General features: G+C 47.2%; 6 protein-coding genes, 1 non-coding gene and 1 pseudogene across 13 annotated transcripts; 5 read left to right on the top strand and 3 right to left on the bottom strand.

The window, feature by feature from the left end:
• The first annotated feature begins 82,503 nt into the window (after positions 1-82,503).
• Positions 82,504-116,416, top strand: ATP2A3 (ATPase sarcoplasmic/endoplasmic reticulum Ca2+ transporting 3). 4 transcript variants are annotated; one of them, XM_045773280.2, is made up of 21 exons: positions 82,504-82,800; positions 92,462-92,479; positions 92,749-92,831; positions 94,324-94,428; positions 94,616-94,754; positions 95,045-95,125; positions 95,217-95,302; positions 97,082-97,546; positions 99,138-99,226; positions 99,396-99,498; positions 100,725-100,856; positions 101,248-101,373; positions 102,518-102,736; positions 102,853-103,188; positions 104,946-105,166; positions 106,077-106,279; positions 106,865-106,950; positions 110,776-110,909; positions 111,410-111,527; positions 112,037-112,154; positions 115,156-116,416. In XM_045773280.2, exons 1-21 carry the CDS (start codon positions 82,683-82,685, stop codon positions 115,170-115,172), a joined length of 2,997 nt encoding a protein of 998 aa, XP_045629236.1. In that variant the 5' UTR covers positions 82,504-82,682; the 3' UTR covers positions 115,173-116,416. The 4 variants fall into 4 exon arrangements, with proteins under 4 accessions (XP_045629236.1, XP_045629235.1, XP_045629238.1 ...); XM_045773279.2 differs by having other exon boundaries at positions 115,153-116,416; XM_045773282.2 differs by lacking the exon at positions 92,749-92,831 and having other exon boundaries at positions 82,686-82,800; positions 115,153-116,416.
• Positions 116,417-121,809: 5,393 nt separating this feature from the next.
• Positions 121,810-137,276, top strand: P2RX1 (purinergic receptor P2X 1). Its single transcript, XM_045773499.2, has 12 exons — positions 121,810-122,222; positions 130,440-130,587; positions 130,889-130,960; positions 131,417-131,486; positions 131,733-131,829; positions 132,149-132,229; positions 132,507-132,648; positions 134,372-134,499; positions 134,913-135,003; positions 135,434-135,499; positions 135,851-135,952; positions 136,065-137,276. The coding sequence occupies exons 1-12, from the start codon at positions 122,086-122,088 to the stop codon at positions 136,128-136,130; spliced, it is 1,200 nt and encodes a 399-aa protein (XP_045629455.1). The 5' UTR covers positions 121,810-122,085; the 3' UTR covers positions 136,131-137,276.
• A 3,488-nt stretch (positions 137,277-140,764) lies between these two features.
• On the top strand, positions 140,765-168,152 carry CAMKK1 (calcium/calmodulin dependent protein kinase kinase 1). Of its 3 annotated transcripts, none has more exons than XM_087854695.1 (16): positions 140,765-140,868; positions 147,970-148,370; positions 149,331-149,378; positions 149,849-149,902; positions 150,299-150,350; positions 150,616-150,749; positions 151,208-151,244; positions 152,006-152,027; positions 153,218-153,306; positions 156,463-156,662; positions 158,577-158,630; positions 159,399-159,472; positions 161,229-161,316; positions 161,544-161,672; positions 163,765-163,878; positions 166,039-168,152. In XM_087854695.1, exons 2-15 carry the CDS (start codon positions 148,011-148,013, stop codon positions 163,870-163,872), a joined length of 1,449 nt encoding a protein of 482 aa, XP_087710821.1. In that variant the 5' UTR covers positions 140,765-140,868; positions 147,970-148,010; the 3' UTR covers positions 163,873-163,878; positions 166,039-168,152. The 3 variants fall into 3 exon arrangements, with proteins under 3 accessions (XP_087710821.1, XP_045629407.1, XP_045629408.1); XM_045773451.2 differs by having other exon boundaries at positions 163,765-163,868; positions 166,039-168,151; XM_045773452.2 differs by lacking the exon at positions 140,765-140,868 and adding an exon at positions 146,648-147,849 and having other exon boundaries at positions 163,765-163,868.
• Positions 168,153-177,315: 9,163 nt separating this feature from the next.
• On the top strand, positions 177,316-207,222 carry NCBP3 (nuclear cap binding subunit 3). Of its 2 annotated transcripts, none has more exons than XM_045773288.2 (14): positions 177,316-177,532; positions 179,403-179,468; positions 181,384-181,489; positions 192,919-193,044; positions 194,928-195,056; positions 195,278-195,354; positions 196,560-196,668; positions 198,594-198,693; positions 198,990-199,093; positions 200,894-201,185; positions 203,599-203,753; positions 205,211-205,372; positions 206,231-206,393; positions 206,868-207,222. In XM_045773288.2, exons 1-14 carry the CDS (start codon positions 177,350-177,352, stop codon positions 206,974-206,976), a joined length of 1,881 nt encoding a protein of 626 aa, XP_045629244.1. In that variant the 5' UTR covers positions 177,316-177,349; the 3' UTR covers positions 206,977-207,222. The 2 variants fall into 2 exon arrangements, with proteins under 2 accessions (XP_045629244.1, XP_087710819.1); XM_087854693.1 differs by lacking the exon at positions 177,316-177,532 and adding an exon at positions 177,794-179,000.
• On the bottom strand, positions 185,757-186,061 carry LOC123776922 (small ribosomal subunit protein eS27 pseudogene; annotated as a pseudogene).
• On the bottom strand, positions 190,184-190,290 carry LOC123777208 (U6 spliceosomal RNA). Its single transcript, XR_006775601.2, has one exon. It is a non-coding gene; the product is annotated as a U6 spliceosomal RNA (small nuclear RNA).
• Positions 207,223-211,210: 3,988 nt separating the features above from the next.
• Positions 211,211-275,840, top strand: ITGAE (integrin subunit alpha E). Its single transcript, XM_087854694.1, has 30 exons — positions 211,211-216,650; positions 231,158-231,278; positions 239,423-239,514; positions 240,981-241,048; positions 241,426-241,543; positions 241,764-241,892; positions 242,284-242,399; positions 243,041-243,192; positions 244,356-244,509; positions 245,082-245,232; positions 245,721-245,788; positions 246,501-246,636; positions 247,262-247,404; positions 247,760-247,900; positions 248,557-248,781; positions 249,762-249,892; positions 251,263-251,393; positions 252,358-252,524; positions 253,659-253,787; positions 257,274-257,347; positions 260,515-260,647; positions 262,025-262,123; positions 262,668-262,747; positions 263,458-263,535; positions 264,013-264,076; positions 264,164-264,281; positions 268,061-268,063; positions 269,145-269,227; positions 273,921-274,034; positions 275,519-275,840. The coding sequence occupies exons 1-30, from the start codon at positions 216,617-216,619 to the stop codon at positions 275,612-275,614; spliced, it is 3,348 nt and encodes a 1,115-aa protein (XP_087710820.1). The 5' UTR covers positions 211,211-216,616; the 3' UTR covers positions 275,615-275,840.
• HASPIN (histone H3 associated protein kinase) lies at positions 264,400-267,398 on the bottom strand. The gene has a single exon (XM_045773243.2). The coding sequence runs from the start codon at positions 267,382-267,384 to the stop codon at positions 265,063-265,065; it is 2,322 nt and encodes a 773-aa protein (XP_045629199.2). The 5' UTR covers positions 267,385-267,398; the 3' UTR covers positions 264,400-265,062.
• Positions 275,841-285,361: the final 9,521 nt, after the last annotated feature.

Genomic DNA, 285,361 nt, shown 5'->3' with positions numbered 1-285,361 from the left:
TGAGGAAGAAAGCCAGCAGTGAGGCCATCAGGCTACCTGGGCGGGACCCGTGGAGCAGGGAAGAGCCTGTCCATACCACCCTCATGGATCCTCCCTCCACAAGCATCCCTGCCCCCCCTTCCTGGAACACCCCTCATCCAGACCCCGTCCCAGGACACACCCCAGCCATTCCAGCCCCCTCCTGCTCTAGAACTCAGCTTCTAAGTAGAGCAACCGGGTCCTGCTTCCAGGCCAGCAGAGGGGCGTCAGCTGGGTCACAGTTGTCTGCTTGCTCCGGGTCCATCCTTTTTGGGCCCTCTCCTCGCAGGAAGGAACCTCTCATGGCAGCTCAGGTCAGGGAGTCACAGACATGACCTGAATGTGTTCATCCATATGTCCACTAGGTGGCAACAGCGAGAACTGCTTGAACCTGGGGAGCCTGGGTAGCGCAGTGGTTAAGCATCTGCCTTCGGCTCAGGGTGTGATACCAGCATTCTGGGTTCGAGCCCCACATCAGGCTCCTCCACTAAGAGCCTGCTTCTTCCTCTCCCACTCCCCCTGCTTGTGTTCCCCCTCTCTCGCTGGCTGTCTCTCTCTGTCAAATAAATAAATAAAATCTTAAAAAAAAAAAAAAAGAACTGCTTGAACCTCTGTGAACAGGAGGGACCTTTACTGAGGAGGGAAGAGAAGGCTAGCTGAGGACAAAGCAGGAATTCACACCTCCCCCCCCCATATGGGGTGTACATGACATTCCTCAGGCACTCCTGGCTGCCCTAAAGGACAAAGAAATAGTTAACGTGTAGACACCACATTCCTGCAAGACTTAAGTCTCCCTCAGTTTCCCAATGTCTTAGCAGTTTACAAGAACCAAGCATTTCTATCAATAACTTAGCTTCCTGAAGGGAAAGTAGATACAATGAAATGTCCTTATAATCTGCAGCCTCCAGGAAGTTCCCAAACGTCTTAATGTTCATGCCTTGCTAGAGGGTAAAACCACCTTCCCTTGACAATGGCAAGGCCTCCGTATCTTGTGAGTCTTCTTTAACATATGGAAGTATTATCTTAACCTCCCTTTTTCCTTACCTTCTCTCAACTCCATAGTCTATCATCAGCCACCTCTCACAAGCCGGGGCAGCAGCTCTTTCTGCCACGGGTCCTGTCATAAACCACCAATTTTGCACCAAAGACGTCTCAAGAATTCTTTCTTGGTCATCGGCTCTGGATTCCACCCCACTGAACCTCACCAATATTCCACAACCTCCTCATTTCCAAAGCACACTGGGTGCTCATGGAAGCTGCAGGATGGACAGAGCCTCAACCAGCGGGTTTGGCACTGGGCATAGCCCCTCCACACCCCTCAGGCTTCTCCAGCAGTGACCCCCTGCCCCTGCCAGCCCCAATTCTTGATAACCCTCAAGTTCAGTTGTTGTGAGAGCGGTGCCTGTGCTTCCTGCTTGAGACACAAGTGAGGAGAAGGGAGAGATCCCTCTCCTTGCACAAAGTCAGCTGAGGGAGAGTCCAGTTGATTAGAAGCTCTCCAGCTGGGAGCCCTGCAAAGGACAGAAATGCTGTGACCCTCCGCCTTCCCCAAGGAGCTTTGGTGTGGGGAGCACCGCAGAAGTCTACAGAACTTGGCGCACAGCAGCATCACACCTCCGCGCCTACAGATGCGGGCGGCCGGTTTTATTCTCACCCTCTCAAGCGGCGGGGAAAGCCCTCTGGGAACACAAGGCACACAGAGCAACCAGCTGACCCTGAGCCCCACCGGGCCCCCTGGCAAAGAGCAGTGCATCCCCGTCCAGGCAAAAACACCTGAGAAGCAGTGCACTAGGCCCCTGCCCCCCGAAAGCGAGGTGAAAGAACAAGTGAACAGCAAGTTTACAGACCAAAGAGGATGGCCAGACTCCAGCGCTAGGGGATAATAGCACCTAGAGCTCGAGGCTTTTTCCCATGATTCATTTCTCTCTCCATTCAAAATTTTCCATTTCCTTTTTTTTTCTTTTTCCCTTTCCAACTACTTTTTTTTATTTTAGCAGCTCTTCATTTTTCAATCTTTTCTTAACTTTCATTTTTTACATTGACATTTTATACATATATTCTTCATTTTTGGATTCCTTTCGCTATATTCAATTATATATATACATATATATATATGCATATATATATATATATATATATGCATATATATATATGAGTTTGGCTTTCTTTACAATTTTGGGATTTAGTGAGTTCCAACACACAGACCAAAAGACACTCGGGACCAAGTGGATCACCCTGTTTTGTCCACCCTGTGAGATCCTAATCTCTCTCTCCCCCATCCATTCTTCTCTGGGAAAAGTGACTAGAGGGAGGGATTCACAGCAAAAGAAAGAGCCAGAGGTAACACTCTCTGCCACTGATCTAATGCATAGGGTTTTAAGTAAGAAGTCACAGCTGGAACTCAGGATGACAATTACAAAGTAGCTAGCTGGGCTTGAAAAAAGTATAAATGACACGAGAGACTCTCATAGCACAGAAATGAAATCGAATCAGTCCGAAATTCAAAAGGCTGTAACTGAGATGCAGTCTACCTTGGATGTGGATGCTCTAACGGCTAGGGTCAATGAGGCAGAAGACAGAGTCAGTGACACCAAAGACAAGCTGATGGAAAGGAAGGAAGCTGAGGAAAAGAGAAAAAGCCAAGAATGGGCCATGGGTGTAGGAATCGAAAAATCAGTGATGCCACAAAACGAAACAATATTTGAATTACTTCTGGCCCCGAGGGAGAAGACACAGAGGGACAGAAGATCTATCTGTGTAGATCATAGCTGAGAACTTCCCTAATCTGGGAGGGAAACAGGCATTCAAGTCCAAGAGGTAGAGAGGACTCTTCCCCAAATCCATAAGAATAGAGGAACACCCTAACATATACTAGCGACGCTTGCAATTTCAGACAGAAAGAGAAAATCCTGAAAGCAGCTTGAGACAAGAGGGTCTTCACCGACAGGGGTAAGCACATTAGACTAGCCACATACCTATCCACAGAGACCTGGCACACCAGAAAGGGCTGGCGTGATTGAGTCAGGGTACTAAATGAGAAAAACATGCAGCCAGGAATACTTTACCCAGCAAGGAGTCATTCCGAATAGGAGCAGAGATAAAGAGCTTCCAGGACAGAAAGAAACTCAAAGGATTTGGCCGCTAAACCACCCTGCAAGAAATAGGAAGGAGGATCCTGTAAGTGAAGAGAGACTCAAAGAGTAACACAGACCAGAAAGAAATCGAGACCATCTACAGAATTAGGGACGTGACAGGTAATGCAATGGACTCATCTCCATCTGCTTTTTAGATGTTTTCTTTATCATTGGACTTAAGCAATTTTATTAGGATGTAGGTTGATAAGGAGGTTTTTTTTTTTTTTTCATGATCCTTATGTTTGGGGCTTTTGTTGGCTGGATTCCTGAATTCTTGAATCTATGGGTGTAGAGGGTTCATACAATTCAGTTAATAATCAGACATTACTTCTTCAAACATTTTTTTTCTGTTCCTCAGCCAATTTCTTATCTACCAGGACACCTGAAATTGCTACAAAGCTCACACATACTCTAGTGTTTGTGTGCAGGGCGTGGTTTGCACCCTTCCTTTTCTCTGCTTTATTCTGGACAACTGCTATGATCATACATTCAAGTTCTCTCTCTCTCTCTCTCTCTCTCTCTCTCTCTCTCCCTCCCTCTCTCTCTTTGCTTTTTAGTGTCTAACGTGAAAGAAAGCCCATCTACTACATTTTTTCATCTTAGACGTGCTACTGTTCAGCTCCAGAAGTTGGGTTTTCCTTGTTTTCATATTTTCTATATCTCTGTTTCACTTCATCCTTTGTGTACATTCTTACGTATATAAAACCTCTTTCTAACAGTTGTTTGAATGTCCATGTGCAATACTTCCATCCTCTTTTTCATTTCTGGGTAGGTCTCTATTGTTTAATCTTTCTCCTCACTACGAGGTGAAATTTTCTCTTTCTTTGCATTCTGTTAAACTTTTGTTGGAAACAAAAGTGAATTTTAATTGTTAGATATTAACTATTGCTTATATTTCTACACATACTCTTGAGGATTTTTCTGATGGTGAGGTTCCTGGAAAACTATTTTATCCTTCCAGACTGCTTTCCAAAGGTTTGTTAGGTGGTATCACAGTAGTCTTCAATGTATTCTGCTATTGCTCTGTTGTTATTCTGAGCTCTCTTTGCACTGTCCCATGAATTACGAGGTTTTCCACTCTGCCTGCTGCTGGTAGCACAGACTTTTCCTGATTGTGTGTGAAGGCTAGTGACATTTTCCTCTCTGCTTCCCCTGGGCTATTATTTTCCCCACACCACATACGTTCCTCACACACATGCCCTATTGAGGAATTCTATGAAAACTCAAAAGTGATCCTAGATGGCTTTCTGAGGTCCTCTTTCTCTGTGCAGCTCTCCTCAGTATTCTGTACTGTAAACCACAGCCATATTGATTTCTCCAAACTTCCATCTTTCTGTCTCCAACTCATGGAAATGGCTGAGCTTTGCCTGTAGTCTTCATCCCTGACCTGTAGACTAGAAACTAAATCTCTTTAGGCAGTAAGTTAGGGAAATGCAGAGTCCCCCATGTTTGTTTTCCCTCTTGCACTAGTCACTTCCCGGCATTGCCTGGAAATATATCGAAAGTGTTCTTTTGCCAGGGCGCCTGGGTGGCTCAGTTGCTTAAGCCTCCGACTCGTGATCTGGACTCATGTCACAAACTCAGGGTCTTGGAATCAAGACCAGCATTGGGCATCACACTCAGCACAGAGTTGGCTTGAGATTCTGTCTCCCCTCTCCATCTATCCTCCCCACCCCCTACACTCTGTCTCTCAAACCAACACAGAAAATCTTTCAAATAAAATAAAATCAGTTACATAAGAGACAGCCTCTACAACAAGGGGAAGACCCCAGCAGGGTCCATGCCTTGCCCAGAATCACAGACTGGTAAGAAGGCAGAACCAGGCCTGAACTCAGCTTTCCGAGTGTCCTCAAAGTTGGGGCCACGGCTGAACCTAGCTACTCACTGGGAGCTCGGGAAGAGGTTGTGTTTTGGAACTGCCTTTAGACCTGGAGATGGTATGGGGGTGAGAAGAAGCATCGACATCCCACGCAGGAGGCATCCCAGCACATACCTGTCTGAGGAGGAGCCCAGGCCAGGGCAATGCACTGACGGCACCCCTGCCCACATAACACCCAGAGGAAAGGAGGGATGACTCATGACACATGACTGGCAGCGTCTAGGGGTAAGACTGGGCTCAGCCCCTCTAAGCCAAGGCTCCAATAGCTTCTGCAGGATTTGCCTTGGAAATTAGAAAGCCTAAGACCTGGGAAAGCTATTTCCCATCCACCCCTAGGTGGGACTGTCATCTTCTGGGCCTGCACAATAGGAGTATTGGGGCACACACATGTGCACAGACACACACAACGCTAGGCACTGTGGGTGGGATCTGAGGAGCTACAGACTCAGAGAATGTGAGAAAGGAAGAAAATGTGGTGGCAGATATTCCCTACGTGCGACACTACTCCCCCAATTTCTTAGATGGTATCCCACCTATGCCTGTGGACTTCTGCAAGAAGTACATGCTGGAATAATCCCTATCACACAGGCAAGATACAGACCATCCCGGACAGGCACAACGACTTCTCTGGTGTCCAAAACAGGGAAGATGGAGAGTTGCATCAAAGCCCGGGCTGTTTCTAAGCTGGGGCGCTGGCTGCACCCAGACCTTCCCTGGGGCCTGTGGAGAGGGGTGTGTTGGTGTCACTGGGTACGCATGTGGAATGGCATGAAGAAAGGGGATGAGCAGTGGGCAGGCCAGAGCACTGTTTGTGTAGGTGCTAGTCCAGGTGTGGACTCAGGGAGGGGATCCCAGGAAGTGAAGTCACTTCACTGATAACCAACCCCAACAGGGGGCCTTCGAAGGTCGCTGTGGCCTCAGAGAGCCCTGCCCGTTCTCAAGCCCTGAATGCCCGGTGGCGCCCCTAGCGGCCCAGGTGGCGGCGGGGCGGCAGGGTGAGTCCGGTGCTAGGGCTCGGTTGTCCCTAATCCCCAGTGTTGCCGCGCCAGGCCCCTTAGGAGGGTCCCCTCGGGGGTCGACCTAGGGTTAGGGCTAGCCCCCAGGAGGCCGGCAGGCCCAATCTGCCGGCTGTGCGGCGAGCGGAGGGGCGGGCCAAGGTGAGGGTGCTGGCGAGTGGGAGCATGGGCCCAAGCGTTTTGCCGCGGGGGGCCTTCGAAGGTCGCCGGGGGCTCAGAGGGCCCTGCCCATTCTCCTACCCTGAAAGACCGGCGGCGCCCCTAGCGGCTCGGGTGGCGGCGGGGCGGCAGGGTGAGTCTGGCGCTGGGACTCGGGGGTCACCAATCCCTGGCGTTGTGGCGCCAGGCCCCTTGGGAGGGGCCCCTCGGGGGCCGACCTAGGGTTAGGGTTAGCACTCAGGAGGCCAGCAGGCCCGATCTGTGGCTGTGCAGTGAGCGGAGGGGCAGGCTGAGCTGAGGGAGATGGCGAGCGGGAGTGTGGGTCCAGGCATTTTGGCGCTGGGCGCCTTCGAAGGTCGCCGGGGGCTCGGAGGGCCCTGCCCTTTCTCCCACCCTGAATGAGCGGCAGCGCCCCAAGTAGCCCAGGGTGCTGCTCAGCTGCAGGCTGAGTCCAGCGCTGGGGTTCATGTGTCCCCAATGTCTGGGGCTGTGGTGCCAGGCCCCTGGGGAAGGGCCCATCGGCGGTGACCTAGGGTTTGCAACGTTGTCTTGAAAGCATAAGCTAAGTGGCAGAGACTTAGCTTCTAGAAAGGACCATACCGAATCCATCCTTCAAGGCACATATTTGTCATGAACTTGGAAGCATTCTCGAAAGTGTGTTTCTTAGCTTAAGGAAATTATCGTAAGCTTAACTTTATGAAGGAACTCCATAGAAAACCATCTGAAACTCACATCTCTCATGAAGCTGGAAGCATTGGCTTAGGGTGAAGGAACGGGTAAAGTAATGCCATTTACTCAACTCTGAGCACCAAGCCTCTGTATAGAGAATTCAACTTCAAACACTCTGATGCATGAGGAGAGAAGCTTTTTCAAATATCTGTGTTGAATGGTAAGAGAAGTGCCATACGCTTAACACTAAGAAAGAGCACCATCTAGAGACAACCTTCCAAATCACATCTACCTTCATGAAGATGGTTGTATTTCACAAAAGTGTGTAAGAAAACTCAAGGAACGTGCTGTATGTTCAAGTAGGAACACCCTTTGGAAAAGATCTTCCAACTCACATCTTCTGTAATGAAGATGGTAGTACTTGCAGAAGTGTGAGTGAAAGCGTAAGGAGAGGTTCTATCTAAGTAGTTGTGAGAACCAAGTCTGTGTTGATACAAGGCAACACCGAACTAACATTGTGACCCATGAATATACACACGTTTTCAAATACGTGCATTGAAATTTAAGGAAACTGCCATAGACATAACTCTCAGTAAGAGGAGGGTATGGAAAGGGTGTTCCAACTCCCATCATCTGTCATGATGATGGAAACATGTTTCAGAGTGTGAATGAAAGCATAAGGAAAGGGCCATTAACCAATTTTGAAGAAGGAACATTGTATCAAAGCCATCTTTCTACTCACGAATTTGGTCGTGAAGATGAAACCGTTTGCACAGGTGTCTAAGAAAACATAAGGAAAGTGCCATATACTAAAGTTTAAGAAAGAACACCGTAGAGAAAGCATCTTCCATCTCACAGTCTTCTGGCATGAAAATGGAAGCATGTGCAAAAGTGTGTACGAAAACATAAACGTAAAGCGCTTGGCTTAACTCTATAGAAGAACACTGTAGAGACACCATGTCTCAACTCGTAACTTCTGTCGTGAAGATGGAAGCCTTGGCAATAGTGTGGGAGTGCGTAAAGAAAGTGCTGTCTATTTAATTCTGAGAATACTGTCTTTATAGATAGAATACAATATCGAACCCACCTCCTGATGAGTGATTCAACCAGGGTTTTCTTCCCTGTGTGTTGAACCTTAAGAAAGTGCCATAAATTTAATAGTAGGTGAGAACACTGGATAGATAACATCTTACAACCCACATCTTCTGTCATGAAGATGGAAACGTTTGCAACATTGTGTTGAAAGCATAAGGAAAGTGGCAGAGACTTAGCTTCAAGAAAGGACCCTACCGAATCTATCCTTCAAGGCACGTCTTCTTTCATGAAGTTGGAAGCATTCGCAGAAGTGTGTTTCTCGGGGGGAGGAGTTAAGATGGCGGAGGAGTAGGGGGCCCCTTTTTCAGCCGGTCCCCTGAGTTGAGCTGGATAGGTACCAGACCAGCCTAAACAACCACGGAATCAGCCTGAGATGCAGGAAGATACATCTGGATCTCTACAAATGAACATCTCCAGCGCTGAGTATTGAGGTACGAAGCGGGGAGCCGTAAAACCGCGCACAGATATCGGAAGATAAACGGAAGGGGGAGGGAGCCACCGCGTTCGGGCGCCAGGAAGCGGCAGCCACCTGCACGGGGGAGCGGGCAGACTCATGGATGGCACCCGCGAGAGAGCGGACTGAGACCGGTGAGCCGGGAGCACGCGCCACCAGGCATCTCGCGGAACTCCGGAATCCAGGTGTGCTCACCGGGCGTAGACTGAGACCCGGAGATCCGGGAGCGTGCGGGGGTGGCTGGCGGCTAGTGGCATTAGAAACACAAAGGAGAGAGACGTGCCGGCCCTGGAAGTGAGGGCAGGGATGCCGGGTGTGGGGCGCACATCCCGGGACGCTGCAGGGTTGAGCAGCACCAACAGTAATGGAGTTAAAGTGGCCAGAACATCAGTGGAGAATGGGCCGCAATCCCTCTGTTCTGTGACAATCCAGTCTCTGCTGCTCTGACTCTCAGAAGAGGCATAACAGACCGCCAGGGAAAGCCGCCAGAGAGCAAAAGCCTGGAAATACTGGCTCACAGCGTGCCCATCCCCATCCCCCCTCGCAGGGGACATGGAGACTCTACCCAAACAGGGTTGCCTGAGTATCGGTGTGGCAGGCCCCTCCCCCAGACCACAGAAGGCAGGCTGTAAAATCAAGAGGCCCACAACCCAGGGCACCTGGGTGGCGCAGTCATTGAGCGCCTGTCTTCGGCTTAGGGCGTGATCCGGCGTTCCGGAAAGGAGTCCCTCATCGGGCTCCTCCGCTGGGAGCCTGCTTCTTCCTCTCCCACTCCCCTGCTTCTGTTCCCGTTCTTGCTGACTGTCTGTCTCTCTCTCTCAGATAAATAAATAAATAAAATCTTTAAAGAAGAAGCCCACATCTCTAAGATCCCTATAAAACAAGGGGCACAGCCTGGGACCCAGTCAATAATTTGGGCTCTGGACAACCCCGCAACCTCTCCTCATCAGAATGACAAGAAGGAGAAGCCCCCCCACCCAGCAAAGAAAAGACAGTGAGTCTGTGGCCTCTGCCACAGAAATAATGGATATGGATGTAACCAAAGTATCAGAAATGGAATTCAGAGTAACGATGGTCAAAATGATGAGTAGAATTGAAAAAAGTATTAACGAAAAGGTTACTGAGAATATAGAATCCCTAAGGACAGAAATGAGAGCGAATCTGACAGAAATTAAAAATTCTATGAGCCAAATGCAGGCAAAACTAGAGGCTCTGACGGCCAGGGTCACCGAAGCAGAGGAAAGGGTTAGTGAATTGGAGGATGGGTTAATAGAGGAAAAAACGAAAAAAGAAGATGGTCTTAAAAAAATTCAAGCCCAGGAATGTAGGTTACGGGAGATTACTGACTCAATGAAACGTTCCAATGTCAGAATCATCGGCATCCCCGAGGGGGTGGAGAAAAACAGAGGTCTAGAAGAGGTATTTGAACAAATTGTAGCTGAAAACGTCCCTAATCTAGCAAGGGAAACAAACATTCATGTCCAAGAGGCAGAGAGGACCCCTCCCAAGCTCAACCACGACAAACCTACGCCACGTCACGTCATAGTGCATTTCACAAATATTAGATCCAAGGATACAGTATTGAAAGCGGCCAGGGCAAAAAAATTTCTCACGTAACAAGGCAAAGGCATCAGAATTACGTCAGACCTGTCTACACAGACCTGGAATGAGAGAAAGGGTTGGGGGAGCATTTTTAAAGCTCTTTCAGAGAAAAAACATGCAGCCAAGGATCCTTTATCCAGCAAGGCTGTCATTCAGAATGGATGGAGAAATAAAGACATTTCAGAATCGCCAGTCATTAACCAATTTCATAACCATGAAACCAGCCCTACAGGAGATATTAAGGGGGGTTCTATAAAGGCAAAAAGGCCCCAAGAGTGATACACAAAAGAAAGTCACAACCAATACAAACAAAGACTTTACTGGCAACATGGCATCATTAAAATCATATCTCTCAGTTCTTAGCGCTAATGTAAATAGTTTGAACGCTCCCATAAACGCCACAGGGTTGTAGATTGGGTAAAAAGAAATGACCCATCCATTTGCTGTCTACAAGAGACTCATTTCGAACCCTAAGATGCACTCAGACTGAGAGTAAGGGGATGGAGTACCATCTTTCATGCAAATGGACCTCAAAAGAAAGCTGGGGTAGCAATTCTCATATCAGATAAATTGGATTTTAAACTACAGACTATAGTTAGAGACGCAGAAGGGCACTATATTATTCTTAAAGGAAGTATTCAACAAGTGGATATGACAATTATAAATATCTATGCCCCCAACAGGGGAGCAGCAAGATACACAAGCCAACTCTTAACCAGAATAAAGAGACATATAAATAAAAATACATTAATAGTAGGGGACCTCAACACTCCACTATCAGAAATAGACAGAACACCCTGGCAAAAACTAAGCAAAGAATCAAAGGCTTTGAATGCCATACTCGACGAGTTGGACCTCATAGATATATATATATATATAGAACACTACACCCCAGAACCAAAGCATACTCATTCGATTCTAATGCCCATGGAACATTCTCAAGAATAGACCATGTTCTGGGACACAAAACAGGTCTCAACCGATACCAAAATATTGATATTATCCCCTGCATATTCTCAGACCACAACGCTCTGAAATTGGACCTCAACCACAAGGAAAAATTTGGAAGAAACTCACACACTTGGAGGCTAAGAACCATCCTGCTCAGGAATGACTCGATAAACCAGGAAATCAAAAATCAAATTAAACAATTTATGGAGACCAATGAGAATGAAAATACGACAGTCCAAAACCTATGGGATACTGCAAAGGCAGTCCTAAGGGGGAAATACATAGCCATCCAAGCCTCACTCAAAAGAATAGAAAAATCTAAAATGCAGTTTTTATATTCTCACCTCAAGAAGCTGGAAGAGCAACAGAGGGACAGGCCTAATCCACGCACTAGGAAGCAGTTGACCAAAATTAAAGCTGAAATCAATCAAGCAGAAACCAGAAGTACAGTAGAGCAGATCAACAGGACTAGAAGCTGGTTCCTTGAGAGAATCAATAAAATTGACAGACCACTGGCAACACTTATCCAAAAGAAAAGAGAAAGGACCCAGATTATTAAAATTATGAATGAAAAAGGAGAGGTCACGACGAACACCATTGAAATTGGAAGGATTATTAGAAATTTTTATCAACAGCTATATGCCAATAAACTAAGCAATCTGAAAGAGATGGAATCCTTCCTGGAAACCTATAAACTACCAAGATTGAAACCGGAAGAAATTGATTTCTTAAACAGGCCAATTAATTATGAAGAAATTGAGTCAGTGATAACCTTCCAAATAACAAAACTCCAGGCCCGGACGGTTTTCCTGGGGAATTCTACCAAACATTCAAAGAAGAAATAATACCTATTCTCCTAAAGCTATTTCAAAAAATAGAAACAGAAGGCAAGCTACCAAACTCATTCTATGAGGCCAATATTACCTTGATCCCCAAACCAGGCAAAGACCCCCTCAAAAAGGAGAATTACAGACCGATTTCCCTAATGAATATGGATGCCAAAATCCTCAACAAGATACTTGCTAAGAGAATCCAACAGTACTTTAAAAAGATTATCCATCATGATCAAGTGGGATTCATACCTGGGATGCAAGCGTGGTTCAATATTCGCAAATCAATCAGCGTGACACATCATATCAACAAGAAAAGACTCAGGAACCATATGATCCTCTCAATTGATGCCAAAAAAGCATTTGACAAAATACAGCATCCTTTCCTGATTAAAACCCTTCAGAGTGTAGGGATAGAGGGTACATTCCTCAATCTCATAAAAACCATCTATGAAAAGCCTACTGCAAATATTATTCTCAATGGGGAAAAGCTGGAAGCCTTTCCCTTAAGATCAGGAACTCGACAAGGATGCCCACTCTCGCCACCATTATTCAACATAGTACTAGAAGTCCTTGCAACAGCAATCAGACGACAAAAAGGGATCAAACGTATTCAAATTGGCAAAGAAGAAGTCAAAACGTCTCTCTTCGCAGATGACATGATACTCTATATGGAAAACCCAAAAGAAGCCACTCCCTAACTATTAGAAGTTATAGAGCAATTCGGTAATGTGGCAGGATACAAAATCAATGCTCAGAAATCAGTTGCATTTCTATACACGAATAACGAGACCGAAGAAAGAGAAATTAGGGAATCCATCCCATTTACAATAGCACCTAAAACCATACATTACCTTGGAATTAACTTAACCAGAGACATAAAGGACCCATATTCTAGAAACTATAAATCACTCTTGAAAGACATTGAGGAAGACACAAAAAGATGGAAAAATATTCCATTCTCATGGATCAGAAAAATTAACATAATTAAAATGTCCATGCTACCCAGAGCAATCTACACTTTCAATGCTTTCCCGATCAAAATACCGAGGACATTTTTCAACGAACTGGAACAAATAGTCCTTAAATTTGTATGGAAACAGAAAAGGCTCTGAATCTCCAAGGAACTGTTGAAAAGGAAAAACAAAGCTGGGGGCATCACAATGCTGATTTTGAGCTGTACTACAAAGCTGTGATCACAAAGACAGCATGGTACTGGCACAAAAACAGACACATAGACCAATGGAACAGAATAGAGAACCCAGAAATGAACCCTCGGCTCTTTGGGCAACTAATCTTTGATAAAGCAAGAAAAAACATCCGGTGGGAAAAAGTCTCTTCAATAAATGGTGCTGGGAAAATTGGACAGCTACATGCAAAAGAATGAAACTTGACCACTCTCTCACACCATACACAAAAATAAACTCCAAATGGATGAAAGACCTATAGGTGAGACAGGAATCCATCAAAATTCTAGAGGAGAACATAGGCAGCAACCTCTACGACATCGGCCAAAGCAAACTTTTTCATGACACATCTCCAAAGGCAAGAGAAACAAAAGATAAAATGAATTTATGGGACTTCATCAAGATCTAAAGTTTCTGCACAGCCAAGGAAACAGTCAGAAAATCTAAGAGGCAGCCCACGGAATGGGAGAAGATATTTGCAAATGACACTACAGATAAAGGACTGGTATCCAAGATCTACAAAGAACTTCTCAAACTCAATACACGAGAAACAAATAAATCAAAAAAATGGGCAGAAGATGTGAACAGACACTTTTCTAATGAAGACACAAATGGCTAACAGACACATGAAAAAATGTTCAAAATCATTAGCCATCAAGGAAATTGAAATCAAAACCACACTAAGATACCACCTTACGCCAGTTAGAATGGCAAAAATAGACAAGGCAAGAAACAACAATTGTTGGAGAGGATGTGGAGAAAGGGGAATCCCTCCTACATTGTTGGTGGGAATGCAAGTTGGTACAGCCACTCTGGAAAACCGTGCGGAGGTCCCTTAAAAAGTGAAAAATTGAGCTATCCTATGACCCAGCCATTGCACTACTGGGTGTTTACCCCAAAGATACAGACGTAGTGAAGAGAAGGGCCATATGCACCCCAATGTTCATAGCTGCTATGTCCACAATAGCTAAATTGCAGAAGGAGCCGAGATGCCCTTCAACAGATGACTGGATTAAGAAGTTGTGGTCCATATATACAATGGATTATTACTCAGCTCTCAGAAAAAACTGCAACATGGACGGCACTGGAGGAGATAATGCTAAGTGAAATAAGTCAAGCAGAGAAAGACAACTATCATATGATTTCTCTCATCTATGGAACATAAGAACTAGGATGATCGGTAGGGGAAGAAAGGGATAAAGAAAGGGGGGTAATCAGAAGGGGGAATGAAACATGAGAGACTATGGACTCTGAGAAACAAACTGAGGGCTTCAGAGGGGAGGGGGTTGGGGGAATGGGATAGACTGGTGATGAGTAGTAAGGAGGGCACGTATTGCATGGTGCACTGGGTGTTATACGCAACTAATGAATCATCGAGCCTTACATCGGAAACCGGGGATGTACTGTATGGTGACTAACATAATATAATAAAAAACCATTAAAAAAAAAAGAAGTGTGTTTCTCAGCATAAGGAAATTATCGTAAGTTTAACTTTACGAAAGAACTCCGTAGAAAACCACCTGAAACTCACATCTCTCATGAAGCTGGAAGCATTGGCTCAAGGGTGAGGGAACGGGTAAAGAAATGCCATTTACTCAACTCTGAGCACCAAGCCTCTGTATAGAGAATTCAACTTCAAACACCCTGATGCATGAGGAGAGAAGCTTTTTCAAATATCTGTGTTGAACTGTAAGAGACGTGCCATACGCTTAACACTAAGAAAGAGCACCATCTAGAGACAACCTTCCAAATCACGTCTATCTTCATGAAGATGGATGTATTTTCCAAAAGTGTGTATGAAAACCTAAAGTATTGCATGGTGCACTGGGTGTTATATGCAACTAATGAATCATCGAACTTTACATCAGAAATCAGGGATGTACTGTACAGTGACTAACATAATATAATAAAAAAACATTAAAATAAAAAAAAAGAAAACCTAAGGAACGTGCTGTATGCTCAAGTAAGAACACCCTTTGGAAAAGATCTTCCAACTCACATCTTCTTTAATGCAGATGGGAGTACTTGCAGAAGTGTGAGTGAAAGCATAAGGAGAGGTTCTATCTAAGTAGTTGTGAGAACCAAGTCTGTGTTGATACAAGGCAACATTGAACTAACATGGTGACCCGTGAATATACACGTGTTTTCCAGTTTGTGGGTTGAACCTTAAGGAAAGGGCAATATACACAAATCTCAATCAGAACACCGAATAGACACCATCTTCCAAGTCACGTCTTCTGTTAGGAAGATGGCACGTTTTTCAAAAGGTCCTACGAATGAATAGGAAAGTGTCACCTACTTTATGCTAGGAGAGAACACTCTATATAAAAGCATCTTGCACCTCAACAAGATCCTTGGTAATAGAATCGAACAGTACATTAAAAGGATTATCCATCATGAGCAAGTGGGATTCATCCCTGGGATGCAAGGTTGGTTCAACATTTGCAAATCTATCAGTGTCTTAGATTTTATCCAGAAAGAAAAATTCAAAAATCATACGATTCTCTCAATAGATGCAGAAAAAGCATTTGACAAAATACAGCATCCTTTCCTGATTAAAACCCTTCAGAGTGTAGGGATAGAGGGTACATTCCTCAATCTCATAAAAACCATCTATGAAAAGCCTAAAGCAAATATCATTCTCAAGGTGGAAAAGCTGGAAGCCTTTCCCTTAAGATCAGGAACTCGACAAGGATGCCCACTCTCGCCACCATTATTCAACATAGTACTAGAAGTCCTTGCAACCTCAATCAGACAACTAAAAGGGATCAAAGGTATCCAAATCAGCAAAGAAATCAAACTGTCTCTCCTCGCAGATGACATGATACTCTATATGGAAAACCCAAAAGAAGCCACTCCCAAACTACTAGAAGTTATAGAGCAATTCAGTAATGTGGCGGGATACAAAATCAATGCTCAGAAATCAGTTGCATTTCTATACACGAACAATGAGACTGAAGAAAGAGAAATTAGGGAATCCATCCCATTTACAATAGCACCAGAAATCATACGTTACCTTGGAATTAACTTAAGCAGAGACGTAAAGAACCTATATTCTAGAAACTATAAATCACTCTTGAAAGACATTGAGGAAGACACAAAAAGATGGAAAAATATTCCATGCTCATGGATCAGAAGAATTAACATAGTTAAAATGTCCATGCTACCCAGAGCAATCTACATTTTCAATGCTATCCCGATCAAAATACCGAAGACATTTTTCAAAGAACTGGAACAAACAGCCCTTAAATTTGTGTGGAACCAGAAAAGGTCCTGAATAGTCAAGGAATTGTTGAAAAGGAGAAACAAAGCTGTGGGCATCACAATGCCAGATTTCAAGCTGTACTACAAAGCTGTGATCACAAAGACAGCATGGTACTGGCACAAAAACAGACACATAGACCAATGGAACAGAATAGAGAACCCAGAAATGGACCCCCGGCTCTTTGGGCAACTAATCTTCGACAAAGCAGGAAAAAACATCCGGTGGAAAAAAGACAGACTCTTCAATAAGCATTACTGGGAAAATTGGACAGCTACATGCAAAAGAATGAAACTTGACCACTCTCTCACACCATACACAAAGATAAACTCCAAATGGATGAAAGACCTCGATGTGAGACAGGAATCCATCAAAATCCTAGAGGAAAATATAGGCAGCAACCTCTACAACATCGGCCACAGCAAACTTTTTCATGGCACATCTCCAAAGGCAAGAGAAACAAAAGATAAAATGAACTTGTGGGACTTCATCAAAATAAAAAGCTTCTGCACAGCCAAGGAAACAGTCAAAAAAATTAAGAGGCAGCCCACGGAATGGGAGAATATATTTGGAAATGATACTACAGATAAAAGACTAGTATCCAAGATCTACAAAGAACTTCTCAAACTCAATACATGAGAAACAAATAATCAAGTCATAAAATGGGCAGAAGATATGAACAGACACTTTTCCAATGAAGACATACAAATGGCTAACAGACACATGAAAAAATGTTCAAAATCATTAGCCAATCAGGGAAATTCGAATCAAAACCACACTAAGGTACCGCCTTATGCCAGTTAGAATGGCAAATATGGACAAGGCAAGAAGAAACAATTGTTGGAGAGGATGTGGAGACAGGGGATCCCTCCTACATTGTTGGTGGGAATGCAAGTTGGTACAGCCACTCTGGAAAACAGTGTGGAGGTCCCTTAAAAAGTGAAAAATTGAGCTACCCTATGACCCGGCCATTGCACTACTGGGTATTTACCCCAAAGATACAGACGTAGTGAAGAGAAGGGCCATATGCACCCCAATGTTCATAGCAGCATTGTCCACAATAGCTAAATCGTGGAAAGAGCCAAGATGCCCTTCAACAGATGACTGGATTAAGAAGCTGTGGTCTGTATAGACAATGGAATATTACTCAGCTATCAAAAAGAACAATTTCTCAACATTTGCTGCAACATGGGCGGCATTGGAGGAGATAATGCTAAGTGAAATAAGTCAAGCAGTGAAATAAGTCAAGCAGTGAAAGACAATTATCCTATGGTTTCTCTCATCTATGGAACATAAGAACTAGGAAGATCGGTAGGAGAAAAAAGGGATAAAGAAAGGGGGTGGGGTAATCAGAAAGGGGAATGAAGCATGAGAGACTATGGACTCTGAGAAACAAACTGAGGGCTTTGGAGGGGAGGGGGTGGGGGAATGGGATAGGCTGTTGATGGGTAGTAAGGAGGGCACGTATTGCATGGTGCACTGGGTGTTATACACAACTAATGAATCATCGAACTTTACATCAAAAAAATAAATTAATTAAAATTAAAAAATTAATGATGAAGTATATGTTGGCTAATTGAATTTACATTTAAAAAGTGAAACGTAGGAATTGGCCTTTCTGGTTGCCACTTCCATTCTCTTGCTATATTTCTAACTTGGTCTTCATTCATATTCAGGGGCAATGGGACTATAACTACTGCCGACAGCATGCAGCGATTGATAGACTTTTTCTAAACTGTTCCTAGGCTAAGGAAGAACAATCAATCAGTGTCTGATAACTCCAAAAAAGATAGACCTCATGACCCAGAGCACTTGCTTCCTGGCCAGCTGGAGTAAGCTCAGTGATGGGTAGCAACGTTGCCTCCCAGCCCTGGCTTCCCAAGATATTTTCATTCTGAAGAGAAGATGGTCTGCACATGCACAGTGTGCTCCAGGACCTGGCCTGTGCAGAAAGTGACCTTTCAAAAACTACCCCGAGGCCTGATTCCAAACACTTTGAGACTTAGCCTGAGCAGCCACCTGATACAAATGAACAAATGCTGCCTGGATCTCCTGATTGGAAGGGCAGGGGAAACACAAAGGCCAGAAGCTTTTTTTCTCTTTCCAGAAGAAGAATGCGGCATTTTTCTAAAAGGGCTCCCAGGTTTGGTCAACAGAGTTTTCTCTTTGCCCAAGCCTATCCCTATTTCTTAGTCAGATTGCTAGGAAATTGTGCCAGTCACTTCATTTTTAATATTATCTCATTCTCATTCCTAATGAAGGACTTTGGTTTCTCGAGTATTTCATTTCCAGCTCTTTGATGTTTTCTCAAACTCGGTTCTCCCTGGGGGCCATCCAGATCCAATGTCTCAGAGCAATACCCTCTGCGTTCAACTGGGAATCTGGCTAAATCCTTGAGAATGTGGGCAGACTGGGCCACAGGGGCCCTCTTATCACACCTTCTGAACTATTTTGAATTTGGCAGGATTAGGCAATTGAAGTTGCTCAACGGTGAATATTTGTGTGTAGGCATGGCCAGAGTTTTTGGGGTGGGGAACTGCCTTCATTTGTAAGGTAAAGAAAAACAAAGTTAGACCCCTCATTCCCAGATTTATTTCACTCCCATATGAAATGTAGAACTTTGACTCTCATTGCAGATATTCTCATTTTGTTGGCATTTTTCTAATGAGATCTTGGTCACCATCAGGGGTCATGGTGTTGTCACAAGCCACGCCCAGTGAGGGGTGGTGTGTTCCAAGTCTGGTCCTGTGCTAAGCAAGAGCAGTCAGCATCTGATCTTCCTAAAGGAAGTATGGCATTCCTGTTCCTGAGCACTTGGTTCTTGCCAGGTTACAAAGTGCAGTGATGTGTAACCAGCTTGCCTCCAACCTCTGGCTCATGGAGATGCCTTCATTTTGAAGAAAAGACCACATGGGCAGCATGCTCCTAGGGCTGGTCAGTGCAGAAAGAACTTTTCCAAGGAATACTGCTCCAAATACTTGGTCATCAGGTGGGAGAATGAACATTTTACCCCTGAACCACTGCTATGTTTAACCACTGATGGAAAAGCAGGAAAAAGAGCCAACACTGGAAGCATTCTTTCTCTTTATGGAGGCAGAATGAAGGCTCTGACTAAAATTTTCCTGGGGTTGCAAATGGATGTTTCCATTAACCCAAGTCCATGGGTGATTCTTATTCCCAAAACTGCCAACCTGTTAGGACATTGTGCTAGTCACTTCATGCTCAGCATTATCTCATTTCATTCCAACTGAAGAACTATGGTGTTTTGTGGATCTCTCATTCCTTTACTCTTTTTTCAAACTAGGTTCTCCCTGGGGGCCTCAGAACTATATCTTATGCTTTCAACTGAAGTGTGTGGCTGAATGCTTGTCACTATGGGTTAGGTTAGATCAAAACGCATCTGGTAACCTGCCTTCAGAAGTACAGTGACATCAGAAGGACTAGAGAACTTGAGGGGCCCAGCAGAGAATGTTTGTAGGCTCTGGTAGAGGTTTTTGGAGGGAGCTGGCCTCATTTTTGGAGCAAGTGGAAGAAAAGCTAGATATCTTATTGCAAGATGTATCCCATTCCCACTTGACAGGTAGAACTTTGGCACTCTTTGCAGTTATTCCCATGTCATTATTGTTTCTCTAACAAGGTCTTGGGTCATCTTCATGAGCCATGGGGTTTTAACTCACACAGTGCCCAGAGTTCCCACTCTGGACCTGTGCTAAGCTAGAACAATCAGGGTCTAATATTGGAAAGGAAAGCTTGCCCTTCTGTCCCTGAACTCTTGGTTCTTGGCCAGCTAAGGAAGAACAGAGATGAGGTTCTAGCTTACCACACTCTCCTGGATGATTGAGATGCTTTCATTCTGAAGAACAGATGGATTGTTCATGGCCTACTATGCTCCAGGATCTGTTCAGTGCAGAAATAGCTTTTTCAAGGAATAATGAATGCTCCAAGTAGCCGTTCCAAACATTTGATCATCAGTTGGGAGTTTCAGTCTGGTACCTCGGAATCACTGCTGCCTCTATGCACTGATGGAAAGGCAGGAAAACCTCCAATGTCAGAAGCTTTCCCTCTCTTTGTGAAGGAAGAATGAAGGCGTCTTGGGGCACATAGCTGGCTCAGTTGTTTAAGTATCTCATTCTTTTTTTTTTTTAAGATTTTATTTATTTATTTGACAGAGATAGAGACAGCCAGCGAGAGAGGGAACACAAGCAGGGGGAGTGGGAGAGGAAGAAGCAGGCTCCTAGCAGAAGAGCCTGATGTGGGGCTCGATCCCATAACGCCAGGATCACGCCCTGAGCCGAAGGCAGACGCTTAACCGCTGTGCCACCCAGGCGCCCCTAAGTATCTCATTCTTGATTTGGGCTCAGGTCATGATCTCAGAGTTGTGAGATCGAGCACCACATAGGGTTCCATGGAGCCCACTTGAGATTCTCTACTTTTGCCCCTCCCACATTCTGTGCATCTCTTGCTCTTTCTTTCTACAAAAAAGAAAAATAATAATAAAGGCCTCTTGTTTACTCAGTTCCCAGATGTAGCCATTGGATGTTTCCCTTTGCCTGAGACCACTGGAGTTTCTAATTCCTAAAAGCCAGATAGTTTGGACATAGTGCTAGCTACTTCATTCTCAAGATTACACCATTGTCATCTCCATGAAGCACATTGGGCTTCTATGTGTCCACTTCCACTTATTTGCTCTTTCTTTTCTTTTTTTTTTTTTAAACAAGTCAATCTAGGGAGCCATTCAGAAGAAGTGTCTCAGAATCATATTTTCTGCTTAAATATAGGGAGCTCGGCAGAGTTCTTGAGACTGTGGGATTCCTTGGATGGAATCCCCATGACGTTGAGTTTCAGAAGTCTATGGACGTCATGAAACATAAAGGATTTGAAGGTGCCCACCAGATTTGGAAGGGTGCTGGTGTCATCCATCCCAAATTTATTCCATTCGCATTTGAAATGTAAAACTTTTCCTTCTTGAAGCCATAAGAAAATTGCTTCCATGCACATATATATATCTCTGGGCTCTTTTTTCAAACTAGGTTCTTTCTGGAGGCCATTGAGAGGAGCCAGCGTTCTCAGAGCAATGTTTTCAGGTTGAAACTGGGGAATCCTACTGAGTCCCTGGGACTCTTAGATAGGTGGCGCCACAGGGCCCCTTGTAAATTTGGCTTCAGAAAGATGTGGACATCAGGAAGACTAGAGGGTTTGAATGAGTTCAAAATATTGTGTGTAGGCATGGCCAGAGTTTTTGGGTGGGAATTTGCCTTTTTGGGGGGGTAAGGGCAAATGAAGTTAGACATCTCAATCCCAGATAACTCTCATTTCCATTTGAAATGTGGAACTTTGGTTTTCCTTGAAGCCTTTCCCATCTTTTGTTGATTCTGTAGCTTGGTTGGTTCACACTTAGGGGTAATAGGGTTGGCATCACACAACCAGTGCCAAGTGTTGGGGGCAAGTTCCCCCTCAGATCCTCTGCTATGTGAGAGCAGTAAGTGTCTGATAGCCAAAAGGAAAGATTCCCCCGCCTGCCTCTGAATGCTTGATTCTTGTCCTGCTGTTTAAAATGCTGTGATTGGTAGCCAGCTTGTCTCCCACCCCTGGGTGACGGAGATGTCTTCTTTCTGAAGAGCAGACAGTTCACATATGTGCACTATACTCCAGGACCTGGTCAGTGTAGAAAGAGCTCTTTCAAGGAATACTGCTTCAGTGACCATTTACAAATACATCATCAGCTGGGAGAACCAATCTGCTAACACTAAATCAATTGTGTTGATTCCCCCCCCACGATATGAAAGGCCAAATCCAGAAGGAAGAATGAAGTCCTCTTGCTTGTTGACCCCCAGAAGTAGCTAATGGAAGTTTCCCTTTCCCCAAGCCAAAAGGCCTTTCTTAGTCCTGAGATTGCCAGCTTGTGAAGAGATTTTGCTAGACACTTTGTTCCCAATACTACTTTATTCTCAACACTAAGAAAGTCCTCAGTCCCTCTGTGTTCATTTCCATTCCTTTGATCTTTTTTCAAACTATGTTCTCCAGAATGAAGCTTCTCAATCAGCCAGGAGAGAGAGGTGCCCTGACTACCCATCCACACATATGTCCAAGGCAGCCACACAGACTCAGGGACAGGAGGACCAGCCATTTTTTTTTGCATATGAGACACTAATACTCTCACTTCACACAGGACCAGAGGGGGACCTCACCAGTAATCCCTAGCTGCTGGCTGTGAGTAAAAGCACTTTTCAGCCTGATCGTGAGCCAAGAGCTAGATAGAAAACCAGCAAGACTCTAGGCAGTGCGTAAGAAGGGCCAAGAATCTACATTTAAAATGGGAATGGACTAAATCTGTAATGAGATGTCTAGTTGCCGCTAACCAAGAAACGAGGCCAGCACCTTCTAAAATTCTCTGACAAAGCTTATGCACGTGCATGCACACACACACACATTCACTGTTTGGAACCTTCAAATGCCCCAGGCCTCCTCATGCAAACATAGTCCTGAAACTAAATTTCAAGGGGGGGGGGGCCTGTGCCCCACAATTTCCCACATTCACAAGGAATCTTCCAGACGTCCCAGTTTAAAGAAGAGGATATTGCTCTGAGACACTGGATCTGAATGGTCCACAGGGTGAACCTAGACCAAAAAAGAAGAGGATGGAAATGGATATCTGGTGGACAAAGTGTGTTTATTAGAGGTGAGGTGAGGCAGAATGCTTTGACTGAAGTGATGAGGACAATCTCCTAGTAACCCAATTAAACATTCCCAGGAATGAGAAAAAACTGTGGGCTTTGATGAAGGGAAATCGCCATTGCCTACACCTGGGAAGCCTGTCAGCAAGAATTCTGCATTCTTCCTTCAGAAAGAGAGCAAAATGTGTTAGCTTCTTTCAATTGCCTCTCCCATGAAAGGATAGAGGCTGCAGTTATTCAAGCTCATCACATCCCACTATGCATGCAGCCTACTGGGGACAGTTCTATTTTTCAGAAGGAAGGCATCTCAAGCTCAAGAAGAGGACGGCCACCTTCCCTTTGGGATATCAGACATGGATGCCCTCACACAGCACAGGACTGAAGTGGAAACTCACAGTCATTGGCTGCTGGCTATCTGGGTAAAGTCCCCCAGGCCCTTATATGTAAAACAACCCTATATTAAAAAAATCAACAAGAGGATGGAAATGGTACAAGGAAGGCCGAAAGGTCTACAGTAAAATTGGAAATAGGGAATCAGTTTGGGTATTGTGGAGATTGCTGCCATAAACGTTAGGGTACATGTGCCCTTTCAAATCAGTATGCGTTCATCCTTTGGATAAAGATCTAGACCTGCAATTGATGGGCCATAGGGTAGCTCTATTTGTAACCTTTGGAGGAACCTCCATACAGTTTTCCAGAGGGCTGCACCAGTTTGTATTCCCACAAACAGTGTAAGATGGTTCCCGTTTCTCCTCATCTTCACCAATATCTGTTGTTTCCACAGTTGTTCATTTTAGGCATCCTGATTGGTGTGAGGTGGCATCTCGTGGTGGTTTTGATGTGTATTTCCCTGATGCTGAGTGATGTTGAGCATCTCTTCATAATCCTAGGGGACAACACAGGCAAACACATTTTCAACAAATTCTCACTAGACACGTCGTCTACAAAGGCAAAGGAAACAAAACCCAAAATGACCAACAGGGACTTCATCAAGATAAAAAGCTTTTGTGCAGCAAAGACAACATAAGAATGGGAGAAGATGCATGGGCAGCATAATCGCTAGCACATGGACAATCCTGCCTGGAGAAACTGGGAACACCTGGCATTCCACAAAGCCCACAGATGCCATTCTGATGTTGGGGTCCAAACATAGCACTGAAATAGGGATGAATGGGCTTGAGGAACCTTACTGATGTTATGTGAGAAGGGAGAGACACAGGAGGGTTTTAGTTCCAGGTAGAGTCAAGGAGCCTTAGAGCTGGCTCATCTGAACACACAGGAAGACTCCCTGGGTGCTATACTAGGCGTTCGACCTTTCAGGACAAACTGTGTGAGATTCGCCAACTGCAGGAAGAAGGCAGAGCCTGGCTTTGCTAGATCTCACGTGATCTTGGGGGAAAATCTCACGTGATCTCAGGGCAAATCTCATGTGATCTCAGTCCAAATCTTGTGAGATGTCATTCAAGATCCGTGAGACCTTGGGCCAGCCAGCAAGGTCTAGGGTCAACACTCGTGAGGTTTCTGGCCAAAGCGCTCAGGCCCTTGGATGGACTTGGCCCTCCATAAAGCCTGCTTAGTGCCTCTTAGGTAGATAGGGATGGCACATGACAGAAGTGGGCACAACGACCAATACCTCCAGTTTTAGAAATGCTCCCAGGTATGATGTGAAGGAAGAAACAAGCTGTCTCACACCTAAATTCCTGGTATGGCAACATCCTGGGGGGAATAAGGGGTAATAAGGGAGCACAGAATTCAGAAAGAATGCACCCAGTGAACAAGTCTTCACACTAAACCTGAATGACAGAATGAGAAAGGCAGGAGGAGAAGGAAGAAGCAATGTGCCCCTCCCAAGCAAGGCAAGAGAGCACAAAGGCTTTCCCAGGCACTGAAACCATTAAGGCAGTCTGTATTGACGGCACAACCACCCAGAGAAAGAAAAAGAAAAGATACCTCTTTCTTTAGCTGGACATCAAGAGTTGAAAAATCATGTGAGAGCTCAGTCCAAATCTCTTGAGATTTCAACCAGTCTCAGAAGATCACAGTCCACATCTTGAGAGATCTCATCCAAATCTTGTGACATCTCGGGCCCAGTCATTGACACATAGGGCCAAAACCCAATGGATTTGTGGCCAAATGCTCTGGCACCTGGGGGGAACTGGAACTCCCTAGGAAAACCTTCTAGGCACTCCTTATGTCTTTTGGGGATGTATATGTTAGTATGGGGCAGAATCCGACTTCAATTATTGGTCCCAGACATGACCCTCAGGAAGAAACAAAGCATCTCATACCTAAATATCAGGTGTTTAATCATCCTCCCTTCAAACAGGTGAGAAGGGAGCATAGAGGAATGGGCCCAGTGGATTCTTATTCATTCTCATCCAGAGGTGAGAGAAACAGGATGCACAGTAGAAGAAAAAAGCAAAAGGCCGCATGGTAGGGCTGGTGAGAACAGAGGCAGAGCTTTCCCTGGCTTTTGAAACATGAATGTCATCTGAAAAGCTTCACAACACTTAAAGAAAAAAAGAAAACATACCTCTTTCCTTTGCCGGACCTGAAGTGATTTGATGGTAAATCTGGTGAGATTTGTCCTAATCTTGTGAGATCTCTTCCAAACTTCTCCAGACCTCAGTCTAAACCTTGTGAGAGCTCACACACATCTTGCAAGATTTCTAGCCAAGTCTTGTCAGATCTCACTCCAAATCTCTTATGATCTCATTCAAATCAAGCCAGTTTCTGTCCAAATCTCCAGAGTACTCATCCAAATCTCATGAGAACTCAATCCAAACCTTGTATGATCTCATTCAAATCTCTCCCTGAGAGACCCAAAGGATCTCCTCGTCTCTGCTTATTGTGGGGTCACAGGCCACTGCACTCTTTCCACCCTGCTACCTCTTCCTGACTTTGTTCTGTGGACCAGCCTTCTTCCTCATCTGGGCTACATGGCTTCCCAATTCCCCAACTCAGGTCTCTGAACCTTGCCTCTGCCTCCAACTGAGCAGATTGTTTCCCTACTCCTCCAATCCTCTTCCTACTTGTTCCAAAGAGTTGAATGTTGATCTAGTTGTATTTGAAGGACAATGCAAGTTCTGGATCCCCCTACTATTCTGCCGTTTTGGAAACATACACACCCACACAAACTTGTGCCTTAATGAAAGAAAGTTGATACTTTAGGGGCACTTTAAACACAATATAGTTTCAAGGAGTTTCCTTACTATGGATACACCAAGTTGAAAAACACTTCCATCTTAGTGCAAAAGAGACGTTGCTTGATGGACAATTTCAGTACTGTAGTTTCAAGGAGATAAGCACATCCCTTTTCCTAATGCTTCTAACACAAATTAAAAAAAAAAACCACTATATATTCATGAAAGGAAGATGTTCCTTGACAAGAGTTTTAAACACAGTGTGGTTTTGAGTTCAACAAATGGCTTTTAGAAGTTTTATTCACATAAGACAAAACACATCTTCTAAGGAAAAGAAAATGTTGCTTGGAGTATGCTTATAAAACAGTGTAGTTTCAAGGATGTACGCACAATTCCATTTCATTGTGTTAAAACTACGGGTACAAAAACATTTCTCAATGTTATGGAACTCTGATGTTTCTTGAAGATGCTTAAAGACATTATAGTTTCAAGGAATGAAGTACAAGGCCAACTTCTAGGGATTATACATGTAAGTTGATGAACCTATGTGTGAAAATGAAAGTCATTACTAAACCATTCCTTTAAGCCATGAGTAGTTTCAAGAAGTAAAGCACATTTTTTTTTTCTGTTAATGTGTCTTCACATAAGGTTCAGATGAAAAGATGTTAGTTCGAGGACACGTCAGAGGGCAGTTTGAAAGTGGTAAAAACATATTTTCCTTGTTGTTGTGCCCATATCATTTCTATCACATTACAACACATATCTTCATGAAGGGAATATGTTACATGATCCACTGTTTTAAGCAAAGTGTGGTTCAACTAGACGCAAAACCTAGGACTTCCAAGACTCTGTGAAATAACATGCAAAAGAATGAAACGACTCTTTTTTACACCATACACAGAAAAGAAACTTCAAATGGGTGAAAGACCAAAATAGGAGACAAGGATCCTTCAAAATCTGAGAGAAGAATAGAGGCAGCAAATTCTTTGATCTAGGCCATGGCAATTTCTAGCTAGACACAGCTGCGAGGCCAGGAAAACCAAAGCAGAAATTGGGAATCATCAAGATACAAAGCTTTGGAACGACAGAGGCAAGAGTCAACCAAACTCAAGGGCAACATCCGGCATGGGAGAAGATATTTGCAAAAGACGTAGTGGCAAAAGGGCTAATATCCAATACCAGTTAAGAACTCCTAAAACTCAACACCCAAAACCCAAAAACTCCAGTAAAGAAACTTGGGGAAGACAGGAATAGACATGTCTCCAAAGAACACACCCAAATGTCTAACAGACAGAAGAAAAAATGCTCAACATCACTCGGCATCAGGGAGCAACAAACTAAAACCACAATGACATACCACCTCCCACCACTTAGAATGGCTAACATGAACAACCCAGGAAACACCAGGTGTTGGTGAGGACGTGGAGAAAAACCCACTTACACTCCTGGTAGGAATGCAGACCAATGCAGCCTCACTGGAAAACAGTGTGGACATTTCGCAAACACAAAAACAGAGCTACCTGATGACTCAGCAATTGCACCGCTGGGTGATTAACAAATGGATACAAAAATAGAGACTCAAAGGAGCACATGAACATCGACGTTCATAGCGGACTTATCAACAAAGCTAAACTATAAAAACAGCACAATACTCCAACAGTTGTAGAATGGATAAAGGAGTTGTGACATATATAGACATATATTTAGAGTGGTGACATATGGAGATAGAGTGCTGTGCTCAGGAAATAAGTCAAAGAGAGATGACATAGGACATATCGCAGATGTAGGATTTGAGAAACAAAACAGATGAAATTGTGGTAAAGAAAAAAGGGGGGGGAAGAAAACCACGAGGCACTCAAATATACAGAACAGAAAAGATGGAAGGACCTAGGTGGGGGGTAATCTAATTGGGTGATGGGTGGACACTTTACAATGAACACGGGGCTTTATAAGTAAGTGAAGAATCACTAAAATATGAGGAAACGAATATGACAATAGATGCTAACGAATTGGAATTTAAAGAAACATTTAAACAAAAAACACAAAAGATTTGCACTGTCCATGAGGGCCCAGAAGTGAAAAACGCTTCTGTCCTCATGGGCCAGTGTGTTAGATGATCACTGCGTTCTCCACAGAGCTCGTTTCCCCGAGGTAAGACGATGGCACTGTCCTTATGCTTCCACACATACACGTGTGAAAACGCTTCGATCTTTGGGATAGAGGATGGTAATTTGAAGCAGGATTTTTCTGTTTTGCTGTGTCTCAGAGTTAAGTCGACAGCACTTTCTTCATACATTCCCGTGCAGGGCCAGAGCCATTGCTCGGCTTAGGCTGAGAAACTGGGAGCTGCTCTGCTGCACCTATCCAGTGGCATTGCAGAGAAATGCCCTGGGCACAAGCCACAGTGGGCTGGCATTAGCACAGATGATGTTAGTCGGAGGAGGGTGCCTCTACCCATGTTGCTTCTTAGAGTTAAGTACACAGCACATCCCATCCCTCTTGCATTCACAGTGTAGGGCCAGAGCCATGTATTTGGCATCGCAGAAGAGTGCCCCGAGGGCTGAAATGAGCACTCGTATCACAGTGAGCGTCTGGCTTCCCCGATTTGACCTCAGCAAGACGCTCTTAGTACACCTGTGGTTTGGAGCCTTTGCTAGCCTTGTGGTTTCCAGAGACATCCGCGGGCCTTCTAAGTGCCAGAGGGCCTTCATTGTTCTTGCCTGATGAACCTGGCATTGCCCCGTTCTCCAAAATCCACTGTTTGCCTCACAGCTAGGATTCTGGACTAGTCAAGGCCACATCTAGCCCAAGGGCTTGGGTGCTAGTCCCGAAGACACTAGGCGCTGATTCCATAGAGGTGCAGGTTACAGTCCTGACGGGGTGGGTGGCGGGCTAGCACTAGTTAGGGTGAGGTTCAGGCTTAGGCTGTGGCCTCAGCGGGGTATTTCCTCAACTCAAGAGTGCGGTGATCCAAATGCGGTTTTGCGTTAAAAAATTTGTGGGTGCCGTCTTCGCATTTGTTTTGCCAGTCACCTCACTGGCTCTGTCCGAGGACCATGTGACTCTTGATCCACAGGGGTCGTGAGTTCCAGCACCATGCTGGATGGGTGTAGAGATTACTTAAAATTAGAAAACTTTAAAAAACAAACAAACCACAGACACAGAGCAGCATTAAGTATCCAAGACATACACCTGTGTTGGGGCGCCTGGGTGGCACAGTCGGTTGGTTGGGCAGCTGCCTTTGGCTCAGGTCATAGTCCCAAGGTCCTGGAACAGAGCCCCCCATCACGCTCCCTGTTCAGTGGGGAGTCTGCTTCTCTCCCTCCCTCTGCCAATCCCCCTGCTTGTGCTCTCTCGCTCATGCTGTCTTTCTCAAATAAATAAATAAAAATCTTTATTATGGAAAGAAAAAAAAAAGATAAACACCCGTGAACAGGAAGTAGTCAGAGGAAAACATCCACAGTAGCAGAGGATGAGACACTAGAGGGCAGCAGAGCAGCATGCTAGCCAGGTGCTATGGTGCTTTACTGCTTTCTGTGCCCCTTAGAGACCTTTAAAAAACCTCACCCTCCTATCCAGAGAGGAGCAAAGCAACCTCCAGCAAGACTTCCTTTGACTGGGAGAGGAGTTAAAATGGCAGAGGAGTAGGGGACCCCTTTTCTAGCTGGTCCCCTGAGTCGAGCTGGATAGGTACCAGACAAGCCTGAACATCCACGGAATCAGCCTGAGATGCAGGAAGATACATCTGGATCTCTACAAATGAACATCTCCAGTGATGAGTATTGAGGTATGAAGCGGGGAGCCAAGAACCCGCTCACAGATATCGGAAGATAAATGGAAGGGGGAGAGAGCTGCCGCGTTCGGGCGCCAGGAAGCGGTGGCCACTTGCATGGGGGAGTGGGTGGACTCGCAGAACAGCACCTGCAAGAGAGCAGACTGAGACCGTGAGCCAGGGAACACACACAACCAGTCTGAAAACTGGAGCTCTGGAGCGCCTGCGAACCACACTGAAATGGAGCACCAGAGCGAGCGGGGGCGACGAGCAGCAGTGTTAGAAACAAAAAGGGCAGCTGGTGGCTGGTGGCTGGCGGTATTAGAAACACAAAGGACAGAGACGTGCCGGCCCTGGAAGTGTGGGCTGGGATGCCGGATGTGGGGCGCACATCCAGGACACTGCAGGGTTGAGCAGCACCAACAGAAACAGAGTTAAAGTGGCCAGAACATCAGTGGAGAGCGGTCCGCAATACCTCTGTTCTGAGATAGAGGCTGAGATTCGGCCACTGCTGCTCTGACTTTCAGAAGAACCACAGAAAACCGCCAGGGAAAGCTGCCAGAGAACAAAAGCCTAGAAATACTGGCTCACAGTGTGCCTATCCCCATCCCCCCTCGGGGGGACATGGAGACTCTACCCAAACAGGGTTGCCTGAGTATCAGAGTGGCAGGCCCCTCCCCAGAAGGCAAGCTGAAAAATCAAGAAGCCCACATCCATAAGATCCCTATAAAACAAATGCGCACTGCCTGGGTCCTGGTCAATAATTTGGGCTCTGGACAACCCCACAACCTCTCCTCATCAGAATGACAAGTAGGAGCAATCCCCCCCAGCAAAGAAAAGACAATGAGTCTGTGGCCTCTGCCACAGAACTAATGGATATGGATATAACCAAATTATCAGAAATGGAATTCAGAGTAACAGTGGTCAAGATGATGTGTAGATTTGAAAAAAGTATTAACGAAAATGTTAATGAGAATATAGAATCTCTAAGGGCGGAAATGAGAGTGACTTTGGCAGAAATTAAAAATTCTATGAGCCAAATGCAGGCAAAACTAGAGGCTCTGACGGCGAGGATGAATGAAGCAGAAGAACAAATCAGCAAATTGGAGGATGGGTTAGTAGAAGAAAAAACTAAAATAGAATCTGGACTCAAAAAAATCCACGCTCAGGAATGTAGGTTACGGGAGATTACTGACTCAATGAAACGTTCCAATATCAGAATCATCGGCATCCCCGAGGGGGTGGAAAAAACAGAGGTCTAGAAGAGATATTTGAACAAATGGTAGGTGAAAACTTCCCTAATCTAGCAAGGGAAACAAACATTCGTATCCAAGAGGCAGAGAGGACCCCTCCCAAGCTCAACCACGACAAACCTATGCCATGTCATGTCATAGTGCAATTCACAAATATTAGATCCAAGGATACAGTATTGAAAGCGGCCAAGGCAAAGAAATTTCTCACGTACCATAGCAAAGGTATCAGAATTACATCAGAACTGTCTACACAGACCTGGAATGAGAGAAAGGGTTGCGGGGGCATTTTTAAAGCTCTTTCATAGAAAAACATGCACCAAGGATCCTCTATCCAGCAAGGCTGTCATTCAGAATGGATGGAGAAATAAAGACCTTCCAGAATCGCCAGTCATTGACCAATTTTGTAACCACGAAATCAGCCCTACAGGAGATATTAAGGGGGTTTCTATAAAAGTAAAAAAGCCCCAAGAGTGATACAGAACAGAAAGTCACAATCTATAGAAACAAAGATTTACTGGCAACATGGCATCATTAAAACATATCTCTCAATAATCAGTCTCAATGTAAATGGCCTAAATGCTCCCATAAAACACCACAGGGTTGCAGATTGGATAAAAAGACATGACCCATCCATTTGCTGTCTACAAGAGACTCATTGTGAACCTAAAGATACATTCAGACTGAAAGTAAAGGAATGGAATACCATATTTCACGCCAATGGACCTCAAAAGAAAGCTGGGGTAGCAATTCTCATATCAGACAGATTGGATTTTAAACTAAAGACTGTAGTTAGAGATACAGAAGGGCACTATATTATTCTTAAAGGATGTATCCAACAAGTGGATATGACAATTATAAATATCTATGCCCCCAACAGGGGAGCAGCAAGATACACAAGCCAACTCTTAACCAGAAAAAAAAGACATATAGATAAAAATACGTTAATAGTAGGGGACCTCAACACTCCAATATCAGCAATACAGAGAGCACCGGAGAAGAAAACCAACATAGAAACAAGAGCTTTGAATGCCATACTCGAAGAGTTGGACCTCATAGATATATATAGAACACTACACCCCAGAACCAAAGAATACTCATTCTATTCTAATGCCCATGGAACATTCTCAAGAATAGACCAGGTTCTGGGACACAAAACAGGTCTCAACCAATACCAAAAGACTGAAATTATCCCCTGCATATTCTCAGACCACAACGCTCTGAAATTGGAACTCAACCACAAGGAAAAATTTGAAAGAAACTCAAACACTTGGAGACTAAGAACCATCATGCTCAGGAATGACTCGATAAACCAGGAAATCAAAAATTAAATTAAACAATTTATGGAGACCAATGAGAATGAAAACACAATGGTCCAAAACCTATGGGATACTGCAAAGACAGTCCTAAGGGGGAAATACATAGCCATTCAAGCCTTACTCAAAAGAATAGAAAAATCTAAAATGCAGTTTTTATATTCTCACCTCAAGAAGCTAGAAGAGCAACAGAGGGACAGGCCTAACCCACGCACGAGGAAGCAGTTGACCAAGATTAGAGCAGAAATCAATGAATTAGAAACCAGGAGTACAGTAGAGCAGATCAACAGGACTAGAAGCTGGTTCCTTGAGAGAATCAATAAAATTGACAAATCGCTGGCAAGACTTATTCAAAAGAATAGAGAAAGGACCCAAATTAATAAAATTATGAATGAAAAAGGAGAGGTCATAACCAACACCAATGAAATTGGAAGGATTATTAGAAACTTTTATCAACAGCTATATGCCAATAAATTAAGCAATCTGGAAGAGATGGAGGCCTTCCTGGAAACCTACAAACTACCAAGACTGAAACAGGAAGAAATTGATTTTTTAAACAGGCCAATTAATTATGAAGAGATTGAGACAGTGATAAACAACCTTCCAAAAAACAAAACTCCAGGCCCAGACTGTTTTCCTGGGGAATTCTACCAAACATTCAAAGAAGAAATAATACCTATTCTCCTAAAGCTATTTCAAAAAATAGAAACAGAAGGAAAGCTACCAAACTCATTCTATGAGGCAAATATTACCTTGATCCCAAACCAGGCAAAAACCCCATGAAAAAGGAGAATTAAAGACCGATTTCCCTAATGAATATGGACACCAAATACCTCAACAAGATCCTGGCTAATAGAATCCAACTGTACATTAAAATGATTATCCATCATGACCAAGTGGGATTCATACCTGAGATGCAGGTGTGGTTCAACATTCACAAATCAACAGCGTGATACATCATATCAACAAGAAAAGACTCAGGAACCATATGATCCTCTCAATTGATGCAGAAAAAGCATTTAACAAAATATAGCATTCTTTCCTGATTAAAACCCTTCAGAGTGTAGGAATAGAGGCTACATTTCTCAATCTCATAAAAGCCATCTATGGAAAGCCTAAAGCAAATACTATTCTCAAAGGGGAAAAGCTGGAAGCCTTTCCCTTAAGATCAGAAACACGACAAGGATGCCCACTCTCACCACTATTATTCAACATAGTACTAGAAGTTCTTGCAACAGCAATCAGACAACAAAAAGGGATAAAAGGTATCCAAATCAGGAAAGAAGAAGTCAAACTGTCTCTCTTCACAGATGACATGATACTCTATATGGAAAACCCAAAAGAATCCACTCCCAAATAATTAGAAGTTATAGAGCAATTCGCTAATGTGGCGGGATACAAAATCAATGCCCAAAAATCAGTTGCATTTCTATACACAAATAATGAAACTGAAGAAAGAGAAATTAGGGAATCCATCCCATTTACAATAGCACCAAAAACCATACATTACCTTGGAATTAACTTAAGTGAGATGTAAAGGATCTATATTCTAGAAACTAGAAATCACTCTCGAAAGACATTGAGGAAGATACAAAAAGATGGAAAAATATTCCATGCTCATGGATCGGAAGAATTAACATAGTTAAAGGGTCCATGCTACCCAGAGCAATCTACACTTTCAATGCTATCCCGATCAAAATACCAAGGACATTTTTCAAAGAACTGGAAAAAATAGTCCTTAAATTTGTATGGAACCAGAAAAGGCCCCGAATCGACAAGGAACTGTTGAAAAGGAAAAACAAAGCTGGGGGCATCACAATGCCGGATTTCGAGCTGTACTACAAAGCTGTGATCACAAAGAGAGCATGGTACTGGCACAAAAATAGACACATAGACCAATGGAACAGAATAGAGAACCCAGAAATGGACCCTCGGCTCTTTGGGCAACTAATCTTTGATAAAGCAGGAAAAAACATCCGGTGGAAAAAAGACAGCCTCTTCAATAAATGGTGCTGGGAAAATTGGACAGCTATATGGAAAAGAAAGAAATTTGACCACTCTCTCACACCATACACAAAGATAAACTCCAAATGGATGAAAGACCTTGATGTGAGACAGGAATCCATCAAAATTCTAGAGGAGAACATAGGCAGCAACCTATACGACATCAGCCAAAGCAACCTTTTTCATGGCACATCTCCAAAGGCAAGAGAAACAAAAGAAAGAATGAACTTGTGGGACTTCATCAAGATAGAAAGCTTCTGCACAGCCAAGGAAACAGTCAAAAAAACTAAGAGGCAGCCCACGGAATGGGAGAATATATTTGCAAATGACACTACAGATAAAAGACTGGTATCCAGGATCTACAAAGAACTTCTCAAACTCAATACACAAGAAACAAATAAAATCATAAAATGGGCAGAAGATATGAACAGACACTTTTCCAATGAAGACATACAAATGGCTAACAGACACATGAAAAAATGTTCAAAATCATTAGGCATCAGGGAAATTCAAATCAAAACCACACTGAGATACCACCTTACGCCAGTTAGAATGGCAAAAAGAGACAAGGCAAGAAACAATTGTTGGAGAGGATGTGGAGAAAGGGGATCCCTCCTACGTTGTTGGTGGGAATGCAAGTTGGTACAGCCACTCTGGAAAACAGTGTGGAGGTCCCTTAAAAAGTGAAAAATTGAGCTACCCTATGACCCAGCCATTGCACTTCTGGGTATTTACCCCAAAGATACAGATGTAGTGAAGAGGAGGGCCATATGCACCCCAGTGTTCATAGCAGCATTGTCCACAATAGCTAAATCGTGGAAGGAGCCAAGATGCCCTTCAACAGATGACTGCATTCAGAAGTTGTGGTCCATATATACAATGGAATATTACTCAGCTGTCAGAAAGAACGAATTCTCAACATTTGCTGCAACATGGACGGCACTGGAGGAGATAATGCTAAGTGAAATAAGTCAAGCAGAGAAATACAATTATCATATGATTTCTCTCACCTATGGAACATAAGAACTAGGAAGATCGGTAGGGGAAGAGAGGGATAAAGAAAGGGGGGTAATCAGAAGGGGGAATGAAACATGAGAGACTATGGACTATGAGAAACACACTGAGGGCCTCAGAGGGGAGGGGGTGGGGGAATGGGATAGACCGGTGATGGGTAGTAAGGAGGGCATATATTGCATGGTGCACTGGGTGTTATACACAACTAATGAATCATCGAGCCTTACATCGGAAACCGGGGATGTACTGTAAGGTGACTAGCATAATATAATAAAAAATCATTAAAAAAAAAAAAACTAAGAGGCAGTCCACGGAATGGGAGAATATATTTGCAAATGATGCTACAGATAAAAGACTGGTATCCAAGATCTACAAAGAACTTCTCAAACTCAATACGCGAGAAACAAGTAAACAAATCATAAAATGTGTGGAAGATATGAACAGACACTTTTCCAATGATGACATAGAAATGGCTTACAGACACATGGAAAAATGTTCAAAATCATTAGCCATCAGGGAATTTCAAATCAAAACCACACTGAGATACCACCTTACAGCAGTTAGAATGGCAAAAATTGACAAGGCAAGAAACAACAATTGCTGGAGAGGATGTGGAGAAAGGGGATCCCTCCTACGTTGTTGGTGGGAATGCAAGTTGGTACAGCCACTCTGGAAAACAGTGTGGAGACCCCTTAAAAAGTGAAAAATTGAGCTACCCTATGACCCAGCCATTGCACTACTGGGTATTTACCCCAAAGATACAGACGTAGTGAAGAGAAGGGCCATATGCACCCCAATGTTCATAGCAGCATTGTCCACAATAGCTAAATCATGGAAGGAACCGAGATGCCCTTCAACAGATTACTGCATTCAGAAGTTGTGGTCCATATATACAATGGAATATTACTCAGCTATCGGAAAGAACGAGTTCTCAACATTTGCTGCAACATGGACGGCACTGGAGGAGATAATGCTAAGTGAAATAAGTCAAGCAGAGAAAGACAATTATCATATGATTTCTCTCATCTATGGAACATAAGAACTAGGAAGATCGGTAGGGGAAGAAAGGGATAAAGAAGGGGGGGTAATCAGAAGGGGGAATGAAGCATGAGAGACTATGGACTCTGAGAAACAAACTGAGGGCTTCAGAGGGGAGGGGGGTGGGGGAATGGGATGGACTGGTGATGGGTAGTAAGGAGGGCACGTATTGCATGGTGCACTGGGTGTTATACGCAACTAATGAATCTTCAAACTTTACATCAGAAGCCAGGGATGTGCTGTATGGCGACTAAGATAATATAATAAAAAAACATAAAGAAAAACATTTTTTAAAAATGACTGAGTTAGCTATAGTGTTAAAATTTGCCATCATGGCTATGAGCAGGCAAATATGGGTAAGTGGCCAAATCCTGATGGCCAAGATCTGCAAGATCTTGTCTTGCAACTTTGTAGAAAATGCCTGAAAGTCATATATCAGAGGTCCAGAGTTCACATTCATCACTTATGCTCATAGTCGATGTTCTTTTGGAGGATATAAAACTGTGTAAGATAAACACATTCATCCCAGTGGTCAGAAGGAAATTCAAAACTATTAATAACTTGTATATTTGACTGACATTTGAGATACATCGAGGGTAGTAAGAAGTAGCCTAATTATATTTGAACAAGTGTAATTTTTATTTATGGTGGCATAACTGCAAATTTTGAGAAATTTCCCGTCTCAGAACAGTGGCATTGTTAGCTACGCCATTTGTTCCTTGCTCTCAAGGAGGAGCAAGCCTTAGTTGAACAAAAAGTTAAGAAAGTGGTCTTTCACTTGAATTACTCCACCATCAAAGCCATTTTTTGCGGAGGCAATATAGGTGTTTTGTTATTATTGTTATTACTTTCTATTTCTGGCCCTTGTAGATTCATTCATTCATCCATTCATTATATGAATGGTGCCTGTTCCATTTAGCCATAGCTTCCCCTAGCACCTTTGGCCATCAAATTCCAAATGGGGGGAATACATTAGATCTCAATCTCTATGAACCCTTATAGCTCTTTCTACCTCCTTTTCTAGTTCTTACCAAAGACACAAGTACCATTTAGAGACAAACTGACACAGTATATGTCCCCCCCAAAAGACATATACTGTATTATTCTAGGATGTGCATTCCAGTCTGAATTACCTTCTATGTTTCAGGGTTCAGTGCATGGATGAACATTCTCTACATGGATTATCCTTTCAGGAGCCCAGTGTTTGTCGGCTTTTCTCACATCTTGATCATAAGCCATCAAATACTGGTACCTAAATCAATCAGCAGGTAAACTCTCCTGTTTGAACCTACACCAGAGCTAAACACCAGAAAACAAATAGTATAAGGCTTCCCTGGGTTCCCTGAGATATCCCAGGCTCCCCCTTACCTGTCTCCATCCACACTCTATGACACAAGAGCTTTACTACCCAGGAGATCAGGACGCTCATCCCCCATTCATCCTGGCTATGGGAACCTGGAGGCCTTGTGCCTTTGTCCTTTTAACTGGGCACTTCTCTTTTGCCTGGAAAAGAACTCTAGTACTGCTAGCTGAGTCCTCCATTTCCCATTTGTTTGAGATTCCATTCATATCCCCAGGTACAGGCCTGATGCCCTCCAAAATGAGGCTCAGTTTTGCTTAATCTGCTCTGTTGCCTAAAACAAGCTCTCTGGGCCACCAACTCCTGCCTTAAGGCTCTATATGGTCTACTCTCACTGCTCCCGCCACTATTATTCTGCCCTACCTTCTTCTGAGACTCCTACCAATCAGCTATGACTTTTCTATGGATATTTAGTAACAATTTGGATTGTGTTTATCTCTGTTCTCAACACTATGAGAGAGCCTCAGATACTTCCAGCCACCTTTATGTTCTCAAGAGTCCTGATCTAGATCCTTCTTCCTCATATCACACCATCCAGGAAGCATTTACATTAGCGCCTGGAAGAGCAGGCTCAAACTTCCCCTTCCTCCCAGTATATCTTCTCTGATTCTGTTCTAGGTTCGGCGTCTCAGCTAAGTCCAGGATAAGGTGCAAGCCAACAATGCCAGAATGATTGTACTGAGAAAGTAAAAACCAGGTCATGGTGAAGGGGAGTTTACCCAGATTTTGCTGATGATCTCAGATTACTGAAACTACCCTTCTGCAACTGTTCCAAGGCCATTCCATAATGTATATTCTGGGAGAGAAGTCAAACTACTCAAAAGCTGTCCCCTGAAATGAGACTTGATGGCATAGCCATTGTATACATAGAATGTAAACAGTATCAGTCATTCAAGGCATGGACACATGGACTGAATGATGAAGTTTTAGATCTATTTATCTCCCGAGGCAAAAAGACCAAGACTAATGAAGAGTTCTGTTGATCACAATTGGTCCAATTATAATTTCCAATATCTATCATTAGTAGAAGCCTTGGGGAGTTGCATGTTAAGAAACACTTCATTCGGGGCATTGCTGAGAAGATGGCAGAGTAGGAGGACCCTAAGCTCACTTTGTCCCACAGATAAAGCTAGATACACTCACATCAGTGTAAATAACACAGAACATGACATGAATACCGGCACACAAATTCCACAACTAACTGTAGAAAAGAGGCCAAATAAAAGAGGGTAGGAACAGCAGAGACATGGTGGGGAGCTAAATGCACCATGGGACTGTCTGCAGAAGGAAACTGCAAACACAGAGAAGGGATCCCTATCACACCAGGGATCCCACATGGAGAAAAAGAATTCCCATGACATTTGGGTTTAAAAACCAGAGGGGCCAAATTTCATGAGTTCTTATAAGAAGCAGGACTTGAAGCCTGGAATTGTAAAAATCAGCAAGCTCAGTTCTGGGACAAATGGGAGGGTGAGAGGAAACTGAGTCCTCACACCTAAAGAGACAGCACATTGAACAGTTAACAGTGATATAGCATAGAAGCAGTAGTTCGAGAAATGTCTGGAACATATGGGAAGGAGAGTTATTTACTAATATCAGAACATTTCCCAGGGGGACACAGATGACTGGGAGACTCCTCCATTGGTCCAATTATATGCCATTTCTCTTCCCCACCCCCCGGGATAACCACACTGTCACATGTGGGAACTAGTCATGGCACCGACATTCACTACCTAACTTGCTTACACTACCCTGTTACCCACCTATGTTACAGTGGATCCTCCCCCCTCTAACCAGGCCTGCCTCAGTCTGGGCACTGTGGGTCCCTTATCTAAGAAGACCAGCACAAACTTTTCCAACTTTGCATCTCCTGACCCACGCACCTTTCAGGGCCTTGCTCCCAGTGGATGCAGGAAAGGGTCTCATATCACATAGAACCAGCACATAAACCATGCTAAAACCTTGCACCCCACCCCTGAGCATGTGGTAGATCCATCCCCACCAATATGCTCTTGGCCTGAGTCCATTCAAACTGGGCCCATGAGCCTGGCAGTGTATTAGCACCCCCAAGAGGGGCCAGAACCAGTCCAAAGTGACCCTTGTCATGGGGAGAGTAAAATATAATCACACACACCAGTCAGTGGGCTGGGCACAGACAGCTGGTCTGATTACAGTCCCACCCACAATGAAAGCTTCCCAGGGTCAACACAGGGGAAACACATGGCGGTTGAGTGCTACTGCATCCCTGCAAAACACTTGGTCTGACTCAGCTCAAGCTAGAGGTGGGCCCAGACTGGTCCACTAATATCAAAGGGATGAAACACTGCCCATAACAAACAAGGAGAGACACTGCAGATGCCTAGACTGAAGGAAACAGTGGCTCAGCCACAATAGCAGGACACACCCCCAATGTACCAGTTTCTGGGGAACAGGGTGTTACAGGACCTCTTCTTCATAAGGCCACTACTTTCAAGAGCAGGAGACATAGTTGAGTTTCCTAACACAGAGAAGCAGATGCAGAGCATTAGAAAAAAAATGAAGAGGCAGAGGAATATGTTCCAAATGAAACAACAGGACAAAACCACAGAAAAAGGCCTAGGGATGTACTGTATGGTGACTAACATAATATAATATAATAATTTAAAAAAGGCCTAAAAGAAACAGACATAAGTAATGTGCCTGATAAACAATTTAAAGAAACAATCATAGAGATATTCACTGGACTTCAGGAAAGAGTGAAGGACAACAGTGAGACTATTAACAAAGAGGTTTAAAAAACCAGTCACAGATGAAGAACACAATAAATGAAATTAAGAATGCAATCGATGGAATAAATAGCAGACTAGGTGAAGCAGGATGGATCAGTGACCTGAAAGTAATAGAAAGCAACAAAGCTTGCATAGCTGGTACAGCCACTCTGTAAAACAGTGTGGAGGTCCCTTAAAAAGTGAAAAATTGAGCTACCCTATGACCCAGCCATTGCACTACTGGGTATTTACCCCAAAGATACAGACGTAGTGAAGAGAAGGGCCATATGCACCCCAATGTTCATAGCAGCATTGTCCACACTAGCTAAATCATGGAAGGAGCCGAGATGCCCTTCAACAGATGACTGCATTCAGAAGTTGTGGTCCATATATACAATGGGATATTACTCAACTATCAGAAAGACCGAGTTCTCAACATTTGCTGCAACGTAGACGGCATTGGAGGAGATAATGCTAAGTGAAATAAGTCAAGCAGAGAAAGACAATTATCATATGATTTCTCTCATCTATGGAACATAAGAACTAGGAAGATAGGGGAAGAGAGGGATAAAGAAAGGGGGGTAATCAGAAGGGGGAATGAAGCATGAGAGACTATGGACTCTGAGAAACAAACTGAGGGCTTCAGAGGGGAGGGGGTGCGGGAATGGGATAGGCTGGTGATGGGTAGTAAGGAGGGCACATATTGCATGGTGCACTGGGTGTTATACACAACTAATGAATCATCAAACTTTGCATCAGAAGCCAGGGATGTACTGTATGGTGACTAACATAATATAATAATAAAAAAAAAACATTTAAGAAAGGCATTTCAAGCATCAGAGGGAGCAGAGGAAAATAATAACAAATTAATAAAGGCCAAAGCACAAAATTAAAAAAATTTAAAAAAAAGAAAGCAACAAAGCTGAGCAGATAAGACAAAAAAATGTGATGCAAAATGAGAATAGACTTAGGAAATTCAATGACTCCATCAAGTGTAATAACATTTGCATTATAGGAATCTCAGAAGGAGAGAGAGAGAGAGAGAGAAAAGGAGAGGAAAATTTAATTGAAGAAATAATAGCTGAAAACGCATGAATCTGGGGAAGAAAACAGATATCCAGACCCAGGAGGCAGAGCAATCAACCCAAGAAGGTCCACACCAAAACATACAGAAATTAAAATGTAAAAAAGGAGTGATAAGGAGAGAATTTTAAAAGCAGCAAGAGAAAACAGTCACTTACAAGAAAACTTGATAAAGCTATTAACAGGTTTTTCAGAAGAAACATTGCAGGCCAGAAGGAAGTGATATGATATATCCAAAGTGTTGAAAGAAAAATATCTGCAGATAAGAATATACTATTCAATAAGGTTAACATTAAGAGGAGAAAGAGAGAGGGGGAAAAGATGGTGGAGGAGTAGGGGACCCCTTTTTTTAGCTGGTCCCCTGAATTGAGCTGGGTATCTACCAGACCATCCTGAACACCCACGAAATCAGCCTGAGACATAGAAGGATACATCTGGATCTCTACAAATGAACATCTCCAGCGCTGAGTATTGAGATAGGAAGTGGGGAGCCATGAATCCATGCACAGATATAGGAAGATAAACAGAAGGTGGAGGGAGCCGCCCCACTCGGGCACCAGGAAGTAGTAGCCATCTGCACTGGGGAGCAGGCCGGAGTTGAGGACCAGCACCCGTGGGAAAGCAGACTGAGACCTTGAGCCCAGGAATGTGCGCATGACCAGACTGAAAACCGGAGATCCAGAGCACACACTGGAACTAGACTGATACCAGGAGCTCGGGAGCTGTCATGACCAGACTAAAAACCAGAGCTCCGGAGCACTCCCTGGAACGTGACTGAAACTGGGAGCTCAGGAGTGCGCATGAAACACACTGAAACAGGGAGCTCGGAAGCACACACATGGGACCCGGGGGCAGCTGGCAGTGTTAGAAGCACAAAGGACAGAGACGTGCTGACCCTGAAAGCAAGGGCTGGGAGAGCAGCTGTGGGGCAAACAACCAGGGACGCTGCAGGGTTTTTAGCAGCACCAACAGAAACAGAGTTAAAGCCGCCAGGAGAGCTCAGTGGAAAGTGGACCGATCTCTCTGTTCTGAGACAGAGGCTAGGATATGGCCACTACTGCTCTGACTCTCAGAAGAGGCAGAGAAAACCACCACGGAAAGCTGCCAGAGAACAAAAGCCTGGAAATACTGGTTCGCATTGTGCCTATCCCTATCCCCGCTCACAGGGGACGAGGCAACTCTACCCAAACAGGGTTGCCTGAGTATCAACGCAGCAAGCCCCTCTCCCAGAAGGTAGGCTGAAAAATCAAGAAGCCCACATCCCTAAGGTCCCTATAAAACAAGTGCACATTGCCTGGGCCCTGGCCAATAATTTGGGCTCTGCAACCCCACAACCTCTTCTATTCAGAATGACAAGAAGGAGAAATCCCCCCGAGCAAACAAAAGACAATGAGTCTGTGGCCTCTGCCACAGAACTAATGGATATGGATATAAACAAATTATCAGAAATGGAATTCAGAGTAACAATGGTCAAGATGATGTGTAGACTTGATAAAAGTATTAATGAAAATGTTAATGAGAATATAGAATCTCTAAGGGCAGAAATGAGAGTGAATCTGGCAGAAATTAAAAATTCTATGAGCCAAATGCCGTCAAAACTAGAGACTCTGACGGCCAGGGTGAATGAGGAGGAAGAATGTATGAGTGAATTGGAGGATAGGTTAGTAGAAGAGAAAACTAAAATAGAATCTGGATTTAAAAGAATCCATGCTCATGAATGTAGGTTACAGGAGATTACTGACTCAATGAAATGTTCCAATGTCAGAATCATTGGCATCCCCGAGGGGGTGGAGAAAAACAGAGGTCTAGAAGAGATATTTGAACAAATTGTAGCTGAAAAATTCCCTAATCTAGCAAGGGAAACAAATATCAATTTCCAAGAGGCAGAGAGGACCCCTCCCAAGCTCAACCACGACAAGCCTATGCCATGTCACGTCATAGTGCAATTCCAAATATTAGACCAAAGATACAGTATTGAAAGCGGCCAGGGCAAAGAAATTTCTCACGTACCAAGGCAAAGGTATGAGAATTATGTCAGACCTGTCTACACAGACCTAGAATGAGAGAAGGGGTTGGAGGGGGGCATTTTTAAAGCTCTTTCAGAGAAAAAACATGCAGCCAAGGATCCTCTATCCAGCAAGGCTGTCATTCAGAATGGATTGAGAAATAAAGACCTTCCAGAATCGCCAGTCATTGACCAATTTCGTAACCACAAAACCAGCCCTACAGGAGATATTAAGGGGGGTTCTATAAAAGTAAAAAGGCCTCAAGAGTGATACAGAACAGAAAGTCACAATCGATAGAAACAAAGACTGTATTGGCAACATGGCATCATTAAAATCATATCTCTCAATATTCAGTCTCAATGTAAATGGCCTAAATGCTCCCATAAAACACCACAGGGTTGCAAATTGGATAAAGAGATGACCCATCCATTTGCTGTCTACAAGAGACTCATTTTGAACCTAAAGATACATTCAGACTGAAAGTAAAGGGATGGAATACCATCTTTCATGCCAATAGACCTCAAAAGAAAGCTGGGGTAGCAATTCTCATACCAGACAGATTGGATTTTAAACTAAAGACTATAGTTAGAGACACAGAAGGGCACTATATTATTCCTAAAGGATATATACAACAAGTGGATATGACAATTATAAATATCTATGCCCCCAACAGGGGAGCAGCAAGATACACAAGCCAACTCTTAACCAGAATAAAGAGACGTATAGATAAAAATACGTTAATAGTAGGGGACCTCAACACTCCACTGTCAGAATTAGACAGAACACCCATGCAAAAAATCAACAAAGAAACAAGGGCTTTGAATGCCATACTCGACGACTTGGACCTAATAGATATGTATAGAACACTGCACCCCAAAACCAAAGAATACTCATTCTATTCTAATGCCCATGGAACATTCTCAAGAATAGACCATGTTCTGGGTCACAAAATAGGTCTCGACTGATACCAAAAGACTGAAATTATTCCCTGCATATTCTCAGATGACAATGCTTTGAAATTGGAACTCAACCACAAGGAAAAATTTGGAAGAAACTCAAACACTTGGAGATTAAGAACCATCCTGCTCAGGAATGATTCGATAAACAGGAAATCAAAAATCAATTTAAAGAATTTATGGAGACCAACGAGAATGAAAACACAATGGTCCAAAACCTACGGGATACTGCAAAGGCAGTCCTAAGGGGGAAATACATAGCCATCCAAGCCTCACTCAAAAGAATAGAAAAGCTAAAATGGGGTTTTTATATTCTCACCTCAAGAAGCTGGAACAGCAACAGAGGAACAGACCTAATCCACTCACGAGGAAGTAGCTGACCAAGATTAGAGCAGAAATCAATGAATTAGAAACCAGGAGTACAGTAGAGCAGATCAACAGAACTAGAAACTGGTTCTTTGAGAGAATCAATAAAACTGAGAGACCACTGGCAAGGCTTATCCAAAAGAATAGAGAAAGGACCCAAATTAATAAAATTATGAATGAAAAGGGGGAGGTCACAACCAACACCAATGAAATTGGAAGGATTATTAGAAACTTTTATCAACAGCTTTATGCCAATAAATTAAGCAATCTGGAAGAGATGGAGGCCTTCCTGGAAACCTATAAAATAACAAGACTGGAACAGGAAGAAATTGATTTTACAAACAGGCCAATTAATTATGAAGAGATTGAGTCAGTGATAAAAACCTTCCAAATAACAAAACTCCAGGCCCGGATGGTTTTCCTAGGGAATTCTACCAAACATCCAAAGAAGAAATAATACCTATTCTCCTAAAGCTATTTCAAAGAATAGAAACAGAAGGAAAGCTACCAAACTCATTCTATGAGGCCAATATTACCTTGATCCCCAAACCAGGCAAAGACCCCCTCAAAAAGGAGAATTACAGGCCGATTTCCCTAATGATTATGGACGCCAAAATCCTCAACAAGATCCTGGCTAATAGAATCCAACAGTACATTCAAAGGATTATCCATCATGACCAAGTGGGATTCATCACTGGGTTGCAAGGGTGTTTCAACATTCGCAAATCATTCGGGGCTTTAGATTTTATCCAGAAAGAAAAATTCAAAAAATCATATGATTCTCTCAAGATGCAGAAAAAGCATTTGACAAAATACAGCATCTTTTCCTGATTAAAACCTTTCAGAGTGTAGGCATAGAGGGTACATTCCTCAATCTCATAAAAACCAACTATGAAAAGCCTACAGCAAATATCATTCTCAATGGGGAAAAGCTGGAAACCTTTCCCTTCAGATCATGAACACGACAAGGATGCCCACTCTCACCACCATTATTCAACATAGTACTAGAAGTCCTTGAAACAGCAATCAGACGACAAAAAGGGATCAAAGGTATTCAAATTGGCAAAGAAATCAAAATGTCTCTCTTCGCAGATGACATGATACTCTATATGGAAAACCCAAAAGAATCCACTCCCAAATGATTAGAAGTTATAGAGCAATTCAGTAATGTGGCGGGATACAAAATCAATGCTCAGAAATCAGTTGCATTTCTATACACGAACAATGAGACTGAAGAAAGAGAAATTAGGGAATCCATCCCATTTACAATAGCACCAAAAACCATACGTTATCTCGGAATTAACTTAACCAGAGAGGTAAAGGATCTATATTCTAGAAACTACAGATCACTCTTGAAAGACATTGAGGAAGACACAAAAAGATGGAAAAATATTCCATGCTCATGGATTGGAAGAATTAACATAGTTAAAATGTCCATGCTACCCACTGCAATCTATACTTTCAATGCCATCTCGATCAAAATACCAATGACATTTTTCAAAGAACTGGAACAAATAGCTCTTAAATTTCTGTGGAACCAGAAAAGGCCCCGAATCGCCAAGGAATTGTTGAAAATGAAAAAGAATGCTGGGGGCTTCACAATGCCAGATTTCGAGCTGTACTACAAAGCTGTGATCACAAAGACAGCATGGTACTGGCACAAAAACAGACACATAGACCAATGGAACAGAATAGAGAACCCAGAAATGGACCCTTGGCTCTTTGGGCAACTAATCTTTGATAAAGCAGGAAAAAACATCCGGTGGAAAAAAGACAGTCTCTTCAATAAATGGTGCTGGGAAAATTGGACAGCTACATGCAAAAGAATGAAACTTGACCACTCTCTCACACCATACACAAAAATAAACTCCAAATGGATGAAAAACCTCCATGTGAGACAGGAATCCATCAAAATCCTAGAGGAGAACACAGGCAGCAACCTATACGACATCAGCCAAAGCAACCTTTTTCATGACACATCTTCAAAGGCAAGAGAAACGGAAGATAAAATGAACTTGTAGGACTTCATCAAGATAAAAAGCTTCTGCACAGCCAAGGAAACAGTCAAAAAAAACTAAGAGGGAGCCCACGGAATGGGAGAATATATTTGCAAATGATGCTACAGATAAAAGACTGGTATCCAAGATCTACAAAGAACTTCTCAAAGTCAATACGTGAGAAACAAATAAACAAATCATAAAATGGGCAGAAGATATGAACAGACACTTTTTGAAGGATGATGTACAAATGGCTAACAGACACATGAAAAAATGTTCAAAATCATTAGCCATCAGGGAAATTCAAATCAAAACCACACTAAGATACCACCTTACACCAGTTAGAATGGCAAAAATTGACAAGGCAAGAAACAACAATTTTTGGAGAGGATGTGGAGAAAGGCGATCCCTCCTACCTTGTTGGTGGAAAGCAAGTTGGTACAGCCACTCTGGAAAACAGTGTGGAGGTTTCTTAAAAAGTTAAAAATTGAGTTACCCTATGACCCAGCCATTGCACTACTGGGTATTTACCCCAAAGATACAGACATAGTGAAGAGAATGGCCATATGCACCCCAATGTTCATAGCAGCATTGTCCACAATAGCCAAATAGTGGAAAGAACCAAGATGCCCTTCAACAGATGAACGGATTAAGAAGTTGTGGTCCATATATACAATGGAATATTACTCAGCTATCAGAAAGACCAAGTTCTCAACATTTGCTGCAACATGGACGGCATTGGAGGAGATAATGCTAAGTGAAATAAGTGAAGCAGAGAAAGACAATTATCATATGATTTCTCTCATCTATGGAACATAAGAACTAGGATGATTGGTAGGGGAAGAGAGGGATAAAGAAAGGGGGGGGTAATCAGAAGGGGGAATGAAGCATCAGAGGCTATGGACTCTGAGAAACAAACTGAGGGCTTCAGAGGGGAGGGGGTGGGGGAATGGGATGGACTGGTGATGGGTAGTGAGGAGGGCACGTGTTGCATGGTGCACTGGGTGTTATATGCAACTAATGAATCATCGAAGTTTGCATCAGAAACCAGGGATGTACTGTATGGTGACTAACATAATATAATAAAAAAAAACATTAAAAAATTTAAAAAAAATAAAGCTCTTCTTTTGTCCACAGGGCTGAACTTTGTCTTACCAGAAGTTGGTAGTTACCACATCAATACTATTTAACTTTTTAAAAAAATATTTTATTTATTTATTTGACAGAGAGAGAGGCAGCAAGAGAGGGAACACAAGCAGGGGGAGTGGAAGAGGGAGAAGCAGGATTCCCACTGAGCAGGGAGCCTGATGCGGGGCTCGATCCCAGGACCCTTGGATCACTCCCTGAGCTGAAGGCAAATGCTTAATTACTGAGCCAGCCAGGCGCCTCAGTACTATTTAACTTTTTGATGGTCTTTTTCTCTTTAAAAAATATGCCCTTGCAGTGCCTTGTCGCTGGCTCAGTTGGTTAAGCATCCAACTCTTGGTTTTGGCTCAGGTCATGATCTCAGGATTGGGGGATTGAGCCCCACATCATGGTCCACACTCAGGCTGGTGTCTGCTTGAGTTTCTTTCCCTTTCTTTCTTCCTCCACCTCTGCTGTCCACCTGCCCACTCACATTCTCTCTCTCTTTCATAAATAAATAAATAAATAAATAAATAAATAAATAAATAAATAAATAAATAAGATCTTTTACAAAATAAAAAATATGCCCTCGATCCAGCAAGATTTTCATTGCTCCATCTTTTCAAGGCCTTACAGTGGGTCCAACAAAAGAAAATTCATTATCGAGCCTTTAATCAAGAAGAGGAAAAGGCACACACTGAGTTTTCTCTCTCATGGTCACTGGGATGAGGACCTGAACTGGTCTGGGCCCTGGTTACATAGAAGATGCACAGATTCTCCCTGACAAGTGTGGGGTCACCCAGGAAAGCCATGTGTCTGACAAGGCATAGATTAAATCAGTGGACATTCTAAGTGGGGAACATGATGAGGAAAGTGTGGGAGAAGGAAATCACAGCATGCTAGAGGGTGAGCCAGATGGTGTGGGACTGCAGCATGTTGGGAGCTGGATGTACCATTCCAAACCAGCTGTGATATCAGACTGGGAGACCTGGATACTTCTCTTTGTGCAGAGGTTCCAGTACTCACCCCAATTCGTGATTCTCAATCATAAGGTCTCTAATAGCTTGGTACCTGTTTCAAGTCTGACAATTCAAAGTAACTGATAAAGTCAATGCCAGAGCTCCAAGAACTCACCAACAGGGTGGGAGAAATCCCATCCACTTTGTGAGATCCAGATCCATTGAAATTTATATTTTTTAGGGGGCGACTGGGTGGCACAGCGGTTAAGCGTCTGCCTTCGGCTCAGGGCGTGATCCCAGCGTTATGGGATCGAGCCCCACATCAGGCTCTTCCGCTATGAGCCTGCTTCTTCCTCTCCCACTCCCCCTGCTTGTGTTCCCTCTCTCGCTGGCTGTCTCTATCTCTGTCGAATAAATAAATAAAATCTTTAAAAAAAAAGAAATTTATATTTTTTAGAAGCCATCTTTTTAAAATTTAAATTTAATTAGCCAAAATATGGTACATCATTAGTTTTTGATATAATGCTTAATGCCTTATTATTTATTTATTTATTTATTTATTTATTATTTTTATTACGTTCAATTAGCCAACATATAGTACATCATTAGTTTTTGATGTAGTGTTCACTGATTCATTAGTTGTGTATAACATCCAATGCTCATCACACCACATGCCTTCCTTAATACCCATCACCTGGTTACCCCATTCCCCACCCCCTCCCTTCCACAAACCTCGGTTTGTTTCTCAGAGTCAAGAGTCTGTCATAGTTTGTCTCCCTCTCTGATTTCTTCCCATTCAGTTTTCCCTTCCTTCCCCTGTGGTCCTCTGTGCTAGTCCTTATATTCCACATATTAGTGAAACCATATGATATTGTCTTTCTCTGCTTGACTTATTTCATTTAGCATAATACCTTCTATTTCCATCCATGTTGATGCAAATGGTAGGTATTCATCCTTTCTAATGGCTGAGTAATATTCCATTGTATATATGGACCACATCTTCTTTATCCATTCCTCTGTTAATGGATATCTGGGCTCTTTCCATAGCTTGGCTATTGTGGACACTGCTGCTATAAACATTAGGGTGCAGTGCCCCTTTGGATCACTACATTTGTATCTTTGGGGTAAATACCCAGTAGTGCAATTGCTGAGTCATAGGGTAGCTCTAGTTTCAACTTTTTGAGGAACCTCCATACTGTTTTCCAGAGTGGCTGCACCAGCTTGCATTCCCACCAACAGTGTAAGAGGGTTCCCCTTTCTCCACATCTTCACCAACATTTGTTGTTCCCTCTCTTGTTAATTTTATCCATTTTAACTGGTGTAAGGTGGTATCTCATTGTGGTTTTCAATTGTATTTCCCTGAAGGCTAGTGATAAGGAGCATTTTTCCATGTGTCTATTGGCCACTTGGATGTCTTCTTTGGAGAAGTGTCCATGTCTTCTGCTTATTTCTTGACTGGATTATTTATTTTTTGGGTGTTGAGTTTGAGAAGTTCTTTATAGATCTTGGATACCAACCCTTTATCTGCTTTGTCATTTGCAAATATATTCTCCCATTCCATGGGCTGCCTTTAATTTTATTGACTGTTTTCTTTACTGTGCAGAAACTTTTTGTCTTGATGAAGTCCCAATAGTTCATTTTTGCTTCTGTTTCCCTTGCCTTTTGAAACGTGTCTTGAAAGAATTTGCTGTGGCTGATGTCAAAGAGGTTACTGCCTGTGTTCTCCTCTAGGATTTTGAGGGTTTCCTGTCTCACATTTCCTGTCTCTGTTTATCTTTGTGTATGGTGTAATAGAATGGTTCATTCTTCCACATGGGGCTGTCCAATTTTCCTAGCACCATTTATTGAAAAGACTGTCTTTTTTTCCATTGGATATTCCTTCCTGCTTGTCAAAGATTAGTTGACCATAGAGTTGAGTGTCCCTTTCTGGGCTCTCTATTTTGCTCCATTGATCTATGTGCCTGTTTTTTTGCCAATACCATGTTGTCTTGATGATCACAGCTTTGTAGTATAGTTTGAAGTCAGGCATTGTGATGCCCCCAGCTTTGCTTTTCTTTTTCAACATTCCTCTGGCAATTCTGTTCTGGTTCCATAAAATTTTAGGATTGTTTTTTCCAGCTCTGTGAAAAATGTCAATGGTATTTTGATAGGGATTGCATTGAAAGTGTAGATTCCTCTGGGCAGCATAGACATTTTAACAATGTTTATTCCTCTAATCCATGAGCATGGACTGTTTTTCCATCTTTTTGTGCCTTCCTCAATTTCCTCCATAAGTGTTATGTAGTTTCTAGAGTATAGATCCTCTCTTTACCTCTTTGGTTAGGTTTATTCCTAGGTGTCTTATGGTTTTTTGGTGCTATTGTTAATGGAATCGATTCCTTAATTTCTCTTTCTTTGGTTATACTGTTAGTGTATAGAAATGCAACTGATTTATTGCATTGATCTTGTATCCTGCCACATTGCTGAATTGCTTTATGAGTTCTTGTACTTTGGGAGTGGAGTCTTTTGGGTTTTCCACATAAAGCATCATGTCACCTGTGAAGAGAGAGAGTTTGACTTCTTCTTCACCAACTTCGCCAATGCCTTTTATTTCTTTTTGTTTTCTGATTGCTGAGACTAGGACTTCTAGTACTATGCGGAACAACAGTGGTGAGAGTGAGCATCCCTGTTGTGCTCCTAACCTTAAGAGAAAAGCTCTCAGCTTTTCTGCATTGAGAATGATATTCGCCGTGGGCTTTTCATAGATGGCTTTTATGATATTGAGGTATGTTCCCTCTATCCCTATACTTTGAAGAGTTTTAACCAGGAAAGGATGCTTTATTTTGTCAAATGCTTTCTCAGATCCGTTGAAATTTAGTCATCGGTACTCAGAATTTAATTGTAAACTTAGCCCTGCTTTTAGGTGTGTTTTCCAGACTTACCTTTTTAAACTTAACCTCTACAACTGAGCTTTGTCATTCTTTTAAAATGGGAACATGGGACTCGGAGAGTGGGAATCCTGATGCCATGGTTTGTTTGTTTGTTTGTTTGTTTGTTTGTTTGTTTAGCTGTGTGATATTGGTCAAATCACTTTCCTATCTACTTTCCTCTTACCTTATAAAAACTCGGGATAATACCCACAAGACCCATAATTATTTTGAAGAAACAATGAGTTAATACATAAAAACACTCTAAAGGTAGACACTCTTGCCTTCCTCCTGGATTTGATTGGCACTGGATCCTGTCACTTATATTTCTTTTATTTATTTATTTATTTATTTATTTATTTATATTTATTTTTGATTAAAGTTCGATGATTAATTAGTTGCATATAACACGCAGTGCACCATGCAATACGTGCCCTCCTTACTACCCATTGCCAGCCTATCTCATTCCCCCAACCCCCTCCCCTCTGAAGCCCTCAGTTTGTTTCTCAGAGTCCGTAGTCTTTCATGTCTCATTTCCCCTTCTGATTACCCCCTTTCTTTATCCCTTTCTTCTCCTACTGATCTTCCTAGTTCTTATGTTCCATAGATGAGAGAAACCATATGATAATTGTCTTTCTCTGCTTGACTTATTTCACTTAGCATTATCTCCTCCAGTGCCGTCCATGTTGCAGCAAATGTTGAGAAATCATTCATTTTGATAGCTGAGTAATATTCCATTGTATATATGGACCACAGCTTCTTAATCCAGTCATCTGTTGAAGGGCATCTCGGCTCCTTCCACAATTTAGTTATTGTGGACAATGCTGCTATGAACATTGGGGTGCATATGGCCCTTCTCTTCACTATGTCTGTATCTTTGGGGTAAATACCCAGTAGTGTAATGGCTGGATCATAGGGTAGCTCAATTTTTCACTTTTTAAGGGACCTCCACACTGTTTTCCAGAGTGGCTGTACCAACCTGCATTCCACCAACAAGGTAGGAGGGATCCCCTTTCTCCACATCCTCTCCAACAATTGTTTCTTCTTGCCTTGTCAATTTTTGCCATTCTAACTGGCGAAAGGTGGTATCTTGGTGTGGGGTTTTTTTTAATGTTTTTTTATTATATTATGTTAGTCACCATACAGTACATCCCCAGTTTCTGATGTAAAGTTCGATGATTCATTAGTTGCGTATAACACCCAGTGCACCATGCAATACGTGCCCTCCTTACTACCCATCACTTGTCTATCCCATTCCCCCAACCCCCTCCCCTCTGAGGCCCTCAGTTTGTTTCTCATAGTGTGGTTTCTATTTGAATTTCCCTGATGGCTAATGATTTTAAACATTTTTTCATGTGTCTGTTAGCCATTTGTACGTCTTCATTGGAAAAGTGTCTGTTTATGTCTTCTGCCCATTTTATGATTTGTTTATTTGTTTCTCATGTATTGACTTTGAGAAGTTCTTTGTAGATCTTGGATACCAGTCTTTTATCTGTAGCATCATTTGCAAATATATTCTCCCATTCCGTGGGCTCCCTCTTAGTTTTTTTTTGACTGTTTCCTTGGCTGTGCAGAAGCTTTTTATCTTGATGAAGTCCCATAAATTCATTTTTTCTTTTATTTCTCTTGCCTTTGGAGATGTGTCACGAAAAAGGTTGCTGTGGCCGATGTCAGAGAGGTTGCTGCCTATGTTCTCCTCTAGGATTTCGATGGATTCTTGTCTCACATGGAGGTCTTTCATCCATTTGGAGTTTATCTTTGTTGTATGGTGTGAAAGAGTGGTCAAGTTTCATTCTTTTGCATGTAGCTGTCCAATTTTCCCAGCACCATTTATTGAAGAGACTGTCTTTTTTCCAGGATGTTTTTTCCTGCTTTGTCGAAGATTAGTTGCCCAAAGAGCCAAGGGTCCATTTCTGGGTTCTCTATTCTGTTCCATTGGTCTATGTGTCTGTTTTTGTGTCAGTACCATGCTGTCTTTGTGATCACAGCTTTGTAGTACAGCTCGAAATCCGGCATTGTGATGCCCACAGCTTTGTTTTTCCTTTTCAACAATTCCTTGGCAAGTCCGGGCCTTTTCTGGTTCCACACAAATTTAAGGGCTGTTTGTACCAGTTCTTTGAAAAATGTCATTGGTATTTTGATCGGGATAACATTGAAATTGTAGATTGCTCTGGGTAGCATGGACATTTTAACTATGTTAATTCTTCCAATCCACGAGCATGGAATATTTTTCCATCTTTTTGTGTCTTCCTCAATGTCTCTCAAGAGTGATTTATAGTTTCTAGAATATAGATTCTTTACATCTCTGGTTAAGTTAATTCCGAGATAACGTATGGTTTTTGGTGCTATTGTAAATGGGATGCATTCCCTAATTTCTCTTTCTTCAGTCTCATTATTCATGAATAGATTTGCAACTGATTTCTGAGCATTGATTTTATATCCCGCCACATCACTGAATTGCTCTAAAACTTCCAATCATTTGGGAGTGGATTCTTTTGGGTTTTCCATATAGAGTATCATGTCATCTGCGAAGAGACACATTTTGACTTCTCCTTTGCCGATTTGGATATCTTTGATCCCTTTTTGTTGTTTGATTGCTGTTGAAAGGACTTCTAGTACTATGTTGAATAATAGTGGCGAGAGTGGCATCCTTGTCGTGTTCATGATCTCAAGGGAAAGGCTTCCAGCTTTTCCCCATTGAGAATGATATATGCTGTAGGCTTTTCATAGATGGTTTTTATGAGATTGAGGAATGGACCCTCTATGCCTACACTCTGAAAGGTTTTAATCAGGAAAAGATGCTGTATTTTGTCAAATGCTTTTTCTGCATCTATTGAGAGGATCATATAGTTCTTGACTCTTTTCTTGTTGATATGATGTATCACACTGACCGATTTGTGAATGTTGAACCACCCTTGCATCCCAGGTATGAATCCCACTTGGTCATGATGGATAATCCTTTTAATGTACTGTTGGATTCTACTAGCCAGGATCTTGTTGAGGATTTTGGCATCTGTATTCATTAGGGAAATCGGTCTGTAATTCTCCTTTATCATGATGGGGTCTTTGACTGGTTTGGGGATCAAGGTAATATTGGCCTCATAGAATGAGTTTGGTAGCTTTCCTTCTGTTTCTATTTTTTGAAATAGCTTTAGGAGAATAGGTATTATTTCTTCTTTGAATGTTTGGTAGAATTCCCCAGGAAAACCGTCTGGTCCTGGAGTTTTGTTTTGGAAGGTTTTTAACACTGTTTCATTCTCATCATAATTAATTGGCCTGTTTAAAAAATCAATTTCTTCCTGTTTCAGTCTTGGTAGTTTATAGGTTTCCAGGAAGGCCTCCATCTCTTCCAGATTGCTTAATTTATTGGCATAAAGCTGTTGATAAAAGTTTCTAATAATCCTTCCAATTTCATTGGTGTTGGTTGTGACCTCTCCTTTTTCATTCATAATTTTATTAATTTGGGTCCTTTCCTCTATTCTTTTGGATAAGTCTTGCCAGTGGTTTGTCAATTTTATTTACTCTTTCAAAGAACCAGCTTCTAGTTTTGTTGATCTGCTCTACTGTGTTCATGGTTTCTAATTCGTTGATTTCAGCTCTAATCTTGATCAACTGCTTTCTTGTGCGTGAATTAGGCCTGTCCCTCTGTTGCTGTTCCAGCTTCTTGAGGTGAGAATATAAAAACTGCATTTTAGATTTTTCTATTCTTTTGAGTGGGGCTTGAATGGCTATGTATTTTCCCCCTTAGGACTGCCTTTGCAGTATCCCATAGGTTTTGGACCATTGTGTTTTCATTCTCGTTGGTCTCCATAAATTGTTTAAATTGATTTTTGATTTCCTGGTTTACCGAATCATTCTTGAGCAGGATGGTTCTTAGGCTCCAAGTGTTTGAGTTTCTTCTAAATTTTTCCTTGTGGTTGAGTTCCAATTTCAAAGAGCTATGGTCTGAGAATGTGCAGGAAATAATTTCAGTCTTTTGGTATCGGTTGAGACCTGTTTTGTGACCCAGAACATGGTCTATTCTTGAGAATGTTCCATGGGCATTAGAATAGAATGAGTATTCTTTGGTTCTGGGGTGTAGTGTTCTATATATATCTATGAGGTCCAACTCATCAAATATGGCATTCAAAGCTCTTGTTTCTTTGTCAATTTTCTTCTTAGGTGCTCTGTGCATTGCTGATAGTGGAGTGTTGAGGTCCCCTACTATTAACGTATTTTTATCTATATGTCTTTTTTTCTGGTTAAGAGTTGGCTTGTGTATCTTGCTGCTCCCCTGTTGGGGGCATAGATATTTATAATTGTCATATCCACTTGTTGGATACATCCTTTAAGAATAATACACTGCCCTTCTGTATCTCTAACTACAGTCTTTAGTTTAAAATCCAATCTGTCTGATATGAGAATTGCTACCCCAGTTTTCTTTTGAGGTCATTGGCGTGAAAGATGGTATTCCATCCCTTTACTTTCAGTCTGAATGTATCTTTAGGTTCAAAATGAGTCTCTTGTAGGTGGGAGTTAAGATGGCGGAGGAGTAGGGGACCCCTTTTTCAGCCGGTCCCCTGAGTCGAGCTGGATAGGTACCAGACCAGCCTAAATAACCACGGAATCAGACTGAGACGCAGGATGATGCATCTGGATCTCTACAAATGAACATCTCCAGCGCTGAGTATTGAGGTACGAAGAGGGGAGCTATAAACTGTGCACGGATATCGGAAGATAAACGGAAGGGGGAGGGAGCCGCCGCGTTTGGGCGCCGGGAAGCGGCAGCCACCTGCACGGGGGAGCGGGCGGACTCACAGAGGGCACCCGCGAGAGAGCGGACTGAGACTGGTGAGCCGTGAATGCCCGCGCCACCAGGCATCTCCCGGAACACCAGAATCCCAGTGTGCTCACGGGATCCAGACTGAGACCGGGAACTCCCGGAGCGCGCACGGGGCGGCTGGCGGGCCACCTGCACGGGGGAGCGGGCGGACTCGCGGTCGGCACCTGCGAAACAGCAGACTGAGACCCTGAACCGGGTGCGCGCGCCACCAGGCTTCTCCCGAAACTCCGGAATCGAGGTGTGCTCACCGGGCATAGACTGAGACCAGGAGACCCGGGAGCGTGCAGGGCAGCCGGTGGCTGGCGGCATTAGAAACACAAAGGACAGAGAAGCGCCGGCCCTGGAAGTGAGGGCAGGGTCGCCGAGTTGGTGCGCACATCCCGGGACACTGCAGGGTTGAGCAGCACCAACAGTAATAGAGTTAAAGTGGCCAGAACATCAGTGGAGAACGGGCCGCAATCCCTCTGTTCTGTGACAATGCAGCCTCTGCTGCTCTGACCCTCAGAAGAGGCATAGCCGGCCGCCAGGGAAAGCCGCCAGAGAACAAAAGCCTGGAAATACCGGCTCAGAGAGTGCCCATCCCCATCCTCCCTCGCAGGGGACACGGAGACTCTAACCAAACAGGGTTGCCTGAGTATCGGCGCGGCAGGCCCCTCCCCCAGAACACAGAAGGCAGGCTGAAAAATCAAGAAGCCCACAACCGGAGGCGCCTGGGTGGCGCAGTCATTGAGCGCCTGTCTCTGGCTTAGGGCGTGATCCCAGCGTCCTGGAAAGGAGTCCCTCATCGGGCTCCTCCGCTGGGAGCCTGCTTCTTCCTCTCTCACTCCCCTGCTTCTGTTCCGTTCTTGCTGACTGTCTGTCTCCCTCTCTCAGATAAGTAAACAAATAAAATCTTTAAAGAAGAAGCCCACATCTCTAAGATCCCTATAAAACAAGGGGCACGGCCTGGGACCCAGTCAATAATTCTGGGCTCTGGACAACCCCGCAACCTCCCCTCATTAGAATGACAAGAAAGAGAAGCCCGCCCCAGCAAAGAAAAGACAGTGAGTCAGTGGCCTCTGCCACAGAAGTAACGGATATGGATGTAACCAAATTATCAGAAATGGAATTCAGAGTAACAATGGTCAAGATAATGAGTAGACTTGAAAAAAGTATTCAGGAAAATATTACTGAGAATATAGAATCCCTAAGGGCGGAAATGAGAGCGAATTTGACAGAAATTAAAAATTCTATGAGCCAAATGCAGGCAAAACTAGAGGCTCTGACGGCCAGGGTCACCGAAGCAGAGGAAAGGGTTAGTGAATTGGAGGATGGGTTAATAGAGGAAAAAATAAAAATAGAAGATGGTCTTAAAAAAATCCACGCCCACGAATGTTGGCTACGGGAGATTACTGACTCAACGAAACGATCCAATGTTAGAATCATCGGCATCCCCGAGGGGGTGGAGAAAAACAGAGGTCTAGAAGAGATATTTGAACAAATTGTAGCTGAAAACTTCCCTAATCTAGCAAGGGAAACAAAAATTCTTGTCCAAGAGGCAGAGAGGACCCCTCCCAAGCTCAACCATGACAGACCTACACCACGTCACGTCATAGTGCAATTCGCAAATATGAGATCCAAGGATACAGTATTGAAAGTGGCCAGGGCAAAGAAATTTCTCACGTACCAAGGCAAAGGCATCAGAATTACGTCAGACCTGTCTACACAGACCTGGAATGAGAGAAAGGGTTGGGGGAGCATTTTTAAAGCTCTTTCAGAGAAAAACTTGCAGCCAAGGATCCTTTATCCAGCAAGGCTGTCATTCAGAATTGATGGAGAAATAAAGACATTTCAGAATCGACAGTCACTAGCCAATTTCGTAACCACGAAACCAGCCCTACAGGAGGTATTACGGGGGGTTCTATAAAAGTAAAAAGGCCCCAAGAGTGATACAAAACAGAAAGTTACAGCCAATAGAAACAAAGACTTTACTGACAACATGGCATCATTAAAAGCATATCTCTCAGTACTCAATATTAATGGTTTAAATTCTTGCTTTATACGCCACAGGGTTGCAGATTGGATAAAAAGAAATGACCCATCCATTTGCTGTCTACAAGAGAGTCATTTCGAACCCAAAGATGCATTCAGACTGAGAGTAAGAGGATGGAGTACCATCTTTCACGCAAATGGACCTCAAAAGAAAGCTGGGGTAGCAATTCTCATATCAGATAAACTGGATTTTAAACTACAGACTATAGTTAGAGATGCAGAAGGGCACTATATTATTCTTAAAGGAAGTACTCAACAAGTGGATATGACAATTATAAATATATATGCCCCCAACAGGGGAGCAGCAAGGTACACAAGCCAACTCTTAACCAGAATAAAGAGACATATAGATAAAAATACATTAATAGTAGGGGACCTCAACACTCCACTCTCAGAAATAGACAGAACACCCTGGCAAAAACTAAGCAAAGAATCAAAGGCTTTGAATGCCATACTCGACGAGTTGGACCTCATAGATATATAGAGAACACTACACCCCAGAACCAAAGAATACTCATTCTATTCTAACGCCCATGGAACATTTTCAAGAATAGACCATGTTCTGGGACACAAAACAGGTCTCAGCCGATACCAAAAGATTGATATTATCCCCTGCATATTCTCAGACCACAACGCTCTGAAATTGGAACTCAACCACAAGGAAAAATTTGGAAGAAACTCAAACACTTGGAGACTAAGAACCATCCTGCTCAGGAATGACTCGATAAACCAGGAAATCAAAAACCAAATTAAACAATTTATGGAGACCAATGAGAATGAAAACACAATGGTCCAAAACCTATGGGATACTGCAAAGGCAGTCCTAAGGGGGAAATACATAGCCATCCAAGCCTCACTCAAAAGAATAGAAAAATCTAAAATGCAGTTTTTATATTCTCATCTCAAGAAGCTGGAAGAGCAACAGAGGGACAGGCCTAATCCACGCACAAGGAAGCAGTTGACCAAAATTAAAGCTGAAATCAATCAAGCAGAAACCAGAAGTACAGTAGAGCAGATCAACAGGACTAGAAGCTGGTTCTTGGAGAGAATCAATAAAATTGACAGACCACTGGCAACACTTATCCAAAAGAAAAGAGAAAGGACCCAGATTATTAAAATTATGAATGAAAAAGGAGAGGTCACGACGAACACCATTGAAATTGGAAGGATTATTAGAAATTTTTATCAACAGCTATATGCCAATAAACTAAGCAATCTGGAAGAGATGGAATCCTTCCTGGAAACCTATAAACTACCAAGATTGAAACAGGAAGAAATTGATTTCTTAAACAGGCCAATTAATGATGAAGAAATTGAGTCAGTGATAAACAACCTTCCAAATAACAAAACTCCAGGCCCGGACGGTTTTCCTGGGGAATTCTACCAAACATTCAAAGAAGAAATAATACCTATTCTCCTAAAGCTATTTCAAAAAATAGAAACAGAAGGAAAGCTACCAAACTCATTCTATAAGGCCAATATTACCTTGATCCCCAAACCAGGCAAAGACCCCCTCAAAAAGGAGAATTACAGACCGATTTCCCTAATGAATATGGACGCCAAAATCCTCAACAAGATACTTGCTAATAGAATCCAACAGTTCATTAAAAGGATTATCCACCACGATCAAGTGGGATTCATACCTGGGATGCAAGCGTGGTTCAATATTCGCAAATCAATCAGCGTGATACATCATATCAACAAGAAAAGACTCAAGAACCATATGATCCTCTCAATCGATGCCGAAAAAGCATTTGACAAAATACAGCATCCTTTCCTGATTAAAACCCTTCAGAGTGTAGGAATAGAAGGTACATTTCTCAATCTCATAAAAGCCATCTATGAAAAGCCTACTGCAAATATTATTCTCAATGGGGAAAAGCTGGAAGCCTTTCCCTTAAGATCAGGAACACGACAAGGATGCCCACTCTCGCCACTATTATTCAACATAGTACTAGAAGTCCTTGCAACAGCAATCAGACGACAAAAAGGGATCAAAGGTATTCAAATCGGCAAAGAAGAAGTCAAAATGTCTCTCTTCGCAGACGACATGATACTCTATATGGAAAACCCAAAAGAAGCCACTCCCAAACTATTAGAAGTTATAGAGCAATTCAGTAACGTGGCAGGATACAAAATCAATGCTCAGAAATCAGTTGCATTTCTGTACACGAATAACGAGAACGAAGAAAGGGAAATCAGGGAATCCATCCCATTTACAATAGCACCAAAAACCATACGTTACCTTGGAATTAACTTAACCAGAGACGTAAAGGACCTTTATTCTAGAAACTATAAATCACTCTTAAAAGACATTGAGGAAGACATAAAAAGATGGAAAGATATTCCATGCTCATGGATCGGAAGAATTAACATAGTTAAAATGTCCATGCTACCCAGAGCAATCTACACTTTCAATGCTATCCCAATCAAAATACCAATGACATTTTTCAAAGAACTGGAACAAATAGTCCTTAAATTTGTATGGAACCAGAAAAGACCCCGAATCTCCAAGGAACTGTTGAAAAGGAAAAACAAAGCTGGGGGCATCACAATGCCGGATTTCGAGCTGTACTACAAAGCTGTGATCACAAAGACAGCATGGTACTGGCACAAAAACAGACACATAGACCAATGGAACAGAATAGAGAGCCCAGAAATGGACCCTCAGCTCTTTGGGCAACTAATATTTGATAAAGCAGGAAAAAACATCCGGTGGGAAAAAGACAGTCTCTTCAATAAATGGTGCTGGGAAAATTGGACAGCTACATGCAAAAGAATGAAACTTGACCACTATCTCACACCATACACAAAAATAAACTCCAAATGCATGAAAGGCCTCGATGTGAGACAGGAATCCATCAAAATTCTAGAGGAGAACATAGGCAGCAACCTCTACGACATCGGCCAAAGCAACCTTTTTCATGATACATCCCCAAAGGCAAGAGAAACAAAAGACAAAATGAATCTTTGGGACTTCATCAAGATTAAAAGTTTCTGCACAGCCAAGGAAACAGTCAGAAAAACTAAGAGGCAGCCCACGGAATGGGAGAAGATATTTGCAAATGACACTACAGATAAAGGACTGGTATCCAAGATCTACAAAGAACTTCTCAAACTCAATACACGAGAAACAAATAAACAAATCAAAAAATGGGCAGAAGAAATGAACAGACACTTTTCCAATGAAGACATACAAATGGCTAACAGACACATGAAAAAATGTTCAAAATCATTAGCCATCAAGGAAATTCAAATCAAAACCACACTGAGATACCACCTTACGCCAGTTAGAATGGCAAAAATAGACAAGGCAAGAAACAACAATTGTTGGAGAGGATGTGGAGAAAGGGGATCCCTCCTACATTGTTGGTGGGAATGCAAGTTGGTACAGCCACTCTGGAAAACAGTGTGGAGGTCCCTTAAAAAGTTAAAAATTGAGCTACCCTATGACCCAGCCATTGCACTACTGGGTATTTACCCCAAAGATACAGATGTAGTGAAGAGAAGGGCCATATGCACCCCAATGTTCATAGCAGCAATGTCCACAATAGCTAAATCGTGGAAGGAGCCGAGATGCCCTGCAACAGACGACTGGATTAAGAAGTTGTGGTCCATATATACAATGGAATATTACTCAGCAATCAGAAAGAATGAGTTCTCAACATTTGCTACAACATGGACGGCACTGGAGGAGATAATGCTTAGTGAAATAAGTCAAGCAGAGAAAGACAACTATCATATGATTTCTCTCATCTATGGAACATAAGAACTAGAATGATCAGTAGGGGAAGAAAGGGATAAAGAAAAGGGGGGTAATCAGAAGGGGGAATGAAACATGAGAGACTATGGACTATGAGAAACAAACTGAGGGCTACAGAGGGGAGGGGGGTGGGGGAATGGGATAGACCGGTGATGGGTAGTAAGGAGGGCACGTATTGCATGGTGCACTGGGTGTTATACACAACTAATGAATCATCGAGCCTTACATCGAAAACCGGGGATGTACTGTATGGTGACTAACATAATATAATAAAAAATCATTGTTAAAAAAAAAAAAAGAACCCAAATGTACATGGACTGATGAATGGATACAGAAGAATTGGTATATAAATACAATGGAATATTACTTAGCCATAAAAAATAACAAAATCTTGCCATTTGCAATGACATGGATGGAGTTAGAGAGTATTATGCTAAGTGAAATAAGTCAGTCAGAGAAAGACAAATACCATATGATTTCACTCAGATGTGGAATTTAAGAAACAAAACAAAGGGGCAAAGGAAAAAGAAAGAGAGAGAGAGGCAAACCACGACGCAGATTCTTAAGTTTAGAGAACAAACCAATAGTTCTCAGAGGGGAGGTGGGGGGATGAGTAAAATAGGTGATGGGTATAAAGGAGTTCACTTGTGATGAGCACAGGGTATTGTATGGAGCGCTGAATCACGATATTGTACACCTGAAGCTAATATTACACTGTATGTTAACTAATTGGAATTTAAATTAAAACTAACTGGAATTTATTTTAAACTTCTAAAATTAAATAAAAAATAAATAAACAGAAAAGGACATCAGAAAAGAAGAAAAATGTAAACTAGAAGAAGTTAATAAAACACAAATGGAAATGAACTAATAAAAATTACAATAAAGAAAAACTCCCAGTGCTGCTTCAAAAGTAAAGATTGACTTAAGGCACATTCTTGAGTTGTTTTTGTAGGATTGAAGCCGTGCCCCGTAGGGTTAATGAGGTTAAAATTGTCACCAGGAAGACCCCCCACAAACTCCCCCATCTTCACAGGAATATAAACCTTATATTTTAGAGACAAACAGCAGGAAGAGTTCTGGCAAGCCTAGATCAGTTTGAACTTGACCACCAACTCACCCCTGCACAGGTGGTCCATAGAGTTACCTCTTCCTCATTATAATGTTAAAATCTCTGCCCAAAAAGAGGCGCAAACCTCATTAACATAACGTACAATGTATGTATAGGCATGTGTCTTTATTTTATTTTATTTTTTTTAAAGATTTTATTTATTTATTCGACAGAGACAGCCAGCGAGAGAGGGAACATAAGCAGGGGGAGTGGGAGAGGAAGAAGCAGGCTCATAGCGGAAGAGCCTGATGTGGGGCTCGATCCCATAACGCCGGGATCACGCCCTGAGCCGAAGGCAGACGCTTAACCGCTGTGCCACCCAGGCGCCCCTAGGCATGTGTCTTTAAAATGCATGTGTGACCTTATGCCCACCTCTACATGTGATGACAAAACTCCCCTTTCTGAGTATTTATCCTAACTTTAAATGAAAGAAACCCTGCTCAGGGAGTCATGGCTTTGGAAGTTATTCCCTATCATCTCGTTTATTGCAAATAAAGTTTCCTTTGGGTGACAACTCCGCCTGGTATAGTCTCTACCTATAAATATAAGTTAAGTTACATTTGGAGTAATTCCCACAGTGTTTTAACCAGTGTTAAAGTCACTCTCGGCAATGACGAAATCAGTCTGAGCATTATGTGCCCCCCAAAACCAAGTAGATTTCAGGGGAAAAAATGTACATTTGTGTAGGTGAGGGCTTGGATGCCGGGTACCCCTGAGAGTTTGCTACTGTGACCAGACCTCGCCCAACATTGCCCTATTCCAGTTCCTGGATACCCTGACCTGCGAAGCTGACACCTGTACAGACATACCCTCTCAATTGCCCCATGAGCAGCCAGGGCCTCCAGGCCTGTGGAGCTAAGGCCCATCTCCAACTACTTGCATTACCTTAAGCTTGGAGGGTGCCCACCCCTGAAATTTTCTTTGAGGAAGCCACTGAAATGGGTGAAAGTTCCCATGTGTGCTTACCTTTTGCTTAAGTCCCAGGTTTTTGCATCAGTGAAGACTCTGAGGTATCTCTTGGAGATACCACGGTCAGCACACTAGAATCAGCCTTTGCAGGGCTTCAAAATTCCTCCAGCTCTGCCTTTAGAGGATATGCACATTTACGTGGATTAACACCTGCAAAGAGGCAAGTGCCATCTACTCCCACTAGCCCACTCCTATGAACCAGCTTCTCCAGACCCCTGGGTACATGGCTCATGCATGGCAGTAAGCACCCTGTCAGCTTGCCGAAGGTAGCTGGGGCCCTCCAAGCTTGTGGAGCTTAGGTTGGTCCCAAACCAGCCTCCAGGCCACAGGGACCTCACCACCTAAAAATCTTCCTGGGCTGGCGCCTTTCAACTGGCCAAACTCAGTCCCCTTTAGGAATAGTCACCTGAAGAGTTCAGGGCTTACCAATAATCAAGGCTCCTAGGTGTCTCTCAGTTAAGGATACCCCTGTAGCCGAAGAAACTCACCCTGGCAAGGCAGTCCAGACTCCGCCACCTGTAACTTCAGAAAGCATATGTACTTTTGCGTAGGATCGGGCTTGGAATAGGCAGGTTCCTTGTACCCTCAGCAGCCCACTCCCAAGACCCATCTTTTCAGGACACTTACACTGTTCCAAGTCAGTTTCCCTACCCAGTGCTGACAAGGCAGTGCAGTTGCCTCTAGATTGGCCTGCAGGGAGAACATGTGCATTTGTATAAACTAAGGCTTCAAATAAGGCAGTTATCAGGTACCCCCAAATAGCCTGCTCCTGTCACCCAGCCTCTTACTACAACTGCCCTGTTCCAGGTCCCCAGCTTCCCAGACCCGAGTCTCACACACATGGCAGTCTGTACTTTATCAGCTGACCTTTGGCTGCCTGGGTCCTCCAATCCTGTGGACCATAAACCGGTCCTTAAAATTTGTGGAGCCTCCAGGACACAGTGAGACCACCCCCCAAACATCTTTTTGAGGCTGCATTTGAAACTGGGTGCCTCTGTTGGTGTAGGATAAAAGTGGCAATAAGGCAGGTGCCAGTTACCCCACACAGCTTGCTCCTGGATGTCAGCCTCTCCCCTACAGCTGCTCTGTTGCAGGTCCCCGGATGCCCTGACCTTAAGGACCTGGGCATGGGCAGCCCACACCCTGAAGCCACCCTTGGGCATTTGTGGTCCTCAAGGCCTGTGTAGCTTTGGCCTTTCCCTAGACACCAACACAGCCTTCTGTGTGGATAGATTCCACTCCAAAAAATTTTTCTGAGGCTTCAGCTTCAAACTGGTGTAAAGTCAGCCTCCATTTAGACTGGCTTTCTGATGGGGTCCTGGGCTTACTGGTTATCAAGGCCTTCAGGTATCTTTTAGTGAAAGATACCCTTATCAGCATGCCTGGCCCCATCCTAGCAAGACAGTACAGATTCCACCATCTCTACCATCACAGTAAATAGGTGCATAGGTTAAGGCTTGGGATTAGGCAGATTCCATGGTCCCAAAGAGTCTGCTCATGAAGCCTGGATTCCCCAAGAAGTTGCCAGTTCCAGGTCCATGGCTCCCATGACCTGCATGGACCTGTGCATGTGTAGAACACACTCTGTCAGATGGGCTTGGCTGGCAGGGGGCCCTCCAGACTTGTGGGGCTCAGGCGAGTCCCTAATCTCCTGCAGAGCCTCCAAGATGGAAAGACGTCATTCCCAGGAAATCTTTCTGAGTTGGCATTTGAAACGGAACTGTGAGTATGGAGGTTCCTCAAGAGGTTAAAAAAATAGAGCTACCCCATGACCTGGCAATTGCCCTACTAGGTATTTACCCCAAAGATACAAATGTAATGATCAGAAGGGGCACTTGCACCCCAATGTTTATAGCAGCAATGTTCACAACAGCCAAACAGTGGAAAGAGCCCAAATGTCCATCAACAGAGGAATGGATAAAGAAGATGCAGTCCATATACACAATGGAATATTACTCAGTCATTAGAAAGGATGAAATCTTACCATTTACATCGACATGGATGGAACTGGAGGGTATTATGCTGAGTGAAATAAGCCAATCAGAGAAAGACAATTATCATATAGTTTCACTTATATGTGGAATATAAGAAACAGCGCAGAGGATCATAGGGGAAGGGAGGGAAAACTGAATGGGAAGAAATCAGAGAGCGAGACCAACCATGAGACCAACCACTGAGGGTTGCTGGAGGGGCAGTGGGTGGGGGATGGGATAACTGCGTGATGGGCATTAAAGGAGGGCACATGATGTGATGAGCACTGGGTGTTGTAAGCAACTGATGAATTACTGAACTCTACATCTGAAAGTAATGATGTTCTATATGTTGGCTAATTGAATTTAAATTTTAAAAAATGAAACAGGACTATTAGTCCCTTTTAGGACTAGCTGCCCAAAGAGGTCTCAGACTTCTCCAACAAAGAAGTCTCCCTAAGTATCTTTTAGTGGAGGCTACCCAGGCCATCCTTCCTGGCCCCACCATGGCAAGACAGTCCAGATTTCTCCAGCTCTGCCTTCACAGGGGAAATGCTCATTCATGTAGGCTGAGACTTGGAATTAGGTAGAAGCCAGCCATTCCAGAGAGCTTGTTACTGCGACCTGGCCTCTTCTTTCAACTGCCCTGTTCCAGATTTCCAGGTTCACACCCTTGCATGCCACCTGGGAACCTGGATTACTGGAAAAGCCTCAACCCCATCAGGCAGCTGTCTAAATGGAAACCAATGGTCCCCTATTTAAAACAAAGCCTCAGATTTTTCTGGGGGTGGGCTTCCCTTACTATAGAGGCTGTGCAAGAGTCAAGGACTGGCCTGAGTTAGACTTTCTAACTTAAAAGGCCAACATGTGTACACATGCACATTGTCAGCTATCATTGGGCAGCCTGGTCTGGCCCTACAGGGTAGTTGTAGAGAGAGGGGGATCATAGTAGCAAACTATCTGAAGTACCTGGCATATGCCTAATTTCTAGACTTATTATATCCAATAAAAGATACCCATTTTAAAATGTAGCCTCAGGAAGATATTCAGCATGTGGGTACCCAGCATCCTGAGTCCATTCCGGTGGTTGGGGTCAAGCTGACACTCCACAGGTTTGGAGTGTACCCTGTAGCCCAAGGCCAACCAATGGGGTGCTAGCTGCACATACATGGGTACCCCAAGTCAGGGAACTATGGATATGGAAAAGGACAAGTGACAGAAGAGGAAGAGTCAGAGTAGAAGGTTATAAAAGAAACACCTCAGAGCCTCTACTACTGGAAGACCCTGGCAGCCATAAGTTGGCTGACAAAGTGCAGTGGCACATGCGTGGGCAGAATGGGTCAGGGGAACGAGGGACCTAGAACAGGGCAGCTATAGGGAGAGGCCAGGCCACATGTGGTAGCAGGCAACTGGGTATAGCTAGCATATGCCTAATTCCAAGACCTACACAAGTGTGCATATTTTCCCTGAAGGCAGAGCTAGAGAAACCTGGACTGCCTTGGCAAGGTGGAGCCCCACGGGCAGTCAGAGGTAACCTCCAAAAAGAGACACCTAGGCAACCTTGATTGATGGAGAAGCCCCGGACCCCACAGAGAGAGCCAGTCCAAATGGGACTGACAGTCCTTAGCATGAAATAGCCCACAGAAGGATATTCAGAGTGTGGGCTCTCTCCACCCCGGAGGCCAGGCAGGTGGTTGGAGATTGGCCCTACCTCCAGAGCCCTAGAGTGTCCCCTGCAGCCCGAGGCCAGCTTAGAGGGTACAGACTTCACAGGCACAAGCTGCACAGGTCAGGGTAGCCAGGGACTGGAATAGGCGAGAGACTGGGTAATAGGAGGAAACTATTGGGGGTACCTGATGTCTACATTTTTCCAAGACTTACCCTGCACAAATGGGCCTATTCCCCCTTAGGGTAGAGCTGGAGGGCTTCGACTGCCCTGCCATGTCAGGGCCTGACCACTGGCCTGGTCAGCCAGCCAAAGGAGACACCTGGGAGCCTTGAGTTCTGGAGAAGCTTGCCACCCCATTGGGCAATCTGTCTGAATGGTGAGTGACAGTCACAAAGTTAAAGCTGCCATGTCAGAAGGCTCCCTCTAACCTGAGAGCTATGCTGGTGGTTGGGTATCAGCCCAAGCTCCACAGGTCTGGAGTGCCCTGGCTACCCAAGGCTGACTGACAGGTAAGAAGGAGCATGCAGGCCCAGTAGGACAAGGGGACCCAGGTACCTAAATTAGGGCAACTGTGGGGAGAGGCAGGGCCACAGTAGTACGCACTTGGGGGTACAGGTTATCATCCTACTGTGAGTCTAAACCTACGCAAAGTCATATATTCTCCCAGAAGAAAGAGGTAGAGAAATGTGGATTGACAAGGTGCAGACGACGCCTCCAAGGTGTGCGCAGGTCAGTGTAGCTGGGAACCTGGGGCAGGGCAACTGAACGCAGAGACCAGGTCACAGGAGCAAGCTATGTGGAGTGCCTGGCACCTGCCTCATGCGAAGCCTTACGCCACACAAATGCACCAATTCCCACTGAATGCCAACCTAGAGGCAACTGCACTGCCTCGCCAGCGCCAGGAGGGGGCGGATGGTCAAGGTGTGCTCCTTGCTGGAGAAGCTAGGGGCCCCAACAGGCAGGCAGTCCACATGGGGACTGACTGTCACCACATTCAAGCTGCAACCTCTGAACGATTCTCGGAATGGGACCCCTCCGCCCAGGAAGCTATCCAAATGGTTTGGACCAGATGCAGTTCCACAGGCCTGGAGGGCCCTGGCTTTCCAAAAATAGGCTGGAGGGTGCTTGAGCTGCACAAGTGCAGGGAGCCAGGGACCCAGCACAGGGCATGTGTGCACAGAGACCAGGCCCTGGGAGCTGGCCCTGGGCAGTGCAAGGCCTCTGCCTAATTCTAAACCGTATCCTACACAAATGTACATATTTCCCCCCAAGGTAAAGCTTGAGATATCTAGACTGCCTTGCCTGGATGGGGCCTATGTGGCTGCTAGGGTATCCTGCACTAAGAGACATCTGGGAGTTTTGATTCCTGGTAAACCCAAACCCCATCAGGCAGACAGCCATTTCCAGTGGGGACTGTCGCCTCAGAAAGATTTTTGTGGGGAGGTCTCCTTCTGCCCTGGAGGACTGGTTCAGGACTAAATCAAGGCCCTACCAGATTAGAGGGCTCTGGCTGGCCCTGGCTGCCCTTGGCCTACTGAAGAGGTACGAACTGTGCATCCTCGAGCTCCACAATTCAGGGGAGCCAGTGACCTAGGGACAGGGCAGGGGTCTTGAGTGGGGTGTTGGGGGTAGAAGGTATCTGCCTCATCCCAGTTGTTAACCCCCACAAGTAAGCATATTCTCCCAGAGGGCAGAGCTCGAGGAATCTGGTCAGCCTTGAGAGGGTGGGGCAGCAAGGGACGGTAACCTCCCATCACAGAACTCTGGGAGCCCTGGCTGTTTGAGAAGCCTCTGGGCCCAGTCAGGCATCCAGTCCGAAGGGGGAGTGTCTGTCACCAGTTGGGCTTCATGAATACATTTACATTTACAATTTTTTATTGCAAGGGAGATTCTCTACTTTCCCCAAAAACTACCCGCAGCATGTGCCTGAGGGTGTGGGTCGTCCCTCCAGCACGGGCACTCGGTGAGCTGCTGCGGGTTCTAACACTGCCGTGTGTGAGCAAAAGTGTGTGCCTGCTGCCACCCCATGTTGTTCCCATTCTGTGGCTGTTCTTTTGGTATTTATGGCAGAAAATGACATCACACAAATGTGTATTGTTTTCATTTGTCCTCATGTATCTTCTTGCTGACAACATTCCCTGTTCCTTCAATACTTGGATTCCTTTCCCCTCTGCGTGGCCTCGCTGTTCCACCTTGGGAAAGTCCCTGGCCTCTCCAGGCTTCATGACCCAGCTCTGCAAGGGGAAGTTGGGCAGAGATGACTCAGAGATGACTCACAGCCACAGCCTCCTTCCCCACAGCTCCCTGAGGCAGCAATTCACCCGCATCCCTTGCAGAGAGGGCATGGTGTGGAGGACCTCCTTCTTTATCTGTGCTCTAAACGTCTTCTTCTGCCCTGTGGCAGAGCAACTCCAACCCTTCGGACAGCTGGAGCAGCTCTCTATGGTGGTCCCTGTGCTCAGAGTTGACGCCTCACCTCACAGAGCTACGCCACACCAGCTGGCGTGGTTTCTAGCATTATTCCCATTTCTCAGACAGCAAAACAGAGAGTAGAGTCTGTGTTTTTAACTTTCACACCACACCGCCTCCTATTTAAAAAAAAAAAACAATAATAATAACCCAATTTGTGATATTTACAACCCAGGAAGCTAACCAAAAAGCCTTGAGGGCCAAGAATCAAATGGGATTTATCTTGCTTGGGTACCACCCTTCATCACAAGTCCCAGACCCTCCCCATCTTCACTGACATTTCTTGTAAAAGGTGGCCAGCTCTTGAGATGTCAAGTTGCTTCACTCCAAAGCCTATGTAAACTGCAATGTTACATGAAATCACAGGTGGGCCTGTAGTAGGATATGGCATTCATTCATAAATTAAGACTATAATTAGGGGCGCCTGGGTGGCCAGTCGGTTAAGCATCTGCCTTTGGCTCAGGTCATGATCTCCGGGTCCTGGGATCAAGCCCCACATCGGGCTCCCTGCTCAGCGTGGAGCCTGCTTCTCCCTCTGCCTCTGCCTCTCTCCCTGCTCATCTTTGCTTGTGCTCTTTCTCTCTCTCAAATAAATAAATAAAATCTTTAAAAAAAAAAAGACTGTAATTAATCATTTAGTTTCTAAGTGAGCTGTCTTTCTCCCTTTTCCTTTTTTTTTTTCTCTCTGGGAAACCTCTAGGGGAGAGGGAATGGTCAGCCCCTAGGTCTGCTGATTCCCCTCCAGTTGTTCCATCCAGTTGGAGTAACAGGCACCTCCAGCAGTTCTGATTCAAACGCAATGCTACCATTCCAAAGTTGGAGCATAAGGCAAAAACCAAAGATGAGTGAAACTATCCTTGAAACCCTCCTAGAAGGGGTAGAGATGCCATCCCCTATTGGTGATTTCAGACTGCTAGCTTTCCTGCAGGCCTGGAACAGTGGATTTCACAAACAAGGCCATCTTCATGCCCTGAGGTCCTGAGAGTTACTTAGGGGACAGCAGATTTACCCATTGAATGGTAAGCCAAGTGGAGTCTTACCCACACCAGTTACTTCCTTCCTCTTCTCCCTCTCCATCTTGAGAGCACATGTAAATGGGTGTGGGATATGCTGTGCCTTCTCTGTAAGGTCACAGACAGCATTTACTGTATGCTGACCATGTGCTAAGCTTGACGCTAAGAGCCTGTATCAAAGGGTGCATTCGGCTGAGAGGAGCAGACAGCAAATTTCCCAATTGCTTTGAATAAAGGCTTTTAAAATTATCTCTCAAAACAAGAAAGTTGGATAGGTAATCTCAGGCTGTTCTCTAGCTCATCAATGCCTCCCCTGACAATCTCCTTCCACTCAGCCATCACCAATACGTGGGCTTCACATCCTCAGGCTGGATGCCTCATGGCCATGGATGCTGCAGCTCCCAGCATCATAACTCTTCACAGGTGGGAAGTAGGGAAAGCAAAGACTTCATCCTCTGTATTTTTTTCAGGAAGCCCCCTGCAGACTCTCCCTTATACCTCATTGGCCGTAAGTGGGTCACATAGCCATCCTGAGCTGCCAGGCACTGGGAAAACCAGTATCTGGCAAAGAAGAAGGACATCACTATGATTGGCTTAAACCATTCATGATTCATGCATTAAACTGGGGCACTTTGCTACCTGGACCGAAGTCAGGGCTCTGTTAGCAAAAAGGGGGCACCTTTGTGGGGTAGCTAACAATACCAGATATTTTCTCAATGAAACTCACAGTAGTCCACTGTGGTAGGGCCTTTCTTTTTTTTTAAATTTTATTTATTTATTTGACAGAGAGAGAGCGAGAGCACAAGCAGGGGGAGCAGTAGGCAGAGGGAGAGGGAGAAGCAGACTCCCCGCCCAGCAGGGAGCCCGATGAAGGGCTAGTCCCAGGACCCTGGGATCATGACCCAAACCAAAGGCAGACACTTAACTGACTGAGCCACCCAGGCGCCCCAGGGCCTTTTTTTATTCCCATTTTACAAATGCTGAAACTGAGACTCAGAGCCCTTTAGTAACTTGTCCAAGATCCCACAACTGCTGACTAGTGAGGGTTTAACTCCAGGTTTCTGTCTCCTGAAAGTGTGCTCTTAACCACTCCAAACCACGACCCTCTTGAGGGAAGGGACCATGTCTTCTTCATCTTTGTATTTCTCCAGTGTCTTACAGCTGACAGAAGCTTAACGGAATCGATTTAAGTACAAAATCATTTTGTTTTGATACTTGCTGCTTTGTAGTGTGTTTTAAAACCAAGATTGCAACCTTACCAATGCCACCTTTAAAAAAATACACCTATCTTTTCTTCTTTATTGTTTTCCACTTACCCACGCTGGGCTCCTGAAGTCCTGGGAAGAATTCCAATGTAAATATCACCAACGATGGAAATTTGGGGGAAGGAGAGGAGGGTGAAAGACGAATTGAAGCCCCAAAGAGGGTCAGTTCCTCATTAACTATGGAGCCATGGAAACTTCTTTGTTCCCGCCTGTTGGCTTCCTGCCTCCAGGATCTGGGTGGGTATTGCCTTTGGCTAGCTTCCTGGTCAGGTCACAGACAATTGGATTGGAAGGGTGTGTCTTGAGGAACAGGGCAGAACCAGTCTGGTTCTGGATCCTTGGGAATGAATGCAAGAAAAAGATGGGCCCTGAGCATCTGCAGCCTAGTAGGACGAGGCTGGCCCTCCACATACCCTGGCTCACTTAGCACTCATAATGACCCGGGGGAATAGGACTACTATCTTTCCCACTTTACAGTTGAGAACGCTGGGGCTCAGAGAGGCGAAGTCATTTGTCCAAGGTCACACAGTGGATCTTAGATTAAAAAATTAGCGTATGAATTTCTCAGGTGGAGTTCCTTCCCCAGTCAAGAGTAACCACTACCTCAGGTAGCCTGAAGAGAGTGCTAAGGGTGTGCTGGGGGCCAAGGAGGTCCCTGGCCCAACCTCAGAGCTTTTACCAGGCCATTTAACTCAGTTGTCACCAGCAGGGGCTTTGAATAAAAGCCAGGTTAGGACCCCAGCCTTACACTACCTAGGGACTCTAGGGCAGCGATAGTACAGTGGTTAAAAGGCTGGGATCTGGGGCCTGATGGCCTGGGTTCGAACTCCTGCTCTCCCAGGTACCAGTTGTGTGGCCCTTACCTCATTGTGCAATTCTATGAAGAGGAGGATAAAGAACCTGCTCTAAGGCTGCTTGTAAAGATCAAATAGTGTCCTCAGACCAGTGACTGGCACTGAGCCAGTTCTTGTTAGGTAGCTATACTGGGGGTATACCCAGTGCAGATAGTGCCGTGAGGTGCCCAATGGAAAGGCCCCTTCCTAATCCCATCCTTCCCTCTGCCCCAGCAGCTGGCTTTGTGAATGAAAGACCCAGAAAGGCCTGCATTAATCTGGGTAAACAAATGGGGGGGGGGGTGACTTCAGGGAATTAAAGGCAAATGGAACTCAACTTGCAAACCTGAGCATTTTCATGGAGTATGGTTGTTGCAGGCCAAAAGACGGAAGCCACCTGAAGCTCCCTTCCCATGCTCTCACTTTCACCATACAGAGAGCCAGCCTGAGGTCAGTGAGTACACCAGCATATTCATCAACTCTGGGAGTAACCACACTCACGAGTCACACAGATTCGCCTGGTCTGCTGGGCCTGGGCTGGGTCTTCCATAAGTCATGGCCTCAGGGAGGGAGCCGGGAGAAGCAGAGGACATGACAAGGTCACCCATAGGGCTGGCGACAGGGCAGCGAGCCTTGCCTGTGTGTCTCCTCAGAGGCTGGCCACAGCCCAGGCGTCAGCTGTCTTGGGCACAGTGCCTGGGTCTGCCACACTGGGGATCTGGGTGCCTCTGCCAATTTCCCTAACCTCTCTGGGTTGTGGGCCCCACCTGGGGACCTGGAAGGGACCCAGAGTACTCGGGCTGACTTGGCAAGATTCAATGCCTAGGCTTTGGGCCACAATGACAGGATATCCCCAGAGAGTTGGGCTGGCTGCCACACAGGGAACACTGGGGCGGAGACCTGGCACTGCTGATGAGAGGCCCAAAAATACACGGAGGAGGGAAAGTGGGGACAGTTGGGCCCTGAGAGGGTAAAGAATAGCCCGGGATTGCCACTGAAACCACAGCCACAGGAAGTGAGGGGCCCACAAATAGAGACCTGAGTTTCTCCTCTGCCTCCAGTGTGGGAACCAAGGGCAGGATCCAGTCTCCTGCCACTTTGTCCTGATTTGGGTTCTGGGTAGGCAGTGTGAGCAAGTTCCCACCAGGGTTCCTGTGAGTTCCAGATATCATCTCTCTCACCCCCACTGCACAAAGACTCTGGGTCCAGAGGGGAAGGGGCTTTCTCAGATTCCTATGACCGAGGTGATGTCCAGGAGGGCCCAGCCTTGCTGGAGGACTTGACTAGCCCCCATAGCCCAGCCCCAGGCCTGGGGACACCCTCTGGGCAAGGCTAAACCAGCAGCCCCTGCTCTCTGCACACAGGTAGCAAGAATGGACCTCCAAGGGACTGACCAAGACAAGCCTTGCCCTCAGGTGCCCCTGGGCCAAAGCCATTTCTCCATACCAGGGAGCAAGTCCCAGGTCCCAGATTCTTTTTCAAGTTGTGCCTCAGGCTGACAAGCCTGGCTGAGTATAATGATTTACAAGGCAAATAAGGGTTTTGTGTTTTATCTTCTTACAACCCACTACCAGCTGAGTCCCTGCAGGCAGACTGGTCAGGTGTGGCCTGGAACAGCTGGAGCCCCCTCCTTGCCAGGCAGGTCCTCTTGCCTCATTGACCAAGGTGCTGATAGGCATACCAAAGACTAGCTGAGAGGCTCTGCATTTGTGCCAGACACTGGAGCAGAGAAGGAAGCATAGAGCTAGGAGGGAACCCAATTCACTATGTGACCTTGCTGGGCCTTAAGCCCCTGTTCATGTAATGGGAATGCTAATTCTGATACATCCTCTGGTGAGAATGTCACAGTTCATAGATGTTAATGTATTCATTCTTTCACTTTCCAGTATTTGTACCTCATTTCTTTTCTCTCTTGCTGCATTTGCTAGAGCCTTGTTCATTTAATCAGTATCTTTGGTACATGGTAACCACTCAGGTACCAGAACAGGTGCTAGGCACTAAGACTCAGCTTAGGCCTCAGGAGATTCCCAATCTAGAGGTCAACTTTATAATGACCTTTATGGACTGGGCCGCCCTGTAGAGACCTTGAGATGATTCAGACGCAGCTCCTGTTCTGGAGGGATACAGTTGGATGCTGCAGATGAGAATTTGGGCAAATGCGGAGGAGTACACAAATAGGTCACTGGCTCCCAAGGGGTCAAGGAGGAATTCTTGGAAAAGGCAATTTTTTAAAAAAAGATTTATTCATTTATTTTAGAGAGAGAAAGAGAGAGATAGCATGAGCAGGAGGGCCAGAGGGAGAGGGAGAAGGAATCCCAAGCAGACTCCGCACTGAGCGCAGAGCCCAACGTAGGGCTTGATCTCATGACCCTGTGATCACCACCTGAGCCAAAGCCGAGAGTCCGATGCACCACCCAGGTGTCCCCTGGAGAAGGCATTTGAAGAGTGAGGAGGGTTTTAGATAAGGATAAGCGAACTAGTTTCCTAGAACAGGTAACAGCATGGGCAAAGGCAGGAAGGGAGGAATTCTTGGAGCAAGGATGGAGAAGATAAGTCAAAGTGACATAAGTTTAAGGTATTGAGGGAGCAGGAGCACAAGATAAGGATGGCAAGCTGAGAGTTGATCTTATGGGGGAAGACCACAGGAAGCCACGGAAAGCACTTGAACAGGAGAGTAAGTAGCATGGCTGCTTTAGGTAGAGAAATCTGGTAGAAGTAGCAAGAGGAGGCAGGTCTGGAAGGAACAGACATCCTCACATGATATGCTCCCCACTTCCTGAGGTCTGGGGTGTCTCTGCCCACCACTGGGAGAGAGAGGACAACTTCCTCTCCTCAGCCTGGCCAGGGAGATAAGGTGGCAAGGACAGGAAGTTGCCTTAAGGAGCTGAGGAGTGGGCAGCCTGGTCCAGAGACCCCACCCCCACCCTGTGCAGGGTGTTCTTGCAGAGGTAAATGCAAGGGGAAGCAGGCGAGGCCCCTCAGGCCAAAATGCAATGATCTAAATGTCCTGGGCCAACTGAGGGGCCCTGGATGCCTGTTCCCTCTCGCTACTGACAGGTCTGTACTTCTCCAGCCCTCAAAGATCGGGTATGCTCCCGTCCCAGGAAGAGGTTCTGGCGTTTTCCTGCCTCAACTGTCATTCAAATACCCTTCCTGACACCTCCTGGGAACCAAGGTGAGTCAGACCAGATGCCTGCCCTCAAGAGCATCAACGGACAGTGAGGGCAGCGGCAGACGATGGACATCAGGGTGCCGTGAGCTTGATGGGGCCATGCAGGCTACCAGAGTCCTGTGGGCCTCAGGGATGAGAAGTGCTTCCAGGCCTTAAGGACTAATAGGGATGAGCACTAAAAGATGGAGGGGTGTTCCAAGCACAGGGGACAACGTAAGCCAAGATTCAGAGGCAAGAAACTTCCTATTGTGTGCAGTGAACTAGATGTGGCCCCCATGTGGCAACCACAGGAGGTAGGAAGTAGTGAGAGGAAGAATGGTGGGCTGAGGGATATGGACACCCTCTGAGGTGCAGGGCTGAAGGGAGCTGAGAGGGTGGAGGTCCCCATCTTTGAGAATAGGGAGAGGCTGAGGACACAGGTTACACAAATGGCTCCAAGCCAGGTGGGGCCCCGGGCCCAGGAGGACTGGTGGGGGTGCATCAGGGGCTTCCATGGGGTCCCCAAGCCCGAAAGATCAAACAAAAGAACTTGGGGTCAGAGGGGAGGTATCAGACAGGAGCATCTCCCAGTCTGAACAGCTGGGAGCCGGTCTTTCCTGCCCCTCCAGAGGGGGGCTGTCCAAGTGGATGGGGGTAGGAGGATAAGACAGCAGACTTAGAATCAGTGCTCAGCAGCAGGGTCTCAGACAGCTGGAACACCTACCCGCTAGGCCTGCATGACCCTGGTGAACAGGAAGTGTGGTTCCCAGGTCTCTAGGGCTGTTTGCATTTTGAGTCAAACCCATTTACAAACCAAAGTGGGGCAGTGGCTGGGCAACCCCAGACTCTCTGTCTCCTCTAAGAACTGCGCTGTCTCAGGCCCTCGTCCCACAGTAGCACTGACATGATAGATAGGGAGACTGAGGCCTACAGACGGCACACACCCCCAAGACCTCACAGCAAAGCCTACTTTGCACAGGCTTTTTCCCTCCCCTGTTCCTTCAGATTTCAGCAGAAGTGACACTTCCTATAGATCTCCCCTGAGCTCCCTAACTGGGAGAACCCCCTCCCTGTCATGTTCTCAAGACTCTAATGGCCACTCCGCAGTCTGTTTCTATGTGTGGTTATTTGGAATTAATGACTGAGGGAGTGAGCTCAGGGAGAACAGGGACCATCTCTCCACGGCCTGGCACTGTCTCTGATACATGCTAGTTCCTTGATAAATATTTTAGAAGGGAGGGAGGGAGAGAGGGAGGGAGAATCTCTGGCCTCATTCAGAGCTGGTCAAAACTGTGCAGGGAAGAGAGTAAATACACAGGGCTGGGGTAGCCAAGAAAACGAGTTTCCAACATAGGGAGAGAGTTTAGGGAGAGGAGCTAGAAGAACAGTCTAGGACAGCTAGAATGTGCAGGGCCAGTTTGGAGAATTTTGAGGAGACCAGTTTACCTGGTTATGCCAACTGGTAAAGGTCTGTGATTGCTGAGTTAAAGAGTTTGGACCTTACCCTTCAGGTAATATGGAGTTAAAAAAGGTTCATGAGCAGAGGGATGAAATAATGAAACCACCAGCTCAGTCAGGCAATCTTTATATGCAGAGGAAAGTCCGGAGGCAGGGAGGCCAGCAAGGAGGCTTGAGAGAGAAGGTGGGCTAGGAGGAGGCAAAGAGAATGGCGCAGGGAGGAGAACACCCTTCTCCACTCATCAAAGTCCCATTCACCTTGCGCTTTGGGAGAGGCTGGTCGGGTGTTTAAGAGCCTGGGCTCTGGAGTTAGAGTAGCTGGGGTTTGAATCCCAGCTGAGTGCGCATGGGAGAGTCACCTAGGCTCTCAGAGCCTCTCTTTGTCTATGAAATGACAACAGGGTTGGCAACATAATTTTAGGGCCCAGTGCAAAATGAAAATGTGAAGCCCCTGTCTAAAAAACGGGGGGGGGGGGGGAATGTGCCATGGAAGGTACTAAAATAGAAAGCTTTTCCTTTCTTCTGCACTCTCTGCTTTACTGGTCATGATGGGGTTTTTTATTTGCTATTTACTCTTCTAAGTAAAGAAAAATGCAAAATTTAAATTATTAGCCTGAATTGTATCATTCTTTATGTTGTGCGGTGCCAGTTTTAAATGCCAAATTAAGAGCATTTCACTCACACGTGCAATCACTAAAATGACACCGATTGTATTTCATAGCTTGTGTGTGCATATGTGGGCCCAGCATACTTCCACTGGGCAACTCTGTTGTGCGTGCATATCTATTTAGTTTGGACCAGAACAGAGGGAGTACTGCACAACACTTACTCACTGCTTTTATTTCACTTGTTGATACGAGCACATCCTAGCCCCTGGGCTCACTCATGAGAAAGGATGTACCAAAAAGAAAAGGGAATTCTGGGTTGCCCTTTCTTTCCCTCTTCTTCTAAGGGCATCCTTTCTAATATAAGTGGTTGGTGAATGCTGGGAAATAACATGAGTAAGGAAGTGTTTCTTGGGATACTACTGCCTTCTTTTTGCTTTTGAAGCAAGTTCTGGTTCAAAGGGAGAGTATGGCCTCTCAGGGTGGTCAGCACTCCCACTTACTCAATCGTAGATGTAACACACTTACTTTGTATTTGATTTGAGCCTCACTGAACTCCCATGAGTCCACCGGAATTCCGAGCTCACGAAGCATCACAAACTCTATATGTGAATGGGGCCGCACATTCGGCATACCCTCCCTGCTCACGCGCATGCCCTGCTGACTTCACTTACAAAGCAGAAGCTCAGAGATAAAACTGTTAAGAATTTCAAGACAATGATAGCAGAGCATTAACCAAGCATCAGGCCCTGTGGGACCACACAGTTTGTGTGCCCACATAGCTGGCCCTGCATGGGGATAATAATTGTGTAGTATTTATTCCAGCGTTGTGAAGATTAAATTCAAAGCTGGGCCTCACTCTAGTCACAGCCCTTTGGCTGCAAAAGACAAAACCTGCTCAAACTGTGACAAATAAAGGCAGGTCTATGCAAAGGGCACACAATCGTATCCTGTGGAATCCTAGGAAGCCAAGGGCAGAAGTACGCTAGAAGCTCTGAGGAACTTGGATGCCATTAAGCAGTCTCTGTCTCTGCCTCTCTCTCCTTCTCTCTGAAACTACATGGTATCCTGACTCAATTTCTTGCTTCATGTAGACTTGGTTTTCCCCTCTGCCTTCCCACTGCTGTACTTCAGATGATGTTAACTACGGCCCTCTAACTCTAGTCCAAGTACCTATGGCCCCCTGGATATAGTCTCCCGCTCAACCCTTAAGCTCTCAAGAGAGAGTATGACTGGCTCAGCTCACCTGCCTATGGTTGAGCCACTCCTGGCTCAGGGCCCTCCCCTGGCCACTTAGCTGGGGAGGGGGATTACATGAGCAGCTCAGGATGCCTCCCAGGTATCCTCCGTCAGCCCCAAACACACAGCTGCCCTTAGACACCTCTACCTGGAGTCCCCCAGGCCCCTCATGGCCCCAAATGCACCCCATGGCCCCAAATGCACCCCCTGACTCCTCTTTCCACATCAATCGGCTGAACCCCTCACCCAACCAGCTACTGAAGCCAGAAACTTGGGGGTTAGCATGACTCCTAACTATGTCTCACTACTAAATCTAACCCATTATTGGATCCTGTCCATCGCAGCCCTCTCTGCCTTGGTTCACACTCCCTCATTTTTTGTCAAGAAGATTGCAGGGTCCCTTCAGCCTCTGCTCCCCCCTTCAAAAGCTTCCGGGGGAAGCTCCATCTCTTATTGTTTAAAAAGTCTTCAGTATAAAATCCAGGCTATTATATAGACAATGAAGGTTCTCAGTATCACAGCCCAGTCTCTCTGACCTACCTTCCTGATCCTGTGTTCATGCTCCTTATGATCCAGCCATGCTGAGGGACTGAATCACTGTCTGTGGCACACAGCTGAGGTTTCCCACCTTCAACACAGGCTGTTTTTTCTGACTGCAACACCCTCTTCTTCACACATCTCAATCCTTCTAAGACCTACCTTTCCCCCATGCTCCACCTTGGCCCCCTCAGGTGAGGTGAGGTAGGCACGCCCACTGCCAGACAGGTTGTAAATTCTGCCAACCATATGTCCCGTGAGGGAGTTAGAAAGAGCTGAGACCAGATGCCAGGACTGAACTTCTCTGCACACGGCAGCTGGGAGGTAGGGAGGATAGGCCTGCCCTTTGGACAGCATGCCTATGACCAGGTCACTTTGGCCACTAGCTGTTTGCTCAAGTGCAGATAAAGCATACACTCACGGAGTGTCTCTATGCTCAAGGAGGCACAGTGAAGATGAGAGGGAGGAGGAGAACCACAGTTCTTTCCTGGGAGGAAGAGATCAGGAGCTGGGGGTACACACGGTCTGGGTAGGGTCAGCCACCAGGGCCGGGCTGGCAGCTGGGGCTTGTGTGTGCACCTACAGCACCTGGCAAGGCTCTCTGGCTGCAAAGGCACTGTACGGTTTAGGCTGCGTGCGTTCAGTCCTGGAATCCATGACCTCGTGCTGCCAAGGTGGGTCCCCGAGGCCGAAGCCAGCAGAGGCCAGCTTGGTGGGGGGTACGATGGCCCATGGGATGAGACTGGCTGGGTCTGAAGCTGAAAGCTGCCTGAAGTAGATTGCTCTCTTTGCTACTCCTTTTGGTGGGGTGAGTGGTTTCTGCCTTCCCACGTCTTGCTTCCCTGACCTGCAGCCCTTTCTCTTGTCTCCCCTATAGAGCAGCTGGAACTCAGAAAGCAAAGCGCTGGAATGGGGGTTCCTCAGTCCCTCCTCATCCCTGCCTCAGAATCGCTCTCCCTGGGGGCCCTGGCCAGAGGCCTCCCCCCCCACCCCCTCAGGCCTCTAGGGAGCCCCACGCCCACCTAGGCAGTTACATTTCCTTCTGGAGGGAGGGTATGAGTCCAAGGTAACAAAACTGGTTTTCTTTCTCACATACCAATTCATTGTCAGAAGTTCCGTTGCGTGAGGAATAACCATGCATTGCTGAAAATTTGGAAGAGATGAAGCACAAACTTCAAAAGAAAACGTCGAGTAATCTCCTCCGTAGCAGATGCACTTATTCACAGGCTTTTGGGTTCTCTCTAGATCCAGGGTCACCCTTTGCGTAATTCAAATTCGGGAGTAGGAAGCCCTTCTATGGACACCTCTATTTTGCCACCTCCCTGGGCCCAAGAAGGCTCAAAAGAAGGCAGTTCACAGACTCGTGCTCCGCAGCCCGCCGCAGCTCTCCGCCCCTGGGGGCGCCCGGAGCTCTGCGGACGGGGGCCGAGACCCCTCCTGGCCACGCTGGGCTCGCTCCTCGCAGGCTGCCTCAGTTCCCTCTTCCGCAGAATGGGCGGGCGGCTCAGCCTCCGGGTGCCTGGGCGCTGCGGGGGCGGGGCGGCCGCAGTCTCCGAGGGCTGCCGGAAGGGGTGTGAGTGCGGGGGCGGGCTCCGCGCCGCCCCGCCCCGGGGAGGGAGCCCGGGGCGCTGCATCCTGGTGCGAGCCTCCGACGCCGCGGCCGCCACTGCCGTCGGGGAAGGTCCCCGCGCTGACATGACCTCGCGCGGCGCTCGCCCTGGCCCAAGCTCCCGGCGCCCCGCGCAGTAGTCCCGCGAAGAGGTGGACTCGACGGTGCCGACCGCGCAGAAAATCAGGCGGGCGGCATGGAGGCGGCGCACCTGCTCCCGGCTGCAGACGTGCTGAGCCGCTTCTCGGTGACGGTCGAGAGCGGACTGAGGCCGGAGCAGGTGTCTGGCGCGCGGGAGCGCTACGGCCCCAACGGTGAGAGCGCGGGCCTGGCCGGGGAAGCTAGGGGCCGCACGCGCCGCAGTCTCAGTTTACTCCTCTACGCCGAAACCGGGGAGCGGTCCTCCACCCCCCCCCCCCACCTCCCCTTACAGCCCCGGTCTCCGCGGGCGGGCAGGAAGCGAGAGCTCCGGAAACTTCTGCAGATGCTCTTGGGGCACTCGGACGGGCTGCGCGGCCACCTTCGCTGGGGGTTGGGCGGGTTCCGGGTTTAGAGACCTGACGCCTGGCTCCCCTTCCCAGCTCCCTTCCCCCAAGCCCAGGGACCTGTGCGGCCCTTCCGCGCTTCCCACATACACCCCCGACCCTATCCACTCCCGCAAGCTTGAATCCACCACTCTCCGCTGTCAGCGCTGGGTCGTCGCCCCGCACAGCAACCTGCCCGCATCAAGCAAATGGATAGGCCGAGATCAGCTGGCTAGGGACGAGTCAGGGACTTGAGACCTAGCCTCCCAGCTGGCCCTGAGGGTCTCCCTGGGGGATCAGTAAAACACCCAGAAGGTGCAGCTTCTCAGCTGGCAGCCTTGGTGCCCCCACCCCCACCCGCAGGTCTTCCTCTTTCTGCAACCCTAGGCGGATGTGGCTGGTGGGAGTCAGTGGGGGCTTTGAACTGCTGAGGCAGGAGACCCACCTTGGGGCGGGGTGGGGGGAGGCAGGCTCAAGGCCTCACTCAGGGCCAGGGAAGGCCTTTACCTCCTGCATGACTTGGAGCAGCACCTGGCCATCTCTGGGCAGGGAGGAAGCCCTCCTGCTGTTGCTGTTTGGGTGGAAGTGGCATCATTTCTTCCTCATCTTCAAAGGAGTTTGGGATTCTCCATCTGCCAAAAGGCACAGCAAGTACCAAGTACTATCCAGATGTGGCCCTGGCCACATTTGGAGGCCCTGTGAAGGTGGAAGATGTAGAGGTCCCCTCCTCAAGTCACTTCCCCTCCTCAAGTCACTTGCCACCCTCTTCATCCACCCCCAGGGCACTGGGCACAATGTTAGGGATCCAGATGGAAATGTCCCCTCCATCCCCAAAGTGCAGCTTGGACCCACTTAGTTTTAGGACTTGGGGCCTCACCCTTTCAGGGATCCCAGACAGCCAGAGGGGAAAGCGCTCCGGCCTGAGTGTCTCACTGCTCAGGGATGGCTTGAAAATTACCAAGAGCTGTCAGAAAGGGAACTTTGGGTGTTGTATTGGCTTATGAAAACCACCTCTTATATAAATATTATCTTTCTGGAACAGAAATCCTTTTCCAAAAAAATTAGTTGCTATATTTAGTTGAGCTGTGGGAGGAACTAGAGAGATAAATATTATTTAATATCCTCCATTAGTGACTTGGCAGGGAGGGTGTCATTGCTGCAAAAGAACAAAGCAGCAGGACCTGTCCCCCATCCCTGGGGTGGGGATGGGGGTCAGGGCAGCAGGTCTGGGGTTCCACAGCCTCTTCTGTGCTGCTGTGGCCTCTAGCTTGGGAGTCCTGATTCCCAAAGAAAACTGGAGACCCAGCCCTTGGTTCTGCCTCCAGGGGAGGGAGAGTCCCCTCCTGGGCAAGATACCTCTTCTTTCTGGTTCCCATGTGTTGGTTGATCCAGCAGAGGGGTTGCCTCAGAAGGGGGGAGCCTCTAGTTCTCCCCCATGTCATTTTGTGTAGGTAAGGGGATTTTGGGGTGAGCAGGCCACTGCGCGTCTGTGCGAGGTGATAGATAAGGACGTTGGTGTGGTGCATAGGTCCCCAAAGAGGTGGATGTGCATTCAGGGGTGGAAGGTAGGTAGGTTGGGGGGCCATTGATGGGCTCCCCTAGTTCCCTTGTGCCTTGATAGTGGTAATAATAAAAATTAGCGCTCACTGAGCACTTACTATGTGCCAGGCACTGTTCATAGCACTTTTCATCTCTTTTTCCCCAAAACAACTCTACAAAAACAACTGTTGTCATTCCCATTTTACGGAGGAGGTAACTGAGTCACCAGCATGTTAGACAGCTTGCCCAAGGTCACACAGTACTTGGTAGGGTTGGTACTAGGTACCCGTCCCTCTCTAGCCTCCCTTTTCCTGTCTGTACAAGGGAGTCACTGGGCCCATGGTATTGGTGGCTGTGCTAGGCAGCGGGCCAGCTAGGCAGTAGCTATGTCTGCAATGCCGCCAGCCTCACAGGGCCCCAGAGATCCCTCAGATCACTGATTGGCTTCTTCCTCAGGAAGCATTTCAGGGCTCTGGAAGTCCTGAAGGAGAGGTGAGGAGAGGGGAGCCAGCTGCCCCTTCCTGCATCATGCTCTCGCTCTGATTAGCCCCAGCTGAGGTGGAGGCATGGATGTCCTGAAGTTTCTACAGGCACTAGGGAGGTCTTTCCCTCTTGGGGGACCTGGAGTGGTATATGCATCTCTGGGGTAGGGCTGACAGAGTTTTGAACCTTAGCTCTGCCCCCTTCGTAGCTGTGTAATCCTGAATAAGCCACTTCTCCTCTCTCTGCCTTGATTTCTTCATCATAAGTGAGGCTACAATAGGACCCATGTCATTGGGTTGCTTATAAGTGTTTGTGCACACCAAGCCATCCCTCCTTGTAGCAGAAGAGTCTGGGCCAGGCTCCAGGCCAGCTGGGTGGTAGGGTAGGCCAAACCTACAGGTGGAGGGAAACACCCCAGGGACTAGTGTCCTCCCCCACCCCAGGAGCCTATGCACCTGCAAGGTCGTTAGTGCTGGAAACCACAAGGAAGTCATTTGCTTAAGTCCTGAAGTTTGCAAATTCTGCTGGTGGATGGAGGAAGGGAGGGACTGGGGATCCTGCCCTCCCACCTTCTCTCCCTCCTCCTTCCTCAGAGCTGGAGGATGGGGGCTCAGCAGTGCGGACAGTGAGTATGCCAGCCGGAAGTCCCCCATACACACAGAACACAGCCTATCTCAACCCCAGTGACTAGATGTGTCCTCTGAAACCCCAACAGGGCAGTGAGTGGGAGGCTCCTGGCGCAGTACCTCTCGTGAACACGCCCTTCCCTGCAGGTCCGAGGTGCCCAGGACTCAGCTGGCTCCGGAGGCTTTCTACATCCTTTCAGTTTATTTTTTGAACAAAACTGTGCACATAGTACAACATTCAAAGGGTACAAAAGATACAGCCCAGTCTGCCTAGACCTGTCCCCAACCACCCAGTGTTCCCAGTGTCTTGTGTCTCCTTCCCAAGATACGCCGTGTACATGCACGTCTAGATCTGTCATCTGTGATCTTTTTTACATGAAAGGGAATGATCGCGAGTGCTGTTTTGCCCCTGATTTCCGTGGTGATCACCCTTGGAGATGCAGCCATATGGGACATCCGCAGTCTTCCTAGTGGCTATGCAGGGTCTCGCGTGGCTGTTGTAGCACGTCTTTGCCTGGCTTTTGGATTGTTCATAGCTTCTCCTATCACAGTGTTACAAGGCATTTCTTGTCCCCACATCACACCCTTGTCAATATCGCCAAAGAATAAATTCCTAGAAGTGGAATTGCTGGGTCAAAAGGCATGTGTAGTGTAAATTTTGACAGCTGTTGCTAAGTTGTTCTTCATTTCCTGACCACCACTGCAGTGCATTACCAGACATTTTGACCTGTGCCAATCTGATGGAAGAGGGTCATCGCAGTTTTACTTCACATTTCACTGTTTACAAATCGGGTTGGGCATTTTTCCATATATTTAGGAGCCATGTGATTTCCTTGTGTCCTTGAACAGACCGCCCATCACCTTTGCTGGACGTGAACCAAAGCAAGAGGCAGAACCGTGTTGGGCTTCTCCTCCCAAGTGCGCCAACACTTAATAGCCCGGGAGAGCCCAATGATGTGGGAGTCAGGCGAGATCCCAGAAGGTCTGGGGTTGTTCCTGTTCTGGGGAGCTGGGGGTAGGTCTCTAACAGGAACCAGAGCCTGCCTTCCTGGGCCTCATGCTGTCCATCTGTGTAATGGATACAGCGGCCCCAGAGCTGTAGGTGGAAGGGATGGCCAGATTTCGATTACTGCCAGTGGTGTCTGGGCTGTGACCTTATCTCCTGCCCTCAGCCCAGACCCCACTTGGCTGCTGGAACTCAGGAAATATAGATGTGTGGCCCTTGAAAACTTGGCCAAAGGGTGTGGGGCCAGGCAGGATGAGGGGGTGAGGTCTGAGTGGTCCAACTCACTGCGTGGCCTCAGGAAGACTTGTCCCTCCTTGGCCTCAGTGTCCTCCTCAGTGCAGACCTGGAACCCCTAAAGAGATCCTCTAAAGGCCTTTCAGGATGTGAAGTGATTCTTAGATCTGAGGGAGGTGTGGCTTGCCTGCAGGCATTGGGAGGTACAGCTTTTTCAGGCTTCACCCTAGACTTCCTGTCCGCTAGCCCTCTTGGACAGCCTTAGAGCCCCCTCCCAGGAACAGCATCCCCAGTACCAAGAGCTTCCTGAGGCAGGGCTGAGTCTGTCCACAACCCAGCTGGCACAGCAGACCCTTTAGCAGGGTTTCTTAGTGCCAGATCAGCCATGTAGGCTGTAGGCCCCTGCTTTGGGAGAGCTGCTTCCCAAGGCCCCCTTGAGAGCAGGGCCATGTTGTCCACTCTAGGTAGGTCCTTGAGACCCAGACAGGGCCGGTGGGCTGGGTGGGGTCTGCTCAGTGAAGGCCTCTCCCTGACTCTGCAAGTAGTGATTTAATTGCTCTGTAAACTTACCTTTGAGGAAGACCTTGGTGAGCTCTTGCCTCTCCAGGGTGGAACCAATATTTAGAAGTTGAAATACCAGTTTCCAATGTTTTGAGATGAGGAGAAAGGAGTCAAGAGCATAGATTAGGGGAGCTGGTGGTGCATGGAGTCTGGGGCAGCCTTGGTCCTGCACCCCACTTCTCCTGGGCTCTAGGCTCTGGGCCCAGGGCCTTTACGTGAACCGTGGGGCAACTGAATAAACAATTCTGTGAGGCTCTTTGTGGACCCAGGGATGACTCAGCCCCTCCCCACCCTGGAAGTGCTCCAGTCAGGTGGGGGTGGCCCCGATACTGATGACTGGTAAAGAAGGGCAGGGTGATAGGGGGACAGGCTTTCCCAGGAAGCCTTCCTGAAAGGCTGGGGTTTAGATGAGGAGTTAGGGAAGGGTACTCTGCACAGAGGGAATGGCCCGAGCAAAATCTTAGAGGGGGAAAAGCTCTAGCAAAACCAGGGAAGGTGGTGGCAATTCTGAGGCATCTCGCTTGGCTGACAGATGGACATATGCCTAAGATATAGGAGGATTCTGGGGAGCCAGGCTGGGGCAGATCCAGGAAGGCCCTGAAGGCCATGCTAAGGCTGGTCTTTATTCTGCAGGCCAAGAAAGGCCACGGATGGTCCATGAGTAGGGCAGAGGCAGGGTCACTCACTTGTTCACAAATCTTTCTTGAGTACCTACTACATATCAGGCACTGCTCCAGGTGCTGGAGACACTGCACTTAACAGAGTCCTGCCAACATGGAGCTTACATTTTAATAACTAATATTAGCGCTAATGTTTATTGAGGATTTCCCATGTGCTCTTCATGTTCTAAGCACTTCATGAATAGCACGTCATTTAATTTTCACAACAACTTAAGAGGACTTACTATTATTATACTTATTTTGCAGATGGGGAAACTGAGGCACAGAGGGGGTTAAGTGACTTGTCCATAGCCAGAGAACTATCAAGAGATAGAGCAAGACATGAACTTAGCCCTCTGGGCCAGACTCCTTGCTCTAAACCATGAAGCTTCTCTGATCATATACTCCTTTTTGCCCCCCAGGACCCACAGACTGACTCCAGACCCCTCCAGGCCAGCCCCACATTGGATATCTGGGGGTGTGGGCCAGCTCAGTCTGGCATCAGTGACCCAGAGCAGGGGTTGTCTGGCAGAGTCCACCATGTGAGAGGTCCAGAGGTACACCATTTCAGAAGAATAGCGGGGGCTACTTCCCGTCAGGCTGGCCCAGCTGGGATGTAAGGAGGGCAGCGCTTCCTACTACTGTCTTTGCCTGCACAGCCTGGCAAATGGCACCAAGAAGTGGGCAGGACTGGGCCATTCTCTCCATTTAACAAATGGGGCATCTGGCACTGCTGAGGGCTCAACCCACCCCCACATGCAGCCCTAGGATAACAATGGGGAAACAGCATCAACAGGGGCGTCTGGGGGAGAGGCTGGGAGGGTGCTCTCCTAGCTGCTGCTAGTCTTCTAGCCCCTCCTAGTTCCTCCATGGCCCTGGGACCCCGTCATGTGAAGGGAAAATTGGGTTGTCTGGGGTCTTGGTAGGATTGGAGTTTGAAGAAGACCAGGCCTGAGCAGACAGAAAACCCTCACAAAATCCACCTGTGAGGACAGCAGCGCCTTTTTGGGCAGGGACGATTTTGGCTAGTGACTCTGGGGTCACGGTGGAGGGGTGAGCTAGTTGGTGGGATGAGGGCATCCAGCCTAACAATCAGGACGTAGGCCGCCAAGTTCTCTCAGGTGACTTTGGCCAGTGAAGGCAGTGGGACGGGGTGGGAAGGCAGAGCGGCGTAGTTAATGCAGGAGGTGCCAAGCCGGGGGCCAAAAGCCGGACCACCTGACTTCAAAGCTGCCACTTTCCAGCTATATGACCATAAACTAGTCACTCAACCTTTCTGTGCTTCAGTTGCCTACTCTGTAAAATGGGAATAATAGTTGTATCTTCCTTCTCAGGTTGTCTGAGAATCACAAGGGAGTTAACACACTGGAGGGTGCCATCTGGCACACTTGACACTAATAATTCTGCTATAGTCATTTTAGCTGTGGAGTACCATCTTACACGCTTTGCATACAATACCTCCCCACTCACCTCTGGAGATAACGTAGGTAAAGCCCTTAGCACGCTGCTTGGAACATAGTAGGTGCTCAGTAAATGTGGTTCTCATTAATAATGGTGATAATCCTCACAGCAGCCCTTCAGGGTGGGGCTGGGTACCCCATCTTCCAAATGAGGTTTAGGACCCCACAGGGAGCCAGCTGCTGGGCAAGACTAGAAGCATGTGCATTGCATGTGCAGGGATAGGCAGGGCATCTTCTGTGACCTCATGGCTGGCTGAGCCTTCCCCAAGGGAGTGGGTAAGGTTAGAAGGGGAACCTTGTAGTAGAGGCTAGGTCAGGGGAGAAGGGGGTACCAGTTAGGATCGGCTGGGTTATGGTACAGTAACAAACCCCATGTCTCAATGGCTTAAAACAATACAGGTCATTTCTTGCTCGCTCTGTATCTATGTGTCAATGGCAGGTCATCTGGGGGCTTTGTGTCTCCTGTACTATGTGATTCTGTTTCACAGAGCAGACACCATCACACAGGTTGCTGGTTGCTGTGGCAGAGGGACAAAGAGCTCTAGATCTGCACTGTCCAATACGCAGCCACTAGCCTTGTGTGGCTATTTACATTTAAATGAGTGAAAATTAAGTAAAATTTAAAATTTAGCTCCTCAGTCACACTAACCACATTCCCAGTGCTCGATAGCTGCATGCAGTTAGTAGCTACTGTATGGGACAGTGCAGCCAGAGGGCACTTCCATCATCCCAGAAAGTTCTACTGGACAGTGCCCTTCTAAATCAAGAGTCTCCTGCCACCATGTTAGTGCCCCTGCCCAGAACTAACATGCATCCTTCTTTTTGTAACTTGCGTGAGGGCCAGGAAATGCAGTCCTACTATGTGCCCACAAGGTGGAAAGAAGCAGAAGTATCTGGGGAACGAATGACCACCAAAGAGTGGATCCTGAGTCAGATTTTTGGGCAGAAGGGAAGAACCTGAGAGACCACCGAGACAGGCAGAGGGTAGCTTGGGGGGAACTGGAGCTGCTATGTGTGCCCTGTGACATGCTTTGACCCTGCCCAGAAAAAATACCCTTATACAGTGGCCTAGGGTCTACATGCCTGACAGAGGGGAGGGGTGAAGGAGACAGCAGGAAGAATTCAGGTGAGACTTACAGATAAACTCTTCCTTTGGTCAGGAACCCTGAAGACATTCACAGAGGTAGGGGATTTAGAAGTCTCTCCTGGGTAGAGCATGGCAGAAGCAGGCTGATGTGTGCCATGAGGTTGGAACTGTTCCGTGCCAGGGCTGGTGAATGGCAGAGATGACCTCTAAAGGACCCTGCTCCATTGGAGAATTGGCCCAGAAAACCAGGCCTGCTCCCCACCCCCCGCCTTTCCTGTTCACTTCAGCTAAATAGATCAGAAGGAAAAAGTCTGTTTGATTTTAATCTCAACGCAGGACACTGGAGATTACATTTTCCACGGAAAATGTCAGCTGTTACCTAAAATAGGACTAGGGACAAAGTGCTAGAAAATGTATTTTTAGGTTATATGTTTCCCTCCTGGATTCCTGCAGTCCAGTGGGCTGCTTGATACTCTCCATGGTTCAGCTGCCAGGTGCCACAGATCTTCCAAACAGGTGGTCTGGGGAGAGAGCTCCCACAGGAAAAATGTTTGCAGATACTTGAGCTAAAAACAGGTGCACAGATACAAGGACCTTTGTCAAGAAGGAGGAAGAGGAAGAGAGAGCCAGCCTAGGGTAGAGGCTCGGAGTCTGCATTGCTGACAAGCTCCCAGGTGATGCCAATGCTGCTGGCCTGGAGACTGTACTCAGTAGCAGGGCTCAGGTGGGCTCAGTCCGGGAGGAGCCCTAGACAGGCCTCGGCAGGGCCTACACTCAGCCTGTGGAGAGAGGCCCGTTGGAATCCACCCTTTGAGGCCTGGCTCCTGCCCCATCCCATACACCTGCCTACTTCCTGTGTGACCTTGTTCAGTCACTTTTCCACTCTGGATTTCAGTTCTTGCACCTGTGAAACAGGGTGAGCATTCCTGCCCTGTCACCCCTTAGGCTGTTGGGAAGATTCAAAGACTTCAGGTACTGAGGCAGCCGGCTCTGCCTGGAATAACAGGTGCTTCAGGAAATGTAGGAGATAAAAATAGAGCTTGCAAAGTGACAGCAGGTCCTGGTGGTGTTTGGGAACATCATTCCTCAAAATGTTCTGTGGGTGGCAGACTGGGCATGTGGGATGGGTCTTGCCCCGAGTGGAGGGTCTGGGAGGGGATAAGTTGAGCCTCAACCTCTAGGAACTGAACCATGGCAGGTTATGCACTGCCTGGGATGCTGGCTAATGAGGTCATGTCCAAGGGAAACCCCCGGGCAGAGCAGGGCTCAGCAGGCTGGCCGTGCTGCAGACCTTATCTCGGGGCTCCTGGAGGAGCAGGTGTGTCAGGCACAGCCTGAGCCGATGTTCTCAATTTGAGGGAGGGGCTCCCTTGCCATGGCCATGGGGGACATTGAATAGGATTGTGCAGCCATCTGAGAAAGAGTAGTGCAGGGGAGCTGGCAACTCACTGGTAACCTCAGGAGTCCCTTCTCTTCTCCAGTTTGCTCCATTTCTCCTTTGTACATGGGGGAGGGTCTAGAAGGGCCCTCCTGGCTCTGATCTTGTCCAACGGTGAGCCAGGCCATACCAGATCTTTCTTAACCAGGATGAGGTGAAGTGAGTGAGGGAATGGAAGCCTCTGGGCTCAGACCATCCATTCTGTGACCTCAGAGAGCTGTGGGGACATGTCTACACCATCATGGTGGCCTGGGTAGACACAGCTGGGAGGGACTGCTGAGACTCCTCCACGGTCCCACTGCATAACTCAATTATCTCTTGTTTCCTCATGGCTCCTGTGGCTGCCTGGATCCTGCAGAGCTCCCAACTGAGGAAGGTGAGGCTTGGGCCAGGGCGGGCTGCAGGACCACCAGGTGACCTCCTTGGGCCATTCACTTTCAGGTTGTGTCCTTCCCTCTCCCCAACAGAGTGAGGCGTTGCTGAGCCCTCCAGTATCACCCACCTGTGCCTCTAGGGCCTCAGGCTCTTGCTCTTTGAATGGTAGGGAGGGAATTGGCCAGGTGGTCTCCGCGGTGGTCCCAGCTCTGAATGGGGGCACATCAGCCGGTTAGGGACCGAAGCTTCACATGGTGCTCCGGTTCTCAGGGAAGTCCCTGTGGGAGCTGGTGCTGGAGCAGTTTGAGGACCTCCTGGTGCGCATCCTGCTGTTGGCTGCCCTGGTCTCCTTCGTAAGTAAGGCCCCCATCGCACAGCATCAGAAAGCCTGGAAGGGAGAGCCAGGTTGGGGCAGTGCTCAGAGGCCCACGCTCTGAACCACAGGTCTGTCCTCTCAGCCATGTACATCCCTGGGCCTCTGTGCACCCCCTGCCTTGCTAAGACTTCAGCTTCCCTTGCCTGAACCCTCAAAGCCTGGCCTCTACACAGTGGACTCCCAGCTCCCATCTGTCCCCTTCCACTCTGGCTGTCAGAATGAGCTTTCAGAAGCACAAGTCTGATCCCCGCCCCTCCCTGCCTTACGGCAAGTTTTCTCAACCACAGCACTATTGACATTTTGGACCAGATAATTCTTTGTATAGAGGCTGTCCTGTGAGCTGGAGAATATTTAGCTGCACCCCTGACCTCTCCCCACCAATGCCAGTGGTGCTCCCCAGGTGTGACAATCAAAAGTCTCCAGATGTTGCCAGATTGTCCCTCACGGAGAGCCCCTCCCATGGCTCCCAGCACCTCACAGAAGAATTTGGGTCTTTACCTCTTACAGCCTGTCTATGGCTGCTCCCCCTTTGCTCTTCCCCTATTCTTACTGCCTGAACCCCTTCTGGACCTGCAGGAGGCGCCACGGTGGAGCTGTGGGGAGGGGGCACAGTACTTGTCAGTACTTGTCACTGATGGCTGAGCAGTGGAAATCCAAGGGTAATGCAGGGAAATGACCACCCTGAGGGTGGACACAGTTCCTGCTTTCGGCCCTGTGCCCAGCAGGGCCTGGGGAAGGAGACCTCATGTTGGTGACCATGGAGTGCAGGGAAGCAGGGGCTCAGCCAGCCGTGTCTGGCCTTCCTGGCAACTGTTCTTATGGAAACTGATGACTCTTACAGAGAAAAAAAGCCTATCGGTGCAGGTGCCTTACAACAGCTGAGACAAAATGGTGCCGGTACCCCTCCACAGTTCAAATGGACACACTGAGACCTGTGGAAGGGAGTGACAAGTACCCACTTGGGCCAAGAGGTGGGAACAGGACTTTAACCAGGTATTCTGCCTCCAGGCCTGAGCTCTGGCTGGAATTATGCTTCTCTGGCCAATGGACTTCAAGCACGAGCCTGTAACGGGACACCTGGGTTTGTTAACATAGACTGCTGGGCCTCACCCCAAAGTCTCTGACACAGGAGGACTGGGATAGACCCCGAGAATTGCATTTCTAACAAGTTCCCAGGTGATGCTGTGGTTGCCAGTCTGGCGTCACACTTGGAAAACCACAACTAGGCAGACAGTGAGGCTTCCAGCTATGCAAGGGCCCCACATCCTGAAAGTTGGCTGGGTGGGACATGGGTGGTGGCAATCACTACCTGCAGATAAGCCAAGGCCTCAGAGCAGCCCTCTCCAAGCCCAGGGCTTCCCAGGGATATCTCTCCTAAAGCAGGAGACAGCAGACCCAGGGTATGAAGGAAATGGTGAGCAGACCCTAGCCCACAGCATAGTCCCAACTCACCAGCTCTGACTCCGTAGGTCCTGGCCTGCTTTGAGGAGGGCGAAGAGACCACGACAGCCTTCGTGGAGCCCCTGGTCATCATGTTGATCCTTGTGGCCAATGCTATCGTGGGCGTATGGCAGGTAGGAGGCACAGAGGTGGGTCTGGGCTCTCGGGTCTCCCAGCTGCTCCATGTGGCCGCCACTTGGTGTTAGAGTACTGAGGGTCCTTCTGCTTCTAGCTCCATCCCAGGCCCAGGGGTGTCATTACAAGGGATCAGCCTGCAAGGGCCAGTGGGGACAGACCACCTACCTGCCTCATGTTCTACAGGAACGCAATGCTGAGAGTGCCATTGAGGCCTTGAAGGAGTATGAGCCTGAGATGGGCAAGGTGATCCGCTCAGACCGCAAAGGTGTGCAGAGGGTCCGTGCCCGGGACATCGTCCCTGGAGACATCGTGGAGGTGGCAGGTACATTGGGGGCCTCTTTTCATTATGTGATGCTGGTGAGCCCATCCTTCTCTGTGCTCCCATCTTTCTGGCTGTATACACAGAGCAGGTTAGCTGTCGGATCCTTCCAAAGCTCTTCGGCCAAAACCTTGTTGGACAGATAAGGAGAACGTAGATGAGGGAACAGCATCTATCTCAGGGATCACAGCCCAGGCCCCTGCCTCTCAGCCCTAGCCTTGGTTCCTGGCAGCCCTCCTGGCTCTGCCAAGGGGTGGTGCCCAAAGCCACACTTAGCCACTCTCTCTCCACAGTGGGAGACAAAGTACCCGCTGACCTCCGCCTCATCGAGATCAAGTCCACCACACTGAGAGTAGACCAGTCCATCCTGACAGGTGAGGCCAAGAGGCTAGGGCTGAGCAGGGGATAGGTCCAGGGATGGGGGTGTCTCCATGCAGGGCTTCTCATTTCTGATTCCATGACCAGGTGAATCCGTGTCTGTGACCAAGCACACAGATGCCATCCCAGATCCCAGAGCTGTGAACCAGGACAAGAAGAACATGGTTTTCTCTGTAAGTTCCTGGGATGGCTGGGGCCTTTGTCTGGACACTGATAATAAAAACTTTAACATTTAATCAGTTAAAGCCCTACAAGATAGAACCTCATCAATTATTGACAGTATGGACAAATTTATAGGACTGGTAACAGCTTGTGTTTATTGAAGGCTGCGTGCCTGGCACTGTTCTGCCCTTTACATGTATTTAATCCTCGCAGGGCTTTTAAAGTAAGTACTCTTGCTATTTGCATTTTCCAGGTCACACAGCCATGAATGGTAGAGCTGAACTCAGACATTCTGACTCCAGAGCTTTTCCTCTTTTTTTTTTTTTTAAAGATTTTATTTATTTATTCGACAGAGATAGAGACAGCCAGCAAGAGAGGGAACACAAGCAGGGGGAGTGGGAGAGGAAGAAGCAGGCTCATAGCGGAGGAGCCTGATGTGGGGCTCGATCCCATAACGCCAGGATCACGCCCTGAGCTGAAGGCAGATGCTTAACCGCTGTGCCACCCAGGCGCCCCCAGAGCTTTTCCTCTTACCTGTTAGGCTTATCCTGCTTTAATCTGGAGAGGGACAGAGCTAGCCTATGATCACTCAATGGAGAATCCTCTAGAGATAAGGGTTGCCAAAGTGGTGGAGGATGGCAGAAACAGTCCATTTCTCAGGTGGGAAAACCAATACCCTAAGTCAAGATGCCAGGGCCCAATGGCTCTTTTCAGGGAGAGTGGTGGGCTCGACGCTGGTGGGAATGACATGCCTCTGTGGCCTCAGAGGGACTTAACCACTGATGCTTACAGGCTGCCCAAAACCAGCCTGAAGCTGAACACGGAAGCCACAAGGATGGGTCAGGCCATTTGGCTGTGGCCCAGGGCACCAAATTATAAGGCTAGAAAACCTCCCCAGAAGTGAACAGAAAGGGAGAAAGCAATATTCACCCAGAGTTCTTAAGGCACCCTGCCTAGATGCATGGAAGCCTTGGACAAGCTGCTTTGAAGAGGGGAGGGGACTCTACAGGGCATGCTCAAGCATCAGCAGCTGTCACTAGGCGGCTTTCTAAGGAAGATGGCAGCCCTCTTGCAGGGCTCTTGCAGGTCATTTCCTTAGCTGAGGGGCCTGCAAGTGGGTGGGGGCGTGGAGGGGTGGAAGTTGCATTGCTCAGGACAAAACAGAAGCTTAGGTTGCCAGCGGCACCTACTTTTTCTCCGGCCTCAGCACAGGGCACCTGTCTGAAGAGGTACCAGGTTATTAGCCTCCTCAGAGCAGCTCCTTTGTTGAACCATTTAATAGAAGAGGACGCAGAAGCTCAAGGATAGCTAGCCTTTATACCAGGACTTAGGGATTTTACCAGGGTCTTGGGAGTGGGTGGACTTAAACTCAAGTTTTCTGGATACTTCGGTAAATATTTACAGATGACTGACGTCGGATCACAGTCAGCCTGGCACTGCTGTGTGGCCACGTTGGCTTTTTGTGAACCGCGTTTTTATAGGTTGGCATTGTGCTGTGCCAGTTCATCACATTTTCAGTACCGGTCCAGTGCTTCCTGTGCCAGGCCCCATGATAGGCACTGGGGATATGGTGCTGAACCCAGTCCTTGCCTTGGTGGAGCTAACACTGTCATGGGGATGACAGCCAAAGCTCAGTACTAGATAGCTGTGTAAGTCTGGGAGCACTAAGTGACATGGAGAAAAAGAAAGCCAAATAGGGGGTTAAGAACGTTACCCTAGCCTGAGGGGGTCAGGGGTCCTGGGTCCCAGCCGGGATGCTAAGCAGCCCTTCTCATCTCTCCCTCGGCCAGGGCACCAATATCGCATCAGGCAAGGCCCTGGGTGTGGCAGTGGCCACAGGCCTGCACACAGAGCTGGGTAAGATCCGGAGTCAGATGGCGGCAGTGGAGCCGGAGCGGACGCCGCTGCAGCACAAGCTGGATGAGTTTGGGCGGCAGCTGTCCCGTGCCATCTCTGTGATCTGTGTGGCTGTGTGGGTCATCAACATCAGCCACTTTGCTGACCCGGCCCATGGTGGCTCCTGGCTCCGTGGTGCTGTCTACTACTTCAAGATTGCCGTGGCCCTGGCGGTGGCTGCCATCCCTGAGGGCCTCCCAGCCGTTATCACTACATGCCTGGCTCTGGGCACACGGCGCATGGCACGCAAGAATGCCATTGTGCGAAGCCTGCCCTCTGTGGAGACCCTGGGCTGCACCTCAGTCATCTGCTCCGACAAGACAGGCACACTCACCACCAATCAGATGTCTGTCTGCCGGGTGAGTCGCTGCAGCCAACTTGGGGTCCCACCGGTGTTGTTGGGTGGTGCTCAGCAGGCTGAGCTCCCTCTGTGGGCTGCCCCCTGACCCCTTTTTGGCAGGGGACGGAGAAGAGAACCTGTGGGTTGATCCATGGTGGGGAGTAGGTCCAGGTTTTCATGGGGCAGAGCAGCAAGGTCTGGCTAGACATGTGTCACTAGGACCCAGATGTCACTGCAGGGCCCTGGCAGGTCATTGCCTGTCTATGAACCTCAGTTTCTCCATCTGAAATGTGGGTATGCAAGCTTTGATAGACAACGATAAAGGCCACAGCAAAGGGTCAAGTGCAGCCTTGGCATCTGAGCCAGACTGGACCTGGACCCAACCAGGTTCTGTCCTGCTCCACCATGACTCGGCAGTTGATGCCTGTCACCAGATATGCCAGCTCCAGTGACCTGGGAAGGGCTGGGGCAGGAATTATTCATTTCCTGGCACTCAATCCCAGATCCTGGGCCTGCCGCCTGCATGCTCCTGGGATTCTGCGTGACACTCCAGCAGGCCCATGGCGGGGACAGAGGGGTGAGTGGGGTAATGGTGAAGGCTGTTGGTTTCCCACCCCTCCCAGATTCCCCTAGCGCCCCTCTCCCACCTCTGTTCCTGTAATCTGCCCACTGGGAAACTCAGGCTCTGTATCCAAAACCTTGAAACCCATTAGAGGCTGCCACAGGGGAAAGGGCACCAGCAAGCTTTACATCCTGTGGCCCCTGACATCTAAAATCTCTAGTAGGACTTCATTTGAATAGTGTTCCTTAACTGAAATGAAGATTTGAAAAACACACTCTAGGCCTTCCTTGCTGGAAGGGGTGCTGAGAAACTGGACTTCTTGAGAGCTATGCTGGCTGGAGGGCTGCCCTCAGGAATAGGGAGGGGAGCACGAAAGAAGGGACATTTGTTGAGCACCTACTGGGCGCTGAGCTGGCCATTGACTTGGAAATGTACAGCAAGGCAATTTCTAGAAACTAAGAACTATCTCCTTGGCAAAGCTGGCTGATAGGCAAGAAAACGGGCTGCCCTCGGAGGGGTAAACCCCCTGACCCTGAGGTGCACAGGTAGGGTCTGGGTGACGCAGCATGTCCTATAGGCAAGAGCTTACTGTCTGGGAACACCTTTGGGCAGGAGAGTCTGTGTCTCAGAGCAGTGTGGGTTTCCACCCATCGAGGCCAGGAACTCATACTTTCAAGGGGAAAAGGGGGGCAGCTATATTGTGATCTCACTCTCTTCTCCTGTTACCAGTGGAGAAACTAATGGTAAGGTGCTCAGCCAGGAGTCGTGTAACAAAGTGGGCAAGGACCCAGGCTTCCTGCCCCATGTCAGGGCTTCATCCAGAACATTGAAGAATCTGCCATATGCCCGTCAAGGGTCCAAAGCAGAGGCCCTGCCTCAGCCTGAACCCTACTCTTACACTGCACCTTCCAGACCTTGGCAGGAGGGAAGGCCAGCATCTTCTCTAGGGGCCCAGAGGATCCCACGCTGGAGTCAGGCTTTATTCACACTGGCTGCCCAAAGAGGAGAGAGGTGAGGGCTTGCCTAAGCATGCCTTTGTGCTCCCCAGATGTTCGTGGTAGCCGAGGCCGAAGCAGGCACCTGCCGTTTGCACGAGTTCACCATCTCAGGCACCACTTATGCCCCGGAGGGCGAAGTGTGAGTGCTGGGCAAAGGGGTGCGGGTGGGCGGGGTTTCCTGGTGAGCTGGGCTACACCAGACAGCTCTGAGAGTTGTGAGTGGGTGAGTCTTCCTGGGGTGGGATCAAGAGGCCATGCACCTCCCAGGGACGGGGCTGAATGCCCTGTACCAAGACCCAGCCCCACAGGAGGCAGGCGGAGCAGCTTGTGCGCTGTGGGCAGTTCGATGGGCTGGTGGAGCTGGCGACAATCTGTGCCCTGTGCAATGACTCAGCGCTGGACTACAACGAGGTAGGACCCAGCTCTCTTTCGTGACCTCGCTAATATCCAGGTGCCCAGGACACATCCTTCTCCCAGAGTCTCGAAACTCTCAGGATTGGCAGTCTCTTCCCCTTTGGAGTGCCATACCCCAGGAATACTGCCACCCCTGCATACCCCCACTGCCACTCCTTTCTCACACTGGCTTCGAAACTGTGCCCTAGGGCTCCTGGGCTGTGGAAGACTGTAATGTAAGGGACTGTAGTGTCAGGGTGTCAAGAGGAAGAGGTTTGGGAAGTAGGACTGGGGAGGGTGTTTAAAGTAGAAGGCATGGCCCAGAAAAGGCCCACACGTCAACCCGATGTGATGTCGGCATTGAATGCCCTTACCTGCTGCGGGATGCTACTGTCTGAGGGAAGAACTTGACCAGACCAAGTCAGGTCCATCATAAGCTGAAGGCAGTAGACAGCGACCAAGGGGTTTTGAGCAGGGCAGTGAACGGTCAGATTTGCACTTACAAAAGATCGGCTAAGCTTCTGTGTGCAGGATGGGACACACAGGGCAAGACAGGGGCCCCTGTGCGGTCCTCCGGGTCAGAGAGTTGCTGGCTGGGGCTTCAGGGAAAGGAAAGGAAGCATGCGTTAGAGATTTAGGGTGGAACTTGGTGACTAGTTAGGTGAAAGAGAGGGACGGTACCTCCTGGTGGCTGTCCTGGCTGGGACTGTCACTGCAGTGGCAAATAGAAGGAGAAGGGGAGGTGGCCTCAGGGTCACTAAGGAGTCAAGTCCAACAGGCAACAATTAGATATGTGGGCTTGGAGCTCAGGGGAAATGTCACTGCACGGAAAGTCAAGCACATGAAAGGTGGGAGAAGCAGGGGGCATATAAGGCCTCAAGGAGAGAAGGTGGGAGGGAAGGAGCAGGGCCTGGACAGCAGAGTTTAGGAAAAGGCGTCTGGGGCATCTGGGGAAGGAAGCTGAGAAAGAGCCTGCAGACAGTGAGGTGGATGGCCAAGAGGATACATGTCCACTGATGCTCGGGAGGGAGGGGTTCGGAAGGGAAGGGAAGCCTCCGTGCCAGACACTACCCAGACCCCAGGTCAGCTGGGCTGGGAAGGGCTCCATTCGCCTGGTGCAAAGGAGGTTAAAGGTTACTGTGGTAAAGGGAGCTCCAGGGATCAGGGAGTGAGTGGGAGGTAAGGTTTGGGGGTCCACTGGAGGCTGCCCTGCTCTTCACACCCTGTAATCTGGGACCTGCCAGGCTAAGGGCGTGTATGAGAAGGTGGGAGAGGCCACGGAGACTGCTCTGACTTGCCTGGTGGAGAAAATGAATGTGTTTGACACCAACCTACAGACCCTCTCCCCGGTGGAGCGAGCCAGTGCCTGCAATGCGGTGAGCAGAGTGAGGGCTCTGGCCACAGGCCTCGTAGCTAGGGCTTTTGGGCATTTAGAGACGAGGGAGGAGGACAAGGTCTTGGGAGGCCTCTTGGAGGAGGAGGGAATTCAGACCCTAGTAAGTCTTGGCTAGAGAGAAAAGAGGGGAAAAAACTGAGTGTGGGTGAGGGCCCAGAGTTGGGAAGTGCACAGCATGGTCAGGAAGTGGCAACCTTTTGGCATTTCTCAGGCTGGAGAGGGAGATGGGGGCTTCGAATGTCAGGATCAGAGGAGGATAGACACCATCCCACAGGGAGCAAGAGGCTCTTCATGGGATCAAGCAGCTGGAAAGAAAGCGGTGAGAGCTTTTGGCTCTGCTCCTCATATCCTGACCCTTCTGAACCCCCTAGGTCATCAAGCAGCTGATGCGGAAGGAGTTTACTTTGGAGTTCTCCCGAGACCGGAAGTCCATGTCAGTGTACTGCACACCGACTAGCCCTGGCCTGGCAGCCCAGGGCAGCAAGATGTTTGTGAAGGTGGGGCCTGGGGCTTCTGCACGTGTGGAGTCCCTGGGAGATCTGATCTTCAGTACTCTGAAGAGCTAGTGACTGCAGCTGTGGGAGACTAAGGGAGGTGTGAGGCCCATTGTCCAAGCAGTGGATCTGGAATGAGGGTGATCAGCCTGCCATGGGGAACTGGGAGCAGGGTACATTTTTAGTAGAGATAAAGCCAGGGCCAGGCCTGCCGCTCACCATGGTCCCAGCTCTGGACTGAGAGACACTGCCTTGTCACCTGACCTTGGGGTCACTCATGCTCCTCCATGAGCCTCAGTCTCCCCATCTTAATGGCAAGGTCAAGCTGGAAGGTCGCAGAAACCTTTCACCTCTGATGGGGGTGTTGAGGTGGCTGGTGCCCATCTGTACTGCTTCATGCTCTGGAAACTGAGTCCTAGGGAGGGAAGTCTCCCATCCAGACTTCTGCCCATCGCACTGCCTGTCACTGCTTTTCAACCTGAAGTAGGAATGACAGCCCTGCACACTGAAATGGAGTTTTTAACTCCTTTTGAAATGAAGAGGCTTCTGTATTGGGATCTTGGGCCACTTTGAAAGCTTAGCATTTGAAGTGCCCTTTGGGGAGAGGGAGAAGGTGTTGATGGAGGGTTCAGAAGCTATTCCCAAGGTGAGAATAGGGGCAAGACCCAAGGTGAGACCCCAAGGCTCCTGTCTTCCCCAAGAACACCTTCCCAGAGCCACACCCTCAGCATGGCTCTATTTCTGGTCCCCAGGCAGGTCTCAGCCTGCCTCCCGTTGCTGAGCCCCCTAGAGAATTGGGATCCCAACAGCACCAGATTGGCAGGGAGGCAGGACCTGTAGGAGAGCTGCCGGTCTTATCCCCACCTCCCCAAATGCTGCAGCAGACCTTCTCAGCTTTGGGTCGGTAGGGGGAGGGTTTCACCCAATGGGCAGCCACAACCCCCCATTCCTTTTGGGTTTTCTCACAGTGAGACCCCCTTGGTTCTCACTCTGAACTTTCAAAGAATGGAATCTGGTCCATATCTTGCTTTGTGTCTCCTTGGGTGGCCTTTTCCCATTTCTGGGCCTCAACTTCCTCAGTTGGGCAAGAGGGGAAAGAATGGGTTCTGACTGACAGAGCTGCCTTTCCCCCTCCCCCATGACACAGGGGGCTCCTGAGAGTGTGATCGAGCGCTGTAGCTCAGTCCGAGTGGGAAGCCATACAGTACCCCTGAATGCCACCTCCAGGGAGCAGATCTTGGCCAAGATTCGGGATTGGGGCTCAGGCTCAGACATGTTGCGCTGCCTGGCACTGGCCACTCGGGATTCACCCCCAAGGAAGGAGGACATGCAGCTGGACAACTGCAGCAAGTTTGTGCAATACGAGGTGGGTGCCAGGGCAGAGCCCCAGGGCTGGGAGCTATGTGTCTCCCTGCAAAGGCTGGGCAGGTAGGAAGTTGAGCATGGGCCCAGGCCCCACTTGCATCTGCCCCCTCCCTACAGATGGACCTCACTTTTGTGGGCTGCGTGGGCATGCTGGACCCTCCAAGGCCCGAGGTGGCTGCTTGTATCACACGCTGCCACCAGGCCGGCATCCGTGTGGTCATGATCACAGGGGACAACAAAGGCACAGCTGTGGCCATCTGCCGCCGGCTTGGCATCTTCAGGGACACAGAGGACGTGGTGGGGAAGGCCTACACAGGTCGCGAATTCGATGACCTCAGCCCTGAGCAGCAGCGCCATGCCTGCCGCACAGCATGCTGTTTTGCCCGTGTGGAACCTGCACACAAGTCCCGAATCGTAGAGAACCTACAGTCCTTCAACGAGATCACTGCCATGGTGAGGCCACGAGATGGGAGCCTAGCGGAGGTGGGGAGGAGTGGGGGGAACGCTGGCCATAGAGCTTAGAAAGAGCAACCCGTACAACCCCTGCCTCTGCCTCATTCTTATTTTTTCCAACATTTTATTACAAAAAATCTCAAACACAAAAAGAAATTAAAATAGTTTTATAGTAAACACCTGTAATATCTACGATCTAGATGCTACGAGTAACATTCTATTTGCTTTGCAAATACCTATCCTTCTATCCATCCTTAATCCACCTTTTCTTAAATAAATTTCAGAGTAAGTTGCAGACATCAGTACACTTCGCCCTCACATAATTTAGAATGCATACTCTAGAAAGCAGCATTTCTTTGTGATTCTATTTTTTTTCCTTTTTGAGGCAAAACTTACATGCAATGACATGCACAAGTCTTAAGCATATCATTCATTTGATGTGTTTTGATAAGTGCAGACATACCTTTGCGTGTCATCCAAACCCTTATCAAGATAAGGAACATTACTATGGACCCATGAAGTTCCCTCATGTACCTTCCTCATCAGGCCCCTCTCTCACAACAGGCCATTTTTCTACCGTAGATTGCCTGTCCTACATTTTCATATGAATGGGATCATACAGTATGTAGTCTTGTGTCTGGCTTCTTTCTTTTGAAATTTATTCGTGTTGTTTGGGTATCAGTAGATGATTGCTTTTTTATCATTTAGTAGCATTCCACCATGTAAATATAACCACAGTTTATTTATCCACTCACTTTTGGATGGACCTTTTGTTTGGGCCCAGTTTTTGTTTTGTCTCTTTCTAGATTATAGACCTATTCTCAACACTGATCTGATTCCTGACCCCAGTCTCACCCCTGACCTGGACTCTGTTGACCTCCACCCCCAGTCCTTTACCTTGACTTTAATGCTAACCTGTGACCCAGTCTTGACCTTGATATTGAGCTGGTCACCAACCTTGACTACAGTTGTAACCTGGTTCTTGACTTTATTTTTGACCTTCATGTTGACTTGGTTCCTGACCTTGAACTTGACCATCTTAATCTGATTTTTACTTTGAGCTCAACTCTGTTATGGGCTGCTGTCTTGACCTGCACCCTGACCTGATCCTTGACATTGACCTTGAGTCCTAACCCAATACTTTATGTAGACCTCAACTTTATATGGCCTCTAATCTTGACCTTGACTGCATCTCCAACCTTGACTGTGACATCACTCCTGATGTGGACCATAACCTTGATTTGGCCTCTGACTTTGACTTGACCTTTACCTTAGTCTAATTTTTAATTTTGAACCTGGGTCCAGTGTTGGCCCCGACCTTCACCTTGGCTCCAAATTTTACCTTAGCTATAACACCTATCTGGGCCTTTACCTGGGCTACAACCTTGACCTCATCCCTGACTTAACCTTAATTCTGCCCCTAACCTCAATTTCATCTTCTATACCACATCCAACCTGAATTTCATCTCCACCATCATCAGTGACCCACCCTCTTCCCCAAGTCCACCCCACCAAGAAGATGCAGACCTTCAAACTGATCTTCTCTTCTTAATTGTCCTGGTCTGCAACCCTTTCCTTCCCTTTAGCCTCATCCCCAGCCCAATCCCTGAGTTCATTTTCAGTCTCACTATTTGTTCTATCCAGCTGTCTGCTTCCTTGGGGACATCCCCTGAGCTTGGGGATAGGCTTAGTTGAGGGGAGGCAAGGAAGGAGAAGTGAAGTTTCTTAGGCATGATCCTACCTAACTTGGTCCCTAGACTGGAGACGGGGTGAATGATGCCCCAGCTTTGAAGAAAGCAGAGATTGGCATTGCCATGGGCTCTGGCACAGCTGTAGCCAAGTCAGCAGCCGAGATGGTGCTGTCAGATGACAACTTTGCCTCCATCGTGGCTGCAGTGGAGGAGGGCCGGGCCATCTACAACAACATGAAGCAATTCATCCGCTACCTCATCTCCTCCAATGTAGGCGAGGTTGTCTGGTGAGGCCCTGTATTTCTTCTTCCCAGCCCTCTGGACCGGCTCTAGGTCCCTAAGGGAAATGCCTATTCCTGGGATGGGGCTCTAGGGATGGAGGGATACATGTTCTGCCCTGTCTGGAAACTTCTAGGGTCTCACCTCAAGGAGAGCAGGGGCAGGAGAAGCTCATCATTCCTCCAGAGGCCTTGGTGTACACCAGCCCCCAAGGAGGTGCCTAAAAAGTCCCCTATCCTCCCTCTAGCCATAACTCCTTACATTTAGAGTTGGCAAGATGGGAGCACTAGCACCACTTTGGGGCAGTAATGTGTTCACATGTGTATGTGAATGTGTGCACACAGTTGTGTGTGAGCACGGTGTGTGTACCCAAGTGAAAGGTATGTGCACACATGTGCATGTGTGCTCTTGTGCATCTTTGGGCATAAGTATAAGCACAGACGATTTGTGCCAGTATATAATTTGTACACGTTTAGGTTCACATGTGAGGGAGGCCTGTGGGGAATGGTGAGCACATGTTTGCCTGGACACATGTGATTCTGCCATCTCTGCATGTTTGGACAAGCTTGTAGGTGCTTGTGTTTGTGTGATTATGTGGCCTGTTCTAAGTTTTGCTCCTGTGTGTAAAAAAAAAAAAAAAGTGTATGTACTCAGGCATGCATTGTCCACATGCATACATGTCCCAGAGGGGTTATGGCCTAAACAGGAGAGGCCTAAAGAGCAGATTTGTCCAGGCTCCAGAGCTGAGATTGAGGGCAGGAGTGACCCAGCGTGTGGTAGAACCATGCACACACATAAGAACTAGCAAAATGAGATGGGGCTTCCATGGAGACAATACGTGAGCTTCCCAGCCTGAGGTAAGAGTAGGAGCTAGACCCTCTAGTTGCTGGGGACTAGAGCCTATGACTCTGGTTCCAGCATCTTCCTCACGGCAATTCTGGGCCTCCCGGAAGCCCTGATCCCTGTGCAGCTGCTCTGGGTGAACCTGGTGACAGATGGTCTACCTGCCACAGCCCTGGGCTTCAACCCCCCAGACCTGGACATCATGGAGAAGATGCCGAGGAACCCTCATGAGGCCCTCATCAGTGGCTGGCTCTTTTTTCGATATCTGGCTATTGGAGGTGAGTGGAGCCCTCAGTGGGGTTTCAGGAGCTTCTTGAGAGCTTCTGTCACTTAGGCTTGCAAAACTACAGACAGTATGACTGAGCCTGGCTTATGCCAAAATAAACTGTGGGTTCATCTAATGGAAAAGACTAAAGCATGCCTCAGGTATGGCTGGATCCAGGCCTCAGTATCACTGGCATATTTTGGCTCTGCCTCAGCTCCATTCTCAGGCAGGTGCCCCTTGGAGTGGAAGGATGGCTGCTGCAGCTGTAGCTCTCATGTTTACTCCATTACAACCCCAAATTCACCAGAAGAGAGAGCTATCCTTCAGTAATATGATAAAAGTCTCAGGCCTGTTTTTGGCCCAGATTGCGTCACCTGCTTATCTCCTAGCCAATCACCATGGCCAGGGGTGTGGCAGATGCTGATTGCCAATCGGGGCCCACCACTGTTACTGAGGACAGGTGCTTTCGAACCACATGGCTCAGAGAGGGAGAGGGTGGTTCCCTGATAGAAATTGAGGGGATTATTGGGATGGGGAAGTGGATGCCAGAAAACCGTATCTATCCACCATAGCCAGTTTCCTCCTGTCCTCTTTGCAGTGTACGTAGGCCTGGCCACGGTGGCTGCCGCCACCTGGTGGTTCCTTTATGATGCCGAGGGACCTCACGTCACCTTCTACCAACTGGTAAGCAAGGATGGCCAGGGACCCTCTTGGGGTTATTTCTGAGGTAGAACTCACAGCCCAAGTAGTTGTTGGAGTTCCAGGGGAAAGGGGTCTGGAACCCCATGGTTGGCCAACGGCTGTCCCTCCCTCCCTCCGTACACATACATAGACATCCACCATCTAAGGAGGCAAACTCAGAAGCCACTGGAAACCTAGAGCTAGCAGCCCAGCTCCTGAGCCAGAGAAGTGGTTACTCCTTCTCCCAATCATTTGCTTAGGGGGCTAACAAGGGGCATAACTGCACAGAAGTATCTTACCTTTATCAGGGAACCCCCAAAAATTGAAGGCTCAGAGATATGAACCCCTAAAAGGTAGAACTTCAGGCAAAGGAGATTGAGAGTGGAGGGAAGGAATCTACCAGGCTCCCCCTCCCCCTCCATAACAACATGCTCCTCGAGAAAGGGATCCACTGACCACTTGAAGTCACCTTGGTACCTACCACAGGGCTCGCTGAGCTCAGCATAGCTCTGGAAGCAAGCAAGGAGACCCCTCAGCTGCTTCTGTCAGTCTGTCCCTCTGGGCATTTCCTTTTTTTTTTTTTTTTTAAAGATTTATTTATTTATTTGAGAGAGAATAAGTGTGGGGTAGAGAGGCAGAGGGAAAGGGAGAGAGAATCCAAGCAGACTCCATGCTGAGCACAGAGCCCGATGCGGGACTCGATCTCCCAATGCTGAGATCAAACCTGAGCCAAAACCAAGCTGGACACTTAACTGACTGCGCCACCCAGGCGCCCCTGTCTGGGCATCTCCTTTGCTTCGAAGAACCTTCACAGCAAATCTAGCAAAGCTAGTTGTGCATTTTTCATTTAAAGCTGAGAGCTGCAGGGATTTAGGATCTTCTTCCTCTGAGTGTACCTGTCTTTGTTACCTTCTTGTAGATGGAAGAGCTCAAAGGAGGCACCTGACCCTTTGCCCTATCACTGGCTGTCCTCCCTGGGAGGCTCTGTGATTTCAGGCATTATCGCAGTATTCACATCTAGGTACAGTCAGCTTAGGTACACTTTCCTGGTACCCACCAGCCCTCAAGTATGTGGGCTCTCCTTTCTGACATCAGTGCAGAGCATAGGCCCAGGCTCTCATCCCAAAGCTGGTACCCCCAGCCCTCGGCAGAAAGCTCAGGCCAGACTCAGGCACCTCTGCTCATTTAGCTCCTATGGGAGCAGCAAGAGCAAGGGTGTGCTGACCATCCTGCCTCTGCCTTCTTCCAGCACTGTCTCTATTACCCTCCTTTATCTATAGATCTCAAATCTCCCGGGACACCCCACCCTCACCCCGATCTTTCTTCTGAGCCCAGTCCCATATATCCAGCTGGACATCTCCTCTGGGATGTCCCACAGGCCCATTGCACTTACCAAAATCAAATCTGTCACCTTTCCCCAAATAATCCCTTTCCTTCATTCCTATCTCAGTTCCACTGACGGCCTGGTCACCCATGCCAGACAGCTGGGGGTCATGGTGGACACTACTAGTTAGTCCCCAGTCCCATTGGTGCCACCTTCCCAGCTGTCTTCAGGTCATTCCATTTCTCATTTATCCATCTGATCAAGAAATGACTATTGAGCATCAACCGTATGCCAGTCACCAAGCAGACAAAGGCTCTGTAAAGACCCGGGAAGAGCATGCAAGTGGGCAGTCGCCTTTTAAGGTGAAAAGCTTCAGCAGGAAAAAATACAGGTGGCTGTGGGACTTGGAGGTGGTCAAGGGTTAGACCTAAGGTAGAGCTTTCAGCTTCAGCTGTTAGGATTTCAGCAGAGCTGCCCAGAACTGCCCTTGGTTCTTGAAGGAAGCTGTCCAAAGGCAGCAGAGTGGTTAAGAGCACAGAGCATGGAGCCTGACCCAGGCTACCTGGGTCCACACTGTAGTTCTGCCACACACTGGCTGTGTTACTTTGGACTGGCTACTTAACCTCTTTATTAGTTTCCTCATCTCTAAAATAGGTAATAATGGTCCCTGCCTCAGCCTCATAAGACTATCAGGAGGATTAACTGAGTCAATTCTTGTAAAGTGTTTAGACCAACATCTGGCACATAGTAAGAGTTGTGTAAGTATTAATTAAATTAATGAAACACAGAGGAGGCCTTGCAGGTTAAGGTAAATAGGAAATAGCCAGGGAGGCAAAGGGAAGGAGTACAGTGGGGTCACCCAGAGAAAACAAGCCCCCACCCCTACAAGGCTCACAATGAACCTATGAGACAGAAGTTCCAGCCCTGAGTACCTTCTAATGAACAATTCAAGAGGCCACACTGTGACTCATGACCTGGGGCATAATGCACGCGTGTGATAGAGGCACACTGGTAAAACCCAGAAGGTCTGAACTGGGCAGGGCATTTATCTATTGAAACATCTTGATGTTATCCTGTTTGTATTTTTCTCTCTGCACATGCATAAGGATCTAGGCTTGCACGTGCTTGAGTGTGAGGTCTGTACACTGTATTTGTATGCACATGTGTGCACAGGCCATTGAGATCTGGAAAAGTGGGCCCTAACCATAGTGGTACAATAGGAAGAGGCACTTGGTCCTCTTGTTCTCTGGGTGGAATCAAATTTTAGGACATTTTCTCTGCTCTATGATCAGTGCCAAATAAAAACATGCACTTGTCCCAAATACTGGAGCTTGATTTTTGGAGAAAATCCCACCGTTGGTTTAAATGAGATAAGAATCTCCATCTCTTTGTTAAAATAAGAAATCTAGCTAAGCCGTAGTCTTTTAGCATTGTTCGTCCTGCATGAGAGAGAAGAGGAAAGTGCTAGCGGCCCCTTCTGGCTGACAGTCACCTTCCCCGTGTTTATGCAGTGTGGGAAAACAGGGAGCTGTACGCGGGACAGGAGCTCAGACAGCCTGCCGTTTTAAAGATTTCTCTTTGAGGGTTATTTTTACATCACGTGGATCCAGTTTTTAATCTTTAGCTTAAAAGATCTCTGTGTTCAGATGATAGTCCAGAGAACAAATTTATGTTACTGGAGAAGGAAGCTGTTTAACTGTTACGAACATCCACACTGACCCAAGTGTCGTGGAAGAGAGCAGGATGGAAGTTCTCACGCATGTCCTCAGCTCAGCGTCTTATCACAGCAGAATCTGTAAGCAAAGTCTATGAACAGGAAGAAAACTCTCCCCTGGGACTACAGGGCAACAGTCTCATCCCCTATAGAGCCCTGAGATCGTCTTAATTAGGAAGAAGCCATGCAGTAAGCCCGTACCTAGCAATTCATTAATCCATGTTGTAAGCAAAAGGCGAGTCTGGTAGAGCTCAATTTCAGTGGCAGAAATGGAGGGAGATATGAATGGAATCTTATTTAATAGCAGTGATTAGGGTACATGCAGCCTTCTTCTACCCACAGAGGTGAATTCAATTAAAACAATTTGGCTGATTGTTTTGCAAATGCATTTACTTATTCTGTGGTCTCAGTAAATCACCACCCCCATTCCCGCTCCTCCGATATTCAGGGCGCCCCCTGTACCTTCAGGGTAAAGCCCGCATCCTCCCTCTGATCCCAGAGCCCTCTTCTGTCCTCCCCATCCTAATGCTAGCGGCTCTCCTTCTGTCCCTCCATACCCCTGCCCCAGAACGGCCTGCTTGTTTCTCCAGCACAGTGTAGCCCCTCTGACCCCATCCTGGGTGGGTGCCCCTCCTTGGGCCCACCACATGGCAGCACTTTACCCACTGGTTGTATTATGTCCTCAGATATGGGCTGAGGATGGAGTGAGTTTCCCTCTTCCCACACACTGCCCCCCCACCCCGACCACTGTTTTCCCCAACCCCACCCTACCCCACCTTGGTGCCCTCAGAGGAACTTCCTGAAGTGCTCCGAGGACAACCCACTCTTTGCCGACATTGACTGCGAGGTCTTCGAGTCACGCTTTCCCACAACCATGGCCTTGTCTGTGCTGGTGACCATTGAAATGTGCAATGCCCTCAACAGGTGGGCTGGGCAGAGGGGACTGGAGCTGGGGTTGAGAGACGGGGTGAGGCCTAAGTGTGGGGGCTGAGGGTCAGTCGGGGCCCAGAATTGGGGTCAGAGATATCCAGGATTGTGGTCTGAGGATCAGGGGGGTTGGGATTAGGACCTAAGTGTCAGAGGGGTCCCAAAATGGGTTTTGAGAGTAAGTGGGGCCAGAATTGAGATCTAGGGAACAAAGAGGGCCATGATTGGGGCCTGAATAAATAAAGGGGTCAAGATTGGGTCTGAGGGACAGAGAAAGGGTGTCCAAGCCCTAGGACAGACCACTGGGGGCTGAGCACATAACTGTGACACACCCCTCCTGGCTGCACTGGGCCTCCCAGAAGTGCTCCAGGCTGTAGGCCCAATTAGGGAAATGCTGAGGCCCAGGCCACCCCCACCCCTACACATCGGTGGATGGGTGCCCACAGCAGGGCCTGCTCACATCCTGGCCTGCGGTGAGCACCCTGTGCCCTTGGCAGTGTCTCAGAGAACCAGTCGCTGCTGCGGATGCCACCCTGGCTGAACCCTTGGCTGCTGGCAGCTGTGGCCATGTCCATGGCCCTGCACTTCCTCATCCTTCTGGTGCCACCCCTGCCTGTGAGTTTCTGCCCTGCCCCAATCCTCTTCTGTGACAGGGTCCAAATCTTCCTGCAGCAGTCTGGCCCTGTGCTGGTCACTGGGCCTCTCTGGGCCCTTTTGCTATGGAAACTGCCTGGAAGACTGGGAGTGGGGAGATCTGAAGGTGCTTGGTGCAAACAGCTTGTGCTTTGGGAACCCTCAGACTTGGGGAACCAAAGAGGCGGAGATAAGACCCCTTGCTGTGGGGAATCTCTCGAGGCTAGGGCAGGAGGAGACTATGTTCCATCCCAGTACAGAATGCCTCCCACTCCTCAAACAGGACCAAGAGAATTTGGTCACTGGGTGAGGGCAGGGGAAGTCAGGGGAGGGCAGGCACTTCTGGCAGAGGAAGCAAAGTAGACAAAGATCTGGAGGTGGGACCTCAAGGAACGTCTTGGACTTGCTCATGAAGAGTCCACTGTAGCTCAGGTGTCTGAAGCAGGTAGATTGTGGGGGCACACCTTTAACCACACCTCCCCCTTCCCCAGCTTATTTTCCAGGTGACCCCACTGAGCGGGCGCCAGTGGGTGCTGGTGCTCCAGATATCTCTGCCTGTCATCCTTCTTGATGAAGCCCTCAAGTACCTGTCCCGGAACCACATGGATGGTGAGTGGGAAGCTCCAGACCCTCCCCACCCTGCTTGCCTCTAGCCTGCTTCCCTGCCCACCCCCCTGCCTGCCTCTGCTCCCAGGCTGCAGCCTCCCTGTCTGTACAGAAAAAGAAATACTCTTGGATCACCAAGTGAAGGACAAAAAGGGGCTCTGCTCTGGTGGCCATGGCCTGTGGTATCTGCAGGGTCTTATGCTACAGGGGCCAAGAGCATTACTCAGGGCCATGCTGCCCCCCTCTCCTCACTCACCACCAAACCTGCAAGGCCAGGCCCACGGTACCCTCCTTTGGGCCTTGGCCTCTGACTTCTCTGAACCCAGCCTGTCTTTATGCAGGCATTCTCAGGACAGTCTCCCAGGCAAGGAGTGGGTTGCTACTGACCACCTCTAGGACCCCAGACCACACTGGATTGGCCTCTTTGGTGTCACCTTGTAGGAGGGTGGAAGAGGGGGGTTCTCTGTTTCTGAGCTCACAGCTCTGGGTCTGCCTTAATCCAGTAATGGAAGAAAAATGGCAGAGTCAGGGTTGGGGGCAGCATGTAGAGGAGTGGGCTGGGGCGACCGACCTCTGCTGGTGGAGGAGCCTCAGAGAGTGGGTGGTTCTGAAGGGCAAGGGAGGCAGCATCTTCTCACTGTCAGAGCTGCTTAGAAAGGGAAGAAGCAGGGGCAAAAAACTCCCCGTTCCTGGGAGTGTGAGCCAAGGCAGCATGTGGAGGGTCTGGATTAGGCCCAGCAATGGCAAGGCCTGCGCTGGAGCAGCTGGGTCCTTGAGGGCCATCTCTGGTAGGAATGCATCCCAGCCTCAGGGGAGGGAGCCTGGAGTTGGGGGGCTATAAATAGATCACGTGCTTGTCATTCCATAGGGGCCAAGGCAATCAATTGGCTCCTATCTCCCACGCCGGCCAGTCCTTCTGGGCGCTGCAAACTTTATCTTATTAAAGAGGCCAACATAAGTTGGCTTCTTCTCTCTGGAGAAGCTGACCCACCACAGGTCTGTCCATATCAGACACACATAGAGGGCCTCACCCAAGGGTGGAGGTCGGTGCTCAGCCAAAGCGAGGCCTTGTTGGAGTGCATGGGTGAAGTAGTAGGGAAGCAAGACAAGGCATTTTGCCCCCTGTATGGTTCTTTCTGACCCACCCACTGTGGATGCTCCTAGGGAGCTGAAGGTGAAATAGGTCTGTTGCCTAAAACTCCATCCTCGGGAGCCCAGGGCCTCCCCATTTCTGGCTGAAGCACGGGGGTGGTCTACCAGGAAATCTGGCCACCTTGATCACAGTACCTCACCTGCGAAGTCAGGCCTCATTGGCGGCTCGGGCAGCTACTCTGTCTTCCTTGAGAGCCTTCCCTAGAAGCCACAAGTGCCAAGGGGTTCAGAACATTTTCTTGAGAAACTTAGAAAATTTCTTAGCCAATGAGGAAAAGCCTGTGTCTCAGGCACTGTTCAGTCCTGGCTGCTGGGGGGTGGAGGATTCAGGAGGTGGCCCCTAACAGGGTGGGGCAGGTTGGAAGGGCTAGGGAGGGAGCAATCCCTGCTGGGCCAGGGTTGGAGGTGATTTCTAGAAGAGGCAAGGTCTGAGCAGAGGTTTGAAAGGGGAAGATGGAACTCGGTGGAGAAAGAACTAGGCTAGCATGGTTTGGTGTCTCTAGTGGGGCTGGCGCTCAGAGTGCAGGGTAGAGAGGTAAGGCTAGAGTGTGGAAAGGGCCTCGAATGCCAAGTTAAGGACCCTGGACATTATCCTCATGGCAGTGGGAGCCACAGAAGGATGGAAACATGGAAGGGACTGGGGTAATCATGGAGGACAGAAGGGAGAGTCAAGGCAGGGAGGCTGATGAGCTGTGTTGAGCTGGTCTAAGGGGAGACACTGAGTCTAGCCCAGGGTGAGCTGGTTCTGGACAACACCTCCACCTCCACCATGAATCTGAGATGTTGACTATGGTCTTGGTGAGGCTTGGCTTGACAGGGTGGTGCTCTGCTGTAGGGAGTGGCTACAGGGCCCACAGGAAAGACTCAGGCTGGGCATCTGTGGCCACTTCTGAGAGGTGGAGTGGTGTGGGCTGCTCAAGCCAAACAGCTCTGCCCTGTGTGGCTGCAGTCCCTCGGGCCTCCTAAAGCTGGATGGGGCGGGGGGTGAGAGAGGGGACCCTGTTACATTCCCAAGCCAGCCTGGCGGCCTTTTAGGGAAGTTTTGCTGAGGCTTGATGCTCGTAGCTTCCCTGTGATTTATGAGGGATGTGTCTTGGGGAGAATTGCAGATGCCCGGTCAGCCCCAGGGAGTAGGCGAGGGGGCGGGGGTGGAGGTCCTCTTGCCCCATCTCTTGGCTGTACCCAGGTGTGGCTGAGAAGCTGTCAGGTAGAGGCCAGTGGGCCAGACCGAGGGGAGAGGAGGCCTGGGGAAACTGAGTGGGGACAGATCTGGGAGAGTCCAGGATGTGAGGTAGGCTTGCACTTTATTCTGAAGGCAATGGAGAGCCACCAAAGGGGATGACAGCCTGGGTTTGTAGTGTGATGCCAGGGGCAGGAGCATGATGGTGAGGTAAGAGGGGGCTAAGGGCAGGGCTGAGAGGACCTGAAGCCTGGGGGCAGCAGGGGAAAGAGATGAACTCGAGAGACGTAGGTGGTAAAATCAACAGGCCTGAGTATATGGGATGAATGAAGAATTGATGCCACTAGTTTCTGGATCTCATCATACTGGGTAGTTGTTTCCCAAAACAAAAAGTCAAGAGTCAATATGCCCTGAGTTGGGCTGGGGTTGTTGATAGAACATGTAGAGGGAAGGAGGCCCAGGGGACATCAGAGAAACGTGTCGGGGCAGCAGCTGGGTGTGTGTGGCTGCATCAGGAGACACAGTGGAGCTGGGGATCCACTGATGAATGCTGTGGGACAATGCAGCTGTCCCAGGAGAAAGGCAGGATGGAAGGAGCTAAAAGGTACCAGTGTGGATGTGTACTGTCACACATCCAGCTCTTAGCATACTCTTGGGTTTTTCTTCCAGAAGAAAAGGACCAGAAGTGAATGCCGGGAACAGAGTGGAGTCTCCGGTGTGTAGCTCAGACTGGTGACGCCCAAGCCTTCACCCCACTCGTCACACTGCCGTCACGCTCATCGCTTGCTCCCTGGGCCCTGCCAAGAGTCTCTGTCCCTGCTTCCGTACACGTGGGGGCTCTATAATTCACGTCTCTGGGACTCTCCTGGGAAGTTCACCTATGGAGCTCCAGCCCAGGAGCTGCAGCCTGGGAGAGATCTGCCCAGAAGCCAGAGCTGGAAGCAGATCCAGACATGCAGAGCCCTCTACCCCCAAATCCACGAGCACGTTCCAGAGCAGGCACCCCACTTGCTTGGAGGCTGGGCACGTACTTGGTAACTGGTGCCTCCACGCTGATGGAGCACTCCCAGAGTTCTTGCCTCTTGCTCACTGACTGGTCTGGGGCCTGGTCAGTAAGGAGGTGAAGTGTGGGGAACACCCGGGCCCAGCTGTGCACCGCAAGGGCAGACAATCCCCCTCCACTCTGTTTCCATAAAACAGAGGGCTCATGAGGGCTTGAGCCTCTTACTGTTTATATGTACAGGGGGTTGAAGGGTCAGAGAGAGAGGCATGGTAGTAGGGGAAGGGGGCTGGGCAAAGATCTCCTTCCCAGAAGACAGCTGGCTTGCCTGCCTTGCTCTGGGCACTCCCAGACTCAGATTTCCCTATCCTAAACAAGTGATACAGGCCAAGTCTCTCTCAGTGCTGCCCAGTCTGCCAAGTAGAGGCCATCCCACAGTCTGCACGGCTGGGTGATTCTGAGTCCCCTAGACTCTTGGCCTCACTCTTTGCCCCCAACCCCACATACCCATCAGCTGAAAGGATGTCAGTAAGAATGGCTATTTACCCAAGGGCACTTCCTCTCTCTCCCTTCTTGCTGGAGGAATGTGTGTCAGATCATGTCAGATGAATGGAAAAGAGTGTTTGATGGACATAAATGTTCTTTTAATTCAGCTTTTGCCCCTTTGGCAAAAATTAGGCAAATGGGCTCCGGGTACTGTGGCCTCCTGCCCCACCTCTCCTCCTTCCCCTCCTCTCTCAAAGTCTCTGGAGGGGCTATAAGAGAAGCAGAGTTGGGCAGGGCTCACCCGGGCACCAGCCCACAGAGATTCTCTGCTTCTTTCTTGCTGGAGGGAAGGCAGATCTTGAGGTGTGGGAGGGTGGCAGGGCCCTACACCCATCTGTTTATATGCAGTTGGTAGAGAAATAAAGGTTGAGTGCCTGGGGCAATAGAGGACCGTCATCGTCTGTTTTCCTAGAGAGTGGTTCCACCATCTGCCCGTGTGGTGTCTCCCTGGGCTCCCACCACCCACACCTACTCACATCAGGAAACTTGAGCCAAGGCCTGTAGTTCCCACACTGCCAGCCAGGGATTGCCCAGTCTTCCTCTGAGACAAGACCCAGGAGAGGCACTGATTTCCTGACCCACTCCCAAACGGCAGACGCACAACTCTGCTCACAGGGACTGCACTCGATAGTTTGTGTGTGTATTCAAAGCACTTTGCACATGTTAAGATTCAAATGTCATCACTGGGGAAACAGGCTGGGAGGGGTTCATGACTTGGCCTGGGGCAGGGATAGGCCTGGAGCCTAAATATCATGGGCCTCCAGCCCTGCCTATTCCGTGGGTTCTGCATCTCTCCCTGAGGTTTCTTGCTGTTTTTTTCCCCTCCTTGAACCCCAGGATGCCATCGACTTCTTGCCCTTCTAAGCCCAGCCCAAGTGCACCTTCCCAAGGCTTCCCTCAGCTCCTATGATCCAGGGACCTTTGAGAGGCTGCTTGATATTAAGTCCTGACTCACCCAGGTGGCCCTGCTTTCTGGGAGCAGGGGCTCTGTGGAGGGACTAGCTGTGTGTCCCCATCTCCCGCATTTCCTTCCTCTGGAGGGAAGACTCCCTCATGAAGTTTCTATATCTAACCCTCTGCCCAGCTGCCCTGGTAAGGGCAGTCAGGCCCTGCCCACAGAGCCAGAGCTAGGACTGACTATGTAATTGGTGGGGCTCAGTACAAAATGAAAATGTGGAGCCCCTTGTTTAAAACGTAAGAGTTTCATAGCAGTGACAGCAGAGTATTAAAATGAAATGCAGGGCCCTTCTGGGCATGGGGTTCTGTGCAACTGCATAGGTCACACATCCATGAAGCCAGCCGTGACTGGAAGAGAACCCACCATTAGGAGCTCCTAGGTTTTATTTCGGGGAAGGGCAAGATTTGGTGCATAGTTCACAGTGGGAGCCAAGGATGGGCAGACGGGTTCTTCCTTCTGCGTGATCCATCAGACCTCTCAGATCCCAAAACCATTCCATACACCTCATCTCCCTGGGTGCCCAATCACCTCCTTTAGATGGGCCCGGCAGGGGCTAGGGCTTCAGTTTACAGATGAAGACCCCAAAGCTCTCTGAAAGCCTATCTATCTGGCTTCATCATGGCAGACAGATAGAACATGGAGCTAAGACGGGCTTGGAGGGCTTGACTAGGAGACAGGCCAGCTTCAGCACTCCCATCAGCTGCTGGAGCTCATAGCCAGGCCTGCACAAATCCAGCCTTGCCAGCCCACAGCATGGAGCCTGACAGGTCAAGACGGAGCAGCCAAGGTAAACAGAGGTTTCCTACCTCACAGCCACTCACCCAAGAGGGAATTCCAGGGCAAGCCCTGGCACACTTCTCACTGGCTCAGGGATGGCAGCTGCCAAAATGCCCAAGTCCTCACCCTGCTCCCTCCATTGGCCCATGTTGTGCTCCCCATGCCTCCCACAGTGTACCCCTCAGAGGGGTAGGAGAGACTCTGTTGGGGCCACACTGGGAGAAATGGAAGGGCAAAATCAGGAAACGAAGACCTAATGCCCTCACAAAGAACTGAACCCAATTGTTCATGGCAGCTTTACTCATCATAGCCCCAAACTGGAAACAACCCAAGCAACCCTCAACAGGAGAAGGACAACAAGCTGTGGTATGTTCATACAACAGAATACTCCTCAGCAATAAGAAGGAACAGACTACTCATATATGCAACGGCATGGATGAAGCTTAAGCACTTGTGCTAAGTAAAAGAAATCTGTACTGTGCAATTCCATCTCCATGAAGTTCTAGAAAAGGCAAAACAAATCCGTAGTGACAAAATAGATCAGTGATTGTCTGGGGCTGTGGTTGGGGAGGGATTGACAGCAAAAGAGCAGGTGGGAACATTCTAGGGTGACAAATGATGGTGGGGGGTTACATGCATTTGTCGAAACTCATCAAACTATGTGCCTAAAATGGATACATTTTGCTGTATGTCAATTATACCTCAATACGGTTTGATTTAGAAGAAAAGAAAGAGGTAGGAGCCAGAGGAGGTAGGTGGGCATGTGGCCGCCATATGGGTATAGAAGTTTCAGCAGCATCAGGAGGCAAGGAGACAAGCCTCCCAAGGGGTGCTCAGGGTTTGAGGGGCAGGGACCTATGTCAGCCCCAAGGAGTCCCCACATTCCCGGAGCAGGAAGTGGATGGGGACCAAGAGGAAATGTTCCAAAAGGATGGAGGAGAACCAGGTGATGCCTTGGATGCTGGGGAGAAGGAGCTTGTAGTTGGTAAGGGAGGTGGCAGTGGTTAGAAGAGGCCAGAGGAGCAGTGCAAGGTCTGGGCAAGAGGAGAAACCAACCATGAGGACCCCTGCTGTGGCTTCCTCAGAGATGCCTGCTTCCACAATGTCCCTTTGACAATCTCTGTTAGGCTAGCCCAGGGCCCTATTCTAGCCAGCATCTAAGGAGCTGAGTGGCATTGAGTGAGCCCTGGGACACTGAGAGGCCCCGCGTGGGGGATTGGGCTAAACTCTGCAAGCAGAGGTGTCATCCCTGCATCCCTAGGACGCTGAATGTCTAAAGAGACCCACTGGAGTTTGTGCCCTTGAGGGCTTGGGCTGGCCTCCAGGATGGACACAGGCCCCCTCCACACTCCATAGAATGGCTAAATTTAGCCAGGCAGAGGAGGCTGTCCTGGGGCTGAGGGCTTGGCAGCACTGCCTTGTCTCCCTACAAGGTCTGGCCCAATACTGGAGCTGGCCACTCGGCCTTTGGGCTTATAAGGCAGGTCTGGCAGCTCTCAAGTGCTGGAGTCTTGGGGTGGGCTCTGGGCCAAGCTCTCAGACTTTGGGGAGCCTCCTTTCCAGCCACTAGCAGAAATGGGAGCTATTTGGGCAAGGCACTCAATTTCTAGAGTGTCAGTTTCCCTATCTGTAAAATGGAGATCCAGTACCTACCTCATGGGGCTGTTTTTAAAAAAATCTGTTGACTGTGAAAGTACTGTGTCCCCTGTAAACTCTGACCCCTGCCCTGCCCATCTCTGCCCCCCCCCCTCAATGCCTGGAACAATCACAGGTGTCTGTTCCTGGGGATGCTGGAGTTGGGGCAAGGCAGGAAAACATAGGCCTGGATGGAAAGATGCATTTTAGAACCAGTGAAAGGGCATTAGTCCTATCAGCTTCCTGTCTTGCTCTGGCAAACTTATTAGCTAAAATAGAGATTTGTAATTGGGAAGATAGACGTAATTGCTTTTATTTCTTTTTATTTTGGGCATGCTTTGGATATGATAACCCCAAATGAGATAGTCCCCCCATGACAGTCTGTTTTCTAAGTGTCAGGGTCAGAACTGAGGCTCTAACAGGAGCACAGGTGTGTGCTCCAAGCAGAGGTGTCCGAGTAACTAAGGAGACCCATTGGAGCCTTGTGCCAAACCCCTGAGGACCTGGCCTGGCCTTCAGGATTGGCATAGGCCCCCTCCGGGATCCACTGCCTGCTAAATTTAGCCAGGCAAAGGAAGCCCTCTGTCCATTAGTCCATCTGTCTGTCAGCAAGCCTGGCTCCTCGGAAGTGATGATAAGAAAAGGGCAGGTGCAGATTGGAAAACGACTGCCTGACTTCCTTCTCTCTCCTTCCTCTTCTCTCCCCACTTCACCTAGTGTCTGCTACCCTCCTGAATGTCCAGGAATCATGGGTGCAGTGGGACACAAAGATGGCTCCTGTATAGTGTCAGCATAACCCCCACTCTTGATTGCAAGCAATTCACGTCCTGGGACCTGCTATTCCAAGAGCCACAGGATCACCTGGGAAGGGAATAGGCCCTTTTGTCTGGGATCAAGACCAGGCCAAGGGGACATGATACCCACAGGTTTGGTTCCCAACATCTCTGGATTTTTTCCTTAGAGAAGCCCAGGACATGGTTCTGGCCTGCCCCTCTTGAAGGTGGTATTGGACAGACAGTTGGGCCTGGGACTGGTGAAGCTGATCTGTTTGAGAGGTGGGATTGGCCTAGGGTGCTGGAAGGGGCCATGGACCTGCCCTCTGTAGGGGCCCTTGCTGCCCGGAAAACAGCTCTACTCAGACAGGCAGCTGGGATTTTCTGCCCTGGAGCCTGGCTCCCTGCCTAGAACAATTTCCCAAAGAAAGGCCTGCCAGAGGAAGACTCCTATCAGCCTTCAGAGTGAGGCACCTTGGACTGCAGGGGAGTTCCCCACAGCCCTGGGGGACACCAAACCTCCACCTCCCATCTCCAGAGGAAGCCCCAAGGACACCTGGCCTGGGTTGAGGGCCGACAAGGTAGGCCTTCCTGCTTTAAGCTGAGGCCTCCAGTACCATCCAGGGTGAGCTTGGGCAATTCATTTCTCTTTTCTCGGTTCATTTCTTCATCTGCAAAACAAAGCGTTAGGTCAGGGGAGGCCTCTAGCTCTAGGGCTCCAAAAGCAAACAGGAGACCTCTGTCCCACCCCCAGCCCCCTGCAGCCCTTGCATTCATGCCCTGGGCTGTGGTTGAAGACAGGGGCTGCAGAAGGTCTGTACCTTAAGATCAATAGTGGACTCAGGTTTTTGTCCTCAGTGTTGTTGGGACCCAGTCCCCTGGGGCCTCTACCTATGAGGGAAATCTTATTATCATCCCCATTTCACACGCAGCTAGTAGCAGAGCCAAGGATATTAACTGAGGCTGTCTGATGTCAGGCTTTCCCTGCTTTGTCTCAGGAGCCCTGTGGCAATGTATAACAGATGTGGCCCTTGATTCTTCTGGGCACCTGCCTCCCTCTGCTTGTTTTTGGGAGGTGGAGGTGTGGCTGGGACAGAAAAAATGATGGGAAAGGAGAGGTAAGCTATAGAGATGCCAGCCCAATGCTAAGGTCGACTGGGCACAGGCCAGGCTTGGACTCAGAGGGACAGGTGGTCTATAAGGAAGCTAGTCTATAAGGACAGAGGTGGGGGTCCTGCTGCAGGCTCTGGAAGTATCAGACAGCCGATACTTACAGAAATGGCCCTGCTTCCTCTTCTGCTCTCCTGACCACAAACCCCGCAGGGACTGAGCTCCCCACCTCGGGGCACAGGTAGAGTGGGGAGGATGTGTGGATATGGGTATGGGTCCCTGGTTTGGGGAAGGCTTCAACCTGAGGCCATTCCACCCAAGCCGTGGCCCTGTTCTGTTCCACCAGGTTCATGGGGGGCTGACAGCTTTATCTTTGCCTTGTGACGGGTGGCCTGTGGTTTCCTGCCAACAGCTCCTGTTTCCGGAGGCTCAGCAGGGCCCAGGCGGAGCCAGAAGGAGCTGTGGGGCTGGGCCTGGGTGGCCCCACCAGCCCCGCCCCCATCTATCTTTGGGAATTTATTTGTCCACAGGCGCGGCCGGCCCACAGTCCATTGCCTGCCAGGGGCCAAGAGCTGCTCTAACCACCCAAGGACTCTATTTTTCAACCCAAGTCCCTTCAACTGACCCCTGACTCCTGACCTCTGGCCCCAGCTGCCCTGCCCTGCCCTGCCATACCCTACCCTTCCTAACGGGCCAGGAAGCCCCTAGAAGCTCCACTGTAGACGTGGGCATTGACATCTGGCTCACCTCAAGAGCAAAGGCTGTGCAAGGGGCTCAGTTCTCAGGCCACAGCCTGGCCCACCATGGCACAGCGGCTCCAGGATGAACTGGCTGCTTTCTTTTTTGAGTATGACACTCCCCGAATGGTGCTTGTGCGCAACAAGAAGGTGGGCGTCGTCTTCCGCCTGATCCAGCTCGTGGTTCTGGTCTACGTCATTGGGTGAGTCTGGGCCCCTACCTGCCACTCTCTTGCACCAGCTTCCAACCTGGGCCTTTCCTCCAGGCTCTGGGATGACCCCATGACCCCAAGGAGCCCCTCTTTCTCTCTATCAGTTGTCATCCTCCCTAACGAACTGTAGTGCTATTCAGAAGGAATGGAAGCCTGCTAACTCACTGTCAGGACGGGGATGTTAAGGTAGAGAGGGGAAGTCCTGCCCCGAGTCGTATGGTGAACAAGAGGCAAAGCCGTTGGGTTCTAAGGAACTGACTCAATGGTGTCAATGTCAATGGTGTCTCAAGTGGTGAGTGGTGCTGGAGACCAGGGCCCCAGCAAACCACAACCAGAGTCCTTCTACTTCTGACCGTCCAGCCAAGCCAGGCCACTACTAAGAGACAGAGGCCACATCCCCATTTTACAAGCCAAAGGGGGACAGGCCCTGTTCCCACCTGCCCTGCCTAAATTAGAGGCATCCTGAGATACTTGAAACCCCCAGAGCAAAGAAACTTTCAAGTTCAGAACACCTGTACCTTAATGGTGGCCTGTTGGGCAGAGGGTGAGGTCAGTTCAGGTCCCAGGGATGACTGCTCCTTTCTAGGCATTTTTTAAAAAAGATTTTATTTATTTATTTGACAGAGACAGCCAGCAAGAGAGGGAACACAAGCAGGGGGAGTGGGAGAGGAAGAAGCAGGCTCCCAGCGGAGGAGCCTGATGTGGGGCTCGATCCCAGAACACTGGGATCACGTCCTGAGCCAAAGGCAGGCGCTTAACGACTGCGCCACCCAGGCGCCCCTCCTTTCTAGGCATCTTGAGACCTGTCCCACTGTCCCAGCAGTGCAGAGGCAGAAGCAAAGTGGTACTCCCCTGCAGTCTTGCTGTCCTGGGAGCCAAGATAGGCCTGGCAGTGACTTACACATATATGTGCTTGTGTGAGCGCGCATGGGCGTATGTGGTGTGTGTATGCCTATGTGTCGTACCTAGAGCTCCGTGTGGGTGCGTATGTTCTCCTGTGTCTGGGCATGCGCCTACTGGGGGTGGCTGCTGGGTGTGTCCCTGTGGCTGGGTATCCACATGTACATGTCTGTGGCTGGGCACCTGATGTGCGTGCCCTGGGGCGGGGCGGGGGGAGCATCCTATCCACTCAGAGTGATACTACAGAGGGTTCTTGGAGGCCCCAGGGCCAATGAAGGAGTTTCAGCTCCTGCTGAGGGGGCTTGGGGATGCACAGCAGAATCCCTTTGCTCTGTGATTCTGAGGGCCCTGTGCCTCTGGTCTCCATGTCCCCGTTTTTGCTGTAGGACCAAACCGGGACTGCTGACTAGAGCCAGGGCAGGCTGACTAGGAGGCCAGACAGTGACCGTATCACTCTGGTCCCTCCAGGGCCTCTGATATCCAAAACAGCCTTCCCTCTACCCCGTCTGGCCCCCAAGGCCTCAGAGCAGCTCAGGTGGAGTCAAAGCCAGGACCTAGCCCTGTGACATCTTTCGGCCTCTGCCTCCCTCCTGTTCACAGACCAATTTGACATCTGCAGTGTCATCTGAGCTTGTGAGGAAAACTGAGGACCAGAAAGGAATAGTGGGACTTGCAGGTCACAAAGCAAGTCCCAGCTAGAACGGAGGACCCTCGATCCCCAGGCCTCAGCCCTGCCTTCTCCTTTCCCACCTCACAAAGGCTCTGAGAACATTGTAATGGGACACTGATGCTGTGATACCAGGCACAGGATGGGCCTAAAAGCTCACCATTAACTGCGCTCCTGACCCTCCAGGGAAAAGAGAGGTTGCCTGCCCAGGCCTAGCCCATCCTTCACCAGAAGAGGCTGGGAGAATGTTGTCCTCACTGTGGCCCCTATTGCTCCTTATTTCTGCTTTCAGGTCAGCAGTGGGACCAGCGCCAGGGCCCTCTTGTGTGTTGGTCACAGACTGTCAGAGGGAAAGCCACGGTCCGCTCACCCCACTCCCAGCTGTACCACAGGCCCCAAGCCAACATCCGGTCCTGAGCACATACCTCTAGTAACAGAGACCTGCCTACCTCTCTCCTTGCTTTCCTCCCTCCCAAGGACAGTCTACTCAGTTTCCAAATGGATGCGGCCTCCTCAGTTTGGGTGAGGCTCAGGGATGCTGGGTGATTTAGTCTGAATCTCACAACCAGAAAGAGGCTAAACCAGATTTGAATCCAGCTGCATGGTTCCAAAGTTGGCCTTGATATCCTGGAAAGGAAACATTCTCAGAGAGGGCACTGACTTGCCGAAGTCATATAGCAGAGAGTGGAAGGCAGGGTCCCCCACAACACCCACCCCTCACAACCCCACCCTTAAGCCCAGACTTCCTGTTCCAACTGAAACTCCTGCTATCTCTAGCACCCTCGTCTGGCCACTGCTCGCTGCTTTGCTGACCGCTCAGCTGCAGACAAAAACTGGCCTGGACTTGGTCTCACTATCTCAAGCTTTAGTTTCCCAACTGTTCCACGAAATAAGGTCGGGAGGAACCCTCTAAAGACGTACGCAGGCTCGTTTCTGAGGAGGGAGGCCTTTCTTTAATTAGCCCCCTTCACAAGGCCCTGTCTGTCTGAATGCCTGGTCCTGTGGGTGCTACAGGGTACAAAGGGGAGCATGGGAGAAGAGCCAGACTCCCGCATTCCAGAGACAGAGGCACAAACAAGATGGAGGATGCGCAGACACAAAGACAGAACCGGACTGAGGGATAGACATCAGAGCACAACCACTCCGATGAAGAGAGAGGTCCTGAGACTGAGAGATGGTGAATTACTAAGACAGAGGCAGAGAGGCTGAGATGTTGAGAACCCAAGCAGACTCTGAGAAGGCAAACTGAGGTTGTATTCTCTCTCAGCAAGTGGGCCTGAGGCCCTGGTGGGCTGAGCTAAGATCTCACTCTTTTTGTCTCAAATTAAAATGGTTAATTTGCAGTTAGAACTGTCTCCTGGGACATGATGAGCTCTCTGTAACTCAGTATACGGGCAGTGGGCTGTCATCCATGACCTAGTAGGCCCAAACAAGGAGTGTACTGGGATACGTCCCTGCCTGGAGGGCTCTGGTTTGGAGAGGACAGAGGTCTGGCTACGGTACACAGGAGGGTCCCAATGAGATTTGTGAATGCTGCTTGGTAAGTGGAGCCTGGGAAGCTTCCTGGAAGAGATGACAAGAGTGGTGGAACCAGCCGTGAGCAAAAAAGCCTGGGGTCTATAAGCCAGGCAAATCTGCTCTTGGCTTTCCCTTTGTGTCCCCCTCCCCTGCCCCATCTACCTCCACACAGAGCGCTTGAGAAGTTCACATGCTTCTGAGATTTTCAAATGGATCCTGGAGCATACCAATCAGGGATAAGGATAGATACAAATTATTGCTGGGAAAAATGCATCCAGGGACATTTCTACAGCATTTTCTCTGTGCCTATTGCTGTGCTGGGATCCATGGGACAGAGGTGGGGTACAGGGTGGGCAAAGGAAGAGTGAGGAGTGGAGGATGAGTTAGCCAGGACTCCTTTGGTTCCTAGAGAAGAGTGGGGCTATCAAGTGGTTTATGTAACTGAAAAAAAAAATCGATGCAGGCTTTAGGCCTGGCTGGATCCTCCATGATGAGGACACAGGAAGAGCAAGTTGTGCAGGGAGATGGGGAATTCAGGTTGGACCCGTTTCGGTTCTCCAAAGAAGCTAGCCAGGATTTTCTCCTCTTCCCAGCTCTGCTATTCTCTGGGCTTCATTCTTAGGCAGTCTCTCTAACTTCATAGTGGCAAAATGGCAGCTCCAGCCTGACATCTCACCAGCTTAGCCATCTCTAGGGCATAAGACTGTCTCCTTTTCCAGAGTTCCAGCAAAAGTCCCAGATCCAACTCTTACTGGCAGGGGTCAGGTCAAGTGCCTACCACAAAACCAATTGTTATAGCCAAGGAAATGAAAAACCCTGGTTGGTAGAGTCTCGTGTGCCTACCTAATCCAGGCACTCCTGCTGGAAAGCAGAGTATGATCAAAGGCCCTGGGGCAGGAAAGGAACAGCAAAAGAGTAACGAAGGTTAGGCTGTGGAGCATGAAAGGACCTCAAGGGAAAGGAGGTGGAGGGGTGAGCACAGCCACTGATTCAGGCCTCTGAATGCCAGGCTGAGGAACATGGGCTTTCTCCTATAGGTCATGGGGAGCCATAGAAGAATGTCTAGCAGGGGAAGCCCCAGGGCAGGCAGGGGATGGGGTGGGGGTGGAGGCCAGAGGTAGGGCACTATGAAGAGGCAGCAGTGATAAGAGGAGAGGAGGAGGCCATGCCAAGGCAGGAGCAGTGAGCATGGAGGACAGAAGTAGTCACCCTGGTGGGCCCCACACCGGAGAGGTATGTGTGGAGGGGGTGTCCACTGCTTACTTTCTGCCCATCGTCTCTGCAGAAGGCCAGGGGCCCAGCACAGCCAGAGTTTTTGACTTCTCAAGAGCAGTGAGAAATTGGAATTTATGAGCAAAAGGAACCTCTTGGTATTTAGATGTTGGTGACTCATTAAAAAAAATTTTAAACACGAATTGTCAGCCTAACTTATCTGCAGACAACATGTAGATTAACCTCCAAGCACTCAGGGTGGGCCCCAGCTCTAAGCTCAATCCCTCCCAGGCCTGGAGTCTGGTCTTGCCCCTCCCCAATGCTGCTCTGCCCCATAGCAGGTGCCTGGTCTGGTTGCCTGCTGCCCGAGGTTGCACCGTGTGTCCCCACCAGCCACAACATATCGTCCCATCCCCACGCCAGAGTTCCTTCCCCTGGCATGTGTCCTGGCTCCTCTCACATCTCAGCCTCCCACAGCAAAACCCCTTTGGGTCCTTAGATGAAAGCCAAAAGGACAGAGGGGCCCAAAGAATGTGGGGATAATGGAGGATGAGGGGTGAGGACGATGCTCAGGCTTTGAGGAGGATGGGGTAGGTATGATGCCATCCTCCAAGATGAGGGCAACAGAGGGGCAAGTTCTGTGGGAAACATGAGGCATTCAGGTTAGCCCCACTGAATTTTTGTTTAGAGATATTAGTCAAATGCCATCACATTCACCCTTTAGGAATATACAAGTCAGTGGTTTTTCATATAATCACAAAGTTGTGCCACCATCACCACTACCTAGTCTACGACATGTTCACTACTCCAGAAAGGAACTCTACTCCTTAGCAATAACCCCCCATTCTTTCTCTGTACAGCCTGCTTTGCCTACTCTAGACATTTCATAGAAATAAAATCATATGCGGCCTTTTGCGTCTGGCTTCTTTCACTTAGCGTATTTGTAAGGTTCATCTATGTTGGTTATAACGTGTATCACTAGTTCATTCCTTTTCATGGCTGAATGCCATTTCATTGTATGGATATGTGACATTTGATTTATCTGTCCATCGGCAGGTCGTCATTTGGGATGTTTCCACTTCTGCTTCCTAAGTATAATGTTGCTCTGAAGACTTGTGTACAAGTTTTTGTGTGGATGTATTTTCAGTTCTGTTGGGTATATACCTGGAAGTAGGATTGCTGAATCGAGTGGTAACTCCACATTTAACTTTTTGAGGAACCACCAGGTTTTGCAAGGGTTTGAGTTGAGTTTGAGGTACCTGTGTGATGTCTGGGGCGAGGGGCTAGAGGAGGGAGAAGGAATGAGTGTCACAAAGCGTTGGGTCATATAGACATGTATGGAAGACTCTTGAGTGCAGAATTTTGGTTGGCTTTGTTCACTTCTGTATTTTTAGTGCCTAGAACATTGCTCGGCACATAATAAGGGCTCAATCAATAAATATTTGTTGAATCACTAAATGAATGTGTGGAATTAGATCTCCAGGGAAAGTGCAGAAGTGCAGATGAAGATCTGGGGCGTGATGTATTGGTGACAGCTTACATGACCTTCTGCCTGGGCAGAGAATAGAAACCAGGGTGACGGGGACAGGTGGACATGTAAAGAGGAACTACGGACTCCAGACAGTGAAAATAAGAGGATTATTTAGTATGTGACTACTGCATGCTAACTTCCTTAATGAGAACTCGTGGGAAATCCCCTAGTCACCTGGACTTGCTTTCTTCCTGCACCCAGCCCATGGTTCAATACATGGGAAGGCCTTGCTCATATTTGTTGAATGAAAAGCAGCATTTTTAAGGTAAGTGCCATCACATCTGTTTTACTGAGAAAGCCAGGACTCAGAGAGGTTTTGTCTTTAGCCTGGTGAGGCTACAGTCACACAGCTGGTGAGTGGCAGTGCTGATACCTGAATCATGGCTTCTGTTACACATTGGGGGTCATACTCTCGGCCACCCCACTATGTGGAGGGGTTCAGAACATAGAGCAGCTCCCCACCATCCCCAACAGCTCCTCTGAGCTTGGGCATGGAGTCAGGATCCTCCCTGGACTAAGGAGGCTGAGGAGGGTAGGGGTAGGTGATGCCCCCAGTCTCCCTCATAAGGCTGGAAGCACTGAGGACTTGAAGCCTTTGTCATGCCTTGCCTGGTGCCATCTAGGACCTGCAGGGGGCAGCAGTGACCATGCTTAGGCTTGGGAGGGGTGCCTCCTGGGCCAGGCTTGGGGAGGGGCCTGGAGAAGATGAAGTGGGGACCATGGGAGGGAAGAGGAAGACCTGGGTGGGCTGACTTCCTAGGGCCTGGGGCAGGGAGACAGCCCACAGAGAGTTAGCACTGACTCTGGGACTAAGATGCCCAGAGAATTGCTACGAGGCTTGAGCTCTGGATCACAGGAGAGGGGCTTTGAGTTCTGCTTGGGCAATCAGACAGAGCCACAGGTGTGCTCACAGATTTCCCCCAGAGATACGCAGCTACACACTCTGATGGGTACCACAAATGGACACATACACTCAAACATAGAGTTACACTGAATCTCCATGCAGTCTTTCCTGAAGGAAATGGACCATACCCAGGACTCTCAGTTGTAATCAACAGAAACCAAACCCAAACTGGCTTAAATAAAGGAAAGAATTTATTAGCTCATGTAACAGAAAAGTCCAGAAGTAGATTTCTTTAACATGCTTCAGGCATGACTAGATCCAGGTGCTCAACCGTTGTCAGGAGGCTGCCCTCTTCCATCTCCTGGCCTAACTTTCCTCTAAATTGACTTCATTCTCAGACTTACTCTCTCTGTGAGGTAGCAGGATGACTAACCATAGTTTTGGTCTTATGGCTACCTTGCTTAGCTATCTAACAGAAAGGATGTCTCTTTCCCAGTAACTCCCAGAGAAGTCCTAGCCTCATTGTTGAAACTCCCTAGGTTGTGTGCCCATCTTTAGACCTATCACTGGGCTGTGCTAGCACTGTTGCTAGGGCAACGTAACATTGATTGGTAAGTCTTGGTCATGTGCCCCACCCTCCCTACACTCAAGGCTAGGAGGGAGGTCAATTTCACTGACCCTTCCAGACAGAAAGCGGAGAACCCAAAGGAATAGGGGTTCTTCATGCTAGGAAGGGAAGGCCAGAATTTCCCAAGAAAGCTGGGAGGCCTCCAGCATGAGTCACTCCAATGGGCCTCAACTGGGGCCATATTATGCAAGCCCTTCTGAGGGCCACTTGCCCCCTCTGTTTCCCTTCCAGTCCCCCTTGCCAGGAGCTCCCGGCATGGCTGAGATAATCACAGCTAGTATCTATGTAGTGCTTAGTGCATGCTGGTCCCCATTCTAAGTGATTTGCATGCAGTAAATCACAGCAAGTACGATTAGTACTATTATTGTTATTCTCACACAGATGAGGCAGAGACAGACTGAATAGCTTATCCAAAATCACACAGCCCATGAGTAGTGTAGCTAGGACTGCCCAATCCATCCTCTTGGGCACCAAAGGCCAGGTTCTCAGCCATCATGCTCTACTGGTTCTCAGTGGAAGAACCTCAGGCAGGAAGGAGCAGTCTGGGCCTGAGGATTGTGGTCCAAGAAGCTTGGCCTCTAGGCCCCAGCAAATTCTGCTCTTGGAAAAGGATCTGAAAGAGTCCTTCAGTGGATCTCCTCTCTGGGAATTAGTATTTTCCTAGTAAAAGGAAGGGTGGAACTTCAGGTACAGGCCAGCCCGGGGAAGCAGGTGAGGCTCTTCTGCCCCCAGCCCAAGATGTACCTTTAGGAGCAGAGAACGGCTCAGAGATGCATCTGGAGAAGGGAAGGGAAAGTATTTGACATGTCTAGCTGGTGCCAGAAAGGGCAGCAGCCCACATAGCCTCATGCCATCTTTGAATGGCCTGGCCTTGCTCTGACTCCTTTAACCCCCAAAACACCCCACAGGTGGGTGTTTGTCTACGAGAAGGGCTATCAGACCTCAAGTGGCCTCATCAGCAGCGTGTCTGTGAAACTCAAAGGTCTGGCCGTGACACAGCTCCCAGGTCTGGGCTCCCAGGTCTGGGATGTAGCTGACTACGTCTTCCCAGCCCAGGTGAGCTGACTCAGGGGTACACCTTCCCCCACGGCGGGGCCTGGCTCAGAGTGGGAATTGGGCTCTGTCCAATCTCCCTATTGGACTACTCCAGCTCCTATCTCCCTCTGGGCCTCAGCTTCCCTAACTGTGAATGAGGGGCAAAAACACGTTGTAATATCATCCCTTTCTGACATTACGGGGTATGGAGGCTGCTGGGTATCTTGTAGATTCTAGGGGCTTGTTGGGGCAGTGTTGTGCTCTTGGGGATGTTCTCCCAACTCAGAGCCCTGCCCTTCCCTCCCCTACTCCTCACTTTCAGGGGGACAGCTCCTTTGTGATCATGACCAATTTCATTGTGACCCCGCACCAGGCTCAAGGCTACTGTGCAGAGGTGAGGACTGCTACCCATCCCCTCTCCCCACTTCCTGGACCTACAAGGGAAAATAACGTGGAAGAGGGAGTCCCCTTGAGCATTGAAGATAGGCTTCCTCAGGGGAATGCGATGGTGGAATTTTAGGCATAGATTCACGCGAAGTAACAGTCCGCTATTGGCAGTGCTGAGGCTTGCCTCCCAGCTATGTGTCAAGCAAGATGCTGAGCCTCGGTGCCCACCCAATCCCCAAGCCCTAACGTCTCTGCTCCCTGCCAGGTGACACTGGCAATAGCACAGCTGGGCCTGAGCCCAGAAGGGTCCTGGGAGGGGACTGGGGGAAGGAAGCTATAAGCAAAGTTCACCCCAAAGCTGCTAAGACTGCCTCATGACTTCCCTAGGGCCCTGGGGATGGGAGGAGCTCTCCTTAGGACACTACCCAAGGGGCCTGGGATCAGCAACTCTCCCTTCCCCTAGCACCCAGAAGGGGGTACATGCACAAATGACAGTGGCTGCACTCCAGGGAAGGCAGAAAGGAAGGCCCAAGGTAAGGTCGGCCTCCTCCCATCCCCCTGCACAGTCCCTGTTCATCGCCAGGCTTCCTCCACCAGGAAGTCCTTCCTGCTCTCTCCCTTCCTGCCATCCTAGCCTTGGCCTGCCCTGTACCCAGCCACATTTCTGTCCTCAGGCTTCTGCTCTTGGGTGTCCCATCACTGGGGTCTCTTGGAGATGAGGGCCCTCCTCACTACCCCCAGCTTGGAGTGGGCACCCATGTGTTCCTCCCTTGCTCCAGGCATCCGCACAGGCAAGTGTGTGGCCTTCAATGACACTGTGCAGACATGTGAGATCTTTGGCTGGTGTCCTGTGGAGGTGGATGACAATGTCCCACGGTAATGCCTTATCCATCCAGGGAGCTGGGAGCAGGTTCCCCAGCCCAGACAAAGGAGCATCTGGATTCATGTTCTGGAAAGGCTCTGTCCTTCCTCTTCCAATCTCACCCTTACCCCATCTGTTTGGCCCAAGCCAATGATCTCCCTGGCTCCTGGTCAAGGGGCCTGAGAGTCCATCATTACAGCACACCCATCCCCCCCAAGCCCGGGCCACAAGAAGATCCCGTAGGTCCTCACACCCTCACACCCATGACAAACACCGGTGGGCACTTGGGGGACTCCTGATGAGGGGACGGTAAGTGAGTACAGTCTCCTCCAGCCCTGCCCTTCTCCAAGAGGCCGAGAACTTCACTCTCTTCATCAAGAACAGCATCAGCTTTCCACGCTTCAAGGTCAACAGGTTTGTGGGAAAAGGGGGCAGAAATGCAGACACCCCCCCCCCCCCCGCCAAGGCTGCTCCTGCTGGTCTCAACTGTCTCTGTCACCTTCCACTCCTGCTGATTTCGCTTTGGAGGCAGAAGCCTGAGCTGGGCTCCTGGGGTGGGCTGTCTTTAGTCTCCAGGGTCTGTGGAAGGGGGGGTTGATGGAGCTTGTGAGGGATCCCCAGAGCTTTGGGGCATGACGGGCACCCTCCCAGCTGGCATTCTGTTGCTATCAATGCCCTCCCCCCCATGTAGGCGCAACCTGGTGGAAGAGGTGGATGCGGCCTACATGAGGACCTGCCTCTATCACAAGAGCTCGCACCCACTGTGCCCTGTCTTCAAGCTCGGCTATGTGGTACAAGAGTCAGGACAGAATTTTAGCACCCTGGCTGAGAAGGTATGGTGCCAGGCAAATGAGGAGGGCTGGGTCCTGGAATCAGCAGGTCAGAGAAGGCTTTTCAGCCCCAGATCATGCCCTCCTCGAGCCTCTGGTATGGGCTGAGTATATACATGGATTTATCCCCTGATACTGGGGGTTCCTGAGGGTCAGGCCTGAGTCCTCAGCAGGGCCTGGTATGGACCTGACACAGAGGGGGTACCGAGAATGACTGGACATGGGCAGACATTTTCACCTGGATGTTTGCTTAGATCACAGTGTTTTCTAAATATTAGATAAAAGCTTGAATTCCATGCCTTATGGCCCTGAGAAGTCCTGTGCCCTGCTCAGGAATCCTGAGAATTCCAGAATCTGGGATTTGTACAGTCACCTGGGGTTCCAAGAGATGAGCACCTTGTAAGGAGCACAGACCTGTCTGACTGGGTTCCAATCCTGGCTCTGCCCCTAATGAGCAATGTGACCTCAGACTAGTCTCTTACTTTGAGTGTGTCTGAGCTTTTGCACCTATGTAGTGGGGACAATAATAGTGCCAGGCTCATGGGGTTGTCCTGAAGATCAAGTGAGCTCATGCATGGGATGGAACTTCAGCACTGCCTGGCATGTGGTGACCCTGTGTCCATGTTTCCCCGTGATCATTATCAGCCTTCTCCTACAGTTGCCTATTTAGGGATGGAAATCAGCTGCTTTTCTGTGATATCACACATACACACAAAACTTGCTCACAGCACATTTATCTAGAACAGGGGTTAGCAAAGTTTTTCTTTAAAGGGCCAGAGATGAAGTATTTTCAGCTTTGCAGGCCTAAGGACTTTGTTCCAACCTTATTCAAGTCAGCTGCTTCCAGGGCAAAAGCAGTCACAGAAAACATGCAAACAAGTTCAGCCCTCAGGTCTCAGTTTGCCAAACCCTGGAGGGGGTTTACGCTGTAGCAACACACACAACCAGAAAGCTGAATGCTAGACTTCCCTGTTCCTAAAATCTCCCTGCCACCTGCACTAGGAACTTCTCACCCCTCACCATCATGCACAGATACTTGCATACCTGCCTAGTTGCCCACCTCCACACCTCATCTGACCACCTCCCAGCTGTCCCGTTGCTCAGCCTACCCCACCTGTCCCTGATCCTTGCCTTCCTCAGAGGAGCTTCACTTTCTCAGTTTTCCCTTCCTAGCCCAGGTCTTTACAGACTCACTTTAATTCAACACTATTTACTTGCCTTCCACACTGTGACTTTCACTAGGAACTCAGGAGTCCGTGACAAATGAGACAGACAGCCCCACCCCCACGGAGTTTATAGTCTTCGAGGAAATAGGTTAATAATCACACAAAATAAATACATGATTTCAAAGTGACAAATGTTCCAGGGGAAAACAGAGGGAATAACAAACACACATTTTTAGTCTGGAGGTGGTCATTAGGGAAGGCCTCTCAGAGAAAGTGATCAAAGGATAAGAAAGAGCCAGACTTGTGGAACTGGGGGAGCTGTATGTGCAAAGGCCCTGAGGTAGAAAGAATTTGGTGTATTCTAGAAACCATCAGAAAGTTGGAGTGTGATGGGTGGGAGGTGGGGCCAGAGGGTGACAGGACCTCACCCTGCAGCAGCTTCTCAGTGTCTCTTCTCAGACAAAAAAATGTTCCCCTCTTCAAGAGATTGCTGGCACCAGCATAAGACAAGAGTTTCTTGACCTTGAAGCCCTGGGTTTTCAACACCTGTGTCCCTGCAGGGCGGGGTGGTTGGCATCACCATTGACTGGAACTGTGACCTGGACTGGCATGTGCGGCACTGCAAACCCATCTACGAGTTCCATGGACTGTATGAGGAGAAAAACCTGTCTCCAGGCTTCAATTTCAGGTGCCTGCCCGGACCCCACCAGTGTACTCTTCCTTGGGCTCCCAGAACCCCTTGAGGGTTTTCTACTCCCAGAACCCCTTGAGGCCAAGTACGTGTCCCCAGGAAGAAAGCAGAGGAAGCTGGGCAACTCCCATTCTCCTGGGACTGGCCAAGCAGGGAGTCCGCAGGAAACAAGACCTTGGCAGCCTGAGCCCCCACCCTTTGAGGCCCACCTGGCCAGGACTGGTGGGGGGAATCACTGACATCAGGAGTTAGGGTGAGGACTGAATACAGCATTGCTGGAATGAGGCCTGGGGTGTTGGGGGCATGGGACTATCCTCACGGACCTCTGAGGGGTCCTGCTGAACTCCGAGAACACTGGACCCAAAACTGTTCTCCATCACCCTTTTCTGCAACCTCACCCTTTCCCCAAGGTTTGCCAGGCACTTCGTGGAAAACGGGACCAACCACCGCCACCTCTTTAAGGTGTTTGGGATCCGCTTTGACGTTCTCGTGGATGGCAAGGTGAGTGTCCAGTGTGAAGGACAGCCAGAGACACACTCTTAGTTCCTGGGAGTGCTTGTTTGGTGTCCATGGTTACAGACAACAGGAAGTTGACTGGGCTTCATTCAGGAGTTTTACTGCTAATAACAGATGGACCTGGGTACCCATTGAGGGCAGGTCTTTCCAGCTGGTGACCTCACCTCCTTCACTACCTCCCTGTGTCCAGGGAAGGAGAGTCAAGGTCAAAACCCAGGGCTTCTAACCAGCAGCTGAGTCCCCATGTAGAGCCAGAGCTGTGGGGAGCAGGCTGTGGGGACAGCTAATGGTGGGGGTAGAGCATAGAAAGGGAGAGCTCTTTGCCCCGGGTCTGGCCTTGGGGTTTCTGAGGAAGGCCTTTTCCACCTGGCTCCTTCTGACTGTTGATCCTTCTCTCCCTGGGCCCTGCCACCAGGCTGGGAAGTTTGACATCATCCCCACAATGACGACCATTGGCTCTGGGATTGGCATCTTTGGGGTGGTAAGTGCTAGGGTCATGGGGTCACTGTACTAAGGTCAGTCCCTCCCCTTCCACATCTCAGTGGCAGCAATAAGTCCTCCCCCATCCTTACTGAGCCCACCCCACCACTCCAGACCCACAGTATGTCTGAAGAAACTGAGGCCCAGAGGTGGGGCAGGACAGAGGTGGGATGGGGTTGTCTTAATCTCCTGAGGGACCTGCAATGCCTCATCCCCCCCTTCCAGAACCTGAGGTCTAGACAGAGCAGGACTGAGCCAGGCCTTCACAGCCAGAAAGGTCTGATGTGGGATGTGGAGGGCTCTGTCCCTGCCCCAGATTCCCATGCTCTATCTGCCCCTTCCTTGCCCTTAGGCCACGGTTCTCTGTGACCTGTTGCTGCTCCACATTCTGCCCAAAAGGCACTACTACAAGCAGAAGAAGTTCAAGTATGCGGAGCATATGGGGGCAGGGGCGGTAAGAGAACTCTCCAACTTTGGGTCTTTCTGAGGCCTTAGGCCCACTGTCTGTGTTGGGGGGCCAGCTGTTTCCTGGGGCTGACTTTTTATCCCCTCCTATGCTTACACAGGGTGGGCATGACCCCGCAGCCACCAGCTCCACCCTGAGCCTGCAGGAGAACATGAAGACATCCTGACCCTCAGCCCCTGATTCCTGACTGGACACAGCATGAGGTTTCAGGCAGGGGCCCTGGTGGGTCCCAACCAGGAAAGAATGGTCTTCACAGGAGCTCTCCACCCTCTTAGCCAGGTAGACACTAGGTCTCGGCAGCTCAGAGGGGACACTGGGACAGACCTGTGCAAGTCCGGGCTCTGGCCCCAACTCCACAACCCCCAAGGGAGCTTCGCCCCAGCCTCAGCCACTCCTGGTCTAGAGGGGCTGGGACTGGGCAGGGCTTGCCTCGCACTCCTCTATCAGAGCTGTGGGCTTCTCTCTCCGGGCCCTCGTGCACCACACTGCCTTGTATCTCTAGATTCATGCCTTCCCATATGACAGACACTAGCCATGATGACCATTTAAATTTATATTAATTTAAACTGAATAAAATAAAAAATTCAGTTCCTAAAACTAGCCACTTTACAACTGTTAAATAGATGCATGTGCCTAATGGCTGCCATATTGGACCACATAAAATATTGCAAAAAGTTCTATTGGACAGCTCTGCTTGAGCCCTGTTTCTTACTGGCCCCAGATTTTCCTAGGGAGCTTATCAACAGTGCAGGCACCTGGGCCTACCTCCGACCTCCCAAACCAGAATCTCTAGGGCTGGCCACAGATATGCAAGGATGGCAAACTCCCTAGGCCACCTGAAAGACTAAAGTTTAAGAACTGCTCCTGACTGGGTATCAGATTTAGCCTGGGCCTGCCTGACCTGGCAGACGCAAGTTTTGAGTAGGTGTGTGGTGTACTTACAGGCCACATGGTGTCTCCTGTACACATTCATCTGCATGCACACCCCCCTCCCATCCACACTCTGGTTTTGAACAGCTTGGGCCCTGCAAACACAACCATCGGAACGTACCTGTGCCCTCAAGTGCAGACACACGGTCCATGCCACAGCACCTCCACGGAGATACGCTTCTCTCTCGGCGTGTCAGGCCAGGACAGTCCCTTCTAGCCAGGAATCCTCAGTCAGCTACCTCGGGTTGGGGTGGAGCCCTGGCCAAATCCTGGGCCCCCTGCTTGTGGCCCAGACTCAGCACCTAAGGCCTGCCCAACTCTGTCTGAACGTAAAGTCTGGGGAAAGTGAGCAGTGGAGTACAATAAAAGCAATGAGGACAAACTTCTGCCTTCTGTACTTTTCCGTCTCTGAAACTAGGTGTCCCCATCTGTGGAATGTGGGGCTGAGCTGAGAGATCTTTGAGGTCCTCTGGATCTCTTGGTAGACAGTGGTGAGTCGACACTTAGGCCCTGAGCCCCGCAGTGTCAGTGCTGGAGGTCAGCTCACCTCTGTCCATGGGCCACTGTACCCAAACATTGGAGCTCTTTCTGGTCCTCCGTGTACCCCTCCCACAGCTTTGAGAGGCCTGGCACTCAGACAAGCAGATGCTCTCCAGAGTGGCCTCAGGAAAGCAGGAATAAGAATGGGGTTGGCTGCTCCAGGAGAGAGAGCTGAGGGAACCCCAAAGAGGGGAAGGAAGGTCTTGAATGGAGATAGTGTGGAAGGATCTTCCAGGGGCCCTGTGGTGGGGAAGACCTGCAGTCTGGACCTATGGCCAGGCAGGGTCTCTGGGAACCCCCCATCACCACACTCTATCTAGACCAGCGCTGATCAACAGCAATGATGGAAACATTCTCTATCTGTGCTTCCCAAAATAGTATTCACTAACCACATGTGGCCACTAATACTTAAAATGTGGCTAGCGTAACCAAGAAACTGAATTTTTAATTTTATTTACTTTTAATTAACTTAATTCACCACACGTGGCTAGTGGCAATAAGAAACCATATTGGACAGCACAGGCCAGCCCCCTCCCTGTCCTTCAGGCCCTTGACTTTCTACCCTCTTCCCCAGCTAAGAACCCTCCTTCAGATTTTTACAAGACAGGAACTCCCTCTTCTTCCCTCCCTTTGTTCTCCAGTCCTACCTGCCTTTGTACCTCCTGCCCCCTTCCTTCCTGAATGATCAGAGGATTTCTTTGTATCCAACGCTTCTATCCCGCTCAGAGGCCTCCCAGCAGAGGCTGCTTCTCCTAATACCAGCATTTGCTCCGCTCTTCTGCCTCCTCCTGGCCCTGTTCCTCTGCAGCTCTTCCTACTCCGCCTTAACTGCCAGCATTCCAGAGAGACCTACACTTCTGCACTTCCCTCTGCATCCCACCCTCTGCAATTGGCCTCCAGCCCCCACCCCCACCTCTCCTCAATGCCCTTGTCAAGCTTACCAACAGTGTCCTTGCTGCCAAATCCAAGCAGACTCTTCAGCCCATATCCTGCTTGGCCTGTCTGCCTCTGACATTGTTGACCAAGCCCTCCTTTGTTGAAAGATTTCCTTCCAACAGCTCCTAGGACCCACCCCCTCCCGATTTTCCAGCCAGACCGGTATACGGGGAAAAGACAGTTTTCAACCGCAGCTCTTGTCCTTAGGCAAGTTGCTTAACTCTCCAAGCCTCTCTATCTGTCAGGGATAGTAATAGCCTCTACTCAGGATGGGGTAAGATAAGATATATAAAGTGCCTAGCACAGAGCCTGGCATACCAGTAGCGCTCTGCCTCTCCATCCAGCCTCCCTTTCGATTCTGTCTACTGCGATGCAACCCTTGGTTCTTAGCTGGGTATGTGGCTGCCTAGCATAGAAACTGCATCCCCCAGCCCCCTCTTGCTGCTGGGTCTGGTCGTGTGACTAAGTTTTAGCTAATGGGATCTATGTGGAAATATCATGTGACACCTTTTGGGAACTTTCCCTAAAAGAGAGCTGGTGCAGATCCTTAACCCACTTCTTCATCCTTGTCTTCATCCACTGCCTGAAATGCATATGTGATGTCTGGAGCTCTAGCTACCACCCTGAACCATGAGGACAAGAGTCATACCCAGAGGTTGCTGGAGCAGTAAGTGGAAAGAGCCACATCTGGAGGGTCTTTGTGGAGGAGAGCTGACCTACTAGCCTTGCACTGTCATCTCTGAGGCTCTTATGTGGGATTTCTGTTCCCTGAGTCAAAACTAATCCTACTTGGTACAGAAATCTTTCTCCGTTAAAAGCAAGTGTTCTGTGGTTGGCCTCTGCTTTATTTGCCCTGAGTTATCTCACTCTTTCCCGTGGCTATGCTTACAATTATGGGTATTTTCTGACAACTGCCTCTCTGGCCCAGCCCTGTTTCCTGAACTCTAGTCCCACACATGTCCAACCTGAGTGCCGTACCTAATTATTCATTAGACAAACATCTTTTGAGCACCTACATGCTCATGATGTGTCAGACTGTATGTTGGGTAAATTAGAAAGAGACCCTGTCCAGGAACAAGCAGATAAATGGATGCTAAGTACACGGAAATCCCTAGGAGGGGCTGCTAGCCCATACTGAGCAGTGAGGAGGTCATAGGGAAGGACTCCTGGCAGAAGGGACATTGAACCAAGACCTGAAAGGAGTTAGACAGATAGGTGATTAGGACTGAGATCATGGAGGGCTTGTTTGGACCTATTCTCAGGGTACTGATGAGCCACAGAAGATTCCTAAGCAGGAGCAGACTAGTTAGACTTGGGTTTCTGAAAGATTGCTCTGGCTGCCAAGTGAAGAAATCTCAGCCAGTAGGAGGAGTGAGACCAGATGGGGATGGGAGGCCAATGAAGAGGCTGCTGCAGCAATCCAGGTACACAAAGATGGTGGCCTGAGCTAAGAGAGAGGCAGAGAGCTGGAGAGGAATGAATGGATACCAGTGATATTTAAGAGCCAGCATGAGCAGGGATGGTCGGGGCTAGGGTGACTCCTGGTTTTCTGGCTCCAGACTGAGACAGGGACACAAGAGGCAAGGTTTGGGGAGTGATATGGAGCTCTGTTTGGGGCAAGGGGTGGGGCGAGGTGGTTAGCATAATTGAACCAAGATTTGGTGAGCAATCCAGAGGAGAGGTATGGGGATGGGCAGAATCCCCAGGAATTGCCACCGTGAAGGTCAGGACGTCTTGACCTCTGTCCCAGCTAGGCCACTCCTGCCTCCTGTTTCATAGAGCTCTTCCTCAAACACGAATCCGACTATGACCCCAGCACTGTGATAAACCCCTTCGCGTTTCCCCTAACCCGCCCCCCCCCCCCCGCACCCCCAGCAGAAGGCTAAACTCTGAGCTACCATTCACGGCCTTTCTCCCTGGCGCTCGGCCTCTACCTCATCCTAGTTGCGGATCTCACTTTGCCCTGCTCCTAGTAGGCACCGCGCATCTCCACTCTCACCCACCCCCACCCCACCCTCACCACCCCCTCATCCCGGATGCGCCCTTGCCCCAGCCAGGCCCAGATGGGAGGAGACAAAGGGTTTTGCGAAGTAAGCACTTGGACTCTCCAGGTCCGACTAAAAGGCCCAGGCCGCGGTTTGGAAGGATGTGGGGGGAGCCCAGGTAGCCTTAATTGGGGAGTCGCGGGCGTGACGAGGTCCAGCCCCGCCGCAGGGGGAGGGTCCCTCCTGAGCCTCGGCCCGCCGTGGCCCCTCCCCTCCAGGAGCCGGGCGGGAGTCCCCGGCACGGATTGGGCGGCTCCGCGGGCCGCGCTGCACAACCAATGAACGCGGGCTGGGCGCGGCGGCCGGCGAGGGAGGGAGAGCTGTCTGGAGCAGCGGCGCCCGCGGTCTCAGCTCTGCGATCCCAATCCGGGAGAGGCGGGTGGGGCGGGGCGCGGACGTCGGGAGCCAGCCTGGTCGCCCGGCCGGCCACGGAGACGGTCGCCAGGCGCCGAGGTACGGGTCGGTGGGGAGGGGACCTGGGGCGGGGAGCGGGAGAGGACGAACGCCTGAACGTCTTCTCCGAGCCTGCAGGGAAGAGGGATGGTCTACGAGGCCGCGTCTAACGAGGGCCTCTGGGACCGCATTGGTGCGGGGATCCTCCCCCCTTTTGGGGGGCCGAATCTACCAGGTGCCTCCCGGAGCCCGCTTCTGTCTGCGCCGGCAGCCAGGAGCGCATGTCTGCGGTCGCTCCGCCATCTGCGTCGCTTCCCCAGGTCTTGTCTGCGGGACTGCGTTCATACCCGGCGCACTACCCACCCCCGCCCCGGCCGTGGGTGGGAGGCCGTGTCTCTGCAGAGTGGGCCCAGACCTGTGCACCCACGTGTGGATCGGCGCTGAGTGCTTCTCCTACGCGGAGCTCCGCTGAGTCTTCCTGCAAAAACTGGGGAGAGGCGGCGGGGGCCGGGGAGGGTGGATGAATGGGGCAGATGTGGCGTGTGGCTTTAGCTGCGCAGTCGTTCCCCTGGACGGGGCTGGGGTGGAGGGGTTGGAAGAAGCGGGCACTGCGGCTTCAGGGGCCTAATAGGCACAGAATTGGTGCTCGAAGGGTGCACACGTGCACGGGGACCTGTGTGTGTGTTTGGAGGTGGGTGTGTGTGTCACGTGGACACAGGAGCGTGCCTATGTGTGTGGGGAGTGCATGACTGGATGGCGGGTGTGTGAGGGCCGATCACATGGACGTAGGCGTGCGCGTCTCTGGGGAGGGGTATGTGTGCGTCTCGAGGGTGCAGAGGTGTGTAGGCAAGGTTATGCCACAGGTCACAGGCCTGTGTCTTTGTGGGTGCATACGGGGCTGTGTACCTGCCATGTGGGCCACGGAGTCAGGAGGATCGCACAGCTCGTGTCCTTGAGGATGCACTGGCCCCCACGCAGCCCTCATTCCTTCATTCAGCATACAGATTGAGAACCCACTGTGTGTCGGACCGTGTCCCAGGCTCACAGACTTTGGGGACCCTTGCCTCCTCCTTGGTCTCTCACCCTCAGTCCCCACAGCGGGCAGGGGGATCATTTTAAACCTCCTCCATCTGAGTCATTGCCCTGCTCAGAACCATCCTCTGGCTTTTGAGGCCTCCTGGTCTCAATCCACAAACCCCTCCAAAGCCAAGCCCTGAGTCCCAGGCCGAAAGTGGCTCTTTGTCACGCGCAGTGAGAACTTCCATCCTCTCCCCCTCTGAAGTCCTTATTCGGTGGTCACGGAAGACCTTACATACCACCTCCTCCAGGAAGCTGCCCCTTGGGTCAGGCACAGCGAATGGCTGGGCCTTCTCATCCAGGTGTAACTCTGCTCAACTGGGTACCTCTCACTTGCAGAACCCCACTCCAGCAACGTTAGCCTCTTGCTGTTCCTCAGACAGTGTGAGCACAGTGCTGCTTCACAGCCTTCGCAGTTGCTGCTTCCCCTGCCTGAAATGCCCTTCCCAGATGTGCACACTGTTTGCCTCCTCACTTCCTTCAGATTCTACTCACATTTTACAGAAAGGCCTTTCTGACCACACTATAAATAGGAACCCCAGCCCCTCACTCTTGATTCCCCTTACATGACTGTATTTTTCTCCATAGTACATACCACTTGGCATATGTCATCTGTTAATTACTGCCTTTCTTGTTTGTTGCTTCTTGCCCTTACTAGAAATTAAACTGCATGGAAGCAGGGACTTTGTTTTTGTGGTTCATGGTTTTATTTCCTGGCACCTAACATGGGAGCTGCTTATGGAGTATTTGTTGCATGAATGAGTGACTCTGGATTTGCATCCCGGGCGTCTCTCTGGCTGCTCCCTACCCTGTGAGCCCCCAGTCTGAGGCTAGGTCTCCTCTTCTTCTATCCTCCAGATTCCAAGTTCCTGGAAGGCCCGGTGTGGGAGAATTGTGACCATATTTGCATGTTAGAAATATTCCCTCTAGCAACTGGTGTGGAGGAGGGCGTGGGGTGGGGTCAGGGTATGAGCCTGGAGGTGGGGAGACGGTAATGGCAGAAGCAGTGAGAAAGAAAAGCAGAGGTCTAACTCCTGACTTTGTAAGGGGTTCAACTTAGTGACCTCACCCAGCAGTGGGGAGATCAAGGAGGGCTCCCAGAGGAGGAGATATCTGAGCTGTCCTCCAGCAGCAAAATAGAGGGAGGTGTGTCCCTGGCAGAAGGCACAGCTTGTACAAAGGCCTGGCAGCAGAACAGAGTCTGCAGTTTGGGAAGCTGCGAGTGGTGTGATGCAGCCAGAGTAGAGAGTAAGTGTGGGGCTAGGGGAGCAAGGATGAGTGAAAGGGAGAAGATGGGTTCCTGGGTTTCTGGAGAATTGGGAGGATGACATTACCTATCTCTGCAACAGGCAGAGGAGGAAGAGCAGACTTGGGGGAAATGCTAAGTTGAATGGGAACCCTGTGGGTCTGAGCTGCCCAGGAACATGGTGGGGAGGCGGCAGCTGGCTGGAAAGAATTGGGTTGGAAGTGCAGACCTGGTATGGAATATGAGGAGGGGCAGAGATAGAAGGTGATGCCTGGAGACCATCAGCCAAGATGTGCTAAAGATGCACTGAGGGTTGCCATGCCAGATTGGGCACAGAGTCCACCTCAGAGCTTGGGGCCTCTCTAGGGATGATGGGAGGGGGCGTCCTCACAGTAGGCATCCTTAAGCATGACTTGGCACTAGATGCCTGGGCCTCCCTCAAGGAGAACTGAGTCATCCCGGGCGGAGGCAGGAGCTGCAGAGGGTACCCGTTGCCAGGGTTGTCCAGACACTTGTCGGGAGTATAAACACGGCTCCTGTGAGGCAGCCTGGCGATGTCAGGGCCACCTTCTTTGTCTGGCCTGAATGGCTAGACCGCCTTCTTGCAGCCTTCCCTTCTGGCCAGATTTTGGATGGCCAGGCCATGTCCTTCTGCCTGGATGGTAGCTGCTCAACATGGCCCTGAGATTCATGGCAGCCTTCCAGAACTCAGAGTGAGATCTGAGGTGCCTGAAGTCATCCCAGAAGGGGCTGCTTGAACATTTGGACAAGATTGAGGGGCTGCCTGCTCTCTCCTGCTCTGGGCCTCCTCTGAGCGACCCAGGTGGATGGGGCACGTCCTGAGGATGAGGCCAGGCCTAGCAGGCATCTGGAGCCAGGGTCTGCACGTTGGAAGTAGCCAGACACTTTGGGGTGGGGGGCATAGTCTGAGGGGATCAACGTACCCGGCCATCCTGGAGCCAGGGGGCAGATACGGGGTTGTACGTTGTACATCAAGGCTCTCTCTCTTGGTGGCTGCTACATATAGACACTTCTTAGCCCCATATCACTCAGGCACAAACTGCTTCTCTGTCCAATCTCATCTACTTCCTTCTATAGCCCTTGGAGTTGGCAAGATGGCAGCCTCCTGTTTGATTCACATATGAGGAAACTGAGGCTCCAAGAGTCTTAGTGACTTGTCCAAGGCAACACAGCCCAAGTCTGGGAGGACAGGATTAGGGTAGCTTTTCCCAGTGAGAGAGGACCTGAGTCTGGTCATTCTTGGCTACAGGACTAGGCTGGTCCCGGGGAGGCTCTTCATGCCCATAGAGTCCATGCTGGACCCGCAGCCTGGGTCCTAGCCTGTCTGTCCATCCTTCTGTTTGCCCATATAGCCCCTAGTTGCCTACCCAGTCAGTTTCAACCAAGTGTCTACTGAGGCCTCAGTTTGGGGAGGGCCTTGAGAGCTCCCCTGGGTGGCCCCTCAGAGAGGGGTGGCGCCTGCCCAGGACACACAGCCTAGCCTGGTGGACAGGTGACCATGTGGGAAGTTCAAACTTGACCTTCTGAGATCAGGTTTCCATGGTCCCCATGCAGACCCCACCCCCCATTCTGGAGCACATGTACATGAAGACCTAAAGGCACCCAGTGCACATGAACACATTTACACACCTGTGTAGACCACACCGCTAGAGTTGTCTCCATGCTGATGCGCTTCTCTATCTGGACAGCCCTCCCACCCCCTCACAGACACACGCCATGACCCCATGACCACAGCCCACATCCCTGCTTGCTCACATTCTCTCACATGTGGACACATGCCATCAGACGCATAGCCTCAGGTGCTAGGCCCTGTCGCCTGGACATGAGGCTAGAACTTGGGACCTCCCTACTGCCTCTTGAACAGACATGCTTAGTCACCTGAATTTGATCCAGGCAGGAGGGAGGGTGGAGGGCCTGACGTCAGCCTTCATAGCCGCCTTATGCCGCCTGCACATCCATCTGGGCCACAGCGTGTCCTAGGCAATCGCAACAACAGCAGCACAACAACTCACTTTTACGGAGCTTCCCCAGTGGCAGACTCAGTCCTGAGCCTGGCATGGGTAGTGTTCACACCTTTACGCCCCATGACTACCCAGCGAGGTGAGACTGCTATTAGCCCCATTCCATAGATGAGGAAAACTGGGGTGCAGAGGTGAAGTCACCTGCCCAAGGGCCCACACCAGGAGGAGATGCAGCCTGCAGCCTGGCTTCAGAGCCTGGGCCCTTAACCTGGGAGCAGGACCCCAGGCTGGAGGAGAAAGACTTCTGCCTTGACTTACTGTGTGAGCCTGGGCCCGTCTCTGGCCCTTGCTGGGCCACACTTTCCCATCTGAGAAGAGGGAAGGAAGGGAATTAGAGGAGGATGGCTTCTTGCTGGGATAACAGCCTTAGGGAAATCATATGCAAATTGTATGGGCCAAGACCACCTGTGGCCTCTGTCCACCTGGAGGCCGCAGAGCAGAGAGCTGGAGCTCCTGACACTGATCCATTCCCTACCATAGACTGGGGCCCCAGGCTTGTTGGGGTCCCCTTTGTGAGGCTGCTTTCCCAGGCCGATTGGGGACAGCACTATAATGATCACTATGGCAACCATTCATTCAACATATATTTATTGAACTCCTATTTATTGAGCTGCAGATACCAATGATCTTATGGAGACAAGACAGACAAGAGCCCTAATCTATGGATTTTCTATTCTAGTAGAAGGAAAGGGGGCTACATGGCAGAAGGGTGAGGGGCAGTAGAGTGGTCCATCTACAGGGAGCAGTGGGATGGGCCAGCCAGGTTTGGAAGGCTCCCTTCAGCCTTGGCTTCTTCCTTCCTGCAAGTGGCCTGGTTCCTAAAGCCTCCCTGATACATCAGCTGCATTCACTGTCCCTCCCTCCCATCTCTTTCAGGGAGGACTCCTTGATACTTCAGCCCTACTCACCTTCCTCATCTCCTTTAGAGAGGCCTTCCTGATGTTCAGCCCTACCTGCTTCCCTCACCTCCTCCAGGGAGGTTTCTTTGATGTTCCAGGCCTACTCATTCTCGCACTTCCTCCAGGGAGGCATCTCTGATGCTCTAGGCTCACCAACTGTCCCCTCATTCCTCAAAGCCCGGCCTTCATGTTTTTCCTGTTGCCGGTCTGGATTCCCTTCTCCCTTGCTTTCTGCATGTCAACATCAGCTCTACTGCCTCTAGGTTTCCAGTCACTCAACACACTGTGTGCCAAGCACAGAAGTTCTGGATGACACACTTGCCCACTATCCATTTCTAAGCCTTATTGTGGCCCTAGGGAATCTGAGAAGGTCCTACATCCATGGTACAGATGGAGAGACTGAGGCTCCGAGTCAGGAAGGAGCCTGCCTCGGATCCCACCACAGTAGGTTGGCAGGCAGGATTGGAACGCAGTCCAGGATCCTCCGTGGCCAGTGGGCTCTAGTGAGCCCTACCTCCTTGACATCTGTCAAAGCAAGGTGATGGGGGAACAAGGGCTATGTTCTTTTTATTATTTATTTATTTATTTATTTATTTATTTATTTATTTATTTATTTATTTGACAGAGAGACAGCCAGCTTGAGAGGGAACGCAAGCAGGGGGAGTGGGAGAGGAAGAAGCAGGCTCCCAGCAGAGGAGCCTGATGTGGGGCTCGATCCCGGAACACCGGGATCACGCCCTGAGCCGAAGGCAGACGCTTAACGACTGAGCCACCCAGGCGCCCAAAGGGCTATGTTCTTAAAGTCACTGTGTGAGTACAGAGGAGGTTAGCACCAGACAGGAAGGGCAGAGGGTCAGGAGTCCACTCACTTCCTTTTCCTTAGAAGATGCTGAGTCTGGCCCAGGAAGGAGGAAGGGCATTGGGTGGCGTTGGGGCCGTGCTCAGCCTCCAGCAGAGATGGAGTCCCAGTTTGAGTGTCAAGGTTCAACCCAGGGTTGTGGCTGAAGGTGAGGGCTAGGGCTGGGGTCAGATGTTGGTTTGGGGTTCAAGCTGGGCTGAGTCCTTAGCCTGGGGCCTGGTTTGGGGTTCAGAATGCCGTAGGGTCAGGGTATGTGTAAGGCCAGGCCATGGAGAACATTTCCAGCCTGAGCAGCTGTGACAAATATTTTGGGCACACAAATAACCTGGAAGGAAAAAATCAGGAAAAATAAGGAATGACCTTTTGTTTAGTGGAGTTTCTCTTAACAGCCACCAAAGCAGTAGTCCCTCCCCTAATGGACCCTGTCCTAGGCTACAGACTCTGCCGAGGCAGGAAAGGGAGTAATGGGAGATGGCAAACTTGCTCTGTGGTCCTGGAGAGGCCTTCCTGGAGGAGGTAAGTGACTGGCTTGGAGTATCAGGGAGGCCTCTGCGTGACCAGTGCCCAGCTCAGCTTCCGGGCAGCAGCACTGGAATGCTCTGCCGTCAAGGGTGGGGCTGGTGAGTCACTGGGCTGTCTGCTGGGTGGGGCCTGAGCTGACCCTGGACTCTGTTTCTCCCAGTGCTGCTGGGCCTTCAGTATTCTGCCCGTGTCTCTCTGTCCTGATTCCAGAATATCAGCTTCTCCCTGTTTCCCTGTGAAGCCGGCAAGGCGGACATGACCGTACCTGTTTTACAGATGGGGATACTGAGGTCTAGAGAGCTGCTATGCAGCACAGCCAGATGAGTTCCTGAAATTCCTTTAGTTAGCAGGGACAGACTTGACTTTGGATGCTGGCAACTCAGGCAGAGGGAACAGGTAGGGCAAAGTCATGAAGGTGGGACCTAAGGGTTCTGGCTACAATGGGAGAAGGGCCTGGAAATCTGACCTCCATACTCCATGGCCAGGATTGAAGCCTTCTCTGTCCTCTTTTCTCAGGTTCCCAGTAAGGCTGCACAGAGGACCCCTTAACTGTGGCAATGGAGGGGGGCCCAGCAGTCTGCTGCCAGGACCCCCGGGCAGAGTTGGTGGAGCGAGTGGCAGCCATTGATGTGGCCCACTTGGAGGAGGCAGGAGGTGGCCCAGAGCCTGCCAGAAATGGTGTGGACCCTTTGCCAAGGACAAGAGCTGCCTCTGTGATCCCTGGTGGTGCTTCAAGACCCCCCCTAGCCCGGCCCAGCCTTTCATCTAGGAAGTTCTCCCTGCAAGAGCGGCCAGCAGGAAGCTGCCTGGAGGCCCAGGCTGGGCCTTATGCCACAGGGCCTGCCAGCCACATCTCTCCACGGGCCTGGCGGAGGCCCACCATTGAGTCCCACCATGTGGCCATCTCAGATGCAGAGGTTGGTGGGGCAGAGCTAAGGGGTCCTCATGAGCTTTTCGGTAGTCCTCAATGAAGATGATTTTCTGTTCTGGCCCCCGCCGCACAGCTGCCGAGCCTTTGCTTTTGCATACCCCCCAGAGTTGAGGAGCTTGCTATCTCACAATATGGCTCTTCCCACCAGGGGAGCTCCATCTGAACCTATCACGGGAGACAATCACTGCCTCTTATAAGTCCCACCATTTCTACCCTTACACCAGGCCTCAGAAATAGGCTCCTCCCTTATCCCCCAAGAAGTCCTCTTAGAGATTTGAAGATAGATAGTATGTCTATCCTCCCCACCCAAAGTCTAACCTAGCTTTAGCCCCCACTTCTAGTCCTGATTCTTAGAGTCTCTGACTCAGAAGCTGCCAGCATGCTTCCAGCCTCTGTTCTTGCTTCTGTTCCTCTGACCCACTGGCTCTGTCCTTGCCACTTAGATCTAACAGTGAATCCTGGTACCCAGCGAGCAATCTACTGATTGCAGAGGCTGGGCTAAAATTTTATGCCTGAGCCGGGGCTCTGGTCTCCTGTCCCTAAGGCTCTCCTCATCTTTCTTGTCCATGCAGCCAAGACCTTGCATTTAGCTGCTTCTAGAAATACTTGCTCATGTGTTTCTCACAGATGTAGGTCTCCCAGACACCAGCATTCAGGCAGGAATCAGTGCATTTTTCTTTCACCACTTCCTAAGGAGTAGAGTACAGCCATGGCTCACCATTCATGTTTGCAAGCACTATCCAAGGCCTTTGTCACTTTTGGTGGCATGGACACTGCCATGTTTCCCCCATCCAAACTTGAAAGGCTGATGAGATGTGGGGTCTGAGAGTGAGGGGCCCAGAGCCAGGATTGGGCCCTGAACAGGCTTCTGGGGTGGGATCAGTACTGCCTCTGGGTTAAGCTTTACCTGATGCTCCCCTCTTTCTCCCTTCCTCCCTACCCTCAGGACTGTGTACAGCTGAACCAATACAAGCTGCAGAGTGAGATTGGCAAGGTAGGACTGGGACAGGCCGTGGGGACTTCTCTCTTGAGGCTTTGTGGAGGCAGCCTGTCAGGATCCTCTGCTCGAGAGTTCCTCCTCCCCCGGGAATGTGAGGTAGAGCCAGAAAGGCCCCAGCTTAGAAGTGAAGAAAGTTTTGTCCTCTAGGAAATACCCAGGAAGGGGTGGGAAATGATTCCCCATTCCTGGTTCCTTAGTTTTTGATGGAAGACAAAAGGGGACTGAGGGAGCATAGAGCTGTGTTGAGCCAGGCAGAGGCAGTTACCAGGGCGCAGGAGTCCTCTCCCTGTCTGCCAGAAACGTATGCCTGCTGGTGGCCAGCTGGTGGTGGGGGTGGAGCTGGGCTGTGGGGGGAGGGGGCTGGAGCTGTTCAGGCTGCCCATTCCCTGAACTAGTACTGTGGGGCGGTGGGGGGAGGGGGCGGTTGCCCAGTCCGGGCGGGACTGACCAGTGCCTATTTCCAGGGTGCCTACGGCGTGGTGAGGCTGGCCTACAACGAAAGTGAAGACAGGCACTATGTGAGTCTGGGGGTGGGAGGGAGGTGTTGCCCTGGCCAGGCCCCAGAAGCCTGGGAGGTGGGCAGGGGTTGTGCTGGGAAGACAGAGGACAAGGCTGCTTCTAGAGGGAGTGAGCTCCTGTCCCTAAGGGTATGCTTAGTAAAAAGAGGAAGCTTCTTGACCCTGAGAATATGCCGGCAGAGGCTGGGCCCCTCAAAAGCTTATTGGGGAAATAGGGTAAGGCCTAGACTCAGATATGGCCACTCCCTAACACAGCTTAACCACACACCTAGGCCATACCTTCAGTTCTGGCGGCAGTCACCAGTGTTCCTTTGTGGACCTCTGTCCACGTATAACCAGCCTGTTCTAGCTTCTGGTGGCTACACACGAGTGACATTTCTGCCCCTCCCTCCTCAGGCAATGAAAGTTCTTTCCAAAAAGAAGTTACTGAAGCAGTATGGCTTTCCACGTATGTATCTGCTGGGTCCTACGCTTGGGAGCTCCTTGCTCCTTGCCTGGGGGCAGAGGAGGAGGGGCCCTCGGTCCGTAGCTAGTTTTTTTAGGACTGGGGTAGAGGTGGGGACAGCATGAGCAAAGGCCTGGTGGTAGGAGTGTGCTGGGTGGGTTGGGGACAAGACCATGGTCTTACAAAATTCTTGCTTGAGGCTGGTTGCAGGGCCGTGGTGAGGCCCAGCTTCCTGCCACAGGGGCTTGACTCACTTTCCTGGTCCCAGGTCGCCCTCCCCCAAGAGGGTCCCAAGCCACCCAAGGAGGACCAGCCAAGCAGCTGCTGCCCCTGGAGCGAGTGTACCAGGAGATTGCCATACTGAAGAAGCTGGACCATGTGAATGTAGTCAAGCTGATCGAGGTAGGAAGCAGTGGTGAGTGGGTGGGAACTCGTGCCCAAGTCCCGTGCTTAGGAACACTCAGCACAGACCTAGGGTTCTCACTGGAGTAGATGTGGCTAAGGCCTCTGAAGACAGTGCTAGACTTGGGGTGGGGGCTATAAGGAGGTGTCTGGGGTCAGTTTAGCCTGGTCTGGGATGTTCTCAAGGTCTCAGTGAGGGTAAGGGACTACCTAGAAACAAGAGGTGAGCCCCTTGTCACAGTAGGAGGGGAAAAGAGCTCGATGTCACTTGGTGGGCCAGGGTTGAGGGTCAGTGATTTTTGAGGCCTCATCTGTCTGATGCCTGCACAGTTACTGCTCCGTTGTCTGGGGTCACTGCAGAACCTCCTGGGGGGCCCGGGGCTGGTGAGTACAAGGAAGTCTGGGACTCCCACCCCATGCCCCCCACCCCTGCTCCCATATCTGTTCCCTCTGACTAGGTTTTGGATGACCCAGCTGAGGACAATCTCTATTTGGGTAAGTGACCCAGCTCGTTCCCAAAGTAGCTTACCTGGGGTCAGTCCAAGGGCTCCCCAGGGACACACATGACCTTCAGATGGGCTGTGTGAACATGTTCTCAAGCCCTGAATTCCCTTGCCCATCCCGGCCTACCCAGGCTGAGAATATCCAGTTAGATTCAACAAATGTTCCTAAGCCCCCACTCCACTGATCAGAGAGAGAGTGGATCAGGTAGTTGCAGGAAGCAGGCTATGTGATATGGGTTCCCAGATCCTGTCTGATAGTTCTGTGCCTCAGTTTCCTCACCTGTAAAATGGGGACAATGTGTCTACCTCATAGGGCTGATATGAGGAGTAAATGAGTCATTATATACAAGATTGTTGTTAATGTTAATTTCATGGCTGGGTTTAGGGGCCCTGAAATGGGGCAGAAAGAACACTGGCTTAGGAATTAAAGCCAAGGCTTTAGTCTTCACTCCCTGACCTACCTGCCTATCTGCTATGACCTTTAGGAAAATTCCTGCCCCTTCTCCGAGCCTCAGTTACCCACCTCCTTCCCAGAAAAGAAATCCATGCTGAATCAGATAAGGCAGAGCCATAGTAAAACTACTCGCACCCATTTACTTCCTCTGATACCCTGGCACCCTTGTCCCATCCTTCCCTCAGGTATGCTTGGATGTCTGACCCTCTCCTACCTTCCAGAATAGGGAGGGACCTTGGTATCACCTGCTTTGCTAGCCTGGCTGCACCTTACTTACTTTTTCTTTTCTTTTCTTTCAGTGTTTGACCTCCTGAGAAAGGGGTGAGTTTTCCTTCCCAATCAGTCAGGCCAAGTCTGATCCAGGCCTTCTTTTCCCTCCCTGTGTCCCTAGTCCCAGGGTCAGCTACTCTAGGACAAAGCAGAGGCCAGCGCCCTACCCTTGGGGAGGTCTGGTCTCGGGGAAAACAAGAGACCAAGAGGACAATTCTTTGAAGTCTGGTGGGGGTCAGTGAGGCTGGAACATTCAGAGAGTCCTCTGAAAGAGAGGGTGGATTTTGAGCCAGGCCTTAAAAAACTGGAAAGATTATGAGGGAGGAGAGGGAGAAGAAAGAAGCGTTTCTCAAGCAAATATGTAGAGATGAGGCTCTTACCTGGATTCAAAGCACAAAGAGTTCTTTCAGCTTTACAAGTTTATGAGTTGGGTGGGTGGGACTCCGTTTGCTGCCATTTATAAGAGGGGAAGCTGAGGTTCAGAGTGGGTAAGTGGTTTGCCCAAGGTCACACAGTTCTAATTCGTGTCTGCCCTATTTGGCCTTCCCAGGCTATTTGCAAAACAGCAGACATGGGGTAATGGGCACAGGCCTGGGTGGACCAGAGGCCCTAACTGTCCAGACCTTGAATATATGCTATGTTCGGCTTGTGATTTGTCTCTCTGCGGGGAGTGGGGGGTGCCAAGAGTAGCATCCTTCTATTAAGATTCAGAGGCTTTCAAACATTTTTGGCCTTCATTCAACTTAATATGTTTTACATTGCCATCCATATCTATAACTGAAACCAAAGTTTTACAAAACATATCTTTATTAATGTGATATACTCTAATAAATTCTACTTCATTAGAAAAACAAAGCATTAACCAACCAATAAATTGATTTCATGACGCTTTATTAGGTCTAGACCTACAGTTTAAAAAACACTGGCATCTTTACAACAGTTTGGTTATGGATAATTAAGTACTTAAAAGAAGGAATACCAAGCCAATCAGAAATTAAGATAAAGCTAATTTGCAATTATAAGGATTGTAAAGGAATATTTGGGTCTGTGTGTGTTTTAAGTGTTTCATTATATAGGAGAAATAGCTAATGTCTTGGGTTCTGGGGAGCAGTTTGAGCATAGAGGGCTCCCGGGACGTCCCGAGGGGCCGAAATGGCCCCGCCCTTGTCCCCCTTCACCGGCTGTCTGCTTTTACTCTTTCGGACTCAGCTGAACACTGCTCCTCCCATCCCTTCCTGTAGGCCCGTCATGGAGGTCCCCAGTGACAACCCCTTCCCGGAGGAGCAAGCTCGTCTCTACCTGCGGGACATCATCCTAGGCCTTGAGTACTGTGAGTGAGGGGCTGCTTGCACCCTGTAACAGGGGACAGGGGAGGGAGACCCCGGAGGGGTGGAGCCCAGGCTGAGCTGGCGCTTAGCAGTTCTTGTCAGTCAGCGCTGATCTACCAATCAGTTTCATTTGGGGGCGTGACATGGGCTGTGGGCGGGCCGAGCTGCTCGGGTGGGAAGGGGAAGGGGGCGGTGGCTGACTTCCCTGGACGCGTGCCGGCTAGTCGCCGTCAGGTCGGGCTGTCCCTTGGGTGTTCTGTGTCTATATCTCTTCTGCTGCGTTCCTAGCCAGGTCTTAACCTGTGCACAGGGCCTCAAGAGATGTAGGAAGAGATTGATGTCCAGCTGTCTGTCCTGTCATGGGTCCTGTGGGTGAGGAAGTGTGTGTTTTCCCGTGAGGGCCCTAAAGTGATGCGCGTTCAGGACGGAGGATGTTAGCTCAGACTCTGTCTGTGGAGCTCACTTATTCACTCATTCACCTCATTCATATATAAGTACCTGCTGAGTGACAGCTAGAGGCGAGGAGATGACAAGACCCAGATGTGAACTCGGATCTCCGTCTAGTGGGCGGAACAGAAACTAAGCAGGCAGATTGAGTGCCGTGCCTACTAAGTTTGGGGAGGCACAGGGCTGTCAGAGCACTGAGGGAAGGCTTCCTGGAGGAGGCCGCTTGTGACCAGGGTCCTGAAGACCCTGGCCAGGCTTAAGGGGTGGATAAGAGAGAGTACACCAAGCAGAGAGAACTGCACAGCAGAGGCACAGAGGGGAGGGGCATGTCCTATCTGAGAATGGGGAGAAGTAAAATCTGGTTGAAACGTGGGGCTGAGGGTGGTGAAACCGGATGCTGGAAAGCTCTTCAAGCCACACCCTGAGGGCTGGCAATACCTCCACTGAGGACTTTCCTGATTTTATCCTGTCAGCATTGTAAACCCCTGAGGGCTTTGGGAAGGGAGGGGCATGATAGGATTTGCATCTTAGAAAGCTCTTTCTGGCCGCTGTGTGGTGGCTAAATAAGGACAACAGGTGGCCAGCTGGTTAGGAAGGAGGCTTTTTCTACAGCCCCAGTGACAGATGGTGAGGCCTGGATTAGGACAGGTCAGTGGGGAGGAGACATGAAGGAGCTGAGCGGGAACAGCACTGGATGACTAATTGGTCATGGGGAGGGAGGTCCTCAGACACCTAGGTTTCTAGGTGAAACAGGAGTGATGCCCATCTCTCTCAGGAGCATATTCTCTCCCTGAACAGGGTGAGGACCTAGCTGAGATAACAGGAACAGGATTATCTTTATCTCATTTGAGTCACTCCAGTGCCCCCTAATTAATACTCTCTTTGTACATATGGGGAAACTGAGGCACACAGAGTGGAGGGCTTTGCAGGAAGTCCCTATCAAGGGTCTAGACTTATGGGAAGGGGGCATTTCACCCTGGGTGTGACAAGTGGCAGCACAACCCTATACCAGGTTGGCTTCCACACCTTCCCGTCCTGGCCCCTTCCCTTTAGCTGAGGGCCTGTTGTCTCCCATGCTGTGTTCTTCACCCACCCACCCAAAAACAAACTAATCCCATCTGGCTTTTGGTTAAAGCCTTATCAAGACTCACCTAATCATAGTGAAGGGCTTCCCAGAGCCCATTGGTCAGAACCAGGGGCTGGACAGGCAGATGAATGGAGGCACCAGGCCCTGAAGACCTTCCTTGTGATTCTGGTCCTCAGAAGGGAGGGTCAAGGCTGCTTGGGGAAGGCTCTGTGGTCAGGGAGCTCAGGCCTGATTCTTATAGATGGGGCAAGTGCAGCAAACAGGTATGAGAAGCTGTCAGATCTGGAATATATCTTAGAAGTTGAGACCATAGGACTTGCTGATGAATAGGATATGGGGTCTGAAAGAGGGAAGAGTTAGGGATGATCCTGAGGTTTTGGCCTGAGCAGTTGATAATGTGCCATTAGCTGAAGCTGAATAGGAAAGACTAGAGGAGGAACAGGGGTCTTCTGTTTTGTTTGTTTGGTGGTGGTGGTGGTGGTGGAGTACGTTGCTGACAGAGAAATCAAGTTCTGAATTAGACATGTTACTAAGAAATATTGAGATTGACATTGAGATGTTTACTGGATATCCACATGGATAAAGAGCCCAAGTTCAGGGGAGAGGCCAGGGTTTGAGATAAGAATTTGAGACCATTTTTCCATGGTCAAATACACAGCCCCTTGAGCCTCTGCACTCCAGTGGGTATGTGTCAAATCTCTTGTGTGCACCAGGCACATAGGAGGCAGTCACTACAGGACGACTGGTTTGGTTGTTATTGTTTTGTGACACTCACTCCCTTGGCCCCTAGCCTTCCTCTCCTCCACCTCTCCTCGCTTCTTTCCTCCTGCCCTTTCCATCTTCCCTCCTCTTCAGCATCTTTGGATCTGTTGGTCCAGGGGAAGATATTTGCTGAGTAGGGAGCCCACAAGTGGGTAGCTGGGGTAGAGTCAGTGGCTTCTCTCAGCTGGGACATCTCTGGCCATCTCAGCCTGAGATGCCATTTTTCCTGTCAGTCCCAGACCCAGGAAGCAAGGTGAGCTCTCAGCCTACTGCAGAACGCTGCTCCTTACGCCAGCCATGTTCATCCCAGCAGTCCCTCTCTCTCTCTCTCTGAAACCCCTTCAGCCCAGAGTCCCTAAGCCTGAGGGACTACTTCTGCAGGATACCTCACTGTTCCACCCTAAGTCCAAGAAGGAAGAACATCTCTAACCAGGTTGGGTGGGGGAAGAGACTAGGGAAATGTTTTGACAGGCTTTGGCACTGTAGATAACATGAGAGAGGGCCAGAGATGGCCAATGGAGAGCCTCCTTTCCCGATTTCCTCTGATGGCCCCCCTCAGCAACAGGAGTCTTGATTGCCCCAGAGAGCACTCCATTTGGAGTCCAAAACTCCTAACAGTCCAGTCCTGGCTTTGCTTCTAACAGCCTGGGCTGGCCTTGGTGTCTCCACTGCGTAGTGAAGCAGAAGGCCCGAAACTCCCTTTCGAGGTCCTCCTGAGATGAGTGCGTGCATGGACTGGGATGGCCCCACTCCTTCTCACCTACACTTTGAGATGGCCTTCCCTGGCCAGGTGAGGGCAGGTGGGGTGGGGGGCTCCAGGCATTGGTCCCCACGCCAGCACTCAAGCTGCCTCTCTCTGCAGTGCACTGCCAGAAGATCGTCCACCGGGACATCAAGCCGTCCAACCTGCTCCTGGGAGATGATGGGCATGTGAAAATTGCTGACTTTGGCGTTAGCAACCAGTTTGAGGGGAACGACGCTCAGCTGTCCAGCACAGCCGGGACTCCAGCATTCATGGCCCCTGAAGCCATTTCTGATTCTGGCCAGAGCTTCAGTGGGAAGGTGGCTTCTAGGACCTAGGCTGAGTTGGGCTTCAGGTGGAGGGGTGGGATAGCTTGTAGTGGGGCCTCATTTCCAACCTGAGGGTGTCAGGGTCCTTATGTCTCAGGAGTGAACACTGAACATGGTCCTCTCCTTCCTGTTTGCCTCTTCCTGGAGTCTTGAAAAACTCCTCAACTTTGGCCTCCTCTCATTTTCCAGCAAAATGGCCCCAAGTCTCCCCTGCAGATATTTTCTGCCAGCTGCTCTGCGCTGAGTACGGGCCGGGCTGTGGAACAGACAGAGCCCAGACAGCCCAGCTCTCTGTCCTTCTGGAGATGGTGGAAAAGAGCAGGAGAGCTCATGTTTGGGAAGAAGCTGGAGGCTCCCCTCAGACTTTTTGGAGATGGCAGGGTTTGAACTAGGCCTTGAAGAATGGGGAGGATTCGAGCATGAGGTGGAGTCCAGAAAATGTACAAGAGCTCTGAAGGGCACAGGGAAGGGGGCATGATGGTGCTTGGGCAGAGCTTAGAAGGCCTGGGGGCTTGTGGTTCCTCCCTAATTGACAGAGGCAGTGGGCACAGCTTTCTGAACAGGGGGCTGCCGTGTAGTGTGTTCCCCTGGGCACATGCCTGTTCTCACCTGCCAAGGAGGCAATGGTCAAGAGGCATTTGGACATGTGTGTGGGTGTGGAGCTCAAAAGAGAGGTCAGGGATGTAGACAGAGATTTTTTTTTAAGAACTTCTAATTTTGATATAATTCCAAATTTACAAAAATTGCAAGAATAATACAAAAAAACTCCCATGTATCTTTTTACCCAGATTCACCGATTATTGACATTTTGTCCCTCCCATTTACCTTTTCACCATCTCTCCCTATATTTATGTGATTCATATTACATTTTTCTGAACCGTTTGAGAGTTAAGTTGGAAACGTTATCCTCCTTTACCACTAATTATTTTAGCAGATATTTTCTAAGAACAAGGACATTCTCTTACATAACCTCAGTATGATTATCAAAATTAGGAAGTTTATCACTGATACAAGACTATTATCTAAATGACCTTATTCACATTTCATCAGTTGTGTGGATCCTGTCCTTTAATGTCCCCTCCCTTTTTTTTGGTCCAAGATCTGACCCAGTGTTAGTCACAGCATTCAATTTTTATATCTCTTTGGGGTCCTTTAATCTGGAATATTTCCTCAGACTTTCTTTGTCTATTCTGACCTTGACATTTTTGAAGAGAACAGTCCTGTTACTTTATAGAATGATGTCAGTTTGTGTTTGTCTGGTGTTCTCTGGTTCCCTGGTTGGATTCAGATGAGGCATCTGTGGCAGGAATATATAGGTAGACATTTGAGAATCATTCACATATGAGGGAAAGTGGAAACCAGGAGAGAAGATGGGGTTCCAGAAGGGGAGAATGTAGAGAGAACAATGTTAGAACCCGGGATATAGGGGAGCTGTGAGGAGCTGTGGAGGTGACCCAAGGCCAGGGCCTTGGTATGGGCAGGGGCTGTTTCTGGTGTCAGAAAGAAGGTAGGTGGTGACTTCTCCAGTGGATTATCAGGAAAAGGGATGACGAGCTGGTTTAGTGAGTCTAAGTTTAGTACATACCATGGTTTCTGGGGTGCACCATGGGTACAGCAAATGTGACCCTGTAGGTAAAGGTAGTTTTGCACCTGTTGAGATAGAAATGCATCTGGTTGGGGTCTGTTACAAGGAGACTCGGAATCCCTGAGAGGTAAGGGCCCTGTTCTGGTCATCCCTGTGTCCTAGTGCTCAGCACAGGGTCAGACATAGAACAAGTGAGTGGGAGTATTTGTTGAGTGAATACACGACTGAGGAAGGAGTTTCCCAGTATGCCCACGGGAGGCTAGTTGAGTGAGGGGTCTTGGTTCTTTTTGGGGGACTGATGTGATCTTGTTTCTTCCTAGGCCTTGGATGTGTGGGCCACTGGAGTCACGTTATACTGCTTTGTCTATGGCAAGGTGAGTGTTGGGTGGGCTGGCAGAGCTGGGCAGGCCCACACCTTTGGCATCATGGGCTGGGCCTAGCTGAACCAGGATCGATGACAGCTGCAGTCCCTTCCTTTATGTCCTAAAGCAAAGTGACTTTTGAAAGGGCCCACCTGGCTCAGAGAAGACTGAGGGAAAAGCTTTTTTCTGTTTTCTCCTGACCCTTGGGAGGAGATTCATGTGAAGGAGTTCCGGGACAGCAGACATCCCAATGGGAGGTGTAGATGGTGGTGTTGCCACCTCTCCACCAGAGCACTCCCTGTCCTTCTGGCCCTTGATGCCATTCATTCTTTCTTTCATTCACTCCTCCTTCCCTCCCTCCCTTCCTTCTACAAATCGTCCTTAACTTTTGCTCTGGGTCAGGCTGGGCCTTGAGAACTGACTTGGCGGAAATCCCTGTCCACAGGTGCTCCCACTCTAGTGACTGCACTGAGAGGCAGGAGGGAATCTCAGTGAACGTGTTCTCAAACTCCAAGCCCTGGAAAGGGAGGCCTTTCTGCAGGTGGCTGTAAGGCCAGTGGGTACACCCAGCCTCGTAGTTCCCTCAATGACTCATTTGTTCAGTCACTATTTTTTGAGTACCTACTGTGTGCCCTGAACAAGTTAGACAAGGTTTCTCTCATCTGTTAAGGAGCCCAGAGCACCCCCCCAAGAGATGGCCGCACCAATAGATGGGGTCAGTCCTCCAGGGCAAGTTGAGGCCCTGGGCCTGCATCCTTTCTCTGCTTCTCCACCCAACAGTGCCCATTCATCGATGATTACGTCCTGGCCCTGCATAGGAAGATCAAGAATGAGGCCGTGGTGTTTCCTGAGGAGTGAGTTGCCCATCAAGGGGGCTCCTGCCCACCCCCAGGGAGTCGTGTCTGAGTTGTAGCAGAGCATTTGCCCTTTGAAGGCCCCACCCCAGCCTGCAGATCCTGGAGGTGGGGGTGCTGTTTCCTGGGAGGGGCCCCTGAGCAGATGGAGGGGTGGGACTGTAGAGCAAGGTCTCAAAGACATCTGATTGGATTCCATTGTACAAATGGAACTCTGAGACCAGGAGTTGGGCACAAATGACCCCAGGTCACGCACTGACACTGCTCCTTCTCTAAAGTCTTACGTGGGGTTAATGGCATCAACCTTACACACACCCTGGAACCATGGGGAACCTCTACTTTCCTCACATGGGGTAGGAGGGCTTCAAGGTAGCAGTGTGCTTCTCCATATTGTAGATGGAAAAGTGGAGGCTCCGGAGGAGAGTTATCAGTGGGTCTGGGATTTAAAGCCACTCCCTCCTCCCCGTCCCTTTGTTTGTGACTGAGGTCTCTGAGCCCAGAGCGACTATTTGGAGAGGTCTCCCTGCTCATCTGTGGTTCTTCTCATTATGATATTGGCTACCATGGCTCCTTACTTTTCAGGGCCCTACTGCCATCTGATCAAAGTCCCCCAGGCAGGTCAGAAACCAACCTGGGTATTGTCCTCAATGACTCCTGCTCCCTTGTGCCCACTTCCAGTCTGGTCCCCAAGCCCTGTTCAGTCTACTTCATATATCTCTTGAATCCGTTGCCACCTGCACCCCTAACCGGTTCTGTTCTCAACCTTGTCTAGCCACCTTGTCTTTGGTCTCCCTGCTGCCAGCCTCCTTCCAGTTCAGCCACCACAATCAAAGTCCAGGGCGACCCTGATATGGCACAACATATCTCACCATATCTCCTGCTTAAAGTTTTTCCAAGGCTTCACAAAGCCCACACGAAGAGGCCCTTTCCTGACATTCAAGGACCTCTGCCACCTCCTCCCACACAGCACTAGCCAACTAGATTCCATCCCTTCCCTATAATTGTCTGTCTCTGTACCTTTCCTCCTGTTGTACCCCATGCCAGAGCTCTCTTTCTTCCCAGCGCAGGAGTTGTAAAAGGGATTAAGTATCTAGGACAGCAGAGCGATCCAAAGTCAACAGTCCCAAGAGTGAGTTCCTTCTCTGTAGGCTTGGCCAGATGGGCTTCCCAAAAATGTTGGTGGTAAAGAAGCCTGGAGTTTGGGCAGAAATAGTCCAGGCCAATGTGGGGCTGAGAGTGCTGTTCCCTCTTCCCCTGAATCTCTTATCCCTGCCCTCACTCTTCTGGGTAGCAATATGTCAACCCACTAACCTCTCTGGGCCTCAGTTTCTCCTCTGTCAAATGAGAGTCTTTCTTGGCTACCTCCTAGGCAGAGAAGAGGATAAGATGGCGAGTGGGGCAAAGGCCCCTGATGTCCCATAAAATGACTCTTCTCACATTATCCTCACCATCTCTGCCAGCCAGGGGGTGTCCAGTACCCCTGGACTGCATTTGTGTTTGTGGCTCCTGCCTCCTGAGGGAGATGGCTTTATTTCCTGCTCAGGAAAGAAGGATATCCATCTACTTGTTCTAAACTCCCCTTCTACCCTGGTACCTTGGGGTATCCCTCTTGCTCTTGAAGAAATGAGGGTTGGGTGTGACTCTGTCTTTTCGTGTAGTATTCAGGGAATCCCAGAGCAGGTGGGGATTGAGAGGTGGGCAGGAAAGAATCCTCACTAACTATCTCTCCCTCATCTCCTTCCTTCCCCCCTTTTAGGCCAAAGGTCAGTGAGGAGCTTAAGGACCTAATCCTGAAGATGCTAGACAAGAATCCTGAAACAAGGATTGGGGTGCCAGACATCAAGGTTGGGCAGCCAGATGTCTTGGGCTGGACTGGTCTTGGACACAACAAACAGGCCTCAGTTTCTCCTTCTAGAGAGCCCTACACCAAGATATATAGATTATATATTGGGTTTGGATTTGGGGTTTGTGGGCTTTGGGTCCCCTCAAGGCAATTGCTGGTTGAATGCCCATGGTCCATTGCTGACGGTATCTGTCTATCTGACCTCTCCCTGCCTTCCCAATTCCACAGTTGCACCCCTGGGTGACCAAGAGTGGGGAGGAGCCCCTTCCCTCAGAGGAAGAGCATTGCAGTGTGGTGGAGGTGACGGAGGAGGAGGTGAAGAACTCAGTCAGGCTCATCCCCAGCTGGACCACGGTGGTAAGGGGGTGAGGGGCAGAAGGCTCCCTTGTCCTGGGAGGGCCTAAGGAAGACATTGCCATTGCCTGAGACTTGCTCTGTGCTGGGCCTTTTTGGGGGACAGAGGGCCATCTGGTTGGCCAGCCCCAATGCTGATCCATACTGAGGCCCTGCTAGAGGGTAGTGGGGAAAGAGGTCATGTTATTCAGCCTCATGGTAGGGAGACCAGGAGACTTGGTGAGGAGAGTGAATGATTTTAAAAATACACTGCCTTCACTGAGTGTCAACATTCACCATGACTAGAAGAGGCATTTTCTTCCTTCTCCCCAGCCCTCTCTTCCCCTTCCCCTTCCCCTCCCTTCTCCCCACCCTCCTCCCTCTTTCCTTCCCTCCCTGCTCCCAAGCACTGTACTAGCTGCCAAGGACATGATGGTAAGAAGGCCTAGGAAGTTTTTGAATTGGAGAGGTGGCCCTGTGCCCTCTGGATCCCATCCATGTGCTCTCTCCACTTTCCTCTCACAGTTCAGTTTTTTTCATCTTCCTTTGGACATCTTCCATGTTAACTGTTGGAAGTTATTCATGTAGCCCCTTGTGGCCACTTGGGGTTTTTTGGGGATACTGAGAACCATGGCCTGCCCTGCACTGAGGTATCATAGCAAGTCGGGGTAATCACAAGGCAAAGGGAAAGTTGATACCTGTGCTGTAGGTGACATCAGGCCTGGGCACATCAGCCCTCCTTACTGGGTCCAGGCCCAGCTAGAGCCAGGTGGCCAAAGTCCTGCTCATTCCTATGATCTATAGAGCTCCAGGACTCTAGGAGGGCCCTGGAACCAGTCAGCTCCCATAGGGTCTCTATTGCTACTTCCTTGGTCTTAGCCACTATTGTCCCTCTCCTCAACCACTGGAATGGCCTCCCAAGTTGTCCCCTGCTTCCACCCTCACCCCCACCATGGCTGCTGCTCAATTCAGCAGGCAGGGTGGTCCTGGTGACTAATCATGTCACTTTTCAGCTGAGACCCTGCTCACTTAGGCTCCCATATCACTCAGAGTGAGAGCCACAGTCTTGACTTCCCTAGAAGACACTGCGCAGACTGCCCACCTCCCACCCCTATCTCCCCACTGCCTTACCTCTCTTCTCCCTCCGTTTGCTCAGCTCTAACCATGTGCCACATAAGCTGCTGCTCCAGAACCTTCCTTCCTGGGGGATGCTCCTGCCCAGATATCTGCAGGGCTCACTTCCTCACTCCCTTCAGGCCTATACTCCAAAGTCACCTCAGTGAGAAGTGAGCCTTCCCTGGCCCCTTATCTAAAATTCCCACCTCCTCTTTGTCAACTGTCTCCTTCTACCTTGTTTTCTTTTTTTCTCCTTAGCCCTTACCACTAACTAGCGTATATTTTACTGATCTGTCTTATTTACTGCATGTCCCCCCAACTAGAACATAAGCTCCACGAGGGCAAGAATTTTTGCTTCAGTGTGGCGCCTGTGCCTAGAATAGTGTCTAGCAAATAGTAGGCCCTCGATAAATAGTTGTTGATTGAAAGAATGAATGAATAAATGGGTAAAAGAACAACTGAATGCACCCCCACACTAGGCGTGTGTGTGTGTATAGGCAGGGGCCTAGAACCGTCCTTGCTGCAGGAGGAGGGACAAAGTCAGAGAACCAGGGTACAGCAGCGTCTCCCTGCCCAGGCATCTCCCCCAGGCCACTGTGCAGCTTCCTCTCTGCTCTGCCTGCCACAGCCTCTCCTCCACGCCATCCTTCCCACCTCAGCTGTAAGGCATTTCCTGATTGCACTCCTCATGTCCTCAGGATAAAGCCCCTGCTTTCAGCCTGGCATTCCAGACCCTTCATAGTCTGCTCCTGGTCTCTGGGTACCCCCATGTACCAGTTGTGCTGAGCTCCTCACCAGTCCCAGAATTCACCCTTAACCATCACCCCCTGTGCTGTTGCCATTTCCTCTGCTTGGAATACTCTTCCTTTCTCTGCTGACTGAAAGGGAGTCTCAGCAGGGCCCACCCAGGAGCTTTCCCCTTAGGGGGTCAGAATGGAGGCTGCCAGTGTGTCTGGGAGCCTGGGGTCCTGTGTTCCTCACTCTGGTGTGTCCTCCCCAGATCCTGGTTAAGTCGATGCTGAGAAAGCGTTCTTTTGGGAACCCATTTGAGCCCCAAGCTCGGAGGGAAGAGCGATCTATGTCTGCTCCAGGAAACCTATTGTCGTAAGTACAGGTGGGCTGAAGCCTGCAAGGTGCTCCCTGGGGTGGCTGGGGGCTGTGGTATATCCCCGCGACTCTCACTGTCACTGGGCTGTGTAGGCTGAGCCTGGAGCGTGGGGACTCAGCCAGGTCTCAGAGGAGGGCCGCATTCACACCTCTGCTCTCAGTGCATGGCAGCCTAGTCGAGGTTTGTAGGCATCGTGTCTGCTCCTTGTAGAAGGCTGCCTGTCTGTGGAAGGAGAGGCACTTTTGCTGACTCTTCCTGGCCTGGGGGACTATTAGCTTTCCTGAGTAGCCCATGCTACCTCCAGCTATTGCTGAGGCCATGTGCTCAGGCATCACTTTGTAAACACTTGTCCAGCGATTAAATATGGACAGGCTGGCTGATAGGGCCAGGGAAGAGGAGCTCTTGTTTGCCAAAGGCTCCGTACTGTGAACCAGGCATGTGCATTCACCACCTCCTAGGAGAGGTCAGAAAAGCAGTTCCCCAAACCTCTGTGAGCCTCGTCCTCAGCTTTTCCACCTTCTTCTATTAAAATAAAAGTCAGTTTGGGTTGCCAAACAAGGCCTGCTGGAGTTTGTGCACAGACCTGCAGAGAGAAAACTGTGAGGGGATCCTGGACCAGAAGGTGGTCCTGGGACATTGGTTGCCTTCCTCTGGCCTGTGAAGGGTATGCAGAGGGGAGACATTGTGCACCCCCCCCAATCTTCTGCCTCTCCCACCCGCTGTGTGGAGAAGGCATGCTCCCTAGAGAGGTGAGTGCCAGACGTTGTCCAGGTACCCCAGCCTCTCCAGAAGGAGTAGCATTACTTGTGCTGTGCAGGGTCCCAGACACTGGTTTTTTGTAAGTGGGCTCTTCAGAAGTGTCAGGTCCCATCGTAGTGGACAAGCTGGTGTCTGCTCCAGCCAGAGGTTGCTTGCACTCGGTAAAGACCATATACAACAGCTTGCCATCCGCTTGACAAACTTCCCAGCCAGTGGAGGTTGAGGGTTGGGCCTTTGGAGAGGCCTTGACAGAACTGAATTTATTTTCAGTTCCCTGTCTCTTCAGTGAGGTGGCCAGGGCAAGGAGAAGGGGTTCCCTGGGCTCCTCTAAGTCTGCAGGCCTCCATGCTGGAACTGGGTTTAGTGTAGGGGATCACATATTTTGCATTCAAACAGAGCCACTTTTGAGAGTGAAAGAGGAAGCTGTTACTAATTATGGCAGGACAAAAGGCATTAAGTAGGACCATGATGATGAACAAACCTGGATGGCTGGTTACTCTAGCTCCGTGCCCATGGCTCTGCGCCCCCTAGTGGTGGCACAAGGCAGTCACAGGCTAAAGACACCTAGTCCATGTCTGGCACAGAACTGGGTCCCAAGAATACCACTGAACAAGGCAATCATCGATCATTGTCCTTTCATGGACATATTAATGGGGAGAAAGGCTAGTTTAATCATATGGACTGTGAAAGGATTGGGGTTAATCCTTTTCAGCTATAAAATTCTATAATTCTGTGACCCAAGTTTAATTTTGAAAAGCAGGTTTTACCAACCTCATCAAAGTCCCAACATTTGTCCTTGATAGACTCTGTTTTTTATGCTTTGGGATAATTGGTGAAGCTCTACAGTAGAGTTAAATGGGATTGATTTTTTAAATACCAAAACCTATTCATTCGTCATTTTAAAAAGAAAAATCTTAGGGGAATAATCAGATACAGGAATCCATTAAATATGTGACAGAATTTCAAGACTGATAGGTAGACTCTGCCCTGTGAACAAGGCAAAGAAAATACAAAACCAAAGCCCCTCTGCCCAGGATGAGGGGGGCTGAGCTAGGCCACCATGGAGGGCGTGTGACCCAGCTGGTACTAAAGGATGCAGGGGAGTCAGCTGGCTCAGCTTGTGAGCAGCTCTGGAAGCCAGGCTGGGAAGTCTAGACTTCATCTCCAGGCAACAGGGAACCACAGAGGGTTGTGGGCTAAGACTAGGGATAGGGAGACCGGCAAGGGGCCACAATGCAGGGGGCAAGACTCAGGTGAACTTGGGGAAATGGTGGCAGGGGGTGGGGGAGGGCAGGGGGCAGTGGTTGAGAAACTGCGGAAAGGAATGGCTGTGTGTGTGTAAGAGTGTCTTCCTGAGTGCATGTTCTGACCCCTGAGGTTCCTCTGCCCCTGGTGTCCCCTGAACAGGAAAGACAGGTGTGGTGAAGGGGGCAAGAGCCTGGAGCTCCCCGGCGTCCAAGAAGATGAGGCTGCATCCTGAGCTCCTGCATGCGCCCAGGGCCACCGGCAGCACGCTCATCCCACGCCTCCAAAGGCCCACTGCCCTCATGCCGACAGCCGCCCCTGCGGGCAGGGGGCTGAGGACTGTGGCCCCTCTTCCGGCCCTCCTCCTTCTGTCATGCTGCATGACCTCAGCGCACAAGTCCAGGGACAGGATTGGAATGTTCGTCATCTGGGGTTTGGGGGGCAGGGATCCCATGAGGCCTTTCTCCTTGTCCTGGCTTTCCCTGGTGGGACCCATCCTGTGGGAAAGAGAGGTACCCATGGTGCCTTAGAAAGCCCACCCAGCTAGCTGGCAAGGCAGGAGGGAGGAAACCAAGCTAGCAGGTGAGGCCTGGTTTGCCACCACAGCAGAGACCTCCCACTAGGAATCAGGCAGGCCTGGCTCAGTTGCCTCATGCACATGGAGGGCTGTACCTTGCCCACCTCAGGGGGGTCCTGCAAGAGCTCTTGTCTAATGAGAATGCTGATATGGAGGCTCTGAGTCCTCAGGGGATATTCCTGGGTCTCACTGAGGCAGGAGCCAGCACTAGAGAATTCAGATTCCTTTTTTGTTGTCTTTTGCTTTTAACATTGTGGCGGGAGGGTGGTGGTGTGTAAAGGCCCGCTTGGGAACATCTGAAAAGCTCTCCCACAGCTTTGGGTGGTCCCCAGCACACTCATCATTATTTGGCAGCCAGGTGGGGTGGGCTGACCTTCCTTGATTGTTTCGCACTCGGCACCATCTGGAGAATGGGTTAAATGAAAGTTCTGGGCAGAGGCCTGAGCCAGGAGCACCCCCCTTCCCTGCCCAATTCACTCCCTCCCTGCATGGCTCCTCTGTAGAAGAGACACCAGGGGAGGCCCGACCAAGGGCCCTGGACTCACAGGGCTGTGGCCTTGCAGATGCTGAAGTAACTGGAATCCACCTCCGCTCTGACACTGGCCTGCCCATCTCGCCCCAGAAACTGCTCTCACATTCCTACAACGAAGGACAAACTGCCCAGGTTGGAAGGCAGCAGTAAAAGTGGGACCCTGGTGGGATGTGCATGCTGGCAAGTGGCCACAGGGGCCTCCTGCCACTGCCTCACCCCCAAGACAGTTGACATTTGGCCTGCACAGAGCTGGTGTGCTGGAGCATGTGTGTGGGCCTGGCTATGCTGGGGCAGACTCGATCTCCCTGGGAAGATCTTCTCCCAGAGAAGATCTCCCTGGGATCCGTGCCTGGCTGGCTTGGCATTTACTAACCAAATGCTCAAGCGGTTGACCCCCAAAGGAAAATAAAACAGGCCTCAGATACCTCCCCTGAAAACATGGGCCAAACAAGGGATTTCACACCCTGTGTGGGGCTCCTACTGCAGGAAGGCTGGTGCTGAAAAAGAAAGGGGGGTGGGGCTGGAGGAGCGTCTGTGTCCTGCTCATCTTTGTGCCTGTGGGTATATGTCGCACCTCCACGCACACGCATGTGTGTGCCCGTCCGCTGCACACAGCACACTGCATGTCTTGCACTGGCACATGCATCTGTAATATAGTTTCTAGGTGTCTTTAAGGCTATGAGCAGAATGTGGCTCATTGTCAGTGGGCCCACATTTCTCCCTGGCTCCTCTGCACTAAGGCATTGTAACCCAGGGCTTAAAAAATAATTCAGTACTATTTTTAAGAACACTTTTTTAGAGTTCATGGGAGGCTGATCACAGATCCACAAGTTTCCTCGAGCATCTCTACACTGGGGCCTGGAGGGTGGGAGTCTCAAGGGGCTACGTCAGCTGGGCCTGCCCTCGCAGACCTCAGAGGTGGGCCTGGCTTGATTGCCCATGTCAAAGCCTGGATGGGGTGCTCACCCCATCACCGAGGGTTTTGGTTGGCCTTATTGTTTTTGAATGTAGCACAAGTGATGCACAAACTCAGTAAGAGTGTTTTAAAAATTAACTTCCCAGGAAGTGAGTTAAAAACAATAAAAGCCCTTCTTGAGTTAAAACAAAAACAGAGCAAAAACTTTGTGTGTACATTTTCAATATCTGGATGTGTGCTCTTCACTCACCAGCTGGACCACTGGCTTTGCTAGTTCTGGAAGAGTCTGAGCAGAACAGTGGTGAGAGGGGCTGGGGGGTGGCGTGGGGAGGGAGAGGGAGGGAGAAAGGCTGGCTCTGGAGGGTGAGGAGCTGCAGTAAGGGATGTGACTCAGTCTCCTGAGCAGGTTCTGTGGCCCTTCCCTGGGAGGAACAGGATGTTTAGGAGCCAGTGGGATGCCATGTTTCAGGGAGCCCAAGATCTGGTCCTTGGGAGCGGAGCCATCACCACTCCTCATGGGACAAAAGTCCCAGTGGATCAGCACAGAAGTCCCCGTGACACGGGTCCAATGTCTTTACTGTGCCCCTTTAGCCTTGGGCACTGGCATGGGCTTTTGGCACCCTGCCGTTCCCTGCTCATGGTAGGCCGTCCGTGGCCATCGTGAAAAGAGTCGTCAGTGAGGTCAGACAGCCTTGAGCTTGAATCCAAGCTTTTCCATTTAATAGCTGTGTGTGACCTTTGGCAAGCCATTGGAGGAGTCTTGGTTTCCTCATTGGTAGAATGTGGATAATATTAGCACCTCCTCGGGCGGGGGGGGGGTTCTTGTGAAGTTAAATGAAGTCCTTGTGCCAAGCATCCAATACAGTACTTGGTATATAGTAAGTACTCAGCAAGTGAGGCCCTTAAAAGAAAAAGAACTTTCTGTTTCTGGGGCTCTCTGGAACCAGCCTTAGAGGCCATGGGCTCAGTACATCTTGCATGATTGGTATTTACCTATCTGTGGAGTTCTCAGCTGGGTGAAATGAGACCAACCAGGAGACCAAGCTAAAGGCTACCCAGCATGCTGATCAGTTTTTCTATCTGAGAAATGGATACTAAAGCTCTTACTGCTTGTTTCCTGGTCATTCTGGGAAGGTCCCCTGAGGGACTGTACCAAGCCCTCTCTAAGAGGGGCACTGGTGGCCAGGCAGAAGTTTCCCAAATGCCAAGAGTAGTAAATAGGTCTATCCCCACTTCCTCCCCACCATCTCTCACTTCCTCACTGGTCTTCTGGCCTTGGTCCCGAGGACTCTAATCCATCCTCTCACTGGCTACCAGAACAATCTTTGGGCACCCACCTGACCATGCCCATCCCTTTCGGAACCCTTCCATGTTTCTCCAATGGTCAGCCTGGCATTTGAAGGCCCTGCCATCAGCCTTGCTACCCTCTGGGTATGCACTCCTTTTTTTTTTTTGAAAGATTTTATTTATTTGACAGAGACAGCGAGAGAGGGAACACAAGCAAGGGGAGTGTGAGAGGGAGAAGCAGGCTTCCCGCCAAGCAGGGAGCCCGATGCGGGGCTCGATCCCAGGACCCTGGGATCATGACCTGACCCAAAGGCAGATGCTTAACAGCTGAGCCACCCAGGTGTCCCTGGGTGTGCTCTCCTGACCATGCCCCACACTCCACTCCTTATTCCCCACGGCTCCTCAGGTCCACCCACTCCTCTAGAACACTGCCTTCCCCCATCCCTGCCTCTGCTTGTCAAAGTCAGCCCCACCTCCAAGCGGCTGGTTTATCCCAAGCGTTGGTCTCCAAGCCCTGGGCCTGGGTTTGACAGGCCAGATCGTCATGCATAAGAACTTTGAATAGGACCATAGGGGCATGATGTCATTTCCCCACGAGGACGACCACTCCAGGAGGCACACTATGGTAGGGAAACTGAGGCCCAGGAAACAGTCTCTCTCACATAGCAAGTCAGGGAAGAGCCAGATTAGAGCCCAGATCCCCTGTCCACCCACCCCACCCAGGTCTTTCCACATAAGCTGCCAGGAAAATGGAGAACCCTATGCAGGGGAAGGACATCGAGGAAAACCAGAGACAGAGGCTTCATTTCCAAGCCAAATCACACAGGAGAGCTGAGCCCAAGCCAGCAGTGTCCAGCTGGAGGCTAGGGGGCAGTTGGATATGTCCCTGGAGGCCCTGATTACTTGCAGAGAATCTTTTTGAGCTCTGGAACCTACAGGCACTTTGTCTGGTCTCTACCCCTCCCAATCTCTATCATCCTATATGGTCTCAGCCTGAAGTAGAAGACAGTGGGGGGTTCAAGGCCACTAAGGTTTCCAGTTTTCCAAGGGAACACCCAGACATATACTGGGACCCATATAAACACCCCACAGATTACTTAGTGTCTTTCTCTCTCTCTCTCTCTCTCTCTCTCTCTCTCTCTCTCTCTCTCTCACACACACACACACACACACACACACACACACACACACACACAGGTCTACACACCCACATAGCCTCCCTTTAGGCAAACAAGCAGGCCTTCCTCCTGGGCCATTGGGACTCTGCCAAGGGAGGCCAGGGGAAGCCATGCAATGGGTGGTATTGGACCCTGGGGGTCAACTGAGGCTCAGGAGGAGACCAGGAGGGTCTGGGGAAGGGCATGCCCTCCATCTCGCCTGCAGAACAGAGTCCTGGCCCTGCACCACTCCAGCCTCCTGCTAGATTGCGTGGCCATGGCTTAAATGACCATCTCCTGTCCAGGTCCCTCTGTCATACACACACAGACCTGGCTTTTCTCTCTGGCATCTCAGACTCATTTATTTCTCCAGCTAGGATGTCTCAGAGAGCAAAGTCTCAATCCTTTCATTCTCCGGGGCAGCTGCCAGTCCCCTCCCAGGTCAAGATGACCAGTATGTCATTAGCCCATCCCAGCTTTGTGGTCAGCCTCCCTGCCCTCCCCACTGCCTAGGCCTCCACCATCTCCAATGATGGAGATACATGGATACATGTATCACCTCCTTCAGGAAGTCTTCCCTGGTCACAACTCCAGAGACACCCTTGGCATGTGATCTGTGTCTAGTCCATCTCCTACAAGACTGGAATCAGGGCCTGGGAATTGCAACCTCACCCACTGACTGAGTCACTTTCTCAACCTATATCTGCCCACTGACTGTTCTACCATGATGAAGACCATTCAAACAGCATCTCTCAGCTGAATCACAGTTGGGGGTCTTCTCTCAGGAGGCCCCATTCTCTCCACTTGATCCCTAGTAAGGCCCTTTTCTGGCCTGTATATCACTGGCTTTTTCTGGTCCCCTGTTCCCGCTCCTTAGCCTGCAAACTAGCTCAAGCCTCCCCTGTAGCTATAACCCAGATTTCCACACCCTTGGCTTTCCAAAGGCTACTGCCTCACACTCCTGGGCATGTGGAAGAATCCCCTCCTGCCTTCTCTCTCAGATGCCCTCCGCTCTGGCTCCTTCTTTCCTATTATGCCTGGCTCACTGTGCCCTTCCCAGCAAGACTGGTCACTTTCCTAGCCATGGTCCATGCAATTGGCTGATACTGTCTGCATTAAGAGCCTTGTGACACCCCCACCCCATAGACTTTTGGTCTCCTCAAGAGCCTATGTCCTATGGCCAGACGGGTCTATGCCAAAGGAATGGAACTGGAATAATGGGGAACTGCAACAGAGGAAGGAGCTGGTTAAGCCTGGATACTTGGCCTCCCCGAGTCCAGGGGACCATCCCTAAGGCACTCAGATGCTCCCATCTTCAAGGCAAGCTGTGCCAATATCTACCCACCTTCCTAGGGAGCCCACCTCAAAGCTGAGGGAAGGCTCCCAGCTGTGGTCTGCCCCTCCCATTCCCAATTCAGTCTAAACAGTAGTTATTAACATGCCTACACGCTAGATCTCCTAAGGAGGTTTGAAACAACCCTGATGCCTGGGCTCCACCATCAGAGATTCTGATTTAATTGGTCTGGGATGTAGTCTGAGTGTCAGGATTTTTTTTTTTTAATTAATAGACTATATTTTGGAACAGTTTTAGGTTTACAGAAAAGTTGAGAGGAAAGTACAAAGAGTTCCCACATACCCTCTCAGCCTCCTCTCCTGCCCCATTTCCCATTAGTAACATCTTGCCTTACTACAGTACGTTTGTTACAACCAATGAGATAGTATTGACACATCAAAATTAACTAAAGACCACAGTTTACTTCAGAGTCCACTCTTTGTGCTGTAAGTTGTATAAGTTTTGACAAATGTGTAATATCATGTATCACCCTTACAGTTTCATGCAGAGTAGTTTCACTGCCCTAAGAATCCCCCATGTCCCACCTGTCCATCCCTCCCTCCCCCCAAACCCCACCCTTCACCTACCCCCAACCCCTGGCAACCACTGATCTTTTTCCTGTCTCCATAGTTTTGCTTCTTCCAGAATGTCATAGAGTTGGAATCACACAGTATGTAATCTTTTCAGCTTCTTAGTTGATTTTTAAGGTTTTTCATTATTTTTAATTGAGATGTAATTGACATATAATATTCTATAAGTTTAAGTGTACAACATATTGATTTGATACATTTGTATTGTAGTATAATTGCCATTGTAGCATTAGCTAACACCTCTGACTCTTCACGTAATTATCATTTCTTCTAGTGGTGAAAACAATTAAGATCTAGTCTCTTAGCAAGTTTTATATTTATAATAATTTCGTTGTCTATAATCATTGTACTTTGTATTACATCTCCAGGACTTATTTATCTACTAGTTACAGTGTGAATCTTTACCTAGGTGATTTTAATGAGCAGCGATGGTGGACATTGAATAGCCCTGGTCTAGAATTTGGTAAAGGTGGGTGGTAGATCTGGTACTCCATGTTTTTAAATTTTATGTGAGCAAAAGTCTCATTTTCTTTTGATATGCCCATCCATCCATCCATCCATCGTTTCGGTATATGTCCAGGGTCTTCTATACCTGGGCACTGAGTTAGGCAATCAGCTAAATCAACACTGTTCATGCTTTCATGGCTCTCACAGTCCATTACAGGAGACAGACATTAATCAAGTTGCCATGCATGTATGTGGATGATTTTGAACTGATATGAGTGCTGTATAGGAAAGGCTTGTGGTGGTGGGTGTCTAAGAGTAGTTGGGAGGTTTCCCAGAGGAAAGGAGGCTCCAGCTGGGATCTGAAGTTGAGGAAGAACTAGTTAGGCCAAAGAGATGGAAAGAAAGCTCAGGAAAGAGACCAAGCTGTGCAAGACCCCTGTGGTAGGAGGGAGCCTGGTGCTTACCAAGAACTGAGGTGGTGATGTTGGGAGTGAGGAGGAACACAGTACAAAATGAAGCTGGAGAAGAAGGCAGGCCTGGATAATGTGTACTGAAAAGATCAGTCTGGCTATAGTGTAGAGGAGGGATGAGGGTGGAGAAACCAGAAAAAAGGGGAAATCAGTGGGAAGGCCACTGCAGTGTCCAGACAAGATAGGATATAATGATAGCTGGGATGGAAAGAAGCTGAGGAATGGTAGCCAAGATGATGGAAAGAAGCAGATGGACGTGAGGAATATATAGGAGAAGAGAGGTGCCTTGAGACACTCAAGGGAAGATGCGCAGTAGGCAGTTAGATATATGGGTCTGGAGCTCAGATAAGGGAGAAATGGAGATGGAGATGTGGGGGACCTAGAGGTATGTATGGTGGGGGAATTGGAAGCCATGGATGTGATAAGATGGCCTAGACATTGAGCATGGGGTGAGAAGAAAGAGGGTCTAGGATTGAGTCCTGGACAACTGTTAATATTGGGTGAAGAGGAAGAACCCAAAAAGGCACTGGAGCAGGAGCAGCAGGAAAGATGAAAAAGGAAAACCAAGTGTGGCTTTATAAGGGAAGAGTGTGTGTGGTTTCAAGAACTAGGGAGTGAGCATCAGTGTCCATGATACAGAGCGGTCAAGTCAGATGGAGAAAATGAGGGAAGATAGTTCTTTCAAGAATTTAACTGTGTAGGAGGTTGGGGGACATAGATACAACTCCCTCACCAGGGTCAGCTGCCTCATGAGCTTTCCTTTAACTGTGGAAATTTTTCCTTAGCTAACAACCTGAACATGTTCCAAGAACAGACATAAACTAGGGGGTGTGAGGCAAGGCGTTGTGTGTGCCCAACTTCAAACTGCATTAAAGAACATCTCTGAATAAGCATCACCTCGGGTCAGTGGGCCATGTTACCAGTCCTCAGGCAGCATTTGATTTCGCCTTAGAAGCTTATATTACCTTTTAATTGCTTTTCCTTTCGTTACCGTAGGCTTCTAACATTTTCATTCCCCTCCTCCATGAATGGGAGAGAGAGAAAGGAGAGAGTGTGTCCAATGTCAGTCAAAGAAAAAAAAAGTGAACCCTGTAGAGGACGCTGTGAATATCACCCCTTGTCCCTTAGCCTCCATCTTCACAAACTGTTTAAAAGACTTGTCCATACTTTTTCACATGCCACCATTAATCTACCTTCTCCTTCATGGGCATTGATCTCCTCAAGGTCACCAACAGCCAACAAACCTCTAGACCCAAGCCAAGTTCCACTGCTTTTGACACTTGATAACTTCCTTCATGAAACTCCCTCTCCTGTTTCCCTTAATGTCCCACTCTCCTCGTTTCTTCTGTTAATAAGAAATCATCCAGACTTTGGAAATAGGACAAAGGAACAGAAAAAAGAACTACAATGATGTCTTCCCTGGGTACTGTCAGGTGCTGTTCAACGTGTCGGTTCCACCTGGGGATCATCTGAGTTTCAAGGGACGTTTACCTTTGCTCGACTTCCGATTTATTATTGAGTATTTTACAACTCTTTAAGAGTAGAGGCTAATTCATAGGAAACTTATGAGTAAATGATTCTTGTCCAATAGCAATGCAAATATTTTCTGTCTGATAATGGGGAACCCCAAATGTTGCACTTTCTTGTGTTGTAGGGCATTAAACTTTGTTAAGTTCATTTCAGCATTCCTTTGACCAACTCTGTACTCACTCTCAAATTCTCTTTTGAACTAGTGTTAATATCTTGCTGATGTCCTCATTCATTAATCAGTGAATAAAAGCTTTGACATATGTGTTTATTTTATATTTAAGTCATGTTTTTTGACTTTTTGGAAAATTATTCTTTACCCCTCCTAATTCTGTGGCTCCACCTCAGCAGGCTGCACTGAGGACAAAGGTGAAGGGGGTGAGGTAGGGTTAAGTTAGGTGACCAAAAAGGAATAGGCACAGAGGGCATTCCTGGCAGGAGTCTAGGAACCCTCGTGTTTGCCCGTTGGCCTGGTTTGCTCTGGATTCCTAATTCTCCAGCCAGCTAGAACTCCCCCAGGGAACTGGTTTTCCTCTGAACTGTGTTGAACCGCAATACCTGAACCCTCGAGCAACAAGGCTCCTATCCTGTGGGAGAGAGTCTGCCCAGACTTTTCTGCCGGCCTCCAGAGGCTACAGCTGTGGAAAGACTGCTTCCTCCTCTCCCCATCCCCCTACCCCTTCGGGCCTAGAAAAGAAGTGTAATGCTGGGGTCTATGACGGTCACCCAAAGCTGGCCACCCCAAGCACAAACTTAAAAATTCATGCAAAAGCATTCCATGCATTCAGTCCAATTTTGTAACTCCTGTGTCCCTGTCACCAAATAAAACTGGCCCTCTAAAGAGCCCCATTTTGTGTTTGTGCTGTGATTCAGCTCACATTTAAGAAAAACTTTGATGTGATATACTCTTTCTGTTGGCTCCTACATCTACATATCATTCAATTCTCACAAGCTCCTTGTGTGTGTGTGTGGGGGGGGTAATATTGTCCCATTTTATTGATGAAGAAACTGAGATTTTGAAGGGTTAAGTAGCTTGCCGAGGTCACACATGGTGTAAGGGGCAGAGCCAGTCAGTTTGAACCCCAGACATGTCTGATGCTGATTATGCCTTCCCTTAGTTTATAATTATTTGTTCCTCCATTGTTAGAGCTAGTAGGGCCTCAGAGACCCTAGGGTCCCACTTACACCCTGTCTTCAGAAGGGAAGACAGGCCCAGGCAGGGGCCAGATCTAGCCTAAGGTAACACAGGAAGGAAGGTGCAAAATCAGGACTCAAAGCAAAAACTGACCAGTGGTGCCCTCTGGAAGCCTCGAGGACTCCCCCTGTCTCCTAACCAGGCTATCAGAAATGTAGCAAGAAACCATGCTCAGGAGTTTACAGTGGACTGAGCCCTGGGGAGTCAGGAAATTGGGGTTCAAGCTCTGGGCTTTGGGCAGCTCACTACTGTCTGGAGTCTCAATAGTTCTGTATGTAAAATGGGCCAAATACTGGGAGACTTGAAAGAGACAAAGGTTGGCAAGGCAAGTAGGCTGTAAACCTTCCAACTGCCTAGAAGTGACAGACCAAGGCTCTGGAGCCTGAAGCTCAGATTCAGGTTTTATTCCTTAAATAGCCTGTCACCTGGGTGCCTAGGTGGCTCGCTCAGTTGAGCATCCCACTCTTGATTTCAGCTCAGGTTTTGATCTCAGGGTTGTGAGCTCAAGCCCTACATTGGGCTCCATGCCGGAGCCTACTTAAAAAAATAAAAAATAGGGGCGCCTGGGTGGCTCAGTTGGCTAAGCCTCTGCCTTTGGTTCAGGTCATGATCCCAGCGTTCTGGGATCTGTCCCCTGTCAGACTCCTTCCTCAGCGGGAAGCCTGCTTCTCCCTCTGCCTCTGCCTGCTGCTCCCCCGGCTTGTGCGCGCGCTCTCTCTCTGACAAAGAAATACAAAGAAAATCTTTAAAAACAAACAAACAGGGGCGCCTGGGTAGCACAGTCGCAGTCGTTAAGCGTCTGCCTTCAGGGCGTGATCCCGGCGTTCCGGAATCAAGTCCCACGTCGGGCTCCTCAGCTGGGAGCCTGCTTCTTCCTCTCCCTCTCCCCTGCTGTGTTCCCTCTCAAGCTGGCTGTCTCTCTGTCAAAATAAATAAATAAAATCTTAAAAAACAAACAAACAAATAAATAATAAATAGCCTGCCACCTTGGGTAAATTTCTATGCCTCAGTTTCCACATATGTGAAATGGTGCTAGTAGTAGCACCTATTCAATACAGTTGTAAGATATCGAGCAGTCGGAACAGTCACTGACATGTAATGATCATTTAGTAAAAGGTGCCTTTTATAACAGGTTAACTGCCCAAGGCACACCTCTTCTCTAAGCACAGGCTACACCGATCTCCCTCGGGCCCCGCCCCTCCAGGAGGCCCCGCCCCGTTCCCACTCGGGCCCGCCTTCTCTCCGCCAGGTCCCGATCCAGCTGTCCTGAGTTCCTCCTGCCACCAGGGGGAGGCGGCGGCGAGGGGGAGGGGTGTGGTGCTTCTAGCCGAAGTAGGTGACACTCTAGGGAGCAGCGGCGGCTGCTCTGTGGCCAGTGGCGGCGGCGCTCTAGCCGGCAAGTGTAGGAGGCGGGCTCTCAGTGGTGCGGCCGGCAGGCGGCTATGGCGGCCGTACGGGGCCTGCGAGTGTCGGTGAAGGCAGAGGCCCCGGCGGGGCCGGCTCTAGGGCTCCCGTCGCCTGAGGCGGACGCTGGTTTAGAGCGTGGCGAGCCGGAGCCCATGGAGGTGGAGGAGGGCGAGCTGGAGATTGTGCCGGTGCGGCGCTCGCTGAAAGAACTGATCCCGGTATGGGCTGGGGGCGGGGGCGAGGAGGAGGTCGCTGAGCTAGTGCCCCGCGGCTGAGCCGGCCGGAAGGGGAGGCGGCCGGCGCCTGGGCCGGGGGGAGTCAGGGGAAGGGGAAAGAGGGGGGTGAGCGCTAAGGGGGCGGAGGCGCCAGGCTTGAGGAGAGACGGGGAGCGGGAGAAGGACGCCAGGGCGCCCGGAAATGGGTGTTGAGGGGGCTGGAGAAGATGGGGGAGACTTAGGGGTAGTTGAGGACACCCCCTTTGCGGCCTCTCTGAGCCAGGCTGTGCAGGGGGGTGAGCGAGGAGGTGCTGGAGTGTCTGGGGGTTTGAGATAAAGGCGGGGCCCCGGGCGGGAACGAGAAGAGCTGTCGGGTGACGCCTGCATCAGGGTCTCCGTTGGAGCTGATGTTTGTTAAAATATAGCGCTCGCAGTTTCTCTTCGAGGATTGGACTTGTCAGCAGCAGAAACTTAGTGTTTGTTTTGGGACTTGAGAGTCATCTTGTCCATTCCACTTGCTCTGTAGCACCTACACCGTGGCCCCAGCGTGTGACCCTTGGTGAGATCAAAACATAAGCGAACCGGCAGTGGTCGGTGGTCCATCTTTTATCACACGGGTGGGGAGAGATGTTTTGCTTTTGGTCTGGTGGTCCTGTGTTCCGTTTTTAGGGCTGGTCTCAGGCCTGCGTGACTCTTACGTACTTGATTTCTAATGTAACATGAACTACTTTTTACCACATATCAGCAAGTCTGGCTTTTAAACTGAAATTGTGAGAAAAGGCGAGGAAGATAGGATCACTAAAGATAGCAAATGATAATGACTCTGGTAATAACAATTAACATAGTGGCATTTTACCATTTACTACATTATATTGTTTAAATATCGCTGCAGTTGTGAAGTGGATATTATCCCTTTATTTGTTCAGTGCAACATGCAGTTACTGCATCCCCCACTATATGCCAGGCACAATCCTAGGCATTTGATCAAGATCAAGATTAAACTCTCTCCTGGAGAGTTTTAGTTGGAGGATACAAAGAAAAAATTTCTAATAGTGGTAAATGCTAAGAAGAAGGTCAAATATGTTATTGGGACAGAGAGTGCAGAAGGTGTGCAGAGCGGGGAAACCAAATGGGGTAGGATGGTCAGGGAGGTCCTCTGATAGTGACATTTAAGCTGAAGCCTGAGCTGATTTGGAAGAAAGTATTCGCAGCAGGGGCAACAGTAGGCTCTGAGATGGGAACAAAATTGTTTTGTCGGAGAAATAGAGAGTTCTGTAGAGCAAATGGGAGAGCAGTTAAAGAGGTCAGGAATGTAGGCAGATACCATGGAGGAAACCCAGGCCCAGAGAGGCCAAAGGAATTGTACAGTGTCAAGTAATTAGTGATTCTCAGAGCTGTGACTTCAGTCTTCGGCTTCCAAATCCCATCCTCTTTTCATTGCACTGTGCTGTGTTTTCCCCAGGAGGTCTAGGTGAGTCTGGACTTTCTGCATTTTGGTGAAGACTTGTGCTCCGTCTGACATGATGAATTTGTCCAATGTGGGCTGGGGAGATGAGTGAGTGTGCCTTACTTAACTTGGGCATTTTTCATGAAAGCCTGTAGATTTTCATTTCCATAAATACCTTCAGCAGATTGACTTAGTTAAGGTTTGGGACAGGGTCTGATCTAGAAAAGACTTCTTGTTAGAGTGGTTGATTGTGTACTACCTGGAGTTACTGAGACAGGCTTCCTCATAATAAATAAAGGGTTGTCAGGGTGAGGAAGGATTGCTGAAAGGAATGACTATCCAAAAGGAATCCGTTGTGGGGCTGTCTTTTACCATAGTTTTTCCTCAGTTGTTGTTAGCATTTCTTACTCTTCCCCCTCGTGTTAGGACACAAGCAGAAGATATGAAAACAAGGCTGGCAGCTTCATCACCGGAATTGATGTCACCTCCAAGGTAAGACAGACCATAATTTATTCATTTTGATAAGTCAGTGAACTGAATGAACTTGGTCCTTAGGATTTGTGGAATAGCAGTTACTCTTTACCTCCTTTTTTTCTTTTATTGCTTGATTAAAACATTTTTTTAACTTAAATTTTGTATTACACAATGATGCCTTCATGCATCCTGAAAACATACAGGCAGCATTTGTGTTCTTACATTTATGAAAAGATAAAATCCATGACCCAGTCGCCTGTGCTTAACCATATCTAAGAAAAAGTTCTGCACTGGGAATGCTTTTTTTATGTTATGTCTACTCTTTAAAAATGTGTTTTTAAATACTGTTTTCAATACTGTTTCCACTTTAAATGAAACAAAACATGAAAAGTGCCTGGCATATAGTAGGCTGTTAGTAAATGTCTTTATACTTCACTGGTCACAGGCTTAGAAAAATAGGATTTCCTGATTGTGTGGCTGTCTAAACTTTGAAAGCCAAGTCAGCTGAATTATTCTCAGTACCTGAGAGTATTGCCTTTTATCTAGTGACTGCTATTACTAGGTTACCAGCTTTCCAGTAACTCTTTACAGAGCCTAACCTATTATTTTCCTTATTATAAACAGTCAGTATACATTTGTTGCTTTAATTGGTGGTATCCATCTGGGACATTGATTCTGATTTTAATGTGTGCAATTAAGTTTAGAACAGAATTTTGAATTATAATTCTGAGTAATAGTACTGTTTAACTATATTGGGCAGATAAAAACAAAAATAAAAAGAAATATGTCATGCTTACCTTTTTTGTATCTTATCTGGGTCTCAATCTGTCTCAGATTGCTTAAAGGCCAAAAGAAAGAACTAGTCATCTTTTAGACAGGCAAGAAAATACAGTAAAGTGAAGATGTTTTCTTACTATAATTGAAAAAGAAGTAGATTGTTCTCTTCTTACTCTTGTACAGTTAGCCCTTATATGAAACATGTATGCGGGAAAGGGTGGGAAATTCCCTCAGAATTGGGGCTTAAGTTGTTACTAAGGAAAGGTAGATTTGTTGTTTGCACTGGGAAGAAAATTGGCATAACTGTTGGGGAATAACAAAGTGTTGCTGCTTTACCAATCCCCACAAGCTTTCTTGTAGTCAGACCTTCAATTAGTGTGGCAAAGTCAATGTACAATTAGTGAAGAGTTCCTAAGAGCTATCAGAAACCCACAGTTGGACCTGGACTTATTTTAGCTCTTGGAGAAAAACTTATGAAGCTGATTACTTTGTTTTTCAGTGAAGTATCAGGGCTTCTTGTCACTTAAAGATGAAAACTGGCAATTCCATGGACACAAGCTTAGAATAGAGGAGAGTTTCTTTGCTTCAGTGTTATTTTTAAACAGGGAAACACTTTAGGGAATGGACTGCTCAGGCAGACATAATGTGATAGGTGTGATTACCATGCACACAGATGATGTGAAATGGGGGTGGTGGTGGGGCTTCTAGAAATAGCACTGAGATCAGAAGATCTGCCCCCCTACTAGCCAAAGTATCTCCAGCAAACCTTTTGGCTTTTTTGTACCTCAGTTTCTGCACCTGGAAGATTGGAGTGAGATTGTTTAGTTGTAATTTGTTTGCATGATTCCTAATAATAAGTAAAATGTCAGAGAACTAAAGCATTCATTACTCGTTGAATCAATAAATATTCATCGAGTTCCTGCCATGCCCCAGACAAAGTGATAGGCATTGAATCACAGAGATAATTACAAATTATAGCAGTATTAGTATATGCTCTCCCAGTCATTGACTGTGAATATCCAGTTCTCTGCAAAAATTATTAAAGCACAATGTTGCTTATTTCTTCTGATTTACTTTAGGGTTGTCACTGAAGCATTATGTTGCATTTGTGATTTAACTTTCCTTCTCCATGTGTCACTTCTTTGGCTTTTTCTAGGAAGCAATCGAAAAGAAAGAACAGCGAGCCAAGCGCTTCCATTTTCGATCAGAAGTAAATCTTGCCCAAAGAAATGTCGCCTTGGACCGAGACATGATGAAGAAAGGTACAGTGTGTTGGGGGGGTATTTTTCTGCATTTCCCCAGAGAATGGGTTTTCCCTGCCATGGCCTTGTCCTTCTGTCCTTGCCTTGCATGTCCAGTCCTCATCCAAACACTCCCAAGGGAAGGGACTTTCGAAGCGTCTATTTCTGAGGTGATGTGTTTAAAGTTGAGCTGCTGGGGCACCTGGATGGCTCAGTCAGTTAAGCTTCTGCCTTCGGCTCGGGTCATGATCCTGGAGTCTGGAATCAAGCCCCATATTGGGCTCCCTGTTCAGTGTCTGCTTCTCCCTCTGCCCTTCACCCGGCTCTCCTGCTCTCTCACTCTCTTTCTCAAATAAATAAATAAAATCTTTAGAAAGAAAATAAAGTTGAGCTGCTATTAGCTATATTTTAGATGCTGTAGCTGGAAAAGAGAGACCATCTTGTCTGAGAAAGCGCAGAGAAGGTCACCCGGTTAGTGGCAGAGCTGAGATTAGAACCTATACTTCTATAGAATCTTAATCATTTTCTGCTTTTATCATGGAAGTGCTAACTTTTCTTTGCCTTTAAATGTAATGGACGTGTGGGACGTCTGGGTGGCACAGTCAGTTAAATATCCGACTCTTGGTTTCGGCTTAGGTCATGACCTCATGGGGTCATGAGATGAAGCCTCACGTTGGGCTGTGTGCTCAGTGCAGTCTGCTTAAGTCTCTCTGTCCCTGTCCTTCTGCCCTTTCCCCCTGCATGGTAGTTCACATGTGCGCAGTCTCTCAAATACATAAATAAAACCTTTTAAAACATGTAATGGAAGTGTATCACACTGATAGTTTTTTTTAGGGGAGTCAGAGGGATACTGGGATTGGTAGGGGAAAGCCGTTAATACTTGTGTGATACAGGTTTGTAATTTTATTTTTGTGTTTTATTAGGGTAAGTATTTTGCTTCCTAGAACTCACCCTGAATTATAATCTGCCCTTGTCTTCCAAAGCAATTTATAAATAAAAGGAAAAGTTATTATTTTTTTTAATTCACAGCCCATATTATTCCACTCTGATATAAATCCATCAGTGCAAAAGGTCTCCTTTTGTAGTATTTGCAAATTTGGGTATTTGTGAAGGGATTAAGAGGCATCCCTCTGAATGCACATTAAAGGTCTCTGCTTTGCTGTGTGAGTTTCTCTTCTTGGGAACTTGCTGTCTTATGAGGCACTATGTTAACTAGCACATTACACATTCGTTTCTTATTCATTTCTCACGAGAACCCTATGAGGAATATATTTTTATTCCTATTTTACAAAGAAAGAAACAGGCTCAAAGAAATTTAATAAATGCCCAGGTTTACACAACTAATAAAAGTAGTCAGGATTTGAACTCAGGTTTTCTGACTCTAAAGCCTTGCTCTTAATTACTTTGCTCTGTTGCTTTATAGTATGTATATGATACCATAAACCCAAACCTCCTCAGTCCATCCCAGTGGACAGAGTAACTTGGATACAGAGCTCAACTCTGGATGCTGCTTTATTCTTTTTCTGCATCACGAGTTCAAGTTGGAAATATGACCTTGCTTCCCGTGCAGGCTGGGTTTCCAGGCATCTGCTTGAGTGGATTTCTGTTTTAGGAAAACAGAACAGCTGTGCAGCTTGGCATTCATGTGCCTGCCTATACGGTCTAGGCTCAAGTAGAGCTCTGAGGCCTCTCACAGCTCCACCTTTAAGCACCATCGTTTTACCACACCTGTTTACTTCTAGTCCTGTAAACGTTTCTTGTGACATCTTTTTTTTTTTTTTTTTAAGGTTTTATTTATTTGTCAGAGAGAGAAAGAGAGCACGCGCCTGCACACAAGCATTGGCGGGGAGTGGCAGGCAGAGGGCAAAGCAGGCTTCCCCCGCTGAGCAAGGAGCCTGATGCGGGGCTCATCCAAGGACCCTGGGCTCATGACCTGAGCGGAAGGCAGACGCTTAACTAACTGAGCCACCCAGGCCTCCCATCTTGGGACATCTTGCTCTGATCTTATTCATGCCTTTCAGTTTGCTGCAGATTAGCCCTTCCTTACCCCATGCTTTATCTGGTTCAGATGTCACTTCCTCCTCCGTAAAGCATCCTTAATCACCCACTCAAATTTCTCTCTCATCACTGTTGGAACTCTTTAGCATGCTAAGCCCTCCTGGAATTCAGTCTCAGTTTCTTTGTGAATGTGGGCAAGTTATTGAACCTTTTTAGGTCTCAGTCTCCTTGTTTGTAAAGTGGAAAAATGATACCTACCTGAAAAGGATTACTCTCAGAGTTAAGTTTTAATCTAAAAAAAGAAGTTTTTGTTTTGTTTTTGTTTCTGTTTTTTTGGAAAAACAGTTCTGATTTCATGGTTCTAAAGATATTTCTAAAAAGCAATAGATCTGCCTGGGATGTCAGCTAGAGCAAGTTGCTCATTACAACTTGTTTCTCATCTAGGAGGCAGCATGGCCTAGGATTGGTTGCTGAACTCTGGAGAACCCTGCTGCCTCTCCCAGATCAATTTAAATTAGAATGGGAGTGGGGTTGTAAAGGTCCCAGAGATAGTTCTTTTGTGTCTCCCCAGGTAATTCTAATGTATAGTCAGGATTGAGAGCCTTTTATGTTGCAGTTAAGAGCATGGATTCTGAAGCCTGACCTGTCACTTCCTAGCTCTGTGACCTTGGGCAAGTTATTTAGCCTCTAAACCTCAGGTTCCTCATCTGGAAAGGCAGATTAATGATAGTTTTTATAGGGTTATTGAGAGGCTTTATTAAAATGTTACAGTTCTTAGAGTGGCATATAATAAATGCCCAATAAATGTTATCATTATCTGATGTTCTCCATCTTCAGGCAGTCATCTAAGTGGCCTAGCCTCTTGGGAGAATGGGGACATTGGAATAAGTATCTTGACTCCTGTAGCCACACCAGGTTTCAAGTTATTTCTTCTTATTATTATTAATTCTAATAATAAAGATACCGCTTGATAAATGTGTATTATGTACTGGTCACTCTGCTATGTGGTTAACTTACCCTTTGAGCAATGCTGTGAAGGGAGAATAGTCATCATTTGTTTTACTGATGAGAAAACTAAGGTGCTGAGTTTGAGAAGCTCCCTCAGGTCCTACAGCTAGGTAAGTAGCAAGGCTGGGATTTGGAGGCTGGTCTGACCAAGGCCTGTGTTGCTAACCTCTCTGCCAGCATTCAGGGACGTAGTTTGTGATATGTTGCACTAGACCATTCTGCATCAAGAGTTCTTGCTACTCTTGAGTGACTCAGTGTCAAGCAGCTTTAGTCTCCTTATCCCCAAGATCAAAGCTCTCATGGTTGGAAGGGACTTAGAGGTTATCTAGACCAACCTCCTACCCAGTGCTGCAGGCCTTTTGGCAAGGTTCTCAATGGTCTTTTGGCCTTTACCTGAACATTTCCTAGTGGTGGCACGAGAACTATGTATAAGTGTCAGTTTTGATGTTGAGCAGAAATTGCTTTCTAATAATTTCTATTAGTTACAGTGTGACTCTTAGAACAACATTAAGTCCTTTCTTTATTCACACGGTAAACCTCTGGTGAGGGAATAGGCAGGCTGTGCCCTAAACTTTCTTTATGTGACATGACTTTCTGGTCTCCTTCCTCTAGACTCTTTCCAGTCTCAAAATGCCCTACGTAACTTGAGGTGTTGATTCCAGATATGGTTGGATTCATGGGGAGTGTGGCAGGACTATTACTGTAGTCTCTGTCCTAGCTGTTTCATAGTGTTGTATTAATCTTCTAGTCAACCTAAGCACCCAGGGTTTTTCCCTAGGAATTGCACCCATCAAAACAGTCTTCTCATCTTGTACTCGAGACACTTTTTAAAAATTACCTTTTTATTTATCCTTATCAATTTACATCTTGTTGATTTCAAGACTATTTCAGCCTGTTGAGTTGATTTTATAACTACCTTTCAACATTTTAGCTATACTTACCTCCTCACTTTGGTATGCATGGCTTCTGCATCCACATCTTGTTGGTAAATCTTAAACAAGATAATCCTATATCATGCCATGAAACAAGTCCATGAATTATTAGTCTTACTCTGTTATCAGGCCCACATTTCATTTTATTGTCATGAGGCACTAGATTACATATTTTAATAAACCTGAGGTAAGAACACCATCTATAGTATTCTTTGAATTTCTAGGTCTGGATAATCCTATCAAAAAAGAAAGAGATTAGTGTAAACTCTTGTCCTTTCTTATGGGAAAGACTTGGTTTCTTAAGGGATCATAGATTGTCTGATAAGCTTTTTTTTTTTTTTTTTTGGCAAATCCAGAATCTGTTTATTGGGATAGTGTCCCACTCATCTTGATTCAGGATGCTTTTAGTGCTGCTTCCGCCTGAAGGAGCATCCTTCTGTAAACCTTGCTTTTCCTCCTGTGGGCCAGCAGAGGACAGTGGAACGGCCAACACACATAACTACCGTTTGTGTGTGGCCAAAGACGGTGGTGCTTTTTAGCATCCCGGGCACTTGACGTCCATGAAGTAGGAGTTGGGGCTCTGCACCAGCTGCTTCTTGTGTTTCCTCTTCCCCTCTTGCGGCCACGGGTACAGGAGGTCCTTGTCGAGGGGCATGGGCTTATGGGGAGGTCGTCACCTCCGGAAACGTTTTTTGGTTCTTTTTTTGTCTCTTTTTTTTTTTAATTTCAGAGAATTACATCTTTTCAGTCTGTGATTTGGGAAATAATTTCTCTTTTCCTTTTATGAGAATCAGTACATGATTAGTCTTTCTTAAGGCTTTATGGTACTTTACTCCTTCTCTGCAACTTTCTAGAGATTATCTACCTCATTTAGAGATTACTGCTTAATTCTGAAATCACAGCTGAGTGTTTGAGTTGGTGCAATGGGATGTAATTTTTGACTAGAAGATTTAAACCTATTAAAACTAATTCTTAGCTGTTGTCATCTATCTTGGGTTTTAGTTCTTATGTAATAATAGCTGTTCTGTCAATTATTAGAATAGCACAATAGAGCAACAGTTCTGCCCTTTTTCTTGCATCATCTTCCCAAAGCAATGTTGTTCCAAACACTTAAAAACAAAGCTGTTGGCATTTTTGATGAGCCTGTTTATTCTGGACTATAACCTTTTCCTCATTAGATATTATACAAACAATTCATGTTCACCAAAGAAATTTGGAAAGTAGAGTAAGAGGAAAGATTACCCACAGTCCACCACTCAAACCCAGTCATTGTCAGTATTTTGTGTATTTCTTTCTAATCCTTTCTGGGTGTGGACTTTATTTTTGCTTTTCCTTCTGTAGTCCTATTGGTTTAGCTGATCATCAGGATTTTCCATGTCATTATATAGCCTGATGTTAGTCGCTTTGATTTTTATATTTCTTACACTTACTGTTTTATGTTAGTCAGTAGTTTACTCTTTAGCATCTGTGTTTGTTCTTTGGCAAATTGTGCTCCCCTAAGCTCTGCTGCCTTTTCTTTTTTGGGGATCACCTCTCATACTTGAGTTACAATATTTAGTGTATTCCAAAGTTTTTGATAATTTTATTTTTATTTATTTATTTTTAAGATTTTATTTATTTCAGAGAGAGGGAGAGACCACAAAGGGAGAGTCAGGCTCCCTGGGGAGCCCAGCGTCGGGCTCGATCCCAGAACCCTTGAATCATGACCTGAGCTGAAGGCAGATGCTTAACTGACTGAGCCACCCAGGTGCCCCAAGTTTTTGATCATTTTAATCTGAGGCCTTGGAATTGACTGCTTTTTCTCTGGATTTTCAGAAATCTGCTTTCCTAAAAACTTGAGTTTTGTGTCCTACGATTTGTCATTCATTGTCTTCTTTCCTGCTGCAAAATCCAAGATAATGCCCTCACCACCTTGCTTATAAGTCAGTACTCAGTAAATGTCCAATCCTCATTCCCCAGTGCATATGTTCACTGCCACCTCATTAGCCCTTTCTCATTGGCTGAATATAAATCCAGATGCCTTTTTTGTTGTTTTATTTTAGGCAGTGACGTTGTCAGCAAGGTGAGGAAGTATTGAGCACTCTTTTTTGGTAGTCTTCCATCAGATCTTGAGCTTAACAGAGTTTCCACCTCCGGTGGATCTGGCCACTGTCACTGTCAGTTTGATTCTCTTTTAAGGATGAACCTTTTTATCCTCCAGCTGACTGAGAGGGCTTTTGCATCCCTGTTTTACATCTTTACCTGCTTCTTCTGACCTAAGATTGTCCATTGCCCATTCCTAGATTTTTATGTCATTCTCTCTTCTTCAAAATAGAGACATCTGAGGTTAGAAGCTTTGTTCCTTATACTATTTTCCTTTTATTTTTAATCTGTTTCCTCACCTGTAGGGTTTTTATTTAATGTTTTGATAGAATAGTGCCATGATATTCTTGATATTTATTTTTGTCATTTTTCTGATCTTTATTTTCTCTGCTTGTCTCATTTATGACTAAATCCTTGTTATCAGATCAGCAAGTCTCCTATAAGGTATTTTCTCCCTGATCATCAGTCTGTGCCCTCTGCCATCACCAGGAGTTCTCCCTGTTACTTGTTACCTTCTTCAGAACTATGTCTTTACTTCCCATAGGATTTTTTTCTTCCGAAGTCATGATTTAGCTTAAAGAACTAAGAAGGCTCCTGTCCAGTGCGGACATCCGTCTCAGGTGTATTTGGGCTCTGTTCACTGTTGAAGTACTGGTCACTAATAAGGACTTGCCAGAGTTCGTAAGTCTTGATGAATCTGGCTGGCAGGAAAGCACTCACCTGATTTAGTCTGACCATATCTATTTGGCTTCTAATTAAACCTATCTTTTACTCTTCAAAATGACAAAACGGCAAGTATTTAAACATTTTTGTATCCGAATGTATTCGCATACTTTTAAGTTCATTTGTTTTGCTTTTGTTTTTTGGGTTTTTAAAAAAGATTTATTTACTTATTGAGTGAAAGAAAGACTGTGTGCAAGCAGGGAAGGGGCAAAGGGAGAGGAGAGAGAGAATCCCAAGCAGACTCCCTTCTGAGTATGGAGCCCGACTTAGGGGCTGGATCCCATGACCTGAGCTGAAATCAGTAGTTGGGGACACTTAACCGACCCAGCTACCCAGGTGCCCCTAGGTTCATTTGTTTTAAATAGACATATGAAAACATGCTTGAGGGTAATGGACATTGAATTCCTAACAGAATTACTTCAGAGAAGGGATGTGGAGGAGTTACACAGGCCTGTTTTGTATGTAATGTTTTATTTGCCTCAAATCTTTTTAAGAAATTAAGCATAAAGTTAGGTTGTTGATACACAGGTATTTTTAAAAAATTATTGATATATTTGCATATTGCACAACTACACAGATTAAGTGAGCTATGTACTGAAGTATTTAGTAAAAAAATAACACAATCCTGGTAAGGCTGAGGTTCTTTTTTTGGAGGGACTGACTTTTATTTACTTTATTTTTTTTCATCATGATACATGTATTCTTTAATCCTTATCACCTGTTTCACCCATCACTCCACCCCCATCCGCTCTGGTAACCATTAAGAGTCTGTTTCTTGGTTTGTCTCTCTCTTTCTCTCTCTTTTTTTTTCTTTGCTTGTTTCTTTTGTTTCTTAAATTCCACATGAGTGAGATCGTAGGGTGGTTTATCTTTCTCTGACTGAATTATTTCGCTCTGCATTATACTCTCTAGCTCTATCCATGTCGTTGCAAATGGCAAGATTTCATTCTTTTTTATGACTGAATAATTCCTCTGTGTAGTGGGTACACCACATTTTTTTTTAAGATTTATTTATTTATTTGAGAGAGAGAGAGCATGAGCAGGAGGGGCAGAGGGATAGGGAGAGGGAATCCCAAGCAGACTCCGCTCAGAGCCCAACTACAGAGCTCGATCCCACAACCCAGAGACCATGTTCAGAGCTGAAACCAAGACTCAGTTGCTCAACTGTGCCATCCAGGTACCTCTGTATACACCACGTCTTTCTTTATCCATTCATCTATCAGTGGACACTTGAGCTGCTTCCTTAATTTGGCTATTATTAATAATGTTGCATGTATCCCTTTGGATTTGTGTTTTTGTTTTTTGGGGGTAAATACCAATAGTGTGATTACAGGATGGTAGGGCACTTCTATTTTTATCTTTTTGAAGAACCTCCATACTGTTTTCCACAGTGGCTGCACCGGTTTGCATTCCCTCCAACAGTGCATGAGGGTTCCTTTTTCCCACAACCTCGCCAGCTCTTATTGTTGTGTTGTTGGTTTTAGCCATTCTGACAGGTGTGAGGTGATATTTCATTGTAGTTTTGATTTGTATTTCCCTGATGATCAGTGATGTTGAGCATCTTTTCATGTGTCTGTTGGCCATCTGGATGTCTTCTTTGGAGAAATTCATGTTCTTTGGAGAAATTCTGTTCATGTCTTCTGCCCTTTTTTTTTTTAAGTTTTTATTTTAATTCCAGTTAACATATAGTGTTATATTAGTTTGACGTATACAATATAGTGATTCAACAATTCTATACATCACCCTGTGCTCATCACAAGTCCATTCCTTAATCCCTATCACCTCTTTAACCCATCCACCCTATCTCCCTCCCCTCTGTAACCATAGGTTTGTTTTCTGTAATTAAGAGTCTGTTTCTTGATTTTTCTCTCTGTCATTTTTTCCCTTTACTTCCTTGTTTTGTTTCTTAAATTCCACATATGAGTGAAATCATATTTGTCTTTCTCTGACTGAGTTATTTCTCTTAGCATTAAAAAATATGGAAGGCTTCACAAATTTACATGTCATCCTTGCTTAGGGGCCATTCTAATCTTCTCTGTATCATTCCAATTTTACTATATGTGCAGCCAAAGCAAATACTTCTGCCCATTCTTAAAGGGGATTATTCAGTTTTCGGATGTTGAGTTATATTAATTTCTTTATATATTTTGGATACTAACCCTTTATCAGATATGTTATTTGCAAATATCTTCTCCAATTCAGTAGGTTGCCTTTAAGTTTTGTTGATTGTTTCCTTTGCTTTGCAGAAACTTTTATTTTGATGTACTCCCAGTAGTTTATTTTTGCTTGTATTTTCCTTGCCTCGTGAGATGTATCTAAAAAAATGTTGCTACAATCGATATCAGAGAGATTACTGCCTGTGCTCTCTTCAAGGATTTTTATGGATTCAGGTCTCACATTTAGATCATTAATCCATTTTGATTTTATTTTTGTGTATGGTCAGAGAAAGTGGTCTAGTTTCATTCTTTGGCATGTGGCTGTCCAGTTTTCTGGATGCCATTGGTTGAAGAGATTGTCTTTTTTGTTGTATATTCATTCCTCCTCTGTTGAAGATGAATTGACCATATAATTGTAAGTTTATGTCTGGTTTTTCTCTTCTATTCCATTGATCTATGTGTCAGTTTTTATGCCAGTACCATACTGTTTTAATTACGACCACTTTGTTATATAAGTTGAACTCTGGAATTGTGATACCTCAAGTTTAGTTTTTCTTTTTGAAGATTGCTTTGGATATTTGAGGTCTTTTATGGTTTCATACACATTTTAGGATTGTTTGTTCTAGTTCCATGAAAAATGCTGTTAGTGTTTTGATAGGGATCGCATTAAATCTGTAGATTGCTTTGGGTAATACAGACATTTTAACAATGTTTGTTCTCCCAGTCCATGATCATGGAATGTCTTTCCATTTCTTTGCATCGTCTTGAATTTCTTTCATTAGTGTTTTATAGTTTTCAGAATACAGGTCTTTCATTAGGTTCCTTTTTGACTATAACCTTCAGCCTTTCTTCCTGGAACCCAGAGGTAACACATGGTATCAGTGTGAATTATACCAGGCCTTTTTATAGGTATTTGTGTACACAAATACTTATCCTTAGAAAATATATGGTGGTGTTCATATTTTATTTTTTAAATGTTATCACATGTACAGGAACGCCTCATTTTATTGCACTTTGCAGATACTACTTTTTTTTTTTAAACAAATTGAAGGTTTGTGGAAACACTGTCAAGCAGGTCTGTTGGTGCCATTTTTCCAACAGCATTTGCTCACTTCATATTTCTGTCACATTTTGGTAATTATTGCAGTACTTCAAACTTTTTCATTATTATTGTATTTGTTATGGTGATCTGTGATCAGTATCTTTGATGTTACTATTGTAATTGTTTTCGGATGCCACAAACCACTCCCCTATAAGATGGAGAACTTAATCGATAAGTGTTACGCGTGTTCTGACTGCTCCACCAACTGGCCGGTCGCCCGTTTCTCTCTGTCTCCGTGGGTCCGCGTTCCCTGAGACACAGCAATATTGAAATTAGGCCAATTAATAACCCTACAGCAGCCTCTTAAGTGTTCAAGTGAAAAGAGGGCCCATGTCTCTCACTTTAAATCAAAAGCTAGAGGTGATTGAGCTTAGTGAGGAAGATATATCAAAAGCCAAGAGAGACCAAAGGCTGGGCTTCTTGGTCCAAACAGCCAAGTTGTGAATGCAAAGGAAAAGTTCTCAAAGAAATGAAAAGTGCTACTCCAGTGAACACATGAATGATAAGAAGCGAAACAGCCTTTTTGCTGATATGGAGAAAGCTTTGTGGTCTGTATAGAAGATCAGACCTGCCCATTCCCCTAAGCCAAAGCTTAATCCAGAGCAAGGCCCTGACTCTTCTGTTCTGTGAAGGCTGGAGGAGGTGAGGAAGCTACAGAAGAGAAGTTTGAAGCTAGCAGAGGTTGGGTTATGATGTTTGAGGAAAGAAGCCATCCATCTCTATAACATAAAAAGCACAACGTGAAACAGCAAGCATGTAGAAGCAGCAGCGAATTCTCCAGAAGACCTAGCTAGTTAATGAAGGTGGCTGTACTAAACAACAGACAGGCAGTGAAAGCTCGTGTTTTGTTTCAATGTGCATTTTCCTGATAACTAGTGAGATCAACCATCGTTTCGTATGCTTATTGGCCTTCTGTATTTCCTTTTGTGTGAAGTGTGTGGCCATGTTCATTTTTATTTTGGGCTATCATTTTATTATTGAGTTGTAGGATTTCTTCACTCTAGTGTCTACTCTGCTTTATATTCAGGGGCAGCATCTCTTCAGAATTGTCTTTGACTGTTGCACGTCTCTGTGTGACATACATTCTAACATTATAGAATCAGCTTGTCAAGTTCAAGGAGTAGTCCTCTTGAATTTGGTATGCTTTAATTACTACAGGTTAGTTTGGGGAGAGGCATCATGTATTTTACTAACACCATTTGTTTAATCTTTCTCAGCCTGATATGCTTGTTCTGAATTAGATCATTTGTTTAATGCTGTAGCTCTGTGATAAAGATTAAAATAGTTCACCTTACTATCATATTTCATTTCTTTTGAAATAATTATCATCTCTTCTAGCATATTTCTTTTCTGAACACATTATCTGAACTGTTACAAAGGGCTACTGGTGGGATGTGCAATAGCGGGTGGGGAAAATTCTGTCATCTTTTTTGTGTCTTGTTTTTCTAGCAATCCCCAAAGTGAGACTGGAGACAATCTACATTTGTGGAGTAGATGAGATGAGTACCCAGGATATCTTTTCCTATTTTAAAGAATATCCTCCTGCTCACATTGAATGGTTAGATGATACCTCCTGTAAGTACACGCAAGTTTTTTGTTGAATATGCTTTTGTTTATGATTTTTAAAGTTTTTGCCGTGTCAGATGGTGACTATTTGTGGTTGAAACTACTCGTCTGTACCCTAACCTCTGCCTTGAGCTAGGGGAGAAAGGTTGTCCATTGATGAGAACCAGAATGCCTTAGCCAATCTGCCAGATCATATTCCATGAGTATTCCAAGTCATCTCAGATGTGATGACCAGGAATCTAGGAGGTTGGTTGCTGGCATCTGAGTCTTGTGTACATGATTGAGGCCTCTTTAACTCCCACGGTTTCCCAACAAAGGGGTGGATCCAACTGTGTAGACTTGGGGCTGTGTGTTCAGGGCTTCAGACTTTGTCATCGCACCTTCGCATATAGCTCTTCCTAGGGCTGGCTCTGCCTTAGTATCTGATCTAGACTAAACTGGAACCTTCTGACACTGTATGAGACCTCTCACCTCTGCTTGCTTTGAAACTTCACCCGCTTGCCCTAACCTGCGAGCTCTCCACCTCGTGAACTAGCTGTAATTCTTACTTGCCTCCCCACTCCAAGTCTGGCAGGACCTGTGGTAACCACTCCGCTGGCTTCTTGTCTTAACTGCTTACTGCCAGCTTGCTGACCTGCTAGGTTGTACCTTGAGTAGCTGCCTGATTTTGCCAGCTGCTTTCTTTAGAAGACGTTGATTCAGTGTTTTCATTGAAAGAAGAAACATGACCGAGTTGAAGAGTTTTCTCCATTTTTCCTTTTGCTTAACTTACACTATCTAAATCAAAGGTTGGCAAACCTTTTTTTATAGAGGCCTAGACAATAAATATTTTAGGCTTCATAGGCCATACAGTCCTTGTTTTGTTAATGTCTATTCAGCTCTGCTATTGTAGCATGAGAGCAGCCATAGACAGTATGTTACTCAATGAGCCTGGCTGCTTTCCACGGAATTTTTTTTTATATATATAAAAAAAATGGTGGATGTGTAGTTCATTGTTATTTAATGAATTATACCCACATAAAGCTAGTACAAATATAAATAAATGAATGAATAGGTGGTGGGCTGGATTTGGCCTGTTGGTTGTAATTTGCTGATCCCTGATCTAAGTCACTAAAACTGTGGCTAAGGAATAATAGAGTTGGAGGGACCCTTTAGATTTACCCAGTTTTATTAACCCATGTTGTACATCAGAACTGAGAGAAGGAAAGTTGTTTGCCCAAGGCTAGGTCACATGTTCGTAACAAAAGTGTGAATCCGTAGATCTTCATTTCCCAAGCTGAGAATGTAAAGGTGACTTTAGTTCGAGAAATGCTCTTTTAAACAAAATTAAATAGATTTCTTTTCTATAAGACTTTTCAACACCTTTTTCTTGCTAAATTCTCTGCTTAAAGAAGCAAATTAAATTAGTTGCTACAAAGCCAAGTGGCTGTCATGCCTCCATTGTATATATTCCATGGATACCATCATCACCTACACTTTACAGTGGGAAACAAACAATCATGTAGCATATCTGAATGACGAGGTACCACAGACAGCTTCCCTATAAAGGCCAGTAATATAAAGGGTAATCCAAATTTATTTGACAGGTGTCTTCTTATCATGGTCATCATCACAAGAATTGCTAACACTAAGTTTTAATATACAGAACCCTTTTTCATGGAATACTTGACAGGTATTTTGTGGAACCCAGCTTGGGAATGCAGCTCTAGGCTAATTTCATCAAAGAGGTTTTACTAGCACTTTCTGTACTACTTCCATTAATTGGTTTGTACATTTACTGATACTGATCTATAGCTAGATGAGGCCATGGCCATGAATATGTTGCAGTCTCTGTTTTTTAAAAACTTACCATTTGGATGTGATGTAATGTTTTCTTTTACATTTGGCTTTAGGTAATGTGGTTTGGCTGGATGAAATGACAGCCACACGAGCCCTTATCAATATGAGCTCTCTGCCAGCCCTGGATAAGATAAGAAGCAGGGATGCCAATGAGGACAGGTCATCTGAGAAAAGTAAAAAAGGTAACAACACAAAGGAGGGACTTTTGGCCTGCAAGTCCTGTTCTTTACACTGTTGGTTTACGTTTCTCTGCAGAGCATTATATAGCATCTCATTGTCAGTTATTTCTAAAATAAGCTGTGATGCTTTGGATCATGAGTTAATAGGAAAAAATAATGGACTTTTAAATTACATGAGATGGAGTTATGTTAAGGTTCATCTTGTCCCTTATATTGCATTTTAGACAAGCAGGAAGACAGTTCAGATGATGATGAGGCTGAAGAAGGAGAAGTTGAAGATGAGAACTCAAGTGATATAGAGGTTGGTAACAGGGCAAAGATATATATAAAGTTTTAGTGTAAAAAGTGCTTACTGTCTTTTATTTAAGGCTTAAGGACTTAGTAAGTTGTGTTCTTCCACTGGCTTTCACCGGTAAACCTTTTGAGGGTACACCAGGCTCCTGGCCCTTAAGTTCATATGGCTGTAATGAGTGGTTTTTCGTGAAATCTTAGAATAGTACTTATACTTCTGTATAAAAGAAAATGGTTTTATTGAGAAATACTTTGAAGTGTTATCTAATCAGTAAAATTAAGAAAAAACAAGTGACGGAATATTTCCTAATGGGGATGTGCTATTGTTGGAAATATTAAAGTGTATCCATTTTAAAAATATTTATTGAGTACCTACTATATACCAAATTCTAGGTCCTATGGATATAGCATCAAACCAAAGTCCTTCCCCTCTTGGAACATACACTCTAGTGAAGAAGACAGACAATACATAGATACACAGATATATAATGTCAGAAAGTGAGGAGTGCTATGGAGAAAAGTAAAGAGGGGTAAGCAGATAGAGAATGTTGGAGACTATTCTTTTAGACAAGGTGTTCAGGGAAGACCTCTGACTTGGAAATGTTTCAGAAGAACATGTGCTGTCATGCGTCAAGAATTGTTACGTGGACGACACTGGAGGAGATAATGCTAAGTGAAATAAGTCAAGCAGAGAAAGACAATTATCATATGATTTCTCTCATCTATGGAACATAAGAACTAGGAAGATTGGTAGGAGAAGAAAGGGATAAAGAAAGGGGGGGTAATCAGAAGGGAGAATGAAGCATGAGAGACTATGGACTCTGAGAAAGAAACTGAGGGCCTCAGAGGGGAGGGGGGTGGGGGAATGGGATAGACTGGTGATGGGTAGTAAGGAGGGCACGTATCGCATGGTGCACTGGGTGTTAATACGCAACTAATGAATCATCGACCTTTACATCAGAAACCAGGGGTATACTGTATGGTGGCTAACATAATATAATAAAAAAACATTAAAATAAAAAAAAAAGAAAAAACAATTGCTTTGATATCCATTTAAGCACCTAGTCTAGGACTATTTCCAGTGATAAGAAATACACAAAGCTTTTTTAACCACCAAAAAAAAAAAAAAAATGCTTTCGCAGTGGTGACTTTGCTAGTGAATAAATATGAAAGAAGCTTTAATGTTTATATTGAAAATGCTCTTTTTGTCTTAAGTTGGACACATTGTCTCAAGTAGAAGAAGAGTCTCTGCTAAGAAATGATCTTCGTCCAGCTAACAAACTTGCTAAAGGAAATAGGTTATTCATGCGATTTGCTACAAAAGGTAAATGTGATACTTGGCATTAATTTTTAGTTTTAATGTAAATCAGTTATTTTTGAGTGACATCCTTCTCTTTTGAATAGAAAGGTAGGTCAAGTAATCTCAAAGTCCCTACAAAGTATAATGTTCCATGCTTGTGAAATGATGGCTTGCTGTCTGAGTTGAATTTCAGACTTTGAAGGTGAATATTAGCTATTTGTATGCTTTTGTGATTTCTGGCTGAAGGAGGTTATTTTCCGTTAAAGCTAGTTTGCTGTCTGTGCTTTTCAGCCAATTTATCATCTGAACTATGAAAGCATTTTTACATTATGCTTTTTTATTCATCACAGCAGTATCATCCTGGACGTTGCTGGTAGTGCCCTTCAGCTCTAATTCTCTAAGGAGTTAAAAGCCTCTTAAATTTGTAAGGCTCTCTGTGCACAATGATTTTGGTGTGCATTAAAATATATATAAATTTTGAATATGGAACACTCCTCTGGTTCATTTCTATTGACTGAGACATGTTTAAAGGGTCAAGGCTCATTATTTTATAGATCGCACCTCAGTTTCAGGTGGTCTGATAATCTCCTCCTGATGAGATCGGGTTGTGCATGTTAGGCAAGGGTACTGCAGAAGTGCTGCTGTGTCATTTGCAGTGCATAATGTCAGGAGACATGTGATATTTGCTTGTCCCATGTCTGGAGATGTTAACTTTTCTCACTTGGTTAAGGTAATGATTGCCAGATTTCCCCTGTTTTTCCATTTGTGATATAAACATGTGTGGGAGGTACTTGGAGGTTATGTAAACAGGCTTTTGCTCATCATACTTCCAGTCAGCATCCACTGGTGACTTTTTAACTACATTTCTTTATTGGCATTCTGCTGTAAGGAAGAACTTTCTCTTTCTACCCGTTTATTTATTTACTTATTTACTTATAGACTGTATCAGTTTAGATTCATGAGTCTTATTTTACTCAGTGGGTTATCATTCATTCATATCATTGTTTTGATTTACAAATCTTGGCTTTGGCCAGTGGAGCCCCTTCAAGTTGTATTGTTTTGACATGCCTTCATGATTCTTTGAGCACTTTCTTACTTTATGGCACAGTAAAACATCTTGTTTTTCCAGACTCAACTTGTACTTTCCCTGTCCCAGATCGGAATCAGCCATTTCTCCAAGGAGCTGGGGGGCATGTTTTTTCAAGGGTACACATACTGGCTTGTGCCACTGTTCACTTCTAGCACTGGATACATGTGCATTGGTATTCATCTTTTGTAGTCAGTTGGGTGCCTCAACGAAAATGTGTATGATCAGTGACCACCTTTTCTTTCTATTAACTGGCATTTTAACTTGACAAAAGCGATCTTTTCTATGTTCATTTGAGTGGCTCATTTGAGTGCATTCTATATAAATGGTGCTATGCTGCTTTCCTTAAGCCAATTTGAGGAGTGTCATGATAGATTGGAAAAAATGTTTTACCAGATATATGGAATTATGTATAATCTGTTTCTTTAATACTGATTCTTTGTTATTGGAGTGTTGTCATTCAGAAACAAATGTCATCTTTTGGGGGTGGGGAGGCAGGGGAAATGCTACCTCTTCTAGAAAGCCTTTTTTATTCCTGAACAGCTATAATGACTGAAGCTCTCTTAAGCTTCTTAGAACCTTGTATGTTGTATTATTGTTGTTGTTAATAGTATTTTCTCTATGAGGTCAGTCAGCTCCTTAACAGCAGCTTAAGCTCATTAGTCTCTGTATTTTGCTTCACCCCCCTCTATACTACACTGCTTTTGTAGGCGCTGAGAGTGAGTATTTGTAGCGTATCTTTCCCTTTTGTTGGCAGATTGTGCTGATCTGATCCCAGCCACGGAAAACATTTTTTTAAACCATTCAACATTGTCTTCATAACAATGGGAAATCCTAGGTAACTGTCGTAATTAATTTTTAGATGACAAAAAGGAACTTGGAGCAGCCAGGAGAAGTCAGTATTACATGAAATATGGGAATCCAAATTATGGAGGCATGAAAGGAATTCTTAGTAATTCTTGGTGAGTCCAAAACTTTAATATACAATAGTTTAAATAGTACTTAAGCTTTTCTTAATCCCTCAGTTGGTATTCTGCAGTGGAATGTCAACACTATGTGTGGACTCAAAGGAAGACAAGAAGAAAAAGTTCAAGATTCTTAACTCTGGGGTAAATGGTATGAAAGGCTGAGTTTGAGTTTCATGTAAAATGTCTGTTTCAGCACCTAACATTTGTCAGTGTATAGTTGAACTTAATTAGTGGATTTCAAGGTCCTTCCTGTTGGTTTTTGACTATGTGCTTATTTTGGAATGTTGCAGGAAGCGAAGATATCATTCCCGTCGCATCCAGCGGGATGTGATCAAGAAGAGAGCCCTGATTGGGGATGACGTTGGCTTGACGTCCTATAAACACCGACATTCCGGTAGTTGCCTGCTCAGCTCTTGGGTAGACACATGTTTGGCTCCCGAAATCATATTCTTATTCTTAATACAGTCTTTTAAGGTTCCAAACTTTATCATCCTCTCTTCCTTGCCCTCACCCTCTGCCAACATATAGGAAAGTAAGTCAAGTCACGATTAATTTTAAATTGCCCATACAAAAGAGGTCAAATGATTTAATAAAAGCTGTTCTAACAAAAAAGGCCAAATGTGACCATGAAAAACTGAAAAGAATTTTTTTGTTGGAATCTAATTTTTCTATTAATATCAAAAGCTGCATGAAAATCTTTTAAGTTATTTTATCAGATGACTTGATTTTATTATTTCTTTGATGATGAAAATAGGCTGCTATGACGAGTGTTTTATGCTTATTGGCTTGTGCACACAAATGCCTCAGTTAAATGAGATAGCATGACTTGGGTTTCATTTCGTTTGTTCATTCTGTCCTTCCTTTCTTTCTTTGTTCTTCGTGCTTGTGAAAGAACCGTTTTCATTATGTTTTATAAAGATTTGTTTTTATTTTTAATCTAATCTGTAGAATCTTCTACATGCTTTGTAGAGCTGCTAAGTCAGCATACAACATGGAATAACATGTATACATGTTTATCTTTGTAACAGGGACAGGTGAAGTCTGTCATTTTTACTTAATGCATATATCCAAAATTGTGTATTTGAAATCTGCATCTTAAAAATGCACATAGTTTTCTGTTACACAGTTACAGGTTTCCAATTTCAGTTACTCTTAAGATATTTTTATCATATAATCTTCATATTAAAGAAATTAAAAAGCAAATTGCCCCTAATTCTAGCACTCTAACATAAACAACTGATTTCATTTTACGTTTTTGTTATTTGTCTCTTTTCATAATAAATATAATTGTTAACATATATTTTATACTCTTCTCCCACTTATAAGCATTTTTCCATGAACTTTAAAGTTACAATTGATTTTCATTATTCATAGTGGTAATGTTTTATAAAGTCAGTGTGATCATTGATACAGTGAATACTAAACCATTCAGAGACTCTGGTCACACCATTTTCATCAGCTGATCAATATATAGCCTTGGATGTGTGTTTCTGTTTAAAGACATCTTATTTAATACATACTGTTAATTCATTAACATTGGACTCATAGCCAACAGCACTATAACTCATGTTTGAACAAAGCTTGTTTAACACGCGTTTATTCTGTAAGGCACATTACAGCCTTCTTGGGCTTAGGAACACTAGACAGCTTTGGCAGTACACTTGGAGGCCATTTTTCAAAATTTTTAAATGAAATCACCAACAAAAGCCACAAAAATATGAATAGCATGGCACTTAATAAACTGCAAAAAGGGCGCTTGTTTACAGTATGAGAGCTGAAACAAGAAAGCAGAGTGTTGCCTCATTTGACCTCAGCTGGGAATATGTACATCTGATGACTCCATTTTTTTGCCACCCTGCCCATGTCCACAAATGACCATGAAAACACTACGAGTGTTGATATGGAGTTACAAATTAATTTGGTAGATTTGCAAATATGGAATTCATGAATAATGACAATCAGCTGTACTTTAGATAACTTTATAATATTCCATCAGGTTGCTAGGTCATACTTTACCTAGCCATTCTTTTGTAGGTATCAGAATGGCAACAAGATTGGCACTTATATAGATAATGCTCCAGTAAGGTCTTGGGCACGGGAACCCCACCTTTTAAAAAAGTCACCAATGTAGAGTAGAAAATCAGATTTGTTAATTTTAGTGCTTTTCCTAATGTTTTTCGGTTAAATTTCTTAGGACTAGTAAATGTTCCAGAGGAACCCATTGAGGAGGAAGAAGAGGAAGAGGAAGAGGAGGACCAGGACATGGATGCAGATGACAGGGTGGTGGTGGAGTACCCTGAGGAGCTGCCAGCTCTCCAACCAGCCCGGGAGCGGAGCACATCTAGGCAGTCCAGTGCCAGCAGTTCAGACTCCGACGAAATGGACTATGATCTAGAACTGAGAATGATTTCCACTCCTTCACCAAAGAAAAGCATGAAAATGACCATGTATGCTGATGAAGTGGAATCTCAGTTGAAAAATATTAGGTAAAAATATTTTTTCTCGGGGCGCCTGGGTGGCACAGCGGTTAAGCGTCTGCCTTCGGCTCAGGGCGTGATCCCGGCGTTATGGGATCAAGCCCCACGTCAGGCTCCTCCGCTATGAGCCTGCTTCTTCCTCTCCCACTCCCCCTGCTTGTGTTCCCTCTCTCGCTGGCTGTGTCTATCTCTGTCCAGTAAATAAATAAAATCTTTAAAAAAAAAAAATATTTTTTCTTTTTATCAATGCTAGCTTTTAATTTTATTTTAAATACTAATTCATAACTTCCTCATAACTCCTGTTAGTTTTATAATAACTTTTATCTGTTCTAATTTCAGTCCATTGAAGAATTTGAGTAAAAGCATCGTGTTTCCTGTAAATATACAAGAAGTAATCCTTGTTATAAAAAGAATAGTATAGAAAGTGAAAATCACCCATACTGTCATCTTTCCTAAAATAATGACTTAGCAATTGAATGAATAACTTTCCTGCTAACTTTATGCATATACCTAACACATGGAGAAATTATATAGTTCTACAAAAATGAAGTTATATTGTTTTGCAGTGTGCTTTTTGCCTTTTTTTTTTTTTTAAGATTTTATTTATTTATTTGACAGAGAGAGACAGCCAGCGAGAGAGGGAACACAAGCAGGGGGAGTGGGAGAGGAAGAAGCAGGCTCCCAGCGGAGCAGGGAGCCCAATGCGGGGCTCGATCCTAGGACTCTGGGATCACGCTCTGAACCGAAAGCAGACACTTAACGATTTAGCCACCCAGGCGCCCCTGCAGTGTGCTTTTTCTGTTTAATGTATTGTAGACTTCTATTTTTTCACCCAGATGTAGTCTGTTGTTTGAAAGTATCATGATTTATTTAACCAATCCCTTATTTTTTTTTTTTTTAAAGATTTTATTTATTTATTTGACAGAGACAGCCAGCGAGAGGGAACACAAGCTGGGGGAGTGGGAGAGGAAGAAGCAGGCTCCTAGCGGAGGAGCCTGACGTAGGGCTCGATCCCGGAACACTGGGATCACGCCCTGAGCCAAAGGCAGACGCTTAACAACTGTGCCACCCAGGCGCCCCTAACCAATCCCTTATTGATAGACATTTAGGTTTCTATTTTCTTACTGTTGCACTAACTGGATAAATTTCTAAATTCCAGTTATTGCACAACGCTACATGTATGTTTAAAAATGTGGTGTTTTTCATAGTCCATAACTGAGAGCCTCAGGGGAGGGGGGTGGGGGAATGGGATACACCGGTGATGGGTAGTAAGGAGGGCACGTATTGCATGGTGCACTGGGTGTTATACGCAACCAATGAATCATCGAACTTTATATCGGAAACTGGGGATGTACTGTATGGTGACTAAGATAATATAATAAAAAATCATTTAAAAAAAAATGTGTTGCTAGGAGCGCCTAGGTGGCACAGTTGGTTGAGCATCCGACTCTTGGTTTTGGCTCAGGTCATGATCTCAGGGTTGTGAAATCAAGCCCTGCTTTGGGCTCAGCATGGAGTCTGCTTGACTCTCTCCTCTCCCTCTGCCCTTCCCTGCCCATCCTTGTTTAACTGTGTGTGCACGCTCTCTCTCTCTTACTCTCCAAAATAAATAAATCTAAAAAAAAAAAAAATTGGTGTTGCTAAATTTCCTTCCAGAAAGGTTTTACTCACTTTATAACCTATTACCTACATATTCACCAATCCTATCACTCTTTCTAATTTTTGCTAATTTTGTGGACCAAAAAAAAAAAAGTGTGTATTTCTTTGATGACTAGTGGGAATGAGGAGGTTCTTGAGGGTAGATAGCATGTGCACAACTCAAATGTTGGGGTCTAGGGGTTCTCTCTCTCAGTGTTCTTGGTAGTGTATTTGGAGAAAGGAAAAACAATTCAGTCTGGTTCGTTTGTATGGCTTTGTTCATAACCTTATTTTTAGTTTTCAGAGAACTTCCCAACATTGAATGCTGTCAGAATAATGCTGGTGCCTAGCATGGTAGCAGATGTTTTTGACAGAGAGGCCTGCCCTTTAAAGAGATTGTAGACTCCATTGTGTCTTGACTACAGCGAAATCACAGCCTGGGTAAACAGAGATCCCTGAGCCCTTTGCAGGCCTTACTTTACTGTTTGTCCCAGAAGGGAGGTGACTGGGATTCGCAATTACACATTCTTTGATGGTTTACAGATATCATTTGTGGAAACCACCCTGGAAAACTCAGGAACCTACTTGCCCTTTATAGCACGCTGATCATGATTTTTGTAAGCAAATAATTATTGGTATATGGTATTTGTGAGTGAATGTTGGTTATGTTAGATTGGTCTTCTTAAATTGTTTTCTCCAAAGTATATGAGATTATTGCATAGTCATTATCCCCCAGTTGAAGTTGGTTAATTGTGCTTTTTTTTTTTTTTTTTTTTTTTTTAAGGAACTCCATGAGGGCAGATACTGTATCCACAAGCAATATCAAAAACCGAATTGGTAACAAATTACCAACTGAGAAATTTGTAGATGTCCGACATCTGTTAGATGAAAAACGTCAGCACACACGTCCACGGCAACCAGGCAGCAATACTAAATCAGGTATTGTTTAGTCGTGTGTTTCTGAGCTCCAGAAAGCAAATCAGGGCAGAGATAGGTCCTTGGATAAAACATTGCCAGTAATGAACTGATTGAGTTGTCCTAGTTCATCACTTCTAAACTTTGGGGTTAGGCATTAGAACTTTAGGACATGAAAACTAATCATACTTTTGCAATACTAGGTTTCAATATTTTTGTCCCAGTTATTTTACTCTGTGTCATTGATCTACTTTATACATAAGGAGGATAGAAATTAATTTGGGTCGTTGTATAAATGGCCAAGAATTTGAACTAGAGAGTATACATGTGCAAAGTGGGTACTTGGTTGTGCCTGCTGTGTGCCGGGCCCTGGGTTAGATGCTGGAAGTGTTAGAATCTTTGGAGGGGATGCAAAGTCATCACAGAACTTAGATGGAGAAACACGAGTGCACACATTCAGGTAATTCCACCCCAAAACAGAATAGAGTAAGTGCTCTAATAGGTCTGTAAGCAGTGGGCTGTGGGAGCACAGAGGGGAGGTAGGTCTACTGGGGGAATTGTGGAGGGCTTCTTAAAAAAGTGGCTTTCTTTTGCCAATGGATCTCCGTTAGCAAACCTAGTTTTTGAGGTGGGAAGTGGTAACCTGATCTTATATCTATTTTAGAAAGATAATTTGTGGCAGGGTGGGGTAGGGTAGAGAATTAAATAATTAACAAGGGCCTGAATTAGATCAGGGAAAGTGGAGATGGAATAGATGAGAACATCAAACCTTGTGAAGGAAAAAGACTCAGCACTAGGAAGTGAGGGAGCAAAGGGAAAGAAGCCAAATGGCTCAAGCCTGAGAAACCAGAAAGTTGGGGATGCTGCTCTCTGAGACAATAAGCAAGATGGATGAAAGCCCCAGTACAGTGACTTGCTAGTAAATGTGTTGTTGTTGCTGTTACTGTTAGAGGGAACTCAAGAGGACAGATTTCTGGAGGGACTGGTGGGAGGAAAAACAAATTTGATTTGGGATATCTTCCCTTGATCCTTTGGTTTTTGTCAGTCTCATTACATTTACTGTTAAATGTAGTAAGTTTATTAAGAATTCCTTATATGTTCAAAGATTGTGGTTTCTGTCCTCAGGGAACTTACAGTATTGTTCGTTAGCTGAAATGTTTGTAAATTCTTCGTATGCTTGGTTCTACTTAAAAAAAACACATGCACAAAAAACAAACCAGCTGATTTTGCTTCAGAAATTCCTTTCTGGAGCAGTCAGTTGAGAGTTTTTTTCCACTGAAAGCCCCCGTGTCTGAACTTTCCTAGGGGAATCCAGAGTGATTATATATAGAGAGAAGGATTTTAGAAGCTTGGTTTTATTAGGCTGTTTGTCCTCGTTTGGGGAGATTTGGCACCAGGTCCTCTAGGGATCTCAGGTTGACAGTATTGATAGCAAAGCCCACACGCTTGGTCACAGTAATACTTTTTTTTTCTTTTTCTAGATATACGCCAGCGGTTAGGAAAAAGACCATATTCTCCAGAAAAGGCTTTTAGCAGTAACCCAGTCTTTCGGAGAGAGCCTTTTTCTGATGTACATAGTAGGCTGGGTGTTCCCAGGCAAGACATTAAAGGCCTCTACTCTGATACACGGGAGAAGAAATCAGGTTGGTAACACTTAAAACTGAGGGGCTAGGAATTGGGTGAGAGCAGACTATAGTGTAGAAATACTTTGTTGGTCAAAGGCAGGAAATAGCATATGTCAAAAATAAATTATTTTTTCTCTTCCATTATAGTTGTTGTCATAATTGTAATAATAAGGGTGTGGAAAATTTAGAAAATAGAAAAAAACAAAACCAGCCTTGGTTCTTTCTGTTTAGCACAAATACTTTTTAGTCTTAAGTCTCTTGTTCACGTCTTTGTCCATATACATATCCTTCTTTGTTCATACAGGATTTTATTTATTGTGATCATTTTTTCACATTGTTAAATTCTTTGTAAATAAAATGTTTAATTGCCTTTATAGTGTAGTATGCTATGAAATTCTAAACATATTTCTCTATTGTTAGATATTAATAAAGTCTATTTTAAAAATTAATGGATAGTAGGCCAAATCCCTGAAAGTTTACAGTGTAGCAGGCCTATCAGTTTGCAGAATTTATTGCTGGGAATGATCTGGGAATGGCCCATTCCCGGCAAAATGAAGCTTTACAGAGAATGGTGAGTCTCCCCAGGAAGGGGCAACTGTAGCATAAGCAGCCTGCTAGGTGATTCTGATATGCACGGGAGGCACACCTCCCCTAGCTGTGAGACCCACATTGGGTCCAGATCCCTCAGTTTGCAGGCAGGGATGATAGCCAGGGAAATGAGATTACCTTCCTAATGCTGCACAGAGGTTACAAGAGCCACAGACCCTTCCCCAGTGTTTCTTGCACATCAGGTGATGGCAGTGCCCCTGCTTCCTCAGTATTACCCTGCTTCTCAACATTGATCACCAAAACTGAAATGCTTTCTCATCCAAACAGGTAGTTTATGGACGCGCTTAGGATCTGCACCCAAGACCAAAGAAAAGAACACGAAGAAGGTGGATCACAGGGCGCCAGGCACTGAGGAAGATGACTCTGAGCTGCAAAGGGCATGGGGGGCTCTGATAAAGGAGAAAGAACAGTCTCGCCAAAAGAAGAGCCGGTTAGATAACTTACCATCTCTCCAGATTGAAGTTAGTCGGGAAAGCAGCTCTGGTTCAGAGGCAGAGTCCTGATGCCCTTGGGGCTAATGGCAGCTGCCCTAAAATCTGACATTCTTTTGCAGGGTGGGGTGCACAGTAGGAACCTCCCTCCCCCTCTACCCCCTTCAGGAGTTGGCACCCCTCCTGCTCTGACACAGTCACCCTCAGCTCTTGCTGCTTCAGCAAGACATGTTAAGAATGTGACGTGTTTTGAAGGGCATCTATCTATCTTCTCCTGCAGAGTTAGAGTTCTGGGCCCTCAGTTCTTTCCCCACTACCCCACAAGCTTTACCCTGTGAGGAAAAGGCAGCCCTCCAGATTTTGTAGACGTTTTTCTTAATATTTTTAACATTGTGTCTTTTAAAGAAATGTTTTACACAGTTCATCCAAAGAGCAGAGAACTGAACTTCTCACTATTGCCTTGGCCCTGACAGCTGTTACCAGCACCCTTTTCCCAAGAAAAGTCAATTCCCAGGTGCTTATTGGACAGCCTTCGAGGGGGAAGATGAGGGAAGCTGCCAGCTCACCCTTCCAGGACCCTAGTGTGGGGGCCGAATCTCATGGACCTGACCTCAGAGGTGCACCAGTGCCGCCCAGGTAGATAAGAGATGCAGCATCGATCGTGCTTCCGTTCCTCCCTGGGGATTTCTGTTAGGGGCCTCTTAGCAGTCAGCTCGAAGTGAAGATCAAGTTCAGTGCTGTGGGATTTTTAGGAACAAAAAACTGTGACTTCTGGATTTGGGGTGGATTTTTGTGCTAGGGGTGGGGTCATGGGTTAATGTTGAACAATTTTTAAGTCTGTATTATGTTTAAAAATATTAATGATTTTAAAGTTTAAATTTTTAATTTTTATATGTGAAAATACTTCCTGTTGGCTACAAGGGAAGCTCAAGTGGTGTCTTATGTGTGCTGTTAAATATATATTATATACTTTGGAAGAAGGCAAAGAGAGGAGTCTCATTATTTTTAAATGATCCTAATTGTATAGTCTGTCTGTTGTATATAGTGTTCAGCTTGCTTTTTGGCCACTGTAGGAAAAAAAATCCATCCATCTGAGATGGGGTCCTGTTGTTTGTTGTCACTTCAGAAGTGATACATTAGTATTTATTCTTTCTATTTCCAAGTTCTGGCACGTGAAGATATCTTTAAAACTGTCCAATAAGATAATAGTTACAGAAATTTTAGTTTATTTCTCATTTACTTCTAAACTCTTTTCAGATTATTTTAAAGGCAGTAGATTATTTTGTCTTCCTATTTGATCTTTATTTTGAAGTATTTAATGTTTGTATTCCTCCACAGGCTTAAAAGTAGTGTTTCACTTCAGTTCACTAGAACTTAAGAATTAGAGGTAGTAAGCCTTTGTTCCTTTGTGTTGTCACAACTCCTCACCTGTCTGGAGTGTTTCAGTACCTGGTACAGCCCTGGACTCTAACGATCTTGTGCACTGATAGTTGATTACAGTGTGGTGGGATCGATCGAATACAGAACGCTGCTGCTAATGACGGAAGGAAAGGGCTGCGGGACTGAAGAGCTGCAACAGCCGTACTGTACCATGTTTTGTTAGTTAACTTGCTTTTCACTTCCTTTAGAAAGATTAGAGGCTGTAACTCCGGTATGTTTCTGCTTCCTGATTGGATTCTTGGAGAGAGATGGTTCTCTGCCAGTTGAGACCTAACATTTCCGAGGTTTCTCGCTTTTTTTTTTTTTTTTTTTAAGATTTTATTTATTTATTTGACAGAGAGAGAGACAGCCAGTGAGAGAGGGAACACAGCAGGGGAAGTGGGAGAGGAAGAAGCAGGCTCCCAGCAGAGGAGCCTGATGTGGGGCTCGATCCCAGAACGCCGGGATCATGCCCTGAGCCGAAGGCAGACGCTTAACGACTGTGCCACCCAGGCGCCCCTCTCACTTTTTTTTGTCCTGTGGAGCATACAGCTGAGAGCCAGGTTCTTGAGAACGGGCAAGGTTTGGGGAGTCAGTAGAGTGAAAAGGACAAGGACCTGAGAGTCAGAGACCTGGATGCCAGCCCCTGGTTTCTGTTCCATGGGCCTGGCCTCTAGTTTTCCCATCTGGCAAAAGAATGGGCTGGTATCAGAGCTTCTTGGTCTTCTCGTGGGACAGAGATGTCCTTGTGGTCAGGGTCCTAACCGATATGGTCTCAGCAGAGTTCAAAAAAAGCTCTTCTTCTGTGTTTCCCAGTCATGACCCTTTCCACCAGTAGTTTGGGCCTATTTCTCCCATGGCCTTATAGCTCTTGCCGGTCTCCTGCTAGAGATCAGAGAAGGCTTTCTGGAAAGGTGGTGGTGTGTAGTCAAAACTGGGCGTTTGATCTAACCAAAAAAATGCCCACTTTAGCAGCCTTGCAATACTTACAAATACACAGACCCCAGAAAAGTATCTTTGAAGATTTTACTTCCCCAAGTTATTGGTGGTCACCTCCTCTCTCGCTCTCTGGCCCACACTCAGGCACTCTGTTCTTGCAACATCTTACACATGCTCTGAATGCCCAGGCCCTTTCTTTGGAGCTTGGGAGTGAGGCTGGACAGTCAGGATGGCCCCCTAGTGGCAGCTCAGTGTGTCTGGGCACTCGTTGGGCATGTGGGCAGCAGGACTACACACTTTTCTATATTCTTTTTAGTCTTTATGCATATGAGATTGCAAATACATTTTTGCTGCTTGATGGTAATTGCAGATACCTCATTTCTGTTTCCCACTCTCCCTCTTGGGAGAGAAACCAGCTACCCAGGAGAACTTGTGGATCCTGTACAAGCCCTCCTCTGGCCCCTTTGTCTGGTCGCATGAACCCCTTCCCTTAGTTCAATCACTGTTTTCTCCCACTTCATCCCTGTGACAGCCTCCTCCCTGATCTCTGCCCCATACCCCATCCCTCCATCTCTGTTCTGTGCAGTGCAGCTAGGATGAACTTTTGTTGTTGTTTGCAGCCTTACTGAGCTATTATTTACATAGCATACGGTTCACTCCTTTAAAGTATGCACTTCAAGGGCACCTGGCTGTCTCAGTTGGAGGAGTATGTGACTCTTGATCTCGAGGTTGTGAGTTCGAGGCCCACGTTGGGTGTAGGGATTACTTAAAAATAAAAAATCTTAGGAAAAAAAAATATATACACTTCAGTGGCTTTTAGTATATTCACAGAGTTGTGCAGCCATCACCGTAGTCAATTTTAGGACATTTTCATCACCAAAAACAAACCCTGTATCCATTAGCAATCATTCCCCAGTCCCTCTTCCCTCGTGGCAACCACTACTTTTAGTTTCTGTGGCTTTGCCTGTTCTGAAAGCTCACGTGAATGGAATCATACACTTTGTGGATTTGTGATTGGCTTCTTTCACTAAACATATTTTTGAGGATCGTCCGTGTTGTAGCCTGTATTAGTACTTCTTTTTATTAATGAATAATATTCCATTGTACGAATGCTGTACATTTTATTTATCCGTTCATCAGCTGACGAACATTTGGGTCGTTTCTATTTTTGGCTGATGTGAATCCTGCTGCTATGGAACATTTATGTACAAGTGTGTGTGTGGTCGTGTTTTCATTACTCTCGGGTTACATATCTAGGGGTGGAGTTGCTGGGTGATACAGTAACTCTGTCTTAACCTTTTGAAGAACTGCCAGACTATTCTCCCAAATGGCTGCATCATTTTCCATTTTCCCCATTAGTATATGAGGGCTCTAGTTTTTCCATAATCCTCATCCACACTTGTTATTTTGCAATGTGAATTGGTATCTCATTGTGATTTTGATTTGCATTTCCCTGATGTCTAATGATGTTGGGCATCTTTTCATGTGCTTCAGAATGAACTTTCTTAAGAAAGTTATTCTGTTATTCTTCTGCTTAAAACCTTTCCAAAGCTTCACTATTGCCCTTGGAATAAATTCCAAACACCAGTGTTAGCTCACAGCTTGTCGAAATCTAACTTCTGATATATCTGGCCTGTTCCCCCCAACCTCCCCTGCCCTGTGCCCACTAGTTCCTCGGACCCATCTTGAGCTCACCAGCCTTTCAGACCCTGCTCAGTGCTTTTCTTTCCCAACAGTGGCACACTCTCTTGGGCCTTTATGCCTTCCGCCTGAGCCTTGCCTTCTCTTTTTCCTCATCCTCAAGGACTTGGAGACGCCTCCAGGCAGCTGCCTCCAGCTTCAAGCCAGGTTATGGGCCCCTGCTATGTAACCCACAGTACTGCCGTGAATGGCACTGCTCATTTCAAGGTTGGGTTATACAGTCACACCTAAGATAAAAATGGAGTGTGATCAAAATTCCTCTTGGAAATCTTAGGGAAGGTACCATGTTGAAAACCAGCAATGTGAGATCCAGCATTGGTTCCTGCCTGTGTGGGAACAGATCTTAGTTTCTTTGGTTGAACTACAGGTGAAGTGGTTGGCCTGCAATGAGGGTCCTATTGTGAAAAAAAACCCACGTGTTTTTAGGTGTTAACCTCACTCAGGCAAGTAACTCACTTTTGAAGAGGCTCTTGAGAACTGGAACAACCCACAGGAGTGGCAGGACACAAGCTCACCTTAGGTGAGTGGAAGGGCAGGTGAAATGGCCCAAATGACTTACAATTGTTTTCCTTTTTCCTTGTCTTTTTTTTTTTTTTTTTAACTTTTTCGGGAAAATATACCATTGTGTTTGCCTAAGTGAAATGTGTGTATGATGCCAAATCTCTGTAACCGCCCCCCAAAGCCAGCACGCCTAGACACTGAATTGTAATTCCCTGTTCCTCCTTTGTCTTTTTTGCTAGATTGTAAGCTCCGTGAGAGCAGGGACCATGTCTGGTTTGTTCATGAGGGTTTCTCCAGTCTTAGAGCCATGCCTGGCACCTGGCAGGTTATCTGTAAACATGCGGTGAATGTATAAATCCCCCAGCTGCAGGAACAGCTCCATTCTCAAGGCCTTGGGGTCCTCTTACAGGCTAGTCCTTGTTTTCTGCCTTGTACACACAATACTTGATGTTCATGCTTTATTTTCCCGTTTAGCCTGTGAGCTCCTAAGGAGCAGGTTTCTTCATGTTGTTATCTCTGTATCCTCCCACCGTGCAAGTCCAGAGTAAGTAGTACTTAAAAAGTGTTTGGTAAATGAGTGAATTACGGTAACAACCCCGCTCTGACTCCTTTGCCTACAGGCTAGTCGAATTCTAGCTGACACTACCAGATTGGAAAAGAGGAAGATTATTCAGAAGTGCACAAACTGTACTTGTATAAGAAAAAAATCTCATTAATTAGATCTCCATAAAATTCAAATTTTGATGATCTGGCCATATCTGAGCTGAAGTTTACCTGCTGTTTAAAGAATTTGCAAGAGAATCATCTAGGTTTTTTTTGGAAAGCATTCATCTGCCCCAGGAGAGCAGGAAGGGAAGCTGGCAGGCGAATGAGAGGCCCCAAAGAGGGATTACTGAGTCAGTTCTTAGCTTTGGGCCCTGTTGGAGAGGTGAGTGACAGCTCCCAAGTAGGCGGAGAGAGACCACGTGTTCAAGCAGCAGCTCTTTTGTGGTGGGTAGTATTCCGCCTCTCACTCGGAGCCTCTTAAAGTTATGCTGAAATGCTAACGGGCAGTTTGGATTAACATTAACAACAAATCATGGCTTCACAGATTAATTGCTGTGCAAATAAATTTGGTGTATAAGTATTTGCTTTTAAACTTTATATAACAAATGAAAAGTTAAAGCATTTTTTTTCCTTTAAGAACTGAAAGGACAGAATGTTTTGGATAATTTTGAGAATATCACACTTGTTTCAAGGCAGGTCGTTATTGCATAATCTGACCAACAAAAATCCAGAACTTTTCTTACATGTTTATAAAATAAATCTTAGAAGAAAAATACAGTAGTATTTTTTTTTAATGAAATTCTATGAACATTTCACAGGATTTTGATGTTCTGGGGAGCAATTAGGGAAATACTGGCTCAAAAGCCTGTTTCAGATTGTGAGGCACTGAAGTGAAACTTTTCTGTGCTATAAATAAAACTCTAAAGTGTGAGTGGTATTAACCTGCCAAAGTCAATACCCTGCCCTAGGGTTCTTACCTGTTTTTGCTTGAGCAATTCAGAGGCTCTCTTTGCATGACCAGGTTCTTCAGTAGGTGAAACTTCGTGTTATCTCAAATTGTCTGTCACCCTCACCCCTGACTGGTGTAGGTTAGTGAAGGCAAGAGGCCCACACCATTGGCAGGAGAGGCGACATGACCTTCCTGTCCCTTCCAGGCTTTTTATATGTTTAATTATGTGATGCATCCCCTTTGTCATTTACTCAGAAAGATTACTCAGAAAGCCCATGAGCAGGAGCCTATGAGCAGAGTGTCTTCGGGGGAGGGGGGTCAAATAGAATAGTGTCTGAGACTGGGCCTGAAGCCCTGGGGACGCATTTTTTCTCACAAACTGGAAAAGACTGAACAAATCCCTTCACCTCTCTGGACCTCGGTTTTCTTGTCTGTCGAATGAAAGGCTCAACTGGGATGGTCTCCAGGTTTCTTTCTGTTGTTAATTTGAGTTCTAGCATCTTTGCTCTACTTTTGCAAAGACCATTAGGAGCCTAAATTGAACAGGAAGTAGGTGAGGGCAAGCAAGAGGCCCAAGCCCTTGGACTCTTGGTCCCTCAGTTACAGAAGAACAAGAGGACCCTCTCCCTTGCTTCTTCCCCACTAAGCCCACCTTCCCCAACACCATACATACACACCATTCAGTGTTTTATTTGGGAGGCTTTTTAGGAGGTAGTCCATTGTATTAGCTCGGGCTGCCGTAACAAAATACCGTAGACTGAGTGGATTAAAACAGTAGAAATTTATTTCCTCGCAGTCTGGAGGCTGAAGGGCCAAGATCAGGATGCTAGTCTAGTCAGGTTCCCAGGAGGGCTCTCTTCCTGGCTTGCAGACGGCCATCTTCTCGTGCCCTCGACATGGCCTTTCCTTGGTACATGCGCATGGACACAGAGATCTCGCTTCCTTTTCTGAGGCCACTAAGCCTGTTGATTAGGGCCCTACATTTATGACCTTGATTATCTCCTTTAGGGCCTTAAGACCCTGTTTCCAAATAAACTCATGTTGGGGGTTTATGGCTTCAACATATGAATTTGGCAGGGGGGCTCACAATTCAGTTCATGACACCCAGTAATGAGAAAATTCCAGTATGTGTTTGTGAAATGAGGTCTCTGCTCTTTAAAAGCTCACGAACTGGGAGGGATTTAGACCCATGGGTGTGAGGGTAGTAGGGCTGTAGTAGTTCAGAGTGCTGGTACTGGAGGAGACGGACCTGTCTTAAGTCCCAGCTCTGCCACTTATTAGCCATATGGCCTTAGGCAAGTTTCTTCACCTCTCCAGTATCCTCATCTGGGAAGTCAGGATAACCAAGTAGGTAGCTGTTAGGATCAGATGAGGGCTTTGCATGGAAGGCGCTTGGCACTGAGTCTGGCACTCCCTCCTTAGTGCTTAGTCAATGGTGGTGATTCCTACTGCACGTCAGACTCCCTCCCCCACCAGCTGCCCTTTGCCAGCTGTGTCCTCCACTGCAGTCCTGTCTCAGTAAGTCCTCACTCTTCCAAATTCCCTGTACCCAGCTTCCCCAGCCTCAGAAGGCTAGTGGGTAGGTAGAATATCTTCTGTGCCTAGAGGCGATGAGGCAGGACGATGGGAACAGCCCCCTATCCACGGGTGAGTGCAGATACCAGAGCTTTTGACTCACTCTCAAGACAGAGCAGTTAGTACTTTTACCTCTTGCTGAACAGGTCTCCATCCCGTAACTTTTAAGACTTTATTTTGAAATAATTTCAAAATTACAGTTAAGTTTCAAGGGTGGGGCAAAGAACATTTTGCCTTATTTTATCATTCATTCTTTCCCTCCAGCCTTCTGTCCCCCCATCCCCACCTCTGAAGCATAAACTGTTTGAGAGTGACTTGTGTATACCTGCCCCTTAACCCCTAAATATTTTAGTATACATTTCCTAAATTCTTAGGAAATAAGGACAGTCTCATATGACCATGACATAGTTATCAAAATCAGGAAATGTGTAATTTCATCTGAGCAGTACAATAGTATCTAATCTTTAGATACAGGTTTCATTTTTGCCAGCTATCCCAATAATGTTTTTTAAAGTTTTTTTTTTTTCTTGGCCTAGGATCTAGTCCAGGATCACACTGCACTTTGTTTCCTCTCCTTAGTCTCCTTTAACCTGGAACGGTTCCTTAACTTTTGTTATGATGTTAACTTATGATACTGATGTTTTTAAAGAGTTCAGCCCAGTTACGTTGTAGAATGTTCCTTAAGTTGGTCCCTTACCATTTGTCTAAAACCTGTATGAGGCTCTGAGCAGAAGCGTTGTAGAACACAGTCTGGCTGTTTCCTTGGGATCTTAAGTTTGGATTTGTGAGGACAGCAGTTACTATCAGATGGGCTCGAAGACCTATATGTGCTCATAATTAGGGCTCTGCCATGCTGACAACCAGCAAGCTTGGATAAATACATCTTCTAGGGATGCAGGATGAGTGCATTCTAGAAGTCTCTAAGGATGCAGAAATGGCCCTGCTCCCTGTCCAGCCTTCAGTCATCAGCTTGACTTAGCCTCCTGAGGTGCCCTGAAGTTCATACTCCAGACTCAGAAATCTTGAGCAAGCTGCAGTCCTGGGTTCTAACGTATCCCTCCTGCTGATCTGCTGTGTGGCCTGGGGGTACTCTCTTCCCCTTCTGGGCCGGTGATGGGGAGAGGATCCCCTCCTGGCTCTGCCAAGTGCCCCTGGCACTCCAAACAAGTGTGGGGTAGGGGTAAAGTCACTGAGCCCTGGAGTGGTGGGAAAACAGGCCAGGACTTTGGACTATGGCAAGGTTGAGCCAATTTGGAAGGTCTTCATTGTGATCTGGAAGACAGATCAGCGAACCTGGAACTTTGTTTTTTAGCTGTTGGACAGTGTCAGAAATGGTGAATTGCAGTCTCTGTTCAAGCAACCATATAGCATCAGGGAACTATCACATTGGTTGTAGGTATTTTGTCAGACCAAAGCAGACACGCAAATATGTTTTAAGTGTCATTGATCTCCACTAGACTTTCGCTAGGCAAGCTTTCAGTGTGAGAAACAAAATAAAACTGATTTTCATCTTGTCATTAAGTCAACACCCTTGTCTGCTTTAACACTTCAGCATGCTCTCCCTGGGGAAGCAGACATTCGTGTGAGAGGCATAGAATCTCCTGCCTTTTTGAATGTGAATTCATTGAAATTAAATAAAATTTAAAATCCAGTGCCTCGGTTGCACTGGTACCGTTTTAAGGGCTCAGTAGCCACATGCGGTTAGTGAGTACTGTGCTGGACAGGGCAGACCTAGAACACCATCAGAGTTCTGTGGGACAGCACTGCTCTACACTTCCAGCAATCTGGGAAGCGGGGACACGTCCTTCTGTGACAGACGGCGGACTTGGTCACAGAGGGAAGATTGGACAAATTGTGAAGTTAGCTTTTAAATATGACTGAAGACTGTTGGCAGTATATCTTTTGGGGTAATGGATTGGATCAGAGGTATGCTGGAAAGATTTATGGAGTGTTTTGTCTTCTGTCTGGTAACTCAGAGCTCCGTTAAGTTAGTTCTCATATTATGGTGCTATAGCCGGTTTTCAAGAGAATGCCGCCAAGCTGAATTCACTGAGGTGGTGATTTCAGTCAGTGCATTGGGTCTTAACATTTATCAGGGCCTCCAGAGCCTCAGCGCCTTGAGTGCAAGGGCCAGGTACAGCTGTGGGGGTACTTCTGGTGGGAAGGGAACCTCATTCTTTCTGCTGAGGCAACCACCACTAAGGACCCTGGGCTGGGTGTTGGGCGGAGGTATCTGGTGGTGGGTCCTGGAGCAGGGCAGGGGACTGGGACTCCCTCACGTGAATGGTAAACAACGTCTGGATTAATACTACTGCACTCAAGCATCTGATGAGGACATCCAGAGATGTGTTCCTAGGCCAAAACTCGGCTCCCTGTTCCACAAAGTGTGGGTCATGGACAAGGGCTGACAAGTGTCTCTGAGCTTCCAGGACCCAGCCCACAACTGCTGAGGAAGCCACGTAGCCAGCTGATGCCGGTCTGTCTGTGGGTCCCCGCTTCTGTGTGTGTCTGTCCCCGCCTCCTGGCCACCCGAGCAGAGGAGGGGAAGCTGAACAGGCCGAGGTCCGCGCCGCTGCCTCCGCTCCAGCTAGGATGTGGCTCTTCCGCACTCTGCTCTCCATGATCAGTAAGTCAGCCTCAACCCCTGCCCTGAGAGGTTGCTGTGCCCTCAGCACAGCCCGTTGGTCTAATGGGGCTCACCCCGAGTGAGAGGTCAGAGACCGTAGGGAAGCCCTGAGGGAGGTGCTCTTGCTTGCTGGGTTAGAGTCCCAGCCTTGCTCAGAAGGGCTTCTGAGGCTGTCGACGGTGCTGACAGCCTGTGGCTTCAGACTCCAGAGCTCTGCCACCCTGTTCCTCCCCCAGCCAGCCTCCCCTCCCCACCCTGGGCCTTCTCCCCATGGCACCCATTCCAGGCAGGTCCCTGGGTCTGTGCAAGTTTGTTCTTGGGGAGTATGGAGACTGACGATGCCCACCCTGCCCAGCAGAACACCCTTCCATCCCTGACTAGGGCTCAGCTGATGAGGGTGGGAACTCTGTGAGAACATGAGCGTTGAGGAGAGACTGGGGGGCATGTGTCTGTGTGGTAGAAGGCGAATGTACTGGGGGAGCCTGCTTCCTGTTTCTGATGTTAGGGCCAGTATGAGAAACTGTGTGTGGGTGGAGGGGGGCACTTCCTCTTCCCCCAGCCTGGGGGTCCCATTCTGGCCTTTAAACCTACCATGGAAACCACTTGGGGCAAGCCAAGCCATGAGCCTGCACCCACCTACAAGGCCTCAGGGACAAGATTGAGCATGGTCAGCGAGCCCCTGGAGGCAGCTCAGACCAAGCCGGGGGCTAGAGTGGTCCAGCATAGTGATCTGGACAAGCTTCCCTGGGCATCTCCTGCATTGGTCAGAAGCTTGATAGAAGAATGAGATGAACAGCAGGTGGATGTTTCACGGCTCTTGGGAGCCTGAGTTCTCCCTGAAGGATGGGCAGGGGCCAGCAAGTGAGCACCAGATGGTGTCTGAGAAAGCTGAATCCATTGTCAGTGGGAACTCAGAATTAGCATCCACCCTGGGGCCAGGTCACCAGGAGGCGGGCCAAACGTGTAGGGGACCAGCAAAGCATACATTTTTGGACATATTTTAATATTTGATACTCGATCATTGTGAAAAGGTCAAAACTTTGTTGAACTTTCTTTTCCTTATTTTACAGTTTAGACTTCTCTTTATTTTCAGTCACATACAAGGTGTGGAGAGGGTTTCACACGTTTTATGGCTTAAGGCTTTGATCCGCCATCACCAAGTATGTCTGAAGTAGATAGACCAGAGTCTATCTGGTCCACCCCCTCCCAAAACGGAGGAGGTGACTGGAGCCCAGAGAGGTGCAGTGACTGTTCAGAGTTATGAGCAAGTACACATAGAAATGGGGCTCAAGCCCAGGCCTCTGCCCTCACTCCCAGCTCTAAAATATCCCATGGCCTGGGGTGCTAACTCTGGTATCATTCTGAGCTCCTGCTAGTCTGTCTTTCCCATGGCCTCTGGCATGACCAGCCATTGCCCCAGTGCCTTTTTCAGCAATGTCAATCCAAGTGACATTTATCAAATCCCTTCGGGGGCCTAGACAGTCCCCAAGCTGATGGACAGCAGAAAGCAAGGTGGAGCAGGCTTGCAATGAGATCACTTAGCCCACAGCTTGGCTAAGCCATGGAAAGGGTGTGAGAGCAAGGCCCCAGCAGCTCCAGTCTGAGTGGGAGAAATGGAGCTGTGAAAGTTTTGCTCCAAGCTGTGAGGTGGGGTGGACCAATCCTGAAGAGTTTCCTGGAGGAGGTGAGACTGGTGCTGAATCTTATGGGCTGGGGAGAGTCTGAGAAAGTGACATGGAGATGCAGGAATGGTGGGAGGAACCCCTCAGACTATGACTTCAGGCCCAGGGTGCTGAACCCTGTGCCTGGCTGGGCTTCCCTAGACTGGAGGAAATCCAGACTATTCTGACCTGACCGTGATTTTTACCCTTCCCAAGCCACCCACTGGGGTGATGTCCACTTCTCATCTGTGAGAGCAGATGAGATAACATCGGTCGTGTAAGAGTTTTTTAGCCAGGAACAGATACACAGACACACTATAATCCTGGAGCTACCCTTACCCCTACTCCTAGCCCTATCTTGCCCTGCTACCATACAGCCTGCTGTCCCCAGCTTGGTCTCTGCCCTTGAGCCAGTCTATGACCCCAGCCACTCACTTCTTCCTGGGTCACCTTACAATGGTGAAGAAGGAGCCGGAAGTCTAAGGCCTGCTGTGCTGTTGTACCAACTTCAGGCTGAGACCTGTGGCCCTGTTGGGTCCTCATCAGGAGTGGGAAGATGTCAGACCTGGCTCTGTCCAGGGCACACCCCAATATTTGTGTGCAGGTATACGATGGAAACCTTGGTTGGTAGGGATGAGGGACGATAGTGGCCCTGAAGATGGAGGAGGTCTTTGGCAAGTATAGACCAATAGAGGGGGGCTTTCTGTTTAAGAACCAGTATGGACAAAGATGGGGAGTGTGAAGATGCAGGAAGATGCAGGGCAAAGCTTGAGTGGGAGCAGAAGGCTGCTGTTACTCCCCTACCCAGGAAATGCTGGACCCTGGGGGTGAGGGTGCACTGTCCCTGTCCTGGGCCCTGTGTGAAGAGAAAGCAGGCTGCACTCACACAACAAACCCTCTAGCCCCAGCCAGTGGGTCCACTGAGGACGCATTCGGGTCTCGCACATGGGGGATGGGAAAAGGGCAGACGCAAAATATCTGAGAAGTGCAATGTTTGTGGGCAAACCAAGTGTGGACTGTGGTCCATGTGGGAACCAGATGTTTCCAACCTTTGTTGGGAGGTTGGCTTGTAGGGTGTGTATGGGGGACTTGTGGGCAGTCAGGCTAGAGAGGTCCAGGGTGGTGGTGGGGAGTGTGGAGGGCCAAGAGTACCAGGCTAAGGGAGCTTGGACCTCACCCTGAGGGCAGTGGGAAGCCACAGCAGATCTTGAGCCAGGTGGCAACAGTGTGACTTACATGTTGGAAGGTGGAGTACTGGAGAAAGGGGAGACAAGGAGGCTCCTGTGTGAAAGACCGATGTGGGTGGCTTGAAGGTGAGCTGCCCCATGGGACAGGCAACTTGCATACGGCTATGAGGCATGAGCTTCCCCCAAGGCCTTTCTGGGTGTTCTGGGCTGGGTGTCAGGACATCTGACTCTATAGTCCCAATTCTACAGCTAGCTCCGTATATAAATTTGGACAAGCCATTCCCCCTGGGCCTAAGTTTGCTAAACCAAGGATAGTGCTGTGAGAATGTATATTTAAAATGCCTGTAAGAGACTCTTAACTGTAGGAAACAAACTGAGGGTTGCTGGAGGGGAGGTGGGTGGGGGGGATGGGGTAACTGGGTGATGGGTATTAAGGAGGGCATGTGATATAATGAGCAACAGATGAATCACTGAACTCTACCTCTGAAACTAATAATACACTATCTGCTAATTAATTGAATTTAAATAAAATAAAATTTAAAAAGATAAAATGCCCAGTGTATTGGGGAAGATAGAGGTTTGAGGGGAGAGGCAGTACTGGCTGACAGGATGAAGGGAGGGTCTTATTCTTACTCAGCAGGCCTAGGTGGCTGGAGACAGCTTCAGAGAGGCAGCCCTGTGGGTGGTGTGGTGACAGACGCTGGTTTGGCTGGGCTCACGTGTCTGACAGCACATAAGGGGGGTTTGAGGTAGAGGGTAAGGGTGTCAGCACGTGACAGGCCCTCCCTTGTGGTTATAACACTAACAGCAGCGCCCGCATACTGAGCCTTCAGCATCAGACCCTGGGCAGGCACTGTCCTCTTTGCTCTGCATAGCCGTGTATCTCAGGTGGGGAAACTGAGGTGAGGTGACAAGCCCAAGGTCCTTCAGTGACTCCATGGCAAAGCAGGGATTTGAACACTGTCTCCCTCTGGGGCCCATGCTATATTTTCTGAGTCTCAGTGGGAAAGGAAAGGGTCACCCCATCTGCTGACAGCCCAAGCAATGGTAAAATGTCAGGGGTCTGGGGGGAATCTGCTCTAGCAAGGTGGCCCAGGGCTGGCAGACCCCTGCACCAGCCAGCTCTCAGGGTGGGTGCTGGTGACTGGGAAAGCTTAGTGAATATGGTAAGTCCCCTCTGCACATGTTCTCATGCCACTGTGCCCGCACAGGAGGTCCTCGCTAACCTGATCACCAGTTACCTAACCCAGAGCCCCGCCCAGGCTCAGGGAGCTGCCGGCACAACTGGGAGCTCTCCCAGCAGGAACTGTGCCAGCGTCTGCGGCCGTTTGTGCCTCCAGCTTTCACTAAAGGCTTGAATTAGGCAGACCTGGGGCCTGGACACGAGTATTCGATTTGCTGATGGACCACCAGCAAATCACTCCACTTCTCTGAGCCTCAGCACCCAGTACAGTGCCTGGAAGAATCAGGTGATCTGGGAGGGTAGCCGCATTGTCTCTCTGCTCATCTCCTCCTGTTTCCCACCTCTCAAGGGTCTTGCATCAAGTTCCCTCAGTGGAACAAGGCAACAATGGGGACAGGGGTGGGGTGGTGAACAAGAATCTCTGGCCTACCCTGACATTTCCAGGACACTTCTGGGTCTGGCTCTCTGCTGAACTGGGCTTTGTGGTTGGGGGGGGGGGTGTCATGGATGACTCAGATTAGATCACATTGGGGGGGAGACAGACTTAATCACACACAGATCGCTCTGACCTAGACAGGATTTAGTCAGAGCCAGACACACTGCAGGATGTGGTGGGGGTTCAGGGACCAGTGAGTTGCTCTGGCTATGTCAAGTAGCTCCTGGAGCAGGGAGTGCCTGAGCAGGGCCCCAAAAGATGAGGCAGACGTGAGAGCAAGGAAGGTACGCTGGTCGGGGGGGAACCACTTGGGCAAAGGCCCAGAAGTGGGAGGTATGTGGATGGTGCCCAGAGAGTGGGTACAGAGGAACTTGAGGCAGCTGGAGAGCAGACCCGGCAGAGGGGGCATCGTGCTGGCAGGGAGATGCCACACACGCCCAGGTGAGGACACTGCACTTATCTCAGGACTTCCAACCATGTCTATCAGTTGCACAGTAAAGCACGGAGAGAAACCCTCCCAGTCACCCCTGGCAAGAAATCGCTAGTTCTTACTCTTTTTTTTTTTTTTTAAAGATTTATTTATTTATTTAGAGACAGAGGGCAGAGCGGTGAGGGGCAGAAGAAGAAGAGGGAGAGAAAATCTTAGGCAGACTCTTCCCGAGCCCAGACTGCACCCGACACAGGGCTCTGGGGCTCCATCGCACGACCCTGAGACCACAACCTGAGCTGGAATCAAGAGTCGGGCGCTTAACCAGCTGAGCCACCCAGGCGCCCCCAGGGTAATTTCTTACCACCCAATTCTCATTCTCTCATCTCACTTAGGAAAAAAAATTTTTTTTAATTTTATTTTTAAGTAATCTCTTCACCCCACGTGGGGCTAAATCTCACAACCCTGAGATCCGGACCTGAGCGGATATCAAGAGTCAGACGCTTAACTGAGTACGCCACCTTGTCACCCTTAGTTCATACTTTTTAATTCTCTCCTAATCAGTTGCTTACCCTGACCTGGCTGACCAAGAAACACAGGGCTTGTCATAAAATGAGCCAAGGAGCCTGAGTCCAATCCTGTATTCGTGGAGAACAGTGCTCCCCATTCCCTACCCTCTGGGACACTTGAGGGTCCATGGGTTGGCCACAGGAATGTCTCTGAGCCCCCTTCACTCATCCAGCACCTACTAGGTGTAGGCCACCATGCCTGGCCCTGGGATGACATGGTGAACAAGGCTGACGCACAGTCTTTGCCCTCAGAGGGGCTCACTGGCAGCAGGGGAAACAATAAGTAACAGGCAATAAGTTAACAAGGAAACGAGCAAGGTAATTTCAGTTTGTGATAAAAGGCTTGCGGGGAGGGGCGCCTGGGTGGCTCAGTCATTAAGCGTCTGCCTCCGGCTCAGGTCGTGATCCCAGGATCCTGAGATCAAGCCCCGCATCGGACTCCCTGCTCGACGGGAAGCCTGCTTCTCCCTCCCCCATTCCCCCTACTTGTGTTCCCTCTCTCGCCGTCTCTCTCTCTGTCAAATAAATAAATAAAGTCTTAAAAAAAATTAAACAGAAAAGTCTTGTGAGGGTACAGAGTGCCTACGTAGAGGTCCGGAGGTCAGGAAGGCCTCTCGGAGGAGGAGAACAGGGAGGACCAGGAGGAAGGCAGGAGATCAGCTCAGAGCAGGCACTTAGGGCAAGGGCAAGACTTGGCAATTGTACACTTGGGTGGGGGGCTCGGAGGCTCACACCCAATTCTCAAAGCGACCATGGCCCCCAAAAGGGAATTGCTCATGGTCTGATTATGTGTTCCGTATTCTACTTTGGGCGATGGCAGGCAAGACACGAATAACAGCTCCAGGAACGTGGGGTGCGGGTTTGTCACTCACTGCTGTTGTTTTGTTTAACTCACTCTGCCCCCATTCATTCATTGTTCTTGGGAAGAGAATCCTCAGGGAAATTTTTTTTCTGATTTTCTGTTTGTTTTCCTGCTTCACCAGAATAATTCTTTTCCCAATTTTGTGGACTCTGTGAATAATACCACTGATCATCCTTATAGTCACTTCAGGAAAGTTCATTCATTTATGTAGTTATTCAACAAGTACTTTTATTTGGCACCCACTGCATACCTATACTGCGTTCAGAGATCAAAGGGGGCCCCACCATAGAAAGTGCTAGCACTTGCTGACACACAGCCAGCTGTTAGCCTCCTTCCTGGTTTAATGGTGCCCTTCCATGTTCATCCCTCTTTTATTTTCTCTTTTTAAGATTTATTTATTGAGAGAGAAAGAGGATAAGTGGGCGAGGGGCAAAGGGAGAGGGTGAGAGAGAATCTCAAGCAGATTCCCTGCTGAGTGCAGAGCCCAATGCGGGGCTCGATCTCACAACCTGGAGATGATGACCTGAGCTGAAATCAAGAGTTGGAGCCTCAACCAACAGAGCCACCCAGGAGCCCCTCACCCCTCTTTTCTAATTGTCATTTTCCTTCCTTCTTTTTTTTTTTTTTTTTTTTTTTGCCTGCCCCATCATTTAAAAATAAGTTTTACCTTACTGTCTTGTATATTTTTATGAATTGCCACCAATCATTCTCGGCAACGCCAAGGTATAAAGCAGAAGAAATAAAGTGCAGATGTCTTCTTTGTGCTGGACTCAGGGAGAGGGCCTGGGAATTGAGAAATGAGAGATCAGACATTGCTCTCTCACAATGCACCTCCTCCTTGAGGCTTTGAAAGGTGTGTTTTAAACAAAATTTTAAGCATGTACAAAAGCAAAGAAAATAACAATAGTAAAGTCAGTATACCCATCACCCAGATTACACCGTTATCAAGACTTGTCACAGTTGCTGCGTCATTTGTATCCCTTTTGGTTTCCTTTAAAGCTGTGCTGCTCAGAATTTGGTGTGGTGACCAGCAGTGGGGCATTACTCAGGGTGTTGTTAGACGAGGCTCTCAGTCCCACTTCCTGGTTTACTGGATCGGAATCTGTATCTTAACAAGAAACTTGGGTGATTTGTTAGCACTTTAATGTTTCAGAAGCATTATTTTAAGGCAAACCCAAAACATTGTGTCGTTTGGCCCTAAACACTTCAGTACATGTTTCTGAGGTATATGGTTATTTTTCTTACTAGCCACAATGTTTGTATCACCTAACAAAGTTAACAATAATTTTGGGGTGTCCATATTCAAATCTTCCTGTCTTAATTTATCTTTTTTTAACAATAAGTTTTTTTTCGAGCACCCGTTTCAAGAAATGGAATATGACCAACAGTCCAGAAGTACCCTTTCTTACTCCCTCTGGTCATTCACTACCTATCCCCCAGGGCGACCACTCTCCTAACTTCTAATACCATAGATTATTTTGCCTGTTTTAAACTTTGTATAAATGGAATTATACGGTATGGTCTGTTCCGTTCCTAGTCTTTCACCCAGCATCGTGTTTATGAATCCAGCCACCTTGCTGTAGGTTATTTTCCCTGCTACAGTGTTCCACTGGTCACTGTTCACAGTTTGTCCTTTCCACTGCCGATGGATATTTGCGTGGTTCCAATTTGGAGTTATGAATAGTGAGGCTGTGACCATCCTTGCACATGTCTTTTTGTGGACATATAAACACACTTCTGCTGGTGATATGCCTAAAAATAGAATTGCTGGGTCATAAGTTATATGTACGCTCAGCTTTAGTGATACTCCCAAATGGTTTTCTGAAGGGGTTGTACTGACTTACATTCTCACCAGGAGTATTCGAGAGTTCTAATTGCTCCAGATCATTGTCAACATTTGGTATTGTCTTTTTCATTTTAGCCATTCTGGTCCTTGTGTAGTGATATTATTTGGTGGTTCTAATTTGCCTTTCTCTGAAGTCTTTTGCGTGCCTTCTTATTTGATTACTGGCCCTTTGGATAATTTCTTGAGAATGTCCTTTTTCTGTTAGCTGACATGCCTTTTTCTTATCGAGCTGTAGGAATTTTGTACATATTCTCATATAAGTCTTTTGTCAGATATTTGTGTTGCAAATATCTTTTCTCATTCTGTGGCTTGGCTCTTTATTCTCTTATTGGTGTCTTTTGATAAACAGAAGTTCTTAAGTTTAATGAAGTTCAGTTTATCAATTCTTTCCTTTATGATTAGTGCTTTTTGTGTCCTGTTTAAAAAATATTTGTCTACCCCAGGGTCCTTTGTTTTCTCTTGAAAACATTATTGTTTCATTTTTCACATTCAGTCCATCTAAATCCACATTTCAACCCATCTGGAATTTGTGTGTGTGTGTGTGTGTGTGTGTGTGTGTGTGTGTGTGTGTGATTGTGAGAATAGTCAAGATTATTATTTTTTCAATATTGATATCCAAGTGACCCAGCACCATTTATTTAAAAACTCATTCTTGGGCACCTGGGTGGCTCAGTCAGTTAGGCGTCTGCCTTCAGCTCAGGTCATGGTCCCGGGGTCCTGGGATCAATACCCCGTCGGGCTCCCTGCTCGGAGGGGAGACTGCTTCTCACTCTCCCTCTGCCCCTCCCCCCTTCATGTTCTCTCTCTCTCTCTCCATCTCTGAAATAAAATATTTTAAAAAAATAAAAAATAAAAATAAAAAATCCTTCTTTCCTCACTGTTCTTCACTGTCGCCTTTGTCATAAAACAGGTGCTCACTCTCTGTTCCATTGGTCTGTCTGCCCTGTGATAGTGTAATTCCGTCTTAACTATAACTTTGTAACATCTTGATAGATGACAGTGTGTTATCAAGTCCTACAAGTTTGTTATTCTCCCTTAAGAGTGCCTGACTATTCTTGTCCTATGCAATTTCATACAAAATTTTTAATTGGCTTGTTAACATACCTCCTCCCCCCCAAATAATTTGCTGGGATTTTGATTAGGATTCTACTGAAGCTATAAACTCGGTACAGTGATAACTGGCAATACTGAGTCTTCCCTTCATGAACATGATGTATTCCTCCATCTGTTTAGCTCTTTAATCTCTCCTAATCTTTTGTTTTCAGCATAGAGGTTTTCATGTTTTTAGTTAGACTTCTTTTTAAGCATTTGATTTCTCTGTCTTTTGCTAATGGCATCTTTAAAAACTGTTCACTCTGTATTTGATCATTGATGGTATATAGAAGTACAGTGGTTCTTTGTATACTGCCTCTGTATCCAGTAACCTTGCTAAAGGCTCTTGTTAATTTTCAGTGTTTGGCTGTGGGTCTGTTGGCTTTCTCAATCTACTTAATCATTTCATCTGCAAATAATGGCAGTTTTATTTTTTCCTTTTTAATCTTTATGCTCTGTATTTTATTTTTTCTTATTGCTCTAAGTCCTCCGGTAAAATGTTGAGTAAAAGTGGTGAGAGCGGTGACCCTTGTCTCATTCCTGATTTTAGGGAAAGTTTTCAGCAACTCACCAATAAGAATGATGTATGCTGAAGGGTTTTGGTGGGTATTCTTGATCAGATTAAGGAAACACTTTCTACTCTGGTTTACTGTGATTTTTTATCACAAACCAGTACGAGACTTTATCAAATGCCTTTTTCCTGCATCTATCATAGTGATCATATGATTTTTTTCTTTTTTTTTTCCCCTGTTAATATAATAAATAAATCATTATCAAATGTCAAACCACCCTTCCATTCCTGAAATAAACTCAACTTGGTTGTGATGTATTCTGCTTTTTATATGTCACCAGATTTGATTTGCTAATATTTTGCTTAGGATTTCTGCATCTATGTCCAAGAGAGAGATCAATTGTCCTTCCTTGTATTGCTCCTGTCAGGTTTTTTCTGATTTTTGTTTGTTTGTTTGTTTGTTTTTTAAATCTTTGCTCTTGTCAGGTTTTAATATCAATGTTATTCTGGCCCCATAAAATGATTGGTAAGTGTTCTCTCAATTCTGTTCTCTGGAACAGTTTGTGTAAGATTGGTATTTCTTCTTTAAATGTTTGGGAGAGTTTTCAGTGAAGCCATCTGTGCTTGGAGTTCTTCCTAAGGTTTTTAAAAATCAATTTAATTTCTTTGATGAAGATTATTCAACTTGCACTTTTCTCATTAGTTTTGGTAAATCTTTATTTCAAGGAATTTGCCTATTTCAACAAAACTGTGAAGCGTAGTGGCATAAAATTGTATATACTATCCTCTTATTATTTCTTCAATGTCTTAGGATCTATTCTGATGTCCTCTTTTTCATTCATATTGGTAATTTGTATGTTCTCTCTCTCTTTTTTTTTTCTTGATCAGTGTTGCTAGGGGTTTCTCAGTTTTATTAACGTTTTTTATTTTTTTTAAAGACTTTATTAACCTTTTTTAAAAACAAATTTTAGCTTTGTTGATTTTCTCTACTGTAAGTTAGTTTTCTGTTTCATTGATATATGCTCATATCTTTATTCCTTCCTGGACTTTCTTTGGGTTTGATTTGCTCTTCTTTTACCTTTTTGAGATGGAAGCTTAGATAATTGATTTTTACCCTTTCTTCCTTTTTAATGTAAGCACTTGAGGCTGTCCATTTCCTCTAAGCACTGCTTTAACTGTTTCCCCTAAGTTTTGGTTTGTCATATCTTAATTCTCATTTAGTTCAAAATATTTAAAAATTTCCACTGTGATTTCATTTTTGACTCTAGGTTATTTAGAAGTGCATTGCTTAATTTCTGAGAAGCTCAAGTTTTTTTAGTTTTCTTTTTGTTATTGGCTTCTAATTTAATTCCACTATAATCAGAGAACATATTCTGAATTATTTCAATTCATTGAAATTTATTGAGGCTTGCTTTTTGACGTAGCATTTGTTCAATTTTGGCAAATGTTTCATGTGCATTTGAAAAATGCTTATTTTACCATTATTGGGTACAGTGTTCTATTAATCAGGTCAATTTTGTTAATTGTATTGTTCATACCTTATATATCCTTACTGATATTTTCATAGCTTATATGAAAGATTGTTAAAGCATTAAAGTCTCCCATTTTGGTTGTGGATTTTTGTGTTTTTCCTTTTATTCTGTCAAATTTTTAATATGCTTTGAAGTGATGTTATTGGATACATACAGATTTTATATTGGTAAACGAAGAGCAGTAATTTGTACATATATATTTCTTTGTCGTCCTTATATAAAAGTCTGTAAACCTATCCATTGCCTAATGATTTTAATTTGTTTTTAAAATCTCTACTGCTAAGTGAAAGCCATTAATTAGAAAAAATATTTCCATTAATTTTATTGGAAAAACTGGTTCATTCCATCCAGCGAAATACTCACAGTTTTTACTGATGGAAAAATTTATTAATTGGCCAATAAAACAAGTTTATACTAAAAAAATAATTTGAATATAAAAATACAATTTATATATACAACTAATTGCAATAAAGATTTATTTTCCTTATTAAAAGAGGAAATGAAGACTTCATGATGAGTAGTGGAAGATAGTTGTGAGGGAGTCATTATTAAGAAAGGTACATTTTTCCTTCTGCGCCATTTCTTCACTGTTTCTTCAGTCTTTTGGGTACTCATGATCATCTTGTATTCAAACTCCCTTTAAAGTTATAGCACAGAAAAATACATTGAGGGTAAAATAAATACCAATCTGAAAGCACTTCAGAATACATGAAATAGCTTATGCACTTAACAGACTGCAGAATCACAGAAGCCACTATCTCTTCAGCCCCTTCAATCGGCACGTATATGCAAAAACAAAGCATTTTGGGTTTGTCCAAACAAGGCAAGCAGCGCACGTTTGTTTCCTATGATGTTGTTAAGCTAGGAACTGTTTTATTAAGAAAATTAGTGAGTCTGTTTTTGCTTGAAAGTGTGATGTCAGAGCGTCATTCCTTATAGCATGTTTATGTGGTGTATTTAGGGCTGGAAAAGTCATTGTACCATCATAAAAAAAAGGAGTGTTTTCCAAAAACACTTTGGAAAGTAGCTTTTCAAGAGCTACTGCAAGAATTTGTTCATCGAACAGTAGTTGAACAGATGAGCTCTGTACACTGAACTTCACCTTGCCCTTTTTCTATGTAAATATACATTAGAGTTTTTACAGTGCAGTGGCGTGGTCAGACCATACTTTTAAGAATTCTTTCTGCCGCTTGGTATGGAGAGGATGTATTCAGAGGGACAAGACTTGGAAGAGAAAGGTCGGGAGACGAGTGAATGTATCCAAGCAGGAGACAATGAGGTCCGTAGGGCAGAACAGCATCCCAGTAGAGGCCCAGATGCATATGGGAATTCTGAGAATGATAAAGGTGGTACTGCAAATCTATGCAGATAAGATGAGCTATTCAAGAAATAATATTGGGACAATGTCATTTGTGGGAAGAAAAAGTAAAAGCTGGATTGCTATTTTACTCCATACACAAAAATAAAGTATAGAAGGATCAAATATTTAAGTATAAGAAGTGAAACAAAAAAACCCCCAAAAATATAGAGGAAAATGGGAGTGAACTTAAAAAAAATAATCACTGAATGCATGACATAAAACTCAAGAGTCATAAATAAAAAATGACTACATACAAACTAGAGATGTGGGGAAAGATGCAAGTCAAATAAATAGCTCAGTGAGAAACAATATCTTTAACAAATTGATAATTTCTTTTGGATTCAAAAAGCTCTTACAAATTAATAAGAAAGCAGTAAATACTTCATACGAATGGATAATGTATATGAATAGACAGTAAACGACTTAAAATAAAAGGCTTGACCTTACTCATAATTTAAAAATATATTTTGGAATAAAATGATAAGATACTCTTTCAAAACAAGGACGAAAAGGTCTGCACACAGCTCAAGCAGCACTGTAGGGAAACAGGCCTTTTCCTATTCTGTTGTTGTAGTATGAATTGGCACGGCCTCTATGGGGGGCAATCTGTCGATATCAATTTTTCCTCATACCTTTTCAGTGAAAAATTTCAAATAGACAAAAAAGTTTAAATAATTGTGCAGTAGAAAAGTATATTCTACACTTAGATTTTACAACTGTCAACATTTTGTTATGTTTGCATTTCCACATATATATCCTATATATAAACACTTATCTGTATCTCCATCTTCATCTATCTGTCCATCCATCCATCACGCCATCTTGAATTCTGATGCGTTTCAAAGTAAACTGCAGATACTGGTACACTTTATCCCTACATATTTCAGCACACGTATGAACTAGAGTTCAGTGTTTGTATACGGTTCTTTTTTGCAGGAAAATTTACCTTCTGTGAAATGCACAAATTTTAAGTTGACCATTCAGTGTGTTTTTGACAAATGCACACATTTTGCATTCCAAATTCCTATCAAGATCCAGGATATTTCCCTCAGCCTACGAAGTTTCTTCCTGTTCCTTCCCAGTGAAGACCCATCCCCGTACTCCCAGGAAATATTTTTCTACTATAGGTCAGTTTTGCCGGTTCTAGAACGTCATGTAAATGGAATTATACAGTAGCTACTCCTTCATGTAAAGCTTCTTTCACGAGCATAATGATTTTGGTGATTTACCCATCTTGCTGTGTGCGTCAATTGCTCATTCCTTTTTACTCCTGAGTAGTATTCCATTGTATGAATATACCAGTCAGTTTATCCCTTCCCCAGTTGATGAACATTTGGGTTGTTTCCCGTTGGAACTACTACAAATAAAGCCTCTGTAAACATTCTTGTACATGTTTGAAGACATGGTGTCTCTTGGGTCACTTGATGAAGGGTCATAGATAGAATGTATGTACATCTTCTCCCTGGGGCTCATGGTCTGTTTTAACTTTGGTACAAGACCCTGTCATGAGTATGTGCTATCTGACAGGTACAGAAAGTGCATAGTGGGAGGTGTGAGAAAGTGGGACGTACTTCTAGGGGAGAACCAGGGAAGGCTTCCTGGAGGAGGAGGCCTTGGTGCTGACATGGTTTAGTAGGAGGATTGCGGGGGAAGGGGTCTGGGTCAGACATGCCTACGTTCCTGTCCTATTCCCACAGGAAAAAATCCTGGGAGTCTCACTTTTCTCATCTGTAAAATGGCAGTGATGACACCACAAAATGCGACTGAATGATGGGAGTCAAAGGTCCAGCCATGGCCTCAACAGGCACCTATTTTGTTAAATGTTCCTCTGTTCTCCACAGGCCTTGCTCCTCTGGTGGCCTTCAATGTGGATGAGGCCCAGATCTGGGTGACTCCTGAAGGAGACACACCCTATGTGCTCAGCTCCCTTCTGCACCAAGACTCCAGCACCAACCAGACCTGGTGAGTGGGGCCCAGCAGATGGGAGGCATAATTGAGGGTGCCTCGGGGGGGTCTGAACAAGCCCCAGAGAAGGGCTTGGCACCCCACCCGCACAATCTGGGGACAGTCTCCTTTCACTTTCAGAAGGGTGTACAGGAGAGAAGCTATGAGCTCCGGACCAATCCTCGCTGTCTTTACTGCTGGGGAGCGTGGCGCAGGATATGACCTCAAAACTATTTTAAAATAAAGTTTATTAAGGCTGTTTTGTCTCTTATAAAAGTAACACATGCTCAGTATAGAAATTTTGAGCAATGACAAAAATATCAGAGAAAAAATGGAAACTATGAGGCAACAGGGAATGTGGTTAAGAGGCAGGTTGTGGGTCTGGCAGCCATGGGTCAGTGACAGCTTTACTCCATACTTGTAGCAAGGTGCTCAACCCACAGCCTTTCCTTATCTCTATAGTAGGGGTAGAGATTTCCCTGCATCATGGGGCTGTTGCATAAGACTATTTGAGTTAATGCACATAAAGGATTTATTATCGTTTCTGGCCAAATTCAAGCTCACTAAACATTGCGTTTGTGTTTTTAAATCTCATCTGGGACACCTGGGTGGCTCAGTTGGTTAAGCATCTGCCTTTGGCTCAGGTCATGATCCCCGGGTCCTGGGATGGGGCCCCACCTTGGGCTCCCTGCTCAGCGGGGAGTCTGATTCTCTCTCTCTCTCCCTCTGCCCCTCCTTACTGCTCATTCTCTCTCTCTCAAACAAATAAATAAAATCCTAAAAAAAAAAATCTCATCTGTACCCACCCATTAGATAAGCCACAAATTTTAAATGTGGCAAAATTCTGTCGGTGAGGATGTGGGAACTTGTGGGGCTATAAATTGATATAACCAACTCGGAGAATAGTTTTACCATATTTGGTAATGTGGAAGATGACCTTGACCCAGCCATTCCACTCCCAGATGCCAACCTTAGAGGCATTCCCAGGTACATGTAAAGGTATTTATTGTAGCATTTCTTGGAATAGTGAAAGACTGGAAATGGCCCTCATTAGGAAAATGGAAGAAATAAGCTGTGAATCATAGACGATGCAATGTTAGAAGCAGGTCAAATGAATGAAATGAGCACAGTGGTTGTTAACCGGAATCACTCCTGAAACGTAAGGTGAACACAGCGGTCGTAGGATGATACATACAATGGTGACTAACCCAACGAGTATTTATATGGAGCGCTGACTGTGTGCCAGACCCTGAAGATACAGCAGGAAACAAAGTAGACCAAAGTTCTTATGCTCAGGGGAGATATACAACGAACAAGCAAGCAAAATATGTATTGTATCGGATGGTGATAGAGGGGATATGCGAATGGAGAAACATGTCTTTAGTTTTGTCCCTTATTGTCACCAAAATGACTTGTAGAGCTGCTTTGTTCTGAAGCCAGGATCCAGTCAAAGTTCATGTGTCCCATATTGTTGTGTCTCGTTAGTCTCTTTTAATCTAGAGAAATTTTTCCTTTCCTTTTTGTTCATAATTGTCATATGGCTTTCTCCGCGCTTGCTGTGATCCAGCCCTGCTCGCGCGGTGCCCCAGGCCAATCCCCTCCCCATCCCACTGCTCTGCTTCTAGTCAGGGTTTTTTTCTTACCCAGCACGCATGAGCCATGAGCCCAGCATGCAGACAGGCTTTGGGGCAGGGCCAGATGAGGAGCTCAAGGTTTCTGGCTGAGCGGAGCTCCCCATCTTCCAAGTTGAGTATCGCAGAAGCTCTGTTTGGTGGCAGACAGGTGGGCAGTAGCAGCTCCTGAGGCAGCCTTATAGCCCTGGGCCATGACCCCAGCAGCCAAGCATGCTTGGACCACTTGCTACACTATGGTTTCCTCAATGTACAGTGAAGAAGCAGGTGACCATGTAGGTGGGCAGGGCAGGGTCAGTTTGCTCATCCATTCACACATTCAGCAAGCATCGACTCAATCACAGGCAAAGTGTGGGGATAAAATAGTGAAAGAGGCACTGTCCCTGCCCTCACGGAACCCCTCGGCTCATGACGGAGACCGACGCGGCAGGCGGTGACAAGGGCGATGGCTGCTGTGCTAGGAAGTCTAGGGCACTTTGGAGACATAGAGGCAGGTGTGGGCAGGGTAGGCATCAACCCTGGGACTGAGAAGATGAGTAGGAGTTAGTGTGAGAAGGCAGGAGAGGGGTATGCCCCAGCTGAGAGCAGTGTGGTGAGAAGCCTGGAAGCCAGGGTGAGCAAACCAAGGAACAGAAACTGTCAGGAGGTTGAAGCTGAGTATAATGAGCAGTAAGTTGGGAGAGGTGGATGGTGCCTGGTTACCTAGGCACCAAGGGTTTGAGGAGCTAGGAATGTTTGAAGCAGGAACGGGTGGTGGGAAGGTTGTTAGCAAGTTTTTGTCTGCAGGAAGATGAATTAAAGGTCAGTGTCTGTTGTGTTTTTTGTTGTTGTTTTGGTAAAATTTTATGGACATTTGCCACATAGAAAAATGCACCCATCATAAGTGTGTAGCTCAGTGAATGTTTGCAGTGAACCACTATGTAAGCAGCACCAGATGAAGACGCAGAACATTACCAGCCTCAGGACACCCGGGCGCCTCAGTCAGTTAAGTGTCTGCCTTCTGCTCAGGTCTGATCCCAGGGTCCTGGGACTGAGTCCCGCATCGGGCTCCCTGCTCAGCGGGGAAACTGCTTCTCCCTCTGCTCCCCCTGCTTGTGCGTGATCTCTCTGACAAATAAACAAATAAAATCTTTAAAACAACAACAACAACAACATTACCAGCCTCACTTAAACCCCCTCTAGCCTGGCGTTCCCTTCTAGGCACATCCCCTGCCCAGAGTTAACCAGTGCTCCCTGGATTAGTTCTGCCTGTTCTCGAACTTATAAATGAGGCATGCCGTTATGTGTCTGTTATGTCAGGCTCCTCTTCCTCAATATAGTCTGTGAATTTTGAATGTGGTATTGCCTGAGACAATGGTACTTACTCTCATTGCTCTGTCTTCCATTGTGTGAACAGTGCTGACGATGGGCATTTGGGCAGTTTCCTTGGACAAATTATACTGCTTTCGTTGGGCAGGTGTACTTCCTTTGATCAGGCATGTGCCCCGCAGTGGAATTGCTGGATCATGACTTATGCATTGGGCCAACATTTTGTTTTCCAAACTTGAAGTGCATGAGTGTTCTGGTTGCTCCCCATGGTCGTGAAAGCCAGGTGTTAATCCCAGTTATTTGTGACAATCCCTTGCCCAGTCCCCTCCCACCAGTACCCCAGCAGGACCCTCTCCAGCTCCAGGCCCCCTGCCTCAGAAGCCAAGGTGAAAGGACATGGTGGATGAGAGGATTTTGAAGCCCCCGGAGCAGAAGGCTCTGAGTCCACCACCGGGTGCAAGAAGAGCCCAGCTGGGGTCATGAAAACCTCCCTGAACACCTGCTGAAGCAGAGGGGGCTCGTGGGAGGATGTGGTGGGAGGAACTTCTGGGTTCCTGCCACAAATAGTGAAGCCCAAGACCACGGGCCTGCCGTGCTGAGCAGGAAATGCGCTGCTGGCCGCCCCAAGGCCACAGAGAGCGAGCGGAGGAGGCTAGGCGCCCTGTGAAAGGGTGATGTGTCCCTCTCACTCCCTTGTGCTGTTTCTCCCTACTATAGAACAGCCAGGGCTGACAGCATCATGGGATTCGTTGCTGCAGGGTGAAATGAGTGGAACATAATAAAGGCCTTCCACACCTGAAACTAATATAACACTGTAAATTATACTTCAATAAAAATGCAAATGAAGCCATAAAAATAAATTTTAAAAAATGATGATAAAACCTGGGGGAGGGGTGCCTAGGTGGCTCAGTCAGTTAAGCGTCTGCCTTCGGCTCAGGTCATGATCCCAGGGTCCTAGGATGGGGCCCTGAGTGGAGTCCGGCTCCCTGCTCAGCAGGAAGCCTGCTTCTCCCTCTCCCTCTGCCTGCCACTCGCCTTGCCTGTGCTCTCTCTTTCTCTGTCAAATAAATAAATAAAATCTTAAAAAAAAAAAAAAAAAAAACTTGGGGGAAAAGGAAGAAGGCCTTCTCCTGGGAGGTCTGGGATTAGACTCAGAATGGACCCAGGTTAGAGGTGGGTGAAGGCAGGAGATGGACTGCTTCTAGCCCAGGGTAAATAGGGTCCCTGGGGCTGTCAGCTGATGGTGGGCTTGGTTATTGTTAGTCAGTCATTCAGTCAACAAACCTGGAGATCAAGAGACTACCCATCATGGAGGGTAAAATGGGTGGGCAACAGAGGCAGCTCAGACGGGGCCCCAGGCCTCAGCACTGCACGACCGATGTGAGTGGCAGCCGTGGGTTCTGCAGCCGTACACGGTAGTCTCTTGAGAACTCACAGTCTAGGTGAGTATAGGGCTGGGTTCCAGTAGTCAGGGCTACCTGGAGGGCGTAGAGGGGGTCACGTTCCTCCGTTTGGGAAGACTTCCTGAGGATCTGGCGTTTAGGATGACTGTTGGCAGGAAAAGGAGGTGGGGAGGAAATCGCTCGGACAACGGCCTGAAGGAGGAAGGAGAGCCGAGACTGCTCAGGCCTGGACCTACCCCACCAAAACATGATCTGGAGTGGAGACTAGTTCTGACCCCACCTTTATGGGGGAGAGGGAATGAGGTGCTAGACTGAGGGCCGAGGCGCAGGCTGGGGAGGAGTCTGGAGCAGAGGAAGGGTTGCTGAGCAGGCGACCTATTTTGAGAGCTCAGCTGCAGAGCCCACAGAGCTGCCCCTCTGCTCTTCAGCCCTGCCCCACATTAGCTCCCTTACCCGCTGCCTGGGCTGTCATTCAGTCAATATTTAACCATACTTACTGAGCCCCAGCTCTGTGCCAGTCATTCTTCCATGCTCTGGAAATAATATGGTAAACAAGATTAGACAAGATCCTCGAGGAACTTAGGTCTAGTGGGGGAGACAGATAACAAGCACATAAGCAAGTAAAGAGGATACTATCAGATGTAACAAGTTCCGAAAAGGAAATAAAACAGAGAGACATGAAGCAGAGTATCTGTGTTGTGAGGTGGGGCTGGCTGGAGAAAGCATTTATGAGAAGGTGACAGGCAAGGCCAGGAGATGAAAATGAGCCAGCCTTGGGGAGGGAAAGGCAGGGCTTCCGGGCAAAGGGCACAGTAAGGCAGAGGGTGAGGCAGGCAAGAACTGGGGCTATCAAAAGAAGGGGCTGGAACAGAAGCCAGCCAGGGTGGAGCGTAAAGAAATGGGGAGAGGAGGGCTCCTGGGTGGCTCAGTTGCTTAAGTGACTGCCTTTGGCTCAGGTCATGATCCCGGAGTCATGGTATCAAGTCCCGCATCGGGCTCCCTGCTCAGTGGGAAGTCTGCTTCTCCCTCTGACCCTCTCCCCTCTCATGCTCTCTCTCACTCACTCTCTCCCTCTCTCAAATAAATAAATAAAATCTTAAAAAAAAAAAAAAGAAATGGGGAGATGAGGTCTCAGAGTCAGGAAGGGGCTAGACCGGCAAGGCCCACTGGGATGCATCAAGGAGTATGGACTCCTAGTTTCTTTTTTTTTTTTTTAAGATTTTATTTATTTATTTGACAGAGACAGCCAGCGAGAGAGGGAACACAAGCAGGGGAAGTGGGAGAGGAAGAAGCAGGGTCCTAGCGGAGGAGCCTGATGTGGGGCTCAATCCCATAACGCTGGGATCACGCCCTGAGCCGAAGGCAGACGCTTAATGACTGCGCCACCCAGGCGCCCCTGGACTCCTAGTTTCTAAGTGCATGGGAGGCTACTGAAGCAGGGGAGTGACGTGGTATAAACTATAAGGGTAAATTTCAAAAACTAACACTACCAGTTAAGAGGCTCTTATCATACCCCAGGCAAGATGCCGGTGGCCAGGTTGTTGATGGGGAAATGCAGAGAAGAGATGCTCTATAGATATAATTTGGAGGAAGAATCCATAGGGCTTCCCGATGGACTTGATGCAAGGACGAGTGAAAAGATGAAGCAAACAAAGGTGCACCCGGTGTCAGGCTTTATAATGGAGTGGTTGGTGCTACCATCTACTGCCTCGGGGAAAACGGAAAAGCACAGGCTTGAGGCACCTGGGTGGCTCAGTCATTAAGCATCTCCCAGGGTCCTGGGATCAAGCCCCGCATTGGGCTCCCTGCTCGGCTTCTCTCCCTCCTGCTCCCCCTGCTTGTGTTCCTTCTCTCTCTCTCTCTCTCTGTCAAATAAATAAATAAAATCTTAAAAAAAAAAAAAAGAAAGAAAAGAAAAAAGAAAAGCACAGGCTTGGGAGGACAAGACCCTAAGTTCTGTTTGGACAATCTAAAGTTTGAGATGCCTATTAGACAGGGGGCAGATAATCATTGTATTTGTTTCCTATTGCTGCTGTAACAACCACAAAATTAGTGGCTTAAAACAACACAAATTTATTATCTCACAGTTCTGGAAGTCAGAAGTCTAAAATGGGTCTAAATAGGCTAAAATCAAGGCGTGTTAGCAGGGCTGCGCTCCTTCTGGTGGCTCACGGGGAGAACCTGTTTCCTCACCTTTTTCAGTTTCTAGAGGCTAACCACATTCCTTGGCTTTTGGCTTCTTCTTCCATCTTTAAAATCGCAGTGTATCATCTTCAAATCTTTCTGACTCTGACCCTCTTGCCTTCCTCTTATAAGGACCCTTGTGATTACATTGGGTCCACCTCACTAATCCAGAATAACTTCCCTTATTTCAAGATCCGTAACTTAATCAAATCTACAAAATCCATTTGGCCACAAAAAGTCACATAGTCACAGGTTCTGGGAATTAGGACATGGACATCTGGGGTGGTGGTGCATTTCCTACAGCTATTTCCTATTTTCTACAGCTATGCTGGTCTGAGTTCTGGTGGAGGGATCCTAGGGCCACAGAATTTCAGCATTTACAGGTGTATTGAAGCCATGGGATTGGAGGGGATCACTAGGGAGAATGTGCTGGCAAGGAAAACCAAGCCCCAAGTCTCCAGCAACATTTAGAAGTTAGTGAAGAAGCCAACAGAGGAGTCTGAGGAGTATTGAGAGAGGTAGGGGGAAATCAAGAAGAAAGTATTTCAAGGAGGGGATGGCCACATGTCCAGGGCTGCTGAGAGGTTGAAGAAGATGAGGACAGAGAGCTGTCCATTAGATTTGGCTCATGGGGGACTGCCGTTGACCTTGACAATAGCCATATCAGAAGGTGCAATCAGCTTGGGGTGGGTTAAGCTGGGGGTAGGGCATGTATACAGGTGTAGACTTTATTATTATTCTTAATCCATGGAGATAAGTAAATGATCTATTTCATAATTATAATAGAGTGATAGGAAGTGAGGAAGGGGAGATGGTACCTCATTCCTGCCACCCAACCCACCATAGCTGCATCATGACCTTTTGAAAGTACAGATGAATATCCCCTATTATAAAGTCCTCCGTGGCTTCCTACTGTCCTCAGCACAAAGACCTTGGAACTGGTTCACTGTTACCAAGCCCAGCCTCGGGGCCCCTTCCTTAATACCCCCTACTCACAACCCAACCCCTAGGATGTGGAGCTCATTCCCTGTCTTGAGGCAGTTCTCCCTGGGCAGTGTGGTTAATGAGAATGCTTAGGCTGACGCTGGACTCTGCTATCTCCCTGGGCTTGGATTGAGGAGCAGTTTGCCATTGGGAATCATATCTCTGGAGGCTGCCTTATGTGGCTAAGGCCCTCCCTGCTCAAACCTCCATTTCTGACTGACCCATAGGATAGGAGCACCAACATGCTCTTCTCAGGAAATACTATCACTGAGGCCAGGTGGGGCAGTTCCCACTAGGAAGACAGCACTGCTCCCCACAGAGCCAGCCGTCCTGCCGATGGCCTCCTGGCACCTACCCACCCTTGCCCCAAAGAGCAGAGAGTCCATTTACCATCAATACCGCCCCCCCCTTTCTGTCAGGCAGACGCATTTAACCATTTCCCACCTGGAGCCGTATAAGGTAAATGGTGAGTAAATGCCTTCTACATAACGCAGAATCTGCCGTCTCGGCTGGGAGTCTGCCTGGATCTCCACCATTAGTTTTCCAGATAGAGAGCCTGTGGATCTGGACTGGGAAGATTGTGTCTGGGCAGGCAGAAAGGAGAAGGGAATGATTGGCCAGCCCAACTTTGCTGTCTACCTTTCCAACTCAGGCTCCTGGTCACCGGCTCTCAAACCAAGGGGGAAGCAGGCCTCCTGCATCGCTGTTCCCTCATCCAAGATGAGATCTCCTGCAAACAAGTAGGTAAGTCTACCTCAGCTCCAGGGAATGCTCCCAGAACCTCCTTCCGAGGAATCCCACTTATCTGGCCCAAGCCATTTGAACCTAGTCCAGTCCTTCGGCCCTAGACTCCACCCCTCCTCACCATAGCAGGCTTTCTATCCCAATGCCCAATCCCATCCCAACCCAACCCTAATTGCTAGCCCACCTTTCCAGACCCAGTTCTAACAAAAATGATACTTAAAATGTATTGAGTGCTCACCATGTGCCTGGCACTCTGCTAAATGCTTTGTTCACTTTTTTTTTTTAAGATTTTTATTTATTTATGTGACAGAGAGATAGCCAGGGAGAGAGGGAACACAGCAGGGGAGAGGGAGAGGAAGAAGCAGGCTCCCAGCCGAGGAGCCCGATGCGGGACTCGATCCCGGAACGCCGGGATCACGCCCTGAGCCAAAGGCAGACGCTTAACGACTGCGCCACCCAGGTGCCCCCAAATGCTTTGTTCACTTTAATCCTCAAAATTACACCATTGTATAAAAGAGAAGCTATAGTTCAGAGAAGTCCTTTGATTCCCAGTATGACTAAGTTCATACATCTAGCATTGGCAGCACCACAACTGGCAAACCCGATTCTATCAGATTCCAAAACCCAACCTGTCCCAACTCATTACACCTCAATGGAATCCAACCCTACCCCTCCCAAACTGTGGCCATCCTAGCATCTAGCATGGGGACTGGCATATGTTAGGCACTCAGTAAATGCCGTTTGAAAGAATGAATGAATGAACAAATGCATGGACCTAACTTACTCATTAACCAACTCTACCTATCCCACCCAGTCCAACTCAAGGCCTACATTTGCTGATGACCCCTCAACTGCGTATGGTAGAGTCCTTGTCTCTGTGAGAGACACAATGCTGAACAGCCTCACTCTCTGCATCAGAGGGGAGGCAGGCTGGCAGGGTAACTGGGTGACCCTATGGCTCAAAAATGCATCTCCTGAGGCTCTCAGTGTAGAGGGAAAGGAGTGAGCTACACTTTCTTGGGGGACAGTAAGAGTCCCCAGAGACAGAACTTTGGGAGTGGAGAGTTCATCGATCCATAGAGCCAGTCCTTTATATCTTGCACACCTCCCTGGTGCTGCACACACCCGCCAGCTAGTGCTTCTCTACCCTCCCGCCCCTCCAGATTGGGAGTCCCTGTAAGAAAAGCACCAGATCTGTTATTTCTAGATCCCTATCACCATCTGGCATGAGGCCAGGCAAAAAGCAGACATCACAGGGCTTTTGTTGAATGAGTCGGTGAATAAGTCTGGGGAATGGGCACTTTGCCCTGAGCGTGTCCAGGCCTGTGCTTGAAAGCCCCTCAACCAGCTTCTAGTGGCTGCTCTGAGTGGCCAACAGTTCCTAATGGGGCCCTGTGACATCTGACCTTGGCTGAAGTGTTGCTTCCCAGCATCCCTCCCTCCTTACCTGACCTTAACTGTTTCAGAGACTGTCCCCATCCCAAAGGGGAGGTACCAGGGAGTGACAGTTGTTCAGAACCACCACAGTGTTTTGGTGAGTATGCGTGAGGCGGGACGATGGAGGGCTTCAGGTAGGGTGGCACTAACCCTGTGGTTGACCGGTGTTGACACCAGTCTGACTGGTATATTCTCAGGGCTGAGCCCAGCTATCTCCTTGGTACCAACCCCAGGGCTGACCAAAGGCTCTGACCTAGGTACTCCATGTGATGCAGCACACTGACCCAGGTGCTTAACCTTGCTCTGACCCCAGCATGATTCCTACCCCTGCTGAGGGGTGAACAAAGTATTCCTACATCCTTTGCCTGGTTGATGAATTTGATTCTGGCATGGGAGTGATGGTGTCGCTGTGATTAGGGGGACTGTGCTGGAGGTGACCTAGGCTTTTCCCTCCCTTTCTCCCCTCTCCCTTAGATCTGCATTCAAGTGCTGGCGCAGCAGCCCCACAGCCTCAGCTCAGAACTCACAGGGACCTGCAGCCTATTATCCAACAACTTCCAAAACCACACCCAGGTCCACTTCTCCAACCTTGGTAAGGGTTGGACACTCACTGACCTTGGACAGCTCTGAAGAGATCTCCTCGGGTCTCTAAGAAGAAGCAGGGCAGACGTAGAGAGACACAAAGGCCCAGGGAGGGCAAGACAAGCCTAGGCTCCTGTGAAGGGACTCAGGGCAGAGTTAAGTGTGGGCCTACCTGGAGGTGAACAGGTAGGCTGTCTGACTCTGAGTTCTTCCGTGTGCATTTTTTAAAGAAAATCTGGATCCCAATGTACATATGGATGACAGAGACTGCTACAGGAGCAAGAAAGGCAGCACAGAGAAGCCAGCCAGGTGGCGCCGGGCTCTGAAGACCCAGGAAGACGAGGAGGAGGAGGCAGCTGGTGAGAAGAGGCAGATCTGGGTTGCTCCCAGAGGCTGTCAGAGCTGATCCCTAGGCTGGCGACCCCCAGGGGTGAGGTGTGCCTAGGTCTGGAAGATGGGGAGCAGTGGCTGGATTCTATAGACCTGGCCAGTCCCAGCTCTTCCCCCCTCCATATTACAGATGGGGAAACTGAGGCCTAAAGAACAGGAGCAATGGGAGTGACTCACTTAGCAAGTCAGAGTGAGCAGGCTCTGGCTCTCTCTGCCTCTGAGACAAAATCTTCAATCTTGGGAACTTTACTAACTTCCTCCCTGAACTGAGCCCCCAGAGCTTGAATGGGGTGGGTACCCTGCAGGGAGGTACATGCTGTCCTCACTGCTGCCTCAAATTCCATGCTCACTCCTGACCAGGCACTGAGATTGCCATCATCCTGGATGGCTCGGGAAGCATTGACCCCCCAGACTTCCAGAGAGCCAAAGACTTCATCTCCAACATGATGAGGAACTTCTATGAGAAGTGCTTCCAGGTGGGCTTCCCTAAGAGGTAGACTCACATGGTCTATCAGTTCTCCGTTGCTGTGAACAAACTACCTCAAAACAAAACCACCTATTTGCTCACAGTTCTGTGGTCCAGTTCTGTGGGCTGGGCTCAGCTGGGTGGTTCTTCTGCTGTTCTTGCCTGGAGTTAGTCCTGCAGCTGCAGACATCCTGTTGCTTGACTGGATGGCCTAAGATGACCTTACTTGTCTGGGCCATGTACCTCCAGCGGGCCAGCCCAACTTTTTCACAGCTACAGTGTTCCAAGAGGTCAAGACCCAATGCATGCATACACTTTTCAAGGTTCTGATTGTATCACATTTGCCAATGTCCCATTGGCCAAAGCTAGTCACATGACCAACCCCATAGTTGATACGTGGGAGGGGGACTACACAGAAACATGGTGTCATGGAGAAGTCTATGATTCACTGGGAGCCATTACTATCATAGCTTCCTCCATCTCTACTTGCTTAGAGATTTCCCTCTGCTTTAGCATCTCCTCCTGCCTGGAGGCAAGGAGAAATAAATGGATTCCTTTACTACTTCCAGGGGGAGACACCTAAGGGGCAGGGGGTGCTTTGGGCATGGCGATTCTGCCAACCTCCTCCCCGCCTCGGCTCCTCGTCTCTAGTGCAGCTTTGCGCTGGTGCAATACGGAGGAGTGATCCAGACTGAGTTTGGTCTTCGGGACAGCCAGGATGCGATGGCCTCCCTCGCCAGAGTCCAGAACATCACTCAAGTGGGGAAAGTCACCAAGACTGCTTCTGCCATGCAGCATGTCCTGTAAGTACGAGGGTAGTGGGACTTACCTGAGCACCTACTTCGTGCCAGCTCCTGGCCCTGCCCAGAGGCTCTGAGGCATCATGCCTGGAGAGGTGGCTGGATAGAGCTGTGAAGACGAGAGGGTCAGGTTCTAGCTCTTCCTTGGCTGAGGGGAACGTGAGGTCTTTCAGTCCAGCCCTGGCTGATGGATGACATCCCAAGACATCCTCCAAAAATTCCTCCAAAGACTCCTATTGTGTGCAGCAGTAGAGCACAGTGCTTACAGGTATGGGCTTCATGGCTGCCTGGGTTCAACCTCAGCTCCAGTTTGTACTACAGAGACCTCGGGTGAGTTGCCTAACCTGTCTGTGCTTCAGTTGCCTCACTTTTTCTTTTTTTGAGAGAGAGAGAGAGAACGAGCTCACCTGTGCAAGTGGGGTGGGTGGGTGGAGGGGGGCAGAGGGAGAGGAAGAAAGAATCTTAAGTAGGCTCCATGCCCCGTGCAGAGCACGATGTGGGGCTCGATCTCATGACCCTAAAATCATGACCTGAGCCAAAACGCTTCATGGACTGAACTACTCAGGAGCCCCAGGTGCCTCACTTTTAAAATGAGAATAAGTAGGGGCACCTGGATGGCCCAGCTGATTGAGTGACCGACTTGTGGTCCTGAGTTTGAGCCCCGTGTCAGGCTCTGTGCTCAGCAGAGAGTCTGCTTCAGATTCTCTCTCCATCTGCCCCAACCCTTGAGTGCACACTCTCTTTTTCTCACTCTCTCTCTTAAGAGAAACAATAAATTAATTGAGAATAATAATAGTACTTGTCTTATAGGATTTTGTGGGGCTAAATGGGTTAAAATATGTACAGTGCTTCCAACAGTGCCTGGCGCATAAGTACTATGTAAATATTAGCCACTATTATTAATATCATTATTATTCATGAGAGTAGACTGAAGTGCTGTTGATATGAACCTTTCTATGGGTGGAAGTGAGGGGCGAGGTGTGTCACAGCCTCCCCTCTACCTGGCCCTGCTGTATGTCAAAGGGGGGCTTTTTGGGTTTTTGTTCCCCATTTTGGAGGGCTTCTTAATCCTCTCCAATTCTAAAACAGGTCAGTGAAGAAAATTTCCCCAGAGCTCAGTATCCCTCTGGCAAAGTTCTCTTCTTCATTTACTGTCCCCTGCTTAGAGACAACATCTTCACGCCAAGCCATGGCTCCAGAAAAAATGCATCCAAGGTCATGGTGGTACTCACTGATGGGGATATATTTGAGGACCCACTCAACCTCACTACTGTCATCAGCTCCCCAAAGATGCAAGGTGTTGAGCGCTTTGCCATTGGGGTAAGAGCCAAGAGTGGGGGGTACCTCCTGACCCTGTGCAGCCTGGGGTGGAGAGGAGCCAGAGTTCCTGATAGGGGCTTCTGTAAACAGCTTACTCAAGTTTTACTCTATTCACACACACTCACGAACTACTCCCACTCCCTACATCCTGAACTTCCCCCATTACATACTGGGTGTTCCCACAGAGGGCTTGTTTCCCAGTGGTGGTCATAGCTCACTTGCCCAGCAGTGATGGGAAGAGCAGTGAACACTCAGGGATCCCAAAGAAAGGACATCAAGGAAGGTTCCTGGAGGAGATGGCACTGAGCTAAGTCTTGGAGGACAAATAGGAGTAGCTGACCTAGGGTGCAGGGGAGGCGGGAAGGGCTCTGCAAGCATGTGAGAATGAGCCTGGTGTGAGAAGGAAGGAGTGTGTGCAGGAGAACAGGGAGCAGGGAACGGAGGCAGGTGGTAGAGGGCCCTGAAGGCCAGCAGAAGGGTTCAGCCCTCTCCCTGGACCTCGAGAGCTCTTGGGGCTTGGGATCCATTCTGCTCTTGTGGTCCTGATCCACTGACTGAGGGCCTCTGTGCAGGTGGGAAAGGCATTTGAGAATAACAAGACCTACAATGAACTGAAGCTGATCGCCTCAGACCCTGATGACAGATATGCCTTCAAGGTGACCAACTACACAGCACTGGATGGACTGCTGAGCAAATTGCAGCAGAATATCATTCAGATGGAAGGTGAGGGCTCCGCGGGGCAGTCCCCTCAGCATCTGGCAGGAGGCTAAGCCCTGTGCTCCAGCCCCACTCTTGTCTTACCTCCATATGACTCTCTGGGCAACTCCCATCACTTCTCTGAGCCTCAGCTGTTCCGACTCTAAAAAGGCAACAATATCCCCAGCCCTCCTCACTTCCCCAGAATTCCCTGAAGCTCTGATGAGAAGCTCCTTCTGATGCTGGAGAAAGAAGGATGACTAGGGCATGGATCCCACTCCCAGGAGCTCACAGATGAGGAAATGGAGGCCCAGAAAGAGGGAGTGAGCTGCCCAAGCTTACTCTGCCAGTAGCTACTAAAGCAGGACCAGGTTTCCACTCTCAGCCTGCTATTTGTCCCATTATTCTGAACAGCGTTCCCTCTGGGAATGAGGTCAAACTGGGCCCTTACCTGACTTAGTTTCTCCCTTCACCTCAGCCCACAGCAGTGTCTCACTGGGCTTCTTGGCTTCTAGGCACGGTTGGAGAGGCCCTCCACTACCAGCTGGCACAGATTGGGTTCAGTGCCCAGATCCTGGATAAGGTATGTGGCCAACTCAGCACCGGGCAGGCTTACCATAGAGGAGGGGCCCCAGTGACACCCAGAGACTCGGGGACCCCTGGCTCACAGTGCGGGGCTCTGCCCTCCTGTAATGATGCCTCTGAACAAACCCTTTTAGGATAACAGAAAACACTTGTAATTGCTTGCCCTAATCTGGACCTTTGAGGTAGATGAAAGAATGGCCATGTTTATTACAGGAGGTCATTTTATTCTGTGTGCTCAGGGATGGAGCAGTTCTCCCTTAACATGCACTACTAACACAGGCTTTGGCTTGGGTCACTTGCCTACCGAGTTTCATACTTGTCCTCACCAGAGGCACTGTTCCTCACAAGGGGAAAAGACGCAGGCATGGTGAGTACACCAGCCTTGCACAGAGGTGGAATTATGGTTAGCAATTGCTCAACATAGGTGGGCCTTGTGTGCCACGCAACCTGGGGCCTGGGTCAGATTTCTGTCCTGAGGGTGACTGGCACTGGAGGGACAGTTGTCCTGATAGGGTCATGGGTACAAGGCAGGAACTGAGTATTCGCCATCTTACTTTCCTCCTGCATTTCTAGCCAGGTGGTCAGTGATCACTGAACATGAACATGCCCTCCACCCTTGCCTCTGCGTGCTGGGCTCCCCTCTCCCCCGCCCCGCCTAGCTGGGCCTAGTCCCTCCCTCTCAGATGGCCTCCAACCCTCGTCCCCTGTAGGGGCAGGTGCTGCTCGGTGCCGTCGGGGCCTTTAACTGGTCGGGGGGCGCACTGCTCTATGACATGCACAGCCGCCGGGGTCGCTTCCTGAACCAGACCACAGCAGACACCAAGAATGCACAGTACAGCTATCTAGGTGAGGTGGGGCCTGGGGACTACCTGAGTGAGGGTGGGGCCTTGGAGAGGGACGCTGAGGCTGGGCATCAGGCTGCATTAGGCTTCCTAGTTAGGGCAGGCTCTGGTCAGTCACATGGACCGAGCGATAGGCCTTGGTTAGGGACCCTGAGGCCGAGAATTAGGGCCTTCTGGATGAGGACAGGGCCTCCTCAGTACTGAAGCTCAGGGTGGCCCTGGTCGGCTACCTGAGGAGGCGGGGCCTCACCATTTTTAGTAGTGGCGAGTGACCCTTCACCCCTCTCCTTTGTCCTCATATAGTGTGTGTGTGATAAATGTGGGTGGTGAATGTGTGTGAAGGAGTGTATTTTGAATGAAGCTGTAGGTACGATAATGGGTGCATATCACTTCTGTGTGGTGGGGCATATGTGTGTGACGAGCCACGGTGGGTACGTGGGAGTACTCCCTGATGCCAGTTTTTAAAAGGATAGTACTCCCTGACGCCAGTTTTTAAAAGGATGAGAAAGGTAGTCTCTTCAGATCTGTTCCCCTGCCCAGGCTACTTTGAAGGACTGGTTGGGAAAGTTGGGGGGTCAAAGGAGTGGCCCAATGGGAGCTCCCAACCACAACCACCCCCGCCCTCCCAGGTTACACAGTGGCCCTACTGCACAAGGCCTGTGGCCTCTCCTACGTGGCAGGGGCTCCACGGTACAAGCAGCGGGGGGCCGTGTTTCAGCTCCAGAAGGAGGGCAGAGAGACCAGCTTCGTGCCGGTGCTGGAGGGAGAGCAGGTACCTGCTGGAGAAGGGTGCCCCTGTTATTATAGATGGAGGGTGTCAAGGACCCGCAGGGAGCGGGACAGGCTCCAAGGCCTGCAAAGGGTTATTGACTCAGCCTGGGCAGCACTCAGGCAGACTGCAGTGCCATTGCCCCAGCTCTGCGTGTCTGATTGTCAACTGGGTCCCCCCCATTGTAGGGGATAGAGCTGCTCACTCAGGCTTCTTTGTTACTCTGGTGAACAAATTGATCTGGAATGACCCAAACTGGTAGTCCAGGAAGAGCAGGAGCAGGAGTCGAGCCTTGCTGAGGGGTATCAGAGGAGGTCTCCCCAGCACCCTTGTGAGCTGAATTCCTCCTGGGCTATAGATGGGATCCTATTTTGGCTCTGAGCTGTGCCCTGTGGACATTGACATGGATGGGACCACGGACTTCTTGCTGGTGGCTGCTCCATTTTACCACATTCATGGAGAGGAAGGCAGAGTCTATGTGTACCGTCTGAATGAGCAGGTAGGAGTCTCCATCTCTGAAAGCTTGCTGAGGCGGTGGCTGCTCGGCCTGGTACAGATGTGATGGAGGCTGGGAGCACCCTGGCCCTGCCTTGCATGGAAGGACGGTGATGGGGAGGTGCTCAGGGTGGATGGTGGCCAAGTGGGGCACCATCACCTTTCCTCCCATACTCTGCTTTCTCACTTTAACCACCGCATCATCTCATGTTGATGATGATACTATCCACATAGCTGCAGAGTTGACAAAGCGTGTTTCGTCCATGATCTCACTTGTTTCACACAGTAACTGTGTCACTCCCATTTTACAGGTGAGGAAGCTGAGGCTCAATGATATTGAGACTTGCTCAAGTTTATGTAGCAACTGTGTGGTAGAACCAAGATTAGAACCCAGGCCTTCCAATTGCCAGTCTAGTACCCATAACTGTGGGAACAGAGGAGGCAGGCTCTGGGTCCTGAACTGCAAGGCAGGAGGATCCCAGCTTTACCACTCACTCACTCACTCACTGTGTGACCTCCGGGAGGTCCGTCGCCTTTTCTGAGCCTCAGCCTCCCTGCTAGAGAATCAGAAACGAGTCCAATGATCATGCCTCCTGGGGTGGCATGGGTGTGCACCCCACATCCCTCTCTTGAAGGCTGAGCTGCCTCTTTGCTTTACAGAATGGTTCCTTCTCCTTGGCATGCACTCTGAGCGGGCACCCTGGATTCACTAATGTCCGATTTGGCTTTGCCATGGCAACAATAGGGGATATCAGTCAGGATAACCTCACAGATGTGGCTGTCGGGGCCCCCCTGGAGGGTTTCGAGGCAGCTGATGGCACCAGCTTCGGCAGTGTGTACATCTACAATGGACGCCAGGATGGCCTTTCTACCAGCCCCTCTCAGGTAACCTGCAGGGCTCTCCTCAGCCTCTGCTCGGGGATTCTGACCTCCCTAGATGTGGTGGCCTGAGCCCCAACCCAGCTCCAGTTCTAAGTGTCAGGCGGGTCCCAAGGGGTCAGGGGTGCCCAATGAAGCACAGAAGTCTCTCGGAAGTTCCAGGCCAGGGCCTCGCCCCAGGCACTTCCAGTGGGGTAAGAGGTTATGGCAACATCTGTCTATTTCCTGACCTGTATCTCCCTTTTTTAGCATTCCTGACCATGGACCTGCCTCAGATTCTCCTTCCTCTCCTTCTGTCCCTTCTCTGGCTCCTGTCCCCCACCCAACTCCTCCCATGCCTTAACTCTCATCTCCCAGGACTCCATTACCGGCCTCTCATGTTACATATTTTATGGGTACTTTTACCTACTTCAGCCCACAGTTTCTCTCCTAACTTCAGTCCTGTATGTCTAGCTGCCCCCTGAGCACCTCACTGGATGGCCCCCCAGGCATCTCAGTCTCATGCCGCCTAACCCAAATCATCCTCTTCCCCCAGACCTGCTGCTCCTCCGAACCCCTTCCACTCATCCCCTACACATGTCCTAATGATTCTGTCTCCCATATCCATCTCCTGGCCTGGCTCCTGTCTCTCTCCATCTTCTATCCTGTGTCTGATTAGACAGGCCCACCTCACTGCCCAGCCCCTCACCAAGCCTCCTTGTACCCAAATCCCCTTCTGTTCCCACTGCAGTGGTCCCTGGCTATGTCCTCAGATGGCCCTGCACTTCCCCACCCTCTGCCTCCCTCACTCTCCCCATGTCAAGTCCCACCTGCCCTTCAGGGCTCCATTCAAATGCCACTTCCCCAGGGAAACCTTGCCCTTCTTTTTTCAGTTCCTCAGCTGAGGGCTTCTTGGGGTGGGGACCAAAGCTGACCTCGCTGATTTGAATAAAACCCAAAAGGACTCCCCTTCTCCTCCTCCATGCCTTGTGTTTCTCCCTCCACAGAGGATCAAAGCCTCAGCGCTGGCCTCAGGACTCCACTACTTCGGCATGTCAGTGGCTGGTGGCTTAGATCTGACCGATGACCGCCTTGCTGACATCACCGTGGGCACTCTGGGCCAGGCAACTGTGCTCCGGTAGGAGTTCACCCTGCCTTCTGGTCCCAAGTCCCAGCCTCACCTGGTTGCCCTGCCTTCAATGACCCCATGAAGACACCAGGAACTGATGGGAGGGAGTAAATGTGTTTGTTAAGGGCATCAGCTCTGGAATCTGCGCATCTGGCTTTGAATCTCAGTTCCCAATTAACCATGTGCCCTTGGGCAGGTTATTGTATTCTGAGTCCCAATTTTCTCATCCGTAAATGGGAATAACAGTAGCATCTACCTCACAGAGTTATGAAGATTGAGAGAATCTTCGCAAAGTATTTGGTACAGTGCTCAGTGAAGGCTATTATTTTGATGATGATATGAATTTCAGAGCTTCTGTGCTCCATCCCTAAGTGAATTATCAAATCCCATCGCTGTAAATACTCTGACAAATCACCTATCTGCCCTCTGCTCTCCCCTGAGCTCCAGACTTGGCCGTCTATTCAACATGCCTCTTGGCTGTTACTGTCAGGCATCTCAAAGTTAAAATGTCTAAAAATTGTGCCTCTTATTCTCATTGGGCCTCATTCTCCCAACCTGCCCTTCCCCCATGCTTCCCAGCTCAGTAAATGGCATCATTTGTTCAGGACAAAAACCTAGGAGTCATCCTCGGTTCCTCTTTCCCCTTGCCACCCCATTAACAAGATTTTGTTGGCTCTGCCTCCAGAATACCTCCCAGTACAAGATGCTGTCATCTTTCACCTGCACCACTGCCATGGCATTCTTCCCTGCTCTCCACTCCCTATGCTCCATTCTCCACACAGATGCCAGAGTAATCCCTTTCTCCTGCTGCTTAAAACCCCTCAACAGCTCCCACTTAGAGAGTAAAATCCAAATTCCTTACATTCCTTACAGCGGCCCACCCTCCCGTGGCCTGGCCCTGCCCATCCCTCCATCCCCATCTCCTCTTACGACCCTCTGTCTCACTAATTGTGCTCCAGTCATGCTGACCTCTGTGTTCCTCAAACAAACCAAGCTCATTGCTGCCACATGCCCTTTACACTAGCTGTGCTTTCTGCTTGGAGTGAGGTTCCCCTTATCTTCAGCTCTTGTTAACAGATCTCAAATGTCTCATCAGCAAGGCCATCCCTGATCACCCAACCTAAGTATCCCCCAATCTCTATTACTTCATCCTATTTTATTATCATAGCATTACCTGTACACATAGTTTCTTTTTATTTGCTTATTGTCTGTTTTCCCACTAGAGAAGGGACTTGTCTCTTTCCCTACCCTATCCCAAAGATGCAGATCACTGCTTGGTATATTGGAGATGTTCAATAAGTATTCATTGAATGAATGAATGAGCCAAGCGCTGAAGTCTGACAGTCACTTCTCATAGTTCTCTTTGCTGTCTCGTTTAGCTCAAGACCTGTGGTTTACCTGAAGGTGTCCATGACCTTCACCCCCAAGGCACTGCCCATTGGCTTCAACAGCAGTGTGAATGCATGTTTGTGTTTTGAAATCAACCCTATGACCACAGCTCCTAAGTCAGGTAACAGGCAGCCTAGCTGACCTCCCTCCCCTCTGCTGCCCGCCAAGTGTTGTGGTTATCCCTTGTTGGCTTTAGTAGGGGGCAGGAAAAGAGGCCTGCCGGGGGAGGGGTACAGGGAGTGTTATAAAGTCCTGGTGCTTGAAATCCCTCTATTAGAGCTTAGTTCCTTTGATGTTAGGTTCTGTTTAATGGGAAGTGCCCCAGAAAAGGGTGATGTGCTGTTAAATCCATACTATGAAGGGATTAATCTGACCCCTGCTGGGAAGAGGAGCTTTGGATCCCTTCCTCAAGGTTGAAGGATTGGGTTTCTGAAAGAACGCTCAGAAAACAGCAGCCATGGGGCGCCTGGGTGGCGCAGTCATTAAGCGTCTGCCTTCGGCTCAGGGCGTGATCCCAGCGTTCTGGGATCGAGCCCCACATCAGGCTCTTCTGCTAGGAGCCTGCTTCTTCCTCTCCCACTCCCACTGCTTGTGTTCCCTCTCTCGCTGGCTGTCTCTGTCAAATAAATAAATAAAATCTTAAAAAAACAAAACAAAACAGCAGCCATGTCTCCATCTCCCATCTCTTCTATTCTGTACAGTAAGGGAGTCGGCCCAGGTAATTTGCGAGGTGCTTCCAGCTCGGCTATCCTCAGGCTTTACTCTGTGGTTTATCTCTTCATTTTCTGAATTATTCTTCCTCCTTGTTTTCTCCTTCAATCATAGCTTCTTCTCTGAGCCCTCCTTCCCCTAAGGGAAGACTGATTCAGCCCTGCAAATGGGTTTGGGGCTGGGGCACTGAGGGACCCTAGCCAGGTGTCAGAAGACCATGAGAAAAGCACTTTTGAAATGAAGAAACTCAGGAATCCAGCACAAGGGACTGGGTGGGGACACTGCTCAGGAGGGAACCGCAGGCAGGCGAGGGGCCCTTTGTCTAGGGCTTACCCACTCCGGCCTCATCATGAAGGCCTGGTCTTCATTCCCAGGCTTCAGAGAGACATTTCTGAACTTCACAGTGGATGTGGATGTGGTGAAGCAGAGGAAAAGGCTGCAGTGTTCAGACAAGAGAATTTGTCAGAGCCACCGTAAGGAGTGGAACGGCAGTGTGTCCCAGCTTTGTGAGTCCCTCCCGCTCATTCCCACAGAGGGAGAGGTAAGTGGAGGAGTTTAGAAGAAATTCCAGGGGAGTGTGTGTTGTTGAGAAAAGATTTGAGGTGCATGCAATGAAACAAACTAGACAATTGAAATAATCCTAATAGATGAAGAGCCACATAATGGCATGAGAGATGGAGTGAATTGTACTGGAACTCCAGAGTAAGGAAATCTGCTGAAATTGAACATTAACTATACGTCTGATCTTCCTAGAAGCTCGACACAAAGGGAAATGCTCTAATGGCTGACATATTTCTTGGTAACAAATCTGGAATAACAGGGGTTTCCCCACCTCATGTCATCTCACCTCATCTGGTAGTACCAGTGGGGCTGAGTGCCTTTATATGAATAAACATCAGAAAAATTGAACAACAAAGTAGAAATAAAACAAAAGGTTACAAAGGTTTACTCCTGGCAAAGGTGCCTAGAGACATAGAAGAAATGTATTTGTCAGCATTCAGAGCCTGCCAAGGCCTAGAAGGACCTATAAGGATCATTTATTCCAGTAAACTCATAAATTATGCTCTGCCTACACACCTGTTCCTATGTCTGTTCAGAGTGTTAATTGGATTACAAAAGAGTTTCTAGCACTAGTCTATGCCTTCCTTAAATAGAAGCTGCATTTTCCAAGCAGCAATTATGCTCGCCTGCTCTGGCGTGTTCAAAGCTCCTACCTTGGCTGAAAGACTCACTTACGGAGAATGGCCAATGGCACCCTACCTAATCTCCTTATCTTCAGCTGTTACCTTTTAAATATGTCCTCCAGGTTGCTTCGAGAAAGATCTTTATAAACACAGATGTGATCTTGATTCTTCCCTTCTGTGCTTCCATTTGCCCTCCAAAACAATTCAAATTGGTTTTTAACTCCTGATGGCCTCTGTGTTTGAGATGGGAACCATCAGGAGTTATGAGGCCTGAGGCCATAGCAGATCAAGTGAGATCTTCCACAGCTCTAGGCAGCTTGGTTGAAGGAAGTTTCCCTTCAGCTTGGTTTATTTGGAAGAGGCTTACAACTTCTGACTCACCACTTTCATTGTTTATTTCTTATTCTGACTACATTAAAATTAAAAGTATTTTCCTTGTCATCTTGTCCCCACATGCCACTCTGACTCTGCATTACTTGGTAACTCTGTAGCTCTGTGAGGAGGACTGCTTCTCCAACATCAGTGTCAGCATCAGCTACCAACTCCAGACCTCGGAGGGCCAGAGAGACCATCCCTACCCTGTCTTGGACTTCTACACTAAGCCCTTCGCCATCTTCCAGGTGACTCAGCTAGGCGAGAACCTCCTGGGGGCCATACCCAAACAAGCACCTGTTCTCCCACTTCGAAGAATGTTAAAGTTAGGAGGGCACACAGACAGTATTTGGGCCCCTTGGGGAAATTGAGTTCCTAGGCTGGTGGTAACTTGCCCAGGCCCTTACTGATGGGTAACCCAAGTCTCCAAACCACACGCAAGGTTAGTTCCTTCACGTTCACAGAACACGTGCTTGCTACGTATTTAACGATGCACAGGAATGGGTTGTCCAACTTGGCAAGGGTCTCTGATGAGGTATGGTGGGGTTCCTGGTGTGACGGGGGTCCTGTGTAGGGCCTGGACTAGAGCTAACCTGCTCTGTGCTGTCAACAGGGTGCCCTTTAGTGCACCTACTAACCCAGGTCCTGACCACAGCCTTCAGGCTGAATGTCTGACCCACCAAACCTGTACCCTAACAGGCAGGTAATGTCACAAGAAACTTCTCTCGTAACAAGGGAAATCAGAGGGCGAAATAAACAGTCAGATTTCCTGACTCTTTGATGTCTAAGGTGATTTGGTTCCTGCCTAGGCCCTGGCCCCCACGGTAGTCTGTCAGCCTTCATTCAGAGCGCCTTATGGCACATAGAAGCCTCGGCAAGATCCAAGTGACAGCATGAGCATGTAAAGTGATAATTACAGTCAGCTGGAATGGACTGCGTCTCCAAAAAGAAAAAGCAGCAGTCAAAAGCAGTTCATCCTGGCACAGAAGAGCTTCAGGTAGCATAAATATATTTCCAGGTTATCATAGGACACTCACGACTGTCTAATATATTTACAACAATGCTCTCTATAAATTAAATTATATAATTCTTTGGCTCAAATTTTGGCCAATATCCAGTGACTCAGTCACAAATAGTGAATAGAAATAGAGTAACATACTCAGGGTAACTGCTCACGTTACTCATCCGCCCAGGAAGAGGGAGGAATAGTGAATAGAAATAGAGTAACATACTCAGGGTAACTGCTCACGTTACTCATCCGCCCAGGAAGAGGGAGGATCAGCCTCCCTCTGAGTGAAGATTGTCATCTTGATTATTTTAGGCAAGAAATGTTATTTTAAATTTTTGATAGTGTATTTATTTTGTAAAGAATTTTTTAAAATTTGGTATTGACAGCAAGTTAGATGATTCAGAAAAGATTAGGAGAACTAATGTCTCAAAATTTCATGAATAAGTAGATGATCATTAATTATAAATATTGTTTTTTAGAACCTTTTTATTTTGAAATATTTGGCTTGCTAAAAAATTGAAGAATAGTCCAAAGAATTCCCATGCATCTTTTACTCAGATTCCCCAAAAGTTGCCGTTTTGACGTTTTATCATATTTGCTTTATCATTCTCCCCAACATAGATATATATCTATATCTATATCTATATCTATCTCTCTATCTCTCTATATATCCACACATATATATGTGTATATATGCATATCACACATGTATATTTTGCAGCCATTTGAGACTAAGCCACAGATATGATGCCTCTTTACCCCCTAAAACTTCAGTATATATTTCCTAAAAAACAAGAACATTCTCTTACAAAACCATAGTATAAGGATCAAAGTCAGGAAATTAACAGCAATGAAATGCTATTATCTAATGTACTAACTTTACTCAGATATCACCAGTGGTCCTATTAATGTCCTGTATAGCAAAAGAGAACATTTTTTTTTCTAGCCCAGGATCATTCATTACATTTTTTCATTACTTATCTTTAGACTCCTTTAATCTGCGATGGTATCTCGGTCTGTCTTTGTCTTTAATGAAGGATCAAGTAATAGGCCACTGATTTTGTAGAAAATGTTTCCTCATGATTGGATACAGGTTATGCATTTTTGGCGGGAACGTCACAGAAGTGAAGTTGTGTTCTATGTGCATAGCGTCAGGAGGCACGTCACGTCGATTTGTCCCTTTGTAATCAATAAGTGTCTTATAGGGATATGCTTTGAGACTGTATTTATATCTTATATAACAACCATTCATGATTCTTACCTTAATCAATTATTACTTTGATGGTCCAGCAAAGAGATTTTTTTAAAAAATTTATTCCATCAATAAAATGGGTGTGGAGAAATTATTTGGTGTTGGGTTAGTCACATAGATGTTTCCAAAGAACGAGTTCTTTCTGGGAGCTTGGTTTACTCCTGCTCTCTTCCACTGGGGTTGAGTGAAAAAGCAAGCTACTTCACTCTATTAAAAACAAAATTAAAAAACCTGCTTCGAACTGTTGATCTAGCCAGATAGAGTTCCAAGATCTGACTTTTGCAAATTGCATCTCCCTTCTCCAGGAAGTAGGTTTCCTTTCTAGCTCTGAGCTCTCGTTCCAGCTCCAGGCCATGGTAACAGTCTTTGCAGAAAACTGCTGAGGTGGTCACTGGCTGCTGGGGACATAAATACAGAAATTCTCCTATTAAGGAGCTGGCTACGTTTGCTTCATAACAAAAAATAGATGCAGCTCCTTTAGAAAATTTGATCTTTCTGAAATAGGTCAAGCAGAGAAAGACAATTATCATACGGTTTCACTCATATGTGGAATATAAGAAATAGCGCAGGGGACCACAGGGGGAAGGGAGGGAACCCTGAATGGTAAGAAATCAGAGAGGGAGACAAACCATGAGAGACTCTGGACTCTGGGAAACAAACTGAGGGTTACAGAGGGGAGGGGGTGGAGGGATGGGTGACCGGTGATGGGTATTAAGGAGGGCACGTGTGGTGACGAGCACTGGGTATTATACACAACTAATGAATCACTGAACACTGCATCAAAAACTAATGATGTACTATATGCTGGCTAACTGAACATAATAATAAAAAAAAGAAAATTTGCTCTTTCAACTTAACTAGGGCTGTTCAACCTTGACTGGGCCTTTTGGACCCTATGTAACCTTCCCAGTTAGTTTGTTTTAGTGTAAGCAAGATTATAAGGGGATTACATTTTACCTACAGAGAAGACTGGGCATGGGAGACAAGAACCTCACAGGACTGGACCTGATAATATGTGATTAGGTATACCCCATTCCTGCTCCTGCTGTTCCTGTCTCTACTTTTAAAAGGACTAAGGAAGCTTCTCTTCACTTAGGTTTTCCTCCCTCAAATGTTCAAATTAGTGAGTTGTGAGCACTGCTGCTTAATTCACATGATATAAATGTGGCAGGCACCTCCACCATTCCATGAAGGTCACCCCACTTTTTACCTGGACCAGAGGCCTGAGTCATGGTGTACCTGTGTTGTAAGACCATGCACACTCCCCACCCCTGACAGGTCGAGGAATGTCACAGTCACAGCTTTGTCGGCCATATAGGCACAATCCCAGCCTATCAGCCTTCGCTTCCTTGTACCTGTACTTCTCAGAGTCTAAGGAAGGAGAAGTGTGTCTTAAGGAGAAGATAATGAAGCAAAGCTACTGGGGATGTTGGTGTCCCTGGGCTGATCCCACTTCTCTCTGTTTGGTTACAGCTGCCCTATGAGAAGAACTGCAAGAATAAGTTGTTTTGTGTTGCTGAGTTACAGATGGTCACCACTACCTCTCAGTGAGTTGGATCCAGTCATCATAGTTTCTGCAATTATCTTCCTTCTGAAGGCTTACCTGGGCAAAGCCCTCATCAAAATTGACCCATCCCCATGGCCCACAAAGGCTTTGCATTTATTATCTCATTGGGTCTTCAGCCACACCAGGAGGGAGGCAAGAGATTTCTATTACTGTTTTATAGGTTAGGGAACAGACTCAGTAGTTGAAGGACTGTGTCGGGTCACAGTGGTCATTTGGTGGACTTGAACCTAGGTCTCTTGACACCCTGAATAATGCTATTTTCATAACCCAGTGTTTCTTGCTCCTAGGACTACCTCAGTTAGAGGTAGCCTCTTCCTTGGCTCACCTCTTAACCAAATTACTTAACTAATCTATTAAATATTTATGGAGCATCTCCCCTGTGCCAAGCACTCTACATGTCGAAGATACATCAGCAAATAATATAGACAAAAATTCTTGCCCTCCCGGTGTTTTAGGAGGAGAAGATAATAGGTAAATTTTATATTGATATGTATATGAAGAAAAGGCACGGAAGGTGGGAGAAAGTGCTGGGTAGGGGTGGGTGACAGTTTTAGAATGGCCGGGAAAGGGCTCACTGAGGTGATGTTTTGGAGCACACAGGAGGAGGGTGAGGACTGAACTGTGTGGGCATCTGCAGGAAGAGCAACTGCAAATGCCCTGAGATGAGAGCATGGCTGGAGGTGGGAGGAATGGCCAGGACACCAGTGTGGTTGCAGTAGAATGAGGAAGGGAGAGGTAATGTCGGGGCAGAGAGAGAGGTTATTCAGGGCTTCTGAGGCCCTATATAGAAGGGCTTTTACTGTGAACTGGGAAGCCAGAGGAATGACAGGATCTTGCATTTTATCGGGCTCATTCTTGCTGCTGTGTTGTAGACTGCAGGCAAAGATGTAAGCGGGGAGATAGTAAGGATCTGTTATAATTCAGGTGAGAAGTGATGGTGACTTGGACCACAGTGGTAGCAGTTGAAGGTGGTTATATTGTGAAGTTAAAGCCCACAGGATTTGATGACAGATTAGATGTGTGGAGTGAGAGAAAGAGAAGGGTCTAAGGCAGCTTGCACCATTTCACCCTGAGCATCTAGAACTTTGCTGTCCAGTACAGTAGCTACTAGTCACATTTGGCTATTTAATTAAAATTTTAGTTCCTTGGTTGAACTAGGCATATTTCAAGCCCAACACCCACCCACGGCTGGTGATCTTGAATAGCACAGATGTAGACTATTTCCATTACTGCAAAAGTCCTGTTGGGTCACATGAACTCGAGAATCACGGCAATGCCAAGAACCGAATTGGGGAAGCCTTTAGAAGAATGATTTTGGAAGGCAGGGTGGAGAGGAAGAGATAAGGAGTTTGGCTTTGGACATGTGATGGTCTTAAAATACCCTCCCTGGCCGCTAGTGCTGTATTTGGAACGTGGTACTGATGGCCTGTTGGCCAGAGGAGGCATCTGTGGGGAAGAACACTGTTGCCTGAGTCCTGGTAAGCCTTTTCATAGACATTTGTAGGACTTGTGCATGGCTTAGCCCATCTCAATTACTGAGGACCCAGTTGAAGACTTTTGAGTGCTTTGGAGTCCAGCCTAGTAAACAGATGCAGCTGTTTCCAACAGGAATGAATTACGGCAAGGACTTCCCCCCCAGCCAACGCCTTGTGGTATATATAGCACGCACAACTGGCCCTACATCGCCCCCTAGTGTAAATAGTAATCAGTCTCTTCTTTTTTTCAAAAGCATTATTGAGTCTAATCCTTAGCATCCAAATATGTCGGTGTTTCCCACCTTTTTGTGGACATAGATCTCCTAAAGAACCTAAGGAAGACTACAGACCCTCCCTAGACGATCACATGTGCATACATCAGTGTTTGCGTTTGGGGCCTTCTGAAGCTGCCCCTGGCCCTCAGGTTAAGCACCCCTGCGAAATATGCCAGCGGCTCCCAGATCTCTCTCCTGGGCTCTAGAATAGTATATCCAACTGATGTTTCAACATTTCTAGCTTGTTATGCCATAGGCACCCCTCATTATACCCTGTCTGAACTCATCTGGTCAACTGCCACCCTCTGGTCTTCCTCCAGTGTTCGCTCCCTCATGAATAGCACCACTTGGTCATCTAAGGTGAAAATTCAGGACTCATCCTTGATCCTTCTCTCTGTTGCTCTGGTTGCAAGCGTGGCCTTACCATATCTGGCTTCAATCCCTTGTCTCTATCTCCACTACTACTATCTTACACAGGCATTTGCCGTCTCTCAAATGGAGTTCCACACACAGCAAGCTCTAGCTACCTATTCTCTTCTCAGCTGTGATAAAACAAAAACAGTATAAAACAAAACACATGTCACATTGCTTCCCAGAGCTTCATATCCTGTTTTTGAACATTTCAGATGGTTAGGAGATTTTCTTTGTATTGTTAATATGTTTTTCTGTACATCTCGATTGTGGATAGTGGTTTTATACTCTGGGGCCCCACAGCACCTCAGCAGACTGAAGGAAGCTCTCGCAAATCCCCAAGTCTTCTCTTCTCCAGTCTGAATAGACTGTTTTAAACCAGTCTTCAAGTTGGAAGGGCCTGAATGATTTTGTGGATGGGAAAGCTGAGGCCAAGAAAGAAGCAGGGCAGTATCTGTCTCATACACCGCTGATCTCCAGTATTGAGCAGGGTATCTGGCACAGAGAAAGTACTCTCTAAGTATATGTGAAATGTATGAACTTCAGAGAATGAAGTATCTTGCCTAGGGTTGCAGTGAATTGGTAGTAGAAAGAGGATTTAAATATAATTTTCCCAACCTTCTTTTGAGAATGCTAGACCTGAGGCAAGTTAGTTAGACTCTCTTTGGCTTGTCTCCTTTTCTAGGAAATGGAGAGTAACCATACTATTTTACAGGGTTATTATGAGGATTAATTCAGTATGCGAAGCATTTACCACAGTTTCTGCCGTATGGTTAGCACCATGGTAGCCATTATCATCTCACACAGCAACTGAGGTGGGTGTGGTGGTCCAGGCATTTGCTTATGCTGAGGGGGAAGAAAATCTAGGCTAAATGTAGCCTTTAGGTAATTTAAGGAGTTAGTTAAGAATGTGCTATTGTACTGCTTTGAGGTCTTCACAGATTAAATAAACTGGTAACATGTATCTATTTGCCTACACTGTGCAGGCAGGAATTGGTGGTGGGTCTCACCAAGGAGCTGACTATGAACATTAACCTCACTAACTCTGGGGAAGATTCCTACATGACGACCATGCATTTGAATTACCCCAGAAACCTCCAGTTTAAGAGGATACAAAAGGTAACAAAGAAACATGCCACTCATAGCTGTGCCTCCTTGCATACCTGCTTTTTTATGGCAACCTCCTGACTGGTCTCCCTGCCTCCAGGCTCATTCTGGTCCGTCCAATAAATGATTATTAATGAGATGAATCTCCTCCAGTCCAACTACATGCTGTACTGGGAGTCCAGTCACGCCGTTCTCTGCCTACAGAGCCTTCAGTGCTGCTGTTCTGCAGTCACTCTTTCTTGCCTGCAGCCTTTCTTAACCAGGGTTCTGAGAGGGAAATCTCTAGCACGTGAGCCTGCACCGGGAAAGCGAGAGTCTGCTCTGCCACTCGCGGGCCTCGGGTCACAGACTGGAAGCTCGCTGCAAGATAACAGGAAACAGTGTTTCTCCCAAGGACATCCTGCAGCTGTGAAGTATTTTAACACTGAGAAACGTTCTCTAAAATCATAGGCAATCAGAAAACTTTGGTGCTTGAAGTTCTATCTATAATTATGAAACCATTTCACTTGACTAGAGGATGTAAGTCACTTTGAAGAGAAGCAGTTTCATTTTCCATCTGGGGTGCAGAACTTCAGATAAAGAATTTCCGGACACAACTTTACAATCCCTAAGAGTTTCCAAGGGAATGGGTCCCTGGGTCCAGACCTGATGCTGATGGACCCTTTTACACAGAACCCTGCTTTACTTAGAGCCCATTTTACTTCTGTATCACCTGAACTCCACCCTTCCCCAGCACCCTGTGATAACTGCCTTTGCTTTTGTTTGCTGAGACACCACAATGCAGTTTTCCTCACTGTAAGGAGTCAATAAACCTGGCTTTGTCAGGCTACACGTTTGTCCCTAGGGTCTTAGGCTATTTGGGCTAGGACAGCATCCATTATATGAAAATAATGAAATTATCTCATAAGCTTCTAGAGTGGAACCAGTGCTTCACTATCCTTGGGAGAATTAAGAAAATTGTCACTGAAATCACCTTCCATATTCAGTGGTCGAGGCAAAGAACCCTGGCTGAGAAGGGTTGTGTGGCAGTGCTAGGGCTCATGCGAGCCTTTCAGCCCATCTCAGTATGATAAGTTCGCCCACTTCAAATGTCTCCTTCCCCCTGAAGACTTTACAGATTCCTCCTAGTTGGGTTTTACCTCTTTCAATACAGTTTTTCCTTGTACCTTTCACAGAACCACTCCTTAGGCCTTGTATTTAAATTCCTCAACCACCTACTATTGATACCTTCTGCCCAGCTTGGGGGGAAGACAGAAACCAAGTCTGATTTGTGTCCCAAGGTTCCTGGCAGATGTCTGGCATGTAGAAAATCAGAGAATGTTTGTCAAATTGGTATCAGGAAACTGCTTCCTTTCTTGCTCTTTAAGAATCTTCTCTCTGTGTTAACAGCCTCCTTCTCCAGACATTCAGTGTGATGACCCTAAGCCAAACGCTTCTGTGCTGGTCATGAACTGCAGGATTGGTCACCCTATACTCAAGAGGTCATCTGTGAGTGTCTGGGTTGGCTGACTCTTCTCACTTACTTGGAGGTGGTGTCTCCTACATCCCAGTCTCATTTGAATCTTGGTTGTGGTCTCCACATTTCCCTTTACTGCAGTCAATCCACAGCAGAGCTTAGAGCTGCCAAGTTTGCTCTCAAAGTAGGGAGTGGTGGGGCGGGGGATATAGCCACAAACTGTTGACTCACCCCCCAGTACAGCAGAGGGAAGTTGGGAGTAGTATGGGAAGAGCAGCAGACCCAAAGTTATTAGTTCTGAGTCCCTCGTCTGCCGCTGATGATCTTTGTGCTGTGGGAAAGCTCTGAACGGTTTCCTCAACTGTGAAAGGGGAATAACGCCATCTGCCCTGCTTACTCCATATTGACATTGTGAGGCTTATGTGGAATAATGGATGTGGAAGCACGCTGTGCTAAAAAAAATGTAAGCATATGAATTATTTCCCAGGTCTGATTTCCCACTCTCTGAATGGGGAGGCAGTTTGAATTGTGAGTGGTAGAGAGGAATCAAGTGACCTTTTTTTCTTTTTTTAATAGGCAAACTTTTCAGTGGTTTGGCAGCTAGAGGAGAATGCCTTTCCAAACAGGACAGCCAATATCACTGTGACGGTCACCAAGTAAGTAGTACCGGTCACTGCAGGCCCAGGCTGTGGCCCTGGAAGAAGTCTCCCTCCCATGTGCGTGTGTAAGAGCTATGGCTCTGTCACTGCCCAGGAAGAAGAGCCTCAGGGAACCCACAGGAGGAATCTATGCTCCTGCAGTGACTTGCCTTTCCCTTCTTGTTATATTTAAAATGTCCTTTTATTGACACACAAAGCAAAACTATGGTATAGTCTAGTAAATGAGCCTTGGACATAAGTTCTATTCCTGGTTCATTCAACTTGGAGAAGCTCTGTCATCTGCAAAACTTCTGTTTTGGGGTTAGGGTCTGGGTATAGTGCTGGCGAGGTGTTCTCAAACGGGGATGATTCTGCCCCTCAGGGGCGATGCCTGAAAACATTTTTGGTTGCCACAACTTGTGGGGTGAGGGAATGCTTCTGGTATCTCGTGGATAGAGGCCAGGGATGCTGCTAAACAGCATACAGTATATAACATGGCCTCTCACAAAAAAATTATTTGGCCCCAAAAGTCATTATTGTCAAGGTTTTCAAACCCTTTTTAAATCAGTGTTTCTCCAAGTATGATCTTCTAGCAAATGTTCTGCACTCTAATTACTTATCTTCAAGCGTCTTTTCTTCTCTGACCCTCCCTGATCCTGAGAAGCCAAGGTATGTAAGCAGCTGTATACAAAGTGGGTGTGCTGTGAACTGACACTCTTATTTCCTAGTTTCAATGACAGAAAGTCTTCCATCACACAGAGCCACAGCCTTCAATTCAAGCGTGCCTTCACGGCAGTTCTTCCTAAGTAAGTACTTCCAAGGGGCCAAAACCTGCAGCTTCAGGTGGTCGGGGTGGATGTGGGCATTCCCCATCTCTGACAGGAGGCTGCTTAAAAACCAGGCTCCCGCTGATCGCTAGGGCATGAACAGTTGGGTCCTAGACACCCCATGGTAGCCATCAAAGGAGGAACAGTGCCAACTGGTCTTAATACCAACTGAAGTTACTGACGTAATGCTAAGGAGGGAAGGGAGCTGTGCGACTGGGAAGTAAGGAAGGGGAAAAGTAAGGCCACCGGGGAATAACAATCAGGCACAGAACCAGCCCAAATGTACAGAATTCAAATATTTCTACCTGAACTGCCCTACCACCACTTTACATTTTGATATTCAGCTTTGATTCTTCTTGAATGGTGCCCTCTGTCCTAGTGTATCCAATTGGTAGCATTCAGGCTCATTTGAAAGAAGGGGGCCTTGAGGCCTAACAAGTATCCTTTCATTTGCAGACCTTCAGTGATGTACATGAACCCAAGCCAGGGGCTTTCTGTCTACAAAGAATTCCTCTTCAATGTAAGTGCTTAATGCTTATTATTGCAAAGTTATAGGTGGCAAGACAACACCAGTTTTGATTTCCCACTCTCTGATTTTATTTTGTAGATACATGGGGAAAATCTCTTTGGAGCTATATTCCAGCTGCAAATTTGTGTTCCAATCAAATTACGAGATCTCCAATTTATAAGAGTGAAAAACCTGACAAAGATTCAGGTACTTAGAGGTTTTTTGTTTTTTGTTTTTTTATCGCGATCACATCTCTTTCCAGAGTGACTGTGGATTCTCAAAGGTATAAAACTAGAATTCTAGGAAAGGAGTAAAAACAAGTTTAGTTAACTTGGGAACACATTAGGAGTAAATTGCCAGTCATGTTCACAAGAAATATCAACCATTCAGCTCTTAAAGCAACATTTCAGTTTTCCTTCCCTTGATGAAAAATAAGCAAAAATTCAAACCTTTTTAATACCAATAGAGACATTTATTTTTCCTTCGAAAAAGTGATAAATTCTGCTTCTCTTTGTGACTGTCAAATAAGCTTGATAAACATGAGCTATTTCTTGCACTTCTCCCTATAAATTTACCATCTTCCTTTCCCCCCTCCAGTCTGTCTCTGTCTCTGCTTTGCTAAAGCCCCTTTGCTCTCAGTTGACTCTTCATCTGCAGTATGGTTCCCTTATGATACCTACGACCACAGGCTCTGATCAATATGAAAGTTGAGGTCTTTGGCTTTCCTGAATTTTTTTTTTGCTCAGATTCATGAAATGCCAAGGTTCAAAAATGAATATATGGGAAGGCATTTACAGAATGGACTCTGCTGACAGAAAGAGGGCTTATAAATTGTAATCATTTGTTCCCATGCATAGTTTATTTTTAAAGAACATTTGTTAATTTCTAGAAACATTTAGAAGGGGATTCCACTCTGCTCTGGGGATGGAGATTGAAAATAGCATCAGGGGCTTTAAGACCAGTATCCTCTCAGTTTGGGCCAATAAGTCACCTCTGGCTTACTTAAATAGACTGTGCTGGCAAAGCAAGTCAGTGGCAGAGCTGAAGCTCAGCATTGTCTTATAGAAATCCTGGATCTTTCTCTTCATTTGTTTCAAGGCAGGGGTGTTACATCTACTCTTGAAGGTCATCTGTTTCAGAATCTTATCTGTGAGGTAATGGAGCCAGAGCACATTGTTATAAGGGTGATACTCGCCCCAGCAGTTGTTGTTCTCCTTCCTCATTAGCCTGTAGATCTCAAACTGGTAGTCACCTTCACCTGTAAATAGGTCCTCATCCATGGAAATGTCACAGAACACCACAATCCCATCCCGCTCCAACCGTGACAGTGTGTAGTCAATGATATTGACTTGTATCCCACGGGTGGGGATAGTGCTTGTCTTCCCATTCAGGGTGTACTGGAGCTCTTTGAGGCTGGTTTTCTTTAAGAGCACGTTCCCCCAGTGTAAGTCTCGGTGCTCGAAGTGCAGTGACGCCTCTGCCACTGCGAGGGATGCTGTGATCTGGTGTAGGATGCTCTTTGCAGTAGCCATGGAGGACAACTTCGTTCTCATTCGCTCTAAGTCAACCCCTCCTAACTCAAATTCCAGTACAATGAAGAGCTGGTCTTCCTCAAAAAAGTCAGGCCGGTCATTTGCAGACCCTTTAGTTGAGTTATAATGGTCCCAGGCTCTGAGGAGCAAAGGAGGGTAAGATCCTTGAACACAGTGCACTGAGTTCAAACCAATAAAGCCTTCCGTACGGTTGCATACCTCATCAGACAAGAGGCTCAACTCTTTAGAGATGATTATCTCCGGCAGAATTTCCTCAAAAGTTTTCTGATGGGCTCCATTGACTAAATCTGGTCCCTCAATAGCAATAATTTTTAGGGCAACAGGTGTGTGATTAGCAACTGTTTGAAACACTTCTCCAAACACCCCTTCCCCAATCTTCTGACAGCACTCCAATTTTTCTGTGGAAAGGCAATAGCTAAAGGGGATAGGACCTTCCTGATTGCATTCCCCGTAAACCTTTTCAGCGTCAGATGCCTTTTTGTCTGTGACATGTAGTGTCTTTAAGGGGGTTAGCAAATACATGGAAGAGCAGTGCCAAGGAGACAGAGCACTATTTGTTCTGTTCATAACAGGAGGGTTTGAATATTCAGATATGAGGGACTCAGAGAGGGAACTGGCAATGGTGTGGCTGCTGCATACTTCTGACACAGCAGTCACCATCTTCTTCTTGTGGAAACTAAAGGAAGCCCTGGCTTTGGTCCAAGAGCAGGTATTCTGTAAATGAGTCAGGTCCTGGGTGAGGAATGAGTCTTCTTCCATCTTTTGGCTCTTCTTAAACTGGTGGTAATGGAGAAGGGAGGTTTCTACTGTTTCCTGAAGTTTCCTTTTTCGCCTAGGCCCAGTTCTCTCAAGTCTGTTGATTTCCCCAGGTACAATACAGTTCTTGCAACCATCTGCCTCCTCGTAGTCCATCTGGGCAGCCCCTTGAGACCCAATCTCTTGACAGGAGTCCTGGTCTGTGGCCCTCTTCTTACCCATGCTTGATAAACCTGGCCTCTCCAGGCTCTTCCCAGCCGGTTCCCTTTCACAGCAAGACTCCCTCATATTCCTCCCATCTGCCCCAAACTCAGAATCTTCAGGGTTTCCAGAGTCCATAAGATTAAAGAGAGCTGACCTGAGGCTGGCACGGGCTTGGTGAGCCAACCTGGTGAACCTGCCTCCTCCTGTTGCTGCCTCCTGGAAGCCGTGGAGGGGTGCTGGGTCTGGGGATGCTGCTGGGAGGTGGAAGCCGCTCCGAATTTCGGAGGCCGCATCCAGAGAGGCGGAGGGGCCGGCGCCGGGAGAGGCCAGGCTGCTGAACAGGGAGGCGCTGGTGCCCAGCTCGCCGCCGTCCCGGGCCTGGCTGCACGCACTGAGGTCCGGGCTGAGACGGCCTGAGTTGCCGTTAGGGAAGGGCGGCGGTCCGAGGGGGCCGCAGGGGGTACTGCACTTTTGCGGTGGCCGAGCTCGCGGCCTCAGGCGTCGTGGGGTCACGATCAGACTCGGCCGGTCCTTGGAGGCTCGACCGCCGGGGCGCCTCCGCCTCTGACCTACCGGAACGCCGAGGAAGTCGGGGTCGTCGGGATCGTCGGAAGCGACAGACGGCGAGGGGCCACCGCTGCTGGCGTCGCTAATACTACTGCTGCTGCCGCTGAAAAAACGCTTCCGGTCTTGCGGCGGGAACCACGGCGCAGCTGCCCTGTCCGGCCGCCGCCGCGGCCTCCCGCCGCCCACAGCCCCGTACGTTCGGAAGAGCCGATTCCCGGGTCGCCGGAGCGACGCCGCCATGGTCGGCACCCGCCCAGAGGTTCAAATGCAAACACCGCGAGACTTCCTTAAGACAGACGCGCCAACCGGCCCGGCTGCTGGGTCCTAGGGCCCGGCCGCGAGCATGCGCAGTACAACGGGTCCCGCGGTGGTGGGAGAGGGTGGGTGACGGGCCGTATGGCGTCCTCTCACCCGCGCTGTCATGGCTCTCGTTTCAGGCCCACACTGAGTGCCGCTGTAGTCAGAAGCAAGAATGTGGGAGCGATCCTGCTGAGGTGAGCGCGGTCGTCCCGACATGTTGAGGGAGAGAGGAGGGCTTGAAGCGGGTGACGTGAGCGGCCTGGGGCTGCCTGTGCCGACGTTTCCTGATGAAAGCTTACGCCGGGTGGTCTCGAGGCTGTCCTTAGTCGCTTCTCTGGGTGCATTAGCCACGGTTAGCCACGGTTGCGGCTTTGCTTGAGCCAAGGTGAACGCTGAAACTGTTTGCACCCCCTGTTCTGGGACCTTAACGTGCTCTGCGTGCTGAGGGTTCAAATTCTCTGCTTTTTCACTCAAGAAGGGGTTGTGCTAACTATAACCGGAGTTTCCTTTTCAGTATGTGGAAGAATGGTATTCAGTGAACTGCACCATCGCTTCGAATAAAGAAAATGTAACGGTGGCTGCAGAGCTCTCCTTGACTCAGTCTCAGGTACTTGAGATGGTGAACGCTCCGGATCCGATTGTCTCTCTCTCCGAGAAGAGTTAACAGCGTCTCAAGTGTAACATGTCCAGGACGGGTGTCTTGATTCACCTGTTGCCCCAGTCTGTTCTTTACACAGTTACTTGGGGTAATTTACTAGGGTAATTTACTGTAGTTACTTCCCTTAGGAAATACTGGTGACTCCTTCCTTTCCTATATCCACATATCTGTTCCAGCCCCAAGTTCTGTCATTCCACCTCCAAACTATGTTCTAAATTCATTTCCTTCTCTCCATCTCCATGCTACTGTTGTAGTTCAGGCCACCATCTTTTGCCCAGGCTATTGCAGTAAGCTGTCTTTTCCTCCTCTCTCTACTCTTGCCATGCCCTCTACAAATCTTTCTTCACATAACACCTATTTTAAAGGAAACATTGTGCCACAGCTCTGAAAAGAAAAAAGTGACATTTGAGCAGAGTAAAACACATACTTTTTCAATGGCCTGTAAGGCACTGCATGATCTAGTCTCTGCTTCTTCAACTTTATCTCCTCGTACTCTCCTCTTTCTCACTTCCTATACTCCAGCTATTCTGTCCTTTCTGTTTCTCCAGTATTATTCTGGCCACAGGATCTTTGCACTTGCTGTCTCTTCTGCACGACACTGTTCTTCCACCGTATCTTCATGTGCATGGTTTCTTATATTTAGCTCAGATGTTCCCTTCTTAGAGAGGCATCCCTGATCATTCAGTCTAAAGTGGGCACTGGGATCAAGTGTAACTCCTCCCAGTGATGCAGGTGAGAATGATGAGATCTGAACTGAAGGAGTAGCAATGAGGAATGGAGAAAAGGGACAGATGTGAGAAAGGAAAAAAGAAAAAGAATTGTCAAGAACCGATTTGGGGCTGGTGAGTGGGGCTGTATAAAGGGAAGGGAATTGGGGGATGATTACAGGTTTCTTGCTTTGGTAGCTTCGTGGTTGCCAAGACCACTAACTAGACAAAGGAATACAGGAGAAGGAATACGTTTAAAGGAAAAGATGCTGTCCAAAACCAATAAGTCTATGTCTAAAATAATGTTTTATCTACCTCCATCTTACAGTTACCAGTACCTGAACTGCACATCCTTGGTGAAATATCTTTCAACAAATCTCTATATGAGGGGCTGAATGCAGAGAACCACAGAACTAAGGTAATCCCTGGCTATTTTCTGATTTTCTGAGCAGTGTTCTGGGGAAAACTGTGTCTAGGCTTAGAGGCCCTGTACAGGCAACTCTTCCTGTTTTCAGTCTTGCCACCTCTGATCTTGACTCTACCGCAGCTGCCTCTGTGACCTTGAATTAGTCAGCTTCTGCCTCAGTTTTTACATCTTTGAAATGCCAATTGAAGAAGAGGCCTAAGCTGAAATAACTAGGCTAAAATCAACAGCTATGTATACTTTGATTTGAAAATGTATTTTTAAAATTTAAAAAATTTTTAAAATTTAAAAAATTTTTTAAATTTAAAAAAGTGAGAAATTATTTTTTGTATACATTGACTTCCTAGTGTGCAGTATCAGTGTTTAGAGTATTAACCAGTTACTCAGGAATGTGTAATTCTTTTATAAATTTTAAACTAAATAGTAGGACTCTTGAGATTTCTTTACAGAAGTGTGACAACAAGTCAAAGTGATGTCTGTGATCTATGGGCTTAATGATCTTGTTGACACTTAACCTAGATGTGGTTAAGTGTCAGCTGGTAGCAGCACCCGGATGGAGAGATAATCCATCTGTGGGCTCTTTAGTCAGGCATGATCGTTACTGGGAGGAATGTCAAGAGAGTGAGACTGGATTGCTAAATACTAGGTCCTCTGATTTCCTTCCTGGAGGCGGAGAAAGGAACAGTTCTCCAGAGAAGTGCTCCATTATCCCACTGCCCAGATTAAAAAACAAAACAAAACAAAAAACAAAAATGAATAGCAAGAAAATCCAAGCCTTACAGAAAAACATCAGATGAAAAATAATGGTTCCTTATTCCCCCCTTCCCATGTCCCCAACTCTGTCTTCCCAAAGAGTGCTACGGTTAACAGTTTCATATATGCACATATTTGTAAATAATTTATTTCCCTCTCTTACTGTTGCTTTTATTTCTGTACACAGATTCCCCATAATTATTTTTCTTTCTTTAAATTCAATACCGTAAGCAAAGTATTACGTCGTTCCTGACAATAAGCAACTAAGGTAGAATGAACCTATGAGTATAAATAGCCATGTGTCCACGTGCATTTCATCTGCAAGTCAGGGAAAACTCCCACTAATGTACCATAAAGGCATCTGTTGTTTGTCTGGTCAACGGCCTGGCTCCTTTGGATCTTGTGCCCTATAGTCTGTGTTGGTGATGCCTTCCCTTGTGGCCAGCACAAAGATGCCACCTCTCCCAGTGCTGTGTTTTCATGTGGCAGGACACAAAATAGGGAGCAAGAGATCAATAGCAAAAGGGTTTTTTCTAAGTGTGTCTTCCCTTTTTAGGGAGGGAGATTTTCCTAAAAACTCCCAGCAGCTATCTCCTTACATCTTTTCAGTGAGAACTGGATCTCATGTCAGTCACTGACAAAGGGAATAGCTCTGTCATGATTAGCTTAGACCAGTCATGATTTCTGAACGAAAATTAAAAGGAGAGAATGGTTGTTGGGTAGGCTACCATCAGTGTTGGACTACAAGCACTAGTATCCTGTGTTCTGGTTCTCGCTTCACCTTTACCAGGGTAGCTTTAGGTCAAATTTGGAAACTGTGGGTTTGGAAGAGGAAAAGGGGAAGAGGCTTTGAGAAAGAGGAGCATTTCTTCTACTGAAATCTGACCTTGGGACTTCCTTTCATTATTTTCCTAAACCCAGATTCTCAAGTCCTGCCCCCCTGCCCTCCACTTCACTCTTCCATAGAAGAAAAACCAGCTCTCTTCTTGTTCTTCCTCCCTCTCTGTTGCTTTGCTCCCTCCCTATTCTCAAGGACCAGAACTTACTCCTATTAAGCTCAGCTGCATATGAATTAAATAGTTGCCTGGAGGGTCAACCCTAGGAAGTAACCAGTATTTATAACTTAATTGGAAGAGTCCTTAAAGGTAAATTTGTTCAGGGGCGCCTGGGTGGCTCAGTTAACTGAGCATTCAGCTCTTGGTTTCAGGTCAGGTCATGATCTCAGGGTCCAGGGATGGAGTCCCACATCAGTCTCTGTGCTCACTGCAGAGACCACTAAAGATTCTCTCCCTCTTCCTCTGCCTTCCCCTGCTTGCACAAGTACATGTGTGCGTGTGCACGCGAGTGGTGTCTCAAAAATAAAAAAAAATCTTAAAGGTAAATTTGTCCAGCTTTCCAACCCATACAGAAATTATTTCCAAAGCCCCCCTGACCTTGATGCTTAAACACGTGCATGAAAGGAACTCAGTGTTTTGGGCAGGAGGAGAAGTCTTGGTGGCCCTCTGGCCCCACTTAAGTCCTGGGAAGCTCTGGCCATGGGAAGACCATAACTCGGTCTCACTTGGGAAGCAGTGTCCCCTGAGCTTTCCAGCTGAGTCCTGTTAGTGAGAAGAGGGCTTTGACTCCTAAAATTGAGACAGCCTTTAGACAACAGTGCTGGGGATGGCTTCTAATAGAACTCTGTAAGTACAGTTGACTCTTTTTTTTTTTTTTAAAGATTTTATTTATTTATTTGACAGAGAGAGAGAGACAGCCAGCGAGAGAGGGAACACAGGCAGGGGGAGTGGGAGAGGAAGAAGCAGGCTCCCAGCAGAGGAGCCTGATGTGGGGCTCGATCCCAGAACTCTGGGATCACGCCCTGAGCCGAAGGCAGACGCTTAAACAACTGCGCCACCCTGGCGCCTCAGTACAGTTGACTCTTGAACAACATGAGGGTTAGGGGTGCCAGCTCCCCACATAGTTGAAAACCCATGTATAACTTTTGACTCCCCAAAAACTTTACTAATAGCATATTGTGGGCCAGAAGGCTGATTATATTAAATACTGTATTCTTATAATAAAGTAAGCTAGAGAAAAGAAAATATTAAGAAAATCATAAAAGATACATTTATACTACTGTATTTATCCAAAAAAATCTGCATATAAGAGTACCTATGCAGTTCAAACCCGTGTTGTTGAAGGGTCACCTGTAGTCTACACGGACGCCATTCTGCATTTATTGTCACGTCTTTGAGGTGCCATACACTTTAGTTTGGTGAAGAGCAGACCAGTATCTTTGTCATATATTTCTTGTGGGATTTGTGCAAGGTCAAAAAGAGCTGTCAGAACAGAGTTGAAAAGGACTTAGAGCTCGTTTAAAATAGGTCATCATTTTGAAGAGGAGCTTGGGGCTCAAGGACACAGAGTGGCATGGCTGGATGTAGAACTGATTTTCTGTCTTTTAGTCTTTCAGTGTTCTCTAAAACCTAGAGACCATAATTCTCTAAGACTTCTGTTAAACTGTCAAAGAATCCTTAACTGATTTCCTGACGGACCAAAATAATTTAAAGTATTTTGTTCCTTAGATAATTTTGTGGTGCTGTTGTTTGTTTTTTTCCATCCAGTTTTTGTTCTCTTTCCTTTTCAAGGCTACTTATGGTATGATTCTTTCTTCAGCCATGGCTAGTCTACTAATGGGCTCATCAGAGGCATTCTTCATTTCTGTTACAGTGTGTGGGGTTGTTTTGTTTTGTTGTTGTTTTTTTATCTCTAGCACATCTTTTTGGTTCTTTTCTGGGGTTTCCATCTCTCTGCTTACATTACCTATCTGTTCTTCGTCTTTGTTCTTCCATGCTGTCTACTTTATCCGTGAGAGCCCTTACCATATTAATCATAGTTGTTTTAAATTCCAGGTCTGATAATTCAAACATCCTTTCCATGTCTGGTTCTGATGCTAGCTTTGTGTTTTCAGATTATGTTTTTTTTTGCCTTTTGGTCTGTTTTATAATTTTTTTCTTTTCTTTTTTTCCTAATAATTTTTTCTTGAAAGCTGGACATGATGTACCAGGTAAAAGGAACTGCTGTAAATAGGTCTTTACTAATGTGGTGAGGTGTGGGGAGGGGAAGTGCTCTACCATCCTGTGATTAGGTTTCAGTCTTTTAGTGAGCCTATGCCTCTGGGCTGTGAACTTCACAAGTGTTTCTCATTTTTTTCCAGCCCCCTTAGGTGGGACAGGATACCTAGAGTGGGCTTGAGTTGGGTATTTCCCTTACCCCGGGTCAGTTAGGCTCTGGTAATACCTTAGCAGGTTAGGCTCCAATTAACTAGTTTTCTCTGAGGGTAGGCCAAACAGAGTGCTTTGGCCTATTTCAGAATGGTTCCTTTTCCTCTCCCCTTGCCAGAAGCACAAAGGGATTTTTCTCCAGTATTTTCTGCAGGAACCTGGTAAAGCTCCTGGAGGAAAACCTTATAGTGTTGTGGGGGCTCCTTTATGACTGGGTTCCCTTGGGTTTTTAACTCTGAGAGTTGTCAGTACTGAGCTTCTCATAATTCATCAATTACAGATCAGGTTTTCTTACCCCAGCACTGGGAAGCCTCTACTCCCTTATTTATCTATCTCTCTCACCAATCTTGGGGTCAGCAGTTTTCCAAGTGTCCTTCCCTCTCTTAGGAAGTCAAGAGTTGTTGATTTTTCAGTCTATTCAGCTTTGTAGTTGTTAGTACGGAGTGGTGTCTACCATACACTCTACATGTGGGACCAAAAACTGGAAGATTCTCATTAAATAATTTTAGCCGATGTATCAAGAAACATTTAGCTTTTTGCTTTACTGTCAGCCTTGGTCAATATACAGAAGGTTGCCAAGTTCTCATATTTTGCTCCTTAAAATAACATGTAGAATTTTTTTCTCATCTGCTTCAGCAGACTTACTGGATGGTCTCCTTGTCTTGTTGCAGGTCACTGTCATCTTCTTGAAGGAGGAGGAGTATTTGCCTGACGTCATTATCATTATTTTAAGCAGCGTTAGTGGCCTTCTGGCTTTGACCGTGATTATAATCATCCTATTCCAGGTCAGTTCTACTCATGTGAAATATCAGAGTACAGAGATTTTCCTAAAACAGATGTGATGGTCATTACCCTATTTAAATCCTTTACTTTCCTTCCCCTGTTTTAATGTTCAAACTTTTTTACTGCTTTCAAGACTCTCACTCTGTGGCCTCTGCCCCTCTCCACCCTTAAGTCTTGCTTTTTCCTCTAAACACATGTAACTAAATAAGTTATGTCTCTGTGCTTGCTGTCTGTACTGCCACCAACCCTGTGCCGATGCCTTTTCCCACTTTTTCACCTTGTTCACACTCTTCCCTTAAATCTCAGCCCAGAGATTCCTCAGTCCTCTGAACTGAGTTATATGCTTTTCCTGTGAACAAGCTGCTTTCTGGAAACCCTTCCCAGTGGCAGTCATCACTGTATATTAATTATTTTTGTTCCTACTACATTGTGAGTTTTTAAAAAAAAATTTTTTTTTAATTTTTAAGCAATCTCTACACCCAAAATAGGGCTCAAACTTACAGCCCTGAGATCACGAGTTACTGAGCCAGCCAGGTGCTCCTAGATTGTGAGTTTCTTGATGTAGGAGGACATACTATGCATAGTAGGCTGAGTATTTTTACATAAATAAGATCCATTACAGCTGAAACTATAATACTTCGCAGAATTAGTTAAAAAGGATAGGGAGTTTGGGGGCTTAAGAGGAGGGTGATTTTTCACTTCTGACTGGAGAATGAGCACCAGAAAAGGCTTGTGGAAAGGCAGCATTTAAGACACATCTTGTACAGATGTAGTGAAAAGAAGGGGCACATGCACCGCAATGTTCATAGCATTGTCCACAATAGCCAAACTGTGGAAGGAGCCGAGATGCCCTTCAACAGATGACTGGATAAAGAAGATGTGGTCCATATATACAATGGAATATTACTCAGCTATCAGAAAGAACGAATACCCACAATTTGCATTGACAAGGATGGAACTGAAAGGTGTTATACTAAGTGAAATAAGTCAATCAGAGAAACACAATGATCATATGGTTGCACTCATGTGGAACATAAGGAATAGTGCCGAGGACCATAGAGGAAGGGAGGGAAAACTGAATGGGAGAAATCAGAGAGGGAGACAAATCACAAGAGACTCTTGACTCCAGGAAACAAACTGAGGGTTGCAGAAGGGAGGAGGGTGGGGGATGGGGTAACTGGTGATGGGCATTAAGGAGGGTACGTGTTGTGATGAGCATTGGGTGTTATACACAACTAATGAATCCTTGAACACTACATCAAAAACTAATGATGTACTGTATGTTAGATTTAAATTGAATTTAAATTAAAAAAAATAGTTCCTGATTAAAAAAAAGATCTTGAAGGATCGGATCATCAGGGAGAGATTCAGAGGAGGCATGAGAAGCAGAGGAGTATAGGAGCTATTTTGGTAACAACTACATAATGGTTTTCTAAAACACGTTGGTATCTTAGGCCTATAATGGACTTCCCCTCCTTTGTTTCAGTGTGGCTTTTTTAAAAGAAAATACCAACATGTGAACTTGGACAGCACAAGGAAGGCCCAGCTGAAATCAGAGAATCTGCTCACAGAAGAAAATTAGGACCAGCTTCCTCATCTCTTCGGAGACAACATCAACCAGTCTTGGTGTCGTTTCGTTTCTTTTTTTTTTTTTAAGATGATCTAGAGTAGAATCAAACAGATTGTTTGTGGGATATTGTTTTTTAACCATACTTTGTCTCAGAAGTGTGTGTTGTGCAGAAAATAAACTTGGGAAACATCTGATATTGAATAAAATTAAACTGTTTTCTTTACAGAAATGCCTTTAATACGGAAATATACTTTGTGATTTTTTTTTTTTTTTTTCCTCAAGAGGAGGTACAGCAGTTCCAACCTTATTTGCCTAAGAATGCTTTTTCTTGGCATTTCTATTAATGTCTCCCAGCTCGGTCTTCTACAAAGTACATCTTGGGGGATAGTGGTCAGAAGCATTTCCTAGTCTGGCATTTTCAAGATCCTAAGATGTTGCCTGTTATTTCAAGTCAGGCCACAAAAAAGCACCACCAGTACCAAATGTAAAAAGTAGAAAAACAAAAGTCACCAAAATAGTAACTAGGGAGGCAAAGAGAAAACCAAGACTTTGTTCTGTAGTTTCATTTCTGTTGTGTGTATGAATATATCTACTTAATACTCTGTGCGAATTCCTTACCCAGCCTCCTGCTTAGTGAATTGCTCAGGGAGACTTTTGTTCCTCGGTACTGTCGCTAGGAGAGAGCACTCTTCCACAGGAAGAGATGAAACCTGGCCTGGGGGTTGGAGGCACAGAGATTAGGGCCTAGTTACAGGCTGGCTTTGTTCTTAGTATCTTATTTTATCTTTATGCCCCATGTTAAAACTTGACCCATCTCCCTACGCTTACCCCTGCAATGGAGCAATCTTTGTTTTCCTGGATCATAAAAGTTATTGCATAAAAGTTAAGTGGTGTACCAGTATATAATGTAGAAAGTAATCCTTGTCTTTATCTAATTCAGATGCTTTCATTATTTCTTTTAAATTTTCTTTTTTTCTGAAATTTATATGTGTATAAGGTATGAATTAGGGACTGAGTTTTGTTTTTTGTTTTGGTTTGGTTTTTTTGGGTTTTTTTCTCCCAGAAGCATAACTAACTTCACCACACCACTTACTGAAATAATCACCTCCTTTGCTTATCCACACTCTCCTGTATCACAGGGGCTGAAAGGCTTTAAACATTGCCCAGACTCCCTTGCGGTGGGTTTCTAGTTTAGGTTATGCCAGTGAGAGGCACTTGCATGAGACTGAAAGGTTCAAAGATACAAGTCTTCCTTTTGGCTGTGGCCTCCAGCAGTGGTGGCAGCTTCTTGCAACTCCTGACCTCTGGGTGATACCAGCTCTCCTGTTTTTATTTTCCAGCCCTCTTGACAAATTTGAAACATAACTCTTTTTATTAAATCCCTTTCTGCTTGAAATACCTAGAGTGGTTTCTGTTTTCTTGTTGACCTTGAGTCTAATTATATTATTTCAAATGAGTAATAGTTGTCCCTATGTCATTTATTGAAATGCTCATTAATAATTGGCAATTCTGTAACTCCTTGTGAAATTCATACATATACATATAAATTCTGGAAATTTAATTTTGTTTCAGTGATACGTTTGTTCCTGTACCAGTACCACGACTAAAGGAACACTTTCTAGCATTATGCAAATGATAAATTTAAAACAGCGGCACAAAGATATCTAAAAAAGGAAAAGTCTCTCTCTCTTCTCCACCTCCAATCTCTTTCCAAATGCAACCACTGTTAATAAATTTTAAGATATTCTTTAAAAATATTCCTATGCATATACCAGCATAAGCTTTCTCTCTCTAGATGTATATTTATATAAATCTATATATAAATGGAATTACATTGTATGTAGTGTCCCACCTCCTGCTTTTTCATCTAATAGATTCTAGGTATCTTTCAATAGCAACATCTACAGATCTACCCCAATCTTTTTAACAGTTCCGTAATATACTGAGTTGTATTTACTTCACAAAGCAGATATTTAAGTTTTTTCTATTTCCTTTTTTTATTACAAAGAAAAGGTATGATGAACATCTCTAAACAGGTATCCTACATAGCATGCTTTTCAAGTATATTGATGGGTAAGTTCCTAGCACAATTACTGGCTCAGAGATTGTGTGCATTTAAAATTTTGATAGATGAAATAAGTCACAGGAATGAAAGGCACAGAATGGGGATTACAGTCAGTGGTATTGTAATGGTCTCGTATGGCGACCTACACTTGAGGTGAGCACAGCATAACGTAGAGAAGTTGAATCACTATGTTGTATACCTAAAACTAATGTAACATTATCTGTCAACTATGCTTCAATGAAATTCGTTTTAATAGATGATGGCAACCTCCAAAACGTCTTTGCCAGTTTATACCCACACTTAGAGTGTATGAAGTGCCACTGTGTATCTTGCCGTCACTGGGCACCATCAAACTTTAACTAGTTTGCTAACCTGATCATTGTGAAAAATGGTATCCTGTTTTTGATACCAGTTTTCATGTGGTAAATTTTGATACCTGATAGGACATTTTCATTCTTAAGAAAAATTACTGATTATATTTTTTCAGACAATTCTTAGTATCCGTGTTTCAAATTCACAAAAGAAACCCTTTGGGATTTTAATGTAAATGTACAGATTAGGTTGGGAAGATTTGCTTTCTTTAAAGTATTGTTTTCCTAGTCAGAAATATGACATTTCTTCACTTGCTGAGATTTTTTGTTTTTTTAAAGATTTATTTGTCAGGGCACCTGGGTGGCTCAGTCAGTTAAGCGTCTGCCTTCAGTTCAGGTCATGATCCCAGGGTCCTGGGATCGAGCCCCACATTGGGCTCCCTGCTCAGCGGGGGGCCTGCTTCTCCCTCTCCCTCTGCCTGCCACTCCCCTTGCTTGTGCTCTCTCTGACAAATAAATCCTTTTTAAAGATTTTATTTATTCATTTAAGAGAGACAGAGAGAGAGCATGAGCAGAGGAGAAGGGCAGAGGGAGAGGGAGAAGCAGACTCCCTGCTGAGCAGGGGGCCCAATGAGGGACAGGACCCTGGGATCATGACCTGAGCCAAAGACAGACACTTAACCAAGTGAGTCACCCAGGCGTCCCTCCACTTGCTGAGATTTTTAAAAACACCCTGCAGCAAGGTTTTATAATTTTCTTTGGAGATCTTAATTTATGAAGACTTAACTTGCAGCGGTATTATATTTTTTATTGCTACTATGAACTTTTTCCCCTGGTTGATAATAGGGCTTGTATCTAGAACAATTTCTTTTGAATATTTATCTTATCTGGCCATCTTACTGAACTTTGGGGGGGTTTGTTTTGTTTTTTAAGATTTTTTAATTTATTTGTCAGAGACAGAGTACAAGCAGGGGGAGTGGCAGAGGGAGAGGGACAAGCAGGCTCCTCACTGAGCAGGAAGCCCAAATCAAGACTTGATCCCAGGACCCTGGGATCATGACCTGAGCCAAAGGCAGACGCTTAACCGACTGAGCCACCCAGGCATCTCCTGTACTTTGTTTTTTAATAGCTTCTTAGTTGATTCTCTTGGATTTTCAAAGGAGAAAATCCTATCTGGAAATAATGGTGATTTGGAGTCTTTCTTATATTTATACTCTTTTCACCCTTATTTCTTTGACTAGAACTTGTAGAGCTCTGAGAAGTTAGTGGGATTGCTCTGTGTGCCCTCCACTGCCAGCCTCACAGCCTGCCCATGGTCCCACTCCTTGCCATCCTGCCTTTGGGTAATTTCTGGGGCTTGGTTGGAAAACCCGTCCGCTTCTCATAGAGCCTCTTATTTTACCTGCATTACATCACCAGGCTCTTTGGCATGATCAACTTTCCTGTTGATCTGATTCCATCTGCTTCACTTCTTTCAGGAATTCCTTCATATTTTTAGTCCCTTTATTATATCGTTCTCTGTGTCCAATGCTACAGCTCTTCCTTCTTTATATTTCTTGAATTATTTCAGAGGTTTTGCCTTTGAAGGCAAGGAAAGAGGTAAATTTGCCTCAATATTTCTCTGTTGTTGGGCTCAGGAGTTATGTCCAAATTTTGTGTTCTAGGTGACTTACAGCCCTTTTATACTTTTTTATTATAAATAAGACTCTACTACTCTCATTGTAACAGTCAAACCATATACTGAGCACCAATGATCTGTTGACTGACAGCTGTGCTGATCTGCTTGGAGTTAAGCCAATGCAATCGTAGTTAAGAGACTACATAAGGGACCCGTCTGAGAAGGGAGGGGACTCCTAAAGAGACATGATTAGATTTTACAAATTCATGCGCTATAACTTTGGCCAAGGCCTTGTCTTTATTCTAAAAGATGACTTTCTAGTGCCAGGCATTTTCTATTTCCTGTTCACCCTCTTCTGCCTGGGAACAGGAAGTGCCATAGCTTGTATAGATCTAAGGACAGTGGGTCATGGCCACTGTCCTGACCAGATAAGGACCAACATGAGGTCAGTTTGACATCGGCATGGCGAAAACGCCCCTTGTTACAGGCTAATGAGTACAGATTCAAATAACCTTTTTCTCTTGTGGTAATGTTGGAACTTTGGATTTGGTTGTTGGAGGGATGGCATCAAGCAGATGTGAAAACCTAAATCTGTCAAATTTTTAGGCCTAATTAAATTTTGAGAAAGAGATGCTTCATATGGCCACGCCCAGCAGTCTTACCTTATCCACAAATAGTCTATACTCTATGCACATCTCTACCCCTATATGGAGGGATATTTACTTAAGATCAGGATCTAGGTATTTTTGGGTCTCCTAGCTATAATTAGTAATAGTAAACTTTGTAATAGTGCCAGAATTCTACCATTACTTTTTTTTTAAGATTTTATTTTTAAGTAATCTCTGCACCCAACGTGGGGCCCAAACCCACGACCTTGAGATCAAGAGTCGCATGCTCCACCAGCTGAGCCGCCCAGCCCCGTCATTACTTTAAGAAAAGATTTAGTAAATGGAATCAAGGAAAACGTTGCATCACTTTAGGAAGAGTAGTTCTAAGACCAGAGCTCAGGAAGTAGCTGGATGCACCTAAATAGACAATTCCCAACGTCAGTTAACTAACGTGACTGATTAATAGGAGGATATTTTGAAAAGTACATAAATAATAACACTGTCGTAGTAAGATCATAGTGAAAAGTGAAAAATTGGGATGCTTGGGTGGCACAGTCTGTTAAGTGTCAGACTCTTGGTTTCAGCTCAGGTCGTGATCTCAGGGTTGTGAGGTCAAACCCCACCTTGGACTCTGCTGTCAGCGTGGAGTCTGCTGTCAGCGTGGATTCTCTCCCTCTCCCTCTGCCCCTCCTGCTCATGCTCTTGCTCTTTCTCAAATAAATACATTAAAAAAAAAAAAAGGTGTAAAATTGCCTTTGTCACACCCTGTTCCATCTGAGCCCCTCCTTCGAAGCTGAGGTGAACTGGTTTAGCATATATCCTTCCAGGCTTTATTCTGTGCATTTATAAATATCCACATATATACATAAATAGTATATAGTTTTTTGGGGTTTTGTTTTCTTTTACATAAATAGAATCATATGTTCTGCCATTTGTGAGAATTTGTGACCATTTTCAAGGAACCAGTGTCAGAAAAAAAATGTTGCTGCCAAATGTGGGTGGAGTGGATAGGGAGAGGTGACATCTTAGGTTAATGTGTCTGGGGAATTAATAACTTAAATTTGCATAGCTCTTTACAGTTTATAAAGAGCCCCTTTCAACTTTTTATGAGTGCAATTAAAGACATTTTTGTAATTACTACACAATGCCAAAGCGCTTTCCAGAAGGACTCAGCCATGTCCCATGGTCAGCAGTGTGACCATGTTCTGGGCTTTCTGTTTTTGCTTAGCTCGTTTGCTTGACGGGTGTATAGCCATAACTTTAGTTTACTTTGCTGGCAAAACTATGTATTTTCCTATGAAGTAAGATGAGCTTTTTTCCCCCTCTGTGCTTTACTTTTTCTTTCTTGTCTAGTTAAAATATGGCCCTGGTATTTTCTCATTAGCTCTTTGAACTGCACCATCTTCTGGGATAGAAATAAGAGAAGTATTTTTCCCTCTGAACTCAGGAACCTCTGGGCAAGTGAGGGTGATTTGACTCAGCATTGGAGCAATGTGACTTCCAGAATGGGGGAACTGAGCCATACAAATTTGCTGGTAGGCATTAGGAAGCAGTAGTCCTTAGTAGTGGTCTGTCTAAAAGAGAAACTCTTCCTAAGCACCACAAAGAAGCCAGGACCCTGGTGCCAGCCTCCAGGAGAGCCAGCTGGAGGCTCTGCTCCTCGCTCTCCCACTACCCTGAAAAGAGGATCCTGGGACCCTATAGCCAGTCGATGTCCTCAGGGCAGAGTTGGGAGGGAGGTGGTTGAAGATGTGGTCTCTGGGGATGTCTCCTTTTCTGTCCAGGGCCTGGGAAAGGGGCCTGGACTCGCCCTGCCTAGAGCACTGGCAGATGTTCTCGGGCTCTTGGCCGAGTGTCCTACTCTGGGGTAATCTTTTTTCTCTTTAGAGCTGTGAGGTCAGAGATTAAGGTTGGAGTGCTGGGGTGGGAGAAAACATTGCTGAACCACTTTGATTCTCTGCAAAACTTTGAGATTTCATAGTCCAGGAAAAGGCTACCAGCCTGACTCCTGGCGTCCTACACCGGGGCTTGGGGTACTTTGCCCAGTGATGGACTCACTCTGTGGATCAGCTGGCTACTGAAGGACACTAGTACCTCTAGGTCAAGAGGTTTCTAACTTTTTTCTGTGCCATAGACCCCTTTGGTGGTCTGGTGAACCTAGGGACCCCTTTTCAGATTTTTTCCCAACATCGTATTATGAAGAATTGAATTTTGCAATTGTGAACACCTGTCTACCCACCATCTAGTTTCTTCCATTAACATTTTACACTAGGCTCATCTTATCACATATTTTCCCATCTATCCATCCATCAGCTTGTTTTCAAATACAATAAAAGTTTACAAATAACCAATTATATTGAAATACAATAATCAGAATATTTAAAAATCCTTATGGAGATGTATGTGCTTCTTTATTAAGGAGTTAAGGCAGCAGGTCCAATAACTACCCGTCTTTCAAAGTAGGGATGAACTTAAAATGTATTTTGAGATATCTGCAATAACTGTAACGTGGGAAGACAGCTGTGATTTCTATCGGTGCCAAGATATAGATATTGCTAATACTGCTACGGTTTGTTGCCTATGTTCATAATTAAAGGAAATGTTAAATTTCAGTTAAAGAGCAGGAAAAATATGTAACACATTTTCATCCAACTTCACAGCACTCCTGCGTTATATATTCTGGTCCATTTAAGAAAAGCAGTGTCCTACCCCGGGCTTTGTACTTTTGCAGCTAATCTCAATGGTCACTCTGTTTTATGGAGGAAGAAACAACCCCACAGGTCCAGTATATAGCAGAGCTGCTGGAACAGCAGCAGATTTTTGGATCCCCAAATCAAATGATCTTTCCCATAAAAGCTTCCTGACAGACTTGGCAAGGCTGAGGTGAAAGCCCTGGGTAGAGAGGTGGTTTTCAGGGCACTATAGTTACAGGTGGAGTTCAGCATCTCAGGTTCCTTGGCCTTGTCCACTGAGGGCTCTTTATGCGCTAGTCCAGCTTGGGCCTGAAAATCCGCTTTCTTGGCAAGCACTCCAGGTGATTTTCATGCAAGAGTCACCCCCTGGAAGATACTAGTTGTGAGATCAGGGTCTGTCCATCCGATTATACTTTGTCAATGGATAGGCCTTAGCACAGACTTGGAGTCTTGATGACGAGGAAGTTGCTTCAGGAGACAAATTTAACTTAATGCTCTGGCAGAATTATCTCTGAACTCTTCTATGAATATGCACACAAAAATAAAGGCTTAGTCACTCTGTCCTCAGACACTTCAAATATGCAGACTAAAGGCCAGAGGCAGGGTGATCAGGAATCAATCCATCCTCCCTTTCTTCCTTCTTTCATTTCTGTCCCCCTCCCCTTCTCTTACTCCAAAGGCTCGATGACCACCAGCTTCATAAAGGCCCTGTGGTACAAAGAGTGGTAAAGGCCTTTCCGGCACTCAAAGTCCTATATGACAGATATGTACCCAATGGTAACTCCCTAAATTGTACAGATCCTGTCCTTGGGAATTTGGAGAACTCGAGGGATTCCGGAAGTCTTCGTGAAGGAGGCAGACCCCTGGAAGCCATGGAGGACTGAAGGGAGACCGGCCATAGGCAAAGGCATGGAGGTTGGAAAATGAAGGATGTGGTAAAGCCTGCGAGCCAATTCAGCTGAAGCAGAGTGCGCATAATGGGGCACGTGAGGCTGGAAAGCAGGTGGGGACAGTGATGGCGATAAAAAATAACCTAAGGAAGAATTGTGTATAAGGAGCTGTGGGAAGCCACAACTATCCACAGCGTATTTTTTATGCGAGGACTTCCTCCGCATTCTCATTTCACTGCTACTGTAGTTTTGTGAATCTGAGAGTGGAGAGGAGTGGAGGGGTTGGATGTGAGGCATTTCACAGAGACCGCGGGAGAAAGCAGTATAGGGAGCAGGGGAAAGAACAAGACAAGCTTGCTCGAAGACGGACGGTGTTAGAGCTCTTGACTTGAGCTTGAATCTCTATCCTTTTTGGTGCTCAGTGGACCAACATTTGACTCTACTCTTTTAAGTATTTGATATCTTTGTAGTTTTTCCCCAGGTTGCATTTTGAGAACTAAGTGATGAATAAAAACCCATCAGTTAAGATGGGTCACAGGAGCCACCGATGGACTCAGAAATGCTTCCCACAGAGAGGATCTTCCTTTTCCTGTTGACTGTATTGAAATGACATTAATAATGCATCTGCTACTTCTTAAATGGACCAATAATGTTTATTAATGGAATGTGTTTATCATAGCAGGACTGTCAGAGCAAAAGAAAAATTAAAGGATAAATTGTTTTGTGGGGCCTTTTGTGAAACCCTTTCCACACCATGCCTTCCCACTCTCGTCCCTTCTGTGCCATCCGGGATACTTAGGACTCTGAAGGAAGGCCAGGTCTGCAGATGGTCCTCAGGCCTTCCTTCTGTTGCTGTGACCCCCTTTGTGCCCCAGCACAGACTCAGATCTCCTCCCTCTAGGTCTTGCATGAACCCTCCTCTCCTTGGGCGCGGGAAGTAGAAACACATTCACTATGTGTAAGTAATATCTGAACCTCCAAGACCCATATTATTTTACGAAATTTGTGGGGTTTTTAATTTCTATTTGTCTTCTTTTAATTTTTTGGAGAACATTTTTTGGGTTTGTTAGCCTTCTCAGGCTAAAGGAAAAGCTTTAGTACTGGGGGAAACCCTGACCAGGGCTGGAGAGAAAAGGAGGAAACCAAGTGTCTTTGGAGGCCACGGGGTGACCAAGTGATACCTCCAAGCCTCTGTTGGAAGCACAGTGATGCTATTGGCCACTCTCATGCAGCCAGCCCATGGTTGCCCTCCTAGAAGCTCCCTCTCATCTCCTACAGAATGGGAGTTTTTCTTGATTATAATTCTCCTGCCTCTAAGCCTCCCTCTATTGCACCACACTTCCTCCCTTATAATCTCTATAATTCATCGGAGAAGGAAGAGAGAATGGTATGGGGAAAAGGTTGGCATCAGAGTCAGGAGGGCCTGCTTTCCACCGAGTAGAGAGTCTAACACATTTCTCTGGGGGGACATGTGGAGGCTCTGTCTGTTTCAATTTCAACACTTGAGAATCAACCATGTTGTTTTTTGTTTTTTTAAGATTTACTTATTTATCCTAGAGAGAGAGCGCGCACAA

The sequence above is a fragment of the Ursus americanus genome, chromosome 23 (assembly GCF_024610735.1).
Source record: "Ursus americanus isolate L20-20 chromosome 23, mUrsAme1.1.p, whole genome shotgun sequence".
Classification (NCBI taxonomy): domain Eukaryota; kingdom Metazoa; phylum Chordata; class Mammalia; order Carnivora; family Ursidae; genus Ursus; species Ursus americanus.
The sequence above is the reverse complement of the archived record's forward strand: the minus strand, read 5'-3'. Positions and strand labels throughout refer to the sequence as shown.

Coding starts and splice junctions, on each gene's coding strand:
- ATP2A3 (XM_045773279.2), top strand. CDS start 82,683: ATGGAGGCGGCGCACCTGCTCCCGGCTGCAGACGTGCTGAGCCGCTTC. Junction 94,429..94,615: donor CTATCGTGGGCGTATGGCAG/GTAGGAGGCACA, acceptor CATGTTCTACAG/GAACGCAATGCTGAGAGTGC. Junction 106,280..106,864: donor TCGATATCTGGCTATTGGAG/GTGAGTGGAGCC, acceptor TCCTCTTTGCAG/TGTACGTAGGCCTGGCCACG.
- P2RX1 (XM_045773499.2), top strand. CDS start 122,086: ATGGCACAGCGGCTCCAGGATGAACTGGCTGCTTTCTTTTTTGAGTAT. Junction 135,004..135,433: donor ACGTTCTCGTGGATGGCAAG/GTGAGTGTCCAG, acceptor CCCTGCCACCAG/GCTGGGAAGTTTGACATCAT. Junction 135,953..136,064: donor AGCATATGGGGGCAGGGGCG/GTAAGAGAACTC, acceptor ATGCTTACACAG/GGTGGGCATGACCCCGCAGC.
- CAMKK1 (XM_045773452.2), top strand. CDS start 148,011: ATGGAGGGGGGCCCAGCAGTCTGCTGCCAGGACCCCCGGGCAGAGTTG. Junction 161,317..161,543: donor TTGGGGTGCCAGACATCAAG/GTTGGGCAGCCA, acceptor CCAATTCCACAG/TTGCACCCCTGGGTGACCAA. Junction 161,673..163,764: donor TCCCCAGCTGGACCACGGTG/GTAAGGGGGTGA, acceptor TGTCCTCCCCAG/ATCCTGGTTAAGTCGATGCT.
- NCBP3 (XM_045773288.2), top strand. CDS start 177,350: ATGGCGGCCGTACGGGGCCTGCGAGTGTCGGTGAAGGCAGAGGCCCCG. Junction 195,057..195,277: donor ATCTGAGAAAAGTAAAAAAG/GTAACAACACAA, acceptor ATTGCATTTTAG/ACAAGCAGGAAGACAGTTCA. Junction 206,394..206,867: donor TCTCGCCAAAAGAAGAGCCG/GTTAGATAACTT, acceptor TGGCCCTGACAG/CTGTTACCAGCACCCTTTTC.
- ITGAE (XM_087854694.1), top strand. CDS start 216,617: ATGTGGCTCTTCCGCACTCTGCTCTCCATGATCA. Junction 241,544..241,763: donor GGTCCACTTCTCCAACCTTG/GTAAGGGTTGGA, acceptor CATTTTTTAAAG/AAAATCTGGATCCCAATGTA. Junction 269,228..273,920: donor CAGAGAACCACAGAACTAAG/GTAATCCCTGGC, acceptor GTCTTGTTGCAG/GTCACTGTCATCTTCTTGAA.
- HASPIN (XM_045773243.2), bottom strand. CDS start 267,384: ATGGCGGCGTCGCTCCGGCGACCCGGGAATCGGCTCTTCCGAACGTAC.